This window comes from Seriola aureovittata, chromosome 22 (assembly GCF_021018895.1).
Source record: "Seriola aureovittata isolate HTS-2021-v1 ecotype China chromosome 22, ASM2101889v1, whole genome shotgun sequence".
Taxonomy (NCBI): Eukaryota; Metazoa; Chordata; class Actinopteri; order Carangiformes; family Carangidae; genus Seriola; species Seriola aureovittata.
The window spans coordinates 14212003-14500360 of record NC_079385.1 but is presented as its reverse complement, the minus strand read 5'-3'; the positions used below and the strand labels follow the sequence as shown (position 1 = coordinate 14500360).

Sequence of the window (288358 nt, the reverse complement as noted above, 5' to 3'; positions counted from 1 at the left end):
TCACTCGGGCAAAGACTGACCCTCTCACTGGAAAGATAGTTTCCAATATGACTTCATTTTCCCACCAGGCAGAATAAGACTATAAACTGCAAAAATAATCCTCAAAGACTAAAAAAGGCATGTCTTAAATATAATTTGTAAGGTCATTATATAATAGGTATAAGTCTAGAATTACTGCCTCATAGTTGTCTGCCGCCGCCAACCAATCAAGTTGTAGGAAATATGGTCTCTGAGTTACAATGTTGAATAACATGTCATGCCAGACGTGTTTTTGCACAACATTATGATGTCACAGTGAAGTTGACCTTTGACCTTCGGATATAAAATCATCACTTCGTTATTTTATCCAGCTAAACATCTGTGTGAAATCGTGTTGTAATTAGCCTATGAATGCTTCAGTTATGGCCAAAAATGTGTTTTGTGAGGTCACAGTGACCTTGACCTCTGACCCTTGAGTCCAAGTGAACTTTTGCACCAAATTTGAAAAAATTCCCTCAAAAGGTTTCCGAGACATCACGTTCACGAGAATGGGAAGGACAGATGGACAACCCGAAAACATAACGCCTCTGGCCACGCTGTCGCTGGCGTGGAGGCATAAACACAACATATTAGCCAAGTACATGAATACCCGCTGCCCACACATGACATATGTAATACTGGGAACAGGAAAGTAAACAAAGAGGCATCCGAGTGAACGTCTGTGTCGTATATTACATTAAGGATGCAAATTCATATGTAAAAAGGTTCTCTATTAAATTTGCATTTCTTTGTGAGATGAGAATGAGAAAGCTTTATCATGTGTACTCCTGACCCCTGTGGATTTACTAGTAAATGAATTAGTTAGTAATAAAATAATACAATTAAAAATGTTTGCAGTGATTATGTGATCAGAGTTTAATTTTGGAGAAAATGTTGGGAAAACACCCATTAACCTGTGATCTGGTTGCAATGAATGTTTAACTGAGCATGAGAGTCCCAGCGGGTCAGCAGTCCAGCAATTCAAAATGATTTAGATTCACTGGAGTGATCGGATAAATAAAATGATACGATCCAGATTAATAGCTGTTTGAAAGGATATTTCTTGGAATTTGTGTTTATTAACAAACATGTATTCAAGATTTTCTTACAACAGCAAATATAGTATTATTTTTGCTCGATATTGCGTTACAGTATGAATTACTGTGGGACGGGCTCTTTAAATTTCAGTATGTAATTATATGGATAGGGGTGTCTAGCAAAGATACCTGCTCTTTTATGGATCATATAATAAAAGGAAACATAATATTACCTGTGCACACCGAACCACACAGGCAAACACTCAACCCTTCATTAGTAGCAGTCTATTCAACAGTCTGGCCAGCCAAGGAAATCCAACCATATGGGGCAGTAGGCGAGAGAAACAACAGCATGTGTTTGTAAAAGATAAAGCTTAGCTTTGTAGTGCTGCTGCCTTCAGGGAACACTGCAATTTGCGTACACCATCAAAGAGAGGGCCATCAAGAAAAATGTCACATTAACAATGGAACAAATGCTTTTTTATTTCTTTATGGATATTTGAAAGCTGTTGTCTGTCTCTTTTTACCTGTGACTGAGGAGTCCGAGTTAAACATTACAGTGCATTTCAGGAGTGGACTGTTTCACTTACTGGCCTCCAGCTAATTCTTTTTTTAACCACAGAATTTGATGGCATCTATAAAAGCTGTAAAGTGTTCCGAAGTCCACCACAGAGGCTCACCCTCACCATGCTCGGGCTGATGTGTGCCACAGGGGTCTGGCCTACCCACAGCTATTGCCATGGTGACAGGCCCTTTGAAGAATGTACTTGTGTCACCTTCAAGTGACTGCATTTTGCTTTTGTTCTTGGTAATTAAAATGGATTATCTGTTTTGTTTTTTTTCCCCTGCAAAGCTTTTACACATACACTTTCCTCCTCCAGTGTTTAGGGCTTTGATTGGAACAATTTAAGTGGAGGAGAGAGAGAGAGAGAGAGAGAGAGAGAGACACAGAGAGAGAAAGACAAAACTAATTGATTATCAAAGGACAGAGTCATAATCCATGATGGCCCCTCAACCTTTAAAGGCAAGCAGGATGGACAACTAAAAGATATGGAGTGCTGTGCTTTGGTCAATAAAATTATGGTTTGACAGTTTTTAGGGAAACTCCCTGCAGTGCTAAGCTAAGCTAACAGTCTCCCAACTGGAGCTTCTGCTACACACCTGACAGTGAAGTCAATCTTCTCATCCAACTTTTAGCAAGAAAGCCAGTAAGTGTATTTTCCAACATATCGAATCTTAAAATAACTCCAAAGCCTCCACACCCATATGTCATATTATCTGTATTAAACACATGTAGGAATAGAAAACGCAATAGCTTAGCAAGCAGTCAGCATACAGTTTAACCAGGCGATTCCAGCATGTAGGCGTTAGCAAGCCAGCTTACTAGCACATGTAGCCTATATTAGACAACTCTGATCCTACATGGAGGCACATTTCTCATGTTGGTGGCGACGAGCTGTCTCCTCACACTTCCAGCCCCTGCAAATCCTGGATCCACTTCTGGACGAGAAAGTACACAAACAGACCCGGGCATCGTGGTCGCCCTGGTCCCTCTATAAGTTGCAAGACTTGATCTAATTATGCGTACTATAATGTTATTCTTAGGATAATAAGACGGACCAGTGGTTACACACATTGTCCAACGACTAAATGATCTAACTTCCTGCAACAGCCATCTCTCCTGTCAAAGTCTCCTGCAGCATTACACGGAGCCCCATTAATAAGAGCATTAGCTAAACAGCCTGTAAAGGAGCTATCAGAGAGGTGTAGGCTGAGGTCAACCTCCATGTATAATTTCAGTAGCTCAGCAAAGGAGTACAGTGACAGTGATGGATAACCCGAGGAGAGGGTAAAGAGGAGAAAAGACGGTCGGATGGACAGAAAGAAGGGAAGAAAAGAGCAGTTTCAGGCAGATATGAAGAGCAAAGCAGACATCAAGAGGAGGACTGAGAAGGCCACAAAGGGAAAGAAGAAATTAGCTTGAAGCAGAGTAAGTAGAATCAAAGCACCCGAGTCTCATCTCTGGCTTTTTTTTTTTTTTTCATAGTGAAACGCTTTGGATAGGGATTACATAGGGAACAGTGCCAGGGAGACAGAGAGAGGTAGAGAGAGGATGGGGCAACAGAAGGAGAGAGAGGGGGCGCTGACCTACTTTGAATGGGAATTCTAATTCTGCATCTGAACCAGCAAACGGGAGAAAAAAGAGGAAATGAAAAGAAGAACGAGATGATAGAGGCTTCTTGCTATTAGAGGCTCCTCCAGCAAATTTAAACCAGGCAGTAATTCTACCACAGAGGACTCCGCTCTCCTACACAGGCCTTTGTCTCACAGTGGCTCTTTGAAGAAACCATCTGACTCCATTGCACTTCCTGTGACTGCTGCTCACACCAGCACTAATCAATCTCTCTTCATAATTTGTCTGCATTAGGCTTTAATGGAAAAAAGCCTATACAAAGGCCATTTGTCTTGTGTCACAGTGTGTGCGATGCCCTCAATGCATTTGGTTTCCTTCCCTATACCCCCGAACCTGAATTCTTAATCCATTTATAATTAGATGTCATATATTTTAAAGGACAGGAGATTAATAAACAGGGAGGTGAGAAATGGCGGGCAGAGAAACAAATATTGACCACGGGAACGTAAAGGGACTGCAGGGACTGAGAGGAGGGACTGTGTGTCTGTGTTATATTTGATAGATATGACAGAGAGATGAATGGTCAGAGCATTTTAATCTATGGGTTCAGTATGAGTAAACACACACAGACATATACACACCAGCTGTACCGTCCTTGAGGTATACGGCTCTTAAAAGGGATTTCCACTTCAAATACCTAGATACACACACACACACACACACACACACACACACACACACACACACACACACACACACACACACACACACACACACACTATTTTCCTGAGTGCAGATAGAAATCATAAAGGAATCACAGCTTTGAATACAGATTACAAACATGTAACAAAAAATAAAACACTAGAGCAGACAAAGCAATTACAGCAGCACCTTCGTGACACTGTGACTCTCAATTTGAAAGGAATAGCCAGAATAGTCTGGCTGCTAAATGAGCCGGCAGCAGATTATTTTAGCTTAGCATAAAGACTGGAAATCTGAATTGATCTGACTACCAACACAACTAATGCTGATGCAGGAACCGTCACCTTGAGGTAGCCAGTGAGATCACTGTGCTTATAGAAAAATCACAACTTGTTTTTACACTTGGGTTTTGTATAGATTAAACAAACCAGATATAATGTGTTTAATGAGTGTCAGTGGTGTTGGTGGGTGGATTTTTTTTTGCCTTCGTACAGAGCCAGGCTAGCTGTTTCCACCTGTTTTCAGCCTGTATGCTAAGCTAACATATCTGTGCTGGCTCTAGGAAGTCAAGTTTCAGTAATCCACAATTTCAAAGGCTTATCAGAGACAAAAACACTACACAGCAGTTCATAGTAATATAAAACTGCATTATCTCTGTGACAATCACTTTATCCACCATCTCAACACTTGTGTGGTAAACAATAGAATCACTCTGTTCTTGTTACAGGGTATTATATCAGGAATGCATGTACTTCACTGACCGACGCAGAGTGTTTCCGGATGATGTCGAACGCATTAGTGGCAAAACTTGATCCATGTTCATTGTTTTTCTTGGAGGAACCTGTATGTTATTTCTTTGCTACAGCCCTCTGCATCCAGACTCCCACTGTGCCAACACAGTAAACTCACTGAAATGAAGGAGGAGGCTGTGTCGGTCTGAACACGGCCTGATGAGAACATTTTCCCATGCCCCACGAAGAGGCTTCCACAGAGAGGTCAGAGGTGAGGCTCAGCTGTAGCACAGCATGGGAGCTGAGGCTTGCAGCACAGCCATGCTTATCTTTTTTTTTTTAAATGGAAAAACTTACAGAAGACAGAAAACAAGAGAAGCTAATGACTGCCACTCTCTCTTGTTTTTATTAACAACTACAGCCAAGATGCCCTTGGGCAAAGAACTGAACTGTCAATTATGCAGCTTCTCAGTGGCCAACAGTGGAGGACTGTGGTATTTAGAGTCAACTGCTGGGTGTTATTGTGTTGAACCGGATTAATTTGACGCAGGGCATTGCGAGTAAGCTTGTTTACTTATCATTTCTGGAAAGCCAAAAGAAAAAAAGAAAGAAATGCATTAAAGAATTTTAGGATTTAACTGAAATAAAATAAAAAAAATAAAAACATAAACACATTAAATGAGACTGATGATCAGATGTCTGGCAAGTCTAAATGCTGCTTTGTGTTGGTGTTTACAACATCTTAAACAATAACCTGAGGCGCTTTTGGAGCATTTCACGAGTCAAACCTTTGAGTATCTGCAAGTGCAGGTGGTCATGCCCGTTTTGGCAGATCTCATCAGCTCCCCGGGGCACGGAGAGAGGATGAGCCGGGGATTGAAGGGAATAGAACAGGGCGTGCTCACCCTGGATGAGTCACCCAGCGCTTTGAAGACACACGCACAAACACAGAGGGGTGAACATGCAACTGCACAAAAAGCACATAGGACACAAAATGCACCCACATGCAGAGGGTTAGAAAGAATATATATACACATCTGAATCAGTCTCTTATTACGGAGGCTATAGTGTGTTAAATATATTTTATGGCTATTTTGCCTGTTTTTCATTGAGTTTTTACGTTTCTTTCCTTTAAAACAACAAAATTTACTTCTGCTGAAGTGAAAATGATGGATATAAATCAGTCCAAGCGTTAAATGCAATAAAAAATATTTCATTTCTCCAAGCAGCCAGACGGCCCCACAACCTTTTTAAACACCCTTCTTTCATTAGCACTCAAAACCAATTAGCTCTGTATGTCCATATGTTGCAGAGCTTCATATGGAACAAAAACATTTATAAGGCTGAAAATAAGCACAGCTTGCTCACCCTTTATGTCGCCACGAACCAACTTCTTTCCAACACACACACACACACACAGGCTCATATTCATTAGCTCTTGCCCTAAGTGTGTGAGAAGCTTTTCCACACATACTTGGCGCTCTAATGTAATTGTCTCATAGATTGTCTCCAGCAGACTAATGTGGAAACTTATATGCCAGAGGTAAAATCCCCCCGTAGTGCAGATGCTCGTGGACGTGCATGTGTACGCGGTTGTGTGAGGGAGAAAATGCGAGACAGGTGAAAGAGAATCTCTCAGGGTTAAAGATTTCTCTCCCTACTTTGCTTCCTCACGTGAGGATTTAAAGGGCTGAGAGAGAAAGAGACAGGGAGAGGGGGAGGGAGAGAGGGATGATGTCACTCCTACAATCGATAGAGCTGTGAGTCTACTTGATGTGATTTCTGCTAAATTTATTACTATCATACGCCACAGGAGCCCCAGGGGTGAAACAGAGTGGCAGCAGGGGGGGATACCATGACCGAGTCTCCTCGCCACGCACATCTGCTCGACATGTTACATCAGCCAAGTGTCAATATACTGATGGATCGGCCAATGCTGTTGTGGCTCGGCCATATTGAGAAATCGACTTAAGCCAATCACTTACTGTAAGACCAGAAGGTCATCAAGAAGAAAGTGTAAAATACAAGAAGGTAAAGGAAAACTCCATGTAGTCAATCACACTTTTTTTTCCTCATGGGAACACGAGGGTTAAGGGTCTTTGCAGGTCTCACTGGTTCCGACTTCAAAACCTTATAAATAAGATATAAACCCATCGGACACTTCAGAGCAGGCAGGAGGTGGGGCAGCTATCCCCGGCCTGGGACCAGTGGGAGGGTAGAATCCATGTGAGCTCATTGTTTGTCTATGTCTTCCACTTTTTCTTTGCCAAAAAATGAAGTAATGTATGTGTATGAATGAAACAAAGGAATGAAATGCATCACGAGCCTTGAGATTTTGTTATAACAGCCAATCAACTTCAAAGTATCCAATCTGCAGTGTGACGAATCTTATCCATGTCTCTGCTTTTTTCCCACTTTCACAAACAATCATATACTTGCAGTCATAAATCGGCCTTAGAAATGTGCTCAGTCACAAAAATATATATACATAAATAAACAGAGAAAAGTGTACAGATGGCCATTATGCTGAATATTTTATTGGCTGGTCTGAAAGGCCAAAAGAAATTGCGAAAGAAAAGAGAGAGAAGGGAGGAAGAGAGTCACTAGGAATGTTATGATGATTATACTGCCTCATAAATGAGCGTGCCCAGCCAAAGTTGGAAGGAAAAGTATCCATAAAGTGTGCGCCGAGGTTTTCACTGTGTGTACAAATGCATCTATTTCACAGCGGCTTGCATGAACACCATGTGCTATGTGTATTTTAAATGTGCGTTGGTGTGTGTAGAAACATTTGCTCGTGCTTTATGTACTTATGTAACTATGTGGGAGAGGATAAAGCAAAACAATGAGATATTTGGACAATGAAGCCTCGACTGGAGGCCAGCCAGGAGGTAAAAATGCCCAGAGATTACTGGGATCCAGGGTGTAACCGCATCCCAATGTCACCCAGTGCCTCTTAGCTGCAGGGATAACTTGGGTCTGGTTCAGGGAATATGGGATTTACACTGATAGAGCTGAGAGAAGATGGCCGTGACCTGCCATAAAAGACCAGCTGAGGACTTAGCGTGTGTATGTTTACGCCTGCACACATGTGTACCCCCTCTGTGTGTGTTGTTATTCCCCATGCGCAGGGGTCATCAGGTTTGTTGGTCTGCTTTGGTGCAGATGACCTTTCTCAGCACCGTGCAGAATGTGTCACACTTCATCAAGCCTAATTACATGTGGGAAAGCTGTTTAGACGCATAAATGACCTTCATGGTAAATAACAAGTTCCAGTCTCCTTGGCGACAACCACATGCATGTGTGCATGGAATCACGCCGATACACACACATACCTGATTTATGCATGCTGTTGTGTGCACACAAGTGGCCACTATGCTGCAGTCCATAAATCAGTTTAGTGTTATGAAGAACATTTTGATGGTAAAATTTCAGCTTTGAGGGGATAAACATCCCCCCAGGCTTCAGGTATCACGTGACAGATGCTCGCAGCCATTGGCTGTGTAAAATGATGTCAGCTCAGTTTACTCACTTTCTGTTTGCTAAAAGAGTTGAAGTACCTTTTTCAACTGGATATTAAGATTTCATTTATTAGGGAATATTTTACAACAACTATGTTTCATGAAGATATAACTTCAGTTAAGCATCTATAAGCAGCATGTAACAGTAAATGCTTCATAGAAAACATACATATCATACATATACTGTAGTGACAATTTATGTGTTTATTAATGTGTTTGTCAATTAATTAATGAAGCATCAATCTGTAAGATAAATGCTCGATAACATGACGGTTAACATGTTATCACTCATGTTATCATATCATTATCAACACTGAAAACTGAATGTAACAAAATTGTCATATCTTAAAAAAGCTTCTTTGCTTACAACAGCATACATTAAAATGAACAAACTGGTTAACAATTAACATCTAACACTGCTAGAATTTCCATGTTATCATAATTTCAAATTAGGCTACCGCTGAGTCCTTACCTTTGACATTCAAGAATAATATTAGCATACAAGCAGTAACAATATGACCACAGGTAGTTAACATGCTAACAGTTAGCATGTAATATTTAGCTTGTTAATGAGGTAACATTTGCATGTTGTCACAATTTACAATTACAGCTGAGTCTATTATTGAGTCTACTGTTTACAACAATATGGTCATACATAGTTTAACCATTTATTAAATGTTTATATAGTTTAGTGCTTGTAGATAATAAATATAGATTAAGATAAAGTTGTATTTATATGGTAAAAACATCAGAATAAACACACTCTAAATCAGCACTTCCAAATCCTGGAGGTAAATCTGAGGGATCACGATACGATTAAAGGGACAGGAAAACGAAGAAATAATGAAGTCTACTATTTAAAATGATGTGTATTTGTTGGCTTTTCTCTAATATTTAATATATTTTGTGAAATACTGTGTATTTCATTCATCTGGGCTCCAGAAATCCTTCAATTTGCAGTCTGAGAAGAAAAAAAATGTTTTCGGTTAAGACTGTCCACAACTCGTGTCCACACGAGGCCATGAGTCACATGTCCATATAAATCCATTTTTAAGGGGGCAAAAGCAAAACAAGATTTGGGAACTAGTGCTCTAAAGAGTAGCTTCCTTAAAAAAGAAAAAAGGTCCTAATTTTCTCAGAGCTGTTTGTGAAAAAATTAGTGTTTTTCTTTTGCAAATTAAAGACTTTAGTCAGGGTCACTGGGAGATATCACAGTAGTAATTTACACTTCAGAACAAAATGCAATGAAAATAGCTGCCACATGTGTCATTGAGCTAACTGCTCTTGTTATAACGCACAAGAGTAAAGGACGGAGTAGATGAAGCACAATTATTTTTGAGTGTTGAGAAAGTGTTATTTCAGACATGTTCCCGTGGACAGTGTTTAGAGTGAGCTGGATACACCAGATATTTTCCACCTCTGGGTAACAGCAGCTAATTTATTCAGCTGAGTCACTTTAAGTCCTGCCCTGCCACCCCATTGTGGTTTAAGGGATGATATTTCTTTAAGGTTAATTCACCATTGTCTGTTGCTAAAAAGAGATAAGTACAGTTTCTAGTGTATCTTAATCCTGGGTGCTGACCAGAGTGGCCAGTGTAGTGTAGCCACAGGGCGGGACAATAAACACTGCCTTTCTTTTCAGCCTGCCAGGAGACATCAACAGCGCCGATTGTACTACAGGGATCGGTGACATCATTCATTCTCTCAGCAGGGCAATACACACGCACAAACACTCACGCACACACACACACAAACCCCTCCTGGGCCGCCCTCTCCACAGGCCAGTAGCTCTAAAAGAAGCCTCTCACAAAGCACAGGGTCAAAAAGTCCAGTGAGTAGGGGCGGGCGGAGAACTCCATTGACCTACATCACAGACATAATCAACAATGGTCATTTGATGAGTTTCCACAACAACCCTCGCGCGCACACTCACACAGGCCCACTATCACTTTCCAGCAAACAAACTACACCACAACCTGCATCTGTCTCGGAGCCATAATAGGCAGCTTGTTATTAGCAAGCTCTCCCGACCCCCGCAGAACTGTCTGCCGAGGCCTCGCCGCTTCAATGGGCCTCTTATATCTGCAGAGAGAAACAGCTACTGCCAAACAAGACTGGCACAGAGAGGGAACAGCGTGGGCACGTGGGAAAAGCATGGGCAATCCGAGGCTCGTCTCGTGATCCAACACAATAAGCTTTAAAACGGGGAAGCTGGCAGACACAAAACAAAACTGATAGATGAACAAGACTGAAAGTCTATAGCCACGGGTATGGTCCCTCGTGACATGATGCTCATCTCACACCAGAGAACAAAATGGTTGATTGGATGAAAAACAAACAAATGTCTGACCATTTATGTTGTCCTTTTTCAAATGATTCAAAAGCGACAAGCAGAACCGCTTCTCACTGTAACTGGCCTGGTGTGAGGAGCTGAGAAAGTGCAGCAATAAAAAGGAGAGAAAGACAAAAGAGCTTCATATCTTTAGGAGATGTATGATTTGAACTTCTCTCGTTTCATTACTCCTGTAAAATATTTAAGCATTGGCTGTGTTGGACAGGTGGAAACTTTGACCTGCAGGTGGTGCGATACAGAAAAAAAAGTGATCACCAAAGTCAACAGGATTCATCTTCAAAGGATCGTGAATGTCTTTTAAAATCACATTTCATGGCAATTCATCAGGCAGTGTTCAGGTATTTCAGTTTGAACCAAAGAGGTTGACAACAGAAACTGTCATCTGGAGAGCTACACCGCTAGAAAGGCGAAAAAGTGACACGAGCAGTTGAAAGTAGCATCCACACTTTGGTGTTCTCAGTTCCTGGGAAAAAAAATGGGTCACTGAATGTTACACGCAACAGAAGAGAACACCAAATGGAACGGATATACAATATATCAGCTTGTTTAAGGTCGTAATCCACACCAGCGTCACAAAATGGCCGATTGTTTGGGGATGCAAATCAGCGAGTCTCATGAGGATCCACAGAGATGCCATGAGTGGGAGATAGTATCTGCTGTGTTTGCATGTCCTGAAGGGCACGCTGTGGAACAAAACAGCCCCGGGTCGGCCAGCCTGTTGGAAAAACACACAGGTGACTGTATCTCCGAGGTCTCTGAATCAACAAAGGCAGACTAATGACAGCGGATGATGTGTGGATCTGATGGCACAACTTTCAGCTCCTTATCCAGTCCGTGTACCAGAACAAGTTCGTCTGATAATCCCTGCACTGCAGATGACCGAGTGTGAGTGTGTGTATGAGGGCAAGAGTGTCTGTATGGGTGTGTACATAATGGATTGTGTGCTTGTGTGTGTGTGTGTGTGGCTGGCTGATAAGCGTAAACAGTCCTCTTAGACTGTAGCATTTGCCTACGCTGATTACATCTCCTTTGCCTTCGCCAACCAAATCAGTCTTGCCCCTTCTTACTGCAACACACACACACACACACAAACATACACACAGATGAAACATTCAAGCAGCCCCTGCACAGGCATGTGATATGTAAACACTTCAAACACAGCGGATCCAAACCACTCAAAACTTCCCCTTTTGGCTGCACTGTCAACAAATAGGACGTTTTGCCCATGCAAATTTAAAACCCCAGAGGTAGCGAGATGGAAATCTCGGACAATGATGAACTCATACTTTCCTGTGCTCCTGTATGCTAATGAAAGGCTTTATGTGGATGGGTTGTCAGGGGATTTATAATTACAGGGCTGGGGAGGAGGGCTAAGGAGCTGTAATGAGCCGTGTAGCTTGGTAGGTCCTCTGACTGGAGAGCTAGAGGCCAAAAAGCCCCCTGTGGAACCTGATTCTGTATATTTGTGTGTGAGAGTGTGTGAGTGTGTGTCTGTCTGTGTGTGAAGATTTGCTAGAAATGTGTAGAGATAACTTGTGGGAGTGCTAATTTGAGTATTATGAAGTCTGTTCACATTCTCCAACTGTCTCCCAGACAGACATGAAGATGTTTTCTTTTTAAGCTGGATCAATCACATGTAGGTTTGCGTGTGCTGGTTTCAACATTGCAAAACAACCTGGAGCCTGCAGGGTTATTGTTTAGCTGGTTTGGCTTTAAGCTACAAGATGAAAGGGTAAAGCTCTTTGGTTAACTAAGATTGAGTTTGATTAGTGCTTAATCTTCTCCTTAAGGAGTGGTTACAGTCCTCAAAACAAATGGGATGTTGGCCTCCTCACCACTTCACTGGATGAATCTCAGTGAAACAACAGATGCTGTAAGACTTTCAAGAACAAATAAAGTAGTTTAGAATCATCTTGCTCTGTATAACTTGCCGTACAGAAAGAGAAGCTGTAGCTCTGCCAGACTTCATTCAGAGCATGCCAAACATAGCTGCTTACTATTTTCTCCCATGCCGTGAAATCATTGTTTATGAAGCTTAAAATGTGAGTGGCGAGGAGCAGCCAAGCATCTGGCGAGGAGCAGCTGTTAGTCTCAAAGCCATATTGTCCAAAACTGGTTCTCCCTTTATGCCTACAGTACAACTGTGGCTACCTCACCTTTATGTAACCCTCTCTATCTGTCCTTTAAGGATAGTATGGACTATCTATGCAGAACAGGGGTTCAACCTAATCTAATAATAATAATCTAGAATCGATAAAATAGGCTCCAAGTTACTTGTCTAAACTATAACGGTAGACAGGAAACATCCACCTCAATGAACACACACGACAACTGAGCGGATCTTGTAAAGGTAAGTGTATTATATTCAATTGGTCAATTTAAAGTCACACAAATACACGTTCTTTTTTTAGCTAAAAATATATTGGAAGGAAATTAAATGTATTACCAGCAACCAGGTTACCCTCCAACAAGCATAAAAAATAATGACATTCTTGTTCTGCAATCACACTAAGTGTATAAACCAAAAGCCTTGTACACATTAAATGCTTCTCTTCTAACCAAGTTCAATGAATAAGGAAATAAATGAAAATAAAATGAAAATTAATGAGAGCGATCAAAATGTCCTACCACCCTCGTCTACACTGAATGTACCACAGGAAGGTCCAGGGTGATGACTGATGGTTGGGTGGAGATGGAGACTTCCTGGGAGGACGGTTAGACAGCGGTTGAGATGCGGATGAATGACAACAGACGAGATGGTGGACAGACAATGTCTCTGCTTCCAACAGAAGATCTCTTCAAAACCAGCCTACACAACATGCAGGAAAATTAAGCACAAGTCCTCATAAAGTTATTATAAATGTCCATTGAGTTCTGCTTATATAAAGTCACTGCTGTATAATGTTTTAAATGTCCTTTTTTTCCATCAACTTAAACAAATGTAACATAACACAATCCACAGTATACCTCAAAGTACATTATCTCAACATAAACACATGAGAGAAATTGTTTCTCTAACAGACCTATTTACTGTACTCAAACGTGCTTTTAGCAGACTTCATAACTAGCTTACATATAGCTTAGCAGCATGAAAGCTTGTGCTAGCCTCAATGCCTATCTCCACTCCACATGGTAATTAAGCATCAAACACACAATTTACCTGGACAGGAGTCATAAAAAACACAATTACCACACACTCATGACAAAGTTTGATCTCCTTCATAACAATCCCGACTGGTTTTAGTAGAAGTACCGAGCTTTTATCTACTCTTTTTATCTGCACGCATCATTTCATATTGCAGTTAGCATGCTAACGTAGCAGACAATGAGTTACAAATGCTAACTCACCGGGATATCAAATGTTAGCAGTTCTAAGCATCCATAGACGAAGTCACAGCTCCTTCATCAACTCATGATGTGCTCAGCATCAAGCATAAATTTACAGCTTTAACTTTGGCTAAATCCATCAGGTAGCTCATTATCTTTAGCAGGACTGCATCGTTTCAGGGAAAAACAAAAATAGGTGTTATTTAGAGAAAGAGTGCCACTCTGAGCACTTTTTGCGCACTGAGCAGAGCTACAACCTAGCAACCCCATTTAAAGGGACAGTAACATAAAAGTAATCTGGGGCTAAACTACCCCGGTTACATTTAGACACCTTGAGCCATATACAGGTCACCAGCAGACATGAAACCACAGCAACCCCTGTGTCTGTGATTCCCCACCTGTTATCTTCAGTGGTGTCTTCAACCTCTATGTGGTCTGAGGGAACAAGGCCTGCTGAAGAAGAAAAAAAACTGTTATTTTTTATTTGTATAGTTTTCGTGTTAATTTGTGCCAAATTCGCTTCTAATCATGTTTTTCCATTCACCTTATATGCAATCGAGCAGACTCTAAACTTCACTTCATGTTCTGTCTGAACACACAGTTTGGATAGATGTTTTGCTGCTTCATCCATCTTTTCTGTCAGTGCTGGTCCACATGAGAGCTGATCCACATTCAGCTGATTGCGGAGACAGACGGCAGACATGGAGGAGGAACACAGGAGCTCATTCACCACCACCACCACCACCACCACCACCACCACCACAACGCTCACAGTGGTTTGTGATTTGGCCTTTTAACATCTGTTGCAGACTGAGTGACCTTTGCACCATAAAGGCAGAGCTGCAGAATGCTGTTTGTTACTGTTTGGCTGCCAAACCCCTTTTTTTCCATTGCATGGGTGTGCATCCTGAGAGAAAAAAAGTACTAAGAGTACTAAGATTTTTGTGTCACACTCACACTCCCCTCTTCTTTCCGTAAATGTTTTTACACCACAAACCATAGTTGGAACAATGACTTAAAAATCCCCACACTTCCCTGAAAGAGGAAACCAGCTCTGTTGCTGCTGCCTCACTGCCACCAGAAAGAGAAAACTGTTTTTGCCTCAGAGATGAAAACAACTAGGCCAAGTCAGTTTTTTTTTCTGCTTACAAAAGGGAAAAAGTGCATATTTTGATAAGTATGCAACCATCCTCTCATACCTCAGATAGGCTCTGCAAGTGGCTCTTTAAGGGCCTGTTTGAGTGATAAATGACAACACAGGGGTTCTTGGAATTTGCCTCCCAGTCGCTCACTTTCACAAAGTCTTTATGGAATAGGTCCCTTGCTACATTACGTTACGCACACTATCAATCTGGCCATTAATTAGCCTGGAAGAGACAGGGTAATGTACAGAGCAAGGCAGACTCAGCAGGACAATAACAGAGGGTTATACTGTTTAAAAAAAAAAAAAAAAAAAAAAGAACAGTAAAATGAGTGTGTCTTTAGGGAACCTTGAAGCGGGGGTTCCCCTCCTTTGTGCCTTATGATCTTTAAAATGAAGAACCATCGACTTACAGCCTGTCTTTACTTATTGTTGCATATGTCAGTAAGTTGTGAGCAGAGTGAGTCCCCCTCATATATGTAACTTTTCTGTTCTTTTAAGCAAACTATAGAAACCTGATAAGAAAACAATAGAGAGTGGAGAGACAACAAGAGGAGGGTGGGGTGGTGGGGGAGGGAGGGAGGGAGGGTTTCCATGAAGTTTGGTTCCATTTTCAAAATTTATTTAAGGGAAGAAAAATAATATCTACATATTATTTTTATTGTGAACTTGTGTCCCTTTTGTTGTTTATTGCGTTGTGTTCTTTGATTTATATTAGTTAATTTCAATGATTTAAGTGCTGGAAAAGCCACTAAGAATTTGAATTACAAATTTCTAAACTTCTAATAACAATAACACCCAGTGAAGGACATTACATTGATAAAAGCATACAAATCAGAATAAAATGTTTTTATATTGTTGTCTCTTTGAAACTTTTAATATTTTAATTAAGTTATTGTGCTTTTTTGATAAGAGAGATAAAGATAGAGAGAAATCTTACTTCCTCATACACATCAACCGAAAGCCTGTAAACTTTTCCGCCCCTGGCCAGGTGTGGGGGGGGGGGGGGGGGGGGTGCTGTGAGTGACCTCTACTTCTAATTACCCCCAGATAAGAGTGAGAGTCTGACAGGAATTGCTGACTGGGACTGATAAAGAAAAGTTGGATCTGTGCTGTCCAGTAATGTTAATATTTATTTGTTTTCATTGGTTGTAAGACATTTATTTTGAGTTACCAGCATTTGACTTCATATTTTGTTTTCCTGGCGATGATACTTGTGTCATATCTTCTGATTGTGTGTTATGAGGTCACTTGGGATGAGGCAACAACTAGAACACTCAAGTTTTGTAACACTTTTTTTCCTGTCATAATAATTTCATGTGGAAACATGAAATTGAACTGACGCAAGAAATTATCTGCGTAAGACCCAAAGCTCATGCGCGTGGACATGCACACAAAAAAAATCACACATGCAAATTGAGAAAGGAAAGCCAGCGGGTCAACATAACCTGATTTGAGATATTCATCAGCTCTCTCTGCTTGTGCCACATATGTCGAAAATTACATTTGTGATCAATCTCCACTCTTCACTTGCACTTGGCAATCAGCTCTGTGATTGAAACCCCCCTCCAATCTCGATAATAAGTTGATTTCATGCAGACACACTGTGACACAATTTACATGTCTTCACCTTGCTGCAAGGACGCTCTCCGTAAAAACCCGAAAAGGTTTTACATACATTAGAATACAGAACGCTTCATAGCTTAACGTCTTTGGTTATGAAAGCGGTGGAAATGTGATTCTAGGAGTACAATATGTCAGTCAGGAGTATTGTCTATGATTGGGTGTGTTGTGTCTTTCTTTGCTACACAATGCCGTATGGATTATATTTGCATTTGTCCCCTAAAGATACAGTTCCCTGCAAAATAAGGAGGTTTTTTCAGGGGGATGGGCAATATCTCCTGAGAGATGTGTTGCATAAAAAATACTGCATTTTTTTACTTTTACTGTTTCTGCATTGACAAGGGGAAGATCCGGGCGTCAGCTTTGTGTGATTTCATTTTTGTACTGATTCTCAATCAGAACAATTTGATTATGGAGAAACACCAGAAGCCAACCAAATATCTTGATGTGACTGCAACCAGCACGAATGTGGAAAGTCCACAATAGCCTAGCCATTGTGTTTTTCTGGTTACTCTGGGAACATAAAATTCATTAGATTGACTGACAACATTAAAAACCTCTCAGCCAGAGGTTTTTTCCTAGAAGCCCGGTTTTGTCCAAGCAATGGCTGCCTTCTACGCACTGTGACTTGGATTCAGTGCATTGGTCGTCATTTTGCAGCCAGTGGCAGTTGTTCTCTTTCTCCTCAACGCCAATGAAAACATCCAGGCCACACTTAACCACTGCTTCATAAAAACTAATGCCACACTGCCTCTTCCAAACTTTAAATGTTTCAGCTGTTAACTACATGCAGGAGCATCAAGAAGCAAACAATGCTTCCTTTCTTTCTACTTTGTTGTGTACTCAGTGACATGCAGCGACTTTTTGCACAAGTTATGGATAAATTAAAACATAAAACAAAAAAATCTTTTTTAAATCACATTTCTAAAACAAAAAATTCATGAGCAAAAGTGTAAGAAATGTATTAAATCTGTTTGTCTGCTCATAAACTAAAAACATTAGCATGCCTTGCTAACTAGCTTGTTACCTACATTTAGCTATTAGCTAACTATATTATTATATGCAGGTGGAGGTTAGAGTAGAAAAGCCCTGTGCACTTTCAATAGTAAACATCTGCATGTCATGTTAGAAAGAAATAAAAGTCTGGTATTAGATATTTTCTTTTATAATTCTGCATTTTATACTTGGGTTAGTCACGTAGCTCTACCCTGCTATGCAGTACTGCTCTTTTATTTTCATGTCTTCATGGATTAGCTGAACATGCTGACTACTTAGATCTCAAATCTGGGCCATATTGTTTTTAAAAATGACCATGAAGTGTTAAATCGGCCACTGTTAACACTGTAAACTGCTTTTGTTTAGTGCCATATTGGAAAACTACCAGTAGCAATAATAGTAAAGGTAAAAAAATTTTAGTTTCAATCTTCAGACAAGCCAACGTATAGATAGTTGAACCTATGTGCTGCTTATTATGGCACATGAACCGTAATGCTTACTTGCTTTTTAGTATGTGCACAATAGAAGGAAAGTACCAATATATACAAAGAGTTGAATGAGCACTGATGGGAAAATGAAAATAAATACATATACTATAAATCCCCCTGTGATTTTTGGGGGACTTCTTCAGCTGTGGGCCTCACATGTGACAACACAATTGCTGTTAGTTGACTTGAAGGAAAACAGAAAACAGAAGAGAGGAAAAACTAATAATTAAGAACAGTGAGATTTACTCCATTAAAGAGGCAGCGACTGGTGTGTACTAGAAGGCGGGCAGGGAGGAAGACGGATGATGGGGGAGTGTGGGGAAAGGCAACGGAAGGAGAAGCAGACGTCACCCATTACCTCATTACCATTACTCTTAGTGACTCTGGAGTTGATGAATGAAAGGGTATGAAAGCAATTTCATTACAGGCAGCGAATAGGAATGGGAGCTGGAAGAGAATGCGGAAGAGTAGGAGATAAAAAGCTTTGCACAAATAACAACCAAAAAGCTATTATTTCAAGCTCTTCCCACATACTGGTTTAATATAGTAGATAAAAAAGCCACAATTTCTTCCCCCGAAAAACACATTTCAGGTTTTCACATTGTTTAAACATTGCACCAAGTGACACACACACACAAAGCAATGCATTAGCAGCTTGCTGTCAGTATATTGCAAATGCTATACTGTCTCTCACATCAATCTATGTGCAGTGAAGTGTGATTGCTCATGTCTAGACCCAGATCAAACAATGAGAAAAAGCCACCTGGAGTTTTTTTTTTTTTTTTTTCACATCCCGAACAGTACAAACATTATCCACTTTCCAGTAGGACAGGCAATTTTCCCTAAGCAAATGAGATACATTGTTTGCTCTACTAACACAATCACTGGAAACCAGCCCTACCTGTTGTAGTGTGTGAAGCAGAATGGGTGTGGGGCGAAAAAAAAAGCATATGTGCGGTGACAAACAACCTTGCAAGGTGCCAGATTTCATAAGCGGTAATAAGGCTGCCGTTCACAAGGACATGGAGGTGAATTAGGAAAGGTTTGTTACGGATGAGTTCATGTAAGAGGTGTGTGGTGTTTTGGAAAGTGTCACACGGATAAAAGGAGACAATCGGCGATGGAGATGGATTAGCGGGAGGCCTCACAAAACCTGACACAGATGCACACTCATCTCAGCTGTGATAGCAATGGGCGGCGGGGGTCGAATACAGTTGTGTGTGTGTTGAGTGTGTGTGTGTGTTGATTGAGTGACAGACAGAGGATCTGTGTTTAAGAGTCCTGGGTGATCCTAAGTAGCCTGATAGCACAGGGCGTATCACTCCGGAAATGGAAACATGGGTCGGAAAGAGCTGATAAACAAACAAGACCTTCTGCGGTCAGAGCATCACGAGGACAAAATTAGAAACCACACTCACCCTGACCAAAGGTAACGATCACTGAAGTGAGCGCCGCAGCTGCTCAACCGCCACGATTTTTCCATGCATGCATCACCTGTTTGGTTGGAAGGTCACCTTCTCTGGTGTGACAAGTGAAACCAAATAATTGGCTGTTTTTATACGTTCAGTGTGTTTGTGGCTCACTACGGCTGATGATCCGTCTTTCAAAGAAATCTTCAAAAGTCTGATGGGGGTTTCTTTACTGTACACAGCACAGATACAGGTGCTGTCGATTACTGAAGCTGTGGTAAAGGGGAAACACAGTGACAGCAGTTTACAGGGAGCAGATGATCACCGGATTACTTTCCAGAGATACACACAAATCCAACTGCTTTTTATGCAACCTCGTCTCCTAGAAATTACAGAGAAATGTCTTAACTTCCAACAGCAACAATGGAGCATTTTGTTCCCAAAACGTTCCCAAAACATCACTGCTAAAACAAATTAGTAGAATATAAATGCAACTCAGAGGACACCTGAATGTTTTTTTTTTTTGCATCATTTTTTGTTTGTATCTCTTGTGTTGTGTTCCCGAGTTGTTCCTGTGAAGTCTGCTGTAAAGCTGTGAGCCAGGATCTGAGGGTAGCAACAATGAGCTCCTGCTGAGGAAGCTGAGTCTGGGCTTTTTATACGGCCTGTAACGACGCAGTTCTGGCTGGCTGACACCTGATAAACTCCACTCCTCTGGAGACGAAGCAGCGGGCATGATGCGAGGCTGCAGCTGCTCCTATGGACATGCTATATTGTACATTCATATGTGCATTTGTTTAACTTCTGTCTATACAGGACTGTAGACTGAAGAAAGTATCTCGAGACTGATGCGAACAGAAACACACGAAACCACAACCAAATACCAAAATTTATTAGCCCGCCTGTAGGCCCCTCTTTAGTCTAAGCAGAGTTTTATGACCACAGTGGAGCCTTTCCTCTCTCTGCAGGGTCTGTGTTAAAACTGTTAACTATGTCAACATTTGCAAAACACAAGTCAACTGTCTCTCTATCACCAAGGGAGGAGCACCTTGCGTCTAACAACACAGGTCACAGGTCATAGTTTACCACCAAACTATTAAATCAGACAGGCTCAGCAACCAAACCGACAGAGGTAAAAACATCGTTTATTAGCTCCACAACACAAACAGGAAGGTGTGTTTCTATGTGCGATGAAGAAAAGATAGATGATTACATCTTCAGAGCAATCAGAGTATTATTATTATTATTATATATAAGAACTTTACACTTTCTTCCCTACACATTTTCCCAGCCCATCCTGGGAAATCAGCCAGTTTTAATTTTTTTCTAAAGATAACCCTGCTTCTTTAACCTCTAGGCTACCGCCGCTCCCATTTGACAGAGAAATACTGTATGTGAGCATTTTCAGTCTGCAAACAAACAACAACAATGCACTTCTCTTCCTCTAAGGCAAGGGAGCTGGAACGTTATAAATAGGAATATAGGGGAAGTGTGCAAACTGCAAGCAAAGGAGCACAAACAGCACAAAACATTAGGAAAACACTCCTATATATGAGGAGCACTTAGTGACTTTGCTTTGATCTCTGTGTATCTTCCACATCGTGTGCATCCTCCCCTCGTGACTGAAGCGGATTTTACGGTTGAAATTATAATTAGAGATAATACCGTTCGAAACTATTTCAAAAGGGGAAAGAAGGGGGTCCTAATGTTATCAAATCAGCAACGTACTGCAGCATATGTTCTGTGTTAGTGGTGATACTATGTGTAGAAATACACATGCCAAGATATGAAGAGGAAGATATGGGGTTTTAAACTGCCAGAGCTTGTTAAGTGAAAGACACGTTGTCTCTATGATTAAATGGCCGTCTATGTAACAGTCCCTAGTAATGGAGATGTGCTCCTTTGTTGCTTTGTACAATTCATGTGTGTATACACTGCGTGCATGCATGTGCCATGCTCATGTGTAAAAGTGTGTGTGTGTGTGTGTACGTCTCAGTCTTTCCTGTGTCATCCATCCGTCCCTTGTGAACTCTGTATGCCATTAAAGGATGGCAAGACTGCAGCCATTAGTGTAACAGGATCAGACCACTGAGAACCTTTAGACACACACACACACACACACACACACACACACACACACAGACGTATGCATGCATACATGTGCTTCAGACATTTGCTCAATATCAAGAGGGCAGACACACACTCTCAGAGACATACTGGAAACCATTACCACTGTTTCCTTCACAGCACTTAAGTGGGCCTTTAGTTATTTTGTATGTGTGTGTGAGGAGGTATATGAATGCAGGGTTGTGTGGGAAAGAAGAAAGAAGATCAAATCATGACAGCGGCAAAGCATCCACCCCTGCAGCCCACTTTTTGGCAGGAAGTTAAACCAAGACAAGAGGGAGAGAAAAGCAGCAGCAATCCTGTTTCTCCCCCCATATGTCACCCACACAGCCCAGGATTCTGTCCCCCACAGGAGGAAAAAGGGAAAATGAAAATCTCCTTGTTTTTTCCTGATGTTTTCTCTACCCAAGAGGCAGAGCTCACAGCCAGCCACATCTCTTCCAGTAAGCTATAATTATCACCAAACCGACGCAGATTACTGGAGGAGGGAGAGAGTGGGAGAAACAGTGGCGAGGGTTTTCGAACAATGGCGGAGAAAATGATAGGCTTGATATTGAGGTCACATAATAAAGGCAAATAGAGCCCAAATGAGTTGATTCTATGGCTCACACAACATTCCCCGTGCCTAGCCAATGGAGACAGAGGGGGTTTTGTCCTTGGCTGCTGTTAGCATTTTGCACAACATGTGCTGCTGGTAATTATGTTTGCCATTGAAAAACACTTGAATGGTTTGAAAAGACAGAGCAGGGAAGACGAGAACCATCGTTATCTGTCTCTGTTGTGCTCTAGTAATGAAATTGCTGTTGATTGAATTAGGAACATGATGAACGATTTCTTATGCTAGCCTTGGAGGCGTGGGTGGGTGTGACCAAATGGGCTGCGGGCCATATTTGGACAGCTTTGGGCCAAATGGTGTTGCGTTTCCACACGGCTCGTGTGACATGGGAGGCCATTTGCTGTGAGGGGCAGAGATCAGAGATGTTATGAAAAATGATCTGAGAGGGATTGTGTCGGGGCTGAAATGAAACACATATGGCTCTCGAGCGGTGGATATACACACAGGCAATCATGCAGACAATGAAATCCAAACACATCAAGGTCGAAAACATAAACACTCAGGCAGAAACACACACGCACTATACGGCTCGTGCAAACCCTCCAAATATTTGGAACCAGTTGGACGAGACAACGCCCCCTGTCATCTGTCCAATCACCTCAGGAGCATGTTTTTCACAATCACCTTATCAATCTTGTTAACCCCAACCACCACCAATACCTCCACCTCCCTCCTACACCACACCCTGTGGCACACATTCTGTCACACACACACACAAACACACACACACACACACACATAAAGATCTTGTTTTGCCAGAGCAAGGCCCCTCCCCTGCCCTGCTATCACCAGGTATTTCTGGATTCCCATTGGTCACCTGAGGAGCAAGATTGCAACACCCTCTGAAGGTTCAGTGACCTTCACTCCCCGTGTTACTATGAAGCATCAACATCTGACGGGATGAGTCAGAGGGAAGTCAGCTGCAGTGATTAACAATGTTTTTGCAGAGGCTTCAGCTGAAACATATGTGCATAGGTACACACATACCTTCCGTACAGATGTAATGTAGGTCTACTGCGCAACCGCTGCATGCTCTGCAGCGCGCTGTCCAACTTTTAGTCCTGGGAGCCAGCTCCTCCAAAGAGAAGCATGCACAAGTGCTGCGTGTGTGTGAATGAGTGTATTTTTGCGTGCACGTCCTCTTGGACACTAGAATCAACCAATTCGGTAAAAAAACAACTCACGACCATGGAGGTGTGAGACTCTGTTGACACTCGAGGGCCCTCAGGGTTGAGCACAAGTTATTTTTTACCAAGAATCACCTGGGAGTGCGAGGCAACACACCTCTCATAGAACCTGTGTGTGTGTGTGTGTGTGTGTGTGTGTGTGTGTGTGTGTATCAGGGCATACCATGAGGTGTAGGTACAGGTTAAACCTACACACCTGCATCCTTTTTATGGAAGCAAAAACACACAGCAGACAGTCCTGCGTTTGTACAGCCGGGGAAACTGTGAAATACCGTCACCTACAGCGTATACAGTTGGCTTGGCAGGATCTCAAAGTATGCACGAGCAAATGGTGAAGCAACATGACTGCCATTAGTGGACTGTGTTTGTTCAGTCTGCTCTCAAGCTCTGAGGCCTTTCCAGTCAAAACACTTCTTCTATGGGACCCATTTAATTTAGTGTATTACAGTATCTGAAGACTCGCCTCATATAGCCACATGCTGTTACTTTTAACACCTTACATGATAATTTGATCTTGTACCTCCACCCATGTGAAATAGAGTAAGGGATTAGAAGACAACAACAACCTCTTTGTCATTCTGAGAAGACAGGCCGTGATACAATAAGAGGAAATCCTTGCAGCATACTGATCAGCTTGAATCATGTTCCCCCGACTCGGAGCTCTACAGCGCTACCAAATGACAATATATCCAACAAAACAACTACTGTATCACCCTTGGACATTATCTAACACAGCGCTCACAGTGAAACCTCAAACCACTGCAGACATGTGGCTCAGCTGATGACCCCACCCTTGTGGGCTCCCCTGCAAAAAAACATTTCATAGCCAACATGGGTATGCTTTTGCATGCGAGGCTGCTGGTGCAGAACAGGGTGTAAAGTTCAACAGTGTTCAGCTGTACATGCTTGCAGACAAACTCCAGTAAGAAAACACTGCATAGGATGTTTGGAGGCTCGTTCAGTGCACCGGCTCTCATCTGTGGTTGTGCAGTTTCACACAGTAAACATGCACATACAGTAGGCTCATATTAGAATGATGACGATTCTGACATCCTGACTTCCTTGAGTTCAGTAAGAATCCCACCCGAAGCCCGCTGCAGTCAAAGACAAGTTATAAGAATCAGTAGATAACCTAAGATATCTGCAAAAATGAATCCCAGTGTGTCCTCAAAAATCTGGACTCTATCTAATAAACAATTTATGTTTTTGTTGTTAGGCTGTATCAAACCTGCATGGATGATAATCTAATTCATTGATTATTTAAGGTGATTTTATTGAATCATTGCTTGTGTTTTGTGCTGTTTTGTAGGTATTTTTGAGTTGAGTTTATGTATTTTAAAGGTCCATGCATTGCAAACTAGCATGGGCTACAAATGCTTTGGTATGTGGCATTGGTTCATGCAATATATTTGCCCCTAAAATAAACATTAAATAAATAAAGAGATAAACCTTAAGATATGGTGGCGTCGTGTGGCGTAGTGGTCTAAGCAGGCGCCCCATGTGTAGAGGCTACAGTCCTCGCTGCAGTTGGCCCCGGTTCGAGTCCCGCATCGGACGGCCTTTACTGCATGTCTTTCCCCCTCTCTCTGCCTCCTCATTTCCTGTCTCTCTCCACTATCCTGTCCAATAAAGGCACAAAAGCCCAAAAACATATCTTTAAAACAAAAAAACCTTAAGATATGTAGGGGTGCAAAAGCAAAACCAGCACAACAACAACAGCCAGCCCTGCTACTGTGCAGTAGAAACGGCTAATACGGCTAAAAACACACCAAGAATCCGCTGCGATGACAAAAACTCAATGGAATGACAGTCAAACAGCTTAAAGCCGTACTTAAGTATGTGTTGTGAAGTGAGGGCCATGCAAACTGATGCAGTGGAATTTATGAGGTGGATGTATTTATGGGAAACGGCTGCAGTGGCTGGCCAGAAAAGTACAGTGTGATTTCCTGCTCTCGCTTCTTTCTCAATACCATCTGGCATGGTTATGGCTCTGCTAGTACGTATGTAATCACTCTGATACTTTTTAATATACTACAAATAGCACTGATGCCCTAAAGCTCTGTGCATCACTTTGTAAAGGAATCCCAGCTTTATGAGGGATAGTGCTCAATCAGAGAAAGTAGAGGAGAGTGTTGTCTAGACGTTGCATAATGAATGAGGCAGACTTTGTGGTCACAGCAGTGAAGGTGCATTTGGTCACATTAACAATATTCTTCCAGACAGCTTTAATGTGTTGTAATGTCTGCATGAACTCACTCACAAACTCAGGTAGGTGAAAACAAAAGTGCACTTTTGCACTTTTTGCAGACGCTGAACTGCAGGAGACTCGAAGGGAAAGCCTGTGATGCGAATGTGACAGAAGGGTCGGCGAGTAAAGGAATGAAGTTTGATGCTGAACTTGCAACGTTTCTTCCCGACTGGTAAGTAAACAGCTGTTAATGCTAATGCTGGCTATGTAGCGATAGCAAAACTTACATATAGCTCCTCTAATAAAATCAAACAAATAACGGTTTTTCATGCAGCATCTGTGCATTTTTATTTATTTTTTTAATATTAATTACTGGGCTGAAATTGCATGTCGGAAAAAGTCCAAACTCCACTTCCTCTACCTGAACATCTACAGCACCATTTCCTAAAACACTGAGTAGAAAACTCTGTATCCTCGTCTTCATATTGTCGTCACAACGCTGTGCAGCCTGAAACCACAAATAGTACACAGCTGCTTAGAAAGATAATATTCACATATTTGTCAGTGGTTTCTACACAATACTGAAAAGCGACTGTAGTTCCAATTCTACAAATGATGCTGTGAACAAGTACAACAAAACAAGTGCCCACCAAAAAACAAACAAAAAACACTAGTTTGAGGAAGTAATACTCAACTACAAACAAGACAGGCATGGTTAGGTCTTATTATATAGTGCGGAAGTCATCGACTCACTGGTTTGCACTGCTCTGGCTGCCAGTGAGTAAAAAAAACAGATGTGTGTCTATTTTTCACCAGCGGTGAAACTGTCTGAGCAAGAAGTAAGAAAAAGTCAGAATGACAGCGATGAATGAGACCTTTGTTTTACAGACAAAACCAGAGGGAGCATGTGTGTAATTGTGTTTGAGCAATGTTTGACATTAGTGAGGGTGAAAAGGTTAGTGCGCGTTATTGGTATAAAAATTTGATTGAGTTTTCGGGTTTACTGGTTATGATGGGAACGTAAAAACATCACATCCACTGTCATAACAACAACGAAAAAAAAGACTGTATGGAATTCGCCAGGAATATTAAGCCATGTAAAATAGTTTTTAGTCTGATTCGTTCTGTCAAGTCCAGTCTGTCTGATTGTTGTCCAATTGGGAATATACAGATTGTGTGAAAAGATCCATATGATAAGCAATCGATCCGGTTGAGTGTCTACAGTGTTTGTGTGTCTGTGCTGAGGTCAGCAGGAAGTTCCCACAGACCCACAGAGCGTAAACACAGCTGTCTGGATCGGTGTGTGTGTGTGTGTGTGTGTGTGTGTGTGTAGCATTATAGGATTGGAGGTGGGGCAGAGAGCAAGGGCAGTGAGGTCACTGCTTATATTGAGGGGGAAGGGGGTTGAGTGTGGGGGGGTTGAGGAACCCTGAAAGAAACAGTTGTGGAAAAAGTTGAAGGGTTAATGTGCAGAGCTGGAAGTAAACAAGAGGGCCGGGCCCTGTTTGGTGTCCAGTATCAGATAAGAGGCAGATTGAGGGAGGGGTTTCAGACTACAGACAATAAAGCAACATATAGATAACAGCAGCAGGACCTTCATACCACACATTATGGCCTGGGTGGAAGTCAGAGTGAAGATTTCCTTTAAAGGAAAAATGTTGAAAACACAAAGCATTCATCTGAAGGTGCCATTCGGACTGTGCGATAACAAATCTACAGTTTCATTGTATCAAGTTGGGTCCAGTAAAGTCTTATAAAGTCAGTTTTCAGGCATGTCAGAACGTGTGATGAAAGCCTGGGGTCGGGAGTGTTATGATGTACATCAAAAAGAAAAGATTCAAGAAGATACTTGTCATCAACTCATGTTTTGAAAATGTAACAAAACAATAAACAAACTTTTGCCACGGTGAAATTTCTTTGTCGTAGTGGATATTAAAGGTCCCATATTCTACACTTTTCCTGTGTTTTATTTTAAGACATATTTTTTTTTAGTACCAAAAACCATCTCAGTGTCGTTTTACATCTGATCACTCAGGGATCTCCCTGGAGCCCTAGCAACAACAGGTCAGTCAGCAAATCAGAAGAGAGTCTCAGAGCCTCTCCTCTGATTGGCTGACTGTTTTCTGAGTGATCAAATGAAAATATAGCAGATTTCAGGTAAATACTTTTATTAAATCCTGCAAGGCTGGATGCAGGGTCCAGGTAGGTCGCACTGGGGGCATAGCTGTGTTGTGACATCAAAAAGTTACAGTAATCCTGACAGCTCGTTTCAAGACACAGTTTTTGGGCCCTTAAAGGAATGATAACAAAAGATTTTTACAGTGTTTGACGGTGTTGTTGTTGTGTATGTGACAGCCCAGAAATTGCAGTGTAAGGGCCCTTTACCAGAATCAAAACCGTCAATGTCAGGCAGATGTAGAGACACAAGAAACTCTAATAGAGAGGAAATGATTTCCATTAAAGTTCTGAAGTGACTTAGTATTTCAGTAACGTCAGGGGAATCAAATGAAACACTTAAAAAAAGAGGGGGCCAAGATATTTAGACTTTCAGTCCCTGTAGTGTGGGTCCTGAATTCTCCAGTTCCTATGATAGCAGTGTCTTTTGTTAGGCCCTACCTTTCAAACTCCCCATCAGCAGTTTGTAGCGGATACATGCTTTGTGTTGTGGGGTTAGGGTTAGTCTCTTACTCTCTTACTCTTGCTCCTGGTTTAATCACAGCTCCTCCTGCCCACAAGTCAAAATGCTCTTGAGCAAGACACTGAGCCCCAAATCTTTCCTGGTGTGTGTATCTAAGTTTTTACCAAATGAATGTAGCACAAAATGTTATGTCTCAGACTTGAAAAAAAAGAGGACAATAGGACATTATACAGCAGTTTGCACATGCTAAGAAGTAACCCCATGTGATAATTGAGTATAGACCATTGTAATAATGATTCTGGCCACCAGTGGTCATTCTTGAGTGTTTGCGTTCTGTAAGTTATTCTGGGTGCAAAAACAGAAAAGCCTTTTTTTGCTTTAGGCCAACATTTGTGTTCTGAAAAGTTCAGAGTTCAAATGTCTCCGAGGTCGCAGAGGGATTTCTGCTCAGATGACTCACAGGGCAGAGGGGGGATGAAGGTTCAGCAGGAAGGGTTTGAGGGCAGGTGTTGAGTATAAATGTGGTGCATGGGAGTGTGTGTATGTTGGTCTGTGGAAAGACATGTCAGCAGTGTAGGGTAATGGTGTGCGCTTCACAGTCACGGTGAGAACTATAGTTATCTGTGCAGTGCAATTAAGGCCATGAACGTGTTTAAGTCACAGAAGTGCAGCGACAAAGTTGAGAGGAAATGCATTTTCATCGCAAGGTTCCCGGTGAGTAGAGGAATAGTTTAGAAATTTGTTTTGAAGCATGAGAGCCAGTTGATTGGGGGGGGGGTGAAAGGGCAAAGTTCAAAGGTCACACCGCAGCAACTGGGAATGTTGAGTTGAGCTCCTCAGAGTTTCTTTGAGAGGTGAGCACCTTTGTGTAGCAGACAGATTTATTCTGGGAAGCATGCAGAGTGGGAGAAAGAAAATAACTTGTCTTGTTCTACACAAAAAATGAGCCACCTTTTCTGTTATCCTCCTGTGTTTATGCAGCTTTGCCCTCAGGTTCCCATGAGATGTCTCATCATTAGAGGTTTTTTCTGTGATGAAATGTTCTATGTTCATACATAATGCATCGTATAGCATGTCTTATATAAGACGAGTTGGAGAGGCTTCACTCCTACAGCTCATCTTTTAGCACAGAGACACGGGAGCTCAGAGGAGGTTCAGCCTACACGAACGCCGACCAGCGTAACGGCATACATCTGTAACTGCACACAGTCAAACAATAACGTATTGATATGCAAGGCCGACATAACAGATACTATAGGCACCGAACAGCTGCTAAACAAATGCTCTCCCTTGCATATACACACATGGGGATATTCAGTGTCAGAGGGATGTGGTGTGTGTATTTGTGTGTGTGTGTGTGTGTGTGTGTGTGTGTGTGTGTGTGTGTGTGGAGCTCAGATGAGATCAGAGGGAGAGCACCGCAGCGTTTTTTCATTTACTGGGAATAAGGAAGAGCTCTGTGTGGAGGGGAACTCTGAAGGCCACTTCACTGGCAGAGGGACAAACCCTGAGAGGAATCATGTGCAACATACAATCCTGTGTGTGTGTTTAGAAGTGACTACACACACACAAATGACAGTGAGAGTACATGTTAGACTCGTTGGTTTACTGTTCTGTGTCTGAGACTGAGGTAACACAATGTCAGTATATTTTGAGAAGGAGGATGGAAGAAATTCCCATAATCCTGTGCGAGGGTTGTCGTGCAGGTTGAGTCCATGTTGTTACATTATGTTACGGCAGCCATTACAACACCATTATGAAAACAGCCACATATAAAAACCTGTACACACACACAATCAAAGCGCACATAGAAACTCTTGACATTTGTTCTCATGTCTGAATTATGCAATAGGTAGAAATCTGGTGTAAATTTACACTTCTTCAGAACAGGCCTCACTCATCCTGATTTTTTTTTATTTTTTTTATTTGTGAGAATGTGTTATATGCTGCGGATAAGGTCGCCCACAGAGGACAAGCAGGTGATTACGTCATAAATGAGAAGGACATAAATGAGAAGGAGGCGAGCGGCTGACATAAATTTAATGTACTGTATAACTGACGCACAACAACAAACAGCACATGTACTGTAGATGCTACAGAGCACAGGAAGCACAGGCTGAATTATATGAAGCAATGGCGCCCCCTGCCTGTCGCTTTAAACCCATGAGCTTTTTAACAGCAGGTATTGCCTCAGTGTTATTTTCTTGTACAGTATAACAACATAGTGTGGTGCATTTAAATCAGGAGACACACACCACTGAGATTTTCTTTAGTATTTTAACTTTTTAATTTTATGGACCCTCAGTCCATATCTGCTTTATTCATCATGAACAAATCAAAATCAGAATATAAAAACAAATATATCAAAATATAAAACAAAAATAAATATACAATCAATACAGTTCTATGACAGTGTTGAGATCCATAGAGGTGATGCTCACTGTTTGATTGTGTCTCAGGGTCGTTTTACAGCCGGCTGGAAAAAACAGGAAACAAACTGCTATATTCACTCTCTTCTCTAGAATAATAAAAGGGGGAAGTGGCACAACATGTGCACATTCTGCACTTTCTACATTTCTGTTGATGAACCCGGGGCTGATTGTTTCTTAACAGTATCATCACACCTTTTCAAATGTCCTCAAGGACCAGAGAGAGAGAGAGAGAGAGAGAGAGAGAGAGAGGGAGGGGAAGCAGTGTGTTTTCACAATAGTGTCTTGTCTTTCACAAAAGGAATAAGAAATATGTTCAACATTCACACTTTATTTTTTTATTCATTGGTTTATTTACCAGTCACAATCTGCTGTGACTGTGAGCCAAGAGGCTATTTTTCACCTGGAAGCAGTGAACAGATGTTACAGTCATCTTAAAAAAATCTTTAAAAAGTTTTTTAAAAAGTGTAATACAGGGGATAAACACAGTGGCTGCATACACTCACACACTTGATACAACCTTTTGTTATGCTTTGCATTTTCAGTTTGTTGAGACTGTCACAGAGGCACTTAATAAACTCTACATGTTCACTTTGTGTGGTGTTGTATTGGGTTAAATTCTAATTTCATTTGTGTTAATTTGTCCACAACCTGTAAATGAAGAGGTGGGCAAAATGACATCTCACTCACACACTGTGTGTATTCACTGCACTATAATAAAACCAGCCATATTAGCACCGGTGCAGCTGTTCTGGGACGGTAGACATACGAGTGATGGACAAAGTAACGGGAAAAGACGTGAGGAAATCACACATTACAAACACAGCTGCACAGATGTATCATATTAGGCTGATTGTCAATTAGCAGCAGCTGGAAGAACCTGGTACAAGCAGCCTTTAAAAGACCTTAAAAATACAGCTGGTGTTCTTTTAAAAGTAAGTGCTGCATTTAAATTCCTTCCACAGAAACTGGAAACCGAAAATCAGACAGAAAGTCGAAACAAAAACCTGACAAGTGGTTAACGGAACAGTGTGTGTTTCTTTCAACCACATGAACTTCAGTATATCAGTCCGAACGCCAACAGCCTCATGCATCTTTGAAAGTGGCTGTAAAATGGCAAGACTGACACAGTAATGATTAACAGGTAAAGTGACACTGATTGCCGTTACATGCTCCGAGTATGAGGTCTGCTGCATATGAACACAAAAAATTAAAACAGGAAATAACTAGATATCACTTGTAGATGAGACAACACACTTTTAACCCACACGCACACATATTACTAACAATATCATTTATTTTAAGAAATTATATTATTATTATTACAAGGTTCGTTAAATGAGGATCTCTCAAATCTGAGTCCTCCTCTAAACAAATATTTACAAAGTTCACAGTGAATTTGGTGCATTTGGTTATAAGATCATGAACAGAGACGTCTTCAAACCCTGTTAATATTAATCTTTTCAAAATAAACACAACACTGAAACAAGGAATCAGAGAATCATGACATGATGAAAACAAAAGAAAATGTGAATAGCACAATGAGATTAAGGCAAAGGAACAGGCAACAGAAATTTGGCCTCCCAAAAAAAAAAAGTCTCAGCTTTGACATCCATTTCCTTCAACAGAAATGCAATAATCCAACACTCTCAAGCTACGTCTGTGGACCTTACAGATAGTCTGAATGTATGCCAATAATCAAAGTCCCTTCTAATCAGTGCACTCAACCTGCTAGTTCCGATTACAAGACCCAATAAGCATCTATGTAATGGTATCCAAGCGGAGGGAGAAGTGCAGGGAGTTCCGAGCTTCGCTGTCCTGCTCAGGGCTCACTGACGTTCCTCTTTCTTGCCAATATCTTCCGGAGACACGTTGTTCTTCTAAGTAAATCTGAATAAAAGATTTTAGGGTGAGAGGTGTAAAATGACCTCTCTCAGCCCCAAAGAAATGTAACCACTAAAAAGTCTCACACGGACAGGAATGTCTGGAGGACGAGGTGGACAGAGGCGACGAGAAACTGGTGGCTTACGGTCACAGCAAGAGTCAGTCCTGTCTCTGGGGCACGCAGCCTTCCATCTCCAACACCTCAGGCCATCCCTCAAATTTGTTGGTGTCTGCGCTGTTCTTTATGTGCTGGAGAGGGAAACACATCACACACACTCACAAATTGTGTTTAATATGAAACCAGCTTCGTCTTGATAGTCCGATGGATATTATATCCTGTTCACACGAGTGTGACATTCATGTAAAGTGAACAGACGGAAAGGCCATGACATAAAGAATCCACTGTTCTGCTGATATGAACCGGGTTGTTTAATGTTGGAGTGTCGCTTAAAGATGACAGATTATAAGGTTATACACAACCTCTGTATGCTCATATAAAAGTAATAGTGCTGAAACTGCACTTCATGTCACCTCTCACTTTTAACAACTGGAAGAACAAGGTCCACATGTTCACACTTTCAAGGAAAAGAAACAAAATGGTTGCACTTTGATGAATGAAGTGTCGACAATGTTGTGCTCACATTAACTGAGGAATTACCGAATTACATTACAGCTCCCTGAGCTGATGCCACGCAGAGTGCAGATCTAACTGCAGCAGGTATGAGACTCTGCATGATCCGCAGATGAAATGTGAAAATCTGCTGTGTCAAATATCTGTTATCTGCTATCAGGATTCTCAGCGGCCTTAACCTGGCAAACTCTTGATGAACATCTGATGGGGAAACACTTGCGTTGTTGTGTTGAACACTGAGGATTTGCTGGGAGTAGAGAAAGACGAGGATGCTGTTCTCATCATTCAGCTGAAATTGTGTAACTCTTTGTCGTTGAAGTAAAAATAGGATTTTGTGGGTCGTGTTACCTGCTCAAATGGACTCTTGGTTTTGATGCCTTTCCCTCCCACAAAGATCCAGTTATCCCGGAAACCCAAACTAGTGATAACTGAGCTGCCCAGATCAGCAATTAGCTTCCTGGCTTCATCGTTGAGCCTACAGAGGAAGGAAGACAATTATTTCACGGCCACACCGGCAGCGGCACAATCAATATTAGAGATAACTAAAGCAATTTATATTAATTGTGTGAATCTAAATTGTAACAGTAATCAAGGGGATACTGTGGGAAAAGTCCTTACTTTGTTGAGGGATCATCAAATGAGGCCATCATCACCACTGTCCCGTCTTCAATTTCCTTCAGGAATTTAATTAAAGGAGCCACATCTGCACAAGGTTACACATGGTGAACACAACGTTACAGTGTGTGTGTGTGTGTGTGTGTGTGTGTGTGTGTGTGTGTGTGTGTGTGTATTTGCAAATGTCCAAAACAAAAAGGTTGGGAAACGTACTCACCTCCTGCCCACATGTCAAAAAAGTCTGTCTTCATAACGTCCCCTGTTCTGCCTGTGGAGGAAAAAGATCCCACTTTAAATCTCATGCTCACGACACAACACAGAGGAGTTTTATAGTTTTAATCACTATTGATTAACAACAGCGTATATAACTTTTATTACATTAAGTACACAATCTCCGCAGTGACTCATTGCTCATGTGCTATATTATCACCTCTAGACACAATATATTATGGTTTTGAAACAAACTTTGTGATGTAAATTGTTATAATTAACAGGCAATAATATTATGTAATGTTCTGCTGACAGGCTCATGACGTCTTCTTGTTAAATGGTGCCATTCATTGTAGCACTTGAGGCGTGACGTGGCAGTGTAACATGACCGTCCACAGTTGTTCACTTATAAAAAAAGGTATTTGACTTCAAGGTGTGGAACTGATAACGTTACCGTGGACCAGGGCAATGTTGATTCCTCTCCCCACATTGTTCTTCACACTGCTCATTATTCTACAACAAGAAGTAGGTGATGAGAGCAGAATCCATGGGGATACTTTCACTTGTCAGGAAAAGACACTCCCTGTACGGCCACGAAGGTCAAAACTTTACTGTATGCCCCCCTATTCATTATTTATAGACACCATAAATTCATTTGTTTCATAGTTCATAAAACACTAGAATGTAGTTGTATACACATTTGTGTTTAATGTATTTGTCAACATCTAAAACTAGTTCAACAGATAATAAGTGACAACATGTTAAAACACAGTTGAAATATTTGAGTTCAGTTATAATTGTTGGTTAATATTATATAATAATTTAAGCTTTAAAATATACTTCTAGCTGCGTGAAACTATATCATTGTGTTATAAATGCTAACAGATTGACTCAAAGTAAAGTGTTAGAGTGGAAATATGTTTGATAAGACAGACGCTCTGGGACTTTTGCATGCACATATAATCTTTCCATGTTTATCTTACATTACACCAGGCAGGACTTTTAACAGATGAGCTGACTGTTTTAGAACAAAGCACAAGTGATCTGCTCTGACTGCAACTATGGTTATTATGGTTGGGTTTATTTGCTATTAAGCAATTCATAATTTAATGTATAACTTTTTTTTTTCAATCTTGTTTTGTCTAAACAACAGTCCACATATTCAATTTATAATTGTTTAAAGCAGAGAAAAACAGGAAATCCTCAAATTGAATATTTGACATTTTTGCTTGATAAATGAAAGACGCCTGACTAATTTTCTGTCAACTGACTGATGGATTGCAGACTTCAGTTGGTACGTTTCAAAAACAGAAAGCAGCTGCAGGATTGTGTCTTTAAAATGGTACCTGATTGCTGCTGAGCTATGAAATAAAGCTCTGAGGAAAAAAGTTTGAAAAGTCTTGTACACTGTCTCTAATAATTAGTGACATCCATGCACTTAAAGAAAGCTGCAGCAGTCAAAGCGTCTTCTCAGAAAAGAAACTAATGACTTCCGATGGTGCTACAGCTGAGTAGATAGTACAAACATGATGGCATAACAGGTTTGTGTAGTAACACTTGGGAACGGTAATAAACGGTACATCACTTGACTTACAATTTGTCCTCTAGGCAGATTCTGGGTCCCACTACACTGGCCGCTCCACTCGCCATTTTGAAGGCAAAGTGTCCAGCCGGACATGACTTGGACAGGCCACACTTATACCTGACTGGCTTTGTTGCTGTGAAAAGAAAACCCCATTTTCACATCGACTAAATAGCAGAGTATCAGTTAACAGGTAAGCCAGTCACAAAAGCCTATTTACAAAACAGTGCAGACACAGAACAGAGAGCAATGGTACCACTTAAACTCTATCATTTACACTCTAAATGCCAAGTGCTGAGCTTAACACACACCTGAGACTGTGTGGTGATTTTGGTGTGACCCAGGCTGATTATTAACATTCCTGTGTTGACTGGTTCGACTGGTATAAAGTAACATATTTAGAACTAGTTCAGTTACTGGGAAAACAAAACCAAAAAAAAGTTGAGCATACTTACGGGCTTCATCCACTGGCACAGATCTTGCTGAAAAGCAAATATTACACCTTTAATGAGATTTTCAGTGGTCACCTAAATGTTAATAATTAAACTCTGCTCCTCTGAATAAAACATGTATTTCTGTTCTGGTAAAGCAAACAATGATCAAAGCTGGTCAGTTATAAAAAAAAATGCCATATCTAGTTTCAGTAATGTAGAGACAACCGGCAACAATAAGGAAAGCGAAAATACCACCTCTAAGTAAGCGTCATGTTCCTTTTACAACCGAGCCCCTGCCACTTGCTCTTATCCTAGTTTTGAAATGCAAGGAAGGTGACTCACACATCATGCTGCTCAGATTGAAATCCATGTTGATCTCCAGCAGTTGGAAAGCCAGAAAGACAGCTAGGAGGAACACAAAGATGAGCGCTGCTAACTTCAAAATACCTGGAAGAGCGAAGACATACAGTGATTAGCCGTCAACTGTTAATCAACACAATTTGGGAGATTTTAAACAACACACAATATATAATAATATTATATACTATTGTATAGTTTTTAAAGGATGCACTTACCGCCAGCCCTGACCATCTTAACGAGCCTCCAGCCACCGTTTCCACAGCTAACAACCTGTAGAGATGAAACCATCAGATTTACTTAATCATGTGTCTTATCAGGGTGGCCAGGGGTCCACAACAACTACAGGGCGACGCTAACTTTAGCTGACGTGGGTTGCTAACAGCTGAAATGGTTTACACACAAAGTTAGTTTGTGGTTTTACAGTTAACGTCAGTTTAGCTTTACTTTAACTGTTTATTACAAGGCAGCATGTCGTTATGGTGCACTCGGCTAACGGCTAGAGTTAACGGACTGGAAAGTACTGTACATAGCTTGCAAGCTACATTTTCAAAAGCTACGTTTAATCGTCTGCTGTGTAACTTCCTCGTCTGTCGATGCTCGCTAACTGACACCGAAGCAGCTCCCGTGGATGTTCAGTCGCAGTAATATTTGAATCTAACGTTAAAATATCTCCTCCGGATCAACGCTCACACCTTTCTTACCTGTTCAATAGCCACGACAGCGACAAGACCTACAGTGGTTCAGGATGTCATAACCTGATATGAGTGAATCGTGTAATGACAATTGAGCTAGCTGTATAGCAGGAAAGGAAGGCGCGAGGCCCCACTCCGTCGAAAATATGAAAGACGAACGAGCCGGCAGACCACACAAAAGCGAAGCGAATCAAAAAAAAAAAAAAGGGCTTTTTACAGCGTCTCATTCCTTAACATTCAAGTCAATTAAAACAATAAATAAATAAATAAATAATACAAGGGGTTATTTCAGCTTCAGTCTTATTTTGTTTGATTAGTTTTGTTGCTTTTATTTGTTATTGTAATTTAGTAAATTTGCATCTGTGCATGAAATTTTTAACCGATAAAATTATATCATCATCATCAATACAAGAAACAATAATTCCTGCAAAATACTGCATCATTTTAAATGAAACATGTTTCCCATTTGTGCCTTCAGATTGAGGCCCGTTATAAATGCATTAAACTTTCTTGACGAGTTCAGTGTTCAAATGTTTCTATATCACATTTCTATATAGAGAGCAGTTATTTTAATCCATGCTCACTCAGGGTCTGATTAATTCCTAGCAGAAATATATATCATTTTCTTTACAGTTAAGCATAAGAAAAGATAAATATTTAGATCTACTTGCAATGATCCTTTTTTGTGTAAATCCCATTAAACAGCAACTAATTTATAAGCCACAGCTTGGCAGTTTTACGTTACTTCCACACTGAAGAGTATTTGCAGCTAGTTCACGAGTGATACATCTTGTTAATAAACTATCTTTGATTCCTGCTCTTTCTTCTTCTATGCTCACTTTGAGACAGATGGGACAGTTTCCCGCAGCACCAGTGCCATCTGATGGAGGGTTTTGAAGCAAAAATGTATTGTGCATTAAAACTAGTTGTGTATATTTTAAAATGTAACATACTCAAAATGATGAATATGCAATAATTTATTTTTCACAAATGCAAATTTGTTTTCACATTTTACAGAAGTAAAAAGGTGCTGCAAACAGAGTGAAATAAAAAAAATACTGTACAAATGGAAGAGCAATAAAAGTAAAGTAAAGCAACAAAATGAAGTAAGCTCAATAAATTAAGACATTTTCATGCTTGTCATTCAAATCCATAGACTTTGGCATGAAGGTTGCTCCCATCCAAATATGAGGGATTAGTCCATCAAAATGGAGTTGGTATTCTTTTTCAGCACAGCTGGTTTCAATCCATAATGTCTATTATGTCCATCAAAATGTGTCATGTGTCATTCAATAAGATCCTGTCAAAATAAGAGCACAAAAGTATTAGTATAGTTGGTAAAATCTCACAATCTGAAAGTGATGTTGAACTCAAAGTGTTATAGAAAAAATAATAAACAAGAGCGATAATAAGTCTGACATCATCTGAGTCCTGTTGGCAGACGGTGCCATTGCTGCTGGTTGCGCTTTCAACATTATCATCATCCTGTATCTGCAGGTTGGAGAAACGGTACACTGGTGACCTGCAGAGGGCGACAGGAAACAGCAATGCTCAACTCCTGCTGAGTGTTCAAGAAGAACATGCAGCACAGCTGTGTGTGTGTGTGTGTATGTGTGTGTGTGTGTGTGTGTGTGTGTGTGTGTGTGTGTGTGTGTGTGTGTGTGTGTGTGTGTGTGTGTGTGTCTAGCTCACCTGTTTCTATAAACCACTCTCCTGACAGCAAGGAGAGCAGAAACAACAGCCACCAGGACGATGAGTCCCGCTCCTGCACACACCAGGATCAACACCAGCCTCTCTCGCTGGAAAACACACACAACAGCTGTTACACTCCGAAAACACTGAACATGAGCAGCTGGAAGTACACAGACTGATCAACAAATCTACTGACCGGTGTGTCAAAGTGTGTGTCTGGAGACGATGACCTGGCAGGTTGGCCAGGGCTGGGTTTAACACCACAGGGCCTGATGACTGTCTGCACTGCGAGCTGAAGATTGAACCCACCCTCACACTTATTACTCGGGACCTTACGATACCTACAAACATGGTCAAAGTGTGTGAGTATGGATGGCAGGATGTGTGTCTCTTTGTTTTAAAAAAGCAGTGACCATTATTACCCTGCGGTCAGTAGCTCGTCCTCCTCTCCATTCAAACAGACCTCCAGAGTTTTATTTGGAGCGTTGGGTTGTCTCACACACTCGGAAGTGTTCACATGACGATAGTAACCGTAGTCACTGTAAAGGACAGAGAGTGTGTTCACTGGAGAGTATTCTCCATGCTGGGACCAAAACACTTCCCCATACAAGCTTATGTTCTTCAATCTGGACCTGAAAGACGGCACATTCTGTTTATTTCTTCATCTAATCACTAATAACAAGCTACAAACGCTCTGACTCACCATAAGTAATCTTCTCTGGTGCACGAGCAGGGGCTTTGCTTCTTGCTCACCACAAAGCTTTTCCCATTTCTGCATACAGATTGTTTCTTCAGCCTCCTGTAAGTCTCCTTGACACCCAGGACGCAGCCGTTTCTCTCCGAGTCTCCTCCCTCTGTAGAATGAGCCAACCACTCCTCATAGTCCTGCTCGTTACCTGACAGAACACATGACGACCAATCAGGATACAACTGTTAAGGGCAATTCTTTCAGTTAGTAATAAACAAAAAAAAGTTAAAAAGGCTGGTTGGTTAATAAATGTAACATATATATATATATATATATATATTTATACATTTATATTCCATTACATGGACATATAACACAGCAAAACATAACACAGAGTGTAACCATTCTTCTCCATGTCATGTGGGGAGAAGTTTCTTGTGCTTAATTTCCCTGTTCAATAGACAACACCAGATTCGGTTTCCGTTTCCATCTACTTTCAGGCATCGCTCACAGTGCTGTCGATTGAATTTGTCAAGCAGATACGCCGTCACATCACCCGGAAGATTACTACTACAAGGGTAAAACAATGACTGTCATTTCACTTCTGAATCTGCAACAACAGTTATTGCTGTCACCACACAGCAAAACTGAGCAGGAAAACATTAGAGCCATTAAAATATTGGCTCCAAATTTCCAAGTGTTTCTCTATATCATTAGATATTCAAAACTAAAAAGAGGTCAGGTTCAAGATAAACTATTCTATTCATGTATTAAACTATTCATGTATTAATTATTTAGAGTTTAATACTAAAAAACAAATAACTTTCACTTTTTTTCTAACAGAGTAAAATGTAAAATAAAAAAACCAATCAACCAAAACTGGTCTAACTCAGGCATAAAACTGTGCGTTCATGCAGGAAGAAGCTGATTGAGAAAGTAAGTGGTTACAAAAATGAAAGAGGATTACAGAGACATTAAGAAACCACAAAAACAGGAGGGTAAACAGCGAATGAAGTGGTTTGATACACTGGATGCCCTTTCAGTCTTGTTTGTGTCTTGTTTTTAAAGCATGCTGGTTTGTGAAATGCAACAGAAATGAAATTAGAGGAACCTAATGCGCCTAAATCTCATGACTTCTCAGAGGTTTAAGTTTGGGAAAGTCCCAGATCCCGGACTGTTAAGTTTCTGTAACTGCTGTAAGGCTTCACGCACCTACCACCAGGTGGTAACGTGCGCTGTGAATGAGCAGGCTACATATGTTAGCAGATGTTACGGCGACTCGACTCACACTCTCTGGTAATGAGGCTCTGGAAATCGATGGTGACGGCCACCCACATGGGCTGGCCGTCCTCCTCGGGCCGGAAGCCCCACACACTGACATTCATGGCTTTGGTGCCTGGCTCAGATGCCAGGCCTGCGAAGAAGAAGGGCTGGTCAGTGAAGTTATACGACTTCCAGCACTGGCCCTCGTCTGTGGAGAACCTGGTGATGAGAAACCTCATATAACTGCAACTCTCTCTGCCTCTTATTGTGTTAACTTGTCAACTGCGCATGAGGTAAACAAATATCCCTTTCAGTACTTGATAGTTTTGACTTGTCCTTCGCGCTGAGCCTCCACAGCCACAATGAGACCCCCAGAGTCCAGTATGCTGTAGTGGTGAGGTCCCCTCAGTGTCCCCCTCCAGTTATAGCCCCCGTCTGAGGAAACGAACACGTCTGGGTGCTGCGACGATGACAGAGAATCACCCACAGTGCCTGAAGAAGGGAGGAGATGATCCCAAATACGTCTTTTAATCATCACACATTAGATTTCCAGCTGATCGTTCACTCATTCAAAGCTGAAAAAAGGGGCCGAGTGTTTGACTCTGACTTCACTTGTCTGTGTAACAGAAGCTGGAGCAGTTAAATTACCATGGGCGATGACCAGGCCGATGGCAGTGGGCTCAGAGAGCGCCACCATGGGAACTATTCGGTTGTTGCGACTGTGTTCTCCATGGATATGAAGGTTGCACTGATGAAAGACACAAAGGCACTTTAATCGACAATGACTAATTCCAATAATGTAATGTACACAAATGCAAACAGGGATTCATGTAACGTACACTCTTAATTTGCTCTCTACAGTCCACGTTCTCAGGTTTATTAAGCTGTCGCCACATCCCTCCTCTGTTAAAGGAGATGACAGATCTAACACGGCCGTCTGCAACAAAACACAGTGTTAAGGTCATGAGTCATAATATTCAAATGAAAAGGTGAATGACTGGATCAGCAGTTCGATGTGAGTAAAGTAATTAAAGCCTAGATTAAGAAATATGTCTGCTAATTAATTAATGCATTGTGGAAGTCAGCTAATTACAGTTAGAGTATAAGAGCAAAAACAGGTTGGGAACCACTGGCTTAAACCTTTAATGAGTCCATTCATTATAATGGACGTTATTATAAGTGACAGACATGATGGCCAAGGCTACAGAAAATAAGACTCAAGCTGTAATAAACCGGAATTATCCGAAAAGATTTCACCAATAATGCAGAAATATAGGGCATCCAAAAAAGGTTTGCATGTGTGCAGATGTGTGCAGGTGTGTGTGTGTGTGTGTGTGTGTGTGTGTGTGTGTGTGTGTGTGTGTGTATCCAGAGTGGACAAAGAGATGGATGGCCTACCCTCGTCTAGTTTGTTAGTGAGGTATACTCCTCTCAGTGAGGTGATGTTGGTGAAATCGCTCTTCCTCTGCCCGTCAAACAGGTGGCGCTCCAGTGACTTGGAGAACAAGATCCCGCGGTCGTCCGACGTGTACATGGTCCCAAAGTAGGTGTCTGGAGTAAAGCAGAGGGAGAACTTTAGTCTCTCAACACACTAAAACCCATTTTGGCCAATTCTGGATCGAGGTGTGTTGTTGATTTTATTCCTGAAGATCAGTTCACTGCTTGTAAACAGCTGTATAATGTCTTCTGTGAATCTGTGATATCTTATTAGAGATAGTCTATTAGCTCACAGTCCAGATCACTGGTAGTTTCTGTTTTTCCAAAATCAACATCACATTTTCAACAGACTACCTCATTCCTCATGCAAACAGGACGTGGTTACTCAGCTTTTGTTTTCTTACTTTTCTTATAGAAACAACAGGAACTGAAAGTGATTCTTTTTTCCTGTAATCTTCACATCTACAGGTTTTAGTCACCATCCAGCAGAAAGCAAACCGCCGGCACAAGATATCTTAAACGATGAGATCTGAAGGTGGGAGTGATGTGTCAAACTGAATGTAGTGACAATGAAATGATGCACCTGGTGTCAGCTGATGCCAGCCACACGTCATCATCCGTCATATTCTAACTGTGTGAAACTCACACACATGTCAGCTGCAGCCATGAAGGACGAGCTCGGCTGAGGAAGGTGATGGAAGTGGTTTACTTTTCTTGAGTGTGCGCGTGCATGTGTGTGTGTGTGTGCGCGCGCTTGTGTTTTTCCCTGATCCCAAGATATGATGGTCAGCTTTTGCAGTGTAACCTAAATCTCCCTCCCTCCAGCCAACAAAAGATAAAGCCCCTCTACCCCCATATCTCCCCTATTTATCTCAGCAGTACAAAAGTCCCCATCACTTAAACCACGCAGCACCAACTGGAACACTTTACAGAGACAGAATCACACTAATGACAGAGGAATCAAATAGACGTGACTGTATAAAGAGGAACTGGATGAGACAGAAAGCAGGAGGGGGAAAGACGGGAACAAAGACTGAGCAGCTGGAACTGAATGCACAAACACACTCAGTAAGATGATTTGTCAGCAACACCAAGAACTTGTGAAACCAGTCTGGTTTTTACCGTTGAGCTTTTCCATTACAACAAAAGGGGCTGAGAGAGCTGTAACTTCAGCCGAGTTGTGTGAATATGTGTCAAGCATGTTTTTAAGGTAGGTGTGCACTTGTGCATGTCCTCTGAGTGGAGTTACCTCCTGGGTTGTCCACATGCATGAAGAGCATATCCTCATCTCCATCCAGGATCGAGTAGAACTGCAAACACACACACACACACACACACACACACATTGGGACGAGGGAGACGGAGCACATGTGGGTGAGAAAATCTAGATTTGAGATTAAAAAAAATAAATAAAAATAAACAAAAAAAACTTTGTGATGACTAATTTACTCTTTGCCATAAACCTTGTCTAATCATCGTGAGAGAGAGTGCATGTTTGTGCTGTCAACAAGATGTAGTGGGTGTGTAACTGTATGTGTGTGTGTGTGTGTGTGTGTGTGTGTGTGTAACTGTATGTGTGTGTGTGTGTGTGTGTGTGTGTAGGGGGGGGTGGATGTTTCACCAGAGCAGCTGTGTGTTCAGTTGGTTGTGAAAATAGGAAATGTTGCCATTGATGTTTCTGCCTAAGGTGAAATAACCTCTATAACATCCAGCCACTGAAAGCATGAGTGTGTCTGTGTGAGTGCAGTACTTGGCAGGAGAGTTTAAAAGTTTCCCAGAACTGAAATTAATATATTACCATCTGTGTATTTCCTGTGGTAGTGCTTGGCATAGTTTGATTTTTTTTTTCTTTCTAGAGTCAATAAAATATGTGACTTTTGGTAAAAATTTAAACACAAAAAAAAAAGCAACATTTTTGATGAAATAAGGAAGTTACATGTTGCTATGGACACATTTCAATTAGCACCACAGAAAGTATTCAAGCTAATGTGTGTTGTCTCTGACAGTATTTAGATATTCATTTCTCACCTGCTCAGTGGAAGCAGAAGGCAGCAGCGCCCGACTGAACGTCTCTCCCTGGTCTGATGAGAAATACATGACACGAGGGGATCTCTGCCAGCAACACAGTGTAACGTGCTGTATAAATACTCACTTACTGAACAAAATGACAAGTGCGTTACTAGTGACTTTATATCACAACTCACCAAATCCTCCATCACAGAGAAGAAGAGAAAGGCTCCTATGTAGCCAAAACTGTAGATGTCCTCATGGATTATGGTGAAGGTCTTCCCCAGATCCTTCGTCCTCTTCAGCACCCAGTCTCCTCTCTTGTCCGCTTCAACTGCAGCAGCAAGAAACCAGACTTGATAGCAAGCGTACAAGCGCTCAATGGGACATCTAAACTTCTCTTAGACCATATTTAAACTGGAAAACAAAACTCCTATTTATATTTTAGTGGACCAACTGCTACATCTTTCAAATCTTGATTTGAGTCAAATTTTTGATTTTGGGATGTGTAAATATGTTTGACTGAATATTTTTTGATAAATTAAGCTTTGACATTGTTGTGGAAATCTCAGGCCTGTCTTTGTGGTCTTTATTCAACATTGCATCTGCAAATGGGCTCAGCACTTCTACAGAGATCAACAGTCCCCACAAAGAAAGAGCCTCGAAATGAGAATAATCCAGTGACTTACACTATAAAAAACAAGAATGTGGGAGTATCTGCCCTGCAGCTTCTCAGGAATAAAAACAAGATATGTGTGGCATGAATGCAGATAAAGAACTACTCCTCTGTTCATCTACTAATAAGGGGTTAAAATGAGGTCACAAGAGAGCACACATATGATGGCATAAATTTTTCCCTGTTACAATAAGAAGACAGTTTACAAAAACAATCACACTAAAATTCTCCCCTACAGAAATGAGCACAGAGGACATCGTTGTAAATCTGGACCATCTTCTGCTTAAAACGTATGACAGCCTCCCAACTGGTCATGGAGGTTTATTCCATGCACACCACGTTTGTATTGTGTGGACAGTAAGTGCAGTTGTTAGTGTCTTCTATTGTCTTATTGTGTTTTTATTATTTTATGATTTCCTCTAATGAGGAAATACAGAGCTAACAGCCAGCTCACCCAAAGTACTTTTCCACCCTGGAAGTGGATTTCCTCTACAGTTTCCTACCTGTGTCCACTCGACTGCAGCTGAAGAACAAATTGACACCAGCCCCCCTGACGGAAAGAAGAAGTTCAAAACATTTCACAAATGCCAAACATGTTGCAAGAATGTCCACGGAAACTGTTTGTAAGGATGACTTTAAAACATACTGCATATCATATACCGCATCGTACATTCAAGTAAGATTATATTACTGCGTCATGATGTATTTGCCAGTCCTGCGTTACTCCTGCCCTTCAGCTTTCATTGAATATAAGGTTCATCCGTCATGTTTCTGTAGATACACTGGGATTTGGTGTGTGGTTTAGTTTCCTGTTTATTCTCACCATGAGAAAGAATGCACTCCATCATGAACTTTTGTCCACTTGGCACCAAAGTCCAGAGAGAGCCACAGACCGCCCTGCATGTCAGGAGGGAACAGAGGAATGTTTACCTTTACTTTAAGGTGTGTGCTTGATGTGTGTGTGTGTGTGTGTGTGTGTGTGTGTGTGTGTGTGTGTGTGTGTGTGTGTGTGTGTGAGCGTGGACATATAGTTTTGACCCAGAACACCGCATTGAGCAAGTGAAACCACCTTGAGACCTTGAACATTTGTTAGAAAAAAATGTCAAGAAAGAAAGAGAGAGAGAGAGAGAGAGGGAGAGAGGGAGGAATCAGCTGTGAGACTCACGTCAATGCTGAGGGCCACCAGGTAGTCAGGGTTGAGGAAGTGGTACGTGATCGGCTGAGCCAAGTGGAAGGGGAGTTGGATGAACTTGAAGGTCGCACCGGCATCTGTGGAGGTGAAGACGACCCCCCCTGGATTGTCCAACACCGGTGTGTCCGCTGTCAATATCACCTGTCGATTAGAACCAATAAACGCAGACGGGAGATCTGAAGAATGTTTGCAGGATTGATGAGAGGTTACAAAACATAAGTTAAGTTAGGATGAAAATATCAAAATGAAATAGTTTACTGCCAATGATCTTTGAGCATAGTTTTTAGTTTTATGGGATGGAATATAATGCAGAGAAAGCTGAATAAAGAGAAACATCCTGCCATTCTGCTCACTGAGCTAAATGTACAGTCAAGTTTAACTGTTGAAGGTTTTGTTTCATGCTGCCGTCACTGGCACCAAAGTGTTCTTATGTTTCTATTTCTGTGGGTGTGCTTTTGAACATGGCAGCAACCACACCGCATATATCGATGGAGAATGTGATGCAGATGCAGATGTGACACTGAGTTGAACAGACGGCAAAATGTGAGATGTGTTTACACTTGCGCTTCCCTGTGTATGAGCACGTTCCCCAAATGAAACTCTAACAGCTCTCTTACTTCACACCCTCATAATGAAAAAAAAAAGCCGGGTGTCACAACTAAACCAAACTCACAGAGCTCCCTGGTCCAACACTGACTCCAAACTCCTCCCTCATGAAAGTGTTGTTGATCCGGTGGGAAATGTCATGGAACGACTTCCCATAATCCGTACTGACAAGAGAGGGAATGAAGTCAAGCTGTCAGTGCATGAGTTTGTGCACAGAGAGCGGGACGGACGTGCTGCTGACACCAACTCACCTTCTGTAAAGTCGTGAAGAGCCGCCTTCTAGAAAAGAATCGAGGGGGGCGCTGATGGTGGACAGCACCAGGACCACCTGGGATCAATGTGGTTGTAACTTTTCAATTTCCATACGACATACAGTGTTTTCAGATAGGATGCTTAAAACGGATATATTTCGTGCCAATCAGAGCACACTGAGAAAAACAAACTTATTATATATTCTGCCTGAAAAAGTGAAGTTGAAATGATGAAACTGCTGGAAACAACTGCAGTGTAAAGCCTGAATATTCACATGTTTCTGAGTGGGACTGTGTTTCTACAAAGACAAGCAGGCAGCATGTTGTGTTTCATGATGGATACTCACTCCTGTGCCATCGCCCACCCATGTGAGAATTACATAGGAGCCATCATCACCATTAAACCCTGTCTAGGAGAAGGGGAGAGGAGGGAGACTCACACATATCACTTATAAAGTTAAATAAAAAGATGTTCAAACAGCATGGCTTGCAAAATGGGCTGAATAAATATGAGAATAATAAAATCATGTTCAATGATTGATCACCACATTGGTGATCATTTATATATATTAATATATATATTAATCATGTTTAATGTCATAATTCTTCTTTCTATTACAGTTTCACTTCTTTATTACTCTTAACTTGTTTGATTGGCTTCAGCTTCACACACTTAAAAACACACCTTACCTCATGTGTATTGTCATCCAGGACTTCGTGTTCGGCTGGAGTCAGATGGAGTCGGCAGGCAGAGAAGGATGGACCGTGAGAAAGCTTGGATGTGCCAGATGAGCTGCTGGCTTCTCTCCTGGTGCGTGTGCGCACTTTCCCCTGGCTCTCATCCTGCTGAGTCCGGTGGAAAGTCACCGTCCTCCCCCCGCGGCCTCTGCCTTCAGCACCCAGAAGACAGACCCACACCCCGCCGAGGAGCACAAGTCTCCAGATCATATCCGATGTGAAAATAACGACACCTCACTCAGAATAAGAGCAGCCAGCAACCAGTGACAGAGATGCCTGCCGATTTCTGACTCTGTTAATAATCTTGCACTCTCAAGGCAAGTGGTGGGTGGGAAGTGCTTGCACGGGTCATTAGCATAAAAAGTGCTGTGCTGTGTGAGGTGGTGCGTCCTCCGCCAGCAGGTGTTTCTGCCCGCATCCAGGTGACCTGAGCTGCTGCTGCAGGGAGGGTTTGCATTTCAACACCTTGTGGCCACTTGTAACCAGGAAATGGAAACTATTGAATCCAGCCTGACTAATTGTGACGGGTTAACTTGTGATGCGTTCGTGCGTTGGAATTACGAAACTCCGAGAAAAGAAAGCGTAACATTATGCGGAATGGAGAAGTTTTTGCGAGATGTGCAGTTGTGAAGAGGCCTGCTTGCAGCATAATGTTAGTAGTTTTTTTTCTCTCTGATTTAATTTGTAGTGGGCTCAGTTGAACGCAAGGGGACGTCATGTCTTCACCTGTGATGCTTCCCCTGCTGAGAGAGCGTCAAACTCTCTGGTGCCAAAAGTGCCCGAAGATGGGTTGCGCGCTCTGACGCACCCGTTAAGATGTGTTCCTGCGGTGGAGCTTTGTTACGTTATTATCAGTGCCAAGAAACCTGAACAAACAAACTCAAATGAGGTGTGTAATGTACGGCGCCAAGCTGCTTTGCCGCGGGCTATTTCGGATTTAACGCAGTTCACTTGTGATAAAGTGATTCAAAATCATGTCGACTTTATCTTTTTACCTTAATAGCTGTTTGGATATTTGTGCCACAAAGTAATACTAGGTGGTGAAAGAGATATTACATTTTTAAAAGCCTTTAGAGAGCAGGAGAAGGGGGAAAGAAGAAATTGCAGCAACAAAGACTCACCTCAGATTTAAGTTTTTGACCCTTTAATTGGAATAATGTTTCTTTGGCCTCCAGCTCATAAATACTTCACCATTTATACATTGTAATCTTGTCCAGATGTTCACTTTTTATAAAATAAACGGGATCCAGTTACAGACAAACGTATGTAATTATTTGCTGTTGGTTATATTGGATCCATATGTTGTGTAAGGGAGTGGAATCCACACATAATATGAAAATAGGTCAAACCAATCAAGTAGGAAGTTGCTACCTTGTGAGAAAGAGGTGACGCATTAACCATGAACCATGAACCATGAACCAGTGTCTCACCTCTGATGACTAGTCCCTGTTAGTATGTGGTTGAGTGTGTGTACGTGTAAATCATACCACTGCAGCCCCTGATGGCGAAGAGGCTTTTACAGGAACCTGGTACACTTCCTCATACTTGGGTCAGGGGGTAGAGCGGAGAAACAGAGGACAGAGCAACAGTGTTCCTTCTATGGGTCAAACGCCATAAATGCTGAATCCTACACTTCCCATAATGCAGTAGTGAACTCAGTCTGTTGCAGGTTCATGTTAAAAACCTTAAAAGGAAAACAATTGTGGGACTCTCAAAATGAGCAGCAGGGGTCATGAGCAGTCTCTGACAGTTCATGACAAAAATATTTGACGTGGAGTCGAGACTGTACAGGTCAGCAGTTGTGCAAACACACATTTGAATTGGGAAAGATCTCTAATTGCCTCCTTTAAGTTTTCCAATTTTACAGATTGCTTTCTCTTTTTCAGCTAAGATCCTGGGTCGTGTTGGGACCTGCTGCTTGTGTGGACTGGTGAATACCATTGAAAAGATATTGGACGTAATATTGATAAAACCCATACAAATAAAGCATGACCTGACTTGACTACTGTGTGTCCTGCACATTTTCTTTCAATTGTACCAAGTTCTTGTACTAAGTTTTTTTTTTGTGTTTTAATCTGAGTCTTAGACTGTTTCAAAGCGAAGACACCTTGCAGGTCAGTAAGGGTTAACATAGCCCTAAATGGGTGTGTGTTTTTTGTGCTCACTGTATGATACTGTAAAACACATTGGGATTAATGCGATGTTCTGTTGAATAAACCTTAAGTTCTTAATTCACTGCAGATCCCTGAGGTTCCAGCTTTAATGTTTTCCAGTGAACAGCTAATGACATCTGTTTCTTAGAAGAGGCTGCAGTATATTCCATTTAATTCAATTCCTTTTATTAAAAAAGAAAAAAAAAGACAGGACAAAAAGAAAGGACAAAACTTCCTCATTGTTAGTGCAAATCAGATGGTTCAGTAGTGCTGCCACATTTGGGGTCAGATTTGTGATTGCTTTGATTCAGAGTAGCTGCTACTGTGTCTGACAGCAGATCATACAAAGTGGAACAGACATGTTATGGGATTAGGCATCCATAATCAACAACAGTCCTGTGTTGAGCTTTTCCAAAGCACACAACATGTATGAGAAGTTAGACACAATAATGATATCGAAACTCAGCAATGGTAGCATGAAGTCTCACAGTCTCTTGATCCGTTGCCACAGTGTCCAACGTGTCCATTCAGCAGACATTACTGTAAATCACGTCCAAGGCTCTCTCCACTATGAGCCGATGTTTTTAGTCACAGACGAGCGTTGCTGGTGGATGCTTGACGAGAGCTCCCTCTGTGTCTGGTGGTCCAGCTCCAGTATGTAGTTTCGGTCTTGGACATACATCAGACCACCAAATGAGTCCACTATTCCATAAATGACTGCAAGGACAGTCAGCGCGGTTCCAATGAAATACAACTTAAGGACTGCTGCCACCATGGTTCCAATGGAAGAGGACAATCGGCTGCAGAGGGGGAAAAAAGATCAGTTAATTCTTTAATTGTAGATTTTATTTTAGATAGATAGATAGATAGATAGATAGATAGATAATTCACATTTTCATTATGAGTCATTATTTTCCACATGACATAGCTACAGACTGAATGAACAATACACAAAATGCATTTCAGAGGATTAAGAGAAAGGAGGTGGTGCCTGGTGGGAAATTACCTGCAACAAAGCTATGGTTACCAGACCACATCAACAGGAAGAACCAGTAGCCTGGGCTAGCGGTGCATTTAAAGGCTACTGGAGAACATTAATTCACAATAACGAGCAGTTTGACTGGAAATATTTGGATTTTGATGCCACAATTGCAGTTTAATTTGCGAGAAGTAGAGAATATTAGACACGTTTATACCAGAAGTGATGCATATGACTAAATTCTTCTTCTACCTGTGAAATATATGGTACTCTTGCATAAACAATAGTCACTAAACACTGTGCTGTTACAGATGGGACTGTAGCTGTGTCATTTACATACAAATTCCACTTAATCAAAAGCGGGACTTCAGACACGAACCTGAAGGCAGCAGTCCGTCGCAGAGCACATGGCTTTAAGAAACGGTAAAACACAAGACCACAGAGCGAGGACAAGCGTCAACTGTTTCCTGTCTGTTCGTTACCGCTAAGTTACTTTTTTAAAAAACCTAGACATTCAGGCAGAACAACAAAACAACCTACCACAGGCCCGGCTGAACGGCGGTGTTTTTCCTCTGCTGCTCCTTTCTTTGAAGTCGGCTGGAGTTGTTTCCAACCAACGCGGCAGTTGCAGAGAAATCCGCTGATATTTATATATTTTTTTTAGTCGTTGAGTGGTTTCAGATGTTTTTTCTATTGCTAAGCGCTGAGAAAGTCTTCATCCCAGGCGGAGCTGAGTCCCACGGCTGCAGTCTGCTTCTCTTGCTCTCCTCTGCTGAGTGAGCTGCTGGCCTCCCTATATGAAAGCCGTGCTAGATTAATGTGCGTAACAGTGACATCACCTCGTAAGAAAGCTGCGATTTCCTGTGTGTGCAAAGATTGAGATAGCCTGAGGAGAGTTCAGGAATTTCCACTGGGTTGTCACGTCTTAATGAAGTGTCTCGGTGAGGTTCCAGTCTTTAAATTCTGCATATTCATTGAAAAGCTTTTTAATTTGTGTTGTTTTCGCATTACTGCAATACATGTATTACTGTTTGAAAGTTGTGAAACTGTACGTCAGAAATAAAATGTTTCCGAAGAAGAATGTTTGTCAGAAATCTGAGGCAATTTTCACTTTACTTCAGAGATTCGTGGAAAACACTTTTCTCGCCAAGTGAATGTATCACACCGCCATGGAAAAGTGCCAGGGGGGTTTATTCATAATTTTCAATTGTCTAAGAACATGATTCAACCTTCTAATGGCAAACCACTAATTCAGCAAACTGCTGGGCATTTTGAACCACAATGACATGTTTTAACATGTTGATGCTTCAGCAAATAGAAAAACTTTAGTTTATAAGCTGGGTTGTATTTTTGCAGCATCAAAATGGTTTAACTAGCTGTAGTTGATAATTAGCACTGAAGACAACATACAGCTGAGACAGCTGATGGAAATGTCAGGAGTATTTAGTCATAAAAGTTGCGGTCAACATTTTTGACCTGATGACGACATGGATGGTTAAAGGGAATTCTTAAGGTCTCGAGGAGGCTGAAAAAAAAGAGTTGAATAAAGCCTTTTGTGGAGATGTTTTTAGTCTGATAAAGTGAAGTGATATCACTCGAGTCAGTGTCAGTTGGGGCTAAAGACGACAAGTTTGAAAATGAGAACAATCTGGGGTTGTGGATTTACAAAGAAGTGGGTTCACCAAACCTCTGTAGTCCACTCCACATTTCTGCTTGAGGCTGGAGGCTCAAGGCTACGTTAGCCGATATTAGCATAACACACCCAAATCTCCCTCACAACTGTTGGTGTTCAAGTTGTATCATGGGTAATGTAGGTGCCAGTTTCCGACACGGATGAAGAATGCATAGAAGAAAAAAGACTATAACTCTGGTTCTGCTCAATCGATTTTTATACTTTTTCAACTGTTCATCATGAGTTAGACAAGTTTTAATCAGTGGAGTTCTTTTTTAAGAGGCCAGAGTTGTTAATTAATCCTGAGGCGAACATGAGTGTCTCAACCATATTTCATGACACAATAGTTGCTAAGACATTTCACCTAAAACCACATATGTCAATGTCATGTTGATGAAAGAGTGAAAGTTAGAGGTTCCTCAGTGTCAGTAGGAGTCATCCTCTGGGCACAATGAATGTGTATACAATATTTTATGATGAATTTTTTTCTTTGAATAATAGAACATTTATTCATTTCAGTCCCATTACAGTTTCTTAGAGGCTTGACAGATCTTATCTGATGACAGAAATAGCATATAAAAAACAAACAAAGATGATAAAGAGCAAGAGGATCTCTCATGAGTAAACTCTCTCACTTCCTCATAATGAGTCAGACCGCTGACATTTAGAAATAAACTGCAGTGTCTTACTGACTCACAGCTAAACATTGAGTGATCATAAAGGGAGATACTGTATTCATGTTTCATTTTCACCACACACACACACACACTCCCTCATAAACCAGGACGGCCGTGCTCCTACCCCACCACGCTGTATAGACTTGCCTGCAGTCTTTTATCAGAAATATACTGTACATAAAGTAGAAAATGTCTTGGGTTTTCCAATCCAGTCACATGCCAGAGTGGAGATTCCAGACTTTTGCTCTGAAAAATTCCCACATTCAGAAAAACGAGAGCAACTAAATAACAGCACTGTTCCATCTTTTTCATGAAAAAGTCATGATTTCATTTCCTCTGTGGCCTGGCTCCATTTCTCAGGAAACTCAGCCCAGATTGTCAGTAGGACAGTTCAGGGAGAGTAGCTCAGATGTAGAGCAGACTCGAAAAATCAACACTATACATTTGCTATGAGAGTATATAAGTAATCAATACTACTAATAAGTTATGAGACAAAAAAGTTGAGGATATTGCAGCATATTAACTCAGACAAGCCCGCACCGTACAAATTCACAAATCATTTCTTCTGTGTGGTGATTGACAACTACTGTAGAGTGCTTATAATATAAGTTTTATAATTTCCTGAGGTTATAAAGAAAAAGCATAGAGTTGAGCAACCTGCTTTTAGAGTCTGGAGCTCGGGGGCTGTACTCTGACTCACTGCCCTTTTCACCAACTGCCAAAGATTTCTTCTTCTTCAGCAGCAACTGAAAGGCAGCCAATAATTCACATTGCTCACATAGCACGCAGCACACACACACACACACACACACACCTCGGTTTTACAGTATTTGTAGGGACCCGCCATTATTATAATGCATTGTCTAGCCCCTTACCCTAACTTTAACTATCACAACTAGATGTCCAACCCCAACCTTCACCCTAACATTAACCTGAGCCTAATTTTAACCCTGAAAACTAAGTCTTAACAGCATCTCGGCCCCCCAAGTATATTGGGCTCCTGGTTTTTAGATCCCATGAATGTAGTAAAACAAGTTCATGCCCACACACACTAAATCCTTTTTTTTTCATTTCACTTCATGGACTTAAAAGCAGCTGAGTGTCAAGGAGAAACAATTGTATTTTCTTTATAAATGTCATTTTAGGCCACTTTTAACTAACTAACTAACTACCACCGTACACACACTGAAAGGAGTCAGTGAAAACAGGTAAACAATGGTACAGAGAGAAAATAGAAGACGAAGTGAATCAGCAGAAACTCTTCAGTTATAACACACAGAGTGCACCCAGCTATTGTCAGGTGATTATTTAAAAAAGTGAAGGAACGAGCACTTATTAATGGTTTATATGACAGACTCGGACTAGACTAGAAACCGATTGTGATTTCCCTTCTGCAAGAGTAGAGATGACAAAGTACATGGCAGCACATCTGTGACGAACAGTCAGAAAACTATCTACATTCAGAAAGCCCTTACTCAGGGGATTATTATGGCGTTTGGGGCAATAAAACATTGCATCCACTAGATGGCAGTGTATGATAGTTAAGCAGCAGTACTGTCTCACATGGCTGCAGGCTGGAAGAGATGTCCTTAATGTTGTGTAAAAAGGAACAGATTACACTTCAACACTTCAGAACACTGATTCTATTGTGTTTATATCATGTTTTGATTTATTACACTCTATCATAATGGGCCCTTCCCACAGCAGACATTTTGGCATGTCACAGCAGGAGAGTCACAGGTGTTACTGATAACATCAAAAACAGCTGCTTTTCACCTTGGTGTGTTAGCTGTGTGCGTGCTGGGTCACTGGCATGGCGTACATGTGATGCAACTCAGCTATAGTCAATGAAATTTGGTTCACCTCTTCTTTTCTTGTTTTAATAAGTCAAAATGTCTGCTGTGAAAAAAGCCTATAGTAAGATCCATGAAAGTGAAGCAGCTAAATGGAATCAAGGCAACATTAACTTTCTTATGCTTTTGATGCTGTGTCATATATTATACTGTATCAACTGTTATTAATAATCTTAAAGAGTGCTGCTCTGCATTGCCAGTGTGTGTCAGTGTCAATGGTTTGTGTATGCTTATACTCTCACTGCTTATTTGGTCAAGCAAGACAAAGGAAGTTATATAAACTTCCAACTGGGTTATTGGTGATTTGTCTTTAAGTTGGATTAATATTCCTTTCTCTCTTACTATGCTGCTTGTCCGTTCACTATGTAAAAACGGACTCATGCAATGAGTAGTTTTCAGTGCTGTCTTTTTGTTATTGAGTTAGGTCAATTTTGTCTTTACTGAGTTGGCTGTATTTTGAGTTTAGTTCTCTTTTGTTGACCGCTTTAGTGCCCAATAATAAAACCCACCATTTTGAAATCTGAAACTTGTGTCTTGCTGGTTGGTCCCCAAACAATGACATACACGTTGTAGCTATGCTTTCTGTTCTTTGTTGAAATTATGGTGTCAGAACTGAACATTTATTTTACAGTGTACTTGAGCAAATTTATTGCATAATCCTGGAGGACTTGAGAGATAGATTTAAAAATATGGTCAAAATCTGTGCAGCAGAGGCCAAATTATACTGGCTATTAGATAAGGGTCAAACTCCAGAAACACTGGATGCTAATGTAACTAGACAGCATTGCTTCATTAGACACTTCTCTCTTAAACACCCAAGTCTTTCAAACTCTACATTCCCAGTCTGTAACCAAGGCTGAATTACCAACCAGGCAAAGTGGGCAATTGCTCCCAGTCCACAGACCTCCAGGGACCCCCAAACTCCCAGGTTCACGGTATTTCAGTGCATTTTCACATTTAATTTTGTCACCACAAGCTCTGGATTACTGGTTGGTCTCCAGGAATATAAAATGAAGCTGCCATATGTGCTCCTTTGTGTGCTTTGCACCTAATGCTGTATGTAACAGGGTACATGCAAAGTACACAGAGAATGGTGGGTGGCAGTGGTCCAACAGCAAATCTTTGCCTCAGGGTAACTCAGGCTGTCCTTTTACTCTCTGTCTTTAGAACGCTTTCAACAGAGCCACAGAGTACATGATGCAGCTGTTCTCACAGGCTGTGACCTTTGACAAATAACAGCAATAACAGACAAAGTAAAACTGAAGTACAATAAAAATGAACAGCTTATCACAATTTTCACTTTCACTTTATAAAGTCTCTCAGTTGCTTTTAGCTGTGGGACTAGCCTTTGCTCTAAGTAGTATGACGTGAAATTAATTACAACTACTGTAGATTCAGATCAGCTTACACACACAAGGAGTACTCTTTTGTTGGGAAGGGTAACCCTTGTGTTAAATCTCATGACTCTCATTTGTCTCAGCCAGTCAATGACTACCCACACTGTGCACATGACAGGCATTATGATTAAGTGATTGAATGAGGAGGGACCACGCACAACCTGTGGACAGGCACATGTGAAATTTAGAGTGGCTTCCTCCCGTCCCTCCAGCATGTGACACTGACCCTTTAATGCCACAGATCATTTTAATATGTATCAGTTATGTGTCAGTTTCCTCGTTTTGTTATCTGCACTGTGTGGGTGAGGGGTTTTCTGTTACCATGTGTTATAGGTGAATGTGAGTTGTAAGTGGGGAACTTATTAGAGCCTCAGAGGACAAGCTAAGAGGATTTTCCATCTTAACGTCTCACCAGCTGTCACAAACAGTCAGTCACCTGGAGGTGATCCCTTTGAGAGGAGTGACACCCCAAATGTGTGTGTGTGTGTGTGTGTGTGTGTGTGTGTGTGTGTGTGTGTGTGTGTGTGTGTGTGTGGGAATCCTTTTAAGATGATGATCCTTTATCACGTACAAAAGAGTCAACAACATATTGATGCCATACATAGTATTTACAGCCCACTGACAGTGTGGGTTCACAGGCTTTTCTCATGTAAAAAAAAAAACAAGCATTCGGACACGTGAAAACTTCGCATCCGTATGTAAATATGTACATGCAGACGATAAGGGATATTCATTTGAAAACAAACTGCTTCTGAAACCATTCTGAGTGATTATGCAACACTGACACTTTGGTGCAAGCTTCACTCAGCAGTGTCAAGGTACATGTTGTGTTATATTAGGGAAGTGGAGTGGTTATATGAGGCCTGCGCAAAGCTCAAGAAGGAATACAAATCATACCAGTTGGTAATGGTAAGAGGAGCTAAAATGAGTTGTAAAAAAAAAAAAAAAAAAACACTGCCCTGTGCCAAATGCAGTTCTTTCACAATGCTATGTTTGCTGTATGTATTTGGTTTTAATAGAGCCCGCTGAGACAAATAAAATAACACACCACAGTGATGATCTTGCTGTTTCAGCGGTAAAATGTGCTGCTCTCTTTGCAGAGCTTGACACTATAGTCCTGTTCCTTCTAATTCTGAAATCCTCTTTGTGAAAGTGACGTTCTTCCACTGATAGAAAGCAGGATTAACGTATGCATAGAGGGGGAGCAAGACGTAGAGAGAGCTTCATGGAGCACTCAGCAGGACAGGACCACTCACTCCATTCAACTGGTAGAGAAACGCTCAGGGCAATGACTGCTTTATCCCACATATAAGTGCAGTGCGGGGCTTTGCTGTGCTCCTCTACCCTTTGCATTACCCTCTACCTACATGACAGAAGACCTCCTCCACGGTCATTGAAGACATCAGCACAACAGCCTCTCCACGACAACACTCCGCTGCTGGCATCATTTCCACAGCAACACCCTCTCAGTGGGAGAATCTCCTAGGTGACGCCCTCTATTGACACGCCTAGAGGTGGCTGGTGTCTTTTTGTAGGCAGGTGCATCCTGTTCAGGAGCAGACGGAGTCGCCTGACACTGGTCTTTTTTTCTGTTTTGCTCTCTGTGGAAACACCTATGCAGCTCGGTATCTAGTCTGGAAGTTAGCAACAGAGTAAATAGAGCAGGCGCTGGCATTCAGATAAGGATACTAGAAACAAATGGAGATTTTGCATTTGTTTTGCAAAATGTAACTCCCAAACTCTTACTAAACTTTAGTTATGAAGTTCATATAATTCCAAGGTTTCAACAAAAAAATTCTCTAATGTTTTGACCCAAATGTAACCTTCAGGTGTCAGATATCTTGTCTGATTTTGTACAATCTGTTTAAAAACAAGAGGCTGACCTTGGACGGATGATGGAGGGGTATGGTTATGAGCACTTTGGAGCAGAAGGAGCGAGGGAGAGCCAGCAGGTGGATTATAGGAGAATTGTGGGGGACACTCAGCCTACGCATACCAATGTTGGATCCCGAGAAGGTGAGCAGTATGTCCGGCAAACCTCACATGGCCATGGACATGAAACTGCAGCCCAGCGATACAGCGCCACGCGCATCCAGGCCGGTTTTGGCCCAGAGAGGTGAGTTAGTGTAACTTCATCAGTGTGCAGATTAAATCTGTTCGTTTCACTTTTTTCACAGAATGTAACAGAAAGACTTTTTGGAGCTGTTTGTTTTTGCAAATTTGGGGGCTGCAGAATTAATTTCTTGGCAGCAAGTGTGAGAGCTCTGCAAAAAAACTGAATAAATGCTCAAACTTTTTCCAGAAATTACAAAAAGGATGGAAGGAAAGGAAGGAGGATCAATGTTGATTCAAAAAGATAAGTGCAAAAGTAAGACTAACAATGACTTTGCAAAAATAGAATTTCAACCCTCATGATGATGTGAGTCACTTCTGTCATTCTCATTGCTTCCACTGGCTGTGCTTTCATAAGGCTGCACATGTAAATTACCTTCATGCCATCAGGTCAGTTTACATGTCCACACACACTTGCATTTAGATCAGTTTGCAAATGCCCTTGAGGTTAAATCCCTTGCTTTGGATGGCACACTTCATTTTTGAGTTGTTTGAAATGCCCTGTGGATAATCATTTGGGCTTATGAGAAGATGCCAAAAAAAAAAAAAAATGTGAAGTTGTCAGGGCCTATTTTTATCACGGCTCCTCGGCCCCTCACGAACACAGACAATTCCACGATGCACCATCAAGGCAGGAGAGAGCAGCATGCTGCAGGGCGGATAAACAAGCCTGAATCAACTGCTCAAAATAGCTACAGTGCATAAAGGAACCACTGACCCATATCTGCAATGACCCACATTTAATTTGACACAAACACAGAATGGGAAACGGATCCCACTGAGTCACCTTGGCAGACATATCTAGCAACTCTCTCCTAAGATTATTATAGAACAAGGGAGGACTGTGAAGTACACTGGGTTCGAGGGAAGACCTTGAGGTTCTCTATTGTATTTGACATCTGAAGTGCATCTCTGTGAGAAATGGTCAATATGCAGGTCCTTATACCATATCACCAGCCCCACGAATAGTACTGTTACACAAAAAATGAAAAACTCTGTATCTGTAGACAATACCTTGTTCGTTCAACTTAAATATTATGTGACTTATGTCACACTGCCTGCCAAAGTTGAAGATGAAAGCACACTAAATACAGAGGATCACTCCCTAACTCCCTAATCCCAACTCTGAATTATAATCCCTAATTTCTGACAGACGGATCTGTTTTTTTTATGCCATGATTGGAAACCCCATTACAGTACAACTGCAAATACAAAACAGCGTTAGCCATATATTCGCATTGAATCTCTGTGTCAAATCGCCATAGTTTGATTTGTACATGCAAGATTGTTTAAGGTGACCGCAGTCCTGCCAGGAGACAGACTTGAGGTTGGCTGCAACATGTTTAAAAATAGCTCTTGATGTTGCCAAAGTATCAAATGTGTAAAGGTTTTTTGCAGCACATACAACAAAAAAACTTTTTTTTATTGGTAGTAAATCATTTTATTCTGATCTTTCCGCTCCATGAAGCTGAAGAGGAGGAGATAATAGATCCTGACAGTCGTATTTTCAGATGTGTGAAAGCAACAGTGATTTTCTGTCAGGAACTCATGCCAACCGTTTATGCTGCCGACATCTTAATGACAAGAACAGCATGCTGACAGACTGCCAAGTAATGTAAATGTGCACGTGTGTGTGTGCCTGGATGTGCGGTGTTATGTTGCTTCCCCTTCCCGGACTGCCCAACACTTAGCTCCTATAAGCATGATGGGCTTTTTGAATTTATTCTAATCAGACTATCACTCATTAAATACAACTTTCTCATTTTTCACAGTAACTAATTACAGTGAGGGTGTATTTCTCACATACTGGTTGAACTTGACTTTGTTTCCTCCACAGAACACCACAAGCAGCTACTATACTGGGTGCACAATTTATGATTACGTATATACATCTGGATTCTGTGTTACTTAACATAACATTAAGAAAATATAGGATTAAATGTGAGCAGCTGCCACAGCCGTCTTATCCTTAACTCAGCATAGCCAGCCTTAGCTATGCTCTGTTACACATGGCCACTCTGAACACTTCTTGCAACTGTTATTATGTGAAAAAAAATGTGGTTGGTGCTGGCTTTTCAGTGCACTTAATCCAGTTTAGGTTAATTACATGTGACCAGAATCCAGGCAGCACTGGTTAAATTCAACACAACGTTTCTCTAAATTAAGGAAAATTAAGGCATGACAGTATCAATCAATCAATATGCCCATATTAGGCCGACTTAGCCACATGATTTCCTCTTTCACAGTATCTACCTAGCTCTACACGGTGTCCACACCAACAGATGTGTCCATGTATTTTTTGCTCTGAACCTTTGACATGGCACTAAAAATGAAAATTTTACAAAAAAAAAGCAAAACAATGAAAACTGAAACTGCCAAAGCACAATGGTAAATGACTCAGATGCTTTAGTCAAACTTGCAGTTCCACAATAAAGTACTCCATTACAAATAAAAGTAGAAGTATCTTCAAAAAATGTACTTGTAGAATCAAAAGTAAAAGTAGCCTACTCATTATGCAGCAATACTGTTAGGAAAGTCTAATCTATAACAATGCATAGTATTTTATAAGATGGTGAAAGGGTTTGTATGGAAAATCTTAATGTGAGAAGTAACTATTGAGGCTGTCATATATGCACAGTGGAGTGAAACTAGTTCCCTTTTAAAATGTAGTGGATGTATAAAGAGCTGCCCAACACTGTCCAAGAAGATTTTACAAACCCCTTAAATAATCCAAATTCAAGTAGGGACAACTTTATAGCTCTGTTGCCTTAAAAAAGCAGTGCTCACTGACGACCAGTCTGTCAGCATTTTTGTCTCTTGCTAGACTTCGTGTACAAGTTCTTCGTTGCACAACCTATGTCCATAACTAGTCCTGTGATTTGTCAGGAGCAGGATGCAGAGGGTTAAACACGCCTCTGACGGGAGAGGGGATGTGACGCTGCCCCTAGTACATAACACCAACACGCACTGTCTGCGACGGGCAATCGCTTCTGTTTCACTTTAATGCAGACCTGTACTTTCACATCTTGGAGCCACGAACGACCGGTGTTTTCTTCTAGTTTCTTCTACGAGGTAAACTGAATTAGCGCGTCCACCACCGCTCCCAGCCTGACATCTGCAGGGTCACTCATGGAAAGTTGCTTTCTTTTAGTCAACGTGGGCATCAGCAGCTCCATTAGGCAGCTGTAGCTAACGTTTCTCGGTCTAGGAAAAGATTATGGTGTTCACGCCAGACATGATTTAAAACGCTTTCTTACTTGTTAATGGAGAGAGCAGCTTTAACGTCTCAGGAGCCTTTTTCGTGGGTGAAGCCGTAATAACCACGCCGCTAATGCTAAATGCTAATGGCTGCTCCCACATGTCTGCAAGTCAAACGTAGTCTGGACGCAGCTTAGGTCTGGTCTGCCAAAAAGTTCAGATTCATGTACTCCAGTGAGTTATAAAAAATATCTGCGCCAGGTGTGACAGCTTTGTATTATCGTCATTTGGATAGAGCTTACCTGCTCGTACAGGCTGGTATAAATTTCAATGAGGTAACATCAAAATTGTATTGTAACGGTCGCTAAATAATGTACCTGAACGCTAGCACAAGTGCCCGTTTCAACATGGCAAATGTGTTTGTGAAAGCACAATTATTCGTGCTAAAAACTGACTAATGATTTACAGGTCTGAGTTAACTTGCCTGTGAATTTCACTGAATGTTGGTTAGGTGCCAGCCATATTGCCAGCTGGCTGATGAAACTGGTGTCTCCAATCCTCTAGCTAACCGTTTGCTAACATTACAAGTATGATTACTCTAAGCTAACAGTGTCAATAGTGTTAGACAGCAGTTGCCACGGTATCTTCGTTAACATATTCATGTAGTGCGTCATGTGCTTTAATTAAAAAGGCGTCTATTTTATTTCATTTATCTTTAATAGTACATATTGAAGGCTCACTTGATATAAGTTCAAATAAAGTAACATCACCTCCCCTTTGCGTTCCTGAAAATGATAGATATGGCATTATCAACCGGCATGCAACGCATGCTGTGGGCATGAAATCGCAATACAAAACTCTGTTGTAAAATAGTGTTGCCTCTGTTCTCTGAACTGCGTTATACAGGGTAGAAAAATATTTCAGATCATTTAGCATATATTGGGAGCCACTCTCCAACTCGGCGTGCATTGAACACTGAATACAGAAGTTAATGTAATAAAATTTCAAGTTTTAGTTTTGGTTCACCTCTTATTCCAGCATTAGGATGTGGTCAGGTTAACACTGGCTGAACTTTGATGAAATGTAAGCCAATTTTTAAAAGACAAAGTGCTGTTTGGTGGATGATAAACAGTGGTTAACCAGGCATGGAGTTATGAATTGTGAGAGATGACAGAGGGGCTAACATGGACAACGTTACTAGCATGGATAATGCAACACGGATGATCAGCAGCATGGACGCTGTGTTGTCGCGTCACTATAAAAACAAAGACGGATTTGAATTAGCATGTTTTGTTTTATCTACCGGCAGCTAATGTTTGCTAGCTACTGGTAAGGTAATGTAGGTCACCGGGACAGTAGACGTTACCGCTCAAGTCGAAAAAATATACATTTTTAGGATAATGTGTGCCATTCAGACCGCGTTTCATTGATTTTATTTTTAGCATTTGACCTTAGTATCACCTCGCTTGAAATCGAAAGCGGGCACTAGTGGACATATTCGTCCCGTGAGATGTTAGTGGGTCACCCGGCCATATTTTGCTCAACACGCGGTCGTGTGGGGACTGCTGCACTGTTGTCATTTGCTTTATTTGTTTCTGATGCGCTCGATTTATGTTATAACGGTTTAATATTGTAGACGCAGAGAAAGTAGATTCGCTGTGTCCTTCCCAGCACAAAAATCACGGTAGGAATTTTTTCAGTGACGTATACTTGATTATGAGATGTAATTAGTGATATTTTTAATGTCCATTAAATGTATCTGTAATGGTCGTTAAACATATGCTCTCAAGTTTGTACAGCAGGGTTGAAAGTTCATCACAGGATGATTAATGGTTTGTTTTCGCAAAGTAGAGGAAGCAGTGGCATCTTGCACCTGCCGCGCAGGCGCACTGACCTGTGGCTGGCTGAGGGATGTTGATGTTGCTATGGTTATGTCTTCCTGTGAGAAGGTCACTAAAGCTCTGTCTGTAAAGTGGATGTCTAGAGTTCTTGCAGAGCATCCTGTCACTGCCTGTAGATAAACATCTATATCTGATTCTGGGGCTGCACAGCTGACTGAAGTTGCCTCTCATTATCATTTGGCAGCATGGCGGATTACTTAATCAGCGGTGGTACTGGCTATGTACCTGAAGATGGACTCTCGGCTCAGCAGCTCTTCTCAATTGGAGATGGCCTTACATACAAGTAAGTTTCCCTGCATCACAGACTTTGATTTTGTTATTTTGAAATGTCAGTAAAGTAATTAAATAAATTAAAAATAAGGTCTCCTCATTTTAAAACCTCACCTGCGCGCAATGGTGGGTGACGTGTACGCACCAGTGCTTTGTAATGGCCAACACATTTTGAACCAGCAGATCTGACCAACAGTGCGTTGTCTCCGATGGTCATACGGCTGAAGAGCTATGCTCTAAAGGAGATGGGTTGACTTACAAGTGAGTAAAACAGTCATCTTTAAACTGTTTTTAAACTGTGCTGTTAAAATCCTCTGTCTCTCCAAATAGTGAATTCATATAGGGGAAGCAAATGACTGTCCGTCTAAAGCAACTTTACCATGAATGAAACAAACCATCTAGAAATCTCAATCTGGTGCCGTGGAAGTGCATGAATGCAGAAGATAAATGGAGGGATTGGTGGAATGCTCAACCGGATCTTGGTCATGGGGATGAAATTTGCTTCCAGTGGGCAGAGCTGCATCATTAACCTCAACTAACCATCAAAGTGCGCAACCTGTCCTGTGACTGCAGCATGAATGCATGACAGAACAGCTTGTGCACTTTCTGACAGATGCTTTGCTAAAGGTACTCTTAAAGCACTAATTTTTCACCTCTTACTTACCCTCACACTCCTCTAGTAGGCATTCTGGTGACACATCAAGAATGCTTTATAGATCATCATAGATCACCATTTTCACAATTAATCCATTTAATCACCTTTTTGATTTTCTTAATAATAAACAACAAGAAGCAAAGCGTTGTGCAACTCACTTGTGGTGGTTGTTAGGCACAGTGAAGCATGTCATCTCTTTTTACCTTGCATTTGCTCCACTGAACATTCTCCTAAAGTCATCACAGTGCTTTACCTCAACAATATGTTGTGCCGCAGGTCCTAACAACCATTACAGCCATTGCTTAAAATGCCTTTTCAGCATTCCCTTAAAGACCATTCATTAATGCGCTATTGTGTATAACATAATGTAGATAATTATCAACTGCATATGGCCAACAAAATAACATTTTGATTCAAGTAATTCAAGCATTTGGAAGATTTTATCAGCTGAAAAACATCAAATTCTTTGCTCTAATCACGCTGCTTCTGCTTAAGCTAATTGAATAGAAAACGTAATGATGTTTGAGTGTGTCCACATGTGATTGGATAACACCCTCCAAACTAATCAAGTGCATCACGGCCAATGGAAAGGTTGCGCACATGATGGCATGAATTGACATCATGTGAGCTGCAGGAGGAACTGGGATGAATGGGATTGGTCTGAGGATGAAAGAGTCTGCACGGGTCTCTACAAGCCATTTGTCCTGCATTTTAACCTTGTTCTAACACTAGTGTGACAAATACAGTACAGATTTTAGTGAAAGAGTTTCAGCTTCTATTATTAGATTTCTCCTAGGCAGATTTAAAGTTTCTGTATTTTGTTTGTGTGTGTGTGTGTGTGTGTGTGTGTGTGTGTGTGTGTGTGTGTGTGTACTGTTCTTCTAAATGTGTTCATTGACTAGTTCACTCTCAGTAGAGGAAAAAGAAAGTGAGCCACCTAAAGTGACACAGGAAGACGGAAAGGGCTTTGTGAGAGAGACAGCTTCCTGCAATATTGTGACTTGGAACCAGGTGCAGAAACCATGTCTTGAGCATGATTGTGAACATGTTCACTTCATTAAATCTACATCTGAACTCCATTGCTCTCTACTCTCTACACTCTTGAAATGGCCTCAAAATTAAAGGTGTTCTAGTGCTTTTGCCTGAATATAGACAGTGTGTCTATGGCTCTGTTAAAAACACATTGATGAATTGTATGTTATATGTGTAGACGTTGTAAAATACATCTACGAAACATCCCTGTAATTTCTTACACGAGCCTCAGGCTGTTGGTTCAGGGTAAATACTGGGTCATTGCCATTCAGCTCAACTACATCCTTTATTCTGTACATACAAGACCACATGGTGCAGTGCTGTACACCGATCACGGACTGCACCTTTGTTCCACGGAAAAACCAAACCAGCCAATTAAACCATTTAATCACTATAATAGAGAAGCGTCAATTACTTCAAACATAGGCTGGTATGTTACAAGGACAGGTTTGTGATTTATTGTTACTTGTACAACAGAGCCACAATCATTAGCAAAATTAACTCTTGCTGCCAACTGTAGTGTATTAACAGTGTACTTGTGGCTTTTCTGTCACACAAAGCAAATAAAGTGATGAGTCAGACATGCATTTGTTACTCATGGGGAATCACCATTATTAAATTTGCTGCTACATTAATAAAAACTTGGTGCCATGCGTTGGAATGCTTTGGTGTGGTTGTAAAGTGTTGTCAGCTACTTTATGCCACAGCCAGGGCAAGGACAGATGGGCAGTTGTCTAAGCATGTACTTTTCAGACACTCATGCTTGGCATCTTGCATTTGTCTACATTTAACATTCAAATGGAAAACCATGATCGTCACCACGCCGGTGTTTTCTTCAGAATTCAAAGTCAACTTAACGCGCTCTTGCGTAGCACTGATCCCGAGCCAGTAGGTGCAGCCTGTGTGCCGCAGCTGAGGTTTGTGGCGGCTGTTAAATGCTAGCAGATGTATGCTGGACTTCTTGCTTGTTCCCATGTTGGTTTGTGGGTGTTTGGGCTCTTGGGCTCCTCCCTTGCAGTGTCCAATCTTGTGTGGCTGTTTAAGACCTTCCTTTACTAGAGCAGGAAAAAATGACGATCATCTGTCAACAGATTGGTCCCACCCCTTTTCTCTCAACTCCCACTCTCATTTAGACCCAATTATGTACACCTGTACTGTTTACCATTTACCTGTTTGACTTATTCTTGTCTTTAAGTTTCCCCCTCCAGTTTCTTCCAACATGGCTTACAAAGCTGCCCTTATTCCTCCATCTTTCCATCTGTCCACTGCCTGATTTCACACCCATCTGCAGAAACCACAAAGTTTTACAGAGTTTGGTTGAAAAACAAACACACCATTCCTCAGTCTGGGCCCTGCTCTCTCATTCATCTTGCTCCTCCTTTCATTGTGTTTATACAGGCCAAGAGCTGAAAGAAGTCAACTGTACAATTTTCTTTTTTTTTTTTTTAACCAAGTACAGGACGTACTGGCTACATTCACTGTCTGCACTTAGCCACTTAGCAATATTCTGGGAACCATCAGGGCACACAGAGTATCCAGCAATACGTCACAGGCTCTTTGCTATTGTCCTAGATGTTTTATAGAGAAGGTAACAAGTAGAAAAAGATCAGAAGTCATCAACCAAAAAAAAAAAAAAGATAACGGATATTTGATTACAGCTGATGAGCACAACCTCAAGTTCATTCACATTTTGGCTACTCAGTCATACTCTTGTTTTTATCTATCACATTCACGTCTGAGTTGGTTAGCCATCTCTTTCAGCAGCGCTCTCCTTTTCCATTTCCATCTCCATTTCACCCTGTGAATTCATACCACCCATAATGTAGGGAAACATTTTCAGTTTTCTGCTTTTCTTGGAGATATTTTGTAGATGTTACTACAAAATGTTGGTTGTTCACAAGGAACTCCTTAGCTTCTGGCATTTTCAGTGCAGTGTGGATGTTTTTTGTTTTTAGACCTCACAACACTGCTAAATTGTGAGGATTAGCTGCTTACTTTGCATTTTGTTTATGTCTTTCAGTGACTTCCTGATTCTACCTGGCTTCATTGACTTTACATCAGACGAAGTGGTGAGTATACATATAGCTGCAGGGGGCATGTATGCTCTGTTATAATTTCAGACAAATGTTTTCAAGTAAGTGTCACGTCTGAGCAGAGACTTTCCTGCGTTTTTCTTTTCTTTTTTTTTTTTTCTTTTTTGAGGGACAAACCAATCGTCTCCTCAGTTTCTCCCACACCCGTCGTGATGGTGACTGTGCAGTGCAGCAGCGTCAGCAGACGGACTGTTCTTGGCAGAACGGCTTCCTAAACCATCAGCCTTATTACAGTGGAGTCTTTTTTAATTTTTTTAAACAAACCTCTCCACTCCAGACCTCAGCGTCATTTTAGTAATTGCAGCTCTCACAAATATAGTGTTGTTTTTGCCTGAGTAAAAGCGTCTGCATCATTTCTTCTGCTGTCCTGCTGCCCTGCTATTTTTGCCCGCTGTGGTCACCCTCTGTGGTCACCCGCTGGCTGCTGCCTCACCCTTGTGTTTACATTTGTGTCTGCTCGGTTGCTCATCCATCTCTCTCAGCAGATGACGGGAGAGTTAATCTCCGAGCTTTAGATGAAATCCCTCTTTTCTGCTTTGTCCACCTCGGGAGAGTTTTTAATTTAATTGATATCTCTAATCTCTCGCTCTGTCCTTCAGCGTTAGAGAGAGCTGGCTTCACTGTGTGAGCTGCTTGTCTGTCTCGCCGTGTTGTCATGGGTTAGTTGTCTCCACAGAGTCTTGGGCTGCCCTAGTTTTTCCACAGGATAGTGGGCCTATTCAAGCTTGAATAACACAAATGCTTCCAGATTTGGCCTCAGTCAAAACTGTGGAGTAGTTCATGTCCACACAGAGCAGCTCAGTACACTTGAAATGTGTAATATACCAGCTTTGTGTGCACTGGGTAAGGTTTTTAGAAACCTGACGAGGGGCCACATGAACGAGGAGCTGTTATGGGAAATTCTTTGGGGTCGTGATGTTCTTGACATGCTTTCCTAACTCTGTTGAATTTAGCAGGTTAGTGCAGTTGTGCTCTCCAAATGGAGAAGTGGTGTTAGGTGATTTCTCTCGCCTTCACAATGAACCTCTGAGAAAAGCAGCCAGCAGCCTCCATAGTTTACATCCGTCACAGATAAGGAGTAATAAGCTTGGACCTCATAGAGCTCATATGCTCGCTTTCCCACGTGCAAAGAATGTCATTATTTTCACTCCCCCAGGTGGAGATAGCAAAAACCTGGTGCTGGCTGTGGTGGGAATCAGTGAGAAGTTAAAGTTGGAGATACTGTTGTGTGGCTCTTTCGCATGGCCAGGTTTCTGTCCCTGAGAGGAAGGGCAATGTTTTTAGATGGCGTGTGAATTTCACACCGCAAATGAACACTTAATAACACACTAAAGCTAATATGTCCATTCTTATTTTAAAGGAGCTCTTGTTTATCTATCTTATAAAATTCTGCTTAAATTGACCTCACTGGCCTCTTGTCATTTAAGGTTATGTCCTTTAGTGTCATTGAAAGGGATTTAACTGTATTAACCACTTAAAGACACAACAGTGGAGTGTTGTCTATCCCCCTGGTTCAGTCTGCCCCCTGGTGGAACCTGTACAAAATGTCGAATGTTAAGACTCTTAAATATATACCTCTGTCTTTTTGTCTCCCAGGACCTGACATCAGCACTGACCAGGAAGATCACACTGAAGACCCCTCTCATCTCCTCCCCCATGGACACCGTCACAGAGTCAGCCATGGCAATCGCTATGGCGGTAAGATATTAAAAAAATATTGCAAAAGTGCACTGATATTTCCTTAATTGCATAATTCTAAAATCCACACATCGTTCCTTTTGGATTTTGTAGCTAATGGGAGGGATTGGCATCATTCACCACAACTGCACACCAGAATTCCAAGCCAATGAGGTCCGCAAGGTTAAGGTAAACTACGATTATCCTTCATATGGACAAATAACTAATATCTTCTGTGTATTTTATGTCATACTATATCAGCATTTTGTAGTTAAAACAGATGTTCACTAAGTGTGGTTTGGTTGTAGCAGAAGCATCATTACTGTTATTGTTTTTGTTGTCTTGTTGTTTGTCTTTCAAATCACTTCCTGTCTTGTTCCTATATAGGTTATGGTAATTTTCTTCTTTCTATGTTTTTTGTTTGTGTGTGTACATGTGTTCTGTTACTTTTACTGTTGTATTGTTGTTTGCATAATGCTATTCATTTATTGATGTGTGTGTGTGTGTGTGTGTGTGTGTGTGTGTGTGTGTGTGTGTGTGGTGTTTTTGGTTTTGCCCTGCTTTTGCTGCTTTGGATAAATAACCATAACTATAATAATTATGTTTGGTTTGGTTTCCAGAGGTTTGAGCAGGGTTTTATCACAGACCCAGTTGTGATGAGTCCGCGCCACACGGTTGGGGATGTGTTTGAGGCCAAAGTAAGACATGGCTTCTCTGGTATTCCTGTCACAGAGACAGGCAAAATGGGCAGCAAACTGGTGGGCATCGTCACCTCCAGAGATATTGACTTCCTTTCTGAGAAAGACCATGGCAAACCTCTGGAGGAGGTGTGTATGTTTATTTATTTTTTTGTTTCCAACAAACTATCAATTTAATGTTTGTACTGGCTTCACTCATTTGATCATTTTTACTTTGACATTGTGCTGATGATCTCCTAGACTATGACTAAGAGGGAGGAGTTGGTTGTGGCTCCAGCTGGCGTTACACTGAAAGAAGCCAATGATATTCTGCAGCGCAGTAAAAAAGGTGAATAAAAGTTCAAGCAGCTTCTTCTAGTTTGAGTTTAGTCTCTTCCATGATGCTTAACAACCTGTCTTTCTCTCACTTTCTCTGTTACCAGGCAAGCTTCCCATTGTAAATGATAACGACGAGCTGGTGGCCATTATTGCCCGGACGGATCTGAAGAAGAACAGGGACTACCCCCTGGCCTCCAAAGACTCACGCAAACAGCTGCTGTGCGGCGCCGCCATCGGCACCAGGGAGGATGACAAATACAGACTGGACCTGTTAGTGCAGGCTGGAGTGGATGTTGTTGTGCTGGTGGGTGTTTTTGACGGTTGTAGTGTGGTTGCTCTATATTTATCACTGGTGCCAGTCTATCATAAAAGTCTGAGAAAGCCAGAACCAAACTGGAGTTATTGTTTGAGCACAGAGTTTATATATATATATATATATATATATATATATACAGACAGACAGACAGACAGACAGACACACACACACACTTGAATCTGAAAACGATCTTCAAGCAGTAATGTTAGGTAAAATGTTCTCCTCAATTCAACTTCCAGAATGTGTGTGAAATGTCTTCATAATATGCATACTGTTATGTACTTTAACCAAGAATGTTTTTGCATTTCTAGGACTCCTCACAAGGCAACTCGGTGTATCAAATCAACATGATAAATTATATTAAACAGAAGTATCCAGACTTGCAAGTGGTGGGAGGAAATGGTGAGTATACAGGTGCTGCTCCTCTGTTGTAAATATGTACATATGGGTGGAATGAAGCATTGGTCAAAGGACTTTGATTTTGAACACAAAGCACTCCCTGGGTTTTTGGCAGCCTTTTGACCATTTGTTTTTTTTTTGTGTTCCTCCACCTGCAGTGGTTACAGCAGCCCAGGCCAAGAATCTGATCGATGCTGGTGTGGATGCTCTAAGAGTCGGGATGGGCTGTGGCTCCATCTGCATCACGCAGGAAGGTACTCAATCCTGTTTAAATCCTTTGAACATATAAGCCGCTGTATATTTAAATATAAGGACATAATGATAAATAGGTAAAGAATGCACGTTCAGCCCTGCTGTACATCTGGCTATGAGCTACAGTTTGAAGAAAAGGCGATCAGTTGCTAGCAGTAACAAATACCCTGAGACCACTCCTAGTTGTCATGGTGATCTGCCAAGGCCCTGTTCTGGGTTGCCATGGGGACCGGCCTCTCATGCTCAGACTAGGTCACGTTCACCAAGAAGAACAGAAGAGACATGTTGCAGCAAAAGGATATGAACTCAGAACATCTGTTAGTTATGAGTGAAATAAATACTACTTTTTTTCTTTTCTTTTTTTTTTGTCAGCTGATTTCTGCTTGTTCCAACTTCTGCTCTGCATCACATCACCTGGATGTGTTGTGTTGTGACTTGTTTCCATGGCAGTCATGAAAAATATTTTCTGCCTTCTAGTCATGGCATGTGGGCGGCCCCAGGGGACCTCAGTGTACAAGGTAGCAGAGTACGCCAGGCGTTTCGGTGTGCCAGTCATCGCAGATGGCGGCATTCAGACTGTGGGCCACGTGGTGAAGGCTCTGTCACTCGGAGCATCGACTGGTGAGATTTCAAACATTGTGACACACAAATGTTGCAACAAGTCTTCTTAGCAACAAAGTGGTTTATCACAGCAGTGATCAGGTTGGGTTGGGCGATACAGGAACACAAACATAATTCTCCCTTGTTTCCCACTCCAGTTATGATGGGCTCGTTGCTAGCAGCAACCACTGAGGCTCCAGGAGAGTACTTCTTCTCAGACGGTGTGCGGCTGAAAAAGTACCGTGGTATGGGCTCCCTGGATGCCATGGAGAAAAGCACCAGCAGCCAGAAACGTTATTTTAGGTATGTTGGAGGTCACAAGATGTTAAAACCCGAATTCAAAGTGCAGCTTTTACAATGTGGTGATCCCACCCCATGAATATAAATTGGGTGATGTCTTTGCCACAGTGAGGGCGACAAAGTGAAGGTAGCTCAGGGTGTGTCGGGCTCGGTCCAGGACAAGGGGTCCATCCACAAGTTTGTACCATACCTGATAGCCGGTATCCAACATGGCTGCCAGGACATCGGGGCAAAGAGTCTGTCTGTCCTCCGGTGAGTAGTTTTTGTTAGTGTTGGTCACTGGTTATAATCCAGTTCAGTTTTATGTGTGTTATATTTTACAATGTTCCGTTTCTTCTCAGTTCCATGATGTACTCTGGAGAGCTAAAGTTTGAGAAGCGCACCATGTCTGCACAGGTGGAGGGAGGCGTTCACGGACTCCACTCGTAAGTACAAAAACATCCACACGAACACACAAACATTTGGATACTTGCCATAACACTTGTGTGGAGCTCACTTTTTCGGTTTCAGAATAATGAAGAATAGAATAGAATAATGATTTTAAAGTTAATTGCAAAAACACACACCCTCCTTTTTATAAAGGAAAGTAGAAACAAGTTTGTTTTTACAGTGAAAGCAGGTTATTTGAGTTCCCAGTGGCAGGAGCGGATATGCAAACTCGGAACTGTGGTTTCTTTGTTGATTGTCACAGATTATTTCGTCATTACACTGCCAACGAACAGCTTGTCTTCAGCACTGTACTTCCTGTTAGATGTTGACATTAGGAAATGCTGAGAGCAAAATAAAGCGACTGAAGTTGTGAGGGACAATGCAGCAAAAGGCATTAGTGTTTTCAGTTCCCATCATTATTTGCTTCAATAGCAGCAAGATTACTTTAAAAAAAAAAAAAACTGGCAAAACGTTGCATAACGAATGGATGCAGTTGTTGCATGAATGTGAAAGTCTTAGTAACAAAAGAGGTTTGTTTTAGAGCAAATGCTGATTCCTCTCCGATGTTTCTTTGCCTCCACAGTTATGAGAAGCGGCTTTACTGAACTGGGGGCGGGAGTGGAGCACACATCAGCGGCGCACGTGACACACCCAATCTAACAGTGACCAAATGTTGAAACCGCCACTTATGCTAAAATGCGTACCACCTACTACACCCCTCTCTGCCCTCCCCCCCCATGCGTAAGTATCCACCGTTGCTCTGTCTGATCCCAACCAGCGGCTTGGGGGAGGAAAGAGGCACCGTAGCGAAGTGAGAATCTTCGAACTGACACCGACCCTCTGAACACCTGGGATTTTGCACTCAAGAAGCGGCGCATCAGGGTTTTCGGAATGACATACACACCTGTATCTTGAGTATGCAGCCTGATCCCAATTTTGTGTGTGTGTGTGTATGTTGATAGCAGCGAGAGAATGTGAATGACTGTGTGTGTGTGTACGTGCGTGGTGTGTGTGTGTGTGTGTGATGGTTTAAAATGTGTGTACTGAACGTTGGGACGTAAGTGAAGGTGCGCTGTGTTTTTTGTCCTCTTATTATTAGTGAGTCTAAAATGACCATGGTGCAGATCCCATCAGCATCTTTTTTGGCTTTTTTTTTTATTTTTTTTTTTTATTTTTGGGGGATCCACGCTTACCAGCAAACTCCCTGTCGGAAGCCTCACACATCCCAGTTTTTAAACACACTAGTGCGTGTGCAGAAAACAAGATTAAACACTTGTCTCTCTATGTGCAGTGTGTCGGTGTATCATGGCAAACTTATCCGTTATATTTTGTGCATTTTTAAGACCTCACAGGTATAAGCTACTTAATAAAAGGTAGCTGCTTATATTTAAGCGCTTACTGTTTACTTGTGTATTGTGGATCCTAATGTACGAGATATTGCCCAAGACAGTAATCCTGTTGACATCACCTGAAATCGGTAGACAGAAGTCAGACCCACAGTCTCTGCCACTGTGGACATTCATTTTCCCCCTCAAAGACATCTCGAGCCAAATAATCAGTGTCCCATCTCAGTGTTCATATGTTGAGCATGGAAGTGACCAAAAGCTAAAGATCAATCAGGTATATTAAAAAGAAAAAAAAAAAGCTAAAATCAATGTATCAATCAAAAAATAGTTCATGAGGAGAATGATAATTTCTCTGCCCTTTTAGATTAAACAACCTTTATATTAAACCTGTATAGACTTGGGGGATTTGAATTGAGTATGAAGGGTTTTTGATATGCATGTTTGTTTTTTCACTAAGCCAAACATGGCTGTATTTATATTCTGCTTTGTTGTAAATGCATACATACTGCCAAGTGTATTTACACTTCTTCTGACACTCTTCTTTTGTAACTTCAAAACCAAAATGGGCGCAACAAGTTGCTTGGTACCTTAGTCACTTGTTCAGTCCTGCGCTCTCACTGTGTTGCATAGGTTCTGTGTGACAGGTTTATTTTATTTCTGACTTAATGTTTATTTTTACCAGAGATATGCCTTGAAACAGGGATGGATAAAGGCTGCAGATGACAGCTCAGTGAAAATGCATTGTAATGCATAACCGCTACACACACTCGCCTCCTTTTTTTTACTTTGAAACAGTTATTGTTGTTTTTGTTATCATTCAGCTTATATAGGAGTAGGCTTTTCTAACATTTCATAATGGATGTTCTTTTTGCCAGATGGGGTTTTTTTTGTTTTTTTGTTTTTTTTGTTTTTTAAATAAAATGTCCCAGATTGTAAGAGTTGAGTTGCTTTCTCTAATGTGCTAATGTACTTTACCCTCCACAGGGTTCACTTGACTAACAGTCTTGCAGTTGGAATGAATTGCAAGAAAATGTACATGGAAATATATGGAGAAATATATACCTAGATTCAGTTAAATGACTGCTGCTTGTTTTCAGTCTCCCACCTTAAAGACATAATTCAGGTTCTTAAAATGTCTTACTTGTCAAGTACTGAGTCCTGTTAGTCCATCTAAAAAGCACAAATAGACTGAGATGTTAGGTTTACAGTTTGTTTTTTTTGTTTTTTAGCGCTGTACTTTTTTTTATCATTTAAACATCAGTATATTGAGAAGCATATACAGTTGCCATACTGGTAGCCTCTGCAATCAACAACCAAAACAGTAACTCGGAGCTTTTTAGATGGACGGAAAAGAACTCGGTAGTAAATAAATCCATCAGTTTTTGAGGAATATCAATTCAGAACATGTTTACAGTAAAACAGTTTCTTTTGCTGTTCAATATGGTAAAGAAGAATAAACAAATCAAACTGTGTATGGACTACTGTCGTATTTAACATGAGTTGTGACACTATCAGTGTGAAAAAGTTTGAGTAAAATGAGCCAAATGTTATAAAACAAACTTTATTAAACAATGTGTTAAGCAAAGTTATGTTTGAACATAAATAAATTAGTAAGCTGGTCACAGAGGATGCTGTCAGTATATGTTGAAGCACAGTCTGTTGGTGATAAATGTGGAGGGAAAAGGTAACATAGTGTGTTTTAACAGTAGAGGGCGCTGCTGCTGCACCATAACTCCAAGTAAGACATAGCATATTGGTATGAAGAGTTTATAGTTTGTCAAACTAGATTTTAATCCCATTTATTCAACATGAGATTTAATTACAATGATATTCGCTCAATTTGAAAACGTATTACTTCAGTAGTATTTAATAAGTGCTTAACTCAGTCACAGTACTATCTATTGGAATGTTGGAATGCTTTAAAAACATTGTACAAATAAAATCCTGTTATCTCCACTCAGTAAAATGTTACAATTCTTTTGACTGTAGCAAACGTCACCTGCCTTTATCAAACATGTAAAAGTTACAAATCACCTTTTGGCTTTTGACATTCTTGGCACTTCATAGACATTCACTAATGACCACATAAGAAAGCTTATCAACCTCCAAAAACATAATCTTGGCAGCTAAGGGTCTTTAATGCTGTACGGAAAAGCTACCATGCACTACCAAATAGGCTGCAAAAAACCATGACAGACGACTTGCTGCACAAAGCAGACATCCTTCTCAAGTCCTCAATGTAACCCTTGTTTGACCATACTGTCCTTTTATAAATCAATAGTCTCACTGCAGATGCTCAAAGCATCGATTTGTCTGCAAACACTGATGAACTCCTCCTGCACTGACCGGTCCGCCTCAGATGACATGTCCAGGTCCAGGCTCTCCTGTGAGGCCGCGCCCAGTGTATGATAGTGCCTCTGTGGGTCAGCATGGGCCTGGTGGCCAGAGGACGCCACATTGCCCGTGCCCCCTTGCTGGAGAAGCTGCTGAGCATGTCTCTCTGGGCTCGGGCAGAGGACCAGCGAGGAACCCCCGAGAGAGGCTCTGTAGAGGGAACAGGAGGAAGAGCTGTCCCTCCAGCGTTCAGGAGATGAACAGCTGGAGGTGGAGGACAAGGAGGGAGATGGTGGAGCGCCTACAACAGTTTCTCCTTGAGGTTGGGTAGTAGGGGGCTGGGGTTGACAGACCATCTCCACGCAGGAAGAAGTCCGATAAAGACCGGGGTCAGCCGAGAGAGGATCACAGAGGCCGTTGCTTGGAAGTGCACAGTGGTTGTTTATGGATAAGTCACTGCAATGAAGAGGCCTTGCAGGGCTGAAGAGGCTCATGGGAAAGAGGGCCTCACTGAAGAGCGCCTCGTCTATGCTGCGACGCAGGTTGATGGGCGAAGGTGGCCGCAGATCTGTAGTGGAGTCACTGGTAAATGAGGATGCACCTGATGGCTCTCTGCCTCCTCCATCCTCTGCTTTTTCTGACCCCTGTAAGTCAATATCAGGGTCCAGGTCTCGGTATGCTAAGGCCCGGTTGCTGTGGTAGAGGAGGTCCAGGCCGTTCAGACTACTACCAAGCCTCTCATCCATCAGAGTGTAAAGAGGAAGGCTCTCAGTCTCTCCAAGCCCAACTGTGTCAACAATGGCGAGTTTCTCCTGCTGGCTCAAGGCCCACTGGTAGCTCCCGGGCAGAATGGGCGATTTGGACGCCAACAGTTCAGTCCAGCAACTTCCTGCAGCTGGAAGGTGGTCAGAACAGTAGACTGGTTGTGCAACCACCAAGGCTAAGGTGAGACAAACTCCAAGCTCACAGAGTCTGCAGCTAAACTGAAAAGCCCACCAGGGCCAGGGGTGGAACACCTCCTCTCCACCTGCAACGCCCATAGCATTGAGCATTGCATATAACTGCAGTCCTGCACATGCTAGAGAAAACAATGCTGAAAGACAAACGGTTACAGCTGCACGGTCCCAGTCGCGGCTCTCAGCAAAGGGACAGCGGTTGTAGCGCTCAGCAGGTGTGGGAGAAGTGTTGTTCAGGTGGTAGATGTGCTTTGAGTCTGCCCGCACGTAGATGTAGAACACAAAATAGGCAGTAGACAGAAATGTGGCCAGTGCTACGAAGGCCCCACGGGAGATGAGTGAAAGAAATAGGCAAAGGGGAGGCTTTTGCTGGTAGAACTTCAGTAATGCCACTGGACCAAATGCAGCAGCAAAGTGCAGGACGACCAGGCAGGCCAGAAAACAGGGTCTCTGGAAGGCTGAGTAGGAGAGCTGCATTCTTGAGCGCATAGAGAGGAGAAGGAAAACCAGGCCGAAAGCTGCAGTCAGGCAGGGAAACGGGGCCTCATAGAGCATCAGTGAGGCCTCGGTGGAGGGTAAGCGATCCTGGTGGCCGTAGGCGTCGTACAGGAGTGAGAAAGATCTGGTACAACCGGCAGCTAGGAGGAACAGGCTGACCAGAGCGAAGTAGCCACATCCTGATGGGCATCGCAGTGGCAAGCAGAGCAGATTGAGCGCTGAGGCTAGCGTTAGCATCGCAAAGACACAACCAGCGCCATAAACATGTGCCTCCCAGGCCAGGCCCCAAGCTGCCATGGCACTGTTCCAGTCGGTGTACAGGGGAACCAACATGGGTGGAGCTGGGATGAGGAAAGGGTTGACTGATTGGTTTGTGGCAGTGGTGTTTTGTGTGGGTCTGATGTCCGAGGTGGTGGCGGAGTACCAGGTGTCCGAGAGGTTGCAGATCCCGGAGCGTTCTTTATTGCAGTCTGGAAGGAAGGTGGCGTTGCTGTCCTCCGGGTTGGACATCCAGTCTTCAGTGTAGAGAGGAATATGTGGAGTTTTGGTGGGAATGTCTGCAAAGAAAGAAGAATGTTAGTTTGATCAAATTTGCTTTGAAAAGCTGGTAGGTTAATATTTTAAAGGGGAGTAATTGAAAAGGGAAAGAACTACTTTTATACCAGTTAAAAGCATACTAATCATCCACTGATGAGAATACACATAAGCATTTAATCGATGTTCAAACTATCTGAACCAGAAAACAAACTGGCTCATGTCCAACATGGTGAAAGAGTGCTTTCCTCCTAGCCTGCTAATCCTATTTAAAAGCTTGTAAGAATGCAACTTCAAACTGAGCAGGGCCCAAAAGAGAAGGTGTGTATGTGTGTGTGCGAGAAATGTGTGTGTGTGTGTGTGTGTGTGTGTGTGTGTGTGTGTGTGTGTGTGTGTGTGTGTGTGTGTGTGTGTGTGAGATCAGCCCACTCAGAACCACAGAGCTGGTTTCTCTTGCATTACGTAAGCCATCTGGAGTTTCCATGCGAGCGCAGTTAATTTTGATTGTGTTAGACATGTGTTAGCGCTGTGAAGGAAATGGCTGCTTCGAAGTCATTTAGCTTTGGAAATTAAGGAATAACCAAGCGTATACGTGTTTCAGTGAACATTACAGAGACTCCTGCAAAGCTCATCTGCGGTGTACATGTTTACACTGCTCAATTAGTGGGGGATGACTCGAATGGAACGTAGCACAAGTCACTTCACACAGCATAATACCTCACAGATGGGCAAAAAGACAAACATTTTTCAGTCTCCCTGTGTCCGCATCAATAAGCTTCACATCACGGAGCTTTTTCTTTTCCACAGAACATAACCGTCATCACATGCAAGCGATCTTTCCACCACAGAGAAGAACATATTGAGACCTTAAGTGTAATAATAGCAAGTTAAAAACCCTTGAAAAAAAGAAAAAAAAGAAAAGGTAGTCGAATGCAGCAGGAGCGGCTTGTAATTGCATCTCTGTCATTTGCAGACACACACAGGCTCATCAGTCATTTTGCTGCAGGCTTATCAGAGGCAATCACTCCTCCATAAAGAGCCAGGTGCTATAATGGACCACAGAGACAGGCGCAAATTAACAGGATAAACTGACAGCACAGTAAATCACACAGCAGGCGAGTTTACTGTACACTTATAAATATATTTTACAATCATTTTGGTGTGAGATTAGTGACTTATTTTTTGGGACTCAAATGGGGGTTTAAATGCATCTAGTGATGTCTGGGGAATACATCATATCTGGCGGTGATGTTATGTGCCAGTTTAAGAACGGAAATGTGCCGACATCACCACCGCAAAACCCAGAAGCTTTGCGTATAGATTGAGGATGCCTAATTTGTGTCCTAAGTAAAACTAAAAGTGGAATTTGTGTGGTTTAGCATTTTTGTTATACGTCTTTTAATGTACTTTTATGGGTTGTATTTTTGTGTTTCCCATCCCACCCTGTCCTGGTCCCCTAATTCACTCTTTTGTTTATGATTTTCCTTCAACACCCGCCTTCAAAAAGAAATGGGAAACTCCCATAGGTGGGTTTGTTATTTTTAAACTGGGACAGTTTTCTGAAGCAAACGCCACTATTCCCTTTGATTGCCCTGTATTTTCCCTTGTTTTATGTTTTCTGCTGGTCTTTGCCATTTTTTCCAATTGTATAGATGCAGTGTAGCTGCTGCTTCCATTATGTTTAACATGTGTAGTTCTGCAGCACCAGCAGGAGAGTGAAATCCTTGGCTGCGTGTGTGTTTCTGCTTTTAACAGTGACGATGCTGAGATGTAAACTGCCTGAAGGCCTTTCACTAGAGTTAATGTTAATGTCTTTCCACTGTGCTCATTTCTGGGGGGGTGTCTATCTGTGTATTTGCATGTGTTTGTGTACTGTTGACACTAGCTGTACTTGAGTACCCCAACAAAGCCACGTTCTCTTTCTGCCTCATATCCCCATGAGTAGCAGAGGATTTAAACAAGTGCCTTAGCATAAGCTTCAGCACTTTGCTGCCGTCTGCCTGTTGTTGTCGAAGGCTTTATAATTTTTCCTCATTCGTCTCCTAACCCCAGAGCTGATTCATAGTCCCAGGTTGTTATGAAAATGTCAAGCTCCGGGAAATATGACCCCACGGCCAGCTGCCAGTGCATCTTTTACTGTAGCGTGACACAGCAGTTTTATTTCAGACATCTTGAACTGTCTTTTGAAGCTCAATAATGTCTTCAACAGGAGGAACAGGAGGATAAACAGGGATTTGAGAAGCTTTTTTCTTTAGCTGTTTTTTAATTAAACCCTGAAGAATCTTTAATAACAAAAAGTGAAATGCTGTCAAGATAACTCCCTTATGCATCTTTTTTAAATAATGATCCTTCAGCATCGCACTGGGTCATACAGTGAAGAGCAAATATGGCAGGGAGGAGAGTTAGACAGATGTGTGAGCATCAGTCAGAACATTCAAATTTGTCACACATTCACATTAATTCTTTTGTTCTGCCAGGAAAGTACAAGCTGTGCCGCCATTAAGTCAGTTCAGCAAATGGTCTAAACATTAATTTGCCAGGAAGGAATGACTGTATTATAATCACAACACATGATTTAGAGTCACAGCAGTGTCCTGGGATGTCTGGAACTCCCATGTTTTTTTCTTTTAAATTTGAAATAGTCCTGAAACCATTTTTGATTAACTGATCTGATGAATGACAAATCACTCATTTATGAAGTAAAAAAAAAAAAGAAGTTGGTTCTAGATTTTCAAACACGTCAGTTTAACACTTTTCTTTGTTTTGCATCATCATAAATTGAGTACTTTTAAACACCTGGTCGGGCAAACCGCACAAGTTGAAGACATCTTAATGGTCTGGGAACTTGAGACCAGTGTTTTAAACCCTTTTTTAGCTTGTTACAGACTAAATTAATTGAATAATCTAAATAAATATTCATCAATGACAACAATAATCATTACTTGCAGCACTACACTGAAATAATAATGTGACACCTTCTTAGTTCAAACTCCATATTGCATCAGTACAAAATGCATGAAAGCCATCTCATTGATACTCAGGCGTTGTGTCGGAGAAAATAAACAGGAGCTATGTTTAATCTTGTTGAAAGTTATGACCTTAGCAGCTTAAAATGAGGCCTTTAAATATGTCTGTGTTCTCATAAGCCTGCACTGTTTGACTGGACAGTGTCATCCTATCAAAACAGACAGAAGCAGTGTGGGAAATGTGGCTGGAGTGTAAAACAAACACACAGCTGCAGCCGTTTTGAACGTGGGGGCCACTGATAAAATAGGCGGGGTCTTGTACAGTGTTATGCCACTGACTTCTCTGCCCGTTTGTTTACTTTCCAGGGCAGGACTAGGACGCCTCTGAGTCAGGCCGAGTGGAAAACGTGACGGGTATTGAATTAGTGTCATGTTTTGTTGCCTCTCTCGTGTCGATAAATGTCACATCTGAGCTGCCGGGCTGGCCGAGCGGCCTGGACAAGGTTTGGTATGTGGTGGTGGCTGCAGTACAAGGATGGATCAAGAGCGTTACGTTCCGCTGAATGCTGCTCGGTCATCTGACACATTCCTGTGGGAACAAGTCTCTCAGGCTAGGGACAGCTGACACATCTACAGTGGACACACAGATTAAAAGCAAAGTCCTCTGAGGACAACAAGACTTGGAGTCTGAGTTCCACATTTGACCAAGTTTGCTTCAGAGGAGTAGTCTCATTCTGTTCTCAGTGGGAAGACTGTTAGTATATTTATGTCTTAATTTCTTTGGGTTTTGCCAGTAAATATTGAAAGGTGTCCCCTGAAGCACCTCAACCTGTAAACCAGCTGAGGTAATAAAGGTGAAGGACTCCTCTGGTGTTCTACTGCAGCCCCCACACACTCATCTTTAATTGGCTGCGTGTTGATTCATGACACTGAAAGCTCCATGTAGTTTTCGTCTGATTGCCTTCATCTTCACTTTGGCTCCCGTCAGAAGAAGCAATTTAGGGAGAGCTCGTGTAGCAGTTAAATCACGCGTACTGTTTTTTCTGCACTGCTGTGGGTCAGTGAAAGCAAATAGGCGAGCTGCTATGATAATTGTAAATCTGTTTATGCGCAGCCGGTATTTTCGACAACACATTTTTGCTTTAGGGTGGACGCATTCAATTGGCAGATACACAGACTAGTAACATCATTGTCTCACTCACTCACACTCACTCGTGGCACACCCAACTGGAGAGCCACGTAGCACACCATCGTCAGCGAGTGGCACATTTGACAGGTCTATTTTTGAAAATCACTTGACAACATCCGCTATTCTGGGCGAGGTAATGTGGGCTACATCTGCTCCTGTGAACTGGGCCAGGAGTGGATCTTTTAATAAACACGTAAGGCCTTACTGTTACACTGATATTTTATTTTACAGAGGGATTATGAGACTTTTTTTTATTGATTTTGTTTAGATGATATTTTGTGTTTTTCTTATCATTAACAAATCCAATGAAAAGACCAAACTAACATTGTCTGTGTAGCTAAAGCCTGATATATCTTATTTCTCTGTGCTGTATTATTGCCCAAATACACAAATAAGCCACACCATTGCACTAGATGACGTGTTTCTTCATTACCCTGAATTTGAGCACTGTAGTTTTGAGTTAATGCCACATACATTGTAGTGCTGACGTTAATATCACCAAATGTGTCGGCCATGTAATAAATCACACGTTTGTAATAAGAGCCTCTGGACACCCTGCCTTAATATACACACTCCAAGACAGAGTAAATAATAAAACTTTATTCATGGAAACTGCTGTGTGCAGCAACCCTTCATTTTAAAGTACTCTCCTGTCGTCAGCCAGCACTTACTCAATACTTATTTGTGTTTTCTGTTTTTTAACAGCAGCTATTGTCATTATCCATCTGTGAGCGTACGGAGAAATGTTTATCAGGTGGGCATTGTTTCCCTGTCTCCTCAGTTCTCCAACATCACAGCTTGAATGAGTAGTTTTCTCCTCCCTTTGGATGCAATTAGTAGCTTCAGGCAAAGGATCCAGGGTAATTGTTTCTCCCTGTCCTCTGACAGATTAACAGATATTGAAACAGCTACAGGATGGCTTATGAAACTAACAGCATGTGGCCCTTTTAGTTTTCCTCCTAACAGTACGGCAGCGCAAACACATGCTTAAAATATATGTAAGCTGCAGTGTTTGTTTACATCTTAAGGGATGTGTTTGCTCACCTGTGCTCTGTGGCAGGGATGTTGTTAGCAGCTTAGCGGATGGCGCAGAAGTGTCTGCCAACCTCTTGGTGTTGGCATCCCCATCTGCAGCTGAAGGGACCACACCTTCCTCAGCCTCCTCATCCTCCTTATCCTCTTTGACTGGCAGCTCTGGGAAGACACATGCAATTTAACCTCTGAGCCATCTCAAAGGAGATCAGGAATACAATTTAAAGCACACAACACCGTAACTCCAAGTAGTCTGAGAAAAGCAGATTAGCAAGTCTGGAGCTTGGAAAGAGAAAGTTTAACCCTCTCTGTTAACCTCTCTGCTCACAGCGTGTCTGTGACTTCACACTGCAGAAAATGGAAGGACTCTATTTCTTAACCCAGTTCTGTCAAATGGATCGGCCTATCATCCACTTAGTTGTAGCCAGTCATCCATTGCACAGTAGTCTGGCCCTCTGTAGTCTAATTACATTGACATCTTGATGTGTGTGTGTGTGTGTGTGTATGGGTGTGTCCAGCACAAACCCTTGTTCAATCATCTTAGCGCTCCAAAACAGAGGTAAACAAGGAGAAGCATTTCATAAAGAGCACAGAGAGGAGGATGGAATAATGACTACATGACAGAGCAGCTTCATTCTCTTTTCCGTTTGGTACAATCACAAAACATGTTTTCACAGTCGGGCCTCTGTGCACAGCTGTTGTGTGTTCTCCGGTGCAACACAATGCAGCAGTTACAAATGAATGAGGCACCAGAGCCTGTTGAGGGAAAAACTGATGAACTGACTGTGATGAAAGCGAGGGATACCAGGTACAGTGCGAGTTTATAGCTTCAGAATTAATATTAATAAAAGATACCAAGGCGTAAGTCTTGTGGGAGGAATAATGAGTTAGAAAAAGAAAAAATCATAACAGCTACGAGGCAATGCAAGTGACTATCTTATAATCTAGGTCATGCACACAACGCTCGGGTAAAAATTTGAAACGTCTCCAAAGCAAAATCTGCTCACTTTATTGCACCGTTGACCTCCACACAGCTGGGGATCTGTCTCAGCCGAAGGAGGGGGAGATGAATGAGTGACAGAGACAAATACTGCACATTTACACACCTGCACATGCAATACTCCACAGCTGGTATTTGGGAAAAGTCTGAGTCAAGCCACAGGTCTTCATAAGCAAATTCCAAGGTGAGATTCATAACTAAAATTCCAAAGCTATTTAAAGTAAATTCAACCACTGCTGTGTATTTTTTATGTTAACGTTTAAATACTGCGGAATTTACAGCATTGAAATATTTTACTTTGAAAAACCTCAAAAAGTATTGACACATACCTCAGATTTTTTTAGTTATATGGATTTCTGCTGTTTTTACAGTGTATTGTAATTAAGCAGTTGTTTGTTGAGCCTGTGTGACTTGGAAGGAGAAGCTGCACATCCCAGCCAGATCACTACAGCGACTTAGCACAGACACGCTGATGTGCCTGTAGTGGTAGATTAAATAGCAACATCTAACAAGATCAGCTACAGATGAGACACGGGGACAGTAAACAGGTGCAGACACTCGCTCACTCACACACAGACAGAGGAACTCGTCCCTTTAGCACATCACAAGCAAAATTACTGATGACCAGCCATTTACAAGCCGCTGCTGACGGAGCAATATGAAAGCAAAAAGAGATGAGAGAGGGGGGCACGAGCTGAGTGGAACATCTCCATTTTATTTAATGAACAGCTCAACCTTCCACATTAGTGCTGAATTATCATTTCGCTGTCTACCTAATTAGTACATACATAAATTTCCTTTTGTCTTCATCATCTTTAAGTATGCTTCTCTATAATGTAGATCCATTGTTTCGCAGTTGAAGAAGAATCTTTCTTTGTGTCTTGTTCCCCTCGGGCTGTGAATCAATATGACTCAATTTCTTCATGAGTGCACAAAATGAAAATTTGTCTTTCATCCTGAGATCTAATGATGGCCATTCTGGTATGGTAGTAATTCACATTGTTAAGTGTTTCAGAAACTCTTTATTATCCTTCCAGAGCTGCCAGAGGTGAAAATGTCGAGATGTTGAGCTTAGAGTGATAAGAAAAAACAGGAAGTGCAGCAGAGAGCTCGATGCTCATAATCAGATGCATAAAAATAAGATATGACTATTAGCTCCGCTTCAGTTTTTTTCTTCATGTACTTGCACAAAATTGCATCATATTGTTGCTAATTTGGCTCATTTTTAAGATAGTTACTGAGGGTTTCGTGACATTTTCTAACTCTGTTACACTATTAAGTCAAGGCGAGGAATAATCCTGATTGTTTCATGATAATATTTATAACAGTCAGGTCTTTTTCTGGGGTTCATACAGCCCAAGAGCTGTGAGTCAGATCTTATATACAAACAGGCCTAATCCGTCCAGTTTTTAAAAGTCATGGACTCTGTCTGGTTAAAGGAGAGAAGATTAACATAATTTATCTCTATTTGCATTTAAGCCCCTTTTTCCACATAAATTCTATACAAGGGCATCAGATATTCATGTCACACACATTGCCTGTAAATCCATTTCCATTATCAATTAATCTGCCAATGGCCACAATTTGGCTGTTTAGTACAAAGCTCGGATCACAGAGACAAAATATCCTTGCAGGTATTAATGGAGCGTGTTAAGGGTTTAGCCTCGCCGCTGCCTATTAGTACAGCAGACAGTAATGGAAAAAGTGGGAGGAGGGGAAAAGGGGCAGGATAAAGGGGAGCTTTTTAGAAGAAAATTTACAGCAGTGGCTATCTGAGATGCTTCAGAAAACCTCCACATCTCATCAGCCTCAACCCTCAGTTCCCTTTTTTCCCTCCCTTTACCGCTCTCTCTTCTCATAATTGCCTTTGCTATCGGATGTTGGAGTGTCCCTTAGTAGAGGATTTGACACAGACGCAGAGCGTTGCTGGGTTTTTTTTTGTATACCTGACAGCCTCGTGAAGGGCAGCGCCACATAGCAAACACCTTGTAGATCAATGAAAACACACCCATTTGTGTGGTGAAGATGTTCAACACCTCCAGCAGGGAAATGATTCACCCTGAATCTATCTGTTCACGCAGATATAATGTTCACATTGGGATAATATATGATAATGCAGAGGCGTCTGTGCTTTCATTTTCTTATTAGTCTCCTCCTGTGTCCTTTGGCAAGGTGTAATCGTTTAAACACTGCAAGACTCCAGTGAAATATTACAACAAACAGACTAAAAGCACCATATTCTTTTGGGTTTTCATCCGTCTTTGATAACCATGAGCTTCTTTCATCCCTGTCAGGATATTTTCACCCTTCAAAGCACCCACAGCCGACATGTCTTTCCATGGAAAAAACTGACAGGGATTTGTGTTTGTACAGGGGCACAAAGATTGCAAAACGAGGAGGGGAACAGGAAAGGGAGGGAGGGAGGGATGGAGGAGACTAAATGGCAAGAAGCATGTTCAGCATCCATGAAGAGCGACTGGCGAGCGGACGGTCCCACAGGAGAGGTGGTGGTTTCGCTGAGTGTGCGCTCGGAATACTGATACACAGCCACAGCAGACCGCCCCCCACACCCAGGCCAAGCCCTCTATCTTTTCTGAACGCCGTCACACGGAGCACAACTGAAAACAAGTGCAGACAAAACACAGGGCGCCACAGACAAAACATAAAATCCACTTGTTTCGATGCAGGCAGCGTAAAGCAGTGAGGGAGATACAGGATCTGGAGTGGTTTGATTCCAACGCTGCAAATAAAAAAAAACATTCACTCTCCACCTTTTTCTCCACTGAAGATCTATTAAAGTGCATTTTGACATTGTGCAAACACTGCTTCCTGTAAATATCCAAAGGCTGATTGTCAAGGTCCGTCCTTGACCTTGGAAACAGAAGCTTGGTAGCTGTTCTGAAGCCTTTGGTTAAACATCTACTTTTCTCTGATAAGTGGGAAAATGCTTCCTTCTGAGGAAGATCATGCAATATGATGGAAAGCTCTAGAACAGCTACTGCATGGACCTTGAGATGAGATGTTTTTGTCAAGCAATAACTCAAAATATATATTTAAAATAACATGCCAATGTGGTTTGAGAGGAGTTTGCATTTGAAATTTTTAAAAGCATATTTGGGATATTTGATATTAATGGACATTTGATGGGATGGCAGCATTAAAATATAGAGGCTAACTGATGTGCACAAGCAGACTGTCATTATGTGATACATATGCTAAGTGAATATTGCAGACTCTACTATAACCATCCACCAAAAAATCATGGTTTTATCAGATGGACGCCGAACCTGCCTGGCTGAGAATAATCGACTCATCATTTCCCCGTCCAACCTTTGACCCTGCATGATGAATGTGTCTGTCGTTGGAGGTGGGCCTACCTCTGAAGACTCATTAAGCATACAGACACCAGACTGCCACCATGTGTTGGGGGATGGGCCATGAAGAAGAAGGTAGTGCCTCGCTGTCGTGTCAAAGTCTCCCATAATGTACAGGCTACAAGTAGCGCTTTTAGCTCATCATCTTTACCTTTTCATGCAGTATGGAGAGCAAAACCCCCACTGAGCAGCATTCAATCAAATACTTCTTTCCTTCCATTCTCTGAGGTAATGGCTTATGCGATGCTAGAGTGTAACTGCTGCTTGAAAACTCATTACAGGCTGTTAAAGGGATGATACGAATTATTCTCTGCTTGCGATTGTGAAATGCAAAATTAGCTAAGGGTGTAGATGGGGCCAGTAAACAACGGCACATCACTCAAAAGAAAGCTTTTTAACCACCCAGACACAACGGATTGCAAACCAGATTCTGATGATTTAGTCTCCGCTATACAAAGTTGGAGAGATTCACGCTTTGGAAATACAATAAAGATGTCACATTCTGTGGTAGACGGTTCAAACACTTTTGATTACTGCATTGTGGAGCAACTTCCATTTCTGCATGCTGCCATTTCGCTGTGATATATGTATCCACAAGATAAGTACTTTGAGCAGTGATGTGCTCTACAAGCTAGATTTCCACATATAACTCATCAGTCCTGTCGTGTTAATGTTGATTCCAGACTGAGCGTTGACAGGTTTTCAACAAGATCTGGATTTATGCTAATCACAGACCTTTGTCTATTTACCATGTCAGAAATGTCACTGATCACGCTGAACTGTCTGCAGCCTTTCGACAGACATCTTTTGAACACTTAAGACCTGCCTGCACATGATTGATCACATCTATTGAGTCATTCCAGCAAATATTGATTTGTTTAAGTTTGCTTACCTCCTGCGATTGGGAAGTTAACCCTTTGGCTCGGAGCTGTGCTTGTTATGGATTTCAGTGCTTGTCTGTGATCAATGCCCATGGCAGTCGTGATTACCCCCCACTGTTCCTCCATGGGCCCCGACCTGGCCTCGGAGAAACTCGGGTCAGTCTCACTCTGAGTGGGTTGAGTTTCTGCCATTGTGGCCTCTCCAGTTCGGAGGGGAATACTAACAGTTGAGCTTTGGGGTTTTCGGACAAATGTGGTTTCTGAGGACGTAGTGGGAGTAACAGATCTCAGAGGGAGTCTGCTGGTCAGTGTGGTCTCTACCAGTCCTGGGTTTGTTGTGGTGGACTGGGCTGATGCCCATGTCAAGGCAGTGGGAACTGTAGTTTCTGGTGCTATCGTCGAAGAGATCTTTCCTGTAAAATCCTCAGCCACCTCTTTATCAGTGTGTTCCTTTGGGAGGTGTTGTGCAGTGGCACCCATGCTGGGTCCAGCTGCTTGTGTGGTACCCTGTGGTGGGCTGGTATGTGTTGCATTTTGTTCAGGAGCGTTTGTGCTGGTGGGACTGTTGGTGAACAGAGTGCTTCTGATAGAGCTGCTTGTGGGAGAGTGGGAGTCTGAAACAAGAGTATCATTGTCGGTCTGCGCTATGCTGCTGTGTGGAGAATCTGATGTCACCGTGGGAAGTGATTCAGTTCTTATCTTTGTCACGCTGGTTAGAAGCCCCTGGGTTGAAGTGGTGGATGGTTCAGATGCCTCAGAATTGCTCCCTTCCCCTGAACCCGAGTCTTGGAAGTGATTGATTGGTTCTGTCAGCACCTTGGCGGTTGTGGTCGACGCAGCAACCTCGTTGTTACTGTCCGAGCTTCCATAAAAAGGGATACCGAACGGCAGTGAGGGAAAGGATGAGATCTTTGGCAGAGACGGGGGCCAAAACCATCTCGACTTATTTTCAGGTGAGGTTTCTCTTGATGGTGTTGGTCCCCAGAAGGCCTCTTCGTCAGCCACAGCCTGCCTGTGAAGTAGCAAAAAACACCAGAAGCAGAGCACCAAGGTCCGGTGGAGGCGAAGCATGCTGTCGACAGAGGCGCACGGATCGGTCACATGTTGTTCTCCATTCTCCTGCTCCCTGAGGCGGGTTTGGCTGGCTCTCTGGCAAAACGGCCTAAAAGACAAGCACAAAACAGAACACTGAGTGACACACTTTTCATCCACTCTTGTACAGCTGAATTTCAGTTGACGAAGACTTGATAGAATTTGCATCTGTTCATTTTTCTTTTCACTGAACATTTTTGGAAGGCCGAGCTCCAGCTCCTTAGAGTGTGACCTGTTTTCCAGACCGTAAAATAAATCAAGTATAGAAACTATGCCACCCAATACGAGCAACTGCTGAAGTTAGCCGGCTAAAAAAAATGTCACCCACCACAAATCACAACAAGAACTTAAGTAATATGGACACCCTGTAATTAGTGGTGTCCTGTTAGATGTGGTGGTCAGTATTTATGTCATGCTGTTGCTCACGCACATGCTGTGTCGCAGTGGTTGGGCGGCCACACGGACTGACCAATTAGAGAAAGAGCGTCCATCCATATGTATGCCATTCAGCGAGGAGTAGTCAAGAAATAATGTGCATGAGACTTGGGTTGGGGGAGGTTAGGGAAGAATTAGGGTCTGGAGTTGCCAACATAAGAATAGACGGACCTTTTTTTCTTTTGTGGAGCACCAAGTGGTTCAAAGTCACTAGCCTGTTGCCTCAGTGAAAAGAGCGGAGCACCAAAGGAATTTCCCCTGCGAGAACAACAACCTGTATGCTTTAGCTGTACTTAACTCCCCCTTCCACTGCCCCCCAGCTTTGGCCTTGCTCTCTTTCAATCTCAGATTTATTTGTTCCTTAAAGCGGAGGGAGAAAGATCTGTTAGTGTGGGAGTAAAAAAAAAAAAAAACATCAATATTCACAGAGAACCACTATCACAGTGAAGTTCTCTCCAGTCTCTATCATGCTCTCATTCTCTTTATGAATAATATTTCACACGTTTTCTTCATCATCAGCTTCTGTTCTTCTCTCTGACAAGTTTTTTTTACGACTCACTTTTTTCCGTAATCCATGCCAGTTCACTCTACTCTTTCACGTTCTTGCCATTTTCTTTTGTATGCACACAGGAGATCAATCAGCCGCTGCCATAAGAGTCACAGGCTTGTTCTCGCTGATCAGGAGAGCAGGGACTTGACCTGCCATCTCCCCTTATGTTCCAGCCTGGAGGGATGAAACCATCCTGGATACACAGTTGGACCCTGAGATATGAAGACTACTGGAGGGGGTCAAATATGGAACTTCCCACACACTCCCCAGTTTTAGCGTTTTGACTGAACAGCATGAAAATAATTTTCCAATGAGGTGAGGTTGTTTTTAGATGCCTGTGTGTTCAAGCTTGCACCAACCAACCCACACATGGTCACATTTCTTGCGTGCAGAGATAGGACTGTCGATGAATCTCTGCATCTCTGCACGTTAGCGCAAATTGTGTACTTGCTCGCCCACTTGTACTGTTCTGTAGTAGGTGCACACTCTGATGCACACACACTTTGCTGGCTTCTTCAAGACATTTAGCAAGCAATTTCTGAAGGATTACTGAAAGGCCAATAAGGGAAATGTGACTTGTTGAGGAATGAAGTCCATTTTATTGTGTATAGAAACATTCTAATTAGTTGTCAAGCTTGGAGCAAATAATTTTTTTTATCCTTAATGGCCTTTTTGATGATCTGATGCATAACTGATCAATTATTTAGACAGCAGGGATCATGTATAATTTATTTTCACTAACATTCTCACATTTCACTTCTGCATCACATTCGTTCAGTATCATCTAGTGTGGGAAAAGGAAACTCATGTAGAGTACAAAGCCCTACTCCACTTCACAGTATATCTTCCTTTATCTGTCTACATGTTTTTACAGTAAGTGTATGATTGCACAGTCCCTCAGTCAGAATGACATTTATAAGTACTATATCTCCTTATGTTTTAAACACAACCAGGATTTTGGGCAGAATTCAGAGCACACTTTCCCATCACTGAGGCAAGTAGAAGAATTTCCATTCTTACTTTGTTTGATTTGACTCAAGTAGCATACCAGATGCTATTTTGGTGATGGCTGACTCATCTTGTCATGGGAGATGTGCAAGCACCTTTTCTTAAAAATATCAGTTTTTTAGTCTTCCAGCTCCAGAAAGTTAAAAATTTAATGCAGCTCTGATTTGATCATAATCATCATTTAGTTGCTCAATTATGGAAATATACATTTACCTATGGTGTATTTCCCTATACAGTTAAAGGTTCTGTAAAGGAGAGTTTAAAGTATAGTAGCAATAGCTAATTTCTATGTAAAGATATAGTGGACATACGGCATCTGTACGTGTTGTTTTGGTATAAGGTCTGGCAGCGCATACATTTCAGTGCATGTACATGTGCATGTTAGTGCATGTGAGTCCCTTAGATTTAAACTGTTGGCCCTCCCTAGTTTTGTAAACACACAGGGACCACCCCTCTATGGACCGCCCACAGGTGAGATGACACATTGCAGGAAGCTGCGTTCAGGTGAAAACGGCCTTCCAGAATTTCCTCCACTAAAAAAAACACGTTCTCGTCTAAAATGCCTCAGACAATAAGATCAGCGCAAAGGCTGACCGGCCATAGGGACTATCTGGTCAGCCGGTGGACCTTGAAAACATCCATACAGTTTTTAAAGATTTTTACCGGTTTCTTCAGTGTCACTCGTGTGGTCCAAGTCCAAGGCTGAATTTCTTCCCCAGGCCAAGCAGATACTGATCTCGCGTTACCGAGATGGAGAGCCCTGCTAGCTGCTAAAGGGCTCCAGCTTGACTCTAAACTGGCTTTTCTTCTCTTCCATGTGTAAGTAACTTGATGGCTATAATGTTGCACGTCTGTTTTCATTAGTGACCGGCAACTGTTGGCATGTTAACGTTGGCTCACATATTAACAATGTGTTTGGCAAATGTTGCTATCGCTAGCTGGCTAACTGCTAGCATAGCTGTCGAGCATATCACGACAATGCTAGCGTGGGTTAACGGTTGTGGCCATAGACTGTATATAAAAAGGATGTGGTTGGATTGTGTTTTGATGGCTGGACGAAGCATTTGTTTTGTTTTGTTTTTTTGTAGACGCTGGTGGTGTAGTGCGACATCTAGTCGCAGTGGCGGTCGTCTACAGAACCTTTTAACCTGCAGTAATTTTTTGGTCACTTGCGGTCAGTGGAATCAACCTCTGTAAAACACACAAGCGTAGTATAACCTTTAAAGTTGATAGGCAAACGTGTTAGCAAATAGTGGCTTATTTACACACACAAGGTCATGGTGGGTTTTTTTTTTTTTTTTTTAGAGCTGCCTGAGGGACTCAGACATTACAGCTGTGGACCAAAAAAACGAAACAGTGAGCTGACAGACATTAAAACACAACAGTGCTAATCTGTCACTTTGTCAGTACCTCTGTCCAGAACTGCATGAACCAGTTTCATAATAAAGAAATTTTAAGATAAGTAGCCACTAATGAATTTAAAACCACTCCACTACCTTTCCAGATTGGGCCTGTAACTTCCTTGTCACCACTTATCACCACATCAAATACATGTCTGTTACTGAAGGCATTGTCTGGTTCGACAGGCAGCGGAGAAAGTTGAAAGGAACTATAAAAAGTGTCTGTGGGGAATTTTACAAGTCCCCTCTATTATTTTGCTGGCGTTTTGTCTCACTGCTCCCGACAAAGACGGGGGCCTGCCACTGTAGTGTGCTCAATGGAACAGAGATAGAGAAACAGAAGGAAAAGCAGCAAAGAAGGGCAGAGAGCAAAAGACAAGGGCAGGAGAGGAGAGAGAGAGAGAGAGAGAGAGACAAATCCCCCCATATTGACATTCAGTTGTGGCATTCTTAGTCCAGGAGAGTAAACTCTGCGGCAGTCTCCCTAATGCTCATTTTAGTTGTTGCCAGAGCCTCCTTTATTAACTCTGTAAACAGACTCCTGACTTTCAATTTAGTCTGTGTGTGTGTTTGTGTGTGTGTGTGAGAGAAGCCCCCACTCAATCTCTTCTCTCAGGGCCATCAGCCATCTTGTTCTCAATCAGTCTTCAACCTGCTGTACCATATTACCCTGTGGAAAATTCTGTCTTCCCAATTAATCTGACGGCAATGTTTACAAGCCCCTCTGTGTGAACATAATAAGGCCACTGTACTAAAGCTAATGAAAAAGAGAAAGGCATAAATGCAGTCTCTGAGAATTAAAGTGAGATGAGAGGGAAAGAAAAGAGTAGGCTATAAAAAGAGAGGCGAAAGAGTAACGTAGTGACTGAGAGGTGTGTGTCTCTCCTGAGTGATTGAAATGGAGAGGCTCTACACTGAGGGGAGTCGCAAATGGAGACGAATTGACTGTGGCCAATGTCATTACTATTTTAACAAACCCGCTATAAGCATGGAAAGGCCTGAGGATCAATGACACAGTCCAGGATAATGGAGTAATTTACCTTCCTGCAAATGGCCACTGTTTTTTTCCTGCTCTGCGGGTGTGCATATTTACAACCACTAGTTTTTACCCTAGCATTAAATCCATGGTTATATGCTGGTGCACTTGCATGTGGCCATGCATTTACATGTGCATCCTCCCACGTGCTGTTTAGTCCTGTGTTTTCGATTGCAGCCCTTTAACACCATGGGATCTATCTCCCATCTAAGGAGTCAACGTATGGCTTTTTCCTGTTGTCCTCTCCTGACTTTGACTCTACACAGGGATGTCAATACAGCACAGATTCAATCTGACCGGCCGCTTTAATCCAGCAGGGATTTATTCTGCATAAAGCAGCGCATTGGAAGGGCTTTATAAAGTGTTAGAAAGCTTAGTGTAGCAGGTAGGTATCTGTCTATCCATCTTATCATCTACAGTAGTTGTGGTTATGGTGATAGCAAATTATTGTGGCAATTCGGCAAAGATATACAAGATAAAATTAATCTTCCTAGGTGGTAATCATCATAATAAAAAGAATCCCCTATAATTCTATATTTGAGAACTTATTTGTTTTCTTTCAAGTTCACAGATTCATTTTACGGTTGGTGCATTTCACCGTTATGGATGAACACTGTTTTCAGCGTCCCCATAAACATTGATTAAATATTTCATGCCATATCAATATTGCAATTTAAAATGAATCAGTCAGCTTGCTGGTGAGTGAAACAATTTCTAGAGTATCCTATTTTCATAGTTGATGCTCATATTTTGTATTCAGTGATATTGCTTTTGCACCAACTCCCCCTGTGTGTTTGTTTACGTCGTGGTGATGGCAAGACATGGGGAAGTTACTGGATCATAAAATAGAAACTGCAACTTGTTGTTTTTACACTTTGTTTTTGTACAAATTAAACATACAAGTAACTAATGTGTTAATTCATGAGCTTTAGAGGTGCTGGTATATTTTGTCATCTTTTGGCAGAACCAGGCTACATGTTTCCCCCTGTTTCCAGTCTTCATGCTAAGTTAGGCGGCTGCTGGCTGTAGTCTTGTGTTTACCAGGGGGATATGAGAGTGGTATCTATCTTCTCTTCAAACTTTAAGGCAGAAACTGAATAAGTCTCCCAAATGTCAAAGCTTCAAGTGGAAAATTGCAAGTTCACTTATTTGCAAGTCAGTTTTATTCTTTACCTGTGCATCTAGTGCTAGATGTGTTTCATTAATCCCTTTTTAAGTAAACTCCATAATTCATTGGTTGACATAATTTTTCCATGACTAACTTGTGAGTTGTGAGGCAGCTTGACCTATAGTCAATACTCCATGGGCAATATTGACTACAATGAGAGCTGCTCTCATGTCCAAGTAAAACCAAACCTCTGGCCATGAGTCCAAATGAGCGGCATCACAGGCAGGACTCCAGCAGGTTACATACAGTATGTCCTGTTGGTTAAACAACCAAACAGCATCCTGAGTCATGCTATTTACAAACAAGACTAATCCCTTTCTGCTCTAATCTGTGGGCTTTCATCTAGTGATTCTTAGAAATGCCATCACAACATTACCAGCACAGTTTATAACATCTTTAGTTGCATTTTTCGGGGAAAACTTGTTGATTCACTCAAATGTCTTTTTTTTTTTTTTTTTACACAGATTAGTTTGGTTCTCCAAACATATTTCACGCCTCTTATACTCCATCTCTCTAAAATCCCACCTTGACCACTCATGAAACATATCCCCCATGCTTGAGAATGACATTAATTGTGCTGGGCTAATGCTTGTGTTAGCCCTAGAGCTGATGAATGCAGTAAACCTGCCGATTTATAAAGGACGCTCTCAAACACAGGCGTTCCACCGGCTGCCTTTGCCATGGTGACAGCTGAAGCCAAAGACGTCTTGCTAATCCCCGGGATTTGAGCACCTTTTGGACTCCACTGTTCCGCTTGCAGGAGTGTGCTGCACTCATATGCAAATAGGCAGTCAGTCACACACACACACAAACAATCCAATCCATGCTTGCAAGAGCATTTGCTGGTTTGCTATCACCTTAACACACACACATACACACAAACATGCATATATTCTGTACATGCCTCTGTAGTAAACACAAGGATGTCCAAGACAGATATTCATGAATATTATTCAAATTAATACATAAGCTGTACCCAAATTACACACTGACAGACACACACACTCTCATTTATACACCCACCGGCATACACATTGCTTACTTGCTTATAGATTTACCACTAAATGGTTCCTTCTGATCTCCTTAATCCTGGTTTTAATGAATATCAATACACCAACATCAGCCACAAGCCCCCTTACATGTATTTGATGAAATACGGTATGTTTGTGTGTGTGTGTCAGTGTGTTTACCTATAGCTGCAGCTAGAGTGCGTGTCTCAGCATGTAACAGCATGTATGGAAGTCAGACCCACACATCCCTCATATCTAGATACAGACCAGCTGATTAAACAGATACAGAAGAGAAAGATACACAACTAGGAAAACGTGGGAGCTGCTTACCTACAGATGTATGGAGTAAGATGGAGAATCCACAGCCAGTGGTGGGAGTGTGTGTGAGTGCTGCAGGAGAGACCGTCTTTCTGAGCCTGTGTAGGTTTGTCTGCTGTGTGGAATTGAGTTCCAGTCTCCCTCCCTCTCTCTCTCTCTCTCTCCCTCCCTCTCTCTCTCTCCCGCTCTCTCTCTCTCTCTCTGTATTTGTCTCTATCTCTCTCGCTCACTGCATCAGTAGTCCACTATGTGGCTTCCATCACAATGCCTGTGGTCACACCTCACTGAGCAAATTGTTCATTAGCGGAGATCACCCAGTGCTGTGGACACTGGTGAACAGAGTTGGGTGTCAGATGACAATGGCTTATGCAAACACACATGAATATTACATACATAGCCCATGCACACCTGCATGTGCACACATACACAAGCTATAAGCTTGTAAAATATGAATGCAGCTGTTTTCAAGTGCTATAATAAGACTTAATACAACTCATATGCTAAGTTTATGTCAAGGATAATACTGGTTTATTACATAGTTCTCTAGTGATTAAAATGAATTGTGCTCATCAGGGTAATTGTTGAAATCTGCAGCAAGAGGTCCTCCAAATTAAACAGCACAATTCATAGTTAGTAAATGCCCTCCAGAATGACACATTTAAGTATTTTTTGATCTGATAAACCTATCAGCAGGACAACATCACTTGTCACTGTCTTCCAAAACTGTTACTGTTACAACTGCTGCAAAAAGAGTTGTTGTCTGAGCTTACTTCATTAGTGATAAGCTGTAGGCACCAAAAAAAGACTTGGTTTGGTTTCAAATAATTACTTGATTATGGTTACAAATCAGTCATGGCTGAAAGAAACCTGTGTCGACTGTCAGTATTGGAAAAGGAGAAGTGAAGGCAAACACACATGAGCAGAAAAGTAACAGAGAGGCTGTAAATAAACCAAAGGTTTAACCAGCTTACAACTTTATTTGGACATACAGCCCTAAAGTTAGCCGCCTGAAATGTCAGTAATAATCACTCATTGCACAGGAAAATTTTGGCAAGTATCATTGAACCAGGAAGTTAGTTTTGGGTAATATTGTTGCTGTTTTGCTAATCTGGGGTGTTTCTTGTTCTGTTGGACCTCTCTTTTTTTTCTTTTTTCTTTTTTGTATCAATTTTGCTGCATCCCTAGATAATTTGGTTTGTACACCATTAACATAACCAATAAAAAATAATTAGCTAAAGTTCAACCCTGTCACCAGAAAGGAATGTCAAATTAGGATGATTTTCCCACTTACCACCCCAACTTCTAAACACTTTCTATCTGCCATGGTTACAAATCATGCACACTACTTCCTGTCTTGGCACTAAATACTGGCATTGGACGTTAATCAGGAGGCACAGATTTGTCCAATATGACTGAATGTAATTATGTAATTATGTAATTTGCTATACCCTCAAGTTCCCCTTTAAAGCATCTGTATTATTGGTTTCCATCCCGCTCCACCCAGGCACTGAACAACTCACGCAATCTCCTGCCTTATACAAAGTGTACATGAGCTTGAAGACACTCACCTTTGTCACAGTTTTGAAACATTATTTTGTCAACTGACGTCACTGACTTATCTCTGCTGACATCTAAGGTGTCCAATCAGAGGGTGTTACTATTGTGAATTAACTTTAGCACAACATTCCCCAGATCCTTGCCTTTATGATCCTCAGGAATTTCCCAAATATAGAAACAATCAGCGAACTCCCAGCCCAAGGAAACATAATTTCCTGAACAGTGTCTGTGCAGTCCTGCCAATGATGCAGCCCCCTCCCCAGCTCAGCTCAGTCCCATCGGCGCAGGAAAGATCACCTTAATAACATATTTGATCTTGACTCTCCTTGCTATTCTTACCACCTTTACTTTTACCCTAGTGAGATAAAAGAATAGTTTCCTTGCCACACGGCTCGTTCTTCCACTGTTTTTATGCAGAATAACTGGATTTAGATTGGACACAATATCTGAGGATGTATATCCTCACCACCTGAAATACATACACCATTATTCTGACCTTCAAAACTAGTCAAGACTGCAATATGCTAATATGGAAAAGGCACAGAAAGGTATCCCCCACACTAAACTGAACTGGATAAGGAACATGCTCAGTCTTTTAAGAGCTTCGATACTTCAAGAATTTAAAACATTATTAGAGACAGTAGATATTGTACAGGGTTTATTTAAAGCCTGGTTTCATGCCATATAAGAAATCTAATCACTTTTGTAATAACTGTAGACATAAACGCTTCTTTCGAGCCTGCATGCTTCACTTAATAGCAGTGAGGGATATGAGAGGTAAAATACCCCTGTTCTGATCTCAGGACAGATAGTAATATTTCAGTCCTATGAAGTTATGAATTTGGGACACAGTAAGCTGATCTTTAAACTGTGCCAGAGGACAGTTTTAACAACAGACAAGCATGTGTGCTCTAATTAAAGATGGCGGTCTTTATTTATTCATATCCGAATACTGTTCTCGATTTTCCTGTAGTTTTTCATTTTGCTTTTGCAGTAATACAAATATATGTCATAACGGAGGGCGAACAACTTAAAAAAAAAATGTAATCTTATCGTGGTAGACCTTGACTGGAAGACAGTGAAATATTTAAAATACATGATATACTTAGGTTGTCATGATCTGTACAGATGCATTTCTTTACTAGTGCATCACATAGCTCATCAAATGTAACTTTTCTTTGAAACAAATATGGAGACAGCCCCAAAATCAAAAATGTTTATTTTTTCCAGCCTCTTGAATGTGAGGATTTCTTCAATTTATCATGTTTGATAGTAAACTGAATATTTTGAGTTTTGGACTGTTGGTCGGACAAATTAAGATGTGAAGACATCACTTGTGCTCTGGGAAATTGTAATTTGCATTTTTCCGTTCTGTTATATTTTATTAATTTAAAATGATTGATAAAGATTGCTAATTTTAGGTCTAATGACAATAGATTATTTTAGATAAATTATTTAGCGTTTACTCCAGCTCTTCAAAGCAGTCCAGTATCCTATTGCTATACTGAAAACAGTTCTCATTCAAGATAACCTCTGCAGACTGTATCATGCACTTTTACACATATTCCTGTGCTATCAGTGTGACTAATGGCAGTGGACTTCAGTGTGTTAAAGGGACTTTTCGTGCTTTCTCAGGTCTGGCTGGCGTCTTGAGGACACTGTGAAGCAAATCGGCATCCCTTAGAGAATACTAAGAAACCAGTGCATGTGTCTTTGTGTGTGTGTGTGTGACTTCATACTGATGTCCTCTCCTCGTACAGTCTGCTGGCTCCAGCACACGGAAAGTGCCAGACAATGGCAGATTGTGAAGGTCAAAGAAAGTTTCTTTGTCTGGGGGTAAAAGGAAAAAAAAACAATGGACTCTATCAATAGTTTATTGGCTCTGCCATCCTTATGGTTCCGCCCAGGGTCTTTTTATAGTGCCGGCAAGGTCAAGACCCAATAACCTTTAGCCACTAAAACAGTTAGTCTTCTTAAAGCAGGTTTTTTACTTAGATATATTTAGCTTTAATTTTGAAAACCATGATTTTGTACAGGTGTGTCTCACTGCAGTGTTATTGCATGCCTTTCAGCCACTATTATGTTAACATCTATAAATATTTGTTGATAACATTTCACCTTATACAGACTATATGCTGTAATTCCCAAACTTAAAAGCAGAGTGAGGGGGTGTCGAGTGGCGCAGTGGGTAGAGCAGGCGCCCCATGTGTAGAGGCTACAGTCCTCGCTGCAGTTGGCCCCGGTTTGAATCCAGCATCGGATGGTCCTTTACTGCATGTCGTTCCCCCTCTCTCTTCCTCCCCATTTCCTGTCTCTCTACTGTGGTATCATAAAAAGCCCCCAAAAATATACAAATAAAAAGCAGAGTGAGACATGTCATCATCGCAGGTCTTAATATATGGAACTGCTGCAGTCATGGTGTAAATATGACCTTTGAAAAAAATCTATAAAGACAATCCTACTGGGGAAGAAATCCAATACGCACTTGGTAACTCTTAACATGCAACACAACGTCCCTGTGTATGTTACGAGTAAAGTGCTGCTAGGATGTGTACTTTAAGCCCACTGAATGTGTGCGTGTGTGTGCGTGCGTGTGTGAGTGAGTTATTGTGTGTGTTTTTGTGAATGTGTTCTCAGACAGCTTTCCCCGCAGATTAGATATGGCTGATTAAGGTTGTTAGATGAGGATCAGAGATGACCTTGGCGGACAAATCATCTGCATTTACTTGAGAGATACACGGAAAGGCTGTGGGATAAATAATGTGCCATCTTCACTTTGTTTGGGTATTCACAGCACTGAAGTATATGGCACTGATGAATCATTTGTGAATGTGAATGCTCAGTTTAGACCTCACATGAGGCAAACTGTCAGCTCACTTCATTAGAGTGGATTTGGTGGAGGCAGTCTGCTATGTATTGGCTGAGTGCAGGCATTCACCCTGCCTACTGGACAATACATACAAATTTGTGTGTGTGTGTGTGTGTGTGTGTGTGTGTGTGTGTGTGTGTGTGTGTGTGAGAGTGAGATAGATCAATCTGTATTCAGATTTCATTACCAGAAGCTCTATTTGTTTGTTCTATTAGCCTCCAGATTCTCCTTATATTCCCAGCCAGTCGCTGTCTGCTGTTTAGTGCTGGGGAGCAGTTGCTCCATCTGGAAACGACACCAGTGAGAGCCCTGAGACTGAACTGAAACGACAAAGTTTAAAGCCGTAAAACCAAAACAATGAGCTGAAAGAGAGAGGCAATATTGTTTTATCACACTTATTCAAGTGGTCATTTATCTGCTCAACCTGTCACTTTTTAACAGAGCAGTAGTAAGATTAACCCATCATTAGGTTCATTTTAACAGTGAGAATTAACTGATAATGTGTCATGAAGCAGAAGTTCTGTTTAAAATGGTTTCCTTTGGTTTAATATACCGCGCATGTTCAGTTATAAAGTTTTATCTGACACCTGCAAACCAGTGAGAAACAAGAATTATTTGTGCCTATGGTACAACACCTAAATTACCAATATAGCAGAGTGATTAAAATACAAAATGACAGCTGGAAGTTTCAAATGGGACTATGGTGCAGATGTTTGGGTCCAGTGAGATGTACGCTTGCCATCTGTAATTAATGAATGTATGTTAATACATCAGCTACGAGCACCTACTGAGGATTTAACTCGGTTCCCATACCAGTAAGGAAGATTGATGGAGACGACAGGTGTCACACATGAGCTACAACAGCCTCTAAACATGTTATGAATGCAAATCGCAGCCCTCACATGGAGAAGGGTGAAAGATGGATGAAGATGGATGGAAAAGCAAGCAGAGAGATAAAGAAATGATAGATGACCATGCCACATGTTGTGTCACCCTTAATGCTACTTTCTTGTTTTTGGGTAAATTGGTATTGCATAATTTTTAAGCTGCTGTAACCAATAAAAACATCGATTACAGCAGCTTAATGTTTTTTTTAAAGAATGAATGTTGGGCATAGACTCACCAGGTGCAGAGACATGGCTCTAAGTGAATGCTTACGTTGCTTCATCAAGATCCATAATGTACAGTTACCAGCAAATCAAACAAAAATTTGCCAATGTCATAAAAAAGTAAGTTATACAATGTTTTTCAGGTTTTTATACGATTGAAAAACAGATGAGAAAATGTGGTGGAGAAAAGCATAACTCCAGACTGTTTTGCTCTTGGTTTATAATGATTTGCTACGCCTTCCAAGCCTAAGTAACCGTAAAACTGCAAATTTCCGCATGTTTCCTGGAGTTGGTTCTGGTCATATTCTTACTCCTAACATTGTGGCTTTTAAAAAAAGCATCAATATCTGCATTTTAAATGGTTTAGTTTTGACCATTTAGCCTTAAATGGCATAGTTGCCACCTGCTCACACAAACAAGACATGCTTGGTGTAATGCCCTATAATGCGTGAAAAGTTAGGAAGGCACATGATGCCAGGAGAAAATATGACAGAGATGAGTGAGAGGAGTAAAAAGGGAAACACTGGGAGAAAAAGCAGGAAGCTGCAACGGAATTTCCACACCCTGATGTGGGTGTACTCGTCCTGCCCAGAGAACAGAGAGGGCACATTCTCCCCTCTCCCCCCTCCTCTCCTCTTTTTCTTCTCTGCCTCCACTCCCTCCCAACTTTCTCTCTTTGCTTGGACAATAGGGGCCAGGGAGAAACAATGCGAAAAGGAAAGGCCAGGGGTTTGTGTGGCAGCAATAGGGGGGTGGTCTGAGGTGCTGAGGAGGGGAAATGGGTGAGAGGGTCTTGCTGCTTTGCAGGAAGGGTCAGAAGAGAGTGATGGAGGCTTTCTTTGCCTGGGAGGGAGAGGTTTGATGAGGGGAATGTATAGAGAATCGACTGGGATGAGGGGGGATGTTAAAGAGGATGACATAAGACTGGAGAAAAGGGGTGTAGGGTAGTGAGGGGGAGCTAGTGTTGAGGGTAACACAGGCACATGGCCTAGTGAGCTTAAAGGGTTGTGTTTTTGTGGGACTCACATTTTTCTGCCTGACTGAGCCTGAAAGTGACCATGCTGAGCCAGGCAAAGAAAATCTAAGGCTTTTTCTGTTAATGTGCAAACCAGAGAAATTAAAGCTGCTGTAATATATTTTTATGTTAACAATGGATCAATTCACTACACATAATGTGAAAGGATCAAACCACAAGAAGTTATTTGGAGAATTTTCACACATCTCTGCAGTTCCCCTGGGTCTATTTTCTGCAGTCATCTATCTATCTATCTATCTATCTATCTATCTATCTATCTATCTATCTATCTATCTATCTATCTATCTATCTATCTATATCTATCTATCTATCTATCTGTCTATCTATCTATCTATCTATCTATCTATCTATCTATCTATCTATCTATCTATCTATCTATCTATCTATCTATCGCTATGTGTGTGTGTATATGTATGTGTATATATATATATATATATATATATATATATATATACACCCACAGGACATAACAATAACATGCATCTGAATGCACTCAGAGAATTCTGACAAACCCAAAAATAAATATACTAAATAAGTACTGCCAAAGGTCAAAATATAAAGTAGTGTGTGTGTTGGTGGGGGACAGCGCAAATGGCTGCAGAAAACAGACCCAGAGAAAGACGAGGGGAAAAAAGAGAAAGTGAGAGCGCTTGCGATGACCTAAAACTGCCTCTGCTGCCTGTATGTGAAAGAATGGAAAGATCGGATCACAACTGTCACAGCCATTTTACGGTCACCTACACACAACACTGTCATGACAACCATGGTTCACATTTACAGCTACACTGCGATGACCTGATGGCGACATCAGAAAAAAAAGGTTTCTGTGTTTTCAAAGGCATAATGAAAAATGTAATGTAATTGTAAGTGTAATGCAAATAACATAAATCAGATTTAAGATTATAATTCATCTTAAACCCAACCGAACCATGTATCGGACAGACAGTGAATTCATGCCGTGCAGCCAGACTTTATACAAACCCACATAACTTTATTTTAAATGCTAGTGGAGATCCCAAAGTTTGCAACAATCTCAAATGCAGCCGGCTTAATTGTGAGGAAATGTATATAAAATGAGGAACGAGACATCTAGGATATTTTTTTAAGATTAGAATAGTGCAGCCATGAAAAACATGGGCTCCTGAGTTTGAATATTTCGCTGTAGCTTCAGTGAAGAGCTAGAACCAGATGATACATAATATATACTGCAATGCTGTCAGACAGTGTGGAATAAGATGATTTGTCTCTTCTTACATTATTTTATTTTTTTTTTTATTTTTTTTTACAGGTGTAAGACAACAGACTCTTCCTCTCTGCAAGAGTGTCCACGATGCAGGTAAATAGGAAAAGGGCCACAAATGCTGAATGATGAAGGTTGTTTTATGCTTCTATTCTTAATCAGACCAACAGTTAACATGGATCCAATTATGTATGCCCAATCACATATTTCTAATAAATGTGTTTCCATCTGATATGTTTTCAGACTGATAAGACACAGTGTTTGACTCTGAGCATAAAGTCTCTGAACTGAAACATTTTTCAGAAACATTGCTGCCTCAGCTTCATGCAGAATCATGCATAATAATAACCATACAGGGCATTCAGAAAGTATTCAGACCCCTTCACAAAAGAGAGAATTTAGAATTTTAGAAATTAATTAAAAAGGGAAAACTGAAAATTAAAACAAGTATTGAATTTGATTGATGCAGGAAAAAATGAATTTATATGTAACGCAACAACGTAACAATTTGAAAGCTTTCTGAATGCACTGTGTGTAACTGATTCATCTGTGAAACTGACATCTTTTAGTATTCTTTCACTTTTGGATCCTTTGCTTTCATGAGTCAATTCTTTCATTCACAGTTCAGTGGTCTAGTTTACAGTTTAATTTTCTCATGTATGAGATCTGGTTTACATTCAGTTTATTTTTTGCTTACAAACATTCTGACCCTAAATTGAAAAACTGGTTTCCAGGGTCACAGTTTAGATAAATGTGCATTGTTTGAGGTTGGACTTAATATTAGGAGCGTGAACACAACGTGACCGAGTCTCTTTAGGAGAGACTGGACCCCCCCCCCCCCCCCCGAAATTCATATTACTGTTCCTAAGTAATCACTGTCAGTTATACACGTTACAATACACACATTCATCAGAGTGCTCTTCATGCTGAGGTAGTAAAGTTCGTCTTTCAGAAGACCAACCTGCTTTTTCAGTCTCTGGCTCCATCTTGTGGCACTGAAATGTCTTGCACTCGTTTCATTAGTAGGTCAAAGCAAATAGACTTCAGCCAGTGTGACTATCCTCACGGCGGAAGCTTGTTCTCAGATCCTTTGAACTATAAATAACCGTTTCAGAGATAAGATCTGTTTGCAGCAATATCACCAAATACATCGCTCGGCTGCATGATGTCTATTTAACTCTTTACCTATCACAAATAAAATGGTTAATGAATTCCAGTTCTGCTAAAATCATTAAGATTAATGTCACATTATTGTTGCTCCATGATCTTTTCTGAGAAATTTCCGCCTGCGTTAATTCATGAGTTAATCTGACGGGAGCGAGCGTCGTATTTGGTCGCATCAGTCGCAGTGGCAAATTGCGCGTTCACAGAGAACTGAAAGAGTATGACAGCCGGCGGAACGGAGGCGGGCTCTCGGTCGTCAGTTCCTCTTTAATTGTAGCCAACATCCAGGGCTGTGTGTTGCTGCGTGGAGCCGACACCGTGGCAGAACTGACTGACCGTCCGGAGTCAATTTTTCAGACCACCAGGAGGACCAGGGCGCTGCCGGACCTATTCCCCTCACAGAATGGGAAACCTGCTGTTCTCAGGGTAACTGAACGACGAATGATCTGCTTCTGACCTGTTTTGCGGAAGTTGCATGAACATAAAATGTGCCGGGTGATGCTGTGGTGTAGCTATCCTCCTGAGAGCCGGTAATGCGTTTAAATTGCTGTAGTTTCACTTTGGGTGTGCGTGATGAAAGTGTGTTATAGAGTTCTGGCAGTTTGATCCACCCCTCCTCATTTTTTCCGACAAGATAGCAACCCGCGGGGGGTGGGGGCACAAACATCCAAAATCAGATTATGATGATTTCATTCTTCCTGATTTCACGGTTAGTGAAATATCAGACTGTAAGTTCATCAGATGAATAAAAACATTAGTATTAGTAACTGAGATGGTCCAAATGTAAATGAATTAATGTGGATCTGTCATTAAGCACCATTTTATTATCTGTAGGAAGCGTTTCAGTTGTGTCGCCCAAATGCACAGACTGAGAAAGAGGACTTAGTTAAAGAATCTCTAGTGAATGAATAAATGGGGAAGTGGTCTTAGACTTTTTGACCCCACTGTATGTATCAATATTGGCATGTGCATTAAAGATCCTGTCAAGTGAGGCTATAATCAGTGAAAGGAGTAGGCGGTGATGGGTGGACATTTATGAAGTATGTCAAAAGTGACCGGTATTTGTGTGTATAATAACAACTGTTTACAAGACAGAAAACTAATATTATCTTTAAATAACTTCAATACCCATTTTTTCTGGATCTCAGGAGGATATATAGCGAATTCTTCAGATAAATAACGCTTCACATTTTTATGCTTATGCCATGTAAACCATTTTAGCCCTCAGTCATTTTTATATCTGATTGTGGTTTGTCGTTTGTTCTAGTCTCTTTAGGACTGATGCAACCGTGTCTGAACAAGTCACTGGAGGGAAGTTCATTGTCAAGAGGATCAGGAATGGCATAACTTATTATTACGCTCCACGGCCACAGGCAGGGGAACAGACATATCCTGCCAAAGACTCCACCTCCACTATCTCATCCTCATCACCGTCAGCTCTGCCCCTCAGTGACTCCTCCCCTGCAGATCCATCCTCCTGTCCATTGCTCTCCGATTCACCATCACACACACCTGCCCCCTGCCAAAACCAATCAGATTGTGCCACCACTTCCCGTCCACTTCTTCTTTTCTTCTCCTGGCTCGGTGCACAGCCAGGGGCGGTGGCCAAGTACAGGGACCTTTACCTGGACCGTGGAATGGATGTCCTCCTGGTCCAGAGCGGCGTAATGCATTTCCTGTGGCCTCAATGGGGGCTTGACTACGGATTGCAAGTTTTGAAAGTTCTGGATGAGCCTCAGTTCTCAGGGAGGGCAGTGCTGGTCCATGCCTCTTCTATTGGTGGCTACACTTTCACCCAGATGCTCACACACATTGCTCATGGACCGAAAAAATATGCAGGCGTGGGCCAGAGGGTGATAGGACACATCTATGACAGCTTGGTGGCTGGCTCTCTGGAGCACATGGCAGTAGGTGAGTGAGAGTGATCCACTACAGTCACACTGGGGCTCAGGTTACTTTTGTGTTGGATACGGTCGCCAGATCTTTAAATAATTCATGAGGCAGCTGACCTACTGCTCCAGTTTGTCAGGAGTCCAGCACATTTTTTGTGGCCGCCTGTTTCCAACCCACCTTGGGACAGTGGCTGCAAACAGTTTGTACATTTTTTTGATTAATCATTTAGTTAATCAAATAATTACGGTTCTAATCTGTGAATTTGAAATATTAACTGTAAAAAAAAAAAAAAGCTTTGGTATCATGGCAACATTGTTTTTGTATTATTACTTTGAATAAGTGCTAATACTAATAATTGTTTTCATTATTGTTTATTCTGCTGATTATTTTCTCAATTAATCATTTGGTCAACAAAACCTGTCCTTTGCACTTTCACAGATCCCCAAGGTGATGATGTCAGATATTTAGCTTTGTCCAACTAACATCCAAAATCTCAAAGATATTCAAATGACTTAAATGTACAAGAAGGAAAAGCAGCAAATTCCCACAATTGAGAAGCTGGAACTGTTTGGCTCCAGTTCCAAAATGTTATTGACTAATTGTTGCAGCTTTACAATTAAAGGGTAATTATTATAGTAAATATGTATATGCAAATGTGTTACAGGGGTGGGGTTGCAGCAGGCACGGTGGACTTGTGCCCTCAGCATTTCTAAAATCCTGGCTATGGCCCTGCTACTGATACTGATTACAAAACAATACCTCACATTGATTCTTTTACAGCACAGCTTTTTTCCATTCAAGAAAAGAAGCTTATCTCAACTGCATTACCCTTAATTCTATCTAAACACAAACCAGTTGTACACAAACTTTACCTAAATAAAGTCTTAACTCTTTGCTTTCTTGCTGCTATTCAGGCCTCGGTAAGACTCTGGTGCCACGTTTAGAGGGCTTAGTCAAAAACACAGCCATGCTTTACTTCTGGCTCTTCAAAGCCCACACAGCGGACTTCTACGACAGAAGCATCCAGGTTTTCAACAACAGCCCAATCACTGCGCCAGCCCTCTTCTTCTTCAGTGAGAATGATGCCCTGTGCAACCCAGTAACCATAGAAAAGACGATTGACCTCTGGAGGAAGAGAAGCATGGCTGTGGAGAGCAGGAAGTGGAAGGAGTCGGTACATGCGGCACACATGCGGTGCCACCCACAAGACTATATCTCCACGCTGGAAAAATTCTTGAAGTCGCTGCCGGTTTTCCCCCCTCAAAACAAAAATGTAAACTGTTAGGGGAGTCTGTTTACACTGAATTTTAAACTTGTAAGATGCTTTATGATTTCAAAGAGAATGCACTTTAATTACATTATCTTGCAGCTGCGATATTATCAACAGCAAAAATAATGTAACAGACATTTTTTTCCTCTGTCCTTTAATGCACTCTCAGTTGTTTGACTTTGTTTTGGTTTTAAGCATAGTTATAACTAGTATTTAATAAATTGCTGTGAAGCTTCATGTTATGCTTGTTTTGCACTTGAATCTGAAGCCTGTATCATGAAGCAACTTCAACTCTGACTCCCTGAATTAAAGTAAGGCTAATGATAGATTGTAATTAAATGCAGGAAGAGTGTTTTTTTTATTTTTTGTATGATGATAAACAAAATGTTATGAATATGTGATGCACATAAAAAGTTAAAAGTAATGTCAGACTGTTTACAAGTTCTCGATACCCGATAATAGCAAAACAGTTCTACTGATCTATAAGATTAGATATTGCCATTAATTATTTGTCAGTTTACTGTTAACTATTTTGTGTATGTGGGAATCCTCTTGGAATGAGGACTCAGTTTTTCAGGTTTTAATCTGTTCCATGCAGCACAGGTTCGTGATACCAGAGTGAAACCCAAAGATATCTGGATAATCCACAGTTGTCGCTTCGTGGTACAGGGCCCTTCTTTCTGCATAAAATGCAACATCAAACCTTTGGACCTTAAATGCGAATTGCATTGTTTCTGTTTTTGCTTTTTGCTTTTCTATTTGTTTCGGCAGAAACCACTAAGGTATTTAAAATGCATACATCAGATTTCCAAAGTGTGATTTTGTTTGTTTGTGAGGGTGAACAGGAGTAACGGAATATGAGTGTAAAAGTATGTACACTCTCAGGAATCCTGTCGGAAATTAAATAAACTGCACGCAAATGTACGTGTGTGTGTGTGTGTGTGTGTATATATATATATATATAAAATTCTGACAAATGGAAAGCCTGAAAAAGTTCAATTATACAACTGATTTATAAAAAATAAAATCTGTTGCTCTTAGTTATTTGTCACTTTATTGTGAACTCTTTTGTCCCATTGTCTCAATTTTTCAGTGACCCGATCATGCTGCCAAATATCTGCTCGTTGCTTAGCTAAGGATAGGATTCAAGGAAGCCTGTGAATGGTGTGGAAAGTTTCTGATATAAATGTTACATATTTGTAAGACAAGCCAGTGGGGACAGCCACGGTACTGTAGCCTAAGCAAATAAAATGTAGATATAAGGCTGGATGGAGCTGCTCAGTATCTGCTCTGTCCTCGAGTGAGAGGAGGATTTAAAGGCAGCTCAAAGGTACGATGGGCCCATCACGGGGCCCAGTAGATTTCTGATGGCACAGCCTGATACCCACTACGTGATCAGAGCTGTCTCTTTTTCAAAAACTCAAGTTTGAATGAATTTGTATTGGCACTCAATTTATTCAAACTAATTAGAACAGATCCATATACCATATAGTTAACTAACGCAAAAGAATTAAGAAATTACAGCATAAAAAAAAACAATAAGTTGTTTTTACATTATAATATATATTATAAACGCAGGCTTAGGTCTGTCAGCTGTAAGAAAACTTAAATTCCATGTGTCTTTTTGTGTGTTATAAATCAAGACGTGATCATGGCAGAAATGTTGGCCATGGTGAAAAATTAAATGCCAGAGAGGTTTTTCTGCCTTTTAATCCAAGCTCCATGTGAGTTTATTCAGACCTTTGCATATAGCTGATATCATTGCCAGGTTTATCCGTTGCACTGTTTCTAATTCTGTTAAGTACTATCTTTTTGAAAATAGTTATTTAATAACATACTGTACATACTATTCCTGCACACTTAGTCCTCTCTAGGGCTTCACAAATATTTTCACAATTGTCACTAGACTGCTTTGTTACCTTCTTCAAACATTGTTTTTTCTGCAGCAAAATAACATTTCATCACCTCTTCCCTTGTCGGCGTGGTTACATGTAGTTTTTCTTTCCCTTTTCCTAAAAACGAGCTCACATTCTTGGCGGTCTTGATCTGTATGCAAGTTATGTCGACATTTCTACAAAATCAGGGTGAATGAATGACAGAGTGGTGAGAGCCAGACTTTACACACAATTTAGAGGAATTCAAATCAGATTTATATCTCTCGTGAAATGTGTCCTCATTGTTTGTATTTTATACGCAAAGCTAGATTCTCATTTGTGAGATATACACACTTCTTCCGTTTTGCATTCTTTCTTTTTCTACTTGTTTGTTTTCCCTCCTTTAAACAAAAATTTCCGAAGGAATCCTGGATCTGGATTATATTGTACAGTAAATCAATATTTTGAGTAACCCGGTTTGAGCAGTGCAGTGCCCTCGTTGGCACAGATGCTTCTTTCTACATTTTAATAATTTTTTTAGCACAATTATAAGAATAATTTCAGCTCTGGTCTGTCTGCTTACACATAGAATCACTTCACTCCCGTCTGTGTGTTTTAGCTGAGGTGTTCAGTGTACTGTAATATTTTACAGTTGTGTATGTGTCACAAGACCGCTCTGCATGATGATGTTACTATAAGTGTGTTTGTATGTGGGTCAGAGTTCAAACTTTAATGGCACATTCTTGTGCTTTGCCCAAATTGGCCACACTGCCAAAGTGTTGACCTCTGTTGTACAGAGCACACAGTATTACAGAGAAGTATGTTATGTTATGATTCATTCAGTTCTGTAAGAGGCTTTTTCTTTTGTTATTCGGTTTTTGTTTTATTTTGTATATTTTTTTGTTGTTGTCTCTATCATGAAATGTTGTCCACCAGTGACCCTGCAGTTTCTGAAAAAAATGTGCTTAAATATTGAGAGAGGCCATTTTATTCATCACACACTGAAGAAATATTTGATTAATTAATTTTTTTTACTGTAGGTTTAAAAAGACAATATATTAAAGCAAATTTATGATTTATGAATTATGAACAGAATAGAATAGTTCAAGCAATGTATAAAACAAAAATTGAAACGCCATATACTCTTGGTTAGTCTGATTTTTAAGTGATTAACTTCTCACAGCAACTCTAGTTCATGTCACATCATAAATCATATCATAATTAGTAGTAGTAGTTGTAGTTGTAGTAGTATAGTAGTAGTACTATTACAAACATTTATGGTGACACACTGCCATGATCGTTACAAAAGCCTGAACATACATTAAAATTTGACTTTATGGTATATTGTCTTTCCAGTAACGTGTCTATGTTACAGAAACAGACCTTATATTTAATATTCATTTATATTTTTGGTGTACACTTCTGACATAGATTCATTATTTTATTTTAGAAAACTCAAAGCCTGAGATTACATTTACGTTTAGATTGATAAAGTCGGTCAATATTACATTTAAAATTTTTTATTATTTTCTCCAGCAGTGAAATTTAATCGAACAGAAAGTTGACCAGAATTTAAAAACATTAGAATTGTTTTCACAATAACACACAAATAAAAGTCAAATCTACAGGCAGAAAATACTGACTAAAATCTTTATTGCAGAGTTTAATATAACAAATGACATTTCAGCTAAAAAAGTCTCACACTCTGTTGCTTTCAGTTGTAAGCTTAATGTTTCTGCGATAAACAGTAAACTTCAAATCAAATACCATTAACATAACACATTCATCAAATAGATTACATACTTTTCCTTGAAAAAAAAACTTGCACATAATTGAATTGAATACCCACACCAACATACAAAACATCTTTCAAATTGTAAAAAATACTGGAACAAACATCTGTTCCTATACCCAAATGATATAAATAAATCTACATTATATAAAATACATCTACAGTTCAAATATTTTTTAAACTTCTATAAAAACTTTGTTTTTTTTTCAAAAAATTTGAGAGATAAAAAAGAGTACACACTTGAAAAGCTACCTGCATTACATGCAAACCTTTTTGCAACCAAAGGAAAAGTATTATTGCTTGAGTATTGAGAATTCGGCTGAAATGTTATTCACATACTTTTCATCAATATGTGACAGAAGTCCAGTTATTATGCTACTATAGAAAAATAGTATGTGCAAAGACAAATTACACTGTTGCCTACACTCAGCTATTTGTGCAAATAATCTTCTTTATATTTGCATTATGGCAAGACTTGACATATATATGATACAAGAGTGGATTTCTTAACAGACCTTGAGTTTGTCCTTGTTGAGAAGCAATTTCTCCAGATAGCGCTGCACCTTGATCAGAGTCAGGTAAAGGTGACTGTCTGGGAACAAACTGTCACTGGTCTCTTCACTGGGTCTGGCCTGGATGGTACAGTCCATTGTCAGAGCGAGGGAGCGCACACTTCCCTCCAAGCTGGAGACATCGGCCTGGATCTGGCTGAGGAGATCTGTGCTCTGTAGTTCATTGTCCAAAAGTCCAAGGTCATGGCTGATACTGATAAGTCCGTCAATGGAAGGACTGGTGACTTCTATCTGTGGGGATACTGGCAACTAAAAGAAAAAAAAGTCATATGTATATCAATATGTTGCTTAGTTTGACAGGGAATATTTAAAGCTTAATGAATAAATCTTCTTTACTTTGATGTACTTCTTTATACCGTTACATTACCGTGATGTATGTGTTCTCAGAAAATTTAAGTTAAACTTGTTCTTGCAAAGCTAAAAAAGATAACTGATAATAATAAGAAAACAGAAAACAATGGACATCCTACACTTTCCTAAAAACACACTGATTAGAAAAATTAAAAACTGGTGAACTGTGCTCATATAAAGCAATGTGCATACCTTTGTCCTTAGTTTCTTAATGTGGACCAGAGTTATCTGAGCGATATTCATTATGTTGTGGATGGTATTTCTCACGGAGTCTCCCTTTCTGGGAAGACTTGTGCAACCAGGAGCTGCCACAAGATAAACATATAGAAGGGCCAGAAGGATGCGCATCCTAAAACAAAAAGTAACTCAGTTATGAAAATGACAAAGATCCCATAACAACTACTCAGTAACTAACAGATATATTAAAGCTTCTATTTTACTTAATAAAAGATTACAGCATTACTTTATACATATACATAATATTGTCATAATTTATGTCTCCACCCTAATACTCTCGTATACTGTAAAATATCATGTAATAGCCTTACCTGTTATTTGACTTGTCGCTGTGCTCCTGTACCAATGAATGACAGAGAGATGACACATGCCTCTTTGCAGGTTTCCCCCATTTAAATAGTCTGCTCTGAACGTGAGTCTAGCCTGGGTCCATTCCCCTCCTCTCTCCTCCCCCGACTCAAACCTGAGCCTGACCCTCACAGGTCAACTTCTCAACATGCTCTGATTATGCAGGAACATCATACCAAATTCCATAAAAAGACAGATCACATTCTTCTGACTCAGTTACTTGGAACCTGCACTCAACCTGTGTTCTTACTTTTGCTTCCCAGTTGATTATTTCAGTTGTTGAGTGCGTGTCTGCTGATGTAAGCCTGTTTTTGATGTCTCAATTCAATCTTAACTCTTAAGAAATGGAAAATGTGTAGGTAGATTGTAGCTTGAGCTGGCACCATGCGACACAAACTGACTAATACCCATGTGCACAAGTAAACAAAGAAACAGATGATACGTTAGAGAAGGAAAGAATGGAAATAAAGTATGTGTATGTTAATGCCATCTTATACATAGGTGAAATGCCTTGCAATATTAGATGAGAAAATGGTATTTTCCATCTTGTAATTCAGCGTAAAGGCAGTGAGTCATCATCTCCTTGCAGAGGAATCTTTAACTGTCCTCTGATTTTCTTTATATGTCTTCGAAAGCAATTATCTCACTTTTGAGATATACATGGAATGAAGAACCGTGAAATCTTTTCTTTGCTGGAACGTGGAGCCTATGACGTTGTCTACCTGTTTTTATTATTGCTGTTAGAGGCAAAAGCAGCAACAAGTTAAAAATAGAAACATAATAACGGCACACAGAGTTCATAAACTGTGGCGGTTTCCGGAGGTGTTTTTCAAGTTTTGATGCTCCAACCGCCAAGGTTTTCAGTGAACGTCTATGTACTTACTGCAAGGACATTCTCAATTTTGCTGCACACAATCTTAAATCTGTGTTTCCTCGATGGGAGTTCCCTTATTGTGGCCAATGACAGAATTTCCAATAACACCAGTGACACCATGACAGCCAAGTCAAACCGTCTGTGAGCGCTGTCACCTGTATATCCTCAAGGTTGTTCAACCCAGGTACTTCTCACATTAAATGGGGAATTACACTAAGCTCCCTCAGCGCTTTTACTGAAAAACCTGAATGCATCACTGAGTGCAGTCTCTGGCAAAGTTTGTGAAAGTTTACTGTAAGAGTAAGTTCTTCTTTACAAAGTACTGTCTAATAAAATCGGCTCACTCTCCTTTTTATATATAAGCCCCATCAAGGTTCTCTTTGCCTTCGTCCTGGTGAAAATGATGGAAACCCAAAACACAAACCCTCAGATACCAAGAAGGATCATCTTTCAGCTTCGGCTTAATTCATAAACAGACACATCGCTCCCCTTAGGAGGCTCAATCTGGCTTTGCCGCATTAGTGACTCTGAGGGCCAACAGCTGAAGGACAGCGGACTAACCAACAGCCCTGATGGAAAATCCAAGGCCTTTAGGGAAAACACAGTTCTTATGCTCAGGTTCAGAATGGGCCGTTAACGGTATTATTGAGTACTTTCTCAGTATCACCAAACACTGAGGTTTGCATGAATGCAGCCCAGCACAAGGCTGGGAGGAAATATTTCCTCAAAATTAAAAGCATGAGAATGTCATGACTTTTTTAAAAAGGGGTTTTAAAGTGGAAAATGTTGAAATGACACGTTAAACTCACCACTAAAAGAATAAAAGCCAACATTAGTGACAGACACTTGAACTGATCCGCCAGTCTTGTTTTCTAGTTGACGAAACACTAAGAAAACAAAGAAAGGCGCATGTTTTACATGCCTCACAGTTTCCAAAACACACTTACATGTGTGGAATCCCTGCGACAGGGAGGTAACCTGTCTTTAAGCTATTCTTGTTCTCAAGTAAAGGTTTTGGTTACAACTTTTGGAGGACGTATGCTCGTCCTTCATATTGAGGAAATTCCTGCTATGGTATTTTGTGTAGAAGGTGTGAATTATACCAAATATACCGACCTATTTCTTAGGTTGACAAGTTTACTGAAGATGTGGGACAACTGGCTACATTAACAGTTGGATTTTTAAGCTAAGTTCAAAGTTTTCTACCAGTTTCTGTTTGTGTTCATCTTCATCTACATCTGTCTAGATAACATAAGGAGCTTTTAATGCAATTATCGTATTTATTTTCTAATAACTATGAGCTAACTATGCCAAATAGACATTATTCCTCTGCAGCCAAGGTAGTGGATGAATTATGTTAATCAGTCACATAGCTTTGAACTTTTTCAGTCAACTGATTCTTCTTCATCATTCTTTTCATAAACTGCTGTTGTGCATCCATCTCCTATTTAAACTCTAACTAATTGAGACCCTGTTTTGTAGTCGGCGACCTGGTGGCACAAGATTCCCAGAACTTTAATTAATGATTTTGTTTGCGAGAACAGGAATCTTATACTGTAACTTGCCAAAACAAACTGTCTCGTCCATTCAGTTGGGCTACGGAACACAAACACATTGCTCCTTTATGTTCAAGTAAGAATGTGACGCAGATGGAAATACTTTGCTTCTGAAGCCGATGATGCAAGGAGTCTAAAATGGAAACTAGGGAGGAGCAATTTATTGGAATATCTGCTTTGTTCAATTCCAGTAAGCTGATGTGGCATATGGCCACCTTTTTTTTTCATCACCAACTGACCCCCCTTCTGGTGAAAAAAAAATTTCAGTGCACCATTGTTATAGGCAACCAGTATGCCTTGTCTGCACAGGAAATAGCTGTGGTTTAATCCACATGACTTAGAGAATGACTGTATAGTAGACTTAAATCACCCAAAGGATCAGACATCGCGGACAGATTTATCCAAAGTTCAGTTGTAAACCGAAAGCCGTGTATTTTCCTTGGAATCTCAGTTATCATGAATCATGTTCAATTTTTTTTTACCTTATTTCAAACCAAAATAGTTTTACTCACCTATTTTTAGCTGCATTTGCGGTGTGGCTCTATGAATGGAATTGTTGATCGGTCGGTTGAGTCGATCAGTCGTCACCACTTTGGTCCTGAGATCAAAACTCCTCAAAAACTGTTGGTGGATTGTCATGCAATTTCATACATCATCCACAGTCCCTACAGGATGAATCCTAATTATTTTGATGATTTTCTGACTTTTCCTCTATAGCTTGACAACTATTGGATAGATTGCAATGAAATTTAGAGATATTATTTTTTGCCCCCTCAGGATAAGTTCTAATAACTCTGGTGTTCCCTTACCTTTTCATCTAGTGCAACCATCAAGTTAAAAGTCTGATTTGCTAAATACTTGTTTTTGACTAAATACCTGCAAAACAAATGACATTCCCATCTGCTACCAGTGTACCATGCATTTAGCGCTTATTAACTAATGTTAGCATGCCGACAATGGACCTCCAAAATATGACAAATTTTGGTAATCATTAATTGCTAAACATCAGCACCTTAGCATTGTCACTGTCAGCATTTTAGCATTCTGGAGTTAGCATTTTGCTGCAAACCTCTGTACAGTCTCACACAGCCGCTAACATTGCTGTAGACTCTTATTCTTGTTAAATTCTCCTTCTAGTTAAATAAATGCAATAAAAAGCTAACCCTTTGCCGAAGTTAGCATTAGCTTGGCCCCTAAAAATTGTTGCCTCTTTTTATATTTAAACTGTCGTCCTCAGAAGTTAAGAAGTAGAATTTGAACTACTGTGAATTTAATGTTGCACATGCAATATTGAAGTAAATCCACATAGTCATAATCCACAATCTGTATTTGTAATTTAGTCTAGCTAATGTGACAACATTCCTGTCCAAGTTGCTGCAGCAGTCGTTTTTTCACTGTTTAACTAACAGACAAATACAACTGCAGAGAACCGCTGACTACACCACTTGGGATGATGTTTTAACCATAAGGAGTTTATTGGTCTTGAAAGTAATGACGCATCTACCAAAACTTCTGCATGATTAATTTTTTGCGTCATCTCCAGTGGCCTGAATAAAAACACAATCATGCTGCCAGTTCTCCCAGCAGCATGAATGACTGGAACAAGATTTATTTTCTGCTGAGTCCACTCAAGTCACTTAAAACCTCTTTTATAAACAGGCTTTTTGCAATTAAATTTAATCACATCATTGAGTTGAAACAAAATACTCGGCAGTGTTTGGCAACAACACCAAGACTGAAAACCAAAACACAGACCAGACCTATTGAAAACCGAAAGCCAAGAATAGCAACCTTGTGCTCAGAGAGCATATTGTGTTTCACCAAATGAGGCATTCAATCATTCATGTTTAACACTTTTTACCGTAACTTTGGTGTGAATACCTCATGGGGAGGAGACTACCAGTATGAATTTGATATTTTAACTAAATACACCTGTTATAAAACATGTCTGTTTCCAGCTGGGAATACTGAAAACTTTACTGGAATACTTTTTGAATTCGCTTCAGTACTTTTTTTGAACAGTGTTTTGTTTGTCTATGTGATGGAGCAGCATTGTGTTCTTGGTTGCAGTTCTCAACACATCCTCTGGAGGGCTACAGTCACCCAGAGATTTAACAGAAAACCAATTCATCAGTTTGTGTTAAGTATGTCTCAACATTATATGACAATTCTTCTCTTTTTATTCATTCCCTTTCAAGACAAGCCTTAAAGAATCTCCTATGAAATGCATCATCTCCGAAATCATGCATTTATGACCTTGAATTATTGTGGATCTTTATATTGAATTACAATAGACCTTCAGCAAGTATTTTAATGTGGTGTATCCCAGAAGTTTCCCATGGTTTTATGAATATTTGATTCTCTTTTACCTTTTCAGACAACTCTCTTCCTTTCTTTTTTAAACGTTTGTGTCCATAGTGTAGACAAGTTCTGTCCATCCCTTCAAACTGTTTGATCTGATTATTTTCCTCTTTATTATTAATATTTTTTAAGCCATCTGTTCTGTCGGCTGATATGCTTCATTGTTTCATATGTATGAAAATATTTTAAAGAGAAAATCATAATTTTTCACCATTGTGAAGACATGAAAAATACTCCAAATGCACTTCTTCTGCCCAAATATTTATTTTGTTTCAAAATTACATGGAGCCACAGATATTGAAAATAAATATTGTGCAGTAATGTGAGACAGAAAAAATCCTTTCCTCTGTCTTTTGCCTGTGGTTACCAATTTAATTTACTCCATTACAAGTGGGAGAGGAGCAAAAGTACATCCACCAACCCACGTCCCTATCTGATGACATGGATGAGGCGCTGCCCTATTTCCCAGGGCGATGTGTGACAAATTGCGGGCCACAGTCATGATTTAACTGGGAATCTCTAGCTCCAATCTGAAGGTCAGGCAGAGATTTGTTAGGTCAATTAATGGAAGCAAGGGCCCTGTCTACTGGAAAACATGTTACTCATGTTAGTCTGTGATACTGCAGCCACCCACAAGGCAGGAAGAGTCAGTGGTTTAGTGTGGGAACAGTTGGCGCTGTTTTTGGACCGTAAAGTCTGTATTACTTTTTAAAGAATTAGTGTGTTATTCTTGTATGATGTGCGTCAGTTGTAGCTGTAGTGTATTTGTACTTAATATCTAAGGAGCTGGGTTTTCGTTAAACCTCTGACAAATTCTTGTAAAGCGATTCTTCAAAAGAGAGTTAGAAATCACAGAGAGATCACAATTGCCATGTTTGTATCGGTATTTAGTAATATTTAGTATGTGTATCATAAAAAAAAGCATAAAGCACTCTAGACATACACAGAGTACTGAAACACTTGCAAATCCAAAGGAGGATTCATATTGGTTATAAAATATTGGACAGACAAGAAGACAATACAATATTAATTTTATTTAATCTTTATTTAACAAGACACAAGACACTCAAGAAATGTCCAGCTTACAGTAATGAACATGTAAAAACAAGATGACACACAAGAAAAAAAGGTGAGTGACTTTAAATAAAAATGAACATGTATGACCACACGAGCACAGAAGCAGTCAAGAGAACAGGTTACAATATAAAATCAGAGAGGGGAGTAGAGTTGAGAGTACAAATGGAAAGAGATTACCACTGCCATTACAATGAAGGACACAACACATCTGCACAACCTCACTTAACATGTTCTCCTCATTGTATGTGCCCATATGTAGCATGCACTGTATGTACAGTACACATACGTGCATACAAACACTCACTGAGCAATGGAGTCACATGGTCTGAGCAAGTGTCTTCTTCAGCGCACAAGAAGCAAAAACTGCCTAAGGTTCTGACGTACAAAAACCACATTGTGGAAGCTCATGGGTTTGGATAAATAATCATGTTTATATAATACATAGGACGTCAAAGGCTCGAAGCTGCATGTCTCTTTTCCCTCAGCTCATTGATTCAATTCATCATTCTATAAATCCCTCGCCTGGTGATTATTCCATTCATAAATATGTTATTTTAGAAAATACTTAAACAGATACTCCTGTAACATATATGATGTGATGTATTTCTATTGGGTATATAATCAATAAATGTAATACTATAAATACAATAGAAATTCTATAGCATATAATCTAAAATGTTTGGAGTGTACAGATTGAATTTATACCGCTGGACCTGATGACGTACAGGATATGAAAACCAAACCATTACATCATGTTATTTCCACAATACACTTACACACAGGGATAATGCAAAATCATTGAAAATGTACCCACAAATGCGTGAAGGCAGCCTATTACTATAATTTTTTTAACTGGATAAGAAAAAACTAACATGACACAGATCTACATCCACTGTTCCAAAACAAAGTTAGAAAAACAGACTAGTATTATATGACATGATGAAAGCAGAATTTGTCATATGCTTTAAATGTACAAAGTTTAAGAGAAACGTCACTGTCATTTTGACTAATTTAACCTCTGTCCATAATCGACATCCGTCTCCACCTGCTCCTGTGTATAAGCATGAACTAATGGAAAACGAGTAATGGCTTTTATCTAGATTCTTCTATGGACACAAATAGGATATTCAGTATAGATATCATATGTTATTCTGCAACCTAATGGCTCTTCCTTTGCTGTGAACAGTGAAGAATATACCGTATGTGTACTGACTCGTTAATTTTTTTTGATATATATAACTAAAGCTTTACACTTTTCAATCTGAAGTCGAGGTGAGTCAAGCTGCTGTCAATCTGTTACTGTAATAAGACTACTTGCAATCGGATTTGTCTCAGGTTGCCTGTTCCGATTAAACCACATCCTGTGTTATGTCCCTCAAATACTTCCTCTTTAAAAATCTTATTCTTGTATTTCCCGACTGATCAAAAGCCACACCTAACTTTGGCCAAGCCTTTGACAAGCTCAGATTGTGACATATGTTAAAATACCTTAAAGTACTGTGTGTAAGTCACTAATAAGTAGGGGCTTCGCTCTGAATCACCCACAGAGACGGGAGATACTCACTGCTCCATCCAGAAGAAAGAAGTTGCGGCGTCTGTTTCAGATGCCAGAATCCAGTGCAGATACTTTTTGGGGTAAGGGCTTCCTGGCTACTGCCTTAGGAACAGCAAGCCCAGACCGCAAAAAGACCCACAAAGGACAAAGTGTTTCATGATCTTGTGGCGATGTCCTCAGCACCTACAGAAGGGGAAAGAGCCGTCAGCGCATCAGATGTATGCAAGGCCTTTCTAAAACAGGTAGTTTTCAAAATGGGTGGCATCTACAGGGCACAAAGTACTTCAAACTGCATGGTAAAAGAAAATACGTGTTTCTAGTTACTTTTTTAATACCAATTTTATTTATTTGTTTATTTGTCCAGAAAATGGCTGATCACAATACAGGTGATACCAAAAAGACAACAGGTATATAGGTGACAATTACACAACCTCTCACGAACACATGAAACATATTGCCCCTAAGCTTCCTAAAAGTCTCTTTGTCAAAAATCAGTTGTCTACTCGAACGCCACAACTTTATATGAACCCTGTTTTCTTGACTCACTCTATGAGTTCTATTCTTTCATGATTCATTTTGGCTTCATTCACAAAACATCTCCTACTGTTTTCTTAAAGAATGTATCTACAAAAACCCAAACCAAGAATCATGAAATATTGTTTTTTACAGATCTTCTCATTGAATATCATGAATTTGTAAACTGTTTGTACATCTTAATTCTTTATGGCCAAGGTAGACACCCCGCTGACTGCAGACACAATGAATGGAATGTGGAGAACGACAAAGATGTGATAAAATGTATAGATGCTGACAATGCTGCTACATGAAACTGAACTAAAATGTCCTAGAAAAAATTATGTCAATAAGAGCTTCAATAAACAATACTGAAGAAGAGCAGCATCATTTTCATTGTAATTAAGAGTGGGACACTGGTTCATATAAGTCATATATCATCAATGGCTCCTAAACAGAGACTTTAGGCTCAATATCATAATGTTGATTTTGACTGGACTGAGTGATTCTATCATAATTAAATGAATGTTCCTGAAGGGTGTTACAGTTGATTAGGGGTCCTTATGAAACACATATAATGTTCCATCACCAAAAGAACCAAAGGAAGTCGCCTTTTTCTCTCTGAAAGAGACGATAACTGTCATAGCTTTATTATCTTGAAGGCTCCTTCCTAATGAATTTGAGTGCAGAAGTCCTGAAGATTCAACTACAGCCATTCAAAACTGTGTCCAAGGTTTACATTAGAAAAAGCTTGTGATAGTCCCTTCTTATTTTGAGTCATTTGGAGGTTCCTCCCTCACTCCACCGCCAAGTTGATAAGAATGGCTGAAAAATAAGATGATTCATGCAGATGTTATGCAGGACAGTATGGTGCTGGTTATTATGGTCTTTGACTTGGTCTTTGTTGTCTTCTCCACATTTCCAGGAGCCAAAGTTGTCACAGCTTTGTGATGGAAAAAGGCGTGCAACCATTTTCTACTCCACCGTCTTCACCTGACAGGTGGTGACACCTGACATCATCACCTCATCCTTTCACCTGATAAGACACGACTTCACCCTGGTCTTCTCTGCAGATTAGTGAGCTGGTACAGTTCAGTTCTTAAAGGGGAAAGGTGTTCTCTTTCTTTTGGGCAGTAAATCCCACGGTGTGATGTATATTGGACCTCATCAACACCATTCACAAGCTTCAGCTCTCATTCTCTCTGGACTGGTCATTGCAGAAGATGATCTCACGCAGAATAGCACTACAGTATGAACTGTCTCGAGGTTCAGAGCAAACTGCTTCATAAACATCATTTTCATTGAGTTCTGTTCCTTGGAAGGAAGGTCTGTGCTGATGTGACCAGTTGTGATATGACAGAGCTTTACCTGTGTGATGCGAGAACTGGAGGAACTGTTTTTACAAACCAACTCTTCATTTCAGTAACATTTGGAAAATAGTTTAGATTTTGGTTTCCACCTTTCATCCACTCTCACTTGACCAGTTTAGAATTCCATTCAGAAAATCAACAGCAGCAATAAATCTCTGACATTCAAGCAGATAATTCAAAACTCCACTTCATCAGTTTCAAACATGTCAGAGCTCTAAGACCATGTTAAAACTGTTAAAACACACCACATCCAATCAGCCGATACCGAAACCAGGAAATATAAAACATTCAGTTACCCCCGCCACTGCCCACCATCACGAGCCAGCCACCACATGTTATGGAGAAGACAGTAGAAAACACCAAATACATAGCTACATCTTTCACGCTGTGTGAATTCAGTGATACCAGTAGTTGCTTCATCCCATGCCACACCCTGATCATAATGAAATAATTGCCTGTAAAGCCACCATCTGCTGAAGGTCGAAACTGCTCACAAATAATGTGGCGTACTTGGGTGATTCACATCAACTTCTCATCCAACAAAATCAGCAAAGGTGTGTTTTGAGAATCTAATTCTCTACATTTACTGGCAACACAATACAATAAAATGCTCTTTTACAACATATTCTGACTAGTTATCACCTTTTCCCTACTTCATGTTCAAATATTTACATTTTTGACCATTGCAGCTTTATTGAGCGTGCATTTAGTCTCTTTTATGTGCTTTTCATGAAGTTTGCATTGCCATTATAACTTTGATTAGAACTGTCTCTCAACTGATGAACTTTTATTATACTTTTATTATATTCCATTTATAATAAATGCTATCTGTTGTACCAAACAAGAAAAACAAATGAGTTACTGCTATTCTATTAAGACAGTATGGCTATATAACAGAATGAAAGATGTTTTAAAAAGGATTTTACTCTAGGGATTATTAATGGAGCTCACATCATGTTTAAGATATTACCATACCTCCCTTTATTTATATTTTGTTCTTTCAGCTTTTTCAGACCTTTCAAGACCTATTTTGATCATTTGTCAAATCTAAACAGGTTTAAGTTTGACCTCTAATGCAAACTGAGTCAATATTCTAGAGAATAACATTGCACATATGATCTTGAATTGTTTCAACCTGCAGCAATTATCATTACAAGAATTATTGTATATTACTGTATTTTGGTCTTCTTCATAAACCCATTAGAAAAACTATTTAAAAAAATTACATCTCAATTTAAGATCTAACAGAACTTTTTACTGCAATCCTGAAAAAAATATTAAAAAGTCCTGCGACATAGGATTAAACACAAGCTAAACTGCAAGTGTAAATCCAGTCAATGTGCAGACCTACATCATGAAATTTCATGCTCCAGTAAAGAACAAGTTCATAAAAAAGGGAGTTTTTAAAAAAGGGCTTTTGTGGTGTCTTTTCAGGAGGCATGCACAGCACAGGACCACATCTGGATGATGGGGCCTATGCCTGTATATGGGTGTTACGTCAAGCCCAGGGCGGATAGGGACCAACAGACTGGACCATCTGCACACGTAGGCATCTGCCACACTTACCTCACCACATGCGTCATATGTGGGAAAAAAAGTGTCACATTCTATGCTGCTCTTTCTCCAAATGTGTCCTACATTGTTCCATATTCATCTTACTTTGTTATACGTCATACACTGATGGAAGATGTTGTTTTATTATTCATTTACTGGATGAATAACATGTGGTGTATCTACGATGTCTCGACCGGGCTCCAATTATCTAATTTTCGCAGTGTCAGTCCTACAGGCCCTTCACCACGTTAAGCTCTTGGTCTTAGAGACGTTGCTGAGGTAGGTCCACCTTTACAGTAAAGGATGATCAGTGCGGTGTTCAAAGAGGATTGCATGGCACCTACTCGTTGGCCTTAAAACGATGGATGCAGGGAGAGCGCTCTCCATGGTCCTGAAACACACAGAGCGCCGTCCATGGTGCTGAAACCAGCTCTCGCTGCGTGGTGAACGCCCTGCACTGGAGCCCAGATTGTGTAAAGAGGGAGAAGTGGAGTTGGTTAAAAAAAAAGACGGGTAAACGGAGCATGGCAGGAACACCAGAAAATTGAAAGAATTCTAAAAGAAAAATAATGAAAAAATAGAATAAAAACATCTGATAGAACCATGTAAAATCTCTGCTTTTGTGCATCAAGACGGGATGTAGATGAATTGATCGTGCATGAATTGGCACTTGTTGCCATAATGCATTGAAAGCCTGCCGAGTGGGCAATATGTGGTTGTGCCTGCGTCCGCGTGCGCGCGAGCACCCCCCCCCCCAGAAGGGTCTAGTCTTCGCTATTCCACACGCAGAAAGAAGTAACGTTACTTCTCCTAGGTTCCACGCGCACGACGACCCCCCCCCCCCCCCACACACACACACACACACGCACAGGCACACACACACACGCACACACACACACACACACCGCCCGGCTATGAAAAGTAGCCTCTTGACAAATGATGATCAACCGGCTTCATTTCTATAGATAGCTCGATCTTAATGAAACTCACCGGAATCGTTTACATTTCACGAGCCTATCCAAAATGATGTAAGATGTTGAGTGATTGGCATTGCAATTAGACGACACTGCTTGCAAGTATTGCCTTGATCCTTTCATGCTGTTTCTAATATTGAGATAACGGCCAGTCATCAGTATTGTAATTATCGATACTAAAATGTGTTTCCCCTCAGAGCACACTCTCTGTCAGCGGTGAATATACATCGATGGATGCAGAATTTGTATTGCATCGGTATAACAGGGCTGTAGACGGAGCACGTCCACCGCTGCGGTTAATGATAAAGAATTGCAATCAATTCAGTGGAAGTCAACACTTTTAGTTGAACAGGCTATGTTTTTTCCTATCCTCGCACATCAACACGTCTCTCCGGAGAAAACACTGGCCACTCATGCTTCACCGCCAAACTCGGGGATGAATTTCTCAATGGCTCTCTATATGGCAACACTGTCTATAACCACGAAAACAGAATGGCAGGTTGTTTTTTTTTACTCACTTCAACAATAAGCAAAAGAGGAAATAATATAAATAGAATGGGCTCACCCAGTCATCACCGATCCGAGGAAGCGTGCATCATTTTTCTCTTCCCCCCCTTTTTCCCTCCAATAATCCCTGGGAATTTGAACGGCGCCCATTGATATGCAGCAGTAGGGTCCCCCCCACCACCCCCCACCCCTCCACCTCCACCCTCTCACCCTCCCTCCATCCTCTCTCTTCCCAGACGTCAGTCGCATTGCCTCCCCTTCATTTCGTTCTATATTTATTTTATTTCTGTGCCTTTCTTAATCTTAATCCATTTTGTCCTCCTCCCTCCTCTCTGGAAAATGCTGCAAAACCTCTAATGGAAGCCACTCAATTCCTCCAGTCTGCTTCTTGCTGGTGACCTGCATTGACGTCATTGCGTCATTAGGTTTCCCCTGGAAACACGGGAGGGCCAAAAATAGAAACACATTAATTCAAACCCCAGGCTGGGGGGAGGGGGTTGGGGTAGGGGGTAGTTGGGGGCTGTTTTTGGCGACTATTTCTTTCTATCAATCCATAATCTTCTGACCCCCCACCCCACCCCCACCTCCTCCACCCTACACAGACACACACACTTACACAGATATACATATTCAAACATATAACTTTGACATATTTTAACAGAGCATTAATTTTATTTTATTTTATTTTTTTTTATGTATTGTCCCTTGGCTCTTTTAGTATCAGTATACTGTTCATCATGCATCTATTATGTGTTTCTGTGTTACTCAAATGTAAATTTAAAGAGAGATTTAAAGGACTTCTTTTTCCCTTAATGTTATTGTACTCTATAATATAATATCCTGATATGGCGTAGCTGGTCTAGGAAGCTACAGTAAGAAGTATAGAGCCTCAAGAGCACATGGGGTCTATGTATTTACATCATATTTTGCTTAAGGACTATTGCGACATGCTATTTCTGTAGTATTCTCTATAAGGCATGTTGTGTTCAGTGGCAAATTTGCAGAAACATATCAAACTTGGTTCTTATTAAAATCTCTGCAGGTATCATTATAATATTACAAGGAACTGAAATTGATTTTGAGTCAACTATTAGTTTTTTATACTTTTTGATTGTTTTATTGTCTTCTAGATTGCCATGTCATTGGCATCTATTTGTGATCTTTAAATGACATTATCATAGTATGATACACTTTTGTGGCACCAATTTACTATATTCATCAACTTTTGGTATTACAGAAGCCTCTCTGTGAAGAGTGCATATTTTTTACATTACCACACAATATTTTTCTGACTTGAAATACAGCTGAAACCTTTAGGGTAATTCCTGGCTTGGTTAACCTGATATGGGGCAGCAAGGCAAAAACCAGCTTCACTGGGCCTGCGATGTTCAATACCTGGTCTCCAGGATTTATGTGTGGTGATTTGATCATTCAACTGAAATAATAAAGGTCTTGAAACTAGAATTTGACACAGGGACCCTCAGGATTAGGAAATAAAGAAGATCTATTGTCAAGACCCTTAGTGTGTCAGTTGATATTGTCCTCCAATAATGCATATTCCAAAACACATTTTCAATAAAGTTAACACAAACCAATTGACATAAAGTAAAGCTGGAGCCAGTTCATGATCAACCTTGGTGACTTGTTCTGTAGTGAGCTGTGGTGAGCTGTCTATACAGTAGAGCAGTTCTGTACGACCTGGTTCTCTGGACCCAGAGTATGGCTGGTTTTAATTTTTATCATACAATCAGGAAATTTTTGATGACTGGGTCACTGGATGCCAGTTAAATCAACACCAAACATGTCACAGTTTAAAAGCGATGATCCATGACCCCAAGCACAAAAGGTTATATACACTGTTGCCCATAAAGTTGGAATAATTTTGTTTTCAGACACAATCCTCTGTTTATTCCTATTTAAATGCATCAGTAATCACTTTTGACCAGGTTCAATGATTACATTATGTGTCCCAATTACCCAGGTGAAATAAATTCATGCATAACATTTTTTTGGCACTAAAAAGATATAAAAAAAAATATTTTATTCCAACTTTATGAGCAACAGTGTATGAAGGATATCACAAGTATTTTAATATATATGTATGTATGTATGTATGTAAATATGTTGTATGTATTTATGTAACTATATATATTATTACTACAACAGCTATATTATATTATATAGTATATTTGGCCAACTATTGGAAAAAACAGCATGTGGATAAATTATAAACAGTGTGGTTAAAAGTGAGCATTAAATAAACATATATTGTTTATATTTTCCATATACTCTTTGTAATATTTTCCAGTGAATAATTAATCACCCCACCTTTCAATAAAAACCAAACAAAATACAAACTGTATCAGTTTATTAATTTATCAGTTTATTCACAGTCATTCCCAAAAATATGTAATATTCCAAGTTTATAGTAGGAAATTTTGAAAACAGGGAGACAGTAGAAAAGTTGTGACAAAGATCATGTGAAACTGTTCTTAAATATTATGCTAGTAAGTTCTTTATAGATACTGCAACATCACTATTAGTAGTTGTTTGATATAAGTGTGCATGAAAAGCTCCTGGCTGTCCATTTAAACTTTGAGGGAAAAATTGATAATTGAGAAATTTTGTTGCACGTTGACTTCATTCAGGATGGGACCTGGTTAGCTAACTTCAAAACCCTTGATTGACAGAATTGCAGTATTTTGTTTTATATACCATCTTAAATTTGGCATATAGCCAATGATGCAGTGGCAAAAAGGTGAATAATTGATGAAAATATGGTCTTAACTCAATGATCAGGGATGGATGGATGGATGGATGGAAATATCCCCAATTATGCTTAGAGAAAAGCTTTTTTTTTTTCTAAAAGCTCATGTTTAAATCATGTATACCACTCTGATAATGATGTTAATGCTTGTGATGAAAATGTCCCTAGTCTTTTTGAAAACTATGGGTGAACTTTGACCTTTGACCTCAAGGTGTTGATTACAATAAAGCAAACAAATAAAGACAAATTATGATTTTTCTTTAAAGGATCCTCATATAGTTTTCATCAGTTTGAGAGTACTTTGTATAATATATTGAGTAACGTTTTCCACATGAAGATTTAGAAGGGACCGAAAGAGGTATGTGAATTTAAAAAGTAAGAAATAGTGTTGTAGTAAGCTATTCATTCATTATTCTTTCATTCATGCACTCATTCATGTACTTCTCTTCTTAATCTATTCACATATCCAGGACAGCCACCTTTCCAATGACGCAAAGGCCTCCTCCCATTTAATCGCTTTAGCTTCATCTATCTGCTCTGATGTTCGAGATCAAGTGACATGCGGCGCCGCGTGCCCCCCCCCCCGTGCACAACCGCTCACACAAAGGAAACGTGCACACGCTCCCGCCTCGTGACACCCGGCTGGAGGCACGCGCACTGGCACAGGAGTGGTGATGCTGCATTCAAGCTGTGGCCTTAAAGAAAGGAAGCGAAAAAAAGAAGAAGAAAAAGAAGAAGAAGAAAAAGAAAGGAAACACTGGCAGTATCAACATCGCGAGATGATAGCGGACTGCAATGGCAAACTGCCAATCTTAGCCAAGGTGATTTCCCTAAACAAGCAATTCGAACGCCCACAAACAGTGGTGTGTGCGTGTGTGTGACTATTCATTGTTTATATTTTGATTATTCCTTGCCTGGAGAATTACTCAAGGCTTCCACTGTGGCCCAAATTCACAGTACAACAGTTACTGCCAAACTAAATCTAGCCAACAACCAAAAAAAAGGAGTTAAGGCTACAAAATACACCTCTTTAGAGTTGATGATACTGTAGTCCATCATTGTCATACCTTAACTAACTGATCTTGTTTTGTCATCACTGGTGAAGCCAAATTCAATTATGATTATAAAAATGAATAACAACAATCCATATTTACAGGTTTAAAAGCAACCTCTCTAGCCTCCCCATGGACCATAGTGCCCTCCACCAGACACATTCAAGAACTGTTGATCCAGGGGAAAAAGGAAAATCGGAATTCCTTCTCTTTTCTGGTAAGTTCTGCATCCAAGTGACCTCAGACAGTAGCCTGTCTACTGTGTAGGCTTTCTCTTGACTTGACACTTTCATCAAATGTGCTGGTGAGGCATTGAAATCCCTGCAAAGCCCTCTTGTACCAAGATGACCTCATCATTATCTGCACCTGACCATGCAGGGGTTTACATGAACTAGAGCTCCCCCCAGCCCTGCCAGCAGCCATTGCAACTTTCCAAAAGCCAGATTACTGCAAGGAAAATGTCCTGATGCATGGTTGTTTCTTTCTATGTGGTGGTTTTCATGAATTTATCTCTGATGGCAAGGAACCGGCATGACTAAAACAGGTGATAGCTCCAAGAGGGCTCAGAGCAGTAATGCCTGTCCTTCATCATTAGAAGCCACTTCTGTGCAGTCAGGGTGTGTTGGTGTGGACAGACACCCAGATTAAGTATGGGGGAATTCTATAAATCCTATATAAATAAAAGCTGTGTAGAGAACCTGTGGAGCCAGGCCTTGGAGATGCTGTACTGTCTCAAGGCTCTCCACATTTCTTTTGATAAAATCACAGATGACATCCAGATCAAACTAAAGTCAGACACTGTTCCCCAGATCTGGTCTGGTTTGCCTTTGGATCTGTTTGCCTCACTTAAGAATTGTCACAGACTGTACGGTTCACCTTGAGTTTGCAGAGCTAATGACAGGGACTTTCTCACACATATTATAGCCAAGAAAGAGATGCTCTATTTTTCCTCCTTCACAAAAAAAAAACTTCATATCAAAAAAGATTATACACAATATATGCAAACACACTCCATTTTGGCCTGTTTTCCAGTGGTTTTGATGATATTCCAAGAACACAAACTTCATATTATTTGGAGATGGTAGAATCACACAATGGAATAATTTATTATGCTTACATTTCAGGATGCTTATAGGCATTTATGTTTATATGAGTAAAGAGAAACACTAGTTCATGAGGCCATTTATGTAAAAATGTACTAAAATGTATTTAATGTAATTTATTAAAATGTTAAAAAAAAAGACAGAAGAGAAGAAAAAAAAGAAGAGAAAACGAAGAAAAAAAGTTGTGTTCATGATTATTAATCAACTTTATACAGAGCATGATTGGACGTTAATTGCTTAATTGTGTTATTCAGTGCACCTGTTGCATTTGTAAAGTTTGACCAGCCACCTGTCTGCATATTCTTTGCTCGACGCTACCACCAGACGACAGTGAGTTTTTAAATTATTTTCTAACTTGGGTGAGGACCGGCAGAGTAACATTATATTTAGCAAAAACAACACCACTACCAGCAATGTAAATCACGGTAACGAATTATGACCGAGTTAATATCCGAATAAGTTGAACGGTCCATGTCCGTCGTAGTTTCGTGGTGGTCCAGAAACGTTAGCTTTAGCAACGTCAACTTTTTTAGCATTACTATAATGTACACCTTGTGCTATTTAATGCTATACTAAGTAATTGCATATAACGTTAGTGTCAACCTAACTGCTCGCTGAAATGTGCTAACTATACGATGCAGATGTAGTGGTAATTTAACTTTGCGAATAAACAAGTACATTTCCGGTAGGGGTCTCTAAAAGTGTCACGTTTTAGTAGTGTAAGGCCAACACGAATATTATGCAACTAAAATGACATTGTTTTATTTTCTTATTCATTTCAAGTGATGGGTCACGTACATTATAAGTGTCAGAAACGTCGTCTGAACGTTGACTGCAGCCCCAGCGCTAGACGTGCAACCTGGATTACCCACAAGAGGTCTGTGCCATCCATACTACAGTCTACGGTGCCACCCAGCAAAACGACAGTACAGGACCTGCCCTGCCGGATGTCAGGTGTGTACATGATATACACATGTTTACACCGTTAAATTTTTTTACTTTAGCCACAGCAATGCATATATCAGGGGGCAAGACCATGTATTCCATTCATGGTGAGGCCTACCTATGTGAAATTATAGAAATAACATTTTTGTTCAGACCATAAGAGAGGAGTCGTTAAAACTTTATAGTGATTTTTGAGGCAGAAGTTTGTGAGTGAGGCTGAAGTTCTTGTGACCTAGTTAGTCAATGACATTTTTACAGCATGAGGTGAGATAGTGTCTTACTGTAAGCGTTATCACGGTTGCTGTAGTTCCTGATGTGTGGCAAGTACAAGATTCCAATTGTCATATTGCAACAGTGCCTGTTGATGCTGTCAACTTCCAAGATATAGTACCATTGAAGAACATCAGCATGGTACTTTGATATTATAGTAGTTTACCAATGTTAATGATATCCTTACATTTTTATGGTATTACCATGGCAATTCAACTTTCCACAATCCCTACCATGGTTCACTGTTTGCTTAATCCCACTGGCCCCTAATGTAAGGTATTGGAATCCAAAAACTGAGTTTGAATTTTGATGTATTTATTGCATTACGGAGCCAAATAAGAGATATAAAATGATGTCAAAATGTGGCAACTTGCTGTCTGTAATGTAGATTCTTGTAATGATTCTGGAGAGTGCCTTATAAACATGCGCACATCTTGTCTATTTGTGATAATTGAGATAATTGAGAATTGGAAAAATATCAATACATGCAAAACATGATTGTATCAACAAGTTCATCATGTAAATCATTCTTCATTGATGAACTGATTTGCCACTAGCTCTCTTTTAGCTTTCTTCTACTGCTTTGTTTGATCTCACATGCTGAATCCTGGCTGATGGTAGAGTTTGAGCACTGTGCTTGTGACAGTGATGATGATGGTAATGATGGTGATGGCTGTCAAGAAGATGACTAGATGATATATACTATGTCTGTGTCTTCCTTTGACTTCTCTTTGTTTTGGAGTCATTGGTGTCGAGGATGGCCTAAACGCTTTAAGGAATGAATAGGATTTTTGGTAGTTTTTTTTAGCACTTTTCTGACTGGATAGTGAGCTCTTGAGTTCGCTGTTTTAGTGCAGCTTTCAAGCTCCGAGGAGAGGCTCGGTCACGTTGAACTTGATCAAATGGTGCCAATATTTATAAATGCAATACAAAACTTTTAGTAAATCCATATAAAGAAAATCTTTACAATTTTCTGTCTTGTATGGATCTGACTATGTGAGGGACACGATTTCACTATTTTATACACATTTGATTCTGATGACGATACTATATGTACACTTTACAATTCAGAGCATAAATGCTCACTCCATGGCCACATTAGTACTACCAGATGAAAACACCAGTTAGCTGAATGCAATTTTTTCTCACCTCACCCCATTACCCTCAGTCAATATCTAATCCTTTTCTTCCTCCTTCTGATGTTTCTATTGATTCCCCAGAAACGTTTTACCATGCTCCTTAGCATGTGTATTAATGATCTCTCTCTTTTCTTTCACTAACACACATATACAAGCAACTGGTGCTGCTAGGTCGAAGGCACTTTGACAGAGATGCATTTGTGTGTGAGTGTAAGTGTGTGGGAGGGTTAGCAGTTGAGGGGATTGAAATATCATGCAGAGACTGATGGATACTGAGAGATGAATTCTAAGTAGTTCAAAATGGCATGTATTTGTGAACATGAACATGAACTTGGGTTGCCTGGTCAGAATGAAAAAACTTGTTATTGCCCAAAGCAGACAACCAAAACGTTGTTCCCTCACCACAAGCACTGACCTCCAGGACTGGCAGCATCAGGGTGGTTGCACGGTAGCACACACTGCACTAACTGCTGATGCCATCTGCTGGCAAAAAGCGTAAACTACAGTCACTGTGTTCATTCAGATCCCCAGATCAAGCACCCTTTTTTCAAGCTTTTTTAATATTGTTATTTTTCAAGAATCTGTTTTCTTGCGCCAGATTTCTATGCTCATAGAGTACAGTGGTATGGACAAGATTAAACAAACAGATATGTCTAACATGCTTCTTACAGGACTAGTCTGCATGGTTCAAAGTTGTAAAAAATTATCAGTGCTGGTGGCAAATAAATCAGTGATCACTGTGAACGCAGTATTCAAAGTCTGACATCAAGCATTTGAAATATCTAGCAAATGAAACACAATTTGCTTGAAGAGTATTATGAAATGATGTCTACTCTTGCTGTAATTCAAGATCGAAATCCCAGTTGCTGCATTTATGAATGAATGAGCTTTACCACCCCTTGGTATTTTTTGCCTCTTTGGAATTTAAATGTATGCAAAGATCAAAGCTACCCTTCAGGAGGCAGAGGTGGTGCAATAAGCAGAAACCCCCAGACTATTCACACAGCAGTCCCTCTTCTACTGTAACTCAGTCAAAGCCTCTATCACACAGTCAGAGGTGCTACTGCAAACTGTCACCAGGGGGCAGGAGTGCTCAGGAGTGTTTTCTTCTCCCTCCCCCTCTCCCTTATGACTTTCTCTCTGTAGCTGTTTGTCTGTCTTCTCATAGTAAATGTAGATAAGCACATGCATGCTCACACACAAATGCACATATACACTGAACTTCATATGAATTTAAATATTGATTTCCTGGGGGGAAATCGAGATGTTTACACACAGTCGTACATATTTAAATAAATGCCTGTACAGTTATGACATCGTATTGCTCCTGAGCCTGCGATGACATTGCACTTTCTCTCTGATCACAAGACCACATTATGCTTTTATGTGGCCCCGAAGTGACTTCACAAGGTCATGACCTCCCCATTCCTCCACCACTCATAGCTCCATCACTGCACTGCATGATCAAGGTTCAGCTGCATCACACATCCCTTCACAGCTACACATCTACTGACTCCATATTTATACCAGATTGTTAATGGCTACTCTTATTAATTTCACAGGGAGGCAATCAAACAAAGCCTTACTCTGAGGGGGTGCAGCAGATGTCTAGTGTAACCTTCAAAATATTTTTAAATGGGCCTTTACCAGTCAGGCCACAACCTCGTTGCTGGGAGGATGATATCAAGGGGAGAGAGAGGGAGGGCAGGGAGAAAAATAAGAAGAGTAAGTTGTATGCAAGGAAAACAGGAAAAGACAAACGAGTGTAAGATGTAGGGAGAGAGTAAAATCGAATGAGGGAGGGTAGGCTGATATCAAAGAGGCCTTTGTTCAAGCCACCCTCAGTAGCTGTATGAGGATCAGAGCCAGAGAGCAGTGGACCTTGAGGACCTTGAGAGGGGGAATTGAATGCTTACGGTGCAGAACTCTATCTTCAAGGCTCTCTGCCCTCAACTTTTTCATTTTTATCATTAATTATTTCTCGCTAATTGCCAGGATTAGAAAAAGAGGGAGAGAGAAAGGGCGCTCTGGGTCTCTGGAGTCTTAGACCAAAGTGTGTATGTGGTGTGTGCGTGTGCAGTATGCCTACATTTACACTTCCTCCCTGTATATAAAGAAAAGAACAAGGGGAAGAAGCACAAATTGAACATTCTTGGTCAGCAAGGTTGTTAGCTCTCTGTAGTTGATTGTGCTTGTTGAACCATAGAACTATTTCCATTAAATTAAGAAGATGGTCATAGCCCAGCAATGTCCTTGTACAATGGTTAACAGTAGAGGTGACTGAGTGTGATTTTTATGCTTCCATGCCGGTGACAGCCGTGGCTGGAGGCATTATGTTTTTTGGGTTGTCTGTCTGTCTGTCTGTCTGTCCTATTCTTGTGAATGTGTTATCCCAGGAACCCCTTGAGGGAATTTTTTAATAATAATGTTCACTTGGCCCTTAATTAATTGATTAGAACTTGGTGGCTAAAGGTCAAAGCTCAAGGTCACTGTGACCTCACAACTCAAGAATTAATTTGCTAATCATGACACAATTTAACACAAATGTCCAATAGGATAAAATTATGAAGTGATGACATTTTAGATCCAAATGGTCAAAATTCAACCTCACTGTGACATCATAATTTTCAGCAAAAGCACCTCTGGCCATTATTCAGCACTGCAACTCAGGAACAGAGGGGGAGATTGGGACTATATTTCCTGTAATTTGACTGGTTGGTGGAGGCACACAATTGCGAGGCAGTAATTTTAGTTTTTCCTGGCCTTTTCTGTTAGACTGCTGTAAGTTACTTGAAAGCCACAGACTAAAGATTTGTCCACTCTGGGTTTGATTTTTTTTTTTTAAAAAGTGTTGTGTTTGGCACTTTATGGAGTCTTGCAAATTCTCCTTCCTCTTCACCTTTTGGAGAGAAGGATATAATGTATTTAGCTGAATCATCTTCAGCTTAATATGCTCTTAATGGTCTTGGGCAGGAAGAACATATTTTGATGGATTTTGATGGACTTGTGTGCCCTCTTGTCAGAAATGGCATATGGCAAAGATCAAACACTGCCATGATCCAAGCAAGCAGCAGTGCTTTCTCCAGAAAACAATTCATACCAGCTCCCTATGAAAGAACATGTAAAACAAGGGTTTCTGAACCTCTGTCCATACAGCACATTATAAAATTAGATTGCTGACACATGTCTTGAAGTATGAGTATAAATTGTGTGAGTAATATTGAAGATGAAAGTTGTCAGCAACGTCTGTTTCAGTAGATTCTTTCCCAAACCGGTTATGGAAACCCAGTGTCAAATCATAGATTGCACTCATGCATCTTTGATAATCTGTACCACATTCACTGATAATCCCAGATCCGTCACTCAGTCCTTCATAGGAGCCAAACCCTGAGAGGCTGGACCAGACTGGGCAGACTGGGCAATCTGCCTATAGCTCCACTTGCCAGCGACACTGGTCACCAATATTGAGGAACTTTCCTGGGCTGTGCTGCAAATACATTAATCGTTTCTAGATACCACAATGCTGTCAGTGGAATATCTGTCTTGCCAACTGTGAAGGGATAAGATGGAAGTAAGGAAAAGTTTACATTTTGACCATAGCTACATAGTGTGTATTTGTGCCACCCTCAATTGCATTTTGTCTTCAAACAAGAGATTGCAGCTTGGCTTATTAATGTTCAGATCAAACTGTCCAAGAAATAGTCCAGCACATATGCATGCTGAATACAGTATTTTGCTGCCCTGTTAAACCACCTTAACAGCAGCTGTCTAATCGGGTTTCCAAAGCTGAAAAGAGGAGACACCTCACACTTCCCATACTCAGCACGTGAAAGGGCCCCAGAGCCCCAACATGAATGGGATGAATAGGCTCACCCTAGATGAGTTGCCTCACTTCATTCTGCGTATGTGTAAAGCCTATGTGAAATCAAACCCTCTTTTTCATTAATGTGTAGCTTGTTCTGGCACTATCCCCATTTATTATATTTTAAATCCAATCACCCTGCACATTATCTGCCTTCCAATGACCTAGGCTGTGCGTTTCATCAGTTTATAATAAAAGCTCTTGTTGACAGCACAGCACATCCATCTGGCTCCAGACCAGGTCCCGTGGCTTCTGTTACTTACCTTTTTGTGATGGATGAACCCACCTTGGGGCTTCTTGTCATGTTTTACAGTTCACCTGATGCCTTCCTTGTGTGATCAAGTTCAGTGTGGCTGTTAAAAGTGCAGTACAGCAGCAGAAATGCTAATGTTGATAGGAATTGATTGGCACTAATGCCACAGTTTCCAACATTTAATGCCACCATAGCTAATTGGTTAGATTAGCTTTGGACATTGACATACAGTAGCTTAAAACATGCTTCATACTTTAAGACATAATGGGCACTTACTCTGTTCATGAACTACACTGAGGTGAATCTGTGTAAATGTTATATTCCCTTATTGGCTTGTGGTACAAATACCGTATGTACCAGCCACAAAGTGGGATAAGTTGTTCTCTCAACATTAATTTCTGACATTTTTAGGTCAGAAGCTATGTGCACAGTTTGTTTACTACCACTTTTGACAGGGCACTGAAGCACAGCTGTAACATTAACCCCATCCTGTGCTTGGAGGAGTTTTGACTTTTGCTTAGCATGTCAAACCACGATCTCTTTCTCTCTGTCCCTCTCTCCCCAGCTTCTTTTTTGCCTGCTCCCCCAACAGTGTGCTGACATTTTGGCATTAGTGATTGTGTCAGAGTGTGAAAGAGTCAACCCGTACTGCTCCCCCTCCTTGGTGCCCAGGGATAGCAGACTGATTGGTATGTGTGTATTCTGTGCACCAAATGATGTTGTTTTTCAGTCAGTGCTGCAGCCTGCTTTTTATCATTGGGATTGAAGGCACCTTGTAGCCTTTCAGCCTTTCTAAATCCACCCAAGATGATTTTATAACAGAGTGTCAAAGTTCAAAACATACAATACTCTCACTCAATCCCTTCATAACACCTGTCCTGTTCAATCACATCACTTTGCAGCCATTCATACGCTGTCACCCAGCCTTGGCTCTACCTAAATTCATGTGCCAACCCATGGACCGAGACCTTGAGGGCCATATGCAGAACGTAGGCTTACAGCATGAAGCCTTCATTATGTGCTGACTGTTGAACAAGCTGTGTTAAAACTCAGAGAACCCAGATGGACTACCACAGAGCAGAGGGACACATTTGTGTAATCTCACAGTGCAGAAGTTTGTGTGTGTGTGTGTGTGTGTGTGTGTGTGTGTGTGTGTGTGTGTGTGTGTACATTTTCATGTTAGATCATCAGAGGGTATTGTGTTTATGTCAGGTATGATAAAATTAATGTGTTTTTGTTTGAGTGTTAGATAGGGAAGAGTATAATGTGTTTGGGCACGTGGCCTGGCCTGCCTGTTGTACTTAGTGTTAGAATACAGTGTGACTGTGTAGAGTAGGCTGGCATGGCTGGGCATGCCCCTTGCACCCCCACAGGGCTTTTGGAAAGTGCACATCTCACCAAAATGTCACTTTAACTACACTGAGCCACCCTAAACACAACCAAGTGTTCTTTCACTTTCTCACTCACCTCCCTCTCTTGTCCTCTTTCACTCATCCTCTTACTCATTTCCGCACACACCTGAATCCTCTTGAGGAAACGAGGTGAATGTAAGCGCTAAGCAAACTCTCTTGTACTGTAATTAACTGCTTGCTGTACAGTACATCGTGTGTCCGTGTGTGTGTGTGTGAGAGAGAGAGAGAGAACGGTGCAGTGCCTCATGTATGTAGATGTATTAGTCACAACTGTTACTGAAAATATGTCCACTTGAGAGGATGATTTTTGTGCACGAGTGGAGTTCAGTAATCTTCTTGTATGTTAATGATGAGAAGAGGCATATATTGCCTCAGTTCAACATCTCAAATGCTACATGCGTAGTTATGTAATTATGATAATAAGCATTTTACAAGCTGCAAAATAGGCGCCAGGGGCCAAATGGGGAGATGAGGGAAAAGTTACTTAGGCCCTGAAAATAATTTGACAGTAGTTATTACAGGCTTATTGCTGTGGATGACATCTATTTCTCTGGATTCTGACAGCACATCATCCTGACTTTCCTATAATAGCTTTGGTTGGCAGATCAGGACTGGTGAGAATAAATTAGAAATGATTCCTAGACCGCAGTATTAGGAGCTTTTTTTAAATAGTGGCACTTTTATGAAAAAAAGGGCCATGTAATCACTCAGGCTAGACTTTGATTAAGCGGTAAAGTGAGCTGGTGAAAGTGTGGATTTCATGGTGACAGAGCTTATGTGGTTTTGACAGTTCATCCTCCATGTATTTCCCTAATTCCAACCTTCCCTCATCCTTACTGTTACGCCGGACCCCTTTCATGTTCGATCCTATTCTTCATCTCTGTGCTTGTCATTTATTCCTGTCCTCATGCTGTTATCGCATGTATTGATTTATACTATCCTTTTTACTGTCTTTTTTACTTTAACATTACAATAGCTATCACACAAGGTCCTAGTTTATTCCTGTGATGCCTCCATTCCTTTGTAAAGTAGTGCTTGTCATTGCCTCTGTCATTACATGTTTGCTACAGTGCTCCATGTACGTCAATGCACCATGGCAATGGCATTCAGAAATATGTACCTTCTTCTGTGTTCACTACAATACAGTACACTTTGTACCATAAAGAATACAGTTCTCTCAAGTCTTTAGATTGCAGATTACAGTTCAGTTGTATCACAAGTGATTAAAGGTGGTTGATTATAGCTTCCTAGAAGTAGCCCATACAGTTGTAAATCAGTAGAAATCCTATGATGTGCATTTTAATAAATACTTAAGATTTGGCTGAAAGCAAGATAGATACTTTGAATAACACGTAAGTGTATAGCCATAGTCTACACTTTTGCTAATTCAGCTGAAAATACCTGTATAAAGTCTGAGTCTGATAAAACATCCAGGGTCACACAGGATCTGAATGTTTTGATGTGGTTTAGGTTCAGGAGATATTGATTTGTTAGAGACCAAAGTTCTTCATTTCTTTATTGAAGAGCTGAGGCATGCGATGGTAAGGTGGTGCAGCTGTAGCTTGCTGTAACTGTTCCCAGTAGCTTTACTGGACTATGGCATAGTGTGAAGTGTATTCAAGGACATATTGGTTGCTGTCAGAGTGCTTAACACTTTATACCATCCTCAGTTCAAAGCACTTGTGTGAAATGATAATCTTTGCTTGAAGTGATTGATCTCTTGTTTTTAAATTCAAATCGCCTCCCCACGGTGTTGCCTTTAAGTGTTACTATCTCCTCTTTCCACGTGTGTGTCTGTGTACAGTGCAAAAGCAGCAAATACTTAACTGAAGTTTGTATGGCTTTATCCTGTATATGTGTATGTAGTGTAAGCGTGTGACTTATGTGAGTCTTCACATGAGTGTTTGGTAGAGGTCTAACTTTAGGACTGTGTGCTCATCGTGAGTGGATAGCAGTGTCTGGTGGTGCATTTGACCTCCAAGTGTAAATCCTCGTGCTTGACTGTGTTTGATCTTTTATCTCCAAAACACAAAGATTGAATAGCACAGTACGTGTGGACTATGAAGAGATTAGCTCAGAGACCAGAACATATTGATCAAGATTATATTTGGAGTGCAGGCCTGCGAGAACTGGCAGAGCACATTCATCAGTTATGGGGGAGGCATTTAAACAGTAATTACTCAACAATGTCAACTCCTATTCCACCACTCAACTCTGCTCCCTTCCCTTCACACCTGCTTTTAGACACTTTTTTCCATATTCATGAGTAAAGATAAAGTTGCCCTCACAATACATTTAGATGTCCTTTTGTAGGAAAAAAAAAAACACACACAAACACACACACACACACACACAGGTGTTTGAGGGTGATGAAACAGACAAACATACAAAATTAAACACACTTATGAACCCACTGGTAGGCCCATGGGCAGGCCTGTAGGCACACACTTAAAATAAAGGCAGGCCACACATAACTCCACATACACAATGTGCATTTGCATTTCAAACAGCAGTCTAAATGGCTCACATATAATATGGGACATACATTAAAACACACTTACATTTACTACCACTGTGGCTCCGCACATTTGCTGCCCCATGGATTAAATTCCATTTATGCATATTTAACTGCAGTAGGATTAGAATTATCACTCTTGTCCAATTACTCTTTTCCCAGTTCCCCTTGCATTCTTGCTCTCGCCATCCTCTTTTTATCCTTTGGATATTTTTTCCTCATGCCCCCCCCCCACACCCCACCATTTGCAAGGTTATAGAGTGGTAATTAAATGAATTGGAGGCTAGCGAATAATAACATCTTTCTCTGAGCTGTATGATCAACATTTCCTCATTTCCACCATAGCCAACATTAAAGAAAAAATAATTCTACTAATTTTATCTCCTGTTTGTACTTCTTTCTCTCTCCCTCTCTGTCATTAATGATCAATATGTCCTAATGTTTCAGACTTGCCTAGGTCTCTGTTATCTTTTCTATTATTATGCAAACAAAATTACACAGATGTGGGGCCGTAGTAAGAGAGGAGACAGTTAATTTTCCTCTAGCTGCAGGCAAGCATGTGGAAACAGCATAGAGAATCATGTAGCAAGAAAAGGGGAAAAAAAAGACACAGAGAGAATGAGAGGAAGTTCGAAGGGGTAGAGATGGTGAGAGAAAACAGCTGGTGAGGTCTAGCAGTGCTGTGTTTGCAGAAAACGTTGGCAGCTGGTGACCCAGAAACATCCTCTCCTCTTCCCAACACCCAAGCATTGCTGCAATCACTGCAGTGAGAGAAGGAGAGAGCTGCTACGCATTCAGCCTCGGCTCATAAGACACGGGTTAATTACCATAATGAAACACAGATAACAAACAGAAAAAGCGGCCATAGAATACAGGAGTTAAACTCACACTGTGCTTATGCAACTTCTTACCTCTGTTCCAGCATCCACAATATTCTACAGCATGTGAGACAAAGAAAAAAATACTGTGCAGTCAAGGCACGTGTGGAGTGTAGCCCTTTGAGCTGTTTATTTATTGTAGTTCTATATTTATGCTTGGGTTTTTATATGAAAAATATGCAAGTTTTTTCCTTTTTAACATGCTGCTTAATTGCGAAATCAGAAGTAAACAGAAGGATAAATTGTATGTCTGCGCCTGTGAGGGATTTACGTTGTAGCATCTCAGCATTAGAAGATTATATGGAAGGATTGTTTTGCTTCGCTACTTCTGCATTATCTCATTTAAACACAACAGGTAAATGTAGCTGATTCGATTTGTTAAAAGTCATACTTTCAATGCGGCATTGTGCAGGCATTTAAAATTTTTTGGTTTTGCTTCACTTTTTAGTCTGTGTTCGGAGCAATTCTGCATTAGACTGTGCAATGAATTTCTTATTAGTACACATTTGGATGATAATATTGGCCAGTATACAATTACTTGCATGATTGCCTGGCCCAAAACAGCATTAGCTGAAGCTTTTGATTTCTTGAATAATCAACACAAATGAAGTGGCTAAGTTGGTTAATTTGAAGCATTATTGTATGATTTAATGTTTTCATAGATCCCCTATGGATTTGCTTATAGGCTAGCTCTATAATGAATAATGTTTTGCAATCGTTTCCTGTTTAGTCAGAGTTTATCATAGCAATTTGGTTCAATGCGATTATTATCTGCAGAGTGGTGTTCCATTTCTTATAAATGATTCTTACCCAAAGATTCTGTTAAGCTCTATGAATCTTAAGAGAAACTTTGACTTGTTTCATTTTCTATGAAAGCACACATTCCATCAAGCAATTAGATGGGAAGCCAGCTAGAATGCCTGCACACATAATAAGCTTCATGAATGTGGTTGAAAGGTGGGGATCATGACGACGGACTCTGACATTAAAAGCTTAGGTGCAATAAGTGAGAAAATTCAATTTTAGATATTTATTTATAATAAATTACAGGAATTCACATGAATTTAGATGCACACAGTCAGACTTAGCTACTAGTGTATCTATTACCATGGCAACACACTGTGTCTCTCTGTGCTCGCCCAAACTGATTTGCAAATGTCCTCTTTTTCTTTTTTTTTTTCCTCCCCTCTCTTCTTCTCTTCATCCATGTCTTCGTCTGACACTGTTATTCTTTTTCATTTCTCCCCTCAATCTCTCAGTCCTCTTCCTTCCCCAGTGGTGCAGCAGTAGTTCAAGAGGAAGGCATGCCGGCATACGCTGGTTTAAAATAAAAAAAGCTGATAGGTGGAATTAAATTATTATTCACATAGAAGAAGAAGGTGCATATATATATATATATATATATATATATATATATACACCTGTCTGTCCCTTCAGCTGCCCTACTGGCCCTTTTTCCACACCTTTTCTGTCTAATTCTCCCACTCTTTTGTGCCCTTTTCTCTCCTGTTCTCTCCACTCTGTCACTTCTTCTTAGAAGCTTTCGTCTTGATATTTTCCTCCGCATTAACCCTGTGTCTTTGCTTCTCTTCTCCAAACTTTTTTTTCACATTTTTCTCCTTTTCTTTCTTTCCCTTTACTGTCTGTCCTCTCCCAGCATCTTTTGTCTATGGACAGTATCGCTCCGATACATAGAAAAGTATTTTTCTGTCATTCTATTTTGTATGCTCTTCTTTTCTCAGTGCTTCTGTGTAGGAGGAGCACACTGTTTTTCAGCTGAAGTCCTTATCAAGCGTGACTCACAATTCAACTATTTCTACAGTGGAGCTCGTCCTCTAGAGTCTCGCTCTTTTTCTATGTCTTCTTACATATTTTATCTCTTTGCAGCGTTTCCTCCAATTTTCTTGCCCTGACTTTTTATTCTACCTAATCTTACCTTTCTTATTATCTCCCCATACTGCATAGTCTCTCTCTCTCTCTCTCCCTCTCTCTTTTGCTCCTCTCTCTCCCCCGCTCTTTCTCACACCACCGACCCTTTCTACTCTCCCCTCGACTTCTGTAAACATAAACATTTTGGGTGTCTGCCATCGGAGATATCCAGGGCAAGTCTGTCACCAGAATCATTTCAATGCTAATTTCCCTGGCATCTGTGATAAATAAATTCACTCTGACGAACACACAGTCATCAGCTTCAGAGAATTGGACCCGCTCGATTTTATCCTTGCCTCCCTTACTCTCTCTCTCTATCTTTTCCCAGAGCTGGGCCATCAGTATCTGAAGCCATTCGCATTCAATAAACACACATGAACATGTGTACACACAAACACAAGCTCACACACACATATTTACTCTCAGCAGAGCAAACATACAAATGGTGTAAACATACACAACACAGTATATACTGTAAACAACACAATTGTACAACAAAACTGTAGCATACGCACATACTGTACACACTAATACACACACAAATGTAAGCACAGAATAATGCAAACAAACAAACATTGCCGCAGATGTACCGGACAAATACACATGCATATACATCCAGACTGTGCAGGCAGTTGCACGCATTCATGCATATTTTCGCATTTTGTTTTGTTATAGCCATGCAGATGCTGCCTCTGTTTTATATTAATTGTAATTCCTAACTCCCATTCTTCAGTTAAAGACACCTTTTCATGAGCGCAAGGTCATGCAGACTGATGTTAAGATTCATTCAGATGCACAGAGCTTACTCTGTGCACCCGAATGTCCATGTGACTATGCACACTGGACATACACTGAAGGATGGAGAGGGAGTGTATTTCATGTGAAAAGCAGAGACCGATAATGTTGGACAGAGAACACTAGCATCTTTAATATGTAATACGTGCTTGGTACAGAGTAGAGGGATTCCAAGGGATTCCTCTGCAATGCAGTATTGTAGTGGGGAGTGAGCCCCCTTAGCCCTCCGACGCAAGCTCATATAGATATTCATTTGAGACATGCACACATGAAAGTTTTGATTAGAATTCATGATTAGAAATTATGATAAGAGATTCTCACAGCCATAAATGAATCAAAGAGGTTGTGAGACACTCACTCAGCAGTATGTATTCTTTCGTTTTACATATTAATAGATACTCTTTATTATCTATCAGTATGTAAATCTAAATTTCCTCCCTTAATTTACCCATGTCAGCAGTGACAACACACACGCTTACTTGCACATGTACAATCAAACTAAAAACCACTTTATATACAAATTCTCTAACATATGCTTGATCATGGTTGCTAATGTGTCAGCCAGCTCCTTTTGAGTGCTCATTCATTTATGAAATCTGAGGATAATGTGCAACAGCAAAACAAGGAAAAACACCAAAGTACCGTGTGATGAGCAAAGCAGGGACTTTCCTATGATGAGTGTTATCAGTATTGTTTATGTCATTTAGATCCTGTAAATTACTGTACGTATTTATGTCCTGTTGTGTACGAAAATGCCACAGTAATAATCATTTTGTCTTGACTGGAACGCTGCTGACCTTTTGATGCTTTTTTGTAAGAACTCTATTTAGTGAAAGGTCTGGCAAAATATATTGTGTCCTGTCATTCCAATAATGTCAACTTGAACTGAAGTGGAATTGACACCTGAAGGAGGAGCACACACACACACACACACACACACACACACACACACATGCACGCACACACACATGAAAACAAACAATATGAAGTCTAGGAACATCATACAATGGTGCTTGAAGCCTGCATATTCACTTAAAAGTGCATGCTCATACACATAGTCTCTTTCTTTCTTTACCTTTCTTTATGCCTCAACACACACACACACACACACACACACACACACACACACTCTGTCTCATACAGTGGTGTTTATCTACCTTTCCCTCTCCTCTCAGATGTGTCTTCCTCCTCCCCTCCTCTGCCTCTTACACTCTGCCTCTAAGACCTTTGTCTTCCTTGTCTCGTTCTTTTCCCATCATTACTCTCCCTCTCTATACTTTTTGCCATCACTTTTTTCAAGCTCTCTTGTCTCTCCATCTCCTTGCTTCCGTTCTCTCTCCCCTCCCGGGAGGGTCTGTCTCCACCACTGGGATCAGGGGCCAGGCACTCAATATCTCCCACCTTGTCATGCCGTGAGGAGGCCACCACCCTGGCTTTGTTGTGTTGACACATTGATCCTCTCTACCATGCCACATAGAATTGGGAGTGTGTGAATAGCAGACACGAGTTTATGTGTGTGGGTGTTCCAGCATATGTACGATGGTACTTGTTGTTAGATGAGTGTGTGTGTGTGTGTGTGTGTTGTTCGATCTGTAGTACAGTATGTGTGATTTCTTTTGTTGTCACCCTTGTGAGAACCAGTTTGAACTTTAGTCATGAGGAGTGTGGATATTTTTCCAGGACACTTCATGACTTAAACCTGAAAGGTGTGATATTTTTAGCCACGCTATCGACTCTGGATTCTAGGGATGGAATCGTGTCACATTAGTATTTTCACTATAAGCATGTTAGCTTGCTAATGTTAGCATTTAGCTCCAATTATTGAAATTCTCAGCTGTGTTTAGTCAATATTTCTCCCATTATATGCTGGTATGGCTGAGTAAATGCCGAGGGTGGAGACACTCCTTGCTCAGATGAAAATGTCACTCACATTTGTTGGGGTGCATCTATACAATTAACAATGCCAGTTCATCTGACCTCATGACTTGACTGATAAATAATATAATGTGTTTGTGTCATTTAATTGATCAGTACTGTTGGCACTGCATACTAACATCACTGAAGTGAAATAACAAACATGCCACAACATGCTTCATCATGTTTGCTGCACTTTAAAAATCAAGACAGTCACAGAGTTTATCTTTAAATTTTAGTTTAAGATTAGGATCATGTTTGGTCTGGGATTAGGGTTAAAGATGGAGTTGTGGGGCTTAAAGTTAGGATTAGGGCTTAGTTAATGTGTGGAGTCAGTGGGAGTGTATCAGCAAAGTGAGGCTGTTTCATGCACATCATTTATAAAAGTGTCATCCTGGGTGCTGACAACAGCAGGACTTGCGTAGTGACAGTGAATCATCGCACACTGGGAACTTCATGTCAATTTTCTTTATAAATTCACACAATATTTATTCAATCACAAGCGCAACTGTGCGAACAACGCGGTTCATCAGGTGTGCTTGTCAGGGAAAATGTACTCACAAGTATAGTTAAACTGCAGTGTGTGTTTGTGTGTACTTTCAGTGGCTTTGAACAGTGTGTCTGCATTTTTGCTGCCACTGTCTGCAGCCCCAGACTGTTAATTTAGGATACAGGCTGTGCGAGAGTGAGGGCTACTCCACTGGGGAATTTGAACTGTTAGCAAAAGAGGAGAGTGTGTCTGGACTCATATGAGGGTAACTACTCCCCCATCCCATCCGACTCCATCCCCCGGCCTCCAAACCTCCCTACCCTCAGAGAAATACAGGGGCCTCGTGTCTGCTCAGTTCCTGCGACCACTCTCAGAGCTGGGATCAGACCTCAGGCGTCAGCTGCCTGAACAGGAGTGTGTAGATAAGGGTACAAAAGAGACAGTTTCCGTTCTCCCTTGCCAAGTGTCCCTTTTCACTGATTTTAAATGAGAGAATAAACAGGCAAAACATTCTGACAGAAAGGGTGAGGGCAAGAACATGATTGAAAGAAAGAAAACTGGGCGGGCTGCAGAGGAAGTAATCAATGTCTTTGAATGCATCTGTGGGTGAGATGAGTCAGTAAAGTGTGTGCACAATAGACACGAAGGCCACAGAGTCAATACACACTGGCTGTGGTAAAGCCAGCTGTGTGAACACTGACAGAACAGACTGTGTTGTCCCTTCCTGCTGAAAGCACACAAGGGAGTACAGCGTGGGTTAGACTGTGAACTTTATCACTCCTCACAGGTTTGTTCTTTGCTGTGCAGCACTTGAGAAGGAGCAGTTTGCCCCTCTTTTCAAAAACGCCATTTAATGGAAAATGAGGATGAATACACTGATTGAGCTGAAGTCAAAGTTACACGTACTGAAAGTGATCGACTAAAGGAAGCAATATGTGAAGAAAATTTCTGACAGAAATCCAGCACAAATTAAAAGGTGATGGACTGCTATATTTATATATAAATGTCTAATGTCTATTTAGGATGTAGAGTATGTATTTAGGCCTAGTTCTTATTTGGTTTTAGTAAACCCATGCTTTAATTCACTAATGTCTGCTCTACTCTGTTAGATATTAAATGAGAATTACTGTAACTCTTTCCGCATTGAATTACATATCATCCACAAAGGAAAGAAATGACAAAGTAGGAAAAAGATATAAGAGGGTATTTTAAAATTTTCATACCTGCTGCAGCATAACTCTGCCTTGCTAAGCATATATCAGGACAGATTTATGTTATACACACACACACACACACACACACACACACACACACACACACACACACACACACACACACACACACACACACACACACACACAACCAAACACCTGATCTGTCCTTCCAAGATCATTTCAAATCAGCTCTTACTTTCTCCTACTCCTCTGCCTCTCCCTTCCTCTCACCTTAATTTCAGAAATTAATTACACATCACTTTGCATTACTTCTCTGAGCAAGGAAAGCATTGAAGATGCTTTGGACAAGACTTTTTTGTTGTCATTTTTTCTTGGCATGATTGGCTTTAAAATGGAGCTGTAGTGGCACAGCTTCAAGGTTGAAGTTGATGTTTACGCTTTGTTTGGATCTTGCTACCTGATTTACAGCCATTAGCTGTCCATCTTGTTTCTGTCCTGTTTCTCCCTCGCTCTCACTCTCCCTATGACTGTAGTGTTAGGTGTGTCCTATGATGCTTTTAGCTCTGCTCTACCCTCCCCAGCTGAGTATGCATCTGTCCTCTACACTTTTAGCACAACTTCTTGTGACAGTGTTTGTACAGTGTGTGTGTGTGCATGAGCGTGCGTGTGTGTGTGTGTGTGTGTGTGTGTGTGTGTGTGTGTGTGTGTGTGTGTGTGTGTGTGTGGCTGTGTCCTCTAACTGTGCTCTATATGTAGAAAATAGAGTGATGCAGGATGCTGCTCTAGCAGGGATGTGGCTGCAGGCTTTCAATGCCATGCATTGTCATTGTCAAGATGCCTGAGTGGGTGTGTATACAGACAAACTACTGTGCCACACACAAACATACAAGTGTGATGTGTATTTCACGAGGCTGACTTTCCCCCCTACATCTGCAGCCAGAACAGTGACCAGTTCACCTCTCTCACTTTTGTGCATTAAAATTACCCAAGACATGATGTAAGTGAGAGAGTGGACCAAAATCTGACAACATACATCAGAAGGATTAATTGAGACCCTTTTGTGAAGAACCTTTATTTCAAGACATTTTTCCAAGACATCAATATTCAGCAATGGCATAAATTGTGGCAGTTTTTAGGAATCTACTTTCAAAATCATAATCTGGAAAGATATACATACAACACTGCATGTCTCAATAAAATACAAGATACCTCTGATAATAAAGTAGGGATGCACCAGTCTGACTTTTCACCACCAGTGCTGTCGATGTCCAGACTCAGGGTGCCAGCTGACACCAAGTATGAGTCCGATACCACTGCTCTTTTTTCCTCAAATTAAGAAATCTGAAAACCTCTCTATGTTAAATTTATTATTATAATTATTTTAATGTTTAAGGTAATACAAGGCTGTAACTATATGTCAGTTCTTAACTAAAAGTGTAAACAGTGAAAATGACAAACTGATTTTAATGGGGATTGATAACATTTTACCTGTACTTGATCCACTTAATAAGGTCAGTACAGAAGATATAGGTCAACACACTTGGCCACCCTTTAAACCCAAATGTGAAAATGACGTGGACATACCATGGTTATTGAATCAGATGTGGCCCTCTCATGCTGTTTAGACTCATGGTTCAGCAGGGAAAGTAGCCAACCTATTGAAGACACTTGAGTTGATTTCCCGTTGTACCTCTTTGCAATTGTCCCAGCAACTGCATAAAACAGCCACCACCATCCAACCAGTGATAGATCACTGAAACAGTTTCTGTCACACTATATGCCATGTGCCTGCTGGAAAACCTGCTTCTACCAACACGTCCTCTCCTGGAGGACCTTTATTTCCTGTTTAGACCCCAGAGATTCAGCAGTGTTTGGCCTACTCAGATCTCCAACTGACTCTTAAGTTCTATGCTAGGTGATATACCTTAATTGACCCTTGAGAGCTCTGGCAGGGTGCCAACAGACCATACTGCAGCCCGGCCGTCAGTCTTCAACGCACACTGCCTTTGGAACTATCTGTTCATCATACAGTATTATGCTAATGGCACATTCCAAGGTCTTCTTGCCATAAATAACATAATCCTCACATCTTTAGATGGTAGAATCCCTGAACCATCATAGTTTATTACTATATGAAGTGATTTTCCCCCTCATATACTTGAGTTGGTTGATCACTCATTTACTCACCCACTTTTATATCAGCCATCAGTCTTTAGAAAGTGTCTAACGACGAAGCGTGTCTGGGGCTCTAAAAGCCAGTACAGTTATAATTGAGAATAGCATCAGTATCATATTTCCACCCTATACCTATAAGACATGCTTATTGTTGTCTTAATCCAATTTGACACTCTTTCCATATATTTCTGTGTGTAATGTGTAAACATTTTTGTAAATGAACCTCTATCTTAGAAGTAGAAGAAGAGTAACTCCTTGCTTGGCAATACATTTCCATGGAAATATAATTCCATATTCGCTATATATTCGCTACAATGCAATAACTTGAACAGATTTGATTTGACATGATTTATGGTTTCATTTCTATTTCATCAAAATATGCTTTTAGAGGTCACCTAATCTCCATGTACTGAAACCCAGCAGCATCCTGTTTTCTCTTTCTTTCAAACTTTTCTCATCTTCTTTTGGATTTCTTCATCCTCTCTCACTGTCTTGATACAGAATAAGCAGAGAGTTGAAGTAAAGAGCAATAAAAGTTGACTTGCACCTCTGCTCTGGCACAGTACTCCTTCCCCCTCTACCTGTCCTTTTTAAAGGAGAAGTTCTTTGTTTCAACTTCAGTGCTCAAAAGATGAATATGGTCCTGCAAGGAAGGGAGATAAGAAGAGTAATATACAGCAGTAATGTGTCAGCACCACTTACCATCTGATTACAGCCTCTGTTGTTACCTGTAACGATCATCGCCTTCTCAATTATTTATGATACTGGCAGACTGCTTTCTTCATTCACTGTGAAAGCAAGACAACTGATTTTTCTTTCCAGCAGTGCCCAGTACTGCCTTTAGCTAGTTGAAGGTATTTTGAATTTTGATAATTTACTTTTTGAGGTTACAATTGTATATGTCTTAATTTTCAGCCAGCTAAATCTTGTAAATTGTCATATTACTGTATCATTTGGTTTCTTTGGTTGGTTGCTTTAGTTTAAAAGTTGAATGATAAAATTGGCATCACTGAATCTAGTCACGACTCAGGTTCCTTTCACACCAAGCTGACTTTAAAGAGCTGGAGCTGACAAAGACTGCCTTGTGTTGCCTTAACTTGTCTTGCATCATCTCACTTTTGTTTTTCATACCATATAGAGTAAAGTCAAAACAGTTGCAAGCACTGTACATTCTAGGATTGTAAGAGAAAGTAGATGTATAATCTGTATATGTACACTTAAGAGCGAGGGCTGTAGTCTCCCTGTGGTTGATATGCTCTCGTCTGACCAAATTGTCATTGCAGTGTTACTTTCATAAGAAGCAAAGCACTAAATCAATAACCTTCTAGGATTAATGCATTATCTTCGGTGGCAGGAAAATCTTTATTCTCTCTAGTGTTTTGGGGTTTATTTATTAGATATGAGGCATGCTTCCTTTTATACTTTTTCTAATATTCACACTCATTTTCTCAATTGAGTAAAGAACAAATATGAAACATTTCTCACTTGTTATAATTGTCATTTAATAATTTATGGAGGCCGGGATTATGATTTCATTGTAAGATTTTTCAAATTATTCACTTAAGGATAATCTTACTTTATTTTACTAAAATATTAAGTAAAAGTAATAACACTGGCACAATATTATAGTTACACAATACTACACATAACACATTTTTTTCCATTAATGGTTTTCATCACATTCATTCACATTTTATTATTTGTTTAAACATGTTAATTGTTGGATAACACAGAGCTGATATGGGTCTGGGCAAAGTGCTCATCACTGTCACTAAAACACTGTGCTGCTATAAATTTGGAGTATTAAATCAACTCTGGAGATTTTCTGTCATTGACTTTCTCATGCACACACACAGCACTAACGCGCCATCCACTCCTTTCATGTCCTTTTTCTTGTGTGCCCTGCTTCAACACTTCATTTTAATTTAGTTTACACACTCATGTGTCAGCCTCAATCCTTCCTGACCTTGGTATGTCCCTCTCTGCTGTGTGAAAATCTACACTGTCTTTAGGCCCTCAAGGATGGCAAACAGTCAAAACCTTGCCCATCATTACTTTATACAACTAATGCAATAACAGTTAGGTGGAGGAAGCGTGCCAGCAAGTCCACTGCAGGCGACAAGGGTCCTGTTTCTGTGTGTAAGTATTTGTGCTTATGTATGCATTTGTAATGTATGTGTGTTTGTGCACCTGCATGTTTATAGGGGTTGAATCAGGGGGGTGTTTGTATGTGTGTGAGGGCTTAATGAAGCAGTCTTAACTCAGCACATTTCCCCAGGCATGGGCGACTCAGGGGCAAGGCTGCCAGAGTTTGCATGAGTACACTGCCAAAAGATTGCCTTACCCTGCAATGTTAAAACAAAGAGTGCAGACATCACTTTACTTGCCAATCCTATTCCCATAATCCCAGTTTTATTGGATTGAATGATACTGTAAGATCTTTCCACTGCTCTCCTACCTGCACATGTGCACGCACACACACTCACACATGCACCTCATGACTTGTCAAGGTTCGATTGGCGGGTTCAGCCAAGTGTGGCTGGATGCATAGTTGATATTTCACGGGGCCAGATCAATGCCCTTCCCATCTAACTTCATAATTGTGTTTTTATGCCTCCGCGTTGGTGTCAGCCAGGGCCGGAGGCAATATGTTTTTGGGTTGTCTGTCTGTGTCCATCCCATTCTCATGAATGCAATGGCTCAGAAATGCCGTCAGGGAATTTATTTGAATTTAGCACAAATATTCACTTAGACCTAAATACATACTGATTAGATTTTGGTACTCAAAGGCCAAATGTCAAGGTCAGAGTGACCTGACAAAACACGATTTAGGCCTTGTGAACGCAATATCTGAGTAATATCTGAGTCTGATCTAGTCTGAGTGACAGGGGCATGCAACCGAGAAGTGGTTATTATAGTTATTATAGATTAAAGGGAACGTTGAGCACATATTGATGAAGAGCGCTGCAATGTCTGTTATCTTTAACTTCACTTTCATCAAATATAGATATGCATGTTATGCAAGTTATATAATAATAACCTTTTTTGCTCTTTGTATTAAGAAGCTTCAGGGATCCTCGTCAGCTGCATTTGGCACTGTCCTTACTAATTTGGCATTTTTATACTTTTATGTGTGCATAATGTTGGTGCTGAGATGCTTAGTAGATTAACTTGTAAGTTGCGCTACAGAAAACTAAGAATGTTTTAATCAGTTGATCATTTAAGTTGTTTTTTTTTTTAAGCTCAATGACCAAAAAAATCAATAGTTTCAACTTCTCAGACATATTTACTGCATTTATTACTATTTCTACAGTAGTTAACTGGATACCTTTGTGTTATGGACTAAACAAGCAATATGAATGTGTCACCTAGGAAAGTTTAGAAAGTAATGATGGACATTTTTCATTATTTTGTGACACATTTTATAGGCCAAGTAATTCAGTGATTAATTAAGAAAATAATTGCTGGAGTATGATACTGAAAATCATCATAATAATCATGATTTTTGCCTCATCAATCCCATCAACCACTTATGGGCTCACAATTCCCCACAGGGAAGGTGGTGATGGGAAGGCCATGATGATTTCTCTTTGCTGTCTTTTATGTTGGGCTGATGCCAAAGTAAATGTATATTTATATTTATTCTCATTTAAATATTACTGTTACTGTTATATTTTACTTTTCATTACACTAGTTGACAGCCTAAACGGATTCCATAAATCTCTTGAAATGCCATTCTAATTTAAAAAAATGTAAAGTTATAAGAATAAGAAGCAGTTAATTCTCAAAAAAGTTGATCAAAGACTATCTCAGCTCATCCAACACACACCAGATTCAACATGATTTTCAGTGTTTGTCACTCGCCCTGTCTCCTATTGATTTTTTTGTTGGCAGCATCCACTTTGCATTTTTATGATCAAGTTGTCAAACAGTCCCTTTTCCACTTTGACTTAGAGGACAACTTAACCAAAGCTGTCACGCAAATCAGACTAAAAAATGGACACACTGTCTTTGAGTTAAATAGAATGATTGGAGGCAGAGCACAACAAAGAGAGCGCGAACGGGTAGAACGTCAGTGGGGCGAAGATCAGAGCAAGACTGCACTCTGAGTTGAATACCAATAGGTGGACATGTTGCCAGATACAGTATGTGTTTGTGATTTTGCTCATATCATATTGTGAGGACCCAAACCTGGTACTTTATCCTGTGGTTCTGATAGAGGTAAAAAAGTGAGTGTAGTCTTTGGAGAGTCCCCATAAGGATAGACTGGTAGTTTTTTTTTTTTTTTTTTTTTTTTTTTTGTCCGTGTGTATTTCTGTCTATATGTAAGTGCATGTATCCACTCATTATGTAGGAATCCTAATCAAATGCAGCTGAGCTCTGACCACCTGCACCCAGTTGTCAGCCAGCCATTGTGTGTCTGCCAGCATCTCTTAAAAAGAAATAATTTCATCACAAGTGCAATTCTAGTTTGTGCTTAATCTATAATTTAACAGCTGCTTTTATCCAGAGTGATTTACAAAACAGAGAGCGCACTGAAAAGAGGCCTTACAAACATGGCAAGTGCAGCTTGGCAACAGACTGAATTAAATCTTTTTTTACCACACAGCCACACAGCCAGTGCTCAAAGTATCCTTATTAATCTGTTTATTTTTCTGTCATCTTGGGAGGTGAGTTGGCAAAGTGAAAATCCTCATTAAATTAAAATCACACAAATCAACTTTTGTACCATTTGCTGCAATATGTCAGAAATGTCTTGAAGAATTTATCTTACAGACCGGCTTCTCTAAGGAGAAACATTGAAGTTGTAAAAGGATATTGTCAGTGTTCCAGTGCGTAACAATGATGTTTTTGTCAACATTTTAGCTCACTGTGGTGTGTTTATTTTTGCCACTGGCAGCTAGAACCTCACTTTAGATTTTTATACTCTCAGTTCAGCCAAGTGAGTGACAGCCATGTTGTAACCAGCAGCACAGTCCTGGCAATGGGTAGTTAGATTGGTAAACATAAGTGGCATAGAAGCTATTCCGTCAGATATAATTGGACTCCTCAGGGGGAGAAAATGATTCATCAAAGTCAAAGGGAGGGAAACGATCCATTCTGGGATGAGTGAAAGAGCAGGGAAGAGTCTCTCTCCGACTCCCATGTGTTGTAAAAAATAATAGTGAGACGGGAGGTTTCGGATGTAGAGAAAAAGGAAGAGAACAGAGACCTGGGAAAATGGCACAAAATGAGAAAACTGTGAATGATAAATGGAGGGTGTGCAAGTTCTGGAGAGCAAGGGATATAGGGTAGGTGTTGTGTAACATTTATTCATGCATGTGTGTGCGCAAAGGAATGTGGGTGCATGAATGTACCAACCAGGAATTGTCTAGGGGCTCTGTGTGTGTGTGTGTGTGTGTGTGTGTGTCCTAATCGATTCTCTCTGTGCCATCTTCAAGCCCTTCTTCCACCCCAGCCTCAGGGATATTTGTATTTGCCTGCAGTGTGCTACTTAAAAGAAGCTCTGAAAAAACACAAAAAATTTGCAGGAGACACGCGCACATAGGCTGCGTACCTCACACAGAATAGAAAATCAGTAGCATTTCTCACATCTATCACTCTCCCTCTCTGTCTCCCTCTTCAAGGGATGTTCTTTCAGCAGCGAAAGCACAGTGAGTACCAAGCGACTTAGGACAAGCCCTAGTGCCAGTTTGGCAGTATTGTGGCCCTGAGGCAACACTGTATCACTGCATTGTCCATTTTTCAACTCACTTTGAGAGATCTAGTTAAAATCATAGGCCTCCATTTCTGACATCTAAGAAATGGGTCAAATATTTGATTTTGAGTGGCTGTGACAGTCGTGGCAAAGTGCAGACTTAACCTGTGACCTAAAAGCAGTGGTTCCAAACCTGGGGGTTGGGAATTGCATATAGAATTTAGCTCAGTTTCCTAAACTTCTCTTGAATCTATGGCTTTAATGACCTCAGTGTTTCCCATACACTGTGGCGGCCTGCCACAATATCAGCATTGACTGCCATATATTGATTTTCTTCTTCTTTTTTTTCCTTTTTTTTTTTCAGCTCATTGATTTGCTCAGACCCTCCTTGCCTTCTCTCTCTCTCTCTCTCTCGCTCTCTCTCTCTCTCTCTCGCTCTCTCTCTCTCTCTCTGTCTCTCTCTCTCACACACAAATACATTCACATTGTCCCCATCTGTCATAGTTGGACTGGCCATCAGGAGCACCCGAAGAAATCCTGCCGCATCAGTCCAAAAACCATAAAGTTTTTACTGTCCCTGTCAGTCTCATTACTGGCCCTCTCTGAGTATCTGTCATTTGGGGTGCACAGTAGAGCATGCTCTGTGTGTGCTGAGACTGGGCTCACTAGCAAATCACAATATGTAATCAACTTTCACACAGTGTGAAGCAATGGAGCTATATATATTGTTCAGTTGTCACCAAGTAGCCTACCTGGCAATTAAAATATTTGGAGCACCTTATATTCAGTTTTCTTTAATGATTAATTGTAAGAAAGCCACTGTTCACGTTGGTATATACCATTAACTTGAACACAAATAGAATGTAATTCTGTGGGAAACACAGGACCTCATCATTAGGCATCCTGACTGAGAGTGGGCTGAATGTAAGAAACAACAAACATCTATCCTTGTGAGGTACAAGTTTTACACTTCTAGTTTTACTCGTCATAAAATCACTGAAATAGTTTTCTCTTATATCATCAACTGTGATTAATCAGTTATTCGATTGACAGAAAATTAATTTTCAAGGATTTGAAAAATTGGTTAGTTGTGATGTTAAAGCAAAAACACAAAACAAATCACAGGCTCTTCTTAAATGTTAGTATTTAGTCTTCTATGACTTAAAGACATTATATAGACCAAACGATAAAATAGCAAAAAATTTGGCAAACAAATTGATAATGAAAGCCATTGTTGGCTGCAGTCCTACTAGAATGTATACTATAGATGCTATACAATATTTGCACATAGAAATGACATCTGTCATTGAAGTCATGGAACTGACTCTAATGTGAGTAAGACGGCAAAACCAGCTAAACCTGATCATACCCTAACAAGCAGGATTGTAGTGATAGCTTACTGAACTGAGACAGGGTGCATTTCATTACTTCCATTTCAATTTTCTATTTGCATTAGAAAGATTGTCATTGTCATTTGAGACACACACATGAGGGCGCACCACAGAACTGAATTGCTGCTCAATATGCAAAATAGACTTTGCAGTTGAACAGTGAACTTTACTGTCAGATATGACAGTAAAAGCACATAGAAGATAATGTTTTGTGTACTTGACAACAGTCTGCCAACATATACGACAATATCCATACTTGTATACTAACTGATATCTACCTGATCACTTATTCGTCAGGTTGTAGTGTGAGACTCAATGAATAAGCAAATGATTTTTTTATATATATATTAGTAATACTAGCATGTTTAATTCTCCCCCATTTTGTAGTTGTAGTTTACGTCTGCTTAGGCGCACCCCTGTGTGTACGTGGAGATGTCAGAGTCTTCATCAGCCCAGAGCTGTTGCTCTCTGTGTTAAGCGCTGCTGTGGGATGTTTCTGTGGTTTTGAGGTGAAACCGTGTCACTGCACTGCCCCAAGGCGTTTGGGGGGGCTCGTCAAAGTTAAGCCTGTTATCTGTCTGTGACGTCACTGGCGTGCACAGAACAGACACCCAGACTCACGTACACACAGACACACACAAGCAGACAAACAAAACAGACATTATATAACCACAAACCATGACATGGCACTTGTCCCACAGAAATCCCCCTCTGGAGAGAGAAGGAAGGAGCGGAGATGGGAGTATTAGCAAAAAGAAGAAATGAAGGCAGACACTGTGGGAAATGGGGTTAGAGTGAGAGATAGGAGAAAGCAAAATTAGAATGTTACAAGCGTGTGTTTGCCTAAGGTGAGAGGGCATGAGAAGGAGTAATAAAAGCAGGAGGAGATGTAAGGTACGAGAACAGCATGATGTAGCTGGAGGTGTTGACTGACTGATGAGAACTCTAAAGCCTTATACACTGCACCAGACACATGAACAAATGCATATGTCTCTTTCTGTCTTCCTCTTTCTGTGTTTGCCTGTGTCTCTTGGATTGCAGCAGCATCTCCCCTCAGCATCAAAGTTTTAAGGCATGGGGATTTTGTGCTGCTGCTGTTGGTGTTGTCTAGGTTATTGGAGATGTGCAGTCTATCCCCACTTTTCTCCCTTCCTCTCTGTCTCTGTGCTGTGCCCAACGGATGTTTATCCAGGCCCTGAGCTTACAGCTCTCATTGGACTGGGCCTTCCACCGATCATACTCAGCTTGAACCAACACGTAAACAGACAGCAGCTGCCAAGCCACTTGTGCTAAACCATGCAGGGGAGAGAGATGGAAAGTGCGTTGGTGTGCGTGTCTGTGTTTTGTGGGAGTTTTAGGTTATGGATGTTGGATCAAAAAACAGGAAAGACAGTTACGTAGGTGTTTTAGTATCACCCCATCAACTTTTTGTCAGTTTTCTACATCATCAGTTGTCTTTCTCATTACGATGCCTGCGTGCCTCTTATTACCGTCCTGCTCTGTGGCCAAGAAATGATAGCTGCTGTAGCTTAATTTAAATTGCCCATAACTGCCTCAGAGATATTTTGGCTGCTGATTCAACCCCTGTTGCAACATTTCATTTTATGTACATGGCAGCTTTACAGCCAAATCAAAAAGGGTTTGTTGACTGCACTAATCACTCACTGCACAAGTTGTTCCACTGCAGAATGTGAATAAGGAATTAAAAAAAAGTTGGCCTATGTGGTATGTTGTCTTGATACTGTTGTTTGATCCTCACAGGGTGCTGGAGTTCAGACATTTTGATTGACAGCTTCCTGTGTCGTGCAGTTTCCGGCTCTGTTTGATGTTTTCGATGTGTTACATCTGTGTTATCTGACGCGTCTTCCCCGACATTGTTCAGGGTCTGTGATGCAAGGTGGCTGTTTTTCTAATCTGTGTTCAGTACACAGGGAGACTGGTATTTGCATGTGAATTGCTTTTCTGTTGCTTCTGATGTGGGGCACGATAGCATGCTGAATGAACACCCGATGGGAGAAAAGCAATTCTTTTTTTTTTTTCTTTCCTTCTTTCATGTCTGTCTCCTTTGAGGCAAAAAAACAATAGGTGGAACAGAGGGTCTCCTGCTGCATTGCTGCAGTAGAAACTGAGTAAATCTAGAAAAAAGGGTAAAAAAACTACATGAGATTGAGGTGTGTGAATAGTGTTTAGTTAGATGCTCAGCTGGGAGATTTGGGATAGACCTCCCAGAAGTCCCATAGCTCCTGGTAACCAAGCATCCTACTTTTTCTTCCCACACCCCCCTCTTCTATCCTCAGCCCTCTTTCCATGCCTTCCCTGCTGATGCCTCTGCTCTAGTCTCAACTTCCCTAGTCACACTTTCTTTCCTCTTTTCTTTTCCTCCCTCTACTTTATCTCTCCGTCTCCCTCGCTCCTCCCCCTATTTCGGAGCCAGCTGTGTAACTCTGCTAATGACGCTGAGAAAGCATGCTGTCAGCACATCCTCCGAGCCGCCAGGGCACGGTTACATAAGCTGGTTAACAGAGCAGCCCACTGCCATGTCAACCCCTCATCATTATTAGGAGAAAAAATGAGAGAAGTAGAGAGAGAAGAAAAGAAGGGAGAGGAGAGGGACCAAAGTGAAGTGAACGTATGCTCACTCACTTTAACTCATTTTCTGTATCACTATCTCGCACATAAACAGACACATGCTTCATCAACACTCATGATCTCAACCCCATCATCTGAAAAACTAGCTCATTTTAAACCCCTCCCCTCCTCCTTACTTGGCAACAAAATCCCACATTCCAGCAAATTCTATTTCATCTTCCTTCTTCTCCTTTGTCTGTCATATACACACACAAACAAACAGATGCACATAGACAAACACCCCTGAGAGGGCTTCTGTCAGCCTGGGCTCTTTTTATGCCTCTTTGCGGGCGATCAGGAGGGTCGATCCTCTCATACTATCAAGGGCCCTAATTAGAGCCATCAGGTAATTAAGCACAATTAGGGGATTAATGACTTTGTTGGAATAAAAATGGAAGACCTCCCACCACTTCTAGCTGAAGGCATACAAAGAGGAAAGCATGCATACACATGCTCTTGCATACACACCACACCCTTCCCTCTTCCTTTTTTCTCATCTCCCAATACTATCTTGGCTCAGCTTTAATGTATCTTTTAAGACCTTTCTTTTCTCTTTAGCATCCCTGCTTAAAACCGTAGATTCTCTTTAACAGTCTAAATCCCCCTGTTGTGTTCTCCCACATCTAATCTCTAACACAGCCGCAGAAGGCAAGGTCATATGGGACAGACGAGAAAGAAAGGCAAGTGTAGCTGCACAAGAAAGAATGTGAGGATAGAGAGCTACAGCCCTCAGACGGTTCTCTGGTCTAGGAAAACAAAGTCCTGTGACTTATAATATTAGCCCGCTAACAAAGAGAAATGAGCTGCTTACGTGCAACAAATTGGAGCACCACCTAAAACAAATGAAGCCTCACAAAAACACAAACCCTCCAACCAAAGTCTAACAACATGGTAATCCATCTTTCATATGTAATGATTTTCAGGTTTCCTTTGCTAAAGCTGTACTCCTACAGTACTTCAGGAAGCATTTGAGGGCTGACAAGAATTTCTGCATGTTTGTCTCAGTCCTATGCAAGAATTTATATATATGCAGCATTATGAATGCAGCCATTTATATTGACTTTCTAACAAATACATATCGAGATTTCTTTTGTATTTCGGACCTCTAGCTCAGTTGGAGAAATGGTAACTTTGGTAACATGAAGTTAAGGCCCATTTTGTGTGTGTGTGTGTGTGTGTGTGTGTGTGTGTGTGTATTTTGCCATCAATTATGAATGCATAAGCTTTACCCACACCCTGCAGCTTGGTATGTAAACTTTGCTTTGATGTTAATCGCATACTGCATTGATTTGAGTGCGTGTGTGTGTGTGAAACAAGACAAGAATTTGCATTTGCTTGTGTAGTAGCTTCGGGTATTTGTGTGTGTCTGTGTCTGTGTGCATTTTAGTGTGCATCTGTGCATGAATGATAGCTGTGTGTGTGTGCATGTGTGTGTTTGGGATGTGATGGAGCAAAGTGAGGAGATAGAGAAGTAAAGAGGAACAGAGAGGGAGACATAAAGAGAGCATGGATGCACATGCACCAGCCTCTATGTACTTTTTGTCCGCAATATTATGTAATAAAAGAACTGGCACAGAGGGGGTATAAGCAAAAAGCTAAAAGGAATGAGGGAAAAGCTGAAGAGAGGGAAAAAAAAAAGCTGAGGGAGCCAGACCTAAATATTCAGAGATGTATTGCATTAATGAAATATGCTTCACTACAATATAGTGCGCAGCCATTTAGGGATCTGCCTTTGTCATTAGGCAAATTAAATCTTCTTAATGTTCCCTCTGTTTAGTAATGGAAGCTCCTCTGTCATCCCCCTCCTTCCTTCCTCTCCTTCCCCTCCTCTCCCTCTCCCTCTGTCTTGCTCCCTCTCGTGTCTCCCTTTGGCATCCCTATGGTGCTCGGTACTCCGCAGTCAGCTTTTGCTGTCTAGCATGCGCCACTAAAGCTCTAAGTACATCTTCCCAAGACTCTGTACTTAGCTGTGGTGCTGTCACTGCATTGCTGTAAAGCTCCTACTACCCAAGCACAGCGCAGCCACAGCATAGCACCACCACATTTTAGGTATCTTTTGCCTTCATCACAAATAGTTTGGGAATCTCGTCATCTGGTAGCAGTGAATATACCATGAGAATTGCAGTGATTAAAAACAGCACATTTAATTGCATATGCGTCACACTTAGTTTCAGCTCCCATGACTTTGTGGGAATGGCTATATTAGCTCCACACTGAAAGAGCTATGATTATGAGACAGTCCTAGGTCCACTCATTCAGCGTGCTGTGTGTTTCAGGACCAAGGACAGCCCCATGCACCCAGTCTCCTTATAGCTACAGTATGCAGCAAAGTAATTTCATTTTAAACGTTGACATTAACATCCTCATTGAGTATCATATTGGATGGTGTGTTCAATAGGAACAGTATTGGTCATTGATTTAAAAGCTTAAAACAACCTATGTGTCATTTTCCTGATCATCTTTGTGTTTGTGTGACACAGTGACTGTCAGGAGTGACATTGTTCTTCACAACTTCACAAACACAAAGGACAGATTGATTAAAGGTGTAGCTTGTCCCAACCAAACTGGTGTGACGATATTAAAAAGAGGGTTAACATGGTAATATAGTATCACCTGCTTGGTTAGCCGCTGGTGTGTAGGGTTTTGATTAAAGGGAAGGTACATCTGAAAATGCTCATATGAATTGTTTTTGGTACAGTATTTTGGGTCGTTTTGGAATGCACTGAGGAACGACATCATTTATAGTCTCAGTACTGTGTGGTTTAGGACTTGTTGATCTGATGGTAGTCGTAAACCTAATCACTGGGAAGGTAAGCATGATTTTAATGGAAATGTAATGATGGATTTCTGGATTCTTTTAATTTGATGCTAGGCTACAGTGAAAACATGCCTATTCTCCAGTGGCTTTCTGCATTTAATTAATTTTGTCATTACCAGCGGTCCTTGTTATTGGTCTCTCGTGGACTTCTGTGGCTAAGCCCAGTAATGTGACTCCACTTCAATTACATAGAGCTGTGGGATAAATATTATTGCAGCAACACATTTATTTAGTATTCATAGACTATCATACAGCTAATGCACTATATGTGTAGATCACTGCCTTATGGAAAAGTCTGTTTTGTAATTTTTAATCTTCCTCTACCAAAGTAGATTTCACATACTAACTTATCTCTTCTGGCAGATTGTTTGAGCTCACTGTACGCAGCAGGTACGCATAACCCATGGGCATCCATTACACAGTACTGCAGCAGAAAGTGCGGGAGGGGAAGGGAGCCGAGGACAGGGAGAGTGAGAGTGACGAAGCTATGAGAGACAACATGAAACTGGGAAAGTGAAGGAGACAAATCATAAAATAATGAGCAAGAAAGAATTGTTGGGAGGAGAGGCAGGAAGACTGAAGAGTGTCTGTAACACACCTTTCGAACTCTCAGCAGAGAGCTTGCAGTTACATCTCATTGCCTGAGAGGGGCAGCAGAGATGCAGCTTTCCTGGCCACTTTCTATGCCCCTATTTACACAAACCAACTAATCACCATTCTTTTTCTCTCCCTCACATATACTCACAAACACTCACACACATGCATGTTTCTCTCTTTCCCTTCCCATCCTTTTCTCATCTTAAATTTGGCAAACAAAAAGAAAACAATGACAAAGGCTGAGGAGCTGTAGAGACTCGGCTTTTTTGATTGGAGCAGATGTATCTCTCTTCTTGAGTCTAACACGCAACAAACGGACAAGCAGCACTTCTGAGAGCCAGCCTCCTCGACCACCTCCATGTTCAGTCATCTCCGTCTTTAAAAGGCAGTGTAGAATTAGCAGGTGATCTGCACTGACAGTGTGAAGGCACAGCTTGCAGCAAAGGCTAATTGGTGTGGACTGACTTCACAGAGAGTGTAGCCACTCAGTGGTTGAGTGGTTGGGGGAGGTTGCAAGGCCAGAGAGCATGGTAGGACAGACAGTGGAAGGCTCATACAGTGTAGAAGAGGGGGCTTCTTTCTCTTCCTCACGGGTCTTTTTATTCATTATCAAGGGCATCCTGATGGTTCAGTGCACATACTGGGCCTTGTACTTGTTACATCGAACATGGCTCAAGGCCTTTCTTGGATGTCAGCTTCATTCATAGATAGGATGTTACTGAACAACCAAAGTGATAATTAAATACTCTTACAAATGTCCTTCTAGACGAAAGTGTAGCCTATTTTTTTGTAATGATAAAGTACAGTGTGAAGAAAAGTTTGGCTTGATTAAAATTGGGACAGATTCGAACAAAAATAAATTATTCCCAAGCACGCCTGCAAGGTAAAATTACAGACGACCTGCAGTGCAGTATTCAGTATGCATATGCAGAATAGTCATTCACACACACTGTACACATTCATACACATATGCAAATGTATAATGAAAATATAAATACAAATATGTTGTACTGGTAGTACGCTTGACATTTGAAATGTCTCTGATGCTGACACAGCCACTGCCAGGGAGGACTGATGCCCCAGAGGCAGGACTCAGTGTTCACTCTGACTCATCAGCACGTGTACACACACACACACACACACACACACACACACACACACACACACACAGCCATGGACGTCAGTGTCTGCTCTATGTTGACATGAGGGGGTCTTCCCCATCTTTCATCTCTGTAGAGCTTAGTACAGCTCATCCAGCAGAGTGTGTATCCATTGCTGCAGGGCACGCTTTTAGAAGAACTGTATGTGTGAGTCACAGGCTGCAGGGGAGGGAATTTTGAAGCCAAACTGTACACAGACACATGGCTATATATGCAGCACTATCCATGTGGTTGAGTTTATATATATATATATATATATATATATATATATATATATATATGTGTATGTGTGTGTGTGTGTGTGTGTGTGTATGTATATGTACCTGTTATGCCTCTGCACCTGCCTTCTTCCCATTTTCTCCTTATGCCTCTAATATAGATCTATACACTAACTCCATGTATATTTTTGTCAGCTGCGCAGTATCAAAGTCTGACTGAAATCATCTTATATTTTTACACTTTAACATATCTGCAGAATATTAGTCCTCAGCATCAAGAAAGTGGAGTGGGAGGGTGAGAGAGTAGGATTAGAGAGACAGAAAGAGAGAGAGCAACGTGCAGGCATGTTGTGAATCACACATGACCTACATGGGGGAACTCAATTAGGTGAGTGTGCACACCTACAGTTTGATAAGGGACCATTTAGCATGAAAGATGATAACAGAGCGCATTGCTGCCAAAGTAACTGTCATTGCTTTGTTGGCTTTGGACACTGGAGAGGGCTTGTTGTTAGCACAGCTTCCATCAATGGGGCATGTGTGATGTGTGTGAGGAAATAAAATATGCTGGTTACTTGATTCTTCTTTTTTTTCTTTAAAAACACCACTTTGCCTTGATTTGGACAAACAAAATGGGACTTTTAAAAGCCTAGCACAAGTGTTTGGACAAAGTATAGGCTTGACTTCATCCAGGAGTTCAGTTTTCCTCTGGGTCTCAATTTTCCTCTATCTTAAGGGCAATTAATCTACCCTGGAGCACGCTACTGCCAAACAAATGAGCAAATAGTGAACTTACTTGCTTTCTTGCTTACTTAATTAGGTTTCTTCCTGCCAAATAGCCTCCAGAATTCCCTGATCACCTCCTGTTACTAGGCCACACTGGGTGTCCTCCATTTGAGCCTTATACCCTCTGTGGGCGCTCTCAGAATCAGCTGTCCCTCAGAGGAATGGAACCTCTATCTGCCTGAGCTCTTTAGACTGGTGTTAAAATCTGCCCCGGCTGTCCATTGCCAAGCTTGTCATCATAACAAGCTTACAATGTAAATGCCCAAGATTAAGCTAGATATTGGCAGTATACTGCTGCCCCCCTTTTTGTTAGCTTCATGCTAATCTGATATGCAGGATGATGGACGCCAGCAGTTTGAACTGGGACCGTTGGATAGTAGCATGTCAATATTTGGTCAGTCTTGGTCGGTGTATAACTCTGGATTTACGCAGCTATAATCCAGAGAGACAGCAGAGTTTAGTGACTATAGATTCTGGGATTTATGTTTGTTTCTGGGTAGCCAGTATCTGTATCTGATGAATCGACAAGTAAGCAGAAATCAGCTCAGTGAGCAGCATCACCGTGATACACACCACTTTTTTAGGTAGCTATAGGTAGTTTTATTTTCCCCATTGTTGACTTAGACCCCAGTGGATTCTCCCACCTTCTTGTAGAGGCTGTGACTGTGAATCCTAAAAACTCTCTACCAGGTTCTACAAAGCCTCATCAGTCTTTTTCATTTTTATGTGGGTTTTTTTTTTTCTTCAAATCTTTCAGGGTGCTTATATTTACATACTTTCTCTGCACAGTTGTGCCGCTTTCTCTCTGTAGATGCAACAAGTGGGAGATTTCCAAACATGAAAAAACATTTTCTAATTTGTTGTATAGAAATAACAGATTTGTCAAGTCATTACAAGTTGAAGTAGTTATTCCAACTTTGCGTCCACAACAAATGAGAAATGGTAATACAACTTAAATACTTGACTTGAACAGCTAATTCTCTTTATTGTTCATCAACTGGGTTGTTAGAGAACATTTAATGGTGCATTGGTGGAGTTGTGCAAAGCTATCATTTCATTCCTTGGTTCAGAAGAAAAACAGATTTTCGCTGCTAAGTTTTAAGTAGCACATTCCTCCCATTTTAATGCATTCCTCTCTCAGCAATGCCCGTAGCCCATAGCTGCTCCGCAAGACGCTGGTGTGTGTAATAGGGCTGCTTTGGAGGAGCTCTCCCCCAGCTGCCATGCTAATTGAGGCGCAGAGACGAGCCCCAGCCAGATGGAGGGAAGATGCCGCAAATTGATTCCTCGCATTCGTCTTCATTAAGGTCTCGGCTCTGGGGCTCTGTGAAGAAAAAGTGGGAGAGGGGGAAGAGAAGGAGGGGAAAAGAGACAAGGAAAGCAGGGCAGAGGAGACTCCCCTCAGGCCCTGAGGACTCTGCTCTGATGAGGTAAATTCTGACTCTCCAAAACAGTGTCAGGGGAAAGAAGAGGGAAAAGAAACCATGAGCTCCAATCATTCTCTATCAAAAACACCTCAGCATGTACTATAACTCCGGGAGGTGCACATCCACTCTGCCCCTCTTGTTTCCTCCGTTTCGTACCCCCTTTGTTGACCCCCAACATCTGATCAAACCCAACCTTCTCTCAGCCTCCAGCAGTGTTCAGCCAGTTCTCTGCCACTTTCTATTACGTGGTAGCAGCTTTCACTAACTAGGGCCGTAAGGTGCAATGCACTATAGTAGCTCGCTAGGAGAGACAGAAGTTCATACACTCATCGTATATGACGGAGCGGGTACACACACAAACAGTCACACATTAAACAACACACTTCTGTTGACCACATCCACTTTGAAGCACCCCTCCTGTATTTGTCTTTCTCACAGCCCCAATGATGCAGCGTCTGCAATTACCAGACAACGTAGAAAAAATGATCTGTCACTTCCACAAATTACATTCCCCATACTTAATGGGCCCCATGTTTATGTAACGATCCCCTCAAATTCTCACCATGGGAGCACTAACACTCTGTCTTCCTGCCACGTGCTGGGACTCTACACATCTTTCACCGCAAGTTAGCTACCATCATCCTGCACCCAAGGAAATAAATGTACGACAACCTCACGCTCAAACAAATAAATAATGAACATATCAGCATTTTCTTTTTTTTTCTTTTTTTTTTTGCGCCACAAATATGTATGCAATAAAAATTCTTCTGTTCTATTTTCCCAGCATAGTGGAAAAAAGAGGATTTGTCAACGGTGATAAGCTTTTGGAGCGTACTGCACGGAGGTAACATGAAAGGGGACTTTGGATGGGAAGGGCTGGTTGGCAGGCAGGGGTACGAACGCTATAGTTGGTTAGCTGAAGGTGGGAGGTTGGCAGGGTGGAGGGAGGGATTGGCGTTTGATGTTTCATCTATTATTCGTGCCACGTTACCTGGATTATGTGCCGACTGACTTGGGGGGGTGTTACTTAGGCCTGTCACCAAGCTGTCTGGAAGGGCTTTCTCATTTCACTGTCTACTTTGCCCCTAGTCTCTCTCTCTAACACACACCCTTCCTTTTCTTTCCTTGTCACCCTCACCCTTCTCACCCATCCTGTGACATCCTATCACAGGCCCAAATCCCTGTTTCTCTTTTTCTTCGTCCATCCATCCATCCATACTCCTCCTTTCCTCTATCCTGCTCTCTTCCCTCAGCTCTGCTTTCCTCTGTTCTGTGGTGACATTAAGCAGCTTACGGCATGTCTTGTTGGAGGCTTACAGTGTGCTGGACCCAGAGTTTTACTGTCAGTCTGTATATGCAGGTACTTTGTGAGTCAGAGCCTCTGTGACTACTTCCACTATGCGGGCTTCTCTGATTTACGTATCTGACTCAAACCTGGTAACATCACGCAGGGAATTTCACAGACGTCTTGCAGTCTCAAAGCTGATGATATGAATTATTTTTGTTCTGTTAATGTGTAGTCAACGTATTCTCTTTCTCTGTACTCTTTCACCGATCATATAATTATATAATGTTCTGTATATTTCTCAGTAGTGGCCTGGTCAGTAGTTAGCAATGTTTCTTTGGGCACAAACAATATTGACACCATTTCAAAAATGGGTTAATGGAAGTAAATGTAAATATTAAGTCTGCTTCTGCCACAAGAAAGAACAATATAGTTTTACAAGACACTGAAGGCAAACTTCAGGTTTCTGTTGTTGATTCATAATCCTGTAACAATGTTGTTTTGTATTTCACACATTTTATGTACACCTCTCTAGTGGAGCATATAATTGAAGTTTCTTGCAGTAACTGTCAGAAACTGACTGGCAACTATCTTTGGAGCAGTTCTTAACCCTCTGTTCATATACACAGATTTAAAGTGGCAGATTCTTTCTTGTCCTTCATGAGCTTGAAGCGTGCAAGTGTGGTTAGCAATGTGCATTGAGCTTGCGTACTCAGCTCCTAATTGGGCAGTTATTTTCTCCTGTTGCCACTACACCAGTGCACAACAACATAGTTTGCTTGCTTCCAGGGTATACCGACGTATTTTCATTTTCATTTTTTTTTTTCATTCAAGTCATGATAGTCATGAAGACGTTGACGTTGACAATCAACCTTTTCCTCTATTTTGTTTGAAGTGCTTTCACGTAGTTTAGTTGGAGAAGAAATCAGTGCTTCTGGTTCCCTAGGGAATGAAAACAAGTGTGGTTGGTTGTCTCCAAGTTGCTGCTCCTGTGTGTCAGAGGACATTAAGTTGAACATTTCTCAACTTCTCCAGGTTGAGCCTCTGGGCTGCTTCGGAGTCTTGAATTGCATGACGAGCTTCACCATGCTGTTTCAGGCTTTGTTTTCAGTCCTCATTTAATGGCAGTTTGTCGTCCCTGCTGTATTGTGTACTTGTCATATGTGTGTTAGTTTGAGACAGTGAATTGTGCTTCTGTGCCAAATTTCTTATTTCAGCAAACTAAGCAGAGAATATGATGCTAAAGAGTAACTTAACATTAAATCCACTTGTTTGAGTCAGTAATTTACATGTACATTCACACAATCTATTGATCCTGCTCCAGTTTTATTGTGTTTATTCCAACAGTAGTTATTTTCCCTCTCCGAGAGAAAACCCAGTAATTCTGTCCTCTAGACCTCAAAAATCTGTGAAAAATCTATGACAGACCCCAGGACCCCAGGGTAAACTGTCATGTTCAATCCCCATCCCCACCCCTCCAAACCCTCTGACATATAAAAACAGCAATCCACTATCAGCAATGTTCAGCAGTAGTGTGTGTCAGGGTTCAAATGCATTTTTTGAATTTGAATTGAATTTTTTTTCTTCTACTTTTTGCCAAAAGGTGAACAAGGACATTTATTCTCCACATAGGCTTACTGACGGGATCAGTGTGTCGTGTTATCCCAAAGCAGTTATTAATACTTAATACTTATTAATACATCTCATCTGAGGAAACTGAATATACAGATATAAGAATTTATGTGTGTGTACCTGCATGTTCAGTTCATTAAGGAAATAGCAAGTTCTATGTTAATGTAAGTTGACTTAGTTGAGTGTCCCACCTAGTTTCTTTATGAGTAGATTTAATTATGCATCCTTGTCATGATGCTTGAGGTGATAGTGTTTACTGTATCTTTTTATGGATTCACTGAAAAGATAAATTAAAATAAGAATTTATGCATTTTCATTAAATGCTGCAATAATGTAATTTCTTTTCACACTGAGAGATATTAGTTTACATGTCAGTTTATTACCTCGTCTTTTCTCTCCTCTTTGTCTCCTCTCCTCATTCTTTTCTTATTTCAGTCCAGTTTTCCTTCATTCCTCCCACTGTTTTCCTTCAATGTATGCTAGCCTTGGGTGTAGATGTATAGTTCCTGCTTGTACATTTTTAATTTCATCAGATCTGGGCCTGGGGATTTGGCAGCCATATCAATGCAAAGGCCCCATGCCTGTGCCTTTGGAGCTGACCTCAGAACAGCTTTACATCCCTTGAGTGCTTCTGGACTGCTACATGAATGCCTGCTTACATTCCCACAAGGGCAGCTTGGTCACCTTACCACATAGCTTACTATGGAATTACTAACCACCTTCTCTTCTGATTATGTCAAGTTTGGCATTTCTTGCTGTCGCTCTACCTCCCACTTTCCCTTTCATTCCCTCGCTCCCCTTCCTGTGCTGCCTCCTTTCATCCAGTATTTGTATGCGTTTCAAGTTAGTGTATTCCGACTTATTCACTTTGTTTGTAGCTACTAGTGCTCATATCTGGTAATTATGGAGTACTGTTTGAAACTGAAATTAGCATTTCTGTCTATCATTCTTGCTCTTCCATCTTTAATTTTGTCTCCAGGAAAGGTCAGAATCTGTGAACCACTGCATGTTTCATTAAATCTACTCCTTCATTTCCCCAGCTTGCCTGTCCTGACCTCTTGACCTTTCTTTGTTGCTTGTTCTCTTTCACTTCACTTCCCACCACTATGTTGCATCTCCACCTTTGCCTCTTTCACATGGTGGAAACATATATTTTAAAACCACCTCTTCTGCTTCCCCATCATCCCTTCTCTTCCTCCTCTGTCTATGCTGGGGAAGGAGTGAAAGGTCAAGGCACTGAATGCAGGCTGCAGTCCTGTATGTTTTGCCCAGATCGTTGCCCCACCTGCCTTAGAGGATCCCCCTCCCACAACAAACACGCACACACTTGCACACATAGCGAAAAGGAGGAATGAGATTGAGTGAGATTTTAATGGCTATACTGTGGATTCCTCAGTTAATGCATGGGTGCAAAGTGTTGCCCTTTGAACTAGAGACATGTGCTCAAGCTTGTGAGAAGAAATGTTCATGAAGGAAAGCGCCACAGGGAAGACAGAGATTACTTATCACAAAAATAGTAAAAAAAGAAAAAAGACGAGGGTCACACAAAGCTTCCTGAGGCCATTATTTCTTTATCAAGGTTGCTAGTCAAGAATGCAGACAGACAAGCAGAGCTGATGGGGCGGGGCTGACACCCAGAGCATATTCACTAATGCACAGCTGATCATGCCTTGCAATTACCAACACCAACACAACTACTTCAATAAGCACATAAGTATATCCTTAAAGCAGCATTTTTGAACGGTTGTTTACATAGTTGTGAATAAAGGAGGACTCGAGACAGACACACACACCACTTCCCTTTTTCACTCAAAAGCTCAAAAACAAATATGGACATTGAAAAGTGACATAATTAGTAGGGTAATCTTTTTGCAATTAACTGTGCTGCCTCTGTTGGAGAAACAGCAGACAGATGTTTCATTAGTGTTGATGAAGAAAACTACAAACAGACGTTGAGGGTCAGTAGTCTGGGGGGAAGTATTTTATGATGATATAATGCACAGTACAGTGCACGTCTTGTTTGTGTAAGGCTTTATCTTTACAGCGTATGACTCTCTTTTCAGAATATTAGTATTCACTTGTGGAATTTAGTGCTCATGTTTCACCATGCACTTGTGGAGTGAAAATCATTATTGGTGGGCACATTAATTAAAAAAAAATCTGTTAATCATTATTCTTCACTGATTTCATTACTCACTGACAGTAGAAATTCATTACAGCTGCCGCCTCTGACCTTTAAAACTCACATTAAATTGGTTGCCTCTCCTGAGGGTGAGTTGTCAGTCAGGGCAACAAATTTACATGATGCTAAGGTGTGTGTCCTTTTCTCGTCCTTTCTTACAAAAAGCATTAGAAAGAAATTCTTTTATTTAGCTTCTTAAGGCTGGAATGCATAAAGGATGGGAGCAATTATACCAAAAATGAAATGGGTAATTGTGGTTGGGGCATGTTTTTATACAGTGTAAAATATCCTCTGACAATTGGGGGTTCATGTGCCATGTGTGGTGCTTCAAAAAAAGAGAAGGCCACATATTCCAAGCTAATATCACACAATTACCCAAAGTATGTGATTGTAGCTAAAAAAGAGTCCTTGCATGGCTTCAGTTTACAAAGCCTTACCCTGAATCTGACCAAAACCCTTAATATAAGACCTAACCTCCCCTACATGTATAATCAAATATAGGCTCAGAGGTGGCTGTTGGGAAATACAGGCAAAAGTTCAGGTGCAAGGGCATAACTGGCAGCGAAATTAAATGATAAAAACAAATAAATAAAAGCATGCTAATATATGCATTATATTCACTTGTGTTTTTGCTTGCTTCGACAAACTTGACGGTCCAGTGACCTGTTTTTTCCTTTGAATAAATCATGTAGGATGTATTAGAAAAACTGGGTACCACTGCCACTTGCTGCCAATTTGCCCTGTGGCCACTCACGGTATTGCAACTTTAAAAAAAAAAAAAAAAAAAAAAATCCTTGCGGCCCAAAAAGCAGTTTCCCCATGTGTTCTCCATGTGTCCAGGCATATGTTTCACTGATGCACAACTAATTTTCATTTGGAGACGAATAAAGTAATTGACTGTTAGATCACCATTATAAAAGATACATTAGTAAGACTGTTGACATGAGAGCTCAAACTGCCAAGTAGGTCAATTAACCAGCAATGATGGTGTGCCAGCAGCACCAAATATACATTAGCTGTCTGTTCACTGTCAGTCACATTTTCAATGCTGCTCCTCACCTTTCAACATTTCAACATGCAAAGAAACTTTATAGTTTAGATAAATACACAATAATGAGCTCACATTTTAAGACTCCCCAAAAATTAGATTTTTAAGGTTTTCAGCAGGTGTTAATTAAGGGTCTAAGGGTCTATTTCAGACAGATTGCTTTAAAATAATATTGGATGATGTTCAAAGAGGGCAGCAGCACAACTTACTTACTTTTAACTGAAAGCTGTAATATGATTTCTAAAATTGGGACATTATGTTCTAATTACCAAGGAAAGCAATAATATGTTACCAGCCAACAGGGCAAGACATGGATACACGAATGCATGTGTACACATATGAATGGTTTTTGGACTAAGACGAAACACGGTTCCCAAAAATGCTGTAAGATGTTTACTGTTCACTGTGCTTGCTAAGCCCTTCAAAAATCTGAGCATTATGGAAGCAAGGTGAAAGAGGGAAAGGAAGAGTCAGGGGGAGGAGTAGATGATAAAATGACTTAATTAAAAGACAGATGAGAGGGGGAGATGGAGGGGAGGAAGGTTGATAAGAGAGTGACAGTTGGCAGGAGAGAAGCTAAAAACTGAATTATATAAGTGAGCAAGTAAAACACCAAAAATAGAAAGAACTTGTCATCACACAAAGAAATAAGACATAAAGAATCTTAATTCTTCATCATTACAGTATCTTCATTCATTGTCTTCATTTCTGGAGTTTCATTTACTTACTCACATTCTGTCGGTTTTATTGCCTTTATGGGCCTAAAATATATTTGTGCTCAAGTAATGTAGCGTGCCAGTATCACTCTAAGTGACTATACTTTTCTCAGATTTGATTTTCTTTTATGAGACCATGAGCCAATGTAGCATAAAGAAACACGATTTAGGAGTGACATTTGATACAAAGGCATAAAGAGAGCAGATTAAGAGAGAATGAAATATGGATCAAAGGAGCACAAACAACAGTGATAGAAAAAACAAATGATAAACTAGTCCATAAAATTTGATTGATTTATCCATGTAGGTGGAAAATAAGTTTCTTTAAGCATCTAACTTGTGTTTAGTTGTATTAGATTTAACTGCAGATTATTTTTTACTCCAGCAAAAATATCCCATTTAATTTAGAGTTGAGTGAAGATGATGAACTGCTCTCCATCTTGCTTCTTTGTCCTATTCTATATTGATGTTGCGAAGTGGAAAGCAGCTTCCAAGTTTACCCTGGCATATGTGGAAACCACGCCCGGCCGAGCACATCATCCAACCTGCCCCTGGATTGAGATCCCAGAGGATCGTCGGTTGTTACGCCACACATCGCCAAGCTGCTGAGTCTGGCTGACAGCCACTGTCTGGAGCCTGTTGATGAACTCTAATTGACCTTTCCTCTATGCCATCATTTGATGCACCTCCCACATCGCCAATTTTATATACGTACCTATGGAAGAATTTCTGTCAAACTTCATCTTCACAGAAACCGTGGTAGGAATTTCCTCCACCATGTTTGTAGTGTTGTGTATCTGAGGCCTTTGTAGTCAGTTACAGTGCAAACATATTTCCACAGGTGTGAGATTAACAATATACTACTACTCTCTTGCAGGTACCAATTTATTATTCTGAGACTATTTGCTATTGCAAAAACCCAGTTGGCATGTACAAACTCAAAAAGCAGCAGGTGAATTTGGAGCTTAATGTCACATGAGGCTTAGTCAATGAAAGTTTACTTCCTTTCTTAATGTGAATACAATAGATTGTGTTAAGAGAACCCCTCCTCTCATTGCTACATATTTGCTTACGCCATATGGTTGCACAAAAATTAAACCATAAGCCCTGCCACACTTAGCCAAACGAAACAGATGTTCTTTTAAGCCTTTCTTGACTCTGCTCTATCTCTTCTTTGCCGGCTGCACCTCTCATCTTTTTTTTTTTTTTTTTTTTTTTACATGTAATAGAGACTGAAGGTTAGGATAGGGCTGGGTGAAAAGACACAGAGGCAGATGCACACGTTCATGGATTTCACCCACTTTAACGCCTCAACTCAAATAAGCTCTGCCCTGGAGAATCAGTTGCTAACAATGCAGCTGCACAATGCAGGGCAGATGACTTCTAGTAATTTAGTGACCACAAGCACTGGTGTGGTGCAGCTAAAAATGGGGTGGGATTTGGAACAATAAACTATCAGTGATGACCTATCAAACCGCCGGCTCCTCTTCCATTTAAAAACCGTTTGCTGTTTTGTCCTTGTCTGTGAGGTACACACTAAAATGTGCAGCGCCTTTAGGTTATGCTGGTTTTTATGCGTGTTTAGCCTTTTTTACTGCAAATCATGTTTGCTTTACATCATCTGTGACCATTTTCATTTAATGTTATAGGGTTTTCAGATTTCTGGATGTATTTTCTTATGGCACACACAATCCTTGGTTTCCTTTCATACTGTATGGAATGGAAATGAACTCAGACTGATCATTCAGTTTTCATTTATTGCAACACTGCAGGATCTCTTCAAAAAGTACAGGGTGATTTTAAAAAGTGCTCAGTCGGAAATCAAACTGCAAACACAGAATAAGCAAACGTTACCATGGTAAAAAGGGTAATGTCTCAGTTGTTAGGTCCACATATTAGATTGTTGCTTGCAGATGCATGCAGTCTGATGGTACAGTAGCAGCAGAATATTGCTTTAAGCCTGTGGATGAAGATGTTATGACCATGTTATGATCACAACCACATGTGACACCTTTCCTGTGGGATTACTCAGTATTTTACAGTCAAATCAGCCTGGTAGAAAACATTTACAGGATTCTCTGTCATACTGTGCTTGATAGAGACATGTAAATAATGCCTAAAGTAATACACAATGCTCCATGTGTCAGGTAGATTTGATTATGTCAGAACAGGTGGGCAGAGAAAGAACAAATACCCCTCATTTGTGACACCAAAATACCAAATTGATGTAGAAATGTCTCCATCATGTACAATGCATCATCACAAAAATAGAGCCATATGTCTCTCTTTCTGCCATTTTAGGTTTGCCTCTCTCTTTCTCTCATAGACTTGAGGCTTTGATGATCATCAGGTGATAGTTCTACTTTTCCACCCACTTCTATTCATCTGCTCCTTATACAATTTACTTCTTTCTTCACAATTTCTCACCATCCTCTCTATTCTTTTGTCCTCTGTTCCCCTCAGATGTTAAATTCAATTTACACATCTCTATCTCTCTCTTTTGCTGTCTCACATCGAGAGGTTGAGAGAAATTGAAGGTCCTCCTTTCCTTTGTCCAACTGGGTTGCATCAAAGACAATGACATTTTGGGGAAATACCACAATGTCTTTGTCTCTCATCTGTCTGAGCTGTTCGACCTCTTCAAGCCTCTTTGAAGCTCTTCGAGCCCTCACTAGCAGGGGACACTTCTATTGTAGTTTTAACTGGATTTTTAAAGTTGCTTGTATAAAAACATCTTGTGTGTTTGTGGATCTGTGTAATACAGAGAGTACAATATGTGTGCTGAAGTGAAATTTCCTGGGTCAAAGAATATAATATTGCTCTAGTAGCAGTAATAAGAAAATAATGATCCTTTTAGAGACTCTGGCTGCTGATCAGACTCTCCTTGAATCAGTTTCATCTTCCTCCTGATGAATGCCCAGCATAATCACAAGGTGAGAAGCTGAGGCCAAAGTGCAACTGGAAGCTTTGCACTCTAATGGCTGTCATTTGTCGCTGCCATATTGGGTGGCAATTGAATAACTTCATTGGGTTGGATGAGGAATGGCCGTTTTTGGTGCATTTAAAGCAATATCCTCTGTACCTCTGCCAGTCATAAATCACTATGGGAAAAGGAAGAAAATGAGAATAGCAAAGTAATGTACAAATAACAGCAAAGAATGGGCCAGTGGCCACTGTCTCTTAAGACTGAATTAAGATTGAATCCTTTTCAATACATCTCTTGAGCGTTGTGTGTTTTAGAACGTGCCTACAGTTGATGTGTCTCTCTATGTATGTTTAGCCATGCTAGCAGCTTGGCTCTGGGGATGGCAATGTTACATGGGCTGTCGGTCGGTTGGTCAGTCAACCATGTTGGTCCCAACTGAAATATTTCAACAAGTACTGGATGGATTGCCTTTAAATTTGCCCAGAAGGTGTAATGCCACTGACTTTTGTCATTTGCTGACATTTCCTCCAGCACCATCATCGGGTTAAAATATCAATTTGTTCAATACTTGGTTTCTAACCAAATACCTGAAAAACTAATGATATTCACGCGTAGTTTCTAGTTCTGTTTTTTTGCTCACTTTTCTATCCTTTGTGGATAACAGTCTCCACATACAATACATTTTCTTGGCATGGAAGGTCAGGAACATTTGTGTTGGGGTGAACATACACTATATATATATATATATACACACACACACACACACACACACACACACACACACACACACACACACACACACACACACACACATATACACACACACACACACTAACCCCTTCAAATCAATATTCACATGTACTGTGTGGTCAGCTCATGGTCTACCAAGTAGCATATACGGGAAGTGTGATAGATGCAGGCAGATGATCATTGGCTCCTTGACTTAGGAGGAAGTCTTATAGTTTATGTCAATGACACACCAAGTGGAGCTGCCTGCTGTAAATGCTGTCAATCAATATTCTTGGCAGCCTCTGTTACGGCTGTTGTTGAATAACAGTCAGCTGACCCCACCTATCTGCTTGACCTTCACCAGTTCTGACACCTACGCACCAGACCTGGGAGTGCAGACAGATAGACACACCTGTGCTGCCACACACACATTTGCTCACACAGAGGTGTTGTGCACATGTGTACTGTATATAAATGCAGAATCACTGTGTTGAGAATGATGGGTTGTCTGCTTCAGGAAGTAATGAATTTATATCCTCCGTCAGCATCACTGAAGGACAGCCGCAATGGCTCTGCCGTAGCAAAATGGACACACACATGACACGGACACACACACACACACACACACCACCACCACTACCAGTTATCCTTTCACGTTTGCAAAGATATAATGTATTTTTTTTATTTAGAAAAACACATGAGAAACATAACATCTACCAGAGCCTTTGAGTCAGAATACTAAACTGTAGGAGATAAAAATGGGCCTAGAAAAATGTGTGTGAGATAGATAAATGCAGGAGAAGGAAGAGATAGTGAAATCATTATGAAGTCTTTTGGAAATAAATTGTTTCTTGTCGGAAAAATATGAAAGAGCATAAAACAGTCAATTTTGATGTTTGACCATTTTTTATTTACAGTTCTTCTGCCTCTTTAACCATTTCCATATCTTCAAAAGTGGAATTTATGTAACTCACACAAGTGTGTTTTATTTGTTATACCACCATGAAGATTTGCACCTTTTTAAAGTTCTTAATTTTTAGCTTCAATATGCTGGTAGTACTTGCAGCATCAAACCAGTCAATCATTTTGAGAGAGCAAAAATGTATTTATCTATTCAAAACACAAAAATCATTAGTGGGGTGCTAGTAATTCAAACCAGACTGATAAGTACACTTACAGCAATCGAGGCCGTGAGGCAATATTTCACTTTTACAGCCAGGTGGAGGAGTGCGGAGGTAGACTGTCCTTCAACCATCACCGTACGAGCTCCGAAATGATAGTATGATGGTAATGATTTCCCAGGATTTCTGAATATATGTTTTCCTTGTAGCAGTCTGAAAGTCATACATGTAACACCTTCAGCATACCAAATAGACTGAAATGACTAACACCGAATATTTTGCTCATCTCTTTTGACCAGTTTTTAAATACGTTGTTTTTCCAGTATGCTATTATCGTTAAGAAGCCTCAAAAAATAGCCTTCATGTTTGGGACATCACACTTCAGGGGGTAGTTAAAGTAACACAAAATCACCAGGGAGGTATAGTGACATCCCCAAAAAGTCATATCATGTAACCTCTCATTTCAATGGTGTTGTATGCATCACAGCGTCTATTGTACTATTTAATTTTAGATACAAAGTAGGGACAGAGGCAAACTCAATAAACCTTCACTTAGAAACAGTTGTTCCTGTATGAACATAATTACCGTTCAGAGAAAAGCACATGTTTTTCTTCAGTTACCTTTGCTAAGAGGGCACCTGTTATGTCATCATTAGATGATTCATGTTTTTTATACCCAAATGTTTTTAAAGTACACAGTAGAGGTGAAAAACGAAAAAAGTGAGATGCCACCCTGATATTTTTCAGAAGTTTTCATTTGTAGCAGTTGCTTTCACAATCATGGCAATGGTGCATTATCTCATTTTCTATTTTATTTATTTAGTTTACTGTCACTAAGACTATTTTCATGGAATGTTGTTATTTTTCCATAATAACCTTTTATCATTGTAGTCACCTGATGATAAACCCTGTGTTGCTGACACATATTCATTGTGACCTTCAAATGGAAAACTGTATGTATTTTATGAAGTCTTGGTAATTTTCCACTGCAGCGCTAGGGGATGGCACATCAACATAAATGCAGCATTGTGGCACCACACCTCTGCAGGAGCCGAGGTAGCGTGCTAAACCTTAGGCCGGCTACCCTGAGTGGGGAATTACATGCTTAGTCACACTGCACATACTGCACACACACAAGCCCACCAAGGAGTCTGTTAGTGTGTTTGAATATGCATACATTACGCGGGACACCTACATTGAGTCTTGCTGCACCATGTAAGACAGCAACTTAGAACAAAAGGTAATTCAGTCACGGGCCCTTGGCTTTGAAAATCCTCCTAGATTCTTATACAGAACGCAGCAGGTCTACACCACTGTAATCCAATTGTATTACTTACAAAAGACGATTTGGCTTTATACAACTATATACGCACGGACACATGCATCTGCGTTCACATATAGGCCTACAATAGACACTAAATTTGTACAAATGAAACACACCGTTGTGCAATCTGCTGCACACAGAGGCGCTCTCTGGCCAACACCGTCTATTTTCTCAGCTTGTGGTGGAAGAGAAGGGGAGATAATCATACAGAGAAGCAAAAGGAAGGAGGGACAGAGAGAGGGAAGGGGGTGGCAGCAGATGGTGAGAAATGAAAAGTTGCTTCCATTATATGAAGTAGTGTTGGGAAGCATTGCTTATGGCTGATGGCACTGTTATCATCACTTAAAAAATGAAAAGACTGCACATGAGAAGGATTTATATTTTATATGTGTATACATTCATCCAGCTGTACATGTGTGCATCAGCTGTGCATGTGTGCTCCCAAAAAGCTAAGCTTCTGTTGTAGTTTTTGGACTTGACCCATAATCAGGTGATCTTATCCACTCTCTGAGCTCTTGAGAACTACAGCCAAACTCTTTGCCCTTGTGTTGTTTTTTTTATCTTTGATTCTCAAATGAGTTTTTCTCTCATTCGATCATCTTATCGATCATTCGATCATCATCCATTATCCACCCAACTCATCTATTATGTCAGCAGCTTCGGGTATAAAACGTCCAGTGCCAAATTATCTGCGTCGGGGGAATCGATTGAGCTTTTCTTTCAGGAACAAACAGGGATTTCTGTCCTTTCTCAATTTCTTTCTACCACGCTCTTATTTTGGCAAAACTTTTGTCAACCATATTTGTTGTGTCTCTACTGTCACTTATTGTTTTCATATCTTCAGCTGTTGAATGATGCTGTCTTCCATCTGTTAGTCCCTCTCTATTTTTCCTGATACCATCGTTTCTGATTTGTTTAAGTTAACTCTTAGTTAACGCTTAAAAAGTTCTCTTGCATTCAAGACTTATAGGTTTATAGGATATATAGCATTCTTCTGTGTTCTGCGTCATGTGTGTGTTGCACTGCTGGACAAGACTGGACTTAGTTGGATATCAGGAAAAGCTAACTAACAGTAAACAACAAAACACATAAACAAAGACACACCAACAGACACACAGGCGCACCTGTCCCAGTAGGGATGCTCAGGGGCTGATGGTCAGCATGGATGGGAGTTGTAATTACACTGGAGCTCTGTGTGAAAAGTGTTTCTCAGAGATGGGCTCTGCCCTTATCTAGTCAGGCTGCTCCCTCAACCAAGGAACACCATTGCTCCAGGGAGAAAAACACTACGTGTGTACACATAAGCAAGTGTGTGTGTGCGTGTATGATGTGATGTGATACTGAGATAGCACAAAAGAGCTCAGACACAGAGAAAAGGCTTGTGATACATACACCTCAAGTCTGAGATGAAGGAATCTGAAGGAGAGCCAGTGTGTGCAAAAGGCTGGGAGAGACACAGAAGGATAGACTGTCCATTTACAAAAGGGATTGCACAAGTAATTTTGCCGTTTCCCCCGGCTCTCTGACCGAGAGCTGTACACACTCAAGCACAATGTCTCGCATTTGTGCAAACAGATTTCTTTTCCCAGAGCTTGTTTGCTCAACCAAATCCAGCTTAGAGCTCCTTGCTTGGTTTCCCGGTGTGAATATAGACAGATTTACAGCATGCCGGTTTCTTATATTTACCTTCTGTTATGAGTATGAGCATGAGCATGAGCATGCAGGTTTAAAAAGTAAAAAAAGTAATCATTGCTTCTGTCTTGAGTGTGTGAGGTGAGTTTGAGGAGGCTTGTAACATCTGTTGAGTGTGTAGGGGTCCCTTGGTATTGCCCAGGGGCCAAGGTTGAGCCAAGATGATGGCCGAACTATAATGAGGTGTCATCTTTTCCAAGCATAGGGTAGGAGAGACAATGGCACACACACACACACACACACACACACATTTCCTCCAGTTTCTCATTTTCACGACAGTGGCCAATGACTGGAACAGAGGAGTGTTCATTCTGACAGAAGTGTGCAAATCTTGCATGTTTGAGTATCCTGCACTCAGCGTCTCATCAATAATAAAATCCTGCGCTGTGAGAAGTTTTAGTAAAGAGCTCGGACAGCCCACTGAATCATTTAATGGCTGGACTGAAGCAGTGACACTGCTAACTGAAGGACACTGACTCTATGGGGTAGCTGGGCTGTTGTTGATGTTACAGTAGCTGGAATTGTAACATGAGCCAGAGTGTTGCTGTGCCGTAACTCTGAACTGCTGAAAAGGGAATGTTGTATGACAGCTGGGATATACTGACGACTCTTTATTGTTTGTCCCTGAGTTTTTAATAACTTAAACATTTCTTGCAGATTATTTGTGCCCATTCCATGCCTTCAGACCTTGCTGTGTTATCTACTGTACATATTTTACACCGGCTACCACCCTGTTATTATGAAACTACATTTTGTCATTTGTGAAGACGTTCTGCTTGGTAGTTTCTCAAGTTTTAAACAGAGTTTATCTTATCCACGGGTTTCCACCAGAGATAGCTTCACCAAACTTATTCCCTCGCCTGCCTCTCCCTGGATCAAGTTTTTGATGAGTTGGCCCTGGTGAGGTGCTGTGCAATCAAATGCATCACTGCGTAAGCCAGGATAAAATGTCCTAGGAGAGAGGGAGGGAAGCTGGGAGAGGCAGGAAGAATGAGAGGGTGTGTGCGAGGATCGATCGCAGCACGACGCTCGGAGAGGCCAAAGTGACCAGCCATGAAATGGTTGCTGTCCCCAGAGTAGGTGCCACCATTACCCACAGTTCCCTTGACCTGGCTCGGTTGGGATACCACAGATACCAATATACATACAATACATAATGGCTATCGATGTGTCAGGGTGAAGAGGGATGTGCATGAGTGAGTGTGTGTGGGGGTTCATTTCATTATCTTAGAAGGAGTCTGTGTGATACTTGTCCTGCCTCGGGACACAGAGCCCCGCTGGTTTTAATTGTAGCTGGATGAAATGTAATCTAATCAGGATCTGTTCTACACCTGGGGTTCCAGGTGAATGCAATTAAGTTCAATTAACTGTGTCCCCTCATAGTTTTCACATGGATGTTACTGCATAGTTGTCTCCTCAGTTGTGGCTGCACATGTAATTGCCTCCAGAAGGGGAACACCCCCCCGCTACAATGTTAATTAGTGGTGAGGGCACAAACTGCCATTTGAAATTTATACCTGAGCTGCACTAATCTTCGTGCCTGGGTCTCTGTAAAGTTTTTGGTCTATTTTCATAAGTTTTTGTGAAGATCTTACATGCCTTGATCTGACATTGAGTAGGCACTGAGAAGGAACTATGTGTTTGTAGTATAGAGCAGGATTATAGTGAGAATCCTCTGTTCTCCACGATGATCAATCTCACTGTTGTGTTGAGATTGGGCGGCTATCTCACTTATGGATCTCGTACAGAAACATTTGTAATTCACTTGGATCATCATCACTTCTCCCCATTTACTGACACTGGAGATGTAAAAGCTGACATCATGACTAAGAAATGTTTAAACTGAAAGCCTCGAAATATGTGACATAATCTCCTTTCCTTTGCATTTCTCTCGCATTGCACATTTCCACTGCACTTTTTCAAAACGCCACTCCACTGATTATACACCTTAGGGTCAGTTTGCTAGTCAGAGGAGAACAACTCACCCTGGTAAGTTATACAGTTCCATTACCATTATTGTTTGAATTTGTCTTATGAATTGCATAACGTTATGCAAGTGCAATGCTAAATAGCTGGAGCATCCTTTAAAGATTCTGTAGACCCTTTCCCAGCTTTTTATAAACCTTACTGCCTACTGAAATTCTTCTGTAAAAAATGTGCCTTCTTTTTTAAGGGAACAGAAGCTTCAGGCTGCACATAAAGTGCTATACCACAGGTCAACATTTCTTTAAAATGCCCTTGGTAAGAGGGTGGGCCCCATGGGTAGATAATCTTCCCCTGGTACGCACAGTGTGCCATGAATAAGTCATATCTCACCAGGACGCAACCCTCAAGTTCAAATGATTGAGATTTCACTTGCCTGCTGAAGCACAGGAACGACCACCTAGCAGCAATTCTGATGCATATTATAGCAGTGTGGTTTAATGGAATGAAGGAAAGGCGGTGCAGCAGAAGCAGTGGTGGTAGGAGTATTTCTAATGCCATGCCCCCAACCACAATCATACACTCGCTATCAATAATCTTCCCCCAGAGGAGGTGTATTAGAAAATATTCACTCTGATGGGAATATTTGCGTTTGCTTCTGTTCGCTCCTCTTTTAAATGCAGTCACTTTGCCTCAGTCTCTCATGCTTTTCTCTCTCTGTCTAAGGTCATTGTAATGAACATTTCATTTTTCAATCATTTTATGTGATTTATTGTTAGAGGCTCTCAGGGGCAAAGTGGGGCCACATGAAGAGGGATTCTGCCCTTTATTCCCTTGTGTTTTGTTAATGTATTTATTCTAAGCGCTGTCAGTGTCTTTAGGACTGTCAGCTCATAGTTATTCACATCGTCATGTTGTGGAAATTACAAGCCCGCCGAATGCCCGAGCGATTCACCACCACACTTTTCATTAAAATAAGCCCACAGAAAAGAATGAGGGCCACAAAAGAAAAGCGAAATGGTCTTTCCATCAGCAGGAGTTCTCATAAATATTATAATTGTGCGGTTATAGAAAAGGAGCAGTTGTGGGCCACCGTATTGTGATTGACTTTGAGCGAATGCTGTCTCACCTTTTTGAATGAATTGAACATGAATACTGGTGACAAAAAGAGAAAAAAAAATGATGGCCTTTGTGAATATGACTTTAAAGTCACCTGATTCCTGCAGGCTGCTTGGGAAGAAACAAAATAAAAAAATCTTTGTTTTCCTGTGTAAAACTCCCAGCGCCATTACTTGCTGATCTCTGCTGACTCGTTACATTTTTTTCCCCAGACTTAACAATATGAACCGTGTGAACCCCTTGAGATAGCTGTTCATGTAATAGAATGTGGTAATGCAGCATACCTAAGGCAAATAGGCCAGCACAGTTGCCAAGGAGAAGCAGAGAGTCCAGTTCCTCATCCCTGGCCATCTCGACTCCTAATGTGGCTTCAATTTATACAGAGAGCCCTTCCAGTGTCAGGGAGCCTCGGGCATGAGCAATTGCCTGAATGAAGTACCAATCACCCAATTTCTCTTCTGTCCTGCAGGGCTCTGATTTCACAGCACGCTGGCATGTTATTGGCCCATTCACGACTCAAGCCCTGGTGAGTTATAGACACAGAGCAAGAGACAGAGAAAAATTTCAACTTGTAGCTTTTTCAGAAAAATAGACATTGCTCTTCCATGTCACATTGTCAGAGAGTTGTTTTGTACATTTCTTCACCACTGCCCCACGAGTTTAAGAGGTTAATGGATGTCTGGAGGTCAGAAAAAACACATAAAAATTTAAACACTACAGTTTACTGTGGAAAATCTCCAGCAGCAATGTGTCATGATGGCATATGTGATTGATATCACAGTAAAAAATACTTCTGCATGTTTTATGCAGGTTGTCTGTTGGAGACAGCTGAGTTGCCTCATGTCTCTACTGTGGTTACAGCGTTTCATGGAGCAGTTAGAAGCACTGATTAATGAAACACATTAATAAAAAAACAGTCATATAACCTGTTTCCGGCAAACCCAGCTAAACTGCTGTGTAAAGCACCTATATCACGATAAATAACAACTCAGATCTTTTTCAAAGTGAAAAAGAAGCAAAGGAGGAAACAAATTGTCCCTGAAAAAAAGGCTGTTGACTCAGAACGCGATGATGTCATTGCTTGTTGGAATGGAGTTTAGCAGATCTTCTCACAATAATGATTATAATGGCTTCCACAGTGACAGTAACACTAAAACAAGTGGTAATAATAATAACAGCAATAATTATTGACTGGTCCAGAAGGACACTTCAGCCAAAGGGGCAGTGGCTGGAGCCATTTCAGCTTCTATACTCACAGCCCTGCAGTGTAGTGTCTGTGATTACATCAGCCAGTATTATTGTTGCAATTAAGACAGCTAATAAAAATTTGATAATTATATCTATATATTTGATAATATTATATATTATCTAATATTTAATTTTTTATTGGTTATCAATTTGTATTTAAAGTGTATTGGACATCAACATGTTTTATCTTTGGCATGGATTTAAGGGAGAAGCATCATGTCTAAACCAAATTAAAAGACTCATAAGATTAACCAGCGCATGACGAGACAACCTTTCTAAAATTGGAATATGAGAGTTCAAGAGAGGGCAAACAAAATATTAGTGAGGGACACGAATGCCCATCATGGTGGTGGGTCTTAAAAGTCTTCACTAACACAGGCTGCAAATTGCTTAAGAAACTTCTCATACAAAATTGATTACACTTCTTTCTGACTAATGCTGAATCTGATTCCTTATGCTCTTTGATATATTTTCATCCATATTTAAATCTCTTCATTCCTAAATTATTCTCTGATATCATGACAGGAACCGATTAAGAACTCAAAATACAAAAGCTTTCAAAATCTTAAGATTTCAACCAAGTTATTTCATCCAATAAATCATAGGACAACCTACGCACAGTGAGCTCTTATCCTAAAAGAGCAACACACTCCACCAATTTGTGGGATTTTAGCCCATTTAGCATCAAATGAATTTGATTCTGCATGTGTTAGGACCATCCACTCGTCCTTGGGACCATATGAAATCGTGTTTAGTTGCGGCACACACGCTTATTAATTCAGACATCCGTGTCAGTAACTCAGGGCTCTTGAGGCACTATGATTTACAGCCTAACGTTTCCTTTGCTTATTCCTCTGATGTAAAACTTTGGACTCATAACCGTGTAGGCAAGACTACACGTAGGTACTAACACATGCAAATCCACTCGCACACAATCGTAAATACAGACACACTTACACATAGTCAGACACTCAAAAGTACATAGGTTAACATGCAAAATAAAATAAACATACATATACACATAAAAAAATTAGCATATCAATGCAAGCAGAAAGTGTTTTGATGTTTACAAGCTGTCCTTTAGATCTGTGGATACATTATTCTTAATTATTTTAATATTCATCGCTGTGGGCTTGGAGAAAGCTTCACGTCTGTGCTTAGTGTCTGCACCCTGTGCACTGCATGACAATTAGTGCCTTACATAACCAGTAGCCAGCCACACACCCACATATGCACACACACACACAAATTTGTTTCACTCTCCCCATGGGGGACACTCACTGACATAATGCATTCCCTAGCCCCTTACCCTAACCTACATACCTGATCTCAACCCTGAAACCACGTCTGAGCCCTCAAACAGCCCTGAAGTTGTGAGGACCGGCCGAAATGTCCTCACAGTGATAGCTTGCCAACACAGCCATAGAAACACACACACACACACACACACACACACACACCACACACACACACACACACACACACACACGACAGACACACACACACAAGACAGACACAGGCAAATACACTTATTCTCATGCAGAAATGTAAATGAACAGTCACAAATGGGTACAAACAAACAGATAAGAACATAAACAAACTATAAACCCACATGTATTGCATTCCTTTAATTGCTCTTTTCTGTGAATATGTGTGTCTCATCTCAGTAAATGACCACCTGTCACCCAGAATTACTATGTTTGTGTATATATTTGTTGCTATATAATTTTTTAAACACCTTTACTGTGCTTGCCCCGTGTCCTGCCTTTCTGTCCTTGGTGGCTGCTGCAGTAATGGCTGAGGCGATGATGTCCGATGCTTTAAACACAAACAGCGTACCCCATCACAAACACCAATAAAAACTGAGAGCTGTAAATGCTGCGACCGGTCTTACCCAGGCCAGCCATCAGCATATTAGCACAAGTGCGTGTGTGTGTGTGTGTGTGTGTGTGTGTGTGTGTGTGTGTGTGTGTGTGTGTGTGTGTGTGTGTGTGTGTGTGTGTGTGTGTGTGTGTGTGTGTGTGTGTGTGTGTGTGTGTGTGTGTGTGTGTGTGTGTGTGTGTGTGTGTGTGTGTGTGTATATATGTGTTTGTATATGTATGGATGGATGTAAAAATGCCATATGCTATTTTCCTAGCCATCGGTGCTTGCTTGCATCCTGTCTGTGATTGCTGTATAAAGACTCACTTACTTTTTCTAAGACAATCTCAATCAGCTCACAAGAATCTGAGCTTGATGGTGTGAGACAGAGAGAAAAAGGGCGGGGGTTGGGGGGTGATGCGTAGAGAGAGGTAGAGATAATGAAAAGAGGGAAAATGGAGGCAAGGACAAAAGGAATTGGTGAGAGAGACCTGTGGACAGACAGTCGGAGACAGACAGAGGGAGGATGTGAGAGAGAAAATGAGAAATAGCATAAAGGAGATCTGTTCTGTTCCCTTGGTGATCTGAGTCATTTTTATTGGCTGGATATGATGCTATGTTTGTGATGATTAGTCTCACTATGAGACTATGAAGTATGTGAGTGTGTGATATAGTAGGAAACCACTGTTAGATATAAAAACCTCAAACTACCATCGATGCACACATCCTCCCTTTTTTTTTCCCATCTGAAAACTTGCATAAGGGGTGTGTGTGTGTGTGTGCGTGTGTGCGTGTGTGTGTGCGTGCGTGCGTGCGTGCGTGCGTGCGTGTGCATGTTCGTAGCGTGCATCATTCCTTGGTTATAATACCCTATCAAGCGACAGCCTTACCTTTAACCAGGGGATCTGCAGTCAAAAGCTCCATTGCTATTTTGGTTCACCAATAAGTTTTCTGAAAATTGGATCCAGGGCTAAAGAATTGAATGCGATGAGCGCCACAGCTGAAGCAATCCACAGGCCTTGAATGAACGTATTTATGGGAAAGTGACAGATCAAATCCAGTTGCCTCTTCTATGACTTTAGACAGTCCCTTATTCACGTCAGAGGTAGGAGTTTAATGAGGTTTTGACTGCAGCAGGATTTTTTTGCAGATGAATGAGTTACAGAATGTAGAGGCAATGCAGTACAAGACTCAGAGTGTGCAGCCAACGATTTTGTGTGCATACAGCATGAACAGGCTTGCACAGAAAAGAAAAGAAGTCATGGCCATGATTTTTTTGTTTTATTGGAAGGTATTGACTCTCTCCCATCCCCAAAAAGGAGATTCATTTTATGCGGTGCTTGTGTGCCAGAAATATAATGAGGTCTATGTACATTTTAGCTTTGATTTTCAATAATTGCTTTCCTGGTAAACAATGTGATGGTCTTTCCTCCAAATCTTTGTCCCTCTAGAGGCTTACTGTCAACTAGCTCTCCCAAAAAGGGATTGTCTTAGTAAGAAGAAAATATCACTGAAAAGTTGCACATTGAAGCCGGACACATAAAACAACAACAAAGGATAAAAGAAAAAGTGGAAATAAGTCTTCTCTTCTTTTCTCTGCTTTCAAGCTGAACATAAAGTAGGTCTAATAAGAAATCTGCTCAGCCCCTTCATCCTTCCTGAATTATTTTTTTGCAGACTGAATTATTACTTTTTGCCTACTGCTGCAGTCTTTGACCTAGAGCAGAAGGAAATAAGAAAACTTTATATCATATGTATCTCATAGATCTACATCCCAGCTTGTCATTTTAAACTGTTTAAGGGTTCTTAAAGGTTTAATCTACATTAGTGGTGAAGCAGGAAATGTAGCAATCTTTGTCATCTAATAGGTCTTGCCATTTGAATGTTTTTACATATATTGCAGGGCTGACAGTTGTGTTTTTGGCTTGGCAAAAAACATTTGAAATGCAAATCAATGTTTCAAATGAAGCAGACCCTTTCATATTTAGCACACATTATCTAATCGCTATTTGATTTCACATGCAGGGGCATATCTAAGTGAAATCAAATAATCTTTTTAAACTCCCCCACTACCCCAAACATTAGCCATTGGATTCCTAGGCAGGGGGCTGAGTAGACTACTAATGTGCTGGCAATTGAGATCTTAAGTGTCCTTTCACACTCTAATCAAATTGATAAGGTGGTCCTACTGCAAGGGCAATCTTGCTGTCCTCTACTTTAAAAAATCCCTAGCCTTTAGTTTCTCTGTCTCTTTCTTCTGTCTCTCTAAGTGTTTTTCTCTCTCTCTCTCTCTCTCTCTCTCTCTCTCTCTCTCTCTCTCTCTCTCTCTCTCCCTCCCTCAGCGCAAGTTCAATTCACTTTCAGTTAGATTCTATTCAATTATAGTTTAATTTGATTAATGGCTAGTAGCCTTAGATGAAAACCCAACAGCACAATGATTAATAACATGTTGTTGAATTATGACAACAAATACAAATTACACAATGTCAAAGGAAAGCAGAAAAACATTTTTTTTAGAGTACACAGCAATACATACACAGTATATCTATTGGAGATTAGTGTGTTGTGATAAAGCCATGTTCTGTATAACCTCAGTCATTTGGAGAAATACAGTATGTATCTCTAATATGTTCATATTTTGATCAGGAGATAAAGTTTAAACTGTTATTTCTGTGGGGAACGCCTCAGAATGCTTAGAGTGGCTGTAATCAATATTTATGTATTAACATTGGACCACATGACTATTTTTAAATTGATTTTCACACGTATTGTACAGTTGTACAATCACAGTGGCACTCAATACTCAAAATAAGGTACAAAATCATAAAAACAGTTTATTGCTAGGTGTTAGAAGTCAGCACTTCAAGAATAAGTAACATATGAATTGAACAGAAACAAAACCGATGAGTATTGAAAAAAGAAAGAGGGGGTTGAGGTGGGGTGGAGGGGATAGCTACATTGCATTGATTGCCAGATCTTCTAATACTTCTGTGTAGAGCCCTGGGCAGTGTGTTTAAGCTGTTCAAGTTTAAGATGGGACATTACCTCATTCACCCAGTGTATCAGACATCCAGCAAGTAAGGTGGAGAATACTATTGCCTCAGCCTGCTAAATTGTAATTGGTGTCTGCTATAGGACTACACCAAACAGTGCAGTCAATGGGTTTGGATCAATAACGGCATTACACATATATGAAAAGTTCATATATGGTCGGTTTACTCGCGGGTAGATGTAACATATACAGAACCTTAAACTGCACCAACCCATGCCTAGTGCATATTGATGATGAGTGTACCGACTTAATTGCGGCCTGCCAGTCTGTATCTAATATAGTTCTCCCACTGCATCATTAAGTGGATAAGTGATGGGGAGGTGACCCTCTGAATATTATCATGTAATACAGACACCAGACCTCCGCTGACTGGATCCCTGTTCAGACAATCCTCTATCCAGGTGCTCTGTGGGGTTGTTAAAGAGAAGTGTGTTTTGACATAACTATGTACCTGTAGGTATCTAAATAACCCTGACTGTGAATATTAAGGTGCTTCTATAACTGTTCCAAAGACATAAAGTTCAGTTCCTTAAAGAGGTACATCACACACTTGATCCCTCTCCTATGCCGTAACTGAAAAGATGGTTCAGTGAGAGATGGAGCGAGATTGACGTTTGCCAGAGTAGGGGAAGTGATTAGGGTTTGTTTATGTTTAAAGTGGGTTTTAAACTGAGACCATATCTTTAGAGAACCATGAATAATTGTGTTAATTGTCCAGTAATGTTCACTTAAGGGTAGTTGTTCTCATAACATAGCCTATCAACTGCACTGTCTGCTCAGCACCAAAAACGTTAGCAACGGACAAAGTTAGCAATTAGCTTATGAATAGAGTCGGGCATTTAGCTGCTAAAGTTCCAGATATTTCCCTCAGAAGTTGGTGGACACCAAAAACAGAGCTAAAAGAAAGGTGAATATTACATTAACATTCACCAGGTGGTTAGAAACATGAATGATTGCTAGTGTTGCTCCATGTCGAAAGGTGAATAGCTGAACTCTTTAGATTGTGAGCCTATAGATGATGGGTGATTAAGATTTTCTTTTTTAATATAATTCCACAGGTATTCATGTGCACTATACTAGAAATGTAATATTTATCTAATGCAGAAGCCCTTGGAATAAAAGCTCAGTAAGTATGGTGTTTTGAGTCAGGTGTATTTCTTCCCTCATTTAAGAGCAGACTTTTTTTTGTTACTGGAACAACCCCATCTCCTGCCCCTCTTCCTCCCTCTCTCTTCCTCTGCCTTTCGTTTCTATTCTCATCCAGATTTCTCTGAGGTCTACTAAGTCTCTGATCGTCTGTCTCTCTGTTGTTCTAAGATAAAGCCACCTTTCACTGTTTGAGATCAAAGAGTGAGTTTGCATAATGGAAAGAGAGAACGGCGAGTGGTTGAATAAAGCAGAAAAGGAGGGGACTGTGGATTCAGTTGAATAATCTAAAATGGAATGCTGACACTTTGCCTGAACCCTCTCTTTTAAGACTCTTTTTATACGCCATCCCAACCATGACCAAGTAAATCTTATAGGCAGTTAGGATTTTATACTCATTCATTTCTTCAAGTATATTTTAAAAAATACCATTGCATTTAACAACACAGATTCTGTACCTTACCATACCTTACCTTGAGTATTTCTGAATGTCTGTCATCATGTTTATAGAGAACATGACTTTGCTTTGTCAGTAAAAAAAAAAACCTGCAACCTGCATGATATTATTGGTTAATGATTCATTACAAATTCTGATAATCTCTCTATATATAAACTGACATTGTGAGTATTTTCCATTTAATGAGATGTGACTGACTCAAATTCCAAATGTTAGTATATAACTGTCATTTTGATCAATGGCCACTGCAGCTTTGAATATTGTTTCCGTAACGGATGTCTTGGGGAGCTCAAAATGGCTCCCATGGAGATGTCTTAAAAGAGTTAATTGCTTTGGAGAGGAATTGGTGTTCTGGAAATGGAAAATAGAGTTGAGTCATGTCGGGAATCAAGGAATAAATTAGTGAATAAACATGGGTTAGCAGGTTTTATCCGGCCTCTGTGTTGTCTATCTGTGGTCCTTGGCAGGCATTCACAGCATGCTGATGATATTAGAATTTGTGTGGTTGCATGCTGCTTTGTACTTTCAGGACTAACAGGCTGCACATAACCTCAGTGCAGATCTGAGGAAAATAGAAACTGAAAAGCTTTTGTACATGATTTTTTTTCTAAACATGCATAAACAAAATGTCACTGTATAATGTTTGAATTACACCTCATAATTAAGTAGTATAATGAAGTATTGTTTATTTGTTTGTGTTCTGCTTCAGTAGGATTTTCATCTGTTGACTTGTGAGATGTATGTGATTGTACAATTTGAGAATAGAAGGGAATATTTATTGGATGGATTTCCTTGCAGAAGTATAGTCTTTGTTGGTCAGTTGGTCAGAACTTACAGTAAAGTTGGCAAAAGACTGTTGTGTTCAAAGTCACTGCTGTGTTATTTGTCGGAGAGTCGGGGAGATTTTGATCCACATCAGAATCACTGCAATCTAACTCGCTATTCAACTTGTTTCTTTATTCTGATAGAAGAAGAATTTTGAGCATATTTGTCAAATCTGGGTCAAAAATATGAATCCAAGACATCTATAGGGGTTCATTATGCTTCAAGCAAATAATTTGATATGCCATGTTTCCGACCACATCTACATGCTAAAGTGTTTATATCTGCTCTGAATGGCCACACTGCTGTCACTGTCTGCTCCTGGAAGCATCTTACAAGAATTGTGTGTCTTTTGCATGTCTTTGTAGTCTCAAAATGATAAATTGTACAAATGGGAATAAGGAATGCAATCTTTTGTCCTAGTCTCTCCTCGGATGCGCTCAAGTCGGTAAATTCAATAGATACTCTGAAACCTGTTTGGTAATATTGTAGGACCAGATGGAAAAACCATGAAACGTTGTATAACAGCAATGAATAACTGACGTGATGATGCTTTGACCAGAGAGTGCACACCTTGGGGATGTTACATTGAAAACCCTTCTATTCTGCAGCGAAAGCTAATAAAGGAATTGAGACTTTAATATTTTCTGGCAAGCTTAATCATAGCATAATGAATTATAAAGGTGCTCAAGGCAGTCAAGTGTTGCCAATAAACATATTGGACAGGAAAGGATGCAGCTCATACTGCCACGAGTGACATTTCAAGGTAGATTTCAATCTCAACTAAGCTTTATGGGATTCAGGTTGTTAAAAATGCACTTATTTAATTCCACATACTTGCAAATATATTTTCTGGGTAATTCATTGGCCAGTAAAAGCTATTCCACATCAAATACGTTACTGAGATGAAAATATGTATAAGCCACTGACAACTCAAAATATAAACACTGTTTGATACAGATGAATATTTCTGCAGTGTCTCATCTCCAGAGGTGTTTGTAGTTGTATTAGAAATCTATAGATATACAATCGTAATACAAAAGAGATGGATGAAGCAGCATTGTTCTCCAAATATATTTTATGTTTAACTTAACCTTTTCAGTGTTGGGTGATAAACTTGCCTCATAAATGTGAATAATAATATAGAAATGAAACAATGTGATGCTAGTTCAGCACCTGCAGCATACTGTCTTTCTCTGTCATTAGAAGGGCTGTGATCTGTATTTCTTAACTGTTAATGGGCTACTGTCAGACGTTTTGGAAAGAGGAAAGTCATAAGTCTCGGGCAATGAGCAGTGGGATGACTGAGAACGCGATGTGCCGAGAAACATTTCTGTCCTTGGTGAAGGCCTGTAGCTTTCATTATGAGGTCAAAAAGCAAAACATTTAATTTCACAATTTATAGTAAGAGGCAAAGAAGACAGCAATGACTGGCAAAGTCAAAAATTACCCTCTTCGGATTCACCTCACTAAATTTATCTGACTTCACCAGTTTGAACCAAGAATCACTTCTGCTACCAGAAATTGAACTTCACCTAATGTTTATTTTAACGGCTCTTCACGGTTGTGGTAAAAAGCCACTCTGGTTGTACCTGGTGGCTGCTAGCAAATAGATGACGAGCTGTGTTCAGCTCAGCAGAGTGGTTTATTCTCCATTCATTGCCAGTGAAGCAAGAGTGATGTGCAAAGTAATACCTGTTATAGGATACGGCTGTTTTCCCCTAGTCCAGCACTAAAGTGACTCCACAGCTGAATATCAGCCACCTTGTGAGACTCAGAGTGGCACAGACAGGAGAGGTGAAAAAGAGAGTGAAGAGACTGCTGTTACTGTGAATGAAGCTTGACAGAATAAAAACAACCAGCATCCAGATGCCTCATCCAAATGAGCATGAACGGGGAAAATTTCATATCTTGCACTCAGTGGCATTCTGACATCAAGACAGGTTTATGTGAAAGGAAAGGATTGCAATAAATGTACTGTAACTCTTCTTTCCACATTTTAAAACATCCCCCCAATTCCCTTCCTCCCCTATTCTCACCCTCCCTTGCTTATCTCCTTTTCTTCCCCAGTCTCTGCTCTCATCTATTTTTCTCTTTTCCTCGCTCTCTCGTGATCATCCTTTTGCGTTTTATTGGCTATTCCCTCAACCACAGTAGCTTAATGAGCTTCTCCCTCACCTTCTTCATTTGTCAGTATATACCCCATCCACCTTTCCATTCCCATCTCTCTACGCCATCTCTACAGGCTTTTCTTTTAAAGCACTAATAAGTAGGTCTGCTTGTAAGTTAGCAACCTGCCCAATAACATTAGTCCCAACACATCTGTGGCTCTTACTAGTGGGGATTTTGTAATAATCATCAGCATATTTGGTGCATTTCGTTTATTCCTGCGTGGGATGCATGTATGCACTCAGATATGTGTTAGCATGTTTGAATGTGTGTGAACAAGTGTATCTGCATGCAAGTATATCTAAATCCTCACGTGTCAGCTTCTTTGCTTCTAGCGGACGCTATGCTGAGGCAATTTATGACTCCGGTGGGACAAGGTATTGGAGGGGGACGAGGTGGGTGGGGAAAAATGGAGGGAGGAGGGGTGAACCCTGGTAGTGGAGACAATACCCAGGCCTGCGATCAGCAAGGCAGAGTTATGGGCTGGGAGTGTGTCGATGCCTGAGACACTAAGAGCTGGAGCCCGAGGGGCCACACATCACTGCGGCGGGTGTCTCTGAGTGTCGTCATCCTCTGCAGTGGTGCAAAAGTGCCATTGCTTTCTTTATGTGCATGCATTAGACTGTCACTTGCTGACATTTAGTGAAGCTTCTTTAACAGCCTCAAACAAATGTACATATACATGACATGAACATGTGCATAATTGCAACAACTTATTATAATTTTGATTGGAAGTTTATGCGTAAAATCAGTGCTAACTACCACGGTGTAATTAGTTTGTTTGACACTAACCTGCCATATGACCTCCTCTTAACCCAACACAATGTAACTAAGTCAAGTGTAATCAGAACACTGTTGCAGAGAGCGATGTTTGTACTGCAGCATTTGGATAATATGTGAGACAAAGGTAGTACTGACTATTGATAAAATATAACACACTAACAAAATGCTGCTGTTTCAAGAAACTTGATGTTATATTGATGTTATGCTTTTTTGTCTGACAAATAACAGCTCATTATTCAACAATTCAAAGATGATTGAACTTACTATGAAATTATCGTACCGCACGGATTCACAGTCATGATTAACAACTACATCAAGATATTACTACTTAGCAAACTAAGCTGTGTGTAAACTTGGTGCATGGCTGGTGCATCAGGATGCTCCATTTCATGTTGACACTTGACGACTTTGAGCACTTAAGAAACAAGAAACACCAACATTAACTAAGTCTTCTCTCAGATCAAGGAGCTTAGCTAAATTGTAACACATCCATACTTTCCAATTACTCAGACCTATTGCTTTCGTCTGATTTGTGACACACGTACAGTAGTTAGCGTTTCCACTTCAAGGCTACATCAGTTTCCGAGAGCTATGAGGAACCAGTGCCAGATCTGATTAGAGCACCTTTTAACTGTTCACCTTTTGGATTTGAAAACCTCTCTTTTATGTTTATCCAGTCCCCCCACCTATAGATAAAAAGATCTATTATTTACTTGACACCAGTTTTAACGAGGAAGCCCATTTGGGTTTAACAGCCTCTTACAGGGGATCAGATGGATGGGGTGGAGTGTCATCGATGGTAATCGGAGCTCTCCCACTGCTTCCTGTGGCTTGAAAAGGAGGTGTGAGATTTGATGACAGGGTTTAATCACCTGCCTCTCCGGCACTGAGAGGCTTTGGGTTTTAGTTTCTCATCGAACCCTGCAGTTAAATGATCTTGAATGTTCTCTCTCAGTCTCTCTTGTCCCTCCTCCACAATCATTTTCCCTCTGTACCAATTAGAGCTGATTGTGTTATGGTCTTTTAAACAAATGTCTATGCGATGGAGTGAGCCAAAGGTCACCGAGATCATACTGCGATCTGGGAAGCTGATATCTCAAGGTGATGGAGATATGTTTGTGCACAGATTGTGACTGCGATTGTATCTGCGGAACTCGTGAGCACAGACACAGCAACGAGCATGTACGCACACCGAAACAGTCAGGAGACAATGACACAAACAGATGAAGATAGAGACAAACAGTGTTTTTTGGGGGGCCAGGGGGCTAAAAGTGTCTGACAGGAAAATCAAAGACTCCAGTTCTTCCGAGTTCACACCGCTTATCTGTCTCACTGAGGATTCCTGTGGGACTGTGGGAGAAGCTTGCCGCTGAGTGTCAGAACCCAGTCGGAAAAAAAAAAGTCACTCTCTTTCAACACATGAGTGGGCGGTAAGTACGAGTGTGTGCGCCTGTATATGCGATATTGTGCGTGTGGCTTTTGTATTGGCACTGCAGTGTGGTTTTTGACAGTAATGATGTGGGGCCTTTACAAATTGACAGACGGGGAAGGAGAGAATGAGAACCAGAAGGGGAGATGAGGCGAGAGGGAAACGAGAGCGACAGAGCCTGAGAGAAAATTTGTCAGACAGTGAAGCAAGAGTGGACAATAGCATACGTGGATCCGTAGACTACCTTTCTCGCTCTGTCTTTCCTTTTCCTTTTTGCCTTTTCTCTCTCTTGTCTGTCTATCTTCCTCTCCTCTATCTCAATCTCTACCCATCCTCAATACAGGGTCGCAGGCTGATGTTGTTTAACACAGCTGGTCAACCAGGTTCACTCTCACTGAGGAAATGGGGTTAGTTACCTTTTAACCTGCACCTGCAGACAATCCACCATCCAAATAAAAACCATTCATACAATTACAATTGAGATACACAGCCATCTTTTCTTTCCCTTACATTCTACAGGTTTAGAAATGCACCCATTAATCCATGTAATCTGTTCGGAAAACATTACATTTTCTTTCCTTCCAGAGAAGAGTCTGGAAGGTGCCGCACTGACACTTTCATTGTAGTCAAGGTGGTGCGGTTTAATGGGGAATTTTGCACAATGGCGCCATTGACTTGACTGAGATTAATAGGGGACCAAGGGAAGACGATAGAGTGACTTTACCATAACAATGGCTGCTATCCATCAGCAACGCAGCCCAATTGCATGTTTGTATGAAATAATCCATTACAGGCAACAAAGGGATAGCCACAGGCCGCTCTCATCCCTGAGCATATCCCTGGGGATCTGAATACTTCCCCTCCTGCGCTAAGAAAGAAACATGTCGCAGACAAGGACGATTGTATACCCCCGATATACTCTGTCGCCTCATCTCATGCAGCAGATTACAGCACTGCATCAGTTGTAATGTCCATAGATGTAATGGATTAGCTTGTCATAGTGCATTATCAGTCTTGTCTATACACATGAGATGTGCACATATATGACCTCTTATGATCATACTTTAGCATAAGGATGAAAAATCATCTCCACCATTGTGGGGGAAAAAAAAAAAAAAAGTGAAGTTGCTCCTTTTACTGACACATTTTCTTGCTGCATCTTTCAACGTCAACTACATGCAGCAGCCATGCTAAAGTACTGCATGTGACAAAATGAATTGGGGATTTTAAGGTACACCAATATTCCTTGGATGATTATGATGTAGGATTATCCACCCGTCGACCAGTTTGGGCAGTAATGGTTTATAGAATATGTAATAAGATTAGAAGAATCTCATTTAAAAAATAGTGATATTATCATCTGATAGTTAAAAACTACAAAAATAAATGATAAGAGGACAATTGATATATTTTGGTATATGATTTGTTCTTAAAGGCAGACATTATACTGTATACTTAAAGGAATACTTAAATACTGGAATATTATTATATAAAAATTAAACTATAAATTTGCAGTCTAATCTGATATGATGAGGAGAAATGAAAACTTCAACAAAATTACATTTTCATTACTTTTTTAAGCTGGCAGAGAGAACCATGTGATGATTTTTTTTGGATTACATTTAATATAAATAACCTTGCCAATGCTTCAAGTGGATGCCAGTTTGTTTACACTGGAGAAGAGGCTTACAGGCAGGAAGCCGTGTGTGTTTACTGGGTTCGGGGGTTGTCTTTTGGAGTGGGTTTCTGTCTGTGAGGTGCCTGGGCTCTGGAGAGCTCTTAATGAGTGCTGATCGTGTTAGGCATGGCATCAGGAGAAAAAGGCGCTTTGGTTGCTATATTCTCACACACAGACCTACATGCACAAACAGGCGTACAAAAATACACATGCAGATAAACATATGGATTTAAGTATGTAGCAGACATTGACACCATGTGATCACATCTCTGGAAGCTGTCAGGCAAGGCGAAACACTTCTCCATCCTTGCATCCTCCAAATAATTACTTTTTGCCTCATTTTTCTGTGTGTGTATCTAAAAGAGGACTACTGAAGCTTTTATATCCCTACAAATCCCCCCAATCCTTTTTTCCTTTCTCCTCATATCTCTTACCAACCTCCTTCTTCAAAAAGCTTGTATCTCCTATACTGTCGATCTCTATCTGTGTTCACTTTGCTTCATCTCCCCTCTCATTCATCTCTCTTGCACTGTTGCTTTTTCTTTCCCCCCTCCTCTCCTTCTTCTGTCTCGTCCCCCACTCTCATTATCAGTCGGCTTCTGTAATCTCTCTGTATTTCCAATTGTTGCAGTAATTTCACAAATATGAGAGGGGAGAAAAGCTTTAAAAAAAAAAAAAAAACTCAGGCAGCAGAATCTCTGGGGGTTTCTGCCAGTCGTTGCTGCAGCACGAGAATGCATCTGTTTCACTAAACGCCGGTGCCCAAAGTAATTAAAATGTTGCTGGAACAAGTGAAGTCCTTGAACCTCCGCCTCTCTCAATCCTTCTCTTTCCTTGTTGCCATGGTGCTCCAGGCAACCAGTGCAATGTGTGGTAAGCCACCCGCCACCGCGCTCTCTGAATTTCTCTCTCACTCCCCCTTGCTCTTGAAAAAGTGTGTCATGATTTCCTCTCAGTAGCCCCCACCTCCTTGACTTCAAACGTGGCAGCAGAACTTGTGCTTACTTAAGCCCTTGTTCTATAGACCAACATTATCATAACCTTATCAGGGCTAAGAGGTTGCCTCTGTATGTGTCCTTGGAATCCCGATACAGATATGAAGTGTAAAAATAGGGAAATAAACCAGACTGGTCACTTGGTCAGGTCCGTTCATGTTGGTTACCTGAACCTGAACAGGGAGCAGAACAGAAGAGAGGGACATGATAATATAGTGAAGGATGTGCTAACGTTTACATACAAGTTGAGTAAAAGTCATATAATTGCCTTCCAAATTGGCTTTGTTTTCTCTGTTGTTTGCTGTACTGTACAAAACAAGTGAGAAGGGAAAGAAAAGTCTCAATAAATGAGTGGAGAAACCTATCAAATGCTGATCCTTCTTTACAGGGCATGAGGGCTTGCTGAATGGTTTGATAAGTATGGAAATGATATGAATCATATGCTATGATCTCCACAGTCACCAGATCTAACCTCAGTGATGTTTGAATATCTTTTGAATATATATATTTGAAATACATTTTGTCCCTCCAGTTAAACAGACTTGCAGATCCTGTGAAAAGGAGAATGCAATGCTGTACAAAACCAAATAAAGAAAAAGTGAAGTTCTCAAATAGTTATGAGAGAGACTGTTGAAAGTGATATAATAATGCGACAAATGAGGGGCCAACATAGGCTGCCAGAATAGCTCCAGTTCTCCTTTTCATAGGATCTGTGGTCTGTAACTCTACTGAAGGGACGAAATGTATTCTTTCAAAAAAATATTAGATCTGGTGACTGTGGAGGCCATAGCATATGATTCATGCCCTTTTCATACTCATCAAAACCATTCAGCGAGCCCTCATGACACGTAAAGAAGGATCTGCATTTGATATGATTCTCCACTCCTTTGAGAGTTTTTTTCTTTAATTCTCTTCTTTTTTTGTACAGTATAGCAATCATCAGCAAAAACCGACAGTTTGGAAGGAACCTAAATTACTTTTACTCAACTTGTAAGTAAACGTTTGTACTTTCTCCCTATATTATCATATCCCTCTCTTCTGTTCTGCTCCCTGTAAAACCAATGAACACTGCTGCACCTACATGGACTGATGACTTTGCGAGGGTAGCGCCACTAATGAGCTGACCTCAGCAATCCATCAGCATATATGTAGCTACATAAGAGATTCAGTCCCACCCATAAGATAAAATACACAGCCATTTACCCCATAACCTACTTTGACCTGAGAACATCCCTCTTCAAACACGCACAAAGCACATGACTCATCCTCCCCAGCATCTGATTAACACCAATACTGCAGCCATGGCATGTGTGTGGATGCTGGCAATGAGAAAAGCCTGTAGCTCTTACAGCCGTGGGCAGGCTTTCCACTTCCTAGAGTTAGATTTGGGAGCTCTAGCCAAGCCTGCTTCTGTGGTATTTTATGGCAGAGCTTGGCCTCTTGATCATGGGCTGGGTGCAGCTGAGCAGCCTGCCAAGGGCCCGCATACTACGCCCAGAGCTTGGAATCTGCACATGAAGCTCCACTTGGCAGTATTTAATTGAAAACAGTAAGCATATTCTCCTGTGAGCCCTCTCGGCTGTCCACAGGGTTTCCATTGCCTTAGGACCATTTCTGTTTTTCTCTGCAGACTATATCTGAGGTGAACCTGCACACTAAAAATTGAGACACTATGAGGGAGAGTGTAAAATAAACCACACTGGCTGTTGTTGCTGTCAATTATTTTCTTCTAAATTTAGTGTCTGTGATTCCTTAAGGGTGCCACAGTCCCTGTCATTGTCCCCTGTTGGCCTGGGGAGAGTTTAGACAACCTCATGCCTCTCTCATATGCTTTGTATCACTAGTTGCTCAGACAAGCTGGAGGCACCACTCCTGAAATGACACTTTGGGTCTCTGTGCTGGTGGGAAGGTATTTTTGCCTGTATTCCACCTGGATAACTATTTGGAAATGACATTTTAATCTGTCATTTTAGAGGTATCACATGGAGCATTTTAACATCAATAAATCATTACCACATTAATTTTGAGAAATTAGTATAATTACTGTGAACAAACGAGAATCGCTGAAAAGACTGGCTGTTACTGCCCGTTGCACTGTATTAACATTCCATAAGACATCAGCTTGATTGCTTAACAGCAAAAAACAGACACCGTTTATGGTTTGCAAATAAAACCAGCTGGTAAGGGTAGTTTTTGGCTTCTGTCTGTCTTCTTCTTTATCAAAGCAATTTCACACATACCAACTCCAGAGAGAGGGCAAGCAGCTCCTCTTTGCAACAAGCAGTTTGAGAAATGAAGTCCTAAACTTGCCACTGTTAGGCAGCCATGTAAATGGGCGCCCATCTAATTACAAGGCTCGATACACTTTCATGCCGCAGTCAGGTGTGTGTGATGTCAACCAATTTGATGACGAGGTCAAGGGTTGATATAGTACAAAGACATGGCTGTTTCATTTTGGTCGGTGCGGCCCTATCAGTCTCCTCATGTTTTATTCACCATGCCGGTGGTTCACCTCTCACTTTCCTCTATTCAAATGCCAATCATCCCAGCCACGTTATCTGCAGCCCAATTTTGCTGTATGCCTAGTTTCAATAAATGTTCCCTATTCCTGTTGAAATAGTAAGTGAGACAGGAATATTCAGATCATCAAAGTTAAATTGACATAGATGATCTTGTATCTGCTGGCTCATTCCCTAAAGATGGTTAAACTGGATATTAAAACAGCCAAATGCAAGTTGCAGATTCTGTGTGGATTTCGTAGTTCATTGCAGTGATGAACTTATTTTGGAGAATATCACCACAGTCCTGTACAGAAAACATTCAGGTCCGGTTATCAAAATCCTTGACAGAAAATGCATTTTATGGAAAGAAGAGAAGAAGACTTTATGGCTGGCCTGGTATCCATATGTGCTACCCAGATACGAGTCCCAGCGCACCGTCGTTCTGCACCTCCTTCCCCTGGCTCTCTACCGTCCAATCCACCACGGTCGTAAACCTCAGTTTCCCAATTTACTTTACCTTTATGAGCCATTACCATGTCACGTTATCGGCTAAAAAAAGTTTTAGTGGCTTCACTCACTTTATCTCTTGTGTGCTCCCCCAATATCTGGCACAAATCAAATATCTGCCTTCCTGCATGCCTGCCCACTCACCCAGCTTCTCTTATCTCCCCATTCTACCCCTCTTTTGGATATGTAAAGAGAGGTATATATTGGAGCAGCACACACACACTGAGCACACAGTTTCTTGAGCAAAGCCAATGTGCTATACAATTTTATTTCCTGACAGTCACAGAGAGGACCCAAGACACAAAGTGAAAAAAAAAAAAAAAAAAAAAGGAATATACACAAACTAAGGTTTCAGTTGGCCTGAAGAACTCACACAGGGAAATGTTTGCTTAAATGTGAGTTTTTCTTCTCTTCTTTTTTCTCTGGGCCTCTAGCTTGCTTTTCCATCATGTCTCCTTTCTTTTGTGAGATGTTTTCTGCTGCGCTCTGAGACTGTGAATGGGGAGGTTATACAATCTGAACTAAAATGAATAGAACCTTTCCGTGTGGACCATTCTTGCGGATGTAGCAGAGGTTATCTTTTAAGTACAGAACAACAAAAGGCGCCTCTCACCTCTGTCTCCACTCGGCGAACCTTAACTTCTATCCAATTCTGCCCACGTGCAGCCAACACTCGGCCTTAACTTTACTTCCAACACTTATTTCTGCTTTTCTGTATTTTCCAGCTCTCTCTCTGGTTTTCTTTTCTTTTTCGGCCCGTCCTTTGTGTTTAGCGAAACCGCCTCTGCCATGGTTCGGTCCATGCCTGCAATGACACGTACATCGATTTAATTATAATAAACAGGTAGGGGTGCTTGCCAGTGACTAATCTTAATCAGCTTGATTAATGATGTTTGTGTAGCCAGAGTCTGAAATTATCTAGAGATATAGAAGAGTGGTTCTCTCTCTGTCTCTGTGCATGTGTGTGTGTACATACGTGTTTACTTTACAATAAGTGTTGTGCTTCAAAAATGGGTGCCCTCTAGTTGAGTGCACAGGGGCAGCTCCCCTCCTCAGTCACTGTACAATCTGTGTGCTTCACTGATCTCTGAAAAACAATCCATGGATCATCATTAGTTCTTATGATAATTATGCACATTCCTCACCAAAAAGCAGTAGTAGCTTTTCCAATGCTGCATAAATCCTCCACTCAGTGTGTTCATTTCAGAATGCTTTTTAGCCATCTCACCTCTGTTACTACAGTGCTGCATGGGTGACCATTTAGGAACCATCTGTATAGACATGCAAATCAAAAGTTCTTCTTTTTATTTTTCATCTGCTTATGCAAATGAAACATAATTGCAGCGCAAATAAAATGAATGTTTGTTCCATTCATTTCTTTGTAGCTTTTAATACCATCTCTCTCGCTGTTCACTGTATGCAGTTTGGACCATTAAATTACCTTGAAAAAAGCCTGGCTCTGGAACAACTGATAATTGAAGGGGATAAAAAAAAAAAAAACCTTGCATATTGTGAATAGCTATTATCACAAGTTGTCAAAAAGTGATTATTTTCATCAGTGAGCAAAATACTGATTAAAAGTTATATCATGGGTGGTATTCCTATTTTGAACATGTGTTAGAGGACAGCTCTATTGAGTCGTAATTTATTTAATATAATAAACGAGTGAGAATGAGTAATAAGGTAAATAATTTTGACAAGCGTTACAATGCAGTAACACTCTGGCAACAAAGCGCTCAATATACCTGCTGGTTGGAGGTAGAATTAATATCTCAATGGCAAAACATGATGTCTAACTAGTTCTCATGTATGTATGTCCTCACTATATGGTAATATGATTCTTGACTGTGCTGGTTATTCATTATTTATGCACAAATGTATACAGCGTGTCTGTATATATGTGTGTGTGTGCGCATTGGATTTGCATGTACATGGACATAGTCTGCTATGTGTTATGTACATAAACAGTATGTTCATACCAGCACATATGATCACATGTATAGAGGGAACATTATTTGGGCACCCAATGGGTACACTCCTGCTGAATGGCTGCACATGTGCTTATGCTCAGAAGTCTGCATATATCTGTGCTGTTTCTGTGCACTTTTAGTAGCACTCGAATTATCCTCCCAGGGCAGTTAATGGAGGAAGAAAGTCAAAGAGAGGACGACGCCTCCCGTCTCTCTCCCTCTCTTGTCCTACACACAGATAAGGAGATTCTGTATGCCAGGCTAATGTAAGCCCTCAAGACATACTCACCATTTCCCCCTAATGTTCCACCTATTAGTTATTAATGGAGGAGCTACACACACTGAAAGTGAGCTAGTGAGCCCTGGGATTGGCTGCGGTGTCCCAGCCCTGGCTGTGTTTTCACTTTGTAAAGCAGGAAGAACAGATGAGATCCCCGATCCTAATCCCTCACATTAGTACAGCCTTTAAAAGAAACATTTCAAGGCCAAGTTCATGGTTCGCCTTTCTCTAAAATGCTACATGATGAATAGTTTATTCCGTACACCACATGTCGACCTTTTGTTCAACCAGCATCACTGTGAACATTGCCACAGTCTTTTTTTATTTTCTCATCCTGGAAGCACTCAATCTGTGTACAGTATTGGGAATTAGGGTCATTCTCAGGCTGTGATGGACCTGCATATCTCTTTCACACCCTTTGCCCCACCCCTCACCCATTGCCTCCACTTCCTTCAGTTATCAGCAACACTCACACCCGTGGCAGGCCGGCCACTCTCTGCAACTCTCGCCAGAGGCCCCAGACAGGATGGCTGCAGATAACCTTTAAATCCAAGAAAAAAAAATATGGTAGGGACAGAGTCGGAGACAGCTCTCCATCCAATGCCAGGGATTGTGGGGCCTGCTGGCATGCGGCCGGGCTGGGGATATGCCCAGGCTTAGCTTCATCCCAGAGACGTGGGCCACGGGCCAGCCCTGTAGCTTGACCTAGCAGTATAAGAAGGGCCAAAAAATAAAGCGGTTAGACTCTGTCTTCTGGCTTTTAGAGTGTAGTGTTAGCAATGGTAAGTTTATGCATCATGCAAATTAAGGGTGAGTTGTGAAGATGGGACTGTTCCTCTCTGCTAGCCTTTGTCTAGGGCAGGACGTCCCTTGGTCCTATGTGCAGCACCTAACAATCTATTTCAACTGACAGCAACTACTTAGTCCACACCTGGCCAGGCAAGAGGGAGAAAGAAATGAGAGACAAAGTAACAGAAAGGAAAATGAGAGTTAAGGAACACAAAGAGCAGCTTTTGTGGCCCCTTGGTTTAGAATTACTTGGCTTTTGCGGTGGGAGGTACAGGCAGACCATAATACATTTTAGGAGAAGGGGTTGCTGTGGTGACAGCCTCAGGGTGAAATGTCCAATAGAAACAACAGCCCAGTGTGTTTACTTCCTCCGCCTCTCAATTCGGCGTCATTATTCATCCTTCTCAGCGTGTGCCTGCCAGCCTCACCACCTCCAAACTCACACAAAAAATGCAGATGCTCATGAAATTTCAACCAGTGATTTATCAGGCCCTCCAGAAACATCCATACACTGCTGCTGTTATTTAACTTGAATGAGACAAATTGATCAGGAGGTGTGAAGGACATAATCATTTGTTACTGCAGATATGGTAAATGCAAACATTACTATTCTGTTAACGTGCAGTGTTTTATCTGTTACTGAAATATCTATTAGCAGCTTTACTGACCCTAGAAGGTGAACATCAGGGATACAGGATGCAGAGTGCCACAGGCTTTAGCATGCAGTGATGTGGACAGTGGCTGCTTGCCAGCAGAATGCTACCAAATATTGATTAATTAAATAAATAAGTCAAGTCAAGTCAAGTCAATGACAATCCCTCATGTCTTATATCATAATGGTGCTTTTTAATAATCCTTTTAATTAAAAAGCCATCCCAGATTAGCTCCTGAAAAATAATCAGTGCATGTGTGTACATGAACCAGCACACACATCAATGTCTATTCACAGTCATCATATGCGTACATGGAAATGAAGACTTTTGTTGACATGCGCCCCTCTGAAATGTAATGAATGTATGTGTGCATATGTGTGCGCAATATGTGGTGGGCGTTCCTGTACACTGATCATGGGCAACACAAGAACGTTTTCTCTTCAGACTGGCTTAATACATGCAACATAATCAAATAAAAAGTTTCATTGTTTGATGTCGAATTCTTAAAGTATTTGTTCCTCATGCAATAATTACTATTATCCAGAACACTTGAAGCGTTAAGGAGACTCGTCCAGGCTCGCTGTTTTCCCTGTGTTCTTACACCAAGGTTTGCAGGTGCTTTAACTTTGACATGACAGCTAATGCTTGCTCATTAGTATCGGCGTGTCAATATAGCAAGGCCTAAGTGTGTCCCAAAACAACGGAAAAGAATCGGTGAGAAACCAAGCGGCAACCTCAGTCATGTAGCATCAATGTGCACGGTGAAGTGAGGCCACCAGGTGATCGCGAGCGGCTAATGAGGTCTGCAGTGTAACCTTGTAGCAAACTTAACAAGTTCCTGCCAGCCTCACCAGGGGCTCAGTGTGCTGCCACTCACTGCTGGGAGAGGGATGAAAGAATCTGCAGGGAGAGCAGACATAGCAGCACAGTCTTTGTGTACAAGTCCTAATGAATAGAAAAATACAGCGAAAAGAATGGGGAAGATAAGAGCACCCAAGACTGTGACAGTACATATGCATGACAGACTGCATGTGCAGATATGTGACAATCACAGAAGTCATTATTTCAGTGCATGCATGCAAAATACTGCTACCATTTTATTTATCAATGAAAGAACAGCAGTTGTTAAACTATTAATAAAAACTATTATTAATTAACTACTAAACGTATGTTGCAGTTTTTCTAACCTTGACCAACAGAAGTTAAACCTGACCTTGTGCATGTAGATCTGTTGTATTCAAAACAAAAGCTTTACATTATTAATTAGCATGACTTTCATAAATCTGTGTCTTTGTAGTTTTTCCTTTATTTTTACGCTGAACAAATGAGTTATTTTTTCAGGGTCACATGTGACCTTAGAATACAACTACCATATGTAACCTTTTCTTTATCCACACAAACCTCATCCTGTAATGGGTTCTGTAGACTTACAGAGGCAAAGCTGGGAAGTTGAACAAAAATTGGCCCCCCCTCCGGACCCTTCTGTACCTGGAATGAGCTCTACACCTTTTCTTGCACATTAAGTGTCCAGCAAACTACCACTACTGGTGGGAGAGAGTGATAACACGCTCCCACTCTAATCTGCTACTCTTGCTCAACTGTGCTGGATTGGCACCTGGGTGATTTAAGCCTGCTGACCCATGGCTGTATGAAATGCCTTAACACAACACAACACACAGTGACTGTGTAGCTTTTTTTGCAATGAACCCAGATCATCAGAACAGACAAACATCTGTTGTGTGCATCTGTAAAAAATCGTGAGCATGCACCACACGCAAACAATCTAGATCCCCATCCATCTTCCCGATGTTTGTTTTGCCCACCATTACAAGGTCACCTTTGGCTGTCCAGGCCTAGATTAGCAACAGTCTTCAACCCAGGCCAAGCTGTCTTAAGAAGAGAAGGAAAAAGTCCACAATGACCAACTGTTCAAACAAGGAACCTGAATCACTTACCCACTGATCCGAAGTCAGTGGCAGCAACAATGCTATCTTCAGACGGAGCAGATTAAGGGAAATCCCCTCAATGGACTCTGCTGACAACAGCTCATGAGAGAGAGGCCTGAGCACCACAGGAGGCGCCTGTTGAGGCACAGACAGACAGCCGGTGTGGATCATCATGGTGATTCAGGAAACACCACAGGGAAGTGAATGTTCTATTGTGAGAATGGATCCTCTCTGCTCATCTGATCCATGTCCAGATCTGGCTCAGACACCACTCATCTGGTGGTCCACTGCCTTTGGACTTGACGTCATTAGAGACCTAAGAGCCTGAGCCCCCAAGTGGGATCTCTCAGATTTGTCCACCATTCGAATGAATTACATGAAACTGCAGAACCTATGAGGCACCCTTGTCACTGGCCTGCAGGAATGTACAATAATGGGGTTGGACCTTGATGGAGAACTGGGCAGCAGCTAAGGGAGACTTTGTGTCAGGCTGGATCATGTGACATGAAGATTATTTAAACACAAGGAGGAGACTGCATTTGTAGAATTGGTTTGATGTCGAACAAGGTTAGACGCCTAGAGAAGCTAATTCATGGATGGAGCTGGCCAGTCACCAAATCATTTAGTTCATATCCAGCCTTGTTTATCCTTTGCTGTTTTGTCTCAGATGCTCTTGTTTTTCACACAACTACTCAATTTCCTGGCAATACCAGCACAATGGGGAGGAAAAAAGTGTGTGCCAACACAATACGAATCCTCACAGGATTAATTTGCAGCTGATCATGTCTCTAGCTTGGCAAATGGTCACATAATTGTCTAACTTCCAAATAAACAACAAACATAATTGACTTTGCCGACTTGGCAGCAGAAGAATATATTGGATCATGCTTTGCATATACAGGCTACGTCATTTGAAAGAGGAGAGTGAGAGTAGTAAAACAGTCAACAACAACAACCACAAATAAAACTCCACAGACGGTGCTTGTCAACCCGTAGTGACCGCCGTTAATGGACACTCCCGTGCACCATTGAGGCTGTTGGTTAATATTAATGAAAGGCGCATGCTATACAAAAGGCCATATTTATTCTCATATTTGCTCAGTGAACCAGGCAACTGCAGACGAGCCTCCATCAATATCACTTTGCCCCACCCGCAGGGCTCCACTCTCTTCTTATTGGATGTTAACGATGTCTACACCTGCGCCTGTGGCGGCAGACCCCCGGTTTGGACCGCAGCCATCGCTCATGATGGTGCTGGCCCACAGGCCGGGACGCAACTGGCAGGCCAAACCAGCCGGCATCTGTTGGGGGTCGGCTGGGCCATGGCTCCGAAGAGCCCAGCTGCCTGCGGCGATTTATTACTGGACACAAGTCGTTTCTTTTCCTCCACACCTCTCCCTCCACCCAAGAACTCTATTCTACTGGCTGAGTGCAGGCTTAATCAGAGCTGACATGCTGAGTGTCCTTGGGTGGACTGACGTAGCTATTGCAGGTGTGTGTGTGTGTGTGTGTGTGTGTGTAGTTTTGCTGTGGCAGTCTGGAGGCAGCGAGAGATGCGTTCTGTATTATAAGCAGCGGTGTAAAAGAATACAGTAACAAATGTCTTTATGCAATCCTCGCAAAGTTCTGAGTTTGAGCAACGACAGGAAGATGATAGCATAATGCAAATTAGATCACATATTTGTGTATGCGTTTGTGTGTATAACTCATATTTGTGCCGGTATATATATATATATTACCATGTATGCAAATGTGTTTACATCTGCAAGCCAAATTAACATAAATGCGTGCACTTCATTGATAGCTGAGCTCTGCCTCCATCTGAGTATTTCTTGTTTGTGTCTGGTACTGTTGGGCTCTCTCTCTCCCTCTCTCTCTCTCACTCTCTCCCTTGGTGTGAGAGAATCACACACTGCAGCAAGGAGAATACTTCTGGGACATCTTCTAACATCTGTCTACATTTCTTTGACCTTCCCCTTAGTTCTCTAGGACTCTCTGTCTTCCTGTCTCTCCTTCGATGGCCATAATTTTACACGTTCCATCAGATATCCCTTAAAAATCACTTTAAAAATTAATTTTCCATCCAATTACTCTGTATTTTCCATTCAATTTAATCTACAAATCATTTTTTTATTGTCAAACAAGTAGAAAAGTCTGATTCTTTTTAGGAAATGTTTATTCTCTCATCCCTAGGTGAGATATTATGGGAAATTGTTCTACATGAGTTTTGGGTCTTATTCTGTGAGGAGGTGCTTCATTATTATGGGGTTCAGGGGTCAATGTTGTGAGCCCTTCATTTGCTGTACACTCTGAGCCAGAGCTGCATCTGGCATTAAGTGAGGCAAGTCTGGACTCCGACAAGGGTGTGCCCCGTGTCACTTCTTATGTTTGTGAAATTTATGCACAGGATATCAAAATGTTGCTGAGGCTTGGATACTGTCCAGCTGGATGACATTAAAGTGGCATCTCTGTTGTTTGCTGATGATATTGTCATTCTGGCTTTGTCAGATCGTCACCTCCAATGTGCACTGAAGTGGTTTACAGCTTGGGTGTGATTTAGTCAGGATGAGAATCAGCCACTCTAAGTCTGAGACTGTGGTTCTCTCATCTGAAAAAGGTGGATTACTCAGTGAAGTTCAGAGAGAAGCAGCTGCCCCAAAGGAATCGTTTAAGTATCTTTGATTCAGATTAATATGGTTGTTGCTTCCGGTTTCTGTGCCTTTGTGTTTTTTCCTAAATGTGGATCCCATGTTCTTTGTGTCAGCCCTCGAACTGATTGTGTTTGACCTAATAGTCTGCGAAGCTTTACTTTGTCTTCTCAAGCCTTTGGGGATATGATTTCACATGTTTGGTGGAAAAGCTACTTCCACTTTAGTTTATTTTTTTTGTGACTGTATCCTCTTCAATCAGTTCACTTTAGAAACAAGTATGACCACCCTTTTCAATACTTCTAATAATCACAGTGTGAATCATAGCAGTCGCTCTAATGGTCGGTATGTAACAAGCAAGTGTCGCTTGTTATATGCATACGACGTACTTCCCTGACAACAAGCTTTTCCACTCCAAATGGTACAATTCTGCTCTACTTTTTCTCTGAGACATTGACTTGAAAGACTTTTCTTTTTGATCTCATCTTATTTGAAACCCGTGTCCTCTCTCCTTTATGACTTTACCGTCTTTTCTGCATCACATATTTACATCCATTTGCAGACTTTTTCAATCCTTTCATTTGACCTCATATCTGTAGCTCATCTTTTTTTCTATCGCTTGTTTCCCTGTTCTTCCTGCCAACTTCCACAGATGTTCTTGTCTTTTTCTTTTTTTTCAATTTGTTTCTCCCTTCTATTAAAGTCTGTCATTGTTGCCTCTGCTTCCCCAACATATTTTCTCCCCAGTGCCCCTCTGCTCTCGCTACACTCTTGCAGTATTTTGCTGATGTTGCATGTGTTTCCTGCCGATACGGGGCAGAGCCATCAGCACAGCTTGATCGCTCTCATCTGTTGTTTTCTTACTAAGATATCTGTAACAAACTACATCCTGTGCTGTGTTGGAGAATATAGATGAGCACTTCCTAGTTGCTGCTTTGAAAAGTCTCTTACGTAAGATAAGCATTTGTTTTCTAAGTGGTGGCTTCCTCACTTCCTTCATTAAGATAGATCAACTTTCACTGGAAGGTCATTGCTTAGGGGCGTCACTTACTAACTCAGGATAGTGCGGAGGGAGGGAAGAAGCAAGGCAGCGAGAGGAGGAGTGACTGAGTAGAGGCAGAGGTGGGTGCCTCTGAGATTTTGCGACATCAGCCCCCTTGTTATAAGTTGCATGTTCTTGCTGTAATGAGGCAGCCGAAACCTCTGCGGCCATTCAAGACCACAATTAACATGTATGAGCATGCTGGTCCTGACGAGACAGGTGTCAAACTGAGAGATGCTAATTGACTCTCTGGCGTAATACAACAGAACCCTGCAAGCAAATAGAGAAACACACACGGAGTGACACTAACAATAACATACACATTCACAAGTGTATAACATCTCTGATCTAATTTTTCAGGCCTGTGGGTAACCCCCAGAACTGAGACTGTGTGCCCTATCACTTTGTATTGGACAGTTATAGGAGAACAGTTGGAGCCATTGTGCGTGCATGTATGTATTGTGCGTATGGATGCATGTATGTATACCCACACTGCACTTTTTCTGGTGTATGTGCATTTGCATACACCAGTTCAGGCAGTCTCCCTCACCCACCTCCACTCATATTTATGGCACCGGGCAATCCTCCATTAATTAGAAAGAGTGTATCACCAAGATTAATGCTGCTGATAAAGAAGTTAAGCTGATGACTCTGTGCACAAGGGAAGCAACATGCGTTTACATGGGACTTGAACTACACCCATGAGATACAAGGGTATTACTAGGACTAAGATCTAAAGATGCCAGCAGCAACAAATCATGGCAATTCTTATTTAGCTTATTTTGGGAGCTTACAGAAATGGGGGGGGGGGGGTACTGCTTCAAGTGAGATGAAAAGCTTTGGTGTGACATGAAACTAGTTACTTCAGGTTAATGTGACATTCCTTTAAGCTCATGAAGAGAAACAGTGTGCTTATCGTGGATGTTTGCACTTAATTCTCTGTCACACAGTCAACGGTTAAAAAACAAACAGAAGTTGTTATTTTAGCTAAAATATTCAGCTGGTGTTTTTCACAGGTTTTTGGAAAGTTTCCAGTTTGAGTGTCAGAGCAGGGCAGCACACTGAAAAGTCAGAGAGAGTCTGGCATAAACAGACCTGACTTGCTCTGACTTTTTATTCCATATTTGTTTGGATTGGAATTTTGAATGTTTGTGCTTTTGTCATGTGTATTTTTATTCTCAGATGTGCCATAAGGTTAGGCTTTTATAGTACTAGTTCATACTGGAGAATTTTATGAACAAAAGAGCAATGTGGTAAAAACAGTATCTGTGCGCACAGATTGTGCTCATCATTTGTGTGTGTGTGTGCGCTCACGTTTGTGGGTGTTAAGTGAAGGCAGAGCTGCAGTAAATACAGTATCTGTGTATGGTGTGTGTGTGTGTGTGTACATCTATAAAAGAGACAGATGGCAGGGTAAAGAAAGCTGGGGAAATGAAAAGTGGCCTATCAAATGTTTTCAGTCATCCATTTCCAAAATGTTGAATGCTTTGATGCCTCATCCCAGAGAAGACAGGCACTCTCCACAAAAATCCAACATTTACTTTTATGGAACACATTACAAGTAGATACATTTTTGTGACTTAGCAAGGCAATAACTTCTCCTCCAAGATGTGGTTCTTTTGATGTATTGTTTTATTTCCTCTTGTACTTTTCGCTGGCTTTCTTGTTCTTAGCTGCCCAACAAATCTGTACTTATCTGATCCTTACTCTCCTTCACATTAATCTGATCTCTTTCTCTCCCCCGGTTCCCTCCTGAAGCTGGGTGACCTCTCTCCCACTTCTGAGTCTCTGCGGAGTTTTATACAGATAGCTAAGGAAAAGTTTAGCATGCCTTTAAGGGATAATTATCAAACAGTAAAACTCCCACACAGCTCTTGCTGGGTAATTACATTTCCCCCATCTCTCCTATTTTTTTTTTTTCCTGAAATGAAACCATCAGTTTTTAAAGCCTTGACAATCGACAATTTCCCAGCATTGTAGCCCCTCAGACTTCTGAATGAAAACTGTGAAGAGTAAGTGTTGCCCATTATGTTGGCTCTTATAGGTTTTCCTCCACTTGCACATTTTGTTTTTCTTTCTTTCTCTCTCTCTCTCTCTTTCTTGCACTTCTCTCGCTTGGTCTCACATTCACACAAACAGCCTAGCCCATTTGCATTCTGGGCAATTACATTCAATTTGTAAACCGGCGCTGAACTTTAGTAGAATTAGATTTTGCTAACAGGCATAATGACATTTAATGGAGCATGATTTATTCATTTCTCTTTCATCAGGTCAAGATATGTCACAACTGGGAATTGAATAATAGCAGATGTTTTTGTTTGCCGTATTTTCTCTCCTGTCAGATGCTCCGTTTGTCTTTGTTGTTTAAAGGCCATTAAAGTTGTTACCAAGACCTCACCCAGGCTACACCCTAGCAACCTCCCATTGTTTATTGATTTAACAGTCCAATATGCAACAATTAATTATTCAATACACAATGAGCCTCATTCTTAAGCATCTAATACAGAACTGAAGCCTTGAGGGGAAATTCTGCCTGTCACACCCACTGATTATTTCTTAGTTCCGTTCTGTAGCCAAGATCCATGACCACTTGCAGAGACTGTTGTTTGTTACAGTTTATGTGTTATTAGCACCCTTCAGATCTTTTTGGAGTACTTGTATTTTTGCACTGCCTTCTCTGTTGAGCTTATTTTAGGTATCAATTTGGCCCATTCAGCCCATGCTGTTCCTTTGGAGAAAACAAAGTTATTTGAATTTAAAAAGGAAAAAAAAAAAATTGTGGCTGATTCTCACTGTCATGATTCATATGCATTGTGATCTATCATTCTCTCTGAAGATGTTTTCTCTTTCACACTTTGTCATATTGTCCTTGTCCTCACGGAATTGTTCTATTACTCTTGCAAAGACAACTGGTAGACTCAGCCGGGCACTCGTATATTAATCTCTACATCCCAGTACTGCTTCTTAAGCACATTTTACCTCGGTGGGGGGTGGCTAACAGACAAACACAAAGTGCTGTTAAAAAAACAAAAACAATAAAACAGACACACATACAAAAAACATAACAGATTGACAGTGGAGCAGGCAGAGTGGAATGAAACAACAGAATGATCAGGACGGGGACTCGGGGTCAGAAACAAGTGCCAGCCAGCTTGCTTGCCAGACCAGTCAGCACCCAGATGCATTTAAATGATATTTTAGCATCTGTCTTTGAGATTGTCCGGCGCAAATCAAATATATAAAAGACGCATAGGCCTCCATCACGCACACGCACGCATGCACGTTCTCCCTCTCTGGTGTTTTGTGTGCAAATTTCAGTTTGGTGAAACAACTTTCTCTCTTAGACAATAGACACTTTCAGCTATCTTTCTTTGCTCCTAGTGGCATCACTGCTCCCGCCTTCATTTTTCAAGGTGTTCTTATTTAGGGAGACGATAGTGCCTTGGGACACAGGCAGGCAGGTTGGGAGAAAGACAGAGCAGGTGTTTTTCTTTCCTCCCTCTCTCACTCTGTCTCTCTCGTTCCACTAAAATGAGTGAAGTTCTTCCCCACACATCATCACAGTGCCTGTCATTGTCGTCTGGATGATGAAGAGGCATCAGGTTGTGTCTGCAGTTTGCTATCTCTGTTGTGTTTTCCGGCTGTTTGTGTAACTGCGCTTATCAGATCCAAGAGAAGTGCTCGGCCGACATCTCAGCGGCAGTCCAAAACACAAATTGATAGCCATCATAACAGGAACTGCAGCCTGGAACAGTGGAAACTTAAACTTACACTTACTTTAAAGGGAGCATATGTTCTCTATTTCATGTCTCCTAGCCTGTCAATTTTACTGATAGAAATTTCAAACATGCTTTTCTTCTTATGTGTCTAAATCCATTCTTTCTGGCTGCACACACACCCATAACCTCTTGACTTCTTCACTCGAATTTCATTTCCATGTTCTTTCCTTTTCTCTCTCTTTACACCCACACATACTCTTACATGCACACGCTTAATACACATACATTAAATCACTTCAGACTTTCTCCCTGTAGCCTCTCATGCAGCAGTGCAGAACATTCATCTACATTGATCAAGGCAGTCTATCTGCAGCACTGTTCGTCCTTCCCCTCTCATGCTGCTTAATGAACTTGCTGGGGCTTAATGCAGCTGAACAGACCCCTACGCTCATACCAACGAGCCACTGCAGGCCCCTCTGCTATCAACTTTTGATGTAGTTACCCCCAGATATGCATGGGTAGAGTCTTTCGGGCTGAGGATTGAGGGTCTTAAGGCAGTGTGATTGGCAGACGAATTTAAAGCCGCTCATTAAGTCCGCATCAATGTGATTGGGACAGTTTAGCTTCACTCCATTCTGCAGGATTCAGCAGACCTCCGTGGAGGGAATGCTTGATCGTGTCTAAATTATTTTCTCCTCACCTTTCTCTCTCTGATTGTCTTGTCTGAAATAGAGCTGTCATTACGGGAAGATTGTCGGATGTAGGTAAGGACAACAACCTTCTCCTGTATCTATTTTCCCATCACAAAGACAAAATTGTGTATTATATACCCATGTACTCATGGAGTATTCATGCAGAATTTGAAGCCCAGTAGGGTTGATTGATGTGACTTGGACTGTTTCTCAGACAAAATGCATGACTCAACTTTTTCTGGCATTTTATGACTAAACTGTTAATCAGTTGATCGAAAAAATTATCACCATCACCATTAATCAGTTTTGAAGATATTTGTTAGTTACAACCGTACATTCGTTCCTTCCCAGGAAACTTCTTAGGAAATTATTAGCAATGTATGGACCTATAAAATGAAGCATTACTCAATATTTGATGTCGAAAAATTTATCTCCAGATAATGTACCTTTTAATTCACCCAAATCACCCAAAGTGGAGATTCCAGTATGGTCTTTTATCGAGACAGAGGATTTTATCCATTACCCACATCTAAAGACTAGCCATCTTTACCTGAATCCACTGCCTTCACCTTCTTCAAATGTATAGCCCCATTAATGCCAGTAGGAGGCGATGTGTCTAATTGAGGAAGGTAGTTTCAAAGGTGAATGAGACCCACAGCTCCTCACTGAGCCAGTAATATAATTACAACACATCTTTTTCTCCCAAGGCAATGGCAGTGTCCATTCACTCTGGTTATGCCGTTGTCAGGCCTCTTTATGTGTGGCGTTACATAAGCATTTGTTATCCCTGACATGGCAATTAGCTCTGTCCACCGTGATGATATTGATGACGCACACAGATGGAGAAGGCTGTTCTTTTTGTCACTCATTTACCTGCACACACACACACACACACACACACACACACACACACACACTCACACACACACACGTCACAAATAACACACACAACCTGAGCTGTCATTCCATGGGTAGAAACTGCACTCGATGATGGGTCTTTCTTTCTCCCACAGTCTGCCTTTCCATTTATATCTCCCTCCAAGACCACCTCACCCATCCATCTCTGACCTCCCTCCTCTCTGCCGTCTACTGCTTCTGCTGTCACTTTCTTTTTTCACCCAGCATGCAATAAGTCTAGCACCCTAGTGATGGTGAAATGGAAAGCACTTTATAACTTTGCCAAATTAAATTTTGTATGTGTGTGTGCACATGCATCTGGTTTAGTGGTGTGTGTGTGTGTGTGTGTGTGTGTGTGTATATATATATATGGGGGCAAATGGGGAATGGTAGGTGTTGGAGTTAAAAGAGGGAGATTCACCCAGTTCTTTTTCCATTATTGCCTCATTACAAAACTCTAGGGTTCTCCGAGTGTACGGATGAACTGCAGTGAGTATTCCATTTGAAAATAGAACTAATGCCCTGGCTCAGACTACAAATTACTCTGCAGATTCTCATCACTGCTGCCTAGCAGCCAGATTTCAACCAGTAAACTCTGGCCTCTTGTTTGTTCAACTAGTTCACATTCCTGTCTTGTTTCAAGATGCTCTGACATTTGATCCTTGTAGGAAGAAATAGACAACCTCCTAACAATGTACCAGTGCAGTTAGGATAGAACTGTGTGTATAGTTTTAGAAACAGATTGACAGATAGACCAGTGGACTTCTGCTCATTTTTTCCATGCAGTGGTCCCATTAAAATGATTGCTGGTCCAGGACAGAGTTTTATTTTTTGCAAAAAATGCGAATCTGGGAGTATTTATCTGCTATTGTCATCCACCAACTAACTTAGATATGCCATATTTTTAATTGGCTACACTGTGGGAAAGATAGTGAATATTATTATAGTGATTTTTTATAGTTTTGTTGGAGATAGAACATAAGGCATGTAGGCATTGTAGGCTGTCAGTCTTAAGGTGATTTTTTTTCTTTCTTTTATTTGCATTTGTTTGGTAATTTATGTTCGGGTCTTTATAAGGTTGATAATATCAAGAGTATGTTTCCTTGGTTGCAGTTGTCAGACACATATTTTATGTTCTCTGTTAGCTCTGCTTATTTATTTTCACGCATTATCTATTCTTTTCTGTGGGAAGAGCCCAATTTTCCCCACTGAGATCATTAGAGTCGAATCTAATCTCATCAGTCATATTGAACCAAGGTATTTAGTCGTGGGCTCATCACATGTTTTTCAGTTCTAACAGGCAGTGTGGAATAAACACATGAATTGGCAAAGGAAAAAAAGTAATGCTCTGCCATTTTTCTATGTGCTAAATAAGGATGAAGAGCAAACAGTGTTGCACGTGTCTTCCTTAAACTTTGAGACTTTCCTCCATCTCAGGTGTCCTTGTTCACACCCAGAGAACAACTGATTTTACCACCCAGACTGCCTTCTTTGTTCCTTTACATGCTCCACTGGAAGCAGCAGGAGGACCAGAATGTAGGAGGTAGAGTGGGAGAAAGACCAGGAATAACACAGAAGACAGTGAGTTAAAGTGCACGGCTGCAAGACAGAGCAAGAGGAAGATAACTGTGTGATAAAGACAGCTGAACAGGGTGCTAGAGACAGACAGAAAGTGATGGAAAAGTGTATAGCTAGCAGAGCGGAGCAAAGAATATGAGAGAGACAGAGGTGAGGCAGTGAGGAAGGGGGATGAAAGCAGGCAGGTGTGGGAGGAGGCAGGGAAAAGATGGAGGAGAATGGAAAAGGAGAAAGGGAGGGCAAGAGGGAACAACAGAAATTCTGGTTGGGTCATCGACTTTTGACACAGGAGGGGAAGAGTAGTGGCTGTGGGGAGTTAATGGGTGATTTATAGGTAGGTGGCCGGGGGCTCACAGTCAAGAAGCCTTATTCATTCCTCCCCTATTCAAGCTCACCCCAGCCAGACGTGCTTAAGGTAATGGGCAGAGCTAGCTGTCTGCAAGGCCACCAGCGCTGGCGCAGCCAGGCGAGACCACTGCATATTGAGGGGAGGAGGGGGGGCAATGAGACCCATATGAAAGAAAAGAAAATATAATTACTTAAGAATACAGGTTTTAAGAATGTGTTCTAAATCAGACGTGGTCAAAAATGTGTAAAATATTCCATATCAATGTCATTCACATGTACAAATGCAGTACATCTCCTGTCACAGATCTTGAAAGGATGATGCATGTAAAATGTGTTTTGTTCAGTAGGGAGGTAACAGCTGGAAACAGGACCAGAGAGGTGATCAAGGAGACTGGCTCAGGAGAGAGGGAACCAATTTGAAGAATGGGTGTTGAGATGGAGGAAGAAGAGGGAAAAGGAGTGATGGGGGGCGGGAGTGAGGGAGAAATTGAAGGTGGATAGATAATCAGAGTTGGAGGAGGGCTCATGATGGGAGAAGAAGGCTGAGCTGAGATAAATGCAGTGAATGAGGGATTTGCAGTTAGAGATGCATGCAGAGTGCATAAAGGATGTCAAGGGCCTAACTCTGGAGCCCACAACTCATAAGTGATGATTCGCTGACTTTTTTTATTTTAGCGTTCTCGCTTTCATTCAGCGTGTATCTGTTCACCCCATAGAAGAGGTTGGCAACAGAAGTCCCGCTGTTTTTTCAACCTGGTTCTCTTTTCTTCCTGTTTTCCTTCTTGCTCTCTATTTGTCCTCTTGTTTGTTTGATTTGCTTCCTGCCAGAAGGAGAGACAATATTCTGGATGAGTCCAGTGCTGATAAATGGATGCCAGCGGCCGCCCTGTAGCGCAGACTCTTGTTCAGAGTGGCAGATCATTTTGCGCCGCAGAGAGAGTCTGTGTGTGTGAGAGAGAGAGAGAGTGGGGTTGAAAGAGAGAGAGAGAGAGAGAGAGAGAGAGAGAGAGAGATGTTGGCTGCCAGTCTGTCCTTGCTTGTGACATCTGTGATTGCAGCAGCGAGCCATTTGCATCGATCCACTTCAGAGACCGTCTGGCATCTGGATGGTTACATTGTCCAAATACTGCTGGGGAGACCAGACACACATATATGGATGTAAACACACATGCATAGTGTATATACGAGATCATATGCACACTTTTTTGTCGTGCCTTTGTTATAAAAACTTTCCTAAAACTAATTAATATTTTAGTTTTTGATATTCCTATGAACCCAGCACTTTTATGTTTTTAACATGCGAGGCAATAATGGATCTGCAATTTAGGGCTCACAGTCAGAGTGTTTGGTGTTTCGATTACTCTGATTTCAGAAGGCCAGAACAATACCACTGTCTGAATGTTATTTATTGCACAGCAGTGCTCATTATACAGATTCTCAAGTGAAAAATAACAGTCTTTTCACAACAATGGAGCCGATGCTAAATTTGCGCCTCCATTGTCTTTTTAATTATGATTTAACACAATTATAAACTAGAGATTGCATTAACACTTGCTGATGTGTAGTCATAAAAAATAATTTGCATATAAGACAAATTATTGAGCATAATCATTTATGGCGGTGTGAGATTCATACTTTACAAACCTAGATTTACACTTTTGATAAAGCATATACATTTGGAATTGCTGTTTGGACCACGATTGTAATTTGTGAATCTGTCATGAATACTATAATAATATTTTACAAAAATATAATCTGTGCTGGAGAAAATTCAAATGATAAAACCATAACTGATTGTTGCTGAAAAAGAAATGATCTTACTCAAATTGTTAGCTTTGTCTAAGCTTTTCTCTCACTATACTCAGTGTGGCTATGACTGAAGAAAGGAGATTTTCATTGTCTCTGTTGCCAAAAACCTCGCAGTATTTTGAAGGGCTTCCTGCCTCTGTGTCATGCATTATTAAAAGCACATCTCATTGAGTTTTATCCCTTAGGGTCCACTTATAAAGCTCCATGTCTTTAAGTATTACCAAAGAAGCAATTAGGAATTTCTTTAAAAAAAAAAAAGGTTAGAGTTGGGGTTAAGGTTTTATCTTACATACCAATTTGTACAACGTGTCTGTTTTGCACTCTTGACCCAAAAAGTACTGTTTGGGAACTCACACAGCAATAAAATACAGGGAACGGAACTCCCCAACTTTTACATTTTTGTCTTGTGAAATCTAGTTGGGGCCTTACAGGACTGAGAGAAACTTGAATAAACACATCACCACCATACCACTATTCAAGATTGATCATTCAACTCTTGTACTTAAAGAACAATAAGAGATAGTGGAATAAAAGGGTGAAAATAAAATGCAATATTTTCCCTCCTGCTTTTCTTATGCACCGCACTGCATGACCCCAGCACTACTATTCTTTCAGGGCTGCACCAAGGCCTCTGATTGTCCAGTTAATGCAGTGTTCCTCTCCGCACATGGATTTGGCTTGAAAGAATGTGTTTAAAAGGTTGCTGGGAGCGAAAGAGGCAGCAACAGAGAAGAAGGCTGAAGGCAGTTTTAAAAAGTTGAAGAAAGGTTTGAACCTAGAGACAGGTTAGCTCAGATATTACCAAACATTTTTAATGGCACAGTGCTTTAGCTCAGTAGACACCCTTTGTAAGCTACTCTACCCTATCTCTAGAATGACACACAACATTATTTGTCTTCATAAAGTGTCTCAAATCACTGTTAACAAATAATCAGTTTTATACTGTGACAACGCTATGCCACATGGTTAAGGTTATGGAACGATGGGGTCATGCATTTATAAAAAAAAACAAAAAAAAAACGAAAAGTCCAATATTTTGTTGACCCATCTATACACCTTGACGTCCTCACTATGCAGACTTAATCGCTCTATAATATCGTCACTGGACTTCCTCCTTTGCTTCTGTACTAATTCCCATGTTGTTCTATGGGAAGACTGTCTCAGCGTCCCTACGGTTCACTTAATTCAGACCTAATATTGACCTTGGATAGACTGAACCATTAGAGTATCTGTTTCCCTCAGTTGCAAACTGCTGCGCAATGACAAAACCCATTGCACCAGAGGACCTGAGGCAGTGTTCATCAAGTCAAGTAGGATGGGAGCTCAAGCGTCACACTGTGTCGTAAGTGCTTGGGGTGGGAGCTGAAGTTATTGTTTTTGTCGGTCTGTGGCAGTTCTTTTGACAGTTTCAAATCCCAGACAAAGACAAAGTCTTAAGTGCCTGGAGTGACATACTAACAGAATTTATCGTAATACATTGTAGGAAAAGCAAAAACTGCAATCAAAACGTATCTTAGATGATATTAGTTATTCATGTCATAGTATATTATAATATAAGTGAACTTGCCACTCCTCCTAAGAGACGTCATCAGTTCTACTGACTGGTGGGGAGTCCCGGGCATTGTGTTTAGGTTACATGTGAGTTGTTGAGGTCACATGGCAGTTCATGTGAGAGTCATCAGAGTCAAATGAATTAGTGTGAAACCGCCTTGTAAGAGATGACAGGACAGTAAACCAATATGCTTATAAGTGGTGTTGCAATCTCCCTCCTATGTTTAGGAATGGTTTTTACGTGTTGTCATTGATGGCCTCCTCCTTTTCTTCAGACCAGCTTGTCCTTATTGCTTCTAACTGTGCAAATCATACCTTGCTCTCGGGTAGTTAGTTTATGTCTTAGTTTGAATTCAGACCAAAAACAGCCCTCTGTTCCAAAATTATGAAGAGCTGTGTTGGTGGATATGTGGTGTTTCAGGTACTTGTGAGACCATGAAATATGATGTGAGGATGTCTAGTTTAAGTAGAAGATCAATGAATGTGAATGATGCCAAAACACTGCACAGTGGTTTTTAATATTGAAAGGGAGGCTTTTGCACCTCTGGGAAGTTATCACAGTGGCAAAAATGATGTCTGGCTAACGGGTGGAAACACAGAGTTCATGTTACAGGAATGTGTTCTTGCATGTGTTAAACTGTCCTGATACTTTTGGCCAATCCAGACATTCTTGGTTCATTAAGAACGAGAACCTTACATAACACAAATGAACCAATTTCTGTAATCTTCTTACATTCCTATAAGACACAGTAAGTACTTGTTTATTTGTGCTGTGGTTCACATTGTCATGTCAGTATTCCTCCCACTGGGAAGATGTTGACTGCCAGTCATTTAATGTGTGTTGAAGGCTCATGTATCAGCCTTTAATGGGAAAGCTATATGCTCACCTTATGTACACGCATAGTGACAAGCGTTTAGTATTACTGTCATAATGGAAGGAACACTAAAAACCTTTTATGTAGACTATATTTAATGCATATATGATATGTGTCTATGCTCATCAAATGCAAACATAGCTCATACCTCATCCTCAGAGTGATCACTGTTGACATTTGTCCTCAGCTATGAATAAATCCTTTTAAGCAATCAGCCATTACCCACTTTAATAATGATCCATACTTCTTTAAACGTCATCTTTACTCAAACGAAGGTTTGAGGATGGCTGTTGTTCCCATAAAACTCCCAAACAATTGCTTTGTCATCTAAGTGTCAGACTACTCCTTTCCTCATTAGCCTCACTTGTCAGTGTCTCCCAGCATGGTTTTTTCCAATTGTTTCTAAATGAGCACTCTTTAAATCTCATCTGTGTTCTTCCCCTGATTTATTATCTAAAGAAAAGCTTGGTTATGAGAAAAAAATATGTTGTGTAAGACTTTGGAATGAAGGTAATGAATCTGAGATGTGTTTTTGTTAATAATAAAGTTTAAAGGATTTGATGATTAGTGAGCACCCCGCAGAGCAAAAGCTGACAAAGCAAAGCAAAGATGCATTAGGTTTATATCCAGACACGTCGGCTGAGACTCTTTTGTACCTATTTTCTTTTCTCATTTCTCTGCTTCATTATGAAAGACTAATTTTCTGTGCTGCTGTGAAAGACGGAGGTTTGATGCACATGGGTCCTCGTTTGATATTGAGGCATGAAGCTCAAAAAGTAATTTCCAAACTTTTTTTTTGGCATTCTTACCATAGGAAGACAAGTGAAGCAAATAAGAGAACGGAGTAAAATTTGTCATACTAGAATGGACTTAACGTCATGTCACCTGTTCAAAGTACAGAGGATAATACCACATTTTAATGAGTATTATATTATATTAATGATATTTTCCCCCTAAAAACAGCATATATGCTACAGCATGTGCGCTTTAAAAATCATTGTTTGCATACCTGCTGTAGTAAGAGGTTGTTATTTATGATATTTATAAATAAAAACCTTAACATTGAATTTGAAAGTTTAGTGTGTTTCCACTTTTACTGATAGGTGAATCTTTTCAGGTTTAACTAGCATATATGTGATTGGACAATCCTAATTTACATAATCATATCATTTACATCCTGGCTAGCAGACAGTGGCTTATTTTTAGCCAAGGCATCTCCTCTCATCCTCTTCTCCACAATTAGATGAGCAAGTAAAATGCATTTACTGTATAAGCATCTTTTTCTGGGTCATAGATAAAAAGTGATGGTGGCCAATTAAGCAAGACATGATTTTAGGATTACTGCTTCTTCGACGTAAAGCTGTTGAATATAACCATAAAGAGATTTCACTGGAGAAATGGAGACTGTTAGACTGTTTCAGGTCTGGCTGAGGCGACTTTCCACATTTAGCAGAAGTAGTACAATTTAATTAATTTGATTAATCTCATTAATTTTTACCTTACAGCTCTCTATCTGCTGGCTGCAAAACTGAATCTGACATCAGACTTATCAGGTGTGTCATTAAGGAGATCATTTTGGAAGGAAATGATTAATCATAGAAATTACAAGAAAAGGGTGCGGATGAAGATGTAGGTTCTGTCTGTCTGTAAAACACACACACACACACACACACACACACACACACACACAATGCTGCTTATGTGCTGGTTTACTGCTTAAATGATCATAAACATTCTCAAGGTTTGCTACTGCTAAGACTTACATGGTGCAGTGTTGCACCATGTCCTATTTTCAGACACATAGTGAGTATTATTATTATCACAGCCATGGCATCCTTCACAACCCAAGGGGCTCCCATTTTGTCACAGGTACACAGCACACATTCCATTACCTCCCTCAGCGCTGGCACAAACACACTATCCATGTTTCCCCATAGAGCACGCTGGCGGTGCGTTAGCCTGCCTGAGTGTAACCTAGCCGGCCCACTATCGCTCGTCTCATCCGTTACACTCTGCTCCCATTCAATCAGAGCCCCACGCCTCAGAGGAGCTGCAGATAAAATTCTCATTATCTTAGCTCACAGAATTAAAGGGACCAAGACCGAGGGGGCACACACATACACATTTAAACACACACACACACACACACACACACACACACACACACACACACACACACACACACCTCTCTCTCTCTCTCTCTCTCAGAGAACACAAATCTCATACAAAGAAGTACAGTAGACTTCTTTCACAATCACGCACACACATACACACACACGCATATGCACCAAACAGGGACTTCTAACTCATGCTAAGTCTCTTATCCTAATTTGTGCACCAAGGGAGGCTTTATTGCAGGAACAGTTTGTTTCCATCTCAGTGCTCTCTTAAAGTAAGTCTGCTTCAAATAGATTTTAACAAAGATCTCTGCAGTGGTGCACTTTCAGGCTGTTTGTGTGTGTGTGTGTGTGTGTGTGTGTTTGTGTGTGTGTGTGTATTTGTGTGTACGACCATTATCCAAATTTGTGTTCACAGCAGTTTTCACAGTGACACTGTACTCTGCTGTGAGCAAGTAATTTTGTGCTCCCTATCACCACCAATAAAACTATGCAGTTGCCAAAGCCTGTGATACAGCGTGTGTGTATGTGTGCTTGTGGGTGTGCGTGAATGAAATCCAGCCAACAATTTTTTTTCATTTTACTTTATATGTGTCAGAGTATCTCTGTATGGGAAAGTTAGGGATTTGAGATATTGTGTGTGCACAGATATCTCACATCATGTCAGTGTTTATGAGACCAAATATCTGTCAGTGTATGTGCTTGTGTGCCCCCGCAGAGCGAGCGTGAGCTGCACATGTGTGCAAGTGCATCACCTATAGAGTGTGTGAGTGAACGTCACCAGGGGAAATTTCTGCAGCACATGGAAACCCCATTGTTTATTCATGCTTTCTAAATTGAAGTGTGCATCCCTGTATTCTCGAGGCTGCGCTCTCTTGTGTATAACAGACAGTGAAGGAGGCAGCGAAAGAAAGGCTGGGGGGGGGCTCTTGAATCAGGTTTCCTTTCTTAAAGGCCTCCAGCAACTGGTATTCAATAGAGAACAGGATAATGAGAGTCATTTGTCCATATTAAAGGTGATTCAGAGAATTTCTCTCTCCCTGAAATAAGAATCCAATCCAGGCTCCAATGCAGAGCTGCTGGTCCTTAGTTTCTTATAAGCCCTCTATAGCTCCAGGTATTGGATTGACACATACCTCAATAGCAATCTGAGTTGGATTGCGCTGCGCTGCGCTTTCTCTCATGACCCCTCCTTCCAGAATGTTACGCGATATTGATTGTTTCCATTTACAATCGCACCAATGCCATGCCTTCCACTATCTCTATCCCGCGTCATCTCTGAATTGTCAATATTCATGCTGCACCAAGCCCTTGATTTCAAGCTGGGCTTTTTTCCACTTGAATGTTCAATCAATTGATGATGGCTGCACTCATCAGTGGTTCAGCGATGGAGCTTTCAGAAGGTGTTAGGTGATAAAAATGTTCATCGGAATACCATAATATGATTAGGGTTATAAACATCGTTTTGGAGTGACGGGGAAGCAAAGTTGGCTCGTTCACTGTGCAGCATGCAAATCAGGTGCTTATGATGAATGCCTTTGTTACCGTAGCTGACGTGTGAATTGAATAAATCAGCATCAGCGTAATTTAAAAGCATTGCTCTCACCTGGGGCTCTAAAATATTTGTACCACACAATATAGTGAAGGCACGGCAAGGACAAATGTCTTTCTTTGGCAAGGCACCCTTAAACCCTGCTCACATCCTACCATTCCTCTATTCATTAAAACAGAAGTAGGTCACCTACAAAATGGCCGCCACTTGGCCACCCTCTCTGTCCCCCTTCCTGTCAGCATATGTTTCTCTCAGGCCTCAGCCAACAAGAGGCTCCTGAGTAATGCACTCAAACAAAGCACCCTAAAGACGGACAGGCAGGAGATTTATTACCCATATTTGATTATTTTTCAATATGCAGTCCTCAGCCAATTTTCCTGTGCGCCGCCTTTAATTACCTGTCTTAATAGGATCCGTGTAAGAGTGGCGGGATGTCTTCACAAATGTCTACTTTAGAACGGAGGGATAATTACACAACCCTGAAATTTGCAGAGATGGTTTTCAAAAGCAAGAGGAGAGGTGTGCGGCAAAGGGGGAGGGGTGTAGAATGGTGTACGCTTCCTCTTTTTTGTCTTTACAATTTTCATTGTCCAATTTGCTGAGCGTAGCATTTAATTAGGTTAGTCCTATTGTCATTGTTTTGTTCTCTGGTGTGAGTGCTTGTGGATTTGTGGATTTCTGAAGTCTTTCACTGAGTGCATGCTTATGTGTGTTGTTTTGTTTGTGCTTGTGTGCATGTGTGGTGTGTGCCTGTGTGCTGTTTAAGATCTCCTCTGACTCTTTCTAGAAGAAACATGGTTGATAGGCCATGTTTGTTTGTTTATTCATATTAATTTATAGATTTTCACCTTTTTTGACCCAGTTCCTAGAGCTTAAACGGTTCCCACTGTCATAGAAACGCCCACACATGGCAAACTACAAAGATATGCTTGGTAAGAAGTGTGTAGTTATGATCATGGTGTCCTGTCAATATGAGCTCATACTTTACAACAGATCTCTGATATGAACTATCTGTGTTCAAGCTGCACATTTTGATGTAATAAGAGTCAAAACTGTGGTCCATGAAGTCAGACACCCCCAAAGGGAAGTCTGCAGCACAGCGACCGGGCTCTGGCGGCCCACAGGAAGACAGAGGCAGCCATTTGCCCTTATCCTGACACATTTTGGTTCTGTCATGGCTGTGACAAGCCCCCAGATCCCTTTGCCGGTGTGATCAGACCCTGACAGGCCTGACCTCTGTCTGACTGCTCTTCCCACTGGTTGGCTGACTGACCGATTGCCCGCCCACCTCCCCTCTGAAACTTAGTCCACCTTTGTTTACTTAGACCAGTATACTCCCACATTCAACAACACAACATTCAGAAATCCGTCATACCCATCAGTGCATACAAATGTGTGTTTAGGCTGCTGTTTGTTTCTATTGTCAGGATTAGATTAAGGACAGATAGGGAAGTCCACATAGTGAGTATTAAAATAAAGGAGGAAAACTGTATGACCTACATGGAAATATTTACACACAGAATAATTCAAAATCAGACAAAAGAATGTTGGGTAGTTTCATTGTAACTAATTTCTCTTCAAGTCTCACCCTTGGAAAAAGCATCTCATCTCCCTGTGCATAATCACCTTGCCCTCTCTGCATATGCTCTACATTAACACAGAGAATTAACGTAACCAGCCGGCCTGCAGACAAGTGCCATGTTCCTCCTGCAGCATGAATATGTATAAGACACTGTTGCAGCACTCAAACAATTTGCATAAAAGATGATGGCCGCATAATGTAAGCATGATTTGCAATGCATAGGGAGCATATGAAGGTTGCGTGTTTCATCTCTCTTCAGCACACTCAGACGCACTCTCATTCTCACTCCTATATTCTGTGTTTCTTTTCCCTGTTGCTCCCTCTTTCTCTCTTCCTTACAGATGGACAGGAGAGTTACTCTTGAAATACAGCGTTTTGTTACATTTTCAGTGTGTTGAACCTCGCATGTGGTGTCATGACTATCCCCTGGCTGGTTGTGGAAGCAGGGAGTGTTTTTTCTTTCACACACCAAATCTTGAAGGAAGGAGCGTATAAATAAAGAGAAGTAAAGAGGATCACTTGCAGTGTTCACTGCGGCTGCTGGCGGGACAGCTGGTAATTCACAATAAATTGGAGGCTGAAGAAAGCCAGCTGCCCTGCAGTAAATGGGGAAATGTGCCTGAAAAAGAGTGAATGGGAAAGCACGTGTACACCTATATATATGTAAGTGCAACTGAAAGTCCTCACTGGTCCACTGGGAAAGTGCCTGATCCGTTCTCTGCAGTATCAGGAGTGGATGCACACTGAGGCGGAAGTGTGTGTGAGTGTGATTTCTACTTTAGATGTATTGATTCTGTCAATGCTCCAGAGGCACGCGGAGGCTCGCTTGGATCACACCTCAGCTTTACAAAATAATCGCCTGTATCTGGAGCCTTTGCTCAGTGGCAAAAATTAAGACCCCTGTTGAATGTTTACACACACAAATACAGATGACCGGTACGACTGTGACGGTATGTACTTTTTTCTTACCGCGCTGAAAAAGCAAAACCCGATGGTTTGGCAGTTTATTGTCTCATCGGTTCATCGTCAATGATGACCACTGATTAACCCTCAAAAAGCAGTGTCTGACCATGGGTTAGTGTTTATTCAGGCTGAAGTTCCCATCAGGATATAAAAACAAGCCCCCACACACAAACACATTGACAACAGACCTGTCTACCATGGTCGGACTGTCCATCGGGAGCACCAGAGGAAGTCCTGCCAATGCTGTTTCTGTTACTTTAGCGGTCCTTCCCATGTGTCTGTGTGCAATGAGTGTGTGCTGTGTGCACGTACCAGGAGTAGACTTATGCAAAACACTGTTTTAGATCACTAATGACTAGTACACACGTCATCAGTTTTGAAAGGTCTTACACACTTCTTAAAACTCCCTCCACCTACCCCAACCTCCCACAAACAACTAAAGTAAAAACTAGATCTTTTATCAGCGATGGAATTTGCCACCTCATGAGAATGTATGAAATAAATCTTTATGTCAAGTAGGAGTGAAATAAAGTATGGCTGGAGTGTACAGTTTATCAGGACAGCTGTTAGTTGGTTTTGCTGGTGCTGCTCTTTGTTGTCGAACACCCCAGTAGCTCCTGTTTGATGTACACAGCTATTAAATGAATTTAGTTCAGGGGATGAGTAACATTTTATTTCTGATTTTCCTACCCTGCTAGTCTTTATTATCATATTATATTTTTCCTAATATATGCTCACCAATGACATCACAATTACCACAGTACCTAATTTAGAGTCCCAGAGCTGTCTCCACAATTGCATAGTATAGCTGCAATTATAGATAATTATTTCTAAGCTCATATTGCTGTTTGTTGAGAGACATGCCATTAGTACTTACAATCACAGTGTAGTGATGGTACCTGACCACTTGAGCTGTATCACTTACATTAGTTTACATATAATAAATCAAATTCTTGAGGCTCGCCACATATTTTCTGTTATAAAGAAACAAACAAGGTTTCTTACAGCATTACCTCCTGGAGATAACACGTATTTACATGATTTACCTCCTGTGCTCCCTTCCAGTCCTGGTAATTGCCACTTCTTTCCTGTACTGATAATTGTCAATCATGAGGACCAACTACATAACTGGCAATCTGAGAACTGAACGATGGATAAATATAAGATAAGAAAATAAGCCGAAGGCAGAGGAACAGTACAGGACTTTTGAAGCTACTTTTACAATCATCCTGTTAATAAACGGGTGACAGTATCAGAGTTGGACTTGACCTGGACACATTCAGGTAAATGTCACCAGTAAGCCAGGGCGCTGCAGGGACACACAAAGGGATGTTGCTAAGCATCATAGAACTTTTTTCTCAGTAATGGACCAAAATAAATGTGTCAATAAAAATGCAAACTTCTGTCTTTGTTTGAGTAAATACACAAATTTCAGTGGTGGAAAGTAGCAGAGTACAAGTAAATTTAAGTTTTAAGTTTTGGCCTTTTTTTTTTTTTTTTTTGAGGCAGTTGTTATACATTGCTAAAGATTAAAGCCGTGGTTCCCAACCCTTTGCTTTGTGACCTTTTACACAGAAGCAGTGTCTAGTCAGGGCCCTTTCTCACTTTTCAAATGTCTGAGTTGTTAGCAGTCACACAACGGAGACATTTCCCCTCTGAACTTATGAGGTGATCAAAAGATGTGTTATCAAGTATATCCTAAATAAATCAAAGATTAGAGAAAAAGTACAAAAAATGAATACAAACTTTTCTATCAGAACTATTTTCTTCTTTCCTACCCCATTAATCATCTTACAACCCCTCAGATTTATCTTGTGATCCTCAAGAGGTGGCTGAACTCTACATTTAGAATAATTGGAGTAAACTGTAACTCTGTATGAAGCAGTGAAAACTAACTCGGTAGTCAAATGCTGCTTACGCCATAAGGCAATTTAATATATTACATAATAATAATAGAGGCCATTTTCCTGCATAGTGAGTTCTTTTACTTTTTGTACTCCCAGTGCATTTTGCTGATGATTTTTACAATACTTACTTTCGTGTAAGTGGGGGTGTTAATGCAGGATGTGTACCTGCAATGGGTTGTTTTACATTAATGTATTGGTACTTGGATATGTCCACCACCACTGAAAATCGTGATTTGGGATACTTAGTCATGATAAACCAGGATCTTGGCATTGCTGTGCTGTAGCTGTGAGTCACTGCAGTAGTAGATCACAGAGAATAATATGTCCTCTTTTTCTTATTAACATTCAAACATGCTGCATCAATGAATAGTAATACTATAAAAATAGAAACAGTATATATGTAGGTTAGCAATAACAAAAATATTTAGGCCATTTTCTTCCTTTAGCAGCCAGGGGCTCCTCCCATTAAAATCATCTGTCAATAACAAAATAAGTCAAATCATTGTCTTCATTTGGACTGTGGCCAGACGGTTTTCTGTGGTTCTCCACAGCAGCAGATGAACTCCCTGTGGGAAACTAATTTGCTGCTCACACTGTATGTAGACAGTTTCTCAGCAGGCTGTCTATATGATTGGGTGTACAGTATTCTCTCTGTCTCACTCAGTCTCTTTTCTCTCACATGCTTCAGCAGTCTTCACTTTGTCTCTTTCATTCTTCTGCTGCTTTTTGTCTTCTTTTGCAACTGTTCTCGTCATGGGATGTTGCATTCTCTTCATCTTGCTTAGAATAAGTACTTTCAAAGCTAGCCTTATCAAAAGTCTTTTCTTCCCTTTGTCAAACTACAGTATTTATGTCTTACTTCACACATCTCGTCCCATCTTTATGTCTCTCTTCATTGCTCCACTTCTTATTTTTTCATCCCGCAATAGCTCCACCCACCATCGCTCTCCCCGTTCCTCTCACTTACTCAGTAAGCAGCTTGGGTTTTTAAACTCTAGGCTATGGCAATAGCACACTGCCCATCTGTCACGGCAGAGAGTTGCCATGAAATGGCCAACTCCTCAGCATCGCCGTGTGATCCTCTTATATGCTGTGAGCATGGCACTCACCCATCTCCCTCTGGGAAGAGTGGAAAGAAAAATTTCCCCTCCTCACCCTGCAAGGCAAAGAGAGACTGTCAGATTTAGACTGAGCAGTGAAGAGATGGGCTTTCTCATCCTCTCAGGCTCATACTAGAGGGCACAGCTTAAGGGGAGCAGGCAGCCCACGGTTGTGGAATTATAAGAGAGACACCCAGCACATCAGGTTAAATCTTTGGCAGAGGATTATGGGTAAACAGGAAGTGTCCCTTTACCACAGCAACCAGTGCGCAGTTTCATTTCCTGGCTGGAAAGCAAACTGAATAAACCCAACTCTAACCTATAAAGAACTGCACCCATGCATCGTACACCCAGATGCACATTTCATACACAAAGACACACTCCAATCCAAGATGTGGCAAATCTCGCTGCAGATAAACTGCTGAGATTGTCCCCATGTGAATAAATCTGACTGTTAACGCATCCACCCTCAACTGACGATTAATGGTTTAAGACTTTCCAGTTTACCTCAACTCTCTCCTCACATAGCTAACAAAACATGATTACCCACTCGTGTGGCTTGCCTGGAATAAATTGAAGTAGCTTTATGTGCATGTGGAGAAAATGATTCAGAATCAAATGTGTGCCCTGATTTTTCCCTGTCAGATACAGTGCAAACATGATTCCCAGCTGGAATTCTGCACCAGTTAGATGAGATGATTGTGCGTCTCCCACTTGTCTCACTTACTCTTGTTCAATTTGATTGGGAAAGAATGCAAACAGGCCTGCATGAAGGGAGGAGGAAACAGAAATGTAGGTGTAGAGTGATTCACATTAAATCAGAATGATCGGCAGTGGGTCAGTCAGTAAATACGACAATAGATAATTGCCTATTTGAGGCACAGAGGGTTCTCAGAGTGCAGAGTTGGCACGTTTGCAGGGGCCAACTTCCCATTTCCCATCTCTGCAACCATACTCAGCGGCTTATTCAGGAGACTAATAGAGTGTAAATTGTTTGTCCCGACAAAATGGATATAAACACATTCAGTTAGCTGTGAATCATGTTCAAATGGTATTATATACATTAGTTTAGGGAGATGAGCAACATGGAACACCACTTTGCTTTAGTAACCTAGCAACAAACAAATATCCACATGTTGAATAATTCTATTCAAGCTGATATTTACACAAGGTTGATACTATCTCAGCTCCATGCTTTTTGGAATGTAAAGTGTACATTGAATTCTACCATTAGGTACTTTGCAAATCTGCCCTGGAGATGCAGTCTTCATCTGTTGCCTGCTACATAATTTATAACACTTGTCTTGCTGTGAACTGTGGCTGCATCTGATGTGTAATCTAGGGAGGATCGATGCCTGACAGCCGAAGTTGGGACAGAATGCCTGTCCTGTCTAACCTCAAATGTCCGGTGGGAAATACGGAGGAGACATTTTGAAACTGCAAATAAAATTTGTTGGCACCTTAATCAAAATGTCAGCTCATTCCTCTCAGGCTGTCTCTCTGTCCTTCTATCCTTGCCTCTAATTCTTTGCAAAGCTCTAATTTAAAAGTGGGCAATATTGTAAGTGATGCTTATCCCATCACACCTGAGAGCCACAAGCATGCAGCTTTAAGGGCCATAAAAGCTGTCTGGAAGTTCTTTTGCATGTTATGAGACACTTTCAGTATTAAGTGGAAGATGTGCACCACTTAGGGGCAGATGTGTGCTTACTGTACCGTGCCAGGCTATCAGTTTTAAAGCTGATAGCTCTACGTCAGGCTTAAAATACAAACCTTGAGAACATGGCATGCCCAGAGGACACACTACTCTGTTTATTCATACGAGACAAGGAAAGAAAACATAACTAGGACTTTGGAATTTCGTACCACAGCTCTCCTGTGCCGTTTTTCCCCTGTGAGATAATTTGGTTTTGATGAAACACAAAAGGCTTGTGTGCCTCAATCCTTTGTTAGCATTGTTGGAAGGCAAACTTTATCAGGTGGACCGGTGAAGTTTCAGGAATTGGAGCACTGCTTCTGCAGCTTCCAAACTCATAAAGGAAACAGCACCTTGAAGCTAGAACCCATGTGTTCAGCCTCCTCCCTTTGTAGACACATTGATATGTTAATCAATATTTGCCTTTGTTTTTTCCTCTACCTGTGCAAATGTGTGCTGATGCCCGGTTTGAGTAATTTCCAAGGGAAAATTCTGGAAATCGTCCAGAGAAGTTCTTACTGTTTTTTCCTTTTTTGCTCTTTCCTCCACTGAAACTCAGAGCTGTGTAGAAATTTCCTGCAGGGTGCTACAGTTAGTGTACTGAAATGCGTCCAAGATTGTCAGTGGTTGGCAAGGTAGTTTGTGCTACCTGGGAACAATACAGGATTGACACTTGAAGAGAGACTATTGGACGACGTACTAAAATCAACAATATGCCTGATTCATTTTTTTGTTTTAGCTTCTTCCACTTCTCTTCTAAGTGTTATGTGATATTGATATTCTTGACTATATTGTTTTCTTGCACAATAATTTTGTTTACACTAACCGAAGTGCTGTTGTTTTTACTGTTTGCCTGGCAGTTTTGTCCGACTTCATAAGTAGAAAAAAAGAAAAACACTATCCAACGTAATCCATACTTGCACTGCTGCTTAGTCGGGAGTAAGCTGTGCGTTTGCCATAAATGTCGTCTTTCAACACAATAACAGATTAGAACGCTTTTCGTTTGTCACAGGATTTCCTGAACAAGATTTTCTATCTCGAAAGCTCCTTAATGCTTCCTGCCATGTCTCTGTCTCAGCCCTTGTTGGCAAAGGGCTCGCTCTCTTAGCTCCAGGCCACACCACAGTACAGCCGTAATCTCCACAGTTGCCTGATCAGGCCCCATTCCAAACACACCACGTTCTAAGATGCCACTTACTAAATGCCAATTGTCTGTCCTAGTCCCAGAGCTTCTGAAGTGATGGGAATGAAAGGAGCATAGCCAGTACGGTGCTGAATATGTCTCCTGACATTCCCCTGTAGTTATCCAAGTTCATATTTGCTGCCTAAGGTTATTATGGTTGAGCAATTTCTACTCATTGTATTGGTTGTGTCCTTTGGTATAAAACAAGCTTCCAATTTAGGATTATTTTAAAGTTTTTTAGTTCAGCAGTCAGGGAGATGAACATTACATTACTTGGGATAAGGTCGGGGCTATGTGTTCAATTTGCATATCTTATCAGTGTAAGCAGTGTAAGTCATTTGGGTATATACTTTTAATATATATTCCTAGTTGATTCTCTTTCAGCTACCCCGATTCATAAGAGTATCTGCCCACACTGAATACCAATCTGATACTATTGCTCTCTTTCCTGAATTTCAAATCTGTCTACCTCACTGTGTAGAGCTCGTTGAGATAAATAAGACAGCATTATGCTCCAGGGATTGCTGTGGTACTAAAAAATTGTGTTGGCAGTGCGCTGTGACTGAATGAACGTAATGAATAGCAGAAACAGTGAATTTTATCATAAGATTAACAAAGAAACCATAAATGTTGCATGGATCTTTTCCATGTAGGTTACACCTGAACTGGTAATAAGGTCGGGACAAACCCCAGTCCAATGTATTGAAATCCATGCATCCCTCTAATCTGGTCATTAAAATTATTTGGGGGGCATTTTCTTGTCTTTAATCGACAGTACACAGTTGAGACAGACAGTAAATGTTGGAGGAGGGAAAGGGGATGACATGCTTGAATGGTTGTCAGGCATATTTGAAAACCTAGACCATTAATTAATTAATTAATTCAATTTTCCTTTGTGATTTAGAAACAACCATACTCTCCAACCTGTGCTGCTGTTTCTTCCCCTTACCATCTTTGATCTTCCAACTTCTAGTGTTGCTGTAGAAAAGGGGGGTAACTGACCATGTCTTGTCTTACAAGTGGGGCCCCCCTCACTCTACAGTACCTCCTCTCCCTCTTGTCTCTTCTGGTTTCTCTGCTCTCCAGTTCTCTTTCCTGTTACTTCCTCAGCTCCTCACTCTCTCTCCCTCTCTCCTGTCAGCCATGCATGGGTAGCTACTTGTGTCCCCATGGGGTGGTCCATCAGCCTGCTTTGCTGAGCCCTGACTGGGCATCAGTGCTTGGATTCCTCTCCAGTGGAGTTCAGGTATCATCTGTTAGCACAACAGAGCCAGAGTCACACACACACACACACACACACACACACACACACACACACACACACACACACACACACACACACACACACACACACACACACACACACACACACACACAGAGTTCCACAGCCATAGGCCCAGTGAATCAGTAAGGAGACTGTCCTGAATGTGCTTCATAGAGACTGGGAGTTCATGTCAGTTCCAAGCAGACGTAGATCAAGTCTGAAATAATTGTTGTTGGTTGCATTCACTTAAGACTCTGCAGACTCTGGTGATGAGATTTATACGGTGTGCTGTGCAAACTTTAAAAAAAAAATTTTTTTTAAACAAATTAAGTTTTCAAAATGGAAATGACTTGGGCTTTTCCTCTTGGTGCTTTTGAGAGTTTCATGGTTGCACCTTTACTCTTGTTGAGAAAATTTACAACATGATGGAAGTATGCTGAAAGGGAAGAGATCTTATTGGGACCCTGAAACTTCAACGTTGTTTATAATTTGTTTTATGAGTGTGACGTGATTCTTATGTTTTCCTTCAGTGATGACCCAATTTCCCAGTAAATCATTCCACGCTTCGAACACACACACACACACACACACACACACACACACACACACACACACACACACACACACGCACGCGCGCGCACACACATGAACATACAACTTGTCATCCAGGGGAAATATGTACCTGACAAATCTGCTAACAAACCCATCCAGCTTAGCAGGATTTCTAATGGAAACTACCAACAGAGTGTGTTGCAATTCATCTGCACCTGCACTTGACCCAGAGCTAAAACCTAACAGGGTTGCCAATACTTATAACCTTGCTGTATTAAACCAGCAGCGTTTTGCAGGTGGAAATTCCAAATAAGCACTGTAGTAGAAAGGTCTTAATCAAAAGCTGCCCTTCCTCAGACCTTGTCTGGTACCTTGCACTCTTCCCACAGTGCTCATACCATCCTGCTGTGCCCAGCTCCCCTTGACCCACTAAATCCACAGAGGCAGCACTAACACAGATCTGAAGGACTCTTGGATGTCTTTCACACTATTTGGCTGGGTGATGTTGACCTGAATTGCATCAAATTTGCACTTTAAGTTTAGGAGAAAATGATCATTATCAGAAACAGCCTAAAAGTATCTCATTGTGTTTCTGTCTGAAATGCATGGACTTTATTTGGATGTATAGAAACAGAATGTGTTCATATCTGTCTTGAAATATTTCTTTTATGTGACATTATACAGAATGTCTTAGACTCATCTTCATTTGATAACTAATGCTCCACTGATTTATTCCAGTATGACTGTGCGTTCTAGTAAAACATTCAACAAAGTCCACAAGATTCATTCACATTTACATGAGATCAAGTAACATCTCTGTCATTTTGATTAAACCACCACATGCCATTACTCTCTGCCCATTAAAGGAATGTAGCAACAAAACAAATCATGTAAAAAAAATTGGAAATGATCCAAAGAAATGCATTCTTTGCTCTTTTCTCTCCTCCTGCCATCCTGAAAAATTATATTTCATGCATGATAAGCTCCAGCAAATGATATTATGTTTGTATATCATCTGTTTCTGGCATGTGCTCAGATCATAATGACGGATAGCTCCTTAGGAATGCCAAGGCACTCTCTGCTCGCCTATTCTCCAGGCTAAGGGATTTTTCTAACAGATTCATCTGCGGGTGTCAGTTTGTTGGCATTGATTGGGCCTAACGGGCTTTACGTGGAGAAAGAAGTTTGTTTGGTAAAATTGCAAATCCAGGCTGACAGTTTATGTTTACTGCTTGCTGAGGAAGAGTGTAAAGTAGTTTCCTTGGGGAAATGGAAACAAGAAGAAATCAGAGGGTGTAATTTTCACAAAGTCATTTACATCATTTTGACTTTGCAAAACATTCATATGTCCCAAAATATTTCAGAGATTCGGCGTCAGGAACTTTTTAATAATATGTTGAGCTGTTGAAAATGCTTCTTCTTTCAAAATTACCAGTGCATATCATCTCACCTGGCTTAATGTGCAGAGCTCAGCTCAATTAAGGGTGCATCCCATTTACCACATTAACCACATAGTATACCTCCCTGCATATGAGGGGTCATTAAAACATTCACCTTCACAGTTCAATAAAGATTTTTAAAGCCCTGCAAGAATGCGAACGCTGCTCTCTGCAGGCTCAACACTTAGCTACCTTTGGCTACACACGTGCACTCGTTCCCAAACAACCCAAAGGCACTGAGACAATTATACTGTTCTTTGCTGGGATCAAATTCAACCAGTCTAGTTCCCAATGGGAGGCTGTTCATTAGGTGAACAGGTTGATCTCATTAATACTGCTTGGGTCAATGAAGTGTACTATTGGTGGCTCTAATGACTTGATTTCTCATCTGCAATGCAGTAAATGATGGCAGATCTGATTTAAAGGCACAGGCTGCAGAAAATTTAGATTGACTCCCTTGCACTGACACAGTGTGAAAAATGTTACAGCGCTCCGTTGCCTTCAAACTTCTCCTCCATAATTCACTCAAACACTGTGTCGCAATGTATTTTTTATTTTTATTGCATTTTTTAATAATCACTAATGCTGATGAATGGCCTCCCATAAACATATTTAACGTTATGAGAAAATCATTGGATGTATTACAATTTTTTGATGACTTACAGTGCCAGGTTATCTTCTCGACAGCAATGCTGGTGTGCATTTTTCATCTCCCTCCACAATGCCAAATTATAACCATCACTGGATAATAAGCAGCTTTACAAGTCTTCTGTCTAGTGTGATATTAAAATTCTCAATATTGGCAGGATGCAGGACTGCAGGTGTGTTTGTTTGTGTGTGTGTGTGTGTGTGTGTGTGTGTGTGTGTGTGTGGGGGCACAGGAATCAGTGTGTTTTTTTAGTTATACCCCCTGTGAATATTCTTGTGCACTGATACAATATTAGAACAGGCATGGCTACAGGCAGGTTGAAAATCAAATCTTTTCTTTCTTTCTTACTTCCTTCACCTTGTGTGCTTGTGTACACATCCTGCATATATGCCAAGCTGGCCAGCATAAGCCAGCCTGTGTGTGTGTGTGTGTGTGTGTGTGAGAGTGTAAATGTGCTCAGTCCCGCCAGGTTGTGACACCGGGGAATTCATCATGCTTCTTTGTTTGTTTTGCGTGTCTGGGCACCGACTAATCAATCACCCCTACCTTTGATGTCTAACCTTGGTGCAATTGCCACACTTCCCATGGGAGCCCTTAATTGATCTGAGGATATCAAAGAGAGATTGTGACAGTGTTCTCAAAAGGTCAAAGGCCATGAACTTTGATCATCTGCAGATCACGTAGTAGGATGTTGAGCTGGTTCAATGATTCTCTGACTGATTCACATCTCAGGTGTTAAGTAGTTCCCATTAGACTATAGAGATGTTGTTTTTCCATTGTTGCATTTGAACAGATTACTGAAGGGTAAATTTACCAGAACTTGACATGGTAAATGAATGTATGGGCTCAAATTAGGGTCAAAAAGATTTTTGTTCACAAATAATTCCGAAGTTTGTAGTTGTAAATCAACCCTTTTAAACCTGTTAAGTAAATCTGTAGGAGAAATTCAAGATTGCACATTTGTAAAAAAGTTTTTTATTTATAACAAAAAAAAAAAAAGACAGACTGTGTGAATAAAATCTGTGAACAAATTATATCAGTGGTGAGGGGTAACACAAAGACGCTGTGAAAAAGAAATGCTTTTGGAAAAATCCATTTATAGATACAAAGCAGAAAACTGTGTATAAAACTTTCAAGTTACAAGTATTAATTCTGTTTTTACACCTGGATCTGATTGGACAATGACAGTCCGATCAAAAAGCAGAGTCCAATCAGAGGGCACATGGCTCTGTTACCTTCAGCTTCGCTGCAGATCCTGAAAGGTGTAGCAGATTTTCACGGTGGATGTCAGTGTTTGATGTTGCCGTAGAAAATAATGGTAAATAATGGTAAACATTTAATATGCTGTGTATGCATGCAAACCCACCTTGGTCATGGAAGAGCCCATGCCATTGTCCATCTTGAAAATGTACTACACCTTTTCAGGATCTGTGTACTGGTTCACACTTGTTCAGAGTGACAAACATTGTGGGTTTTACTACAAACAAATTACAACCTTTGGAATTATTTCCAAACATCTCTTTACAAGCTCGAAAACTTTGTGACCCTAATTTGAGGCCGTAAACATGTTGACTCTATTGCTCATTGTTAAACAGGTCGTACTGTATAATGTTTTTGGACAATTTTGCAAGACCCCGACAAATATTATACTGTCAAGATTTATGACAAATAAACAATGGTCAGAAGTATAGTAGAATGGTCCACTTCAGACTGAATACCTAGAGATACTTGGCTGGAAGAATCATATGGGCTGGATTTTGTCACTTTATATTAGAAAAAATTAGACTGATTGACAAAACCCTTGAACTCGGTTTCAAATAAGTGTTTTTCCAATTCATTGAGCATTTTATTTTAATTATCCAGAAGCCATGGCATGCAGCACGTTTTCAAGACGAAGGTGAAAAAAATCTTTGAAATTAGACATTTTTCGTCGGGGCTCCTCCTTTTCTTCTCAGAGCTCTCTTTCACAGTTTCGATTCCTGTCCAATGGGCCTGACAAGCCCTGAAAAGACACTCCGCTAATCTCTCCTCGAGTGTCAGCTCCCTCCTCTGTTCTCCTTCTGAAAAGATGCTGTTTATCTGACCAAAGCCCTTCGCAGTGCCATTTGCGCTGTGGGGTGCTTATCGACCAAGAGATAATTCAAAAAGCCCCTCAGCCAGCTTCTTGTTCATTAAAAGTTTCCTCGGACTCCTCTTCAAAAGTGCATCCATCTGTCTGGTAGGAGAGACGATGGAGGGGAACGTGAGAAGGGATGTGTGTGTGGGGAGGGGGTGGGGACATTATCTCTCTATCTGAATCCTTGTGTTGTTCCCTCTGATTTAATTTCCTTTGACGCTCCTCCTCTCGTCCTGTTCGGATCCCTGATGGATTGGTTCTAGGCCCTTGGTTTAAGATTTGTTTCCCTCCTGCTTGAGCTCGCTCGTTATTTGATCAGCTTTGTTAACTCTGATCAAATAGCAATGGTGGGTGTTAAAAGGGTGTCTGTGACCTACATAGGCTGTTCCACCGCTAATTTGCTGCAGTAGACCTGACCAGTTTTACAGTCAAAACTCTGACTTCAAGGACATTCTTTTGCATCAATTTCACTTAGATCCACTGGGTTACATTTGATTCCAGTGAACCAAGGCTGTGAATTTAATAAGAAGTTCCAGTCTAGTGACTCAGTGAACTTTAAAAGGCTTTTTTTTTTTTTTTTTTTACGACCTTAAATTGCCTCCAAATTCTAATCCTTAGCCGATATTTGTAGACACCAATAAAACAAACACAGACTGAGTGGCTTCCAAGCTGACAGTACTTCCAACCACCACTTCAGATTAGCTCTGAGGAATGCTCAAGGATGAAAAGAAGCAAGGAGAGGAGTTGAGAGATTTATGCTTTTCATGCGGCCATGTGTTTAATTTATCAATAAAGCTGTCAGGCCTCCACTAACCTGGGCGGGTGTGCCCTGGCATTAATCAACACACCAGCATCAATCTGTGGTCAGTCTAGAGCTGCCGGCTGCCACTCCATTACCCTGACCGTAGCAATGTTGTCCCTAAGCCAAAGTTTGATGACTGATGCCTGTCTTGCTGAACAGGACACAATGAGGGAAACATTCTAGGGCTTCCTATGACTGTATCCACAGAGACTGAAAAGCATGTACCTGTATAAGCAGAGACACTTCATTCCTTGGTCTGCTGTGTTCTCTCTGCTGTTAACAAGCAGGTAATTATGGATAGTGGTTTGGGCCATCCGTCAGGGGCAGGCAGCGGGCAGATTGATACCAGCATAGGCCCATCCTGGTTTCATCCCCCTTGCTTTTAAGATTCTCAGGACGTGATTTGGGAAATGGCAAGCTCCAGCCCACTCATCCATCAATTTCCTGCTTGTTTCCCATGTGGAGAGAAAGAGCATATAGCTCCCTGGGAAGACTGTGCCAAGACACTCTGGATAGTAATAGTTAAAATGTGAAAAGTGAGAAAGAAACAGGAGATGTATTGCGATAGAATGTGCAGCAGAGCCCCCCCCCCCCCCCCCGTGAGGGGATTCAGGGCACAAAGAGGGGCAGTTATAGTGCAGAGACAGAGGGAAAGGATTCTGCTGGTGGTGATGACGATGCTGATGAGGATACAAGAGGAGAGGGGGAGGTGAATACTGACTTAGACTTAATTAGAAGATAATAACCAGTTGCAATTTGCTTTACTTAATTACTAGCAGCATAGTAACACGATAATGACTTCCTCTATCTTTCATAAGTGGATTTGGCCCAGGTTCACAGCCTTCCAGTTAGTTGTAACTGAAATAATGTCCAAGGTGCTGCTTTTAAACAATAACTGAGCTTTCACATGGCTGTAGACGACGAGATGTAAAGCAAAGGCCAGTGTCAAGTTAATGTTTGAATGACAGGATAAGCTTCTTACCTGTAAGAGTGTACATGCGAAAAACAATTAAGTCAGGAAACAAACACAGCTTTCAATTAACAAAAAGCAAATGAAACATTGTCTGTCTCCTCATTATTGCCTTAACACTACAGTTTTGCAGCACTTCTGTCTCCAAGGCAACAGGTTGCAGTTGAGCTTCACCATCTAGGCTGGAGGGACACAATAGAGAGAGATTTGATGAATAAACTACTCTTGAAAGCCATCATGTTTGTGAATTATCAGCCACAATCATCAAGTTTCAATTCTTCTTCTCATTCAAGATTATTTTCATAGTTGATGAGTTATTTGTTTATTCAACATCCTTCATTCTGGAGTATTAATTTCCTCGTCAAATAATGCAGATGCTGGGACAACATGGTTTACTGGCACAGCTTGTTAGCTCACTGTGAGTCTTGGCATTCTCTCACATTTCACGCCTTTGTTGAATGTCCTTTTTGTCCTTGTCAGTGTTGCTCGATTGATGACCAAGACAATTATAAGCCAGTCAATCACCAGCTCGCACATGAAACCCATCTGAGAAGCTCCTGAGATCTGTCTCATGAATATTGTATGTGCATTTCTGTCACCATGTTAAAGCTCCTTTGCACAAATATTATCGCGGGTGAATTGTTTTGACACGGACCTGTCATTTTTCCAACTGATTTTTTTTTTTTTTTTTTTTGCTTTTTGACATCTCTTTCATTCTGGAATCTTTCCTCCAGCAAGAAAAGCTGGGGGAGGAGGATGAGCGACTGAGAGACAGTAAGGAAGATGGACTCTGCTTTTCCACCCCATGAATCACCAGTGGGGAAAGGAGGCGGAAGACTGACGGCATGACGAAAATTTAATTAATCGCAATATCTGGAGCTCCATAAACGAGTATTGGATTTTCAATTTAGGGCAGAAGTCCGTGGTTGATAGACAGGAATGCATTGCAGCTCAAGCCAAGGCCCAGTTTCTCTGCAAGTGCTGGCAGGTATCGATCAGTAATCATTTACATATGCCCTTAACTTTGCCAGCAATCAAAACAAGTCAGCCACGCAGCACTGACATTGGAGAGTGAAACGAAGCCCAAAATCTGTGGATGTCATGACGGCCCCCGCATGTCTCGTTAACATCACACTCATTTTCACAGTTTCCTCTGTCTGCGTGGGGCCCTCCTCTGCCAAGTCAATGTGAAGCACGAGCTCCATAAACTTAACTAAGCCCAGACAGAAGTGTTGGCCTACACCCAGGGGAGCCATGTCCAATTTTGCACTTCATAGCCAATAAGCTTCACAGATAAGGCTGTTTTCATCGTCTGTCAAGAAATGACTTTGTACATTTTAAAACAAACAAGCTGTAATAAGAATGAAATGAAAAATCAAGACAAAAATAACATGCTGTAATCCAAATGTGCCAATAGTTTGAGAAACAATCGTAAGTGAAATAATTTTTTTTTGTACTGGCTCAGTCTGTTTGGTTTAATAAAACTGTTTTAATTTTCTTATTTATGGCATTTTGTAGCCAGAAAAATACACAGCAAAAACCTTTTGAAAATCATTTTAAAAAAATCAGTAATCAAGTACGATGAACACAGATTTTCTCTGTCTCACCTCCCAAAAGTCAACTAAGAGTTGATATGGAGTCCCCATAGCAGTGGCCAGCTCACCTGTCAGAGGGCTAAGTGGAACTGAAGGCCCTCCTGTGTTTTTATTTGATTATAGTTGAGGTTATTTCCCACTGGCTAGTCTCCTTGTGCTTGTCAAATGCTTCATGAAATCTGCATTTAGAGTGGATCTTCACTGATGACAACAATCCAACAACATAGCAGTCCTCCTAATGGCCACCAAATAATTCACACACCTTGGGGTATAGGAAGCACTTGGTATATGAGTATGTTCGCAGCGATGATGAGTTGTGACAGGATTAAAACAGAAAGCGTGTCAAAGGTCACCGAACAGAGGCTACGGCCTCCGATGACGTTAGCCATGTGCACTGATTTTATTTTTACCTCTCGCGGTGGGCGACTGAAACGTATAGATATTTCTGGAAATGTGAACACCACATTAGTGTTTGGAGTCATTCTCCTACAGGCATGTGATTATCAGCTCTGCATCGGTACAAATGATGATGTACATTCCCCCCCCCAAAATCAGAACAAATTGCAGCTGAATCGCTGTCACCTCTCCTGGGCTTCTTTTGTGGGGATGCCGCTCACAGCTGGTGACTCACTTTTCACATGTCAGCAGCTGGATGAAATGCCATCATGAATTTGAGCACAGAGTCTTTTTACTCTTGAGGAGTGTCATCCCTCATGCTGCTGCTGAGTCCTTCCCTGCAAATTTTTGCCCCAGTTTGTTCCTTTTATAGCTTATGACTCTGGTTATGCAAGAGAGCTGCAGAATTGGTCAACAACTTAGAGCAGCTGATTGGCATGTTCTATGGCTTTCATTACCTGACACAGTTGAGTGAAAAATTGTCGTGTACTCAATTATGAAGCACTTACTGCGTAGGTATCGGCTCCACTCACCTCATTAGTGAAAACCACATGGTCAAATGGGGGATGTATGCATAGCAGCCATTTTGTAGCACAGCACTTATTGCATGATTATGCAAATTCATCACGATCCCTACAATGAAATTACAACTTCATGTTATTTAAGCTCTCCCAATCAATAAAGGATACATCATTTTCATTCACGACGCAGCCAAATTCACCCATGCAAAACTGACTCTCATCCGCATATTTTGAGCACTCCTATGAACTTCCAACAGTAAAATGGCTGTCATTCATTTTCATTAACTGCTATAAATGAGGCTGACATCTGCTGTATTAAAAATGTAATTATCAGAATACATAAATATGTAATTGCTGCCACCTGCATAATTGATGTGCACTAATGTACAATGTTGAAGGTATAAACCTCCACTTAGCAGGCGCATGCCACCTCAACAATAGGTGGGCTCCTGAGTGATAATTGAACCCACAGACGATTCTTGGGCCTGGGAAAATGTTAATCACGGAAGATGGATCCTTCATTAGACGGCTCATCCATAAAAACACCATTCATATCTGTGAAGTAGAGAGAAATGGAGGTAGAGAGAGAGAGCGAGAGAGACATTCCCTATATAAGAAGAGGTGAGGGATAGCCCCTAACACATTCCTGCGCACACGTTCCTGCTTGGGGATTGGTAGAGAGAGATGACCTCAAATTCACACTGAGGAACACCAAATCAGGCTTGCACCGGGGGAAAAATCTAATTATATTTGAGTCATCTTTATGGTGATTAATATGTTAGCTAATGCATGATACATGACATTGCAACCGAAGGACAGCCGGTTCATACTGAAGAGATGTGTCTCTGTATCTAAATCCAACCAAGAACGGGGCCACAGAGTCTCTCTGGTTCTCAATTAATCATGCCTTGCGTTAAACTAATATCACTCCATGTGCTTGATGGTTGTGCTGGTAAGCATTTCTGAGGCTTTTGCAGAAATCTGCAAGGAGCCCTAGTTAATGAATGCATGCATGCTTGCAAGATATTATCATTTAGTGAGGAGAAGGGCATGCACAGGAAAGGACACCAAAGTAAATGTGTATTTACAGTATGTGTTCTTTTATAATAAATGTCTTCTAATGTCTTAGAAGTGGCATCCTGGCCCTTGGTCACAGCTTATCCTCAGAGGCCATTCCTGAAAAGACAGACATACATAAATGCATCCACACAAACACACACACACAGCCCTTTGAGGGTGTATGATGTGTTTTTGTTGCAGAGTGCATGTCTAAGCCTGTTGACAGTATACCCTTGCAAAAACATCTTTAGATTGTAAGATTCTGCCGAGAGATAAAAGGTGCAGTTTGTCTGTGTGTGATACAGAAGACCGGAGACAGGATTCGGTCCAATTTTAGTGCAGAGCTGAAACCATGCTATCGCCTGCTGTGTGCTGCTAAATGCTGTGTAGCTTAGTTTCAGCTGCTTATCGACCTTATTCTGAGGACAAACCTACAACGGCTGCGCTCTCACAGGCTGCCTCAAGAAACATCGCGGCCAATCAGGAGAGTCCGTGATGACCCATCCCCCCTGTGAGCTCGTTGGCCCAATCAGAGCAGCCAGTCAGGGGGCCACTGAGCTGTGGCATGTCGGACCGCATTACCCAAAATTCCGTGTGTATCCCCAAGGCTGTGCTGCGTTGGGAATGTGTGGTTTCGTCTGAGGCCTGTCTGTGAGGAAGCCTCATTTTTCATCTGGTGTTCTCTCTACCTGCCCCCACCCCATACACACACACACACACACACACACACACACACACACATACACACACACAAAACCTCAACCCCCACCTCGCTCTTTCTCCCTCTTTGTGTCCCTGTGTATGTGTTTGTCTGTGGCCTGCTGTCCTTTCCCTACAGTACCTTTCTTCATTCAGTCTGACACTATTGTTGGTGTTCATGTGCATGTTCTGTTGCTCTGAGTAATTGAACGTCTCTCTGAAATAAACATAGCCACCCCCCCCCCACCCCCCATTTCCCAATTATCTCTGTGACTTAATTAGGCCCTCATACTGTGCAGAGACCCTCCCTGATGACTGTGTGTAAGTCTGCGACTATGTGTATGTTGCAGGAGTAGCTTCTCTGGTCTAATTCAGCTCTAGTTATCCTCACTTGCCATGGGATTTTCTGTCAGGCTGACTAATTACCAACTGGTGTGTGTGTGTGTGTGTGTGTGTGTGTGTGTGTGTGTGTGTGCGTGCGTGCGTGCGTGCGTGCGCTTCATGTTCGTACATGTGCTGTGCAATAATGCAATTCAAGCCGCCTACTCTGTATTAGTGAGCTCAGCTCTCACTGTAGCTCAGGACATCAATATCGATCACTGTCCTGTCAACACACCCAGTTGAGTTGGCCACAGTCAATGATTTCGTATTTTTGAGGAATCAATACATGGAAGAAATTGTGCGTGTGAATGTGTGTACGCCTTTGTTACATGCAAGTTTAGTAGAGACTCCAAGTGAGTGTGTGTGTGTGTGTGTGTGTGTGTGTGTGTGTGTGTGTGTGTGTGTGTGTGTATGTATGTATCTGTATGTATCTGTGTGCGACTCCATGTCTGTCCTTTGTGGTTTTGCTCTTCGTATATAGCGCTCCTCCAGGCAGCTGATTGACAGCAAGTCGCCTCTGTGGCAGAAAATCCATGGCCTTCTTCCCTCACCTTTACTCTGACTGCTGTCTCTCTACTGCTGATTTATTTTGATGCTAATTTGATTTCAGCTCACTGGCCTCCCACTCCCTTTTGCTATCACCTTCAAGAGGCTTGGATAAGGCTCCTTAGACTGGTCAAGGTATTATACTCACACAGCGCAGCCTGGGAGCTTTTGGAAAGTGACATATTTTTGTTATTTTGGTTCTGTGCACAAGTACATGAGATTGAAATTAAAATATCTAAAGTGGTAAAGTGCTGACTTTTAATCTTTAATTTGTGGATGTTGGCATTACAGTTGTAGCCCCTTTAAGCATGATGACCCAATTTTAGGGGTCAAAAATAATTAGAAAAAATTAACATAAAGTTATTTCATGTCTTTAATAGGCAGATGACCGTACAAGCATGACAAGAATTAAGGGAAATAGATGAGGAATGACATGCTGCAAAGGTCCCTGGCCAGATGCGAACTGCCGTTGCCATTTGTGGTGATGCTCCGTCAAACTAGCACTGTAGACATTTTCACTTCGATATAGACTTTAGCGAGTGAAGTACAGTTGAACTTAGGACAGGAGCATAAGTTTGCCAGTCAAACATCTTGACTGTTTAACTGAGCAACATTTGCACAGGGGCATTGTCCTGCTTGCGTTGTCCTTACAATGAGGCACTGTGGATCAAGATTCCTACGAGCCCTAAACTCCTACATACCTTTGAAGCTGAAAGTCAAGTTAAGTCTCATAGTCATCGTTTCATTTCAAATTGAAAACAGTTTCACTTTCAAAATACTTAGAGACTTTTGTGTATATTTGAGAGACCCATTAGGAAATAACAAAGAACAGATTGTGTTGTTGGTGGGCTGCAAAATCACTTTGCAGTGGTGGCTCTTGGGTTTTGAGGGGTTCCTTTGTTTGGGTCACATGATATAAAAAAAACTCTTTGAAAACGTACAGCTTCTTTACCCTCCATGCACCACCAGCTTGTTCCAACATGTAGCGAAAATGAAAAATCCCACTGGGTGATAGACCTGCACGATATTAATCAATGATTCATGTTTGTCCACATTTGTATTCTGTTCCTTCTGAGCCATGCTAGCATTGCTGTTTTCAGATAAGGACGTCAATGATGGGGGGGCAATATAAGAGGCATCTAAAGGGTTCCTCCTCTTCCTCTCCATCACCCAGTATCTCTCAATCTTTCTCCCACTCACTTTGTCAGTCTTCCAGTGGTTTGATGGGTGTAGCTGACAGATGACAATCTCATTTCCATTCAGGCGTGGTCCCCTGCTGTCTGGGGGCTAAGCCATGCAATAGCTATAAGTGTCACATTAAATCCCAGCCAGGGAGATGGGAATGGCAGAGTGACAGAGAAGCCATTCACAACCGCCATTATCTATGTCTCTGTGGGTGACACCCACAGATAGAAATGTGCAGCTGTAGTGTGCCTGTGCGGAAGCTAAGACATGTTTAGGTAGCCATGATCTTTACAATGTCCCAAAGCAATCTCCTGCCTGACACTGACTGTGATTCGCTTCACAAGTTTAAAGTGATGTGAGTTCTACATTTGACAGCAGCAGCGATGGTGACAGCGGTGATGATGATGATTACGATGGTCACACCAATACTGATCAATGATGATGATGATTACAGTCACAATTATTATGATGATGAGTCTGATGACGATGGCAATGACAGTAACAGTGATGATCAATATTGGTGGCCCTGCCTGGAATGATAATGATGATGATGATGATGATGATGACGACGACGACGTATGTACATGTTAATCGTGATAGATTCATCTAGAAAATCTTAAGTAAATGCCGAAATGAGATGTACAGGGGAGTGAAAATGAATTTGAACATGAGCAATTGAAGACCATTACATTACCGGCAGGGTGTAATTACCTTTGCTCAAATGCACAGATAAAGGAGGCACCGAGAATTTGAACGAACACGTTCAGACAATGGATGGCTCCTTGTTTGACGGTGATTAAATCCACCATCCAAGTGAAGAAACTGAAGAACTCCTATAATTATTCCAGACAGTACACATGGAAATCCAAGTCCTATTGCTCATCTACTGACTGACTGCAAGCATTAGGTTTCAGACGTCTATAATAGGCTCCATTATAGTCAGGGGGATAAATAGTATGACACCCTCGTTGTCTGTCACCCGTGCACTCAGTGACCAAAGGCTCACGCCGCTCCCCAAATTAACTGGCCCAAAAGAACAATACCAGCACCTGGAAAAGGGGCAGCGAAAACTTCACATGGCAGTCGAAGACAATTACCCTGAGAAGAATGCTCTCCTCTGCATTTAGCTGATGAGATTTTGGTGAGGTGCACAGGGAAGAAGTGGAGGGGAAAGAAAAAAAATCCCAGTCCAATTACTGTGACCCTGAAGAGATTTGGAGGCTCTCTTGATAGTGTGTGAGGGGTCGTTTGAATGGAACGGTGGCAGAAAAGGGGGAAAATGAATTATCGATTCTAATTACACAGGCCTGTGATTCTCTGCTCTCTGTGTGACAGGCCTCTTTTGGTTCTGTCATTGTAGACCCTGTTTATGGGAAAGGCTAAGACATCAACATTGTACGCTGATCGGAGCTGTTAAGTGACTCAAGTTGTTAACATTGATTATTTGGTTAGTGTTTGAGTTGCATGATGGTCCATGGTTTTTAGGGTTAACTTGCAAGCGCATTCATTAAACTGTTCAGTGCCGCAGTGGCTCTGTTAACTGTAGCTAAACACTGTTGGTACAATACCATCAACAACTTTCTCATTGTTAAGAATATTACCTTTCAGCAAACAACTGGTTCAAGCAATGATGTTTCTTTGTGTAGCACTGTTCACAGCTTAACTGTGTCTGCCTTGGATAGGTTATTAGCATATGTATAAAACATATTTGCATGCAATGCCTTTCAAAAAGTTCCCCAACAAACTGCCGGGAACTCTACCTGGGTTTGTATTATATAATCCTCAGGCTGAATCTGAAAGCAAGAGATTTAAATACAATCATCTACTGGTTTCACACCCCTGCCGTTTTTTTCTTCAGTACATAAAAGCTTAAGTACAAGCTTCTTTTGTTTTTGATTGCAGAAAACAAATGCAAAACATCAACTCTCCTAAATGTCTTTGTTTGAATTACATTTCCAGCAGAAATTACAGCTAGTTTGCGCTTCCAGGCTTTATTATTGTCTTCATCATATTGCAGTTTGTCTCACAGCTTTACTTCATGCACACACACACACACACACACACACACACACCCCATGCATGTGCACAGTTCTGCGCACGGACACACACATGCTTTGCATCGTGGAGCTGGGAGGTTGGGGTGGGCGTGAGGCATCTGATGGAAACAGGACACACTCATTCAGAATACTGATGAGATGCGGTGCAGATTCCTCTGATGCGGAAGTCAGACACACATACACAGTCACACACATGCGCACAACTGCACATTATACACAACCTCCACCTTTGTGATCCCTGTCATGACTAGCTCTCTCTTGCATTTATCACTAACATACTTGGACATCAAGTCCATTGTGTCATATGAATGCCCACTAAATCCAGTGCCTGGAGTAGTAGTCTCCTACACTGAGATAGCATAGAGGAAGACAGTTCTACTCCTCCTATTCACCATAGTATAATGGACCTTTCATCACTGATGTCTTGTTGAATGTGTTTTGAATGGGGGTGGTAATATTTTAAGAGCCAGTAGTAGTTATTCTCATGAGATATATCATTTTAAAATCCTGACAATATTTCCTTCCACAGAGAGTAGTATTGTAGAACAGATGAATAATATAGAGCTGTTAATAATGTGTTGGTCGTGATGCATCTGCATCTTCAAAATACATAATGTCAGGTGTCTTTTTCCAGTATGTAACCAAGTTTCTTGCTTCTTACTGCTTGACAACAGTTGCTTCACATACCCAAGTTAAACAGTTTAAAATTCTGCAGTAGCTTTGAAAAATGTATTGACTGAGATAAATGAAGACATTGCTCAGTATGCAGCAATAAGAGGTTTATTTTCCACTTTCCAAATTTCTGATGAGTTTTTGATGTGGTCTGTGTTGGAATCTGTTCAGCCTTCTCCACACAGAAACTTCTTCAACTACCAAGAAACATTTTTAAGCAATTCAAGAACTTCATCTTTGTTTCTTTTGAAGAAACCCAGTCCCTGCTCTGGGGGTTGCACTTTCTGATGGTTGAACATCACTAAATGGTCAAACACAAACTTTGCTGCAACATTGTGTGCACGGCATTGATTCACACTGGGTGCCAATACTACTGATACCAAGACTAGGCATGGGAATTTCTTGCAATGTTTATTGATGTTTAAAAAAGGTTACATAGTGGGCTTTTTAACCAGTCTAAAAAACAGATGGTTGTCAGTATTTTGAAGATAGGCCTTTCATCATCTCTGATAACTTTATTATGATTATAGTTAGTATTTATTATAGTTAATCTGATGAAAATCACCTGCTGTAACAGTTTGTGAGGAACGAGGCATCAGTACAGTCTGTGAAGTCACATAAAATCTCATGTTTCCATGTGCTTTTGTTTGTTAAAAGTGATACTAACCCGGCAGAACTGGATGCAGCAGTGTCAGCGACTGTGGTGTTGTAATTTGGACATGTGAGTCTAGTACCGCATTCCCACTGTGGTGGTGGAACTGATAAGCTTAAAAAGAAGGCAGCCACACTCTTGTTTCAATCTCCCTGTCAGCCTCAGCAGGACTCCCCAGCAACATTAATTCAAACAACACAGCTGAGCTACAGTAAATAAGAAAATCTACCCACCCAACCCCCCACAAAAAAAACAATGCGCTGTGTTTCTCTCCCCCTCAAATGATTCAATACATATCTAGATACAAAGTCCACAATGCAAAAAGCTTCAGACAAATACAACAATACAATATGCTGTGAGTCAAAGCCGAATCGATTTACAATTTGATTCAGTTTGATGTGGAACTGACATTTTTTACTTTTTTAATAGATAGTAAAAGTGTGACTAAAATAAATCAGTTATTTTTCATTGATACAGTTTTTATTTCAAATACAGCATCAGACACAACCCAGAAAAAGGAAAGCCTCTGAAAGGCTGATGAATTAACTTTTAAATAGATGTTTTCGCCTGATTTTCCTGAGTTCCTATTCTTGCTGCTGTCCTGACAATAGATGTAATAATTTGGACGTGGGGGTGAAAGTGTATGCATGTGGTCAGAAGTATGGGTATCTGTGTTGTGTGATTGTGGTCAGGGCCTGTGGGTAAGAAGCACCAAACACACAGCTCTGCACATACTGTGTGCGGAAAGAGAAGGAGCCGTAATGGAAGACATCATGCCATGATAGGGGACAAAATTGTGTGTGTGTGTGTGTGTGTGTGTGTGTGTGTGTGTGTGTGTCTTCAGGGGTCTATGATGGGATAGCGTGGATAAAATCTCATTTCTATTTCTTGGTATAGATTGAGCAGAGCGAGCAGTGTGGGGATGTTGCAGGGTGTCTGTCAGGTGGCCAAGCACACTCCCAATCGCTCCCAACACTACAACATTTACTGTAACCACTGATTCATTACATTACATGCAGTGCTGTATAATCCTAAAATGAGGATACGGAGAGGAGCACACAGGGAGGAGGAGGAGGATGTAAAGGGAGATATGACTGAGGACAAGCAGCCCCTGTGTCTCTGTGATGGCCCTTTTTGAAATGGGAAAAGAAGATAATACTTATAAAGCATTAAAGAAATATTGAATATCAGAAGCATGGGCTTCATATTGTCAGATTGAATGTTTCCTTATTATTTAATTTTCTTCTTTTTCCTATGTCTGTCCTCACGTATCAGTTCCCTTAAGAAATGTGCAGAAGGGGGGAGCAGGCATATGAAATGAAATCAAACATCCCCTGTGCCAGTACGCTTACATGCACAGATTTACTGGTTTCACAACCCCCTACCCCTCACCACCTACTGCCTGCTCTCTCTGTCTCTCTCAATCTTTCTATCTATCTCTCTACCCCTTCCCCTTCTCTACCCCAAAATTCAATCTTGTATTTGCTAGTGATGGAGAGGAGCTCAGTGGTTTTGTACCAGGCGCAATAGAATATATTAAACTGCAGGTAAAAAAGAAATAAATAAAGAGGGGGATCTATCTGTCCTAGTTTCTCTTCATTGAATGAGCATGATTTGGTCGGGCATGCTGTTTTATTTACTTATTTACTGTTTCTTTCCACTGAATGCAACGCGGTTCTCAGTACAGTTTGTAGCTGAATATTGATATTGATGCCTGAGGCTTGTGTGGATGGTGCCGGTGGAAAAGGGAGGGTTCACCACGCTGTCGAGTAAAAGCAGAAGACTTTAGGTTATGTAATGTAGTCCCTGTTCTTTTGATAACAGAGTGAGGTGTCTCAACCTGGGAATTGTTTTGGGTGTGACAGCTTATGAAAGCTCTTATTACACCAGGTCAGTCAGTGACGGTGGATTTTTGTGGGGCAAGTGAAAGAGAAATTTACTTGCCCCATCTCAGGCAAAAAGTCATAAACAAACAAACAAAAAACTGTGTACCTTTGCATGCCACTCACCATAGCAGTACCCACCATTGAGTTGGACTTTAGTGAAGTCTTCTATATAATAACAGACGTAAAATGATTGTCTTAAAGTAACTACTTTGGTGCTGCCATTCTACAACAATAGCTGAGTGAGGCTAACTCAGGTTAGATTTGGTAAGCCGGCTAGTTAGCTTCAGAGCTTGCCTGCTGGTGTATTCCTGACATTGCAACACATAATAAAACCCCAGTCATCACCCGGAGGCACTTAATAACAGCCATTCTGACACTGTAGGAGAAGTAAGAGCAGTTTTTTTTTTCTCTTTTCTCTGTGAAAAATCCAGAAAAACTCAAGACTGTGAGAAGGTGGTCCATGGTTTTATATATTTCAGTACAATACATACAATATGCAATGATTTGCAGACTTGAGAAATACAGTTCAAACCGGAAGTAGTTCACCGAGATGACAAACCTTTCGTGTCGTAAATTATTGACGCCCATGCTTGAGCGACTCACATTGTGTAGTCCCTCAAATCATGTAGTGACAAGACCTTGACGACATTGAACTGTAAAGGTATATTTCTTGTACCAGCACTCCTCTGAACAAGACCCATGACGTGGCCACATCTGATGAATGGGTTTTAACCTTGACTCCTGCAGTGAAGTTAGAGAAAGAACACACTGACTGAAGAGTGTGGCAGGAAGCTTGTGCCCATTGTGTCTATGTTTTTGAGATATTCTCAGAATTTAGTTGGCACAATATGATGTTTTCTCACTCTCTATTTGAATAGCAGGAAATACAGCATGAATGAGCGGGTCACTTTTGCGTAGGTCGCTGTCTCTCTGGCAACAAATACTGAGCTTTATAGAATCTTGTGAGTGGACCAGCAGATGCAGTGGCGGAGAGATGAAAAGAGGAGGAGGGAGAGCGGAAGAGGAAGAGATTAAATAAGGGTGTGAAAGCTAGGCTGCAAGGGGAGATGAAAAGAAGCTTCTGAAGCAAGAGAAGCCACTGAAAATCAGGTACGGGAGTCTGAAATGTGTTGCAGAAGATGGAGGGAGTATGTGAAAGAAAGAGAGGCAGAAAGGGGGGAAAAAGAGAAGAAAAGAGAAGAAAAGGCCAAAACAAACAAACAGGGAAAACCACAAACTCGGCTGACAAAGATGATTGATGGAGATGCGCTAGAGGGAGATGGGTAGCGGTTATCGTAGGAGAGTGCAGCCAATAACCTCCCGTGGGTCCATTGTGTCAAGTCCATATCCACAGCCAGCAAGGCCGCAACTGTAATAGGGATTCCCTATTGACCGGTCGATGGGAGGCAGGTGGGAGGTTGTGGATCTATTCTCCTAGCCCTGCTAGGAGGAGAGCACCAGCTGACACCGACTGCATTAATCAGGTTTTTCCATCTTGCTTTCCCCATCTCTTTCTCCCTTCCTCTCTGTCATCGTGTTTCCTTGTTTCCTTTCACTTCTTACTCCTGACATCCCCCTTCCTCCACCCCCCCCATCTTTCTCTTCCCCCTCACTCAGCTATGTCGAGGGGCTGTGATCAATACGTCGTGTCTTTTGCAGCCTTGACATTGCTTCAAAATGGAGGAAGCAGCAAGAAGACAGACAATAGCTGGCGGTTGTTTTGATTCAGGTGAAGAGTTGAGGGTGTCGTGGGTATCTATAAAAGATGTCACAGCTCTGAACAGCTCTGAGCTACGTCAGACTTTGACCTACCTCCATTTCTGGAATCCAAACCTTTGTCTTGCCCTGAATCCACCTGAATGTTTGATGATTCCCTCAAGTCCACTGTCAAATGTAAATACATAGCCACTCACTTCCTCACTCATCAGATTTACTCCTTGTTCTTCTCTGCCTGACACAAAAACACACGTTTCTGTTTGTGTGTGTGTGTGTGTGTGTGTGTGTGTGTGTGTGTGTGTGTGTGTGTGTGTGTGTGTACACATGCAAACGCAACTTGTAGTCATTCATTCCTCATATTTGTCAGGTGCTCAAAAGCCCACCAAACTTCCGGCACTCTTAACAGGGAGATGCATTACTGCCAGTGTCATCTCTCCCTGTTGCCGTGGCACCCAGACGCAGCCTAGAGATTGTTGATTGACACACTGGCAGTATCATGGCTGACATGATAAGACAAGTGACTGATGACACTGTGACACCCAAGTCTCACGCTACCGGTGACAGAGCCTCATGGATGACAACACACTCTGACTTTCCTTATACACTATACACTATGACACAAGCACAAATGTACATGAGTATATATCATGTATGGATCATATATGTCATGCTTACACTACCCACACATTCACAGAGCTAATTTATTTCATAGCCATAGTCTCTGATGCTCATATGCAGTTATCTCTCTCATACACTCACACACACATAAACACACACAAACACCATTCCATCTTCCAAATCCGTCTTTTCCACGGCTCATTTCCTCCCTCCTTTCCTCTAAAAATGACAGTGGCAGATATTTCCACTCACTCGGAAGGAAAAAGAGCAGATATATCTAGTTGAGTCACAAAATTGGGTTCAAATTATATTGCTCTGTCAAGGCAGCCTTGACTTCTTCTTACCAGACCTGACATTTGGAGTGTATCTGCAGGATACCAATTTTGCACTCTTCCATCCATTCAACACTTGGCTGACTCACTTTATGTATTTTGGATGCACTTGTGGACTACGAGATATTATTTTACTGGCAGAATGTTTTCTTTGAGGAGACAGTAGTTAGGTTCACACTTCTCCATAGGTCATAGGTTCACATGTCAGGTACTGTGGATTACTGCAGTGCTAAACAATCTATTTTTTGTGTCTGTCAATGCATTGACCTTTACATGTAACATTTTATTAGACTGGATTTGAAACTTCATTGATCCTTGTGGCTTATTGCATCAACTAAGGCTAGCTGTATTTTCTGGCCTTAGCTTGCCAAAAAATAAAATCAGATCTTCTTTTCATGTTTGGAGGTTTTTTTTTCTTGTGAAATGCAGGGAGACTAAAACACGATTGAAATGTCATATTTTTTGGAATTTAATGTGTACGACGCGAGTAAAACCTACACCTAATGCAAAAAATACAGGTTATCCCATGCAGTAATGGATTGTCAGTACCGACTGCTTCAGCTAAGTAGAGTGTGGACATCCACATCAGTTTTTAGCACAGAGAGAGAAGAAGTCCTGCACACTGATTCATCTGCTCCTGATGTTTGTCTTCCTTGACATCAGCCTGATATCTGCAGACAGCTGCTAGCTGCTAGTATTAGCTACCCAGCAAGTAAGGACTGAAAAGTACAAACTGTACACTGTTCCGTCTATTCCCATGGCTTCAGTAGAGATGATACGTCATCAACGAGCACAAATAAAGAATGTAGATCATCGTTCAGTCTTTTTTTAGGTTGCTGTCTTGCATATGCGCCATTAGATTTGAGATATATGAGATAGCCAGAGCTAAAAAAACTTACTTGGAGTAATGACAGTCCTGTAAACTGCGACAGGTCCTAATATAGTGAAACTATTCACCTGACGATTTACAGGACTGTTGCAGCTCAAGAAAGCTGACGTAGCCAGATATCATATATAGATGCGTTCAACTTAATGCAGCATTGCACAGCGTAGACTTAACGTGATGCATGCTGGACTTTAAACACCGCAGACTTTTTATTCTGTTTTACAAATATTAACAGAATGACAAAACCTCGTGGGAGCAAGACGGCTGCGGTTTTCTGCATCAGGCTCTGCAGTTGCTCTCCTCCGGCTGCACCAACTGGGACCCACTTCTGTGACGACAGGCTTAAGGCTTCACTGAAAACACATGACGAGATCTGTTATGTCCTATGGTTATGTCCTCCAAAGAGATGCAATTTACTTGATCCCCTCCTTCTGGCTGCTCATTTTTTTTAACATATGGGCACCAACACTATAATTTTCATTTCCAGCAAGAAGGCTATAAAAACTGTGTAGTTTGGTTTGTTATTGTAAAAGAAGCAATGCTCTTGTAGGTCACAATTTTATCCTTTTTTTTCACCCTCTTGGCAATGTGGTGACTCTTGGTTTGTTTTAATAGTATTCCCAAGTCTGTGGTTCTCAATAAAACAGAAACAAATAAATTATCTCTTTATAAATTATCTCTTTAAAGTTCTTGCTCCAGCATATTCAGGTATTCCATGTGTGACTTTTCTGCCGTACAGCGGAACCCATTGCCCTCGATGTTTTCATTAAACATTACTTCATTTAATTTCATGTGTCAAAAGACTAATGTAAACTTGTGTCTGGCCTGAAAATGTTTTTGAGCAACATATGTTTGGGTGAGTAAAGTGTGTCTGACATATTGAGGGTAACATACTTTTTAAATAAAAAACCATAAAACAGCTGTGCACGCCGCAAGATCAAGATCTCACACTACAAGAAGTAGAATGTGTTTAATGCTCCATCGCGGTAGTCACGTGACTCTGTTCACATTGACCATGAAGTCCGTTGATACGCACCTCTTTTATGTGTTGTAATAATCAATTCATGATATAGACATATTTCACATAGTGCAAAAGCAAAAATTGTAATTAATCGTTGATTTGATTTATCGTCCAGTCCAAGCTACAATATTTAAGATCAGAGGAAATAGACATGAGCACTATTTACAGTCTTTGGAGCACAACTAACACAGCAACACAACACGACATTTAAAAATATAAAACTATGAATATATAGCACATGTTTAATGAAAGGTAAGCAATATATACCAAATACCAAAGTTTGTACTTTTGGCTGTTTCTTCAATCAAGACTAAAGCAAGAAAAAATCTGAATAGGAACTGGTTGTATGACTCAGTCCTGATTCTTTTTATGGCTTAATAATTGTGGTTTATTATTATTCACAGACTTTCACAGACAACACTTATTTGCATAGTCACTGTAAGATATCCTGCCTCGCAGCCTGCATTGCTGCACCATGTCACCATCTTTTCACCAACTTCCCTGCAGTCCAAACCCATGCTAAATGTGCTAAATGCTCTTTTCCTAAATTAAGATTAGCATCTGTGACACTCCTTAGCCTGGTGACAACACCCAAAAGAAGGAGCCTAAGAGAGACAGGCTAATTGAGAAACAGCAGATCCCCTCCTCAGGATAGGCTAATGCTAATTCTTGCGGTTTGTGCCTGCAATCAGTTTCAGTTTGGGGAAGAATGGATGACATTACATATCCAATTTCCCCTATCTATTACCCCTACTACCACTACTCTAGCTTCTGTTGAACTTTCTGTGATTTGTATAATCTGGTGTTGCTGATCTCCACCTCATTTAAATTAGAATAACAATCATGTTTTAGCGTCAACCGAGGGAAATTGAATGAGACAAGGGAAAGCAAACAGAGAGAAAATGTTTTACAAATATTAACAGATCAAATTTGATTCCTGAAGTTCTTATTAATAAACCCTGAGAGTCCAAATGGACACACACACACACACACACACACACACACACACACACACAGAGCTGCGCATGCACACACACACAAACATATTCTCTGCAAGGACAAAACAGAAAACAAGCTGCTGAAGTGGTGAAAACCACCTAATATAAAATCTCCAGGCTTTGACCTGGTATTGAGAGGATGCAGGGATTTACTGTACAGCTCCAAGGCTGTAGGTTAAATCACACAAGCTTCTCTTTTGATTTTGGATCTGTTCCACATAAGAACAAACTTAGTGTTAAATAGGTACAGGGTTTAAACCATTTTCCTCACTATTACTTATAGAATACAGACAGTGAGACAACTGCACTTTATTTCCAAACCTCAAGTCCTCCTCCTTATGTGGAAACAACCAGTTGTTATACAAGAGCAATTCCAATGTTCCTCCTACAAGGCAGTCTCAGAGGTAAAGAACAAAATACTGGTTGTGACTTGTTTAACACTTGCAAAAAATCTCAGCCCTTTAAAGCGCTCTGTGCCGTAGCAAACCTCTCTGTTGCACTGCCTTTTGTGACCTTTTAAGATTCCTGAGGTCAAAGTGTTGAACACATGATGTAAAATTTAAACAGCTCTGTTTGCCTTTGAATTTTCCTCTATTTTTGCATCCCGCTGAGATGACAATGTTTTGCCTGTCCGACACAGTTTTGCCTTTGAACTCTCTCTGGTACTAACTCCAGCTGAGGAGAAACTGCTGAGTTGTCGAGACCAGTAAACACTGTGTGTGTATGTGTGATGTGTAAGTGATGTGTGTGTGACAGCAGAGGAGGCTGTTGGACAGCAAGGACGTGTCATGATGACAGCTAGTGGCCCTCCTGGGGCTGTATAGGGGCTTCTGATCAATCTGGCCCCTGCTTGGCCCTTGGCCTTGCCGTGTCTGTGGCCCCCAACTCACTGCTGTGCACACAGGCTGTATTGGCAAGCATTATTGATACAAGGGCAAACACACAGACGCAAGGATACAGATGTATTATGTATGCATAGACACCCTTTAAGGCACCTGTATGCGTGCAGACAAAGTAAGTGTTATGAATATGCACATTTACATTTTCAGGATAATTAGCATGTGTAAATACAGGCCACTAAGTGCACACATACATACCAACATCTGCACATGCTGAGATACACAAACAAATAAATCACATAATTCCCAGCCGGATGAACTAGTTTATTCACACTTCACACACTACTGATAAATAAATCTGTCAGGGTGCACTCAGATTTGTGAGCGTAATATAAATGTTAACATGTGTTCTAATTTAGTGAGGAATCTGCAGCGAACAAGAAAGCAACAGGAGATGAACTACCAGCTTGCTTTGACCTCATATTTGTCAGGCTGGAGTGTACGATCATAGCAAGGTCAAGATGTACAGTTCAAAGGTTGGCTGGATCAATAACCACGTTGTTTCCTGTCCTTGTCTGATTGTTTGGCCCATGTATGGCCGCTCTGTGTGTGGCAGATTGATCTCCAGAAAATGTGAAGTTGTCAACTGCTGTGTCCATCAAAAGGCCTGTCAGAGCCATTCGTCTTGTTTATACGTGTCAACGGGGGACACTTGTAGACAAGATCAACCCACAGTCTTTGAATTGCTTGAGTTCTGGGATGTCCTGTGGTGGGCAGTTGTTTTCCGATGTCTTTGTATTGATCATTCCTTTGCTAAGAATGCCCAGTGTATTAGAGTGATATTACTGAATCAATGAATAAATAGAAGTCCTGTGGTTTGCTGGCAGGAAACATATAATGCTCTCAGTAGGTATATGCATGATGTATTTGCAACTTAATCACATCCATCACATATCCAAAACTTAACTGCAGAGCTGTTTGTGCACTAAATCTCTCTGGGCTTAAGCTCTCATTACGTTTGCTTCCCCCATTTCCACGTCTTTCCCGGGTTATGGGGCTAATTCCTCACGTCTCCTCCTATATCTCCAATCTCCTTCCCCAGTGTTAAATTATGGATGAAACCTACCTGACAAGGCACCGAGTTACATAAGCCTCCCTCCGTCCTCTCACCTGGATCCCAGCGGCTTCATTATTCTGTTTGAGGATCATTTGGCTGTGAGTAAGCCCTGCCCCGCCACATGGGTGCCGACATTAATATTTATTAGAAAGGCTTTTTTGGCGAGAGGAGATACAGAGGAATAGAGAGAATAGATGGGTACGAAAAGAGAGAAAGACAGAGAAAGAGAAAGAACATGTGTGCTAGAGAGAAAGAGATACTCAGTGTGCTCATTTGTGTGTGCACATTTGTGTGTTACACGTGCAGGCAATTGTGAAAGGTTCAGACTGCAGCCAAAGGTTGTGAGAGCTGGACAGAACTGACATATAGAGGACAATTCAGCCATCTGTTTCTGGCAATGGTGAATAACAGTTTTTTTTTTTTTGTTCTTTAATTTTTTTGGGGGGGAGAAAGCTAATAGTGTGTGTTTTATCCCCAGGCTAACAGCATGTTGGGTTATTTATTCATAATTTGATACAGTGTGCCAAGAGTGTACCCTATTTTTTTCTGCAGAGGCTGGCGTTCTCTCTGCTTTTCTCCTTGAACTGAGCATATGGAATAATGAAATTTAGTGTTGCAAGATTAAACAATAAAGTTACATTAAATTACATTTTTTTAAAAAGATGAAAAATGAGAGGAACTAGAAATGACGTTTCCTCATATATGACTGCCATGCAGAGTGTGCATTATAGTCCCATAAATCTTCTTTTGACTTTAAATTATTTAACTTTGCATGTAATGAATTTCTACCATCTCCTTTAAATTATCCTAAAGATGAATTAATATAGCTCCCATTCATTTGAAATGTATATTATATTTATGTGTAATAGAAAGCTGTGCCCGTAGATCCAGTCTTGTTTCATCTTGTCTGAGCAGTGGTTTTTATGAGGTCTTGGATGACAAGTTATCGTTGACAATCACTTTAGCATCTCTCAGCCCTGCTTGTCAGTGATTCATAATCACCTCATGTTGGGAGGCATAATCGTATGTTTAACCACAAGGGCACTGAGTCTTGCTTGGATGTGTTTGCAGTGGCTCCAGACCGTGTAATCCCATTTGTTGTTTTGGCCCATCGGCTCTCTGGCCAGCAAATATTCAAAGCAGACCTTCATTTAGGCCTGTTGCGCTCCCTTTGCACTAACAAGATTCAATGACTGTATGCAGAGAGTGTGTTTACATTTCAGTATGTTGGTTAGGTGATCTGCTGTGACCATATCGCAGCCAGGTGTATGTGTTTATGTAGTTTATGTATATGCACTTGAGATGTAGAGCCAAGCTTGTATAACCTTCAGAAAATGATCTTTGATCATGGATGCAAACTGGAAGTGGGTGGAGCATGAAATGGAGTCAGGGCAAGTGAAGTAGAAACCAGTGGCTCCTCCAAAGTATAAAAAAGGAATCAGAAATAAACCAATAAAACATCTGACTATCAACAAATAGATAAATAAATAACCTTAATTTAGAAAGAGATTAAATTTTAAAGTACCATTCCAATAGTTTTGTCAAAGTTTTGTATTCATCTTAATTTAATTATAATAACAATGCTTCAAATGAGTATGTAATGTGAAAGTGTAGTGTAAGTTGCTTGTGACAGAGAGTTATCACCCAACTGCAGTCTTTCTCAGCTCTGTGGAGCTTCTTCTGTAAATTTCAACTCATTTTTTTTTTGGATTTCCAACTTGCAACTGGACTGTTTTGGTTCATTGTCACTGCTGTCATAGCTTCATCTTCAGTCACAGCAGGCACCTGATTTCAGCCAAAAACCTAAAAAAACCCCCCCACTGTGCTACGTTCCCAGCTACAATCAGCAGACTGTTTGCAACTAGTTTGTAAACATAATGTTTTAAGTTTAAACATTTAAAGTTTTTGCTCAGTCTTTTTAATTAAATTGAAAACTTTTTTTAGTTTTGTTTTCATCAATTATAACCTTGATGAACAGATTCAAAAACACCACAATTCCCCACTTGGGTCACTAAGGCTCTGAACATACTATAAATGCAAGTGATGACTCATCGGAAAGCCAAACGGGAGCACGGCAGGACAGCTTTTAAATTAAGTCTCTGGACCAAAGTTTGGCAGCAGTATTAAACAGAATTTAGCGTATACCTAAAATTTATACAACACATCTGATTCCGCTGGTGTAATATTTATATCAAAACAACATTACATATTCAAGACATAAACTATCGGATGTAAGTTTTTCCAGCATCTTGGAATAATTCTATTGAATACCCACATGTAATGTTTTTAAAATGATGAAAACAAATATGTAAAAAAGCGAGAAATCTGTGCTCTTAAAGCCAATTTTTTGAAGTGTTTACAAAAAGGAGAGAATTGGTCATTGGGATTTACTTTGTCATACACAGACATTCATCCCCACTCGCAGATGCTGAGGCATATGGCCGACCCAAGCAACAGCCATCTTTTCTCAAGAGTGATGTGCTTCCTGTCTTCCAGCTGCTTGGCGTAGCACTCTCCCAAAAACTGCGCTCAGAGATGACAACAAATCAACACTGAATCGGCTCTTACAGAGCGACCCTTGTCACACAGCCTTCAAGCAGAGTGCTGAAAAGTCATTTTACTATTTTGCCTATAATTCCAGGTCCATTTATGCTCACCTTTTAAATTGTAGCACTCAAAAGCAGATGATTACACTTCAAAAGTTTGTTTTTTTCTTTTTTCAGTCCATGTGAGTCATAGAAGGTAGCAAACAAGAAGTGGATACTGATGCATGACTCATAGTTTTGCTGGGTGATTAGCTCGATAATTAGTTTGATATCCACCTGTCAGATGTCTTCCAGCACAGACGCCAGGCAGAGAAAACAAGCTTGTTCTCAGACATGTCATTAGCATCCAGTTGCAGCTTTTTTTATTTTTTGAGTGTCACTTGTAGATGTAATTAGGTCTGTTTACCACTAACGTTCTGATAAGGTACAAATGACTCATATATACAGTAGATACTAATGTCAAGTGTTTTGGGCCCCAATTGAAATCCATGACCTTAAATATTAGGTATCTGTCCAATACTTGCAGAGCACAGACACTGGCTTGGAGAGATCACTTCCACCAGACACCAGACAAGTTTAGTTCTCTGTTATGAAGATACTCATGGAATTAATGTTAATTAGCAAAAGCTAATATGAGCTGCTGCTGGCAACGTTTGTTTTTCAACCGACAGTCAGCAACTTTTTAGAAAGGAAAAATCTTCTTCTTAAAAGGGAAAAGTTGAACTCCTAAGCAATAAAACATACCCTTGCACAGTAGCTTTTTGAGCAGTTGTGCAATTTATTGTTTATGAATTCAACAACCTGTAAGAGGAATAATGTGTTGTTTCTTTTAAAAGTTACATAGTCCTGCTTTAAAAAAAATCCTTTTCAGCCTAATGTCAACCCTTACATATGAGAGCTGGTCAATAATTCATATTCTCAGTGCTTTAATAGTTTAATAAGACCAGTACCACCTTGGGGTCTATCCCATATGTATGTGATATGATGAAGAGGAAATATGGATTTGACACAGACCTGACAGATTGAGCTTAGACTGTAAGCTATGGCTAAGCTGAGGACTTGTGCAAAACTTGCAGTTCAATTACTCTTATACAATGACACTGTCACAGATGAAAATAGGATTGCCAAGAAGTGTTTACATTCTCCAACAGACCCAGCTGTGCTACATGTTGATATAATGTATGCTGCATATTGCATAAAATCCCTGGAGCAAGTGGGGAATGAATGCAACATGTACGCAAACACCTTTGCCAGGTTGATATGAATATATATGCAGTGTGCTTTGTTGGTTCAAAGGTCCTCTGTTACCTAGCGGCTTGTGTCATTGCACCTTCCAAAGTCATCACTGCACATATGTCACGCTCCTCTCTGGAAAACTTCATCCTCTCCAGCCACCAGCCTGGAGGCCTGTAACACTGAGTCTCGTTAAAAAGATATAGTAGGTTCATGCCACAGGGGTTAGGGGAGCACTCTCTCCACGTTAGGACTATAAACCTCCAACTCTTCTCTGTGACCGCTCTGCCAATGCTGGAAGGTAGCTTGGAGACAGTTGTACCAGGCTTTGACTATTGTAACAGTGGCAAACACTGGCAAGGGGTTGCATGAAAATGCAAATTAAAAAAAACTACAGTAAGTTGAAGGGAGGAAAAATAAAAACGAATAAAATTAAAGGTGCTTGTGATCAGTCGGGCCTCTGGTGAGTGGAAACAGAGCTTAAAAGGATGAGTTATTTCTCCAAAGAGACTCGAACAATCCTCTGAAATAAAATGACTCCACACACACAGACTTAACTGTACATGCACAGTGAAACAAGCACACCCATGTCCATGTATGTACTGTACTCACACACAAACACACAGCCATAGCTCACTCATATTGATGTGTTTACGAAGTGGTAATTTGTGGCTTACTGTTCATAACATGTGTGGATTAATTATGCAAGTATTTTCCTCTGTAACCACAGACTTCAGTATTCATCATTCCTCTTCCTCTCAGATATCCTGTGCGGAAGCAAGTGTTTACCTCTTTCTACTGAGCATAAATTACCAAGTAATTATTCTCATTATCAACCTTTTGCAACCTAAGGTACAAATGCATGGAAATGAACTGCTACTTTGATGCCTATAGAGTAATGTACAGTTTTACCTGAAAGAAAGATCCATAGTAAAAGAAGATGTAAACATGAGTATTTGAATGGCCAAAATGGAAATCTGTTGGCCTTGCATCCTTTTTTTCTGTTCAGGTTGTTTTCATTTCAAACAATTGATGATGAAAGCTTCATGAAAGCATTATAGACTCTACTGTGCCAAAGCCAAAAAATCACCTTATTGTTGTTTATCATCATGGGGATGAGAGGTAAGTGTATTCATCTCCTACTGAGGAGAAGCCTGATCTGTATTCATATCCCCATTTGCATATTTCCCAATGATGTCTCTTCATTTGTGCGCCCTCTCTCTCTCTCTCTCTCTCTCTCTCTCTCTCTCTCTCTCTCTCTCTCTCTCTCACTCTCACTCTCACTGTCTCGCTCTCTGACAGTGAATTTACTTTTTTCTAATTTTATCCCATTTAAAAAGTAATAAAGTTTGATATCCAGGGTGCATGGTGTTTCTTTGATAGGATACACATTAATTTAAGAGGTAAAATTTGTTGCCCAACAATACTAGTGAACATGGGGAGATGATCGTGTCACATTTCAACCTCACGATTTCATTATGCATTTTATATCGGCATACCGGCTGTCTGTCAAATAAATAATGTAACATTAAAAGCCATTGATGTACACACTGAGTAACCCTGATTTATAAATAATCATTTTTTTTTTTTTTCTTTATGTTCTCATTTTAGATACTGGTTGGAAGAAAGCCATTTCTACTTAATAGATTTGCTGAGAGGACCTGTTTACTTGCCACCGTTTCTCCACTCCACAACCAGCCCTCTTTTACTCCACTCCGAGGTACAGTGAAGCCTTGTTATACATTCATCTAGGGCTCCTTATTTCCATTATTTTACTTTTAATAAATGTATACATTCAGGTGACACTACAAAACTCCCACAGCTCCCACAGCTGTGAATTTTTTTTTAACATATCTAAGGCTCTGGATTCACATCAAAGATTGCCACTGTGCGTGACAGTGGGAGCTGTACCACCATACTGAATGTATGATGTCTGATTCCAATACATTATTCAAGACTTGCTCCTATACATATTCACCAATCTGGAGTCAATTGAGCTGCAAGCCTGTACAATAGCAGAGATATTCCCAGCCAACCAAATGAAAGAAATACAGGCAATTGGAGACAAGCTTCCGAGAACAGTCAAACAGTGATAAATTCAATGAAAATGTGTTTTTGAAGTGCTGTTCAGAAGAAGTTAGATTTTTTATTGTGTGTTGTTTTTCTTAAATTACTGGCCATGAAATATTTTCATCTCTCATAGCCGTTAAAGTTTCAGTTATGAAGTCAGGAACTGCTTTCATGATTTGTCCTTGGAGGAATTTATCTACTGTACTCTTTGGAGGGACATTCACTGCTGTGTACAATACAAGGTACAAAATAGTGTGGATGAATAGGCATGACATGTTCCAGAGGTAAATGAATTGTCAGTTATGATCCTCTTTTTCGTGACTGATGAGACTGTGGTGCGCTTTAAATGAAAAGTCCCAACCTTAAAAAGATCCACTGACTGCAGTTTGTTCCCATTTTGCACCCTCTGCCTCACACTTGAAGTGTATATGTGCTCCACTTCCCAGCATAAATCAATATACATTGAGCTAAATGTCAACATTGGTTAGAGCGAAAGCAGCAGGCAGAAGAGACAAGAAGGTGCATTGATTCATTATATAAGGTGGTTTGTGACATTATACAGTGTATCTCTGGTCAGAAGTGTAAGTCTGTGAAAGGGCATTCCAATTCATTTACCAGCATGACAGAAAAAACTTTTGGGTATTTCTGGACTGTGTGTTTCATAGATCATATATCATATTCTTCTATTCTTTTCAAAGTGCCCCTCCTCAACTTGGATCTCTCAGACTTAACACATATTGGGCTCTAGCCTATTGATTGTTTAGTATTCAGCAGAGTTCATCAGAGCAGTACTTACTAGTGGCAGTGTGTTTTGTTTGATCAGTCATTAGCAACTAATCATTAATGTGTCTGAACATTTCCCTTTTATCTTTTGGACAGACTTATCTGGCGAGGCATTCAATGAGTTGAGCCTGACAAGGTTGAAGAATACATTTACACTTTTTGTGATCAAAACTTATCTCTCACACTTGAGCATCTGCTGAGTGCTTTCTTGCAGTCTAGATCTTGAGCGGCTCGAGATAGAACAAGTCAATGAAAAAGGTGTTGAGAATCAAAGATTATTTGGTTAGGAGTGGCAAAGACGGAGGCCCTTTGTGTCTCTTATCAGCAGAGGATGAAATCTTTTTCATGTGCCATTGGATTTTACAAATGGTGCTTCTAAGCCAGACAATTGACGCAGTATTTTGCAGATCAGTTATGCATGGTTTCTATTCCATATGTGTTGAATGTTTTCTGAATAAATCACTTTGCATATGTGCAAGACAGACAGAGAGAAAGACGTGGGCATAATTAATTGGATCTCAGTTGCACTTGACATTGACATGGAGTAGCATACAGCGTTAGTGATGTGGTGATTTACACCTGTAGTAGGATCATGCATGCATTATTGCATGTTGACTACATCTAGCCCGCATTAATTGGCTTATGTCTGAAAATGACAGCATCTGGAGCACTGTGTTGTGTTAAATTCATTCACAAATTGCTTCTTTTAATGATTTTTCTCTCAGGCTATTTCTGTCTTGTGTTCTTTTCACTGTTTCATTCTCAAAGCATGTTCATGCCTCTGCAATCCTTCTTCCTCTCTTGCAGCTCCCGTGCTCCCCCCCCCAATTTCATCATCCTTCTTCCTCCTATCTGCAGATATTTTCCAGATATTCTCTTACATTGCCATTTACTCTCCTGTTTTCTTCATCACATCTTTCTCCATTTTTATAAAAGCACCAGCAGTCTAAGTGAGCAAAAGCTGCAGCCAGAGACTGTGATTGATAAACCCCTCCTTGCCAGTGACAGGGGGCTCCTCAGCTCCAATCACAGTACAAATCGCCTAAAATGCCTGCTGGTGTTTATGCACACAGTTAGTCGGTTGCTCTCTGGCTTGATAAAAAAAAATCCTGAAACAGTCAGAGCGTATGAATGAATAGAAACACCAGAAACCTTTTTTTTTCTTTTGTCCAGTTAGAAATGTTTAATTCATCTCTCTGTTTTTGAATCTTTGTTGGATTTGAGACTCTAAGATAATTTTAACTGTGTGGTTGAATGCTGATAACCATGCAATCATAGGATATTATGTTTGATGGGGCATCATTAATAAGGCCACAACCTCACAAAGAACACTTTTCATAGTGAGTGAGCCTGTACCAGAACAACTGTCATGCATCCATAAAGTGGCATGTTAACAGAAAGCCCTCTGCTCTGGCACACAATGATAGGCTTTATGGGAAATTTAATAAGCCCCTATCCGTGTGTTGCCCTCATGCCTTATCGCTGCCAATAGAAAAATATCTATTTGGCCTCTGACATGTTCAGAATTATGAGCCTTCGCTATTTATGAGCCCATCCCTATTCTTTACCTCACATCCTGCATCGCCACACACCCAACTCACATCCTGACTTATTGCATCTGTGCCCCCACTGTTTTTATCTCCCTCTTCTCCTCCCTTATGCTGTAAGGGCCAAACATGAGCATTAGCCATTCGGCCACTTAAGCCAAGGGCCTCAAAGTGGGGTGCCTCTGATCTGGATCTGCTTTAGAGAAGAGGTTAATAATATCTTTGAAAACAGTTGCTAGAAACAGGACCTGGCAGGGCCTCTTCCACTGATCAGTGCTGTAGGGGGGGTGGGGTTGGGCTGGGTGTCGCGGGCATAAGCATGGACAGGGAGGCAGCATTTACATACTTGTGTGCCAAGAGCTGATATTTAATTACCAGCCTGCCAAGATGGTGGGATCAGTTCGTGTGTTGTTCCATTTCTGATCATTGCCATCTCATGAGAGTGCTGCCTTGCAGGAAGGGCCAAGGACATTGGCAACAGAACACCACAGCAGGCACAAGTTGCTGGTGTGCACATGTGTATTTGCCCAACGCAGTGATTTTGTAGCAGTTATATAATTATGAATCATACCAGACCCAAGCTTCCACTTCTGCTCCATTATTTGAATATGGTCTTTATTTTCTTCCTTGTATGTGTCACAACCTATTTTGTACCTCAGTTCTAAAAAAAGTAATAGAAAGAGTCTCTGATATTTGGAAGGCAATCTCACAAGCTCTATGACATTGTCAGTTCATCAAATCAGGTCTCATTGTTTATATGTGACAGCAGCAGGTTTGAGTTGTTGCCTTCAGGGCGGAGTCTCTTTGGATGAAAATATACACACTCATACACACACGCTCTCGCTCACTCTTCCCTGTGTCTCACTCAGCTCTTTTTGCCTGTGCAATGACGCACAGAGAAAAGTGCCAAGAATAGAACAGTTCAGTAGCATTCTTCCACAGTCCCTCCAGGATTAATGGACTCAATTGGGCAAAAACAATCATGTTTTTTACGTTACTTAGCTAGCCTTGTTTGGTAAGGGTGCAACTAATATTGGACACAGAGCTATGAACCTATGCAGTGTCGCAAAAGCAATTTGATGAATGGTGGAAAAACATTCTTACAGACAGAATTAGGTATGAAGTTAATCAGAGCTAATTTGACATTTTACCTAAGGAAGGAATCAGTCTAAAATTGAACTGCAAGCTAAACTGTTTCCTGAATGAATGTTATTCCTCACTGAGATAATTGCAATCAAAGTAGCCGTGGTCTATACTTGAAAGTGCTACTCTACATTTTTCCGTTCTCAGTGAATGCCCATTAAACCTCAGCCTGATTTCAGACCTCTGAATTGCCTTCCAGCTGGTGAACATTAGGCAATATTAGGTCCATTCCCTCAAAGTCAATTCAGATAGCTCTCGTGTTCACTAACCCAACTGGAGAAACAGTCAGTCATCTTCAACATTACCGGCTATCTAGTTACGTCCATGAAAAACAGCAACAGAAATATGGCCACAAAAATGTGAAGTGTGGATAAGATTGATGAAGCTGCACAGGTTGTAGTAGGTCTCCTTACATAAATACACAATATCAGGCTAAATGAATGAAGGGAAGTTAAATTAAGTGAAAATTTGTTTTGATAATCAAACTTTGCACATTCAGAAAGTGGGTACTTCTTCACTGAAGATTCGTTCAGATTCAACTTTTTTATCAGGATTTTATCAACTATTCTGCAAAGTATTTTCTTGATTAATCAATAAATTGTTAGTCTACAGAATGTCAGAAAAGAGTGAAAAATTATCTAACAATTTCTCAGAGCTCTTTATAATAGAATGTCTTTTATTGTCTGACCAACAGTCAAAAAAGTTTATCATTATAGGAAAGTTAGTCAGTCAGTCATGATACATCCACAGTCTAGTACAGACTCATTAGTAATGGAGGTCAGCATTGAACTTTCTAAAAAAAAAAAAGTCTAATTACGTCATCTCATCCACACTTCCACTTTTTTCAATAATATTCCTCAAACATGAGAAGATGGAAGAGCACTGAGTGGAGTTTTTGGGTGAGAACGGTGAGAGGAAGGCAAGGTGGCAATGACATTATGGGTATCATTACACCAAGGGAGTGAGTTGGGGCAGTTGTTTTCATCCAGTGACATTAGTAACTACCTATAGTCAAAGTGAGAAATTCAATTAAACTAATTTTAATTTAGCAATTAAATTGAGATGTAAGTAGAACTGGATGTAATTTGACAGATGAGTTAAAGTTCAGTCCAGAACTCAAAGCATGACGTTCAGGACTCCAAAGGTTCATACTTGATGGGATGCAGATGAGATCTGAGGACATGCAAGGTGACTGGGGAATTGTCCACATTAAGCTATAGTTATAATGATCCAAGTGGAAAATCTGTCATTAGTGTACTAAGTTGAATTTGTTGAGCTTTCATTCATTTTTCATGACATCTTTTATTTATTTTTTGTAACTAAAATGTCAAAGGTCACAGTGACCTCAGGTTCTTGTGAATATTATTTGAGGATGAGATAATTTCATTACATCTGCCACAAACTTGCTTCAAGGATGTGGATTTGGTGGTCAAAGGTCAAGGTCACTGTGACCTCACAAAACACGTTTTTGGCCATAACTACATGAATGTAAACATGCAACTGGTCCGGTTGGTGGAGGTGTACAACTGGGACTAGTTTTCTCAATTTTTATAAAATCCATTTTATTTCCTCTTGACCATTTACTTCTTTCTTTTTTTTAAAATAGGTAGAACTAAGTGTGTTGACCTGAACACAACACTGCAAATGCACTTGGCACAAACATCTAAAAATGAAAGGTTTTGGATTGGTCTGGCATTGCACAACCTTTATGAAAGACTCTACAGAAGGTAGTTTGCTTGATCAAAGGACATAAAAGCACACACCTTAAGGAAATAAATAAAATGTCAACATGTTTTGTTCTCCAATGGAAGCTAACACGCTAGCTGTGGAACTTCACAAAAATGCTTTACTTTAAAGTGTAATTTAACACTAAATCACAGGGCAGCAGGAAACTGCTGCAGCCCTGCTCTATGTGAGTTTGAGCTTTCATGCAAGTGGCATTTCTGGCCACACCCCACTGAGTGATGTTATAGCACTTGTTTAGATGTGACATCACACATTGGGGTGTGGCCTGAAGCATACTGTAAAATACCTAAAAGTTTTAATGCTTAGAGAGCAGTGTTTCAGCAGTTTTCCTGATAAAATTCATTGTCACTTCACACAGGGTTAGTATCATACTCTTTATTGTTTTTCTAGTCATATTTCCCTTGGTGTGAAATAAAGGGTGCTTGTTATGTTGTCTCCCTCCAGTATGATAGCAGTAGAAGCACTGATTATTGGAAACTTCAGTCTAAAACTATTGCTATTGATTTCAGTCCTTCAAAGCCACATGGGTTGAACGCTACTCTGTATTGATTTTTTTATATCTGTTTATTACACTACCTTGTATGCCTCACAATGTTTATCCATGTCCATACCTCCTGTATATATGCCATTTGCTGTCTTGGACTGTTTCTGCTATTTCTCCTGCACAAATGTGAGTAGGCAGATCTGATGGGACCGGACAGAGCTGGCAGCTAGCCCGTGTATCTTAGTTAAAGGGCAGTGTGTGCATAATGCTGGCGCGGCGGAGTATCAGGGTCTATAATCTCTTCTGGAGTAGTGTCATCATGGCGGGGTCAGAGTCCCCTCTCCCCGGCACGGAGGGAGAAGGAGAGTGGAGTGGAGTTGACAGTCTGGACACCCTAGGCCATGCTCAGTGGAGCTGCAGGCAAGCTAGGCACTAGGACAAACGACATATTGCAGCACACATTAGCATTTTGAGTCTGGCATAGCATTTAGAGTTAGAAAATGATGCAAATTTGCCACACATATCTGAATTGGTGCGGCAGAATTAGCATATAAGTTTGGTTGCACCAGAATAGATTTTCTCAGAGACCGTGTAGGCTAACCCTTAGCACACTCACAGGCACTTTCCAAGTTTCAAAAAGAATCAGTGAATTTCTGCTATCTGCAAAGTCTTAGGTGAGCATATTGTGAATGTTAAACCATTGCACTGCTTAAGGTTGCATTGAATAGGCTACTGTTACAGAGCTTACACTAGCAGCTTACTCTAGCACTTAGCTCAGCGCAACCAAGAAAGTGTTCTGGAAATAGAACTGCAACAACTGCAGATGTTCTAACAATGTCGAAAAACTGGCCCCCGGTTGCCATATTTGTGTTTTCTCTCCTTCAGATGATTACCCCAATAAGCTGATGGTGCACTCCACCAGGCAGGGAGAAATGTACACAGAGGCAGGCTTCAACAGATGCTGCCTGCTCATGTACTCCGAAAAACTCCCCTTTTTGCAAGTCGACAATTTGAACCGTCACTAGAGCCGCTTGTTCTTATTCTCACTCTTACTTGTCTCTCTCCTCCTTGAGAGAGTTTGCTTCTTAAAATATTCATCCCCTTTCTTTCCCTCTTACTTCTCAACTAACTTTTTGTCAGGAGAACAATTTTTAGAGCCTTTTTTTTCTCTCTGTCTTTACAGCTCTCTCTCTTTTGCTCTCCACTGTGTGGACTGTTTTGTTTGCCCCTCTAGACTTCAGCTTTCTGTTGTTATCTGGGTCAGTTTGCGAGTGGAGTTTCTCCTCAGCTTTTTCTTTATTTATTTTTCCCCCCCAAAACAAAAGGGGGCTACATCTATTCTTAGCGCAACACCAGTAACAGGGGTTGTCCTCCTTTCATTGTGCTAGGTGACATGAATATTGCAAACAAGAGGACTTACTGTGTGGGAAATGAATTAGTGCTATTTTTCCACATGAAAAGGCCCTGTCAGTCTCTGTTACACATGTGCACCTGATTTTCTCATGCTCCTTTTGCCTCTCTCACTCTCTCTTTCCCTTTTTCTTCAACCTCAGCATTACAAAATGAATGATGAATGTTTTATTATATTATTTCCCTGTTCCCATAGTTGCCAGGAGGTATACGCAGGAGGCATTTCTACAGTGCCTTTGTGACATTCCCCCAGGGTTCTACAGAGGATTGAAGCATAGCAGAGAAGATTAACGCTTGCATGTTTTGTATTATTCCTCTAAACCCTGGAAGGTGAATGTGGAAGGTCACCATTGTATACTGTATAATATAAAGTATGCCTGCCATTGTCAAGGATTAAGGTCTGTCCAATGGAATTATAATAGCTGCCATAGTGTAACATACTAGGAGTGGTTTGTGATGTCTTAAATACAGAGACCATATCCATACGATTATGGTGCAGTATAATACACATGTCAATATTGTTAGTCGTGCTACTTTTCATACATTGAAAGGGATAAATGCTTCATTGAAGTGTTCATTTTGTAAAGTTAAGACTTAATGATAAACTGATTTAAAAATTGTTTTATCATCACGCCTTTGATAATTTAAAACCTATGCAGATTTCTGGAATTACCTTAATGAAAGGTCAAACTTCAAGGTCAAACAATTTTAGATTAATTCCACTCTATTTCAGTGTTTCACCTGTAATGTAGTTGATCAAACTCAACTCCCATCTGAACGCCTCAGCACAGCAGCTAAACCCGGGGTGACGCCGTCCGATTGATTGTGCTTATCTACAATGCGTTTTTTTTTTTTTACTCCAACACCTCCTCCCTTATTGCCTGATTGCTTCACCTCACTTGATAGGTTCCATGGACTGTCAATATTTTAGTCAGAGATTAATTTCACCGCCGAATCTAGGCATTGGAAAGCTCTCAGCAATCAGATAACATTTATAAAGCCATGCTTGACCCTGAACGTGGGGGATGAAGGGAGAGAGACAGAGAGGGCGGGAGAGTTAGGGGGGAACATTATTGAGTCCTGCAGCTCATCACATTCACCTCAGACTTTTTCAAGCTAATGGGATCCTCATTCTCTGGTTTGACAGAATGACCCACTCATTACAGCCACATTTCAGTCCAAGCCTAAAGTTCTTGTCGAGCATATGACCAATCACCTTCCCCCAGCAGTTCCAGTTTCACCTCTGTTTCATACCTATAAGCATAATGTTGACTTCTCTCGTTTTCAGGGAGCATACGGACAACATCACGTTAATCCTTTGCTAAGACTGCACAGTCAATCATATTAAATCCTAATACTTTCAAGGTGACCTCGGGCACGGATTCACTGGGCATATGGTCCAGTTTTAAGCCTTGAAACAGCAGCACGCAGAGATTGAGGGGGGGGAGTTAAAACTGTGGCTCTCATCCAGGTCTCTACTCCTTGTGATTTTGGCCTTTATATGCCTTTTGTTAATTGTTTTTCCAAAATTAAGTAGTGGTTGGATTAACTCAAAGATCACACAATGTGTCCGTTGACAAAAAACTGTAAGCCAATAAATGAACACACCCTTCCAGCCAACATCAGCTTCAATTAGTTTGCTTTGAAATTTAGATTTTCCTCAATTAGGGCTTGATTTGTCAACCTGGAGCGGAATAAATGGGATTTCAAAGAGACCTATTATGACAAGAGAGTGCATATCCAAACAGGCAAGCAAAATATACCCCCATTACTGGTTTTTGACTCATTTATTATGGCTACAAAGTGTTGTTGCCACACTTAACCCAACAAAAATGCTATATGGCACTGCTAAGAAATATTGATTGCTGGGGCACCTATACATCATTTAGTTTCATTATTGACAATTTTCTTCAGGGAGAATTGTCCATATTTGTGGAGTGTAAGGCCCAGTGTGGGGTCTTTATCCCATCGCGGTGCGGATGATTGAGGTGTTTTTGTGCACTTGAAGCCCAGGGTGCCTCTATTGGCTGTGACTAAGATGATATGGTGTTGCAGGACGCACTGTACCGTTGCTGTATTTATTGATTTCTGAACTTGATTTATGCTTGTTCTGCCTTATATAATCGTTAGGAGACACTTGAACATTCACAGCCTTTAAGGTCAGTAAATTAGCTCTCCTGGCAGGTGCCTGCAAGCTGTAAAACAATCTTGGGGTTACTCTCCTTTCACAATCGGTGTTAGTGGTACTGGACAAATCGTATATGTTACAATTCTTCACTTGCATTCATCATCTCCTTCTACAAAGATGAACATAGTCCACGTGGTTTTGTCCTATTTCTGGGCTTATAGCCTTAGCCACTCAATGTCATCTGTGTGCTGCAGTCGCATTGCGACATCTTCAACAACATCAACAGATATAGACAATGGCAAATCAATAGTCAGTTGAACTCATCAGAATGCTGTCCCACTTATAAATCAATCAATGGCCTACAAAAGGGCAATACAGAGAGCTTCCACTGTATGACAGTTCCCAGCCCAACTTTCAGTAAACTGGCTAATCAATCAAATTCCTGCAGATGGAAGCAATGACCATTGAGATGATGGCATTTGTTGTCCCAACAAACCACATTAGAAGAATTTAGTAGAGAGGCTCAAAAATGCATTATTCCAAACTATCGACGCACAGCTGACAACGAGGCCAGAGGTAACGATTTCACACCATCTACCGCCGTACAGGTCTGTAGCTGGCGTATTGATCTGTTTTCATGTGCTGCTGGTTGTTAAATGTGAATACCTACTGATGACAGCTGGGATCTCTTGTATCCTAGCCTGCATTAAATTGAGTAATTTCCAGTGTTTTGCTGCTGAAGATAATGGAGTATTATAGATATAGCTGGATAAATAATGAAGTTTACTTATGGTGAGACTGTGGCGCAGAAACACACTCTTATTATATTCACTCTTAAGCATAACCCTATTTATCTGATTTCCCCTGCCCCCTTTTCCTGAATGCTCATTCAAACTTTACTCAACTTAGTTAACAGATGAAATCAGGATGCACCGAGCAGAAAGCTCTTGGCCATCTATTTATTCAAAATCGATGAAGATAAGGCAAAAGATGTAAGTAAAGTGACCCAATTTGACTATAGTATGGTGGTGATGGGGGGAAGCAACTTCTGCAAATTTAGATACTTCATATTTGATAGTTTGCCTTACAACTGTTGATATTATAGGACACCATTTCTTTGGTGCTTGTCCCAAAAATGAATTCTTTTGGAAGTGAATGTTGAGCTGAAATCCGTTATTTGATCCATGATTAGTCTGGTAACTTGATAATTGAAAGGCACTTCAGTATTGAGTGTTAAATTTCATTAATTCGTTTCAGCTGTGAGCTGTAAGAAGTGTCTCTAGAACTAATGCAGGCGGGATGCAGCATACATGCCTAATAGGAGACGATTGAAATGGCTACATCTGCACATAGTCACGTAATTCTTTGAAAATGATCAGAAGAAACAGCAGAATGAATAAGGAATTATTGCATAGGTCCACTAAAGTTCGATCAAGGGATTCTCATGAGACCTTTTAATCATGCGCACACACAGGGAGACTAATAGAATAATCTACACCAGCAAGTAGATGACTGATTGGACTTCACATCTTTCCAATAGGCTTTAACAACAGCACATAACTCAAAAATTTCATACACACTGCCTAAATAGTGGATATGCATGCTCATTATGCATTAGACAACAATTAATGATCATAGGCCCACCCGCATGGTGATTTAGATCGCTGAAAGAGTGATGACTCATCACACTGTTGTATGATTGATCAACTAGTTGCATTTGGATCAGTGCATTATTAAGAACTTAGTATACACACACCTTATGTTGATAGATTTAAATGCTATGTAATTAACTTAAGAAATGTATTGCTAATAGGTTGCTGGCAGTAGAGTAAGGAATAATTTTTTAATGCCTCAAGGATTTATCACCCATGTGTGATTGGAAGCACAACGTTGTCTGTGGAATGATGCTGATACCATTAGCTGCTTCTTACTGATTTTTCATAGAGAAGTTTTCTACTACATGGTGTTATTTATACTCCCAGATTCTATTCAAAATCGCCATCACTCATGTGACTTGAATGACTCACACTGAGAAGCCAATAATGCCCCGTGGTTCTACCAAACCATTGCAATAGAAAACATAAAGCTTTAGAATCACAGAGTTGGCAGGGAACCCACTACCACTGTGACTGAGCCGCCGCTGCTCCCCTCTCACTCTGAAATGCCTAAGATTGATGTGTTCATTTAACATTAGCCTCCAGCACCACAAAGAGGATAAGCACCTGGGCTCTAAAAATACCTCCTTTTCAGATCATCTGAGGAAGAGAGAAAATCAGATGAGTGAAATTACACTCCAAATGGAACCCCATTCATACACTGTCCTCCTTGCCAGCGATCCACTGTGTTCACAGTAACGCCTCGCTTCCTACTGAAATATTGATATTCATATGGAAATGCTACCCTTTATTAACATAATAACATAAACAAATTGGGGATTTGATTTGGGTCCAAGGAAAGAGGTGGTGGGGCACTTTTGGCAAGCTTACCAGTCGACAGCTGTGTGTCTCAGCCCAGCAAGATGCATGCTTATACAGCTTCAGTCGAGAAGCGTTTTTTTGTGTATGAAACAATATGTGTGTGTGTCTGTCTGTGTGGTTGTGGTTTCTTGTGGGGGTGAGTGCAGAGTGATTATATATCTATAAGCTTGTTGTCATAGTAACAGTGCCAGGCAGGGTTTACTCTATTTTTTTTCCTTTCTAGTCTACGAAAAACAGCCCCTGGGAATCAAACACCAACAATTAACTGAGCTGCGTCAGCCATTTAAGGCTTCTCAAAATTGCATGTTAATGAATATGGTATCACAGGGGTAAACTCTGCCACTGTTACTGATCAAGACTGTCCTTTTTTCTGCAAAGGTTTTGCATTTATGCAGATAATCCTTCCCTAACATCAGTTCGTTTACGTTAAAAGTGTGTGTGTGTGTGTGTGTGTGTGTGAGAGAGAGAACCAATGCATGTGTGGGTGAATGTGTTGCATATAGTTGTCTCACCACAATTGAACAGACGTACAAGTAGCTGCTATTTTGCTTAATAACCCTCGATTCCACACAATCCACTAGAGATGAGGTAGCTGGTAAAGGTCACACACTTAAAATAGATTCTTCCTAGTATGGGCAAATGGCAGTACAAGAAAAAAATTGTATAATGAGTCTAGTGTCACTCCTTCAAACAGCATGTTTTTACCTTTTTATGGAGATATTATTCAGCAGCCATGTCCTTTCTCATCACTCAGTGCTTCTCTCCATGTAAGTGAGATGGAAAGAATGGGGATGTGGTCAGTCAGTCATGTCTAAGAAGACCTTGGAGGACCAGAGAGCTTTGCCGCCGGGACTTGACAGCACAAAGCTGATAGATTGGTTCGCCCGGCAGACAAGCTCAGGCAAAAAAAAAGGCAAGACACCAAGACCACACCTGGGACATTAAATCACACTGGAATATCATTAAATTGATTCCTCTTGGGGACGGGCGCTAATAGGTCCATTTCACAGTAAAACAACTTGGAGGGAGAGTATATCAAGGTAAAATCAGAGCAAATTGCAAGAACATGCCACATGGATTCCTTGAAATGTAATCACACTGAAGACCGTATGTAGGTATATGATAAATGTGCAACCCCGTTGAAACTGGGAATAAATTAGAAAGAAAAGGTGAGGTTTCAAACCTGTACTGTTAGGGATGGAAATTACTATATTTTTCAATAACAATTAATCTGCCTTGATTAATCAGTTATAGCTTTTTATGTAAAATGAGAGACAGTTGTGAAATATGCCAATACTAATATATGACTAACAGTTCACAAAAGCCAAGGATAATGAGTATACTGTCATATATGACAGAGAATATCTCAAAACTTCACACTGGAGAAAGTAAATCTTACTGATCCAACCGATTATCAAGAAGGGTGTGGAATGATTGGCAAATTTAATCAATTAATTAACTCACCAACTGGGTATGTATCCTATTGCAAGTTATCGTTATATGTTATGTCATGTAATACCTGTAAAATGAATCAGCCAATAATTAGAGACCAGTTTCGAGTTTTCAAAGAGAGATATTTCCTTTGTTGCATGTACAAAATGACTTCATTGACTTTGTAGTCATGCCACCCCGCAGTTTCCTTGCATACGATCATTCAGCGACCACCATGCAGGCAGCCACAGACGCAATTCCATCTGCCCAACGTGAAGGACAAATCACAGGGGTGCATTTGATTCATGTGCCCCCTGGTGAGAGCGGCCCCTGCCGCTCCACCGTTTATCCCGTTTATCCCTCCGTACTCATCAGTCCCTGTGGCACCAAATGCAAGGAGGAAAAGTGAGAGATCAGATTTGCTAATTAGACTGATTTAAGCATATTCATTCTAATACAAGCAAGCGCTGTGCCACACGCTCCAACCAACAGCTAAATGACCTGTGCTGAGGTATTAATTGCAATCTCTTACTTATACGTCTTAATTAACCCCCACCTCACAATGCACCCCCACCAAAATAGACCCTTTTTTCTGATAAGATTGATTTTAAAGCTGAAACTGCCTGTTTTATACTGTGAGTGAGCCTGTTTTCCAATTAATTGGGAAATCCTTGAGAGAGACACTAGATCAAAAGTAATAAATATAACAGCAGGGAAGGGTTTACTCTATCCTTAAGAATTATAGATAAATCATTACAAATAACTAATTTGGCTAACACAGTGATTTTGCTCTTAATCTCTCTGATTACTTTCTAATAAAGCATGAAACAGACTTTCTGTATCACAAAATGTACAATAACTTTTGTACTGATTTTTGTCTAAACAAAATAAAAGTGACGCTTAAAGGATTTTTGGAGCACTGGTATATGTTGGCATCAAATATGCAATCAATCACTTAATACAGTACTACAGACTGCATGTAACCCTATAGTAGAGTAGAATCTGAATACAGCAAGTGTTTTCTAATGTGCCTGAGCTGAAGAAGTTTTAGTGAAACTGGATTAATTACTCTAGTTAGGAGTTGGCAACATGTGGGCCGGATCATTTGAGATTTGGAGGATAATCAAAGGTGAAGAGATGGAAGAGATTCCCTAACCTAAGCTCATTTTTTCAGAAACAGACAAGCAAGGCGCGGACTTAGAAATTGGGAGCAGAACAACAGAATTAAGCTGTATGATTACAAAAGAGATGTTTCCTCATGCAGGTGAACGGACAGGTCAAGGCCTCTGTCAAAACAGACGGCGACTGGTATTCAGGCTGACAATATGAGGTCCTCTTGACATTTGTGATGGATCTGCGTCGTTTCCTGAATGTTTAATAACTCACCCTCAGTGGCACAAAGTAGATGGATAGTGTTCTTTTTATTGAAGCCTCTGTAATTAAATGCCAAAAGATTAATTCAGATATTGTGCTTGAAAAGAATGATGTTGTGGCAAGCACCACATTACTGCAATTTATCATTTTATGTTTTATTTACTTTATTATATATATAGTAAATTATATTATATTATTATTATATATATATAGTGTGTGTATGTGTGTGTGTATGTGTGTGTGTGTGTGTGTGTATATATATATATATACACACACACACACACACACACACACACACACACATACATACATACATACATACATACATATATACATATACAGACACACACTTTACATTATAAAGTAAGTATGTGCGTGCGTGTGTGTATGTATATGTAAATACACAAAATGGTGCATATGGCATTTGTAACATTGTGAACAACATACGATTAAACTCACACGACACAGATACGAAGCCCATTATTGTTGCTCATCACACAGTATGACCCCCACCCACACATTGTTGATGCAAACTTAAATATGTAGTTGGAAATAATACAAATTACAACGATCAAGGCAGGAGTGTTGTGCGGTTGAATCCATAATGGCAAGCATCACTGCTTGTGTGTTCTTGAGCAAGGCACTGAATCTCTACTGAATCTACCCGCTGAAGCTGGCCGCTGAAATCCCTATGCATGGAGAAAGTGTAGAGACACTTTCTCTGAAGGATCAATAAAGAATCACTTTATTTTTTATGAAAGTTACCCCAGGCCTTTACACTGGCAACTTCATCAGCATCAGTTGTAATGGAATGTTGCTTGGTCGCTCACACAGTATGCACGGTTAACTCCCCTACATAAATGCTTTAATCAATTTCTTCTCTATTGCTGTAGACCTTTTGCTTAAAGAGTGCATAAACACACTGTTGTCAGCCAGCATTTACCAAGTACTGGAGAGCGGGGCACAACCTAACACATTTTGGTTTTTGGGGAATCATTTTAAAGGTATTTAATTGGAATAATTATGTTTTTATAGAAGCAACATATATACTTGAGCTTTGTTTCTAGCACCTGCAAATGACAGGAAGTGCAATGTTTCAATTTACCTCATGGGTGGGATTAATTGAGTCAGACTGAGGGTTAGTTGTAACACATGCAAGAAAAATCTGATAAATTAGTGCAAACAAAGTTAGTTCAATATGATTCTGTGTTGTACAGAACAAATATATTCTCCAACCATACTGCATTATATATTATCTACAGTGCAATCACAAACTATTCAGACCTCTTCACTTTTTCTCATTTTGCTATGTTGCAACCTTATGCTAAAATTGTTCCAATTCATTTATCCTCATCAATCTTCATCAGTATCCCATAATGACAAAGTGAAAACAGAATTTATTTATTTGAAAATGTACTAAAAAGGAAAAAACTTAAAAACGTGAACTTTCAGACCCTCTACGATGACACACAGCTGCCTCTCATTTCTCTTGATCATCTCTGAAATATTTCTGCACCTTGATTGGAGTCAACCTGTGGTAAATTCAGCTGATTGGACATGATTTGGAAAGGCACACACCTGCCTAGAGAAGGTCTCACAGCCTGCAGAGCTCAGAGACAGGATTGTGTGGAGGCACAGATCTGGAGAAGACTACAAAGAATTCTCCTTCATTGAAGGTTCCCAAGAGCAAAGTGGTCTCTTTAATTCTTAAATGGAAGAAGTTTGGAACAACCAGGACTCTACCTCAAGCTGACCGGCCAGCCAAACTGATCAGTCAGGGTGAAGGGAGAGGTAACCAAGAACCCGATGGTCACTCTGGCTGAGCTCCAGAGATCCTGATGTTTTCTCTTTTTCCTTTTTAAACATGTCTAAGACAAAATGTACCACAGGTACAATGTGCACAGGTACCGAAAACTAAAATTGGCTGACCAATATTTCTAACAATACAACAAGATCAACACTCTTCTACTCTTCTACTCTTCATCACAAACATATTGTTCATCATACCCTTCAGTGCACAATTCATGTGCCCAGACCCACAGAAGACGCACCTCACCCATTGCTCCCTCCAGGGGCAGAGGAGGCACAATCTTCACCACACACAAGGCAATGGCAATTCCCTGAAGACTTCTTAGCTCTATTTTTTTTTCTTTTGACTCAAGAGCTTTTTGCCTTGAACTCCAGTTTCCTTTGTTTCCTTCTTTTCCTCATTTTCTGGAAGGTCTGTTAGGACTGCGGTTATCCTCCTCTTTTTTGCCTTTGCAACACGTTTCCTCGGTCCAGCCTTGGGGAAGGGTCTAACTTGAACAGGGCTGAACACTGAGGGACCTGCAGTCATGGATACAGAAGAGCCAGCAGGCACAGACCAGTCGAGAATGGAAATTGTGGCAGTTGTTGGCTCTGGCCTATCAGTGACAAAGCCTGGGGCAAAGTCATCTTTACTGACGATATCGCAGTTGTATGGCCAGATGCCTGTGCATCTAAACCCTCATATGATGTATAAACCACAATATGTGATGTAAGCAGATAAACAAATAAAACAACGTTTTTTTTTTTACACCTGTTGTTAACTAGTCTACCTCTTTGCGCCTTTGGCCGTAGTAAATGGCAGATGCTCTTCCTCAGTTGTCTCTGAGCTCCGTCTCCTGCTCTGTCCTGAAGACCTGCCTCGGTCTTGAAAATGGAAACAATGTGGCTGCCTGCTTCCTGTTTCTCTCCTGAGTTACATGTCAATTTTGTGTCACATGACAGATACCATATGACTCTGCAACACCTCTGATTGACCTGCTGCGTCAACCTCTTCAGCAGCCAGACTCAACCCCTCTCTACTCACTCCCTCATCTGATTCGATGTCTCAGTCTGAAAGTTCCATGAAATTAGTTGTTTTTATTTTATGAGAGTGAAAGAACTTCTTGTCATTGTTCACGAAAGGTGGTTTAGTTGAGTAAAAACAAACCCCGAAGTATGAAGGCTGTACTTCAGCCTTCCTTGTACTTACTGTGAGCTTGTCATATGTTTCAAAACAATGTTACATTGTAGGCAACAATATAAGGTTGGATTTTGTGACACACACAGCTCAGTAACTAAAAAATGCTTGTGATGAAAAAAAATTGCCTGCATGCCCTGAAAACACTCTTAAGCACAGATTTCCTCAAAGCGCTGAGAAATCTTTCTAAATTTTTACTGGAAGTCGTGGCTGAGAAATGTGTGAATGTGGCCGGAAGCACACGCTGCTTGACCTTGTGTAATGGCATAAAAAATCCATATTAAATTTTGCCCTGTGTCAGGTTGTTCCCTGTGCTCCCCTACATAATTGTAGAGTGGAGAGTTACAGGACATGTCTGTTAAAACAGATCGCTACTTGGGGATGGAAACAGTCTTCTAATGGTGAAATAAAAAACAACAGCCTTGGCAACAGTTTTTGATGTCGGGCCAGTTTCAGACCACAGAGAGCAGTGAAGAAATGATTTTCTGACCCCACAAGTAAATGCAGGACTTAGTTTGGTTTGTAGGGGAATTTGCTTGTTTTTCTAACTCATCCACAGTGTGACAAACTCAAAGTGCAGTTTTAAATAGATGGGATGTTTTATTTTAAATTAGTATTTTCTTTGCATGAGCTTGAACTGTCAAATCTATAATAAAACTGTGTTGTGTGAAATACTCATAGTCCTTAATACCTTGAATTACAGTTCATAGTAATACTGCTTATGAGTTATATGTTCAGTATGATAAAGAAAATAGTCCTTAATGAATGCATGGGCCACCTTAATTATCTTAATTGGACTCATTAGCATAACTGGTTATGTTTCATGGTGATTATGGCAGCACATTAGGCAGCTAAAGCGCCCTTGTTTCATTTTTGTGAGTCATACCTTTATGATTCTGCCTTGCAGAAAGCTTTTATTATTCAGAGTAGCTCAAATTATTCTCAATGACACCTAAAACTAGAGGAGATGGCAGTCGTGACTACTGTGTTTCAAAGAGAAAGAAAGAATA

At 40.9% G+C, this 288358-nt stretch overlaps 6 protein-coding genes and 4 long non-coding RNA genes across 19 annotated transcripts; 3 read left to right on the top strand and 7 right to left on the bottom strand.

Moving 5' to 3' along the window:
• Positions 1–12836: 12836 nt before the first annotated feature.
• Positions 12837–14532, bottom strand: LOC130163716 (uncharacterized). Of its 2 annotated transcripts, XR_008826511.1 has the most exons (3): positions 14368–14532; positions 14222–14276; positions 12837–13305 (listed from the first exon to the last, which is right to left on the bottom strand). It is a non-coding gene; the product is annotated as an uncharacterized LOC130163716 (long non-coding RNA). The 2 variants fall into 2 exon arrangements; XR_008826510.1 differs by lacking the exons at positions 14222–14276; positions 14368–14532 and adding an exon at positions 13845–13989.
• Positions 14533–30976: 16444 nt separating this feature from the next.
• fam3c (FAM3 metabolism regulating signaling molecule C) lies at positions 30977–37199 on the bottom strand. The gene is made up of 11 exons (XM_056367990.1): positions 37083–37199; positions 36597–36651; positions 36364–36468; positions 36043–36069; positions 35600–35723; positions 34460–34518; positions 34013–34063; positions 33799–33883; positions 33529–33655; positions 32695–32798; positions 30977–32555 (listed from the first exon to the last, which is right to left on the bottom strand). Exons 2-10 carry the CDS (start codon positions 36610–36612, stop codon positions 32709–32711), a joined length of 684 nt encoding a protein of 227 aa, XP_056223965.1. The 5' UTR covers positions 36613–36651; positions 37083–37199; the 3' UTR covers positions 30977–32555; positions 32695–32708.
• An 836-nt stretch (positions 37200–38035) lies between these two features.
• si:dkey-159a18.1 (sortilin) lies at positions 38036–47872 on the bottom strand. 2 transcript variants are annotated; one of them, XM_056368088.1, is made up of 21 exons: positions 47576–47872; positions 47233–47295; positions 46886–46962; positions 46702–46798; positions 46002–46169; positions 45660–45733; positions 45340–45386; positions 44358–44494; positions 44182–44265; positions 43403–43463; positions 42115–42267; positions 41556–41653; positions 41365–41464; positions 41034–41208; positions 40742–40935; positions 39469–39661; positions 39188–39304; positions 38962–39106; positions 38766–38872; positions 38493–38595; positions 38036–38373 (listed from the first exon to the last, which is right to left on the bottom strand). In XM_056368088.1, exons 1-21 carry the CDS (start codon positions 47831–47833, stop codon positions 38359–38361), a joined length of 2466 nt encoding a protein of 821 aa, XP_056224063.1. In that variant the 5' UTR covers positions 47834–47872; the 3' UTR covers positions 38036–38358. The 2 variants fall into 2 exon arrangements, with proteins under 2 accessions (XP_056224063.1, XP_056224065.1); XM_056368090.1 differs by having other exon boundaries at positions 47233–47291; positions 47576–47703.
• Positions 47873–49940: 2068 nt separating this feature from the next.
• Positions 49941–51823, bottom strand: LOC130163731 (uncharacterized). Its single transcript, XR_008826512.1, has 2 exons — positions 51296–51823; positions 49941–50576 (listed from the first exon to the last, which is right to left on the bottom strand). It is a non-coding gene; the product is annotated as an uncharacterized LOC130163731 (long non-coding RNA).
• Positions 51824–58067: 6244 nt separating this feature from the next.
• impdh1b (IMP (inosine 5'-monophosphate) dehydrogenase 1b) lies at positions 58068–75422 on the top strand. Of its 5 annotated transcripts, none has more exons than XM_056367159.1 (16): positions 58068–58470; positions 63750–63848; positions 64019–64096; positions 67543–67591; positions 69212–69313; positions 69407–69481; positions 69913–70119; positions 70231–70318; positions 70413–70612; positions 70936–71026; positions 71182–71277; positions 71753–71896; positions 72034–72178; positions 72284–72427; positions 72517–72600; positions 73188–75422. In XM_056367159.1, the coding sequence occupies exons 1-16, from the start codon at positions 58247–58249 to the stop codon at positions 73207–73209; spliced, it is 1848 nt and encodes a 615-aa protein (XP_056223134.1). In that variant the 5' UTR covers positions 58068–58246; the 3' UTR covers positions 73210–75422. The 5 variants fall into 5 exon arrangements, with proteins under 5 accessions (XP_056223134.1, XP_056223133.1, XP_056223135.1 ...); XM_056367158.1 differs by having other exon boundaries at positions 64016–64096; XM_056367163.1 differs by lacking the exon at positions 58068–58470 and adding an exon at positions 61379–61538.
• Positions 75423–75495: 73 nt separating this feature from the next.
• On the bottom strand, positions 75496–96875 carry prrt4b (proline rich transmembrane protein 4b). The gene is made up of 4 exons (XM_056367157.1): positions 96744–96875; positions 88726–89876; positions 83472–83621; positions 75496–78295 (listed from the first exon to the last, which is right to left on the bottom strand). The coding sequence occupies exons 2-4, from the start codon at positions 89783–89785 to the stop codon at positions 76218–76220; spliced, it is 3288 nt and encodes a 1095-aa protein (XP_056223132.1). The 5' UTR covers positions 89786–89876; positions 96744–96875; the 3' UTR covers positions 75496–76217.
• An 825-nt stretch (positions 96876–97700) lies between these two features.
• Positions 97701–105786, bottom strand: LOC130163214 (uncharacterized). 2 transcript variants are annotated; one of them, XR_008826419.1, is made up of 3 exons: positions 105504–105786; positions 101345–101477; positions 97701–100118 (listed from the first exon to the last, which is right to left on the bottom strand). It is a non-coding gene; the product is annotated as an uncharacterized LOC130163214 (long non-coding RNA). The 2 variants fall into 2 exon arrangements; XR_008826418.1 differs by lacking the exon at positions 97701–100118 and adding an exon at positions 100337–100607.
• A 178-nt stretch (positions 105787–105964) lies between these two features.
• On the top strand, positions 105965–109909 carry LOC130163213 (uncharacterized). The gene is made up of 3 exons (XM_056367164.1): positions 105965–106132; positions 106974–107617; positions 108514–109909. Exons 1-3 carry the CDS (start codon positions 106110–106112, stop codon positions 108882–108884), a joined length of 1038 nt encoding a protein of 345 aa, XP_056223139.1. The 5' UTR covers positions 105965–106109; the 3' UTR covers positions 108885–109909.
• Positions 109910–113041: 3132 nt separating this feature from the next.
• lepb (leptin b) lies at positions 113042–113816 on the bottom strand. Its single transcript, XM_056368087.1, has 2 exons — positions 113651–113816; positions 113042–113356 (listed from the first exon to the last, which is right to left on the bottom strand). Exons 1-2 carry the CDS (start codon positions 113804–113806, stop codon positions 113042–113044), a joined length of 471 nt encoding a protein of 156 aa, XP_056224062.1. The 5' UTR covers positions 113807–113816.
• Positions 113817–129806: 15990 nt separating this feature from the next.
• LOC130163209 (uncharacterized) lies at positions 129807–269484 on the top strand. 3 transcript variants are annotated; one of them, XR_008826416.1, is made up of 6 exons: positions 129807–129972; positions 130308–130420; positions 132090–132260; positions 185948–186004; positions 198353–198445; positions 269381–269484. It is a non-coding gene; the product is annotated as an uncharacterized LOC130163209 (long non-coding RNA). The 3 variants fall into 3 exon arrangements; XR_008826414.1 differs by lacking the exon at positions 269381–269484 and adding an exon at positions 198557–198969; XR_008826415.1 differs by lacking the exons at positions 185948–186004; positions 269381–269484 and adding an exon at positions 198557–198969.
• The last annotated feature ends 18874 nt before the right edge of the window (positions 269485–288358 follow it).

What these genes read in the sequence shown, in the direction of transcription:
- fam3c (XM_056367990.1), bottom strand. An exon ending in TGTGCCAGTGGATGAAGCCC is followed by an intron (nt 35,724 to 36,042) that starts GTAAGTATGCTC and finishes TTCTTTTCACAG; the next exon opens with CAACAAAGCCAGTCAGGTAT. An exon ending in TTTTGACATGTGGGCAGGAG is followed by an intron (nt 33,884 to 34,012) that starts GTGAGTACGTTT and finishes AACCTTGTGCAG; the next exon opens with ATGTGGCTCCTTTAATTAAA.
- LOC130163213 (XM_056367164.1), top strand. Translation starts at nt 106,110, where the DNA reads ATGGGAAACCTGCTGTTCTCAGG. An exon ending in GGAAACCTGCTGTTCTCAGG is followed by an intron (nt 106,133 to 106,973) that starts GTAACTGAACGA and finishes CGTTTGTTCTAG; the next exon opens with TCTCTTTAGGACTGATGCAA. An exon ending in TCTGGAGCACATGGCAGTAG is followed by an intron (nt 107,618 to 108,513) that starts GTGAGTGAGAGT and finishes GCTGCTATTCAG; the next exon opens with GCCTCGGTAAGACTCTGGTG.
- prrt4b (XM_056367157.1), bottom strand. Translation starts at nt 89,785, where the DNA reads ATGCTTCGCCTCCACCGGACCTTGGTGCTCTGCTTCTGGTGTTTTTTG. An exon ending in TAACTTCCCAATCGCAGGAG is followed by an intron (nt 83,622 to 88,725) that starts GTAAGCAAACTT and finishes GTGTCTTCCCAG; the next exon opens with AGCTGCCAGTCAAAGAGGAT. An exon ending in ATCCCTGCCACAGAGCACAG is followed by an intron (nt 78,296 to 83,471) that starts GTGAGCAAACAC and finishes CTTTCTTTGCAG; the next exon opens with ACATTCCCACCAAAACTCCA.
- impdh1b (XM_056367158.1), top strand. Translation starts at nt 58,247, where the DNA reads ATGATGGAGGGGTATGGTTATGAGCACTTTGGAGCAGAAGGAGCGAGG. An exon ending in TCTGCAGCGCAGTAAAAAAG is followed by an intron (nt 70,319 to 70,412) that starts GTGAATAAAAGT and finishes CTCTGTTACCAG; the next exon opens with GCAAGCTTCCCATTGTAAAT. An exon ending in GGCGTTCACGGACTCCACTC is followed by an intron (nt 72,601 to 73,187) that starts GTAAGTACAAAA and finishes TTGCCTCCACAG; the next exon opens with TTATGAGAAGCGGCTTTACT.
- lepb (XM_056368087.1), bottom strand. Translation starts at nt 113,806, where the DNA reads ATGCGCATCCTTCTGGCCCTTCTATATGTTTATCTTGTGGCAGCTCCT. An exon ending in TTAAGAAACTAAGGACAAAG is followed by an intron (nt 113,357 to 113,650) that starts GTATGCACATTG and finishes TTTTTCTTTTAG; the next exon opens with TTGCCAGTATCCCCACAGAT.
- si:dkey-159a18.1 (XM_056368088.1), bottom strand. Translation starts at nt 47,833, where the DNA reads ATGATCTGGAGACTTGTGCTCCTCGGCGGGGTGTGGGTCTGTCTTCTG. An exon ending in TCTTCACGACTTTACAGAAG is followed by an intron (nt 46,799 to 46,885) that starts GTGAGTTGGTGT and finishes CTCTCTTGTCAG; the next exon opens with TACGGATTATGGGAAGTCGT. An exon ending in ACACACACTTTGACACACCG is followed by an intron (nt 38,873 to 38,961) that starts GTCAGTAGATTT and finishes TGTGTTTTCCAG; the next exon opens with CGAGAGAGGCTGGTGTTGAT.